The sequence below is a fragment of the Salmo trutta genome, chromosome 13 (assembly GCF_901001165.1).
Source record: "Salmo trutta chromosome 13, fSalTru1.1, whole genome shotgun sequence".
NCBI classification, from domain to species: Eukaryota; Metazoa; Chordata; class Actinopteri; order Salmoniformes; family Salmonidae; genus Salmo; species Salmo trutta.
The window spans coordinates 26,469,090-26,757,447 of NC_042969.1; the positions used below are offsets into that span (position 1 = coordinate 26,469,090).

Here is a 288,358-nt window from a genome sequence, read left to right on the forward strand (position 1 = left end):
TGTGGCACCCCCATAGAGACTGCCAGAGGTCCGGACAACATGCCCTCCGATTTGACACACTGAACTCTATCCGAGAAGTAGTTGGTAAACCAGGTGACCGGGGTAGAGGTAGCCAGGTGGAAAGCATGGCCAGCCGTAGAGAAATGCTTATTGAAATTCTCAATTATAGTGGATTTATCAGAGGTAACAGTGTTTCCTAGCCTCAGAGCAGTGGGCAGCTGGGAGGAGGTGCTCTTATTCTCCATGGACTTTACAGTGTCCCAGAACTTTTTTGAGTTACTACTACAGGATGCACATTTCTGTTTGAAAAAGCTAGCCTTAGCTTTTCTAACTGCCTGTGTATATTTGTTCCTAACTTCCCTGAAAAGTTGCATATCACGGGGGCTATTCGATGCTAATGCAGAACGCCACAGGATGTTTTTGTGCTGGTCAATGGCAGACAGGTCTGGAGTGAACCAAGGACTATATCTATTCCTAGTTCAAAATGTTTTGAGTGGGGCATGCTTATTTAAGATGGTGAGGAAGGCACTTTTAAAGAATAGCCAGGCATCATCTACTGACGGGATAAGGTCAATGTCATTCCAGGATACACCGGCCAGGTCGATTAGAAAGGCCTGTTCGCAGAAGTGTTTTAGGGAGCGTTTGACAGTGATGAGGGGTGGTCGTTTGGTCGCAGACCCATTACGGATGCAGGCAATGAGGCAGTGATCGCTGAGATCTTGATTGAAAACAGCAGAGGTGTATTTGAAGGGTGAGTTAGTTAGGATGACATCTATGAGGGTGCCCGTGTTTACGGATTTGGGGTTGTACCTGGTAGGTTCATTGACAATTTGTGTGAGATTGAGGGCATCAAGCTTAGATTGTAGGATGGCCGGGGTGTTAAGCATGTCCCAGTTTAGGTCACCTAGTAGCACGAGCTCAAAAGATAGATGGGGGGCAATCAATTCACATATGGTATCGAGGGCACAGCTGGGGGCAGAGGGAGGTCTATAGCAAGCGGCAACAGTTAGAAGTAGAAGCTCGAATTGTTTGGGTACAGACTTGGATAGTAATACAGAACTCTGCAAGCCTATCTTTGCAGTAGATTGCAACACCGCCCCCTTTGGCAGTTCTATCTTGGTGGAAAATGTTATAGTTAGCGATGGAGATTTCAGGGTTTTTGGTGGTTTTCGAAGCTAGGATTCAGACACGGCTAAGACATCCGGGTTGGCAGAGTGTGCTAAAGCAGTGAGTAAAGCAAACTTAGGGAGTAGGCTTTTAATGTTAACATGGATGAAACCAAGGCTTTTACGGTTACAGAAGTCAACAAATGAGAGCACCTGGGGAGTGGGAGTGGAGCTAGGCAATGCAGGACCTGGATTATCACCAGAGGAACAGAGGAGAAGTAGGATAAGGGTACGGCTAAAGGCTATACGAACTGGCCGTCTAGCAAGTTCGGAACAGAGAGTAAAAGGAGCAGGTTTCTGGGCATGATAGCATAGATTCAAGGCATAGTGTACAGACAAAGGTAAGGTAGGAGGAGAGTACATTGGAGGTAAACCTAGGCATTGAGTAATGATGAGAGAGATATAGTCTCTAGAGACGTTTAAACCAGGTGATGTCATCACATATGTAGGAGGTGGAACAGCATGGTTGGTTAAGGCATATTGTAGCGGCCGTCTGAAAGAGTAGACCACGTGGTTAGTGCTCATCATTAAATTTATTTGGATGAACACTGAATCAAAAAACCAAAGTGCAACAGCTAAACAGTTCTGTCAGGTAACAAATGACTAAACAGAAAATAACCACCCACAAAACCCAAAGGAAAACAGGCTGCCTAAGTATGGCTCCCAATCAGCAACAACGATATACAGCTGTCCCTGATTGAGAGCCATACCCGGCCGAAACAAAGAAATACCAAACATAGAAAAAAGGACATAGAATGCCCACCCCAACTCACATAAAAGGATCTCTATGGTCAGGGCGTGACACATATTGACCAGGGCTCGAGGCTCTACAGTGAAATAAGACAGTAATCACTAACCAGGACAGTAATGGATGAGGCATATTGATATTAGAGAGAGGCATGCGTAGCCAAGTAAACATATGGGTCCAGTGAGTGGTTGGGCTGACTGGGGACACGGCGATTCAGACAGTTAGCAGACCGATGCTAACAAGCTAACAGTTAGTAGGCTATCTACCCTTTAAACACGTATTCCCTGACTATCTACCCCATAAATACGTATTCTGGGTTTAGATGCATTACTAACTGTTACATATTCGGTTTAAAAAGACAAGGGCAATTTTCTTTCTTCATAGTCCTGGCAACTAAAATATTGCTATTTTAAAACAAAACATATGCGCAATTGGAAACATTACAGTTATAAAATGTATGTTTTATTAAAAAATGGTATTCAACAGTGATCATTGAAATGTGCTGAAATGTCACGACTGGCAGCTCCCTGTCCTGGGGAGCGTCATCACAGGTTGCTTCCATGTCAAAAGGACCAGCTTAGTCTGTGGTTCCCTCTGTTGGATATTATGCATGAGAAACCAAAAGATTCAAAGTAACCTAACATTTAAATAGTCTGGCACTTAGCCATTACCTTTCTGTGTAAGTGTTCTCCCTTGACATTTTGAGGGTCGTGTCTCTTAACAGGTTTCCACCCTGACTTGTGATACCTGATGCCCAGAAGTGCTCTTTAGCACTTGTTGAACTTATGTTTTGGAGTCACCCTAGCCTTTGGAGAGATACTTTTGTTGCCCCAGCAGGTGGTCTGTGGCTCCTTAGTGAAAACACTTAAACCCCTCATCCATCCCACTCGGGGGCTCTCTCTCACTTAATGGATGCTTCCTGACTTTCATCACCTCCTCAGCCACAGCCTCAGAGGCCTCTGCAGGAAGCCCAATCAGGTGTGTGTGTGTGTGTGTGTGTGTGTTTGTGTGTGTGTGTGTGTGTGTGTGTGTGTGTGTGTGTGTGTGTGTGTGTGTGTGTGTGTGTGTGTGTGTGTGTGTGTGTGTGTGTGTGTGTGGACGTGTTAAACAATAAAGAGTAAACAAACAAAAATTGGACATTTTGTTGGTCCCCACAAGGTCAAATACTATTTCTAGGGGGTTTAGGGTTAAGGTTAGAATTAGTGTTAGGGTTAGAATTAAGTTTAGGATTAGGAGCTAGGGTTAGTTTTAGGGTTAGGAGCTAGGGTTAGTTTTAGGGTTAGGAGCTAGGGTTAGGTTTAGGGTTAGGGTAAAGGTTAGGTTTTTGGGTTAAGGTTAGGTTAGGTTAGGGTTAGTGTAATAGTTATGGGTTAGGGTTAGGTTTAGGTTTAGGGTTAGGGGTTAGGGAAAATAGGATTTCGAATGGGATTGAATTGTGTGTCCCAACAAGATTAGCTGTGTGTGTGTGTGTGTGTGTGTGTGTGTGTGTGCGTGTGCGTGTGCGTAAGCGTGCAATGCGTGCGTGTGTGAATGAGTCCACGGAGCAGGTATGGAAGTCAGTGATCTTCGTTGCCTGTCTATCTCTGCAGTCAGTCATTCCAGTCAGACAGCGTGTGCAGGTGTTCCCACCGCTCCTCATCCTCTGTCGCCTGTTTGTCAGCTGGGGATATGGGAGGTGAGTTAGCACCAGCATACCTGCCTGCTGGAAATATAGGTAGCTTTGTTGTCTGCCCCAATTATTAGAGAGCATAATTTCTATCTTTAGAAAGGCTGGCCTGATGAACACAGCAGGGGAAGTGCCAAGAGCTTAACTCACCTACTGTTGTAAAGCCATGGTCACTTCTAAGAAGTGGTGTCTGTCTGTCTGTCTGCTTAAGGATGGTGTCTGACTGTCTCTTTGTGTTGTTGAAATCCTACAACTATTGATTTTAGGCTCTTTGGTGTTTGTTGATTCAATAGTAAATTGCCATGCTCACCAAATTATGAGTTACAATGGTGTGTGCATGGATTAAGTCTGTGTGCATTGTTTAAGTCTGTGTACATGGCAGTCTACCGACATATTAAGACTAGGATAAAAGTATGCTATTATGCACTTGATATTTTTGTTCCTGAATCCCTTAAACTTTTACTGCAGTGGGCTAAATCAGGGTCCCACAGAGTGGTAGTCTTAAACAAATCTACTTTGAAACAAAAGTATCCACCTCACACACATGGTTATGGGCTTAAAAAAAGAAAATACCTGTACCATGTCAGATATAGAGTTGACATATATTACATTTTGAGTTTGCAGCCCAATATTACATTTTATACATTACAGAAGACTGAAATATAACAAACCATTTGATTTTCAGCTGTTTAAAAAAAATAATGTTTATTAATATGAAAAATATGAATAACATTCCACCCATGAAGCCACTAGGTCATTGAACTGCAGGAAATGTCTTCTCTGGCGGAGTTGCCTTGATTGTATCTACAATATAAACCAACACACATCCTGGGGACCAGGAAGAAAATCCCCCAAAATAGCAGAATGAAAGAAAAAGATTTCATCATCTGAAGATGTTAGACTTCTGTGATAACTCATCCAGGAAGATTGGTGTACTAAAGGTTCATCCCACAACATAAGACATCAAGGTATGCAGTACAGAATGACCATGTTGTTATACTTCCTATATTGTAACTCCTTTCAAGTACAATAGTTTTTTTTGTTATGTCATAGCTATCCTTGAGGGTTTTGTGGTCTACTTTCTACAAACTGCAATTAGGCTCTGCATATTTGATTTACTGTCATTTGAGTTCCAGAGATGTCAGCTCCAATGGAAAATATGCTCCTCTGTTTAGATCTCCATGGAAACATAAGGAGAAAAAACAACTTTGCAAAAAACCTCAGAGCACTGCTATTTCCACACCATGCAAATGTTGTCTTTCAGTTTTAACATACAGACCTGAGCAGGGCTTGCAGTTCTAGTCTTCCCAGCAAGTAACTGACACTGTTGTGTCTTAGAGCATTAAAGAAATGATCTGAGACTGGGAGAAGAACTGGGAGGCCCGAGAAGGAAAACTGTGCTGATACAAAAAAACAGACCAAATGTGTCCCAAATGGCACCCTATTCCCTCTATAGTGTCTTACTGTTGCACCCTATTCCCTATATAGTGCCCTACTGTCGCACCCTATTCCCTATAGAGTACCCTACTGTCGCACCCTATTCCCTATATAGTACCCTACTGTTGCACCCTGTTCCTTATATAGTACCCTACTGTCGCACCCTATTCCCATATGGTACCCTACTGTTGCACCCTATTCCCTATATAGTACCCTACTGTTGCACCCTATTCTCTATATAGTACCCTACTGTCGCACCTTATCCCCTATATAGTGCCCTGCTGTTGCACCCTATCCCCTATATAGTGCCCTACTGTTGCACCCTATTCTGCATATAGTGCCCTAATGGTGCACCCTATTCCCTATATGGTGCCCTACTTTTGACCAGGGCCCTCCCTGGTCAAAAGTAGGGTACTATATAGGGAATAGGGTGCTAGGGTACCATTTGGGACGTAACAACAGATTGACACCTGGCATCTGCAGCAGCTGCTTGACTCAGATGATACAGTACACAGTAAAACGTCTAGTCACAATAATACCCCATCACTATAAATCCCAAGGAATGACTGCATACATGTCTGGGATTGTTTTAGCTATATGTTATACAGTATATTCTGTGTTTTAGCTATACGTTATATATGCTGTGTTTTAGCTATATGTTATATAGTATATGCTGTGTTTTAGCTATGCGTTATATATGTTGTTTTTTAGCTCTATGTTATACAGTTTATGCTGTGTTTTAGCTATACGTTATATATTCTGTGTTTTAGCTATATGTTATACAGTATATTCTGTGTTTTAGCTATGCGTTATATATGCTGTGTTTTAGCTATATGTTATATATTCTGTGTTTTAGCTGTATTTTATACAGTATATGCTGTGTTTTAGCTATATGTTATACAGTATATTCTGTGCTTTAGCTATACATTATATATGCTGTGTGTTAGCTATATGTTATACAGTATATTCTGTTTTAGCTACACGTTTTATATGCTGTGTTTTAGCTATACGTTATATATGCTGTGTTTTAGCTGTATGTTATACAGTATATGCTGTGTGTTAGCTATATGTTATACAGTATATTCTGTTTTAGCTATACGTTTTATATGCTGTGTTTTAGCTATATGTTATATATGCTGTGTTTTAGCTGTATGTTATACAGTATATTCTGTGTTTTAGTTTTATGTTATACAGTATATTCTGTGCTTTAGCTATACATTATATATGCTGTGTGTTAGCTATATGTTATGCAGTATTTTCTGTGTTTTAGCTATTCGTTATATATGCTGTGTTTTAGCTGTATGTTATACAGTATATTCTGTGTTTTAGCTATATGTTATACAGTATATTCTGTGCTTTAGCTATACGTTATATATGCTGTGTGTTAGCTATATGTTATACAGTATACTCTGTTTTAGCTATACGTTTTATATGCTGTGTTTTAGCTATGCGTTATATATGCTGTGTTTTAGCTATACCTTATACAGTATATTCTGTGAAATACCTATTTTTTCTTACCCACTCTCAACCCACATCTCTGCTTGTCTGATCCCAGTTGTGATCTACATTTTTTTTTTATCTCGCTGCCCCCCCCCCCCACAACAACCCCCCACAACAAATCCTCCCATCACCAATCCTTCATAGCTTTTCCCCACAGTCAGTCCCTCCACCACAACCCTGCATAGCATTTCCCCACTGTCAGTTTCCCCACCCACCATGACCCTTCATAGCTTTTCCCCACAGTCAGTTTCCCCCCACCACAACCCTTCATAGCCTTTCCCCACAGTCAGTGTCCCCCCACACCAAAACCTTTCATACCCCCCCACCACCATTTCCACCTCACATCTGCTGACCAAACCTGTCTTTATGTCCCATGTGGACACCTCGGCCGCCCCAGTGCCTGGCCCATGTGTCCACATTACAAAGCCACAAATTAGGTCTTGACATTTGGGCGCTATAATTGCCCCCTGAAAAGCATGAGGCATCAATTAGGCTCTCAGCACCATGACAGGTTATCCCTACAGGACATAACCGCCCTACCGGACTCCCAGACTGGAGTACCTTGTCAGGGCAAACACACACACACACACACACTCAGATCACACTATTATGGCTCTCTCATGCCCCAGCGGAAATCATTCACTTAGCTGCAGGGATTTAAATACAGAGACATTACTCCACTCAATAATGAATTGTGGGACATAGCTAGCACCTTTTTACCCCAAAACTAAAATGTAATCTGATTGAATGTGGTAGTCAGTATCAGATAAATATTTGTTCAGTACTGTAGTTGGACTTCCACAATCAGTCTGACACAACCAGTAGTCGATAAGATACATCATCATTATGAAACGATTGATTTGTAATGATAATTTATACATGCGGGTAGAGGAGGGAGTTGGACTGGGGGCTTGGTGGTAGGTCTCTGGGTGCAGTAGTAATAGCTGCATAGATCCCTTCAGGGGTGGACTGGCCATAGGACAATTCTGGCAAATGCCAGATGGGTTGGTTCATCTTTTGCCCAGTGGGCCTGTCTAAATTTGGGGTTATGTGCAAAATTATCATTATTTGTCTAATAATGGGGGCCTCAAGGAAAAAAAAATACCAGTGTGGGAGCCATGAGTGAAAAAGGGGGCAGGGGTGTTAGAAATGCCCGGGCCAATTTTTGGTCCCAATCCATCCCTGGATCCCTTTGATTCTCTGGCTGTGGAGCTGCCTGACAGTTCTCTCTCCCACAGGGATCACAGATTTTAAGGTCACAACAAAGGTCAATTGGTTAATTTCCATAGTTTCCACTTTAAACATTCTTCTGGGTTTTGTAAGTAATTCAATCAGCAGCAACAACACTGGTTAACAGCCCAGCATTACCAACAGTCATTAAGGATGGATGCAGCGCAGCGTACACATCCTGGAGAAGTGGTTTAGGATGCAAAACACTCTGCAGCATGCTGAAATTAGACCCATGTAGTGATAATGTTTTTTCTAATACACATGACTTTGACTTGGGGAGCATGCAGTGTGGATAAAATGTTTCCTCTTAGGGGGGAAATCTGAGTATAGGCTATGCTTATTCTTTCTTTATAAAACAGACACATTACTTCCTGCTTTTCTTTATAAAACAGACACATTACTTCAAGCTTTTCTTTATAAAACAGACACATTACTTCAAGCTTTTCTTTATGAAACTGACACATTGCTTCCTGCTTTTCTTTATAAAACAGACACATTACTTCAAGCTTTTCTTTATAAAACTGACACATTACTTCAAGCTTTTCTTTATGAAACTGACACATTACTTCAAGCTTTTCTTTTTAAAACAGACACATTACTTCCTGCTTTGGATAAGTATGAAAACACACATCATACAGAATGAAAATAAAGTACTTATAAGATCTTTTTGGTATAAGATATCAAAGACTCATTTGCTTCAGGAGTTGATTATGTAATTAAAGAGAGAGAACACATTCTAATGCTTGGAGGAATCTGTTCTACTAAAGCAAATGGCCTCACCTATATCTAAAGTCAAGCTTTCACATAATCACATGTATGTATGTATTGATACATCATATGTATGGGCCCAAAATAAACAGTTTCGTGGCAAAAGCCAATACAAAATATATATATATTTTTTGTCTATTTGTAGAAGGCATGAGATTAGATAGACTGTACTCTACACTCAATACTTGCTGGTGAAAGTGGAAATGTGCTTTGTTGTTCCTAAGTCAGGCGGAAAATTGCTAACCCATTTGTCATTGTGTGCCAAGATGTGGTCAGTCAATGGATTCCTTCATGACAAGCTTACGGAATCGAATGTTTTTCCACGGCCTCACCCCTTCACACCTGCACCTCCAGGTAAAATAACAAAACGAGGGGAAGACAGAGAGAAAAGAGGGCTTAGAGAGAGGGAGAGAATTAAAGACAGAGGAAGGGGAAAACGATAGGCAATAAGAATTTCCTGTGTAATCCTGCATGTTCATACCATGCAAACCAATGAATCAGAAAACCACTGATTAATATAATTGTGCCGATGACCACAAAACATTATTATACAGTAGGATGGAATTGTATGTTGTTTTCTGCGTTAAAACAGGAATTAGTTGATTTGAGAATAAAATAATTAGACGCACAACTTGTAGTTCTTTTCATGTTTACTGTGATGGGATACATTGAGTTTTCAACAAACAACTAGTGATTGACTTGCTAATCCTCTTGGGTGGGTTTCTTACTTCAGGGGGATTCCATGACTTATAAAACACACTGTATTCGACATAAAGGCATGGATTCTGGAGGAACTTTTCTTCTGAATTTGGATGACAACAATGTGCAAGAGTGTGCACAGAACAAACAAACCACAGCACATGCACAGGTAACTGCCAAAATAAAGGAAACACCAACATAAAGTATCTTTATAGGCCGTTGGGCCACCACAGGCCAGAACAGCTTCAATGCACCTTGGCATAGATTCTACAAGTGTCTGGAACTCTATTGGAAGGAAGGCAACACCAGTCTTCGACGAGAAATTCCATAATTTGGTGTTTGTTGATGGTGGTGGAAAACGCTCTCTCTGGCGACACTCCAGAATCTCCCATAAGTGTTCAGTTGGGTTGATATCTGGTGACTGAGACGGCCATAGCAAATGGTTTACATTGTTTTCATGCTCATCAAACAATTCAGTGACCACTCGTGCCCTGTGGATGGGGCATTGTCATCCTATGGGGGCATAACCATGGTAGCCAAAATGATGGCCTGTCCAGCATTTTTATACATGATCCTAAGCATGATAGGATGTTAATTGCTTAATTAACTCAGGAACCACACCTGTGTGGAAGCACCTGCTTTTAATATACTTTGTATGCTTCATTTATTCATGTGTTTCCTTTATTTTGGCAGTTAACTGTAGCTCTCTCTGTAGAGGATCAATGGAAATAAATTAAAAAGACAAATAGTTTTAACTGTTTTTCTACCATTCGTTCTGGCTGCTATTGACCGAATTGGACAGAGAATGAGTAGCTGTCGCTGCTGGGCTCAAACATGGTTAGAGTCATGTACAAGACAAATTGTTTAAATAATCACCCCCTAGCCACAGTATTGATCTTTTGATTAGTAATGATTTCAACACCAGAAGGTAAATCAATCATGCCAAACTTCACAACCACAAGACTCTCTCTGCCTCAAATATCAAAGGGTCATTTTAGGGTCATTCTTAACCTGAGTGGCATTTGGGCATGTTTTTTAAAATGTATTTGGGTACACCTTCCCATTCTAAATCAACTACAAAGGCAGGTTAATGACTTGAGATAATTTTTACCATTATGATAACACTGTTGTGTAACCAAACAAAAACATGTATGATGTGTAAATATTTGTAATATTTAAGTGTTTTTCATGATTGCGAAGGTGAGGGACGCAAATGCCACCGTAATTATTGAAAATTCTAAACAGGATGGTTCGAACCCTGAATGCTGATTGGCTGACAGCCGTAGTATGTGAGACCGTATACCACGGGTATGACAAAACATTTATTTTTATTGCTCTAATTACGTTGCTAAACAGTTTATAATAGCCACAAGGCACAATAAGGTTACCAGTACATAATGTAGTGTGGTTACCAATACCTAATGTATTGGGGTTACCAATACCTAATGTATTGGGGTTACCAGTACCTAATGTAGTGGGGTTACCAATACCTAATGTAGTGGGGTTACCAGTACCTAATGTATTGGGGTTAACAGTACCTAATGTAGTGGGGTTACCAATACCTAATGTATTGGGATTACCAGTACCTAATGTAGTGGGGTTACCAATACCTAATGTAGTGGAGTTGCCACTACCTAATGTATTGGGGTTACCAATACCTAATGTATTGGGGTTACCAGTACCTAATGTAGTGGGGTTACCAATACCTAATGTATTGGGGTTACCAGTACCTAATGTATTGGGGTTACCAATACCTAATGTAGTGGTGTTACCAATATCTAATATAGTGGTGTTACCAATACCTAATGTAGTGGTGTTACCAATATCTAATATAGTGGTGTTACCAATACCTAATGTAGTGGTGTTACCAATATCTAATATAGTGGTGTTACCAATACCTAATGTAGTGGGGTTACCAGTACCTAATGTAGTGGGGTTACCAGTACCTAATGTAGTGGTGTTACCAATATCTAATATAGTGGTGTTACCAATACCTAATGTAGTGGTGTTACCTGTACCTAATGTAGTGGTGTTACCAATATCTAACATAGTGGTGTTACCAATACCTAATGTAGTGGTGTTACCAATATCTAATATAGTGGTGTTACCAATACCTAATGTAGTGGGGTTACCTGTACCTAATGTAGTGGTGTTACCAATACCTAATGTAGTGGTGTTACCAATACCTAATGTAGTGGGGTTACCAGTACCTAATGTAGTGGGGTTACCAGTACCTAATGTAGTGGGGTTACCAGTACCTAATGTAGTGGGGTTACCTGTACCTAATGTAGTGGTGTTACCAATATCTAATATAGTGGTGTTACCAATACCTAATGTAGTGGGGTTACCTGTACCTAATGTAGTGGTGTTACCAATACCTAATGTAGTGGTGTTACCAATACCTAATGTAGTGGGGTTACCAGTACCTAATGTAGTGGGGTTACCAGTACCTAATGTAGTGGGGTTACCAGTACCTAATGTAGTGGGGTTACCTGTACCTAATGTAGTGGTGTTACCAATATCTAATATAGTGGTGTTACCAATATCTAATGTAGTGGTGTTACCAATACCTAATGTAGTGGTGTTACCAATACCTAATATATTGGGGATACCAATACCTTATGTAGTGGTGTTACCAATATCTAATATAGTGGTGTTACCAATACCTAATGTAGTGGTGTTACCAATATCTAATATAGTGGTGTTACCAGTACCTAATGTAGTGGTGTTACCAATACCTAATATGGTGGAGTTGCCACTACCTAATGTCGTGGGGTTACCAGTACATAATGTAGTGGTGTTACCAATACCTAATGTAGTGGGGTTACCAATACCTAATGTTGGGGGGTTACCAGTACCTGATATATTGGGGTTAGCAATATCTAATGTAGTGGGGTTACCAGTACCTAATGTAGTGGGGTTACCAGTACCTGATATATTGGGGTTACCAATACCTAATGTAGTGGAGTTACCTGTACCTGATATATTGGGGTTACCAGTACTTAATGTAGTGGGGTTACCAGTACCTGATATATTGGGGTTAGCAATACTTAATGTAGTGGGGTTACCTGTATCTAATGTAGTGGTGTTACCAATACCTAATGTAGTGGGGTTACCAATACCTAATGTAGTGGGGTTACCAGTACCTGATATATTGGGGTTAGCAATATCTAATGTAGTGGGGTTACCAGTACCTAATGTAGTGGGGTTACCAGTACCTGATATATTGGGGTTACCAATACCTAATGTAGTGGACTTACCTGTATCTAATGTAGTGGGGTTACCTGTACCTGATATATTGGGGTTACCAGTACTTAATGTAGTGGGGTTACCAGTACCTGATATATTGGGGTTAGCAAAACTTAATGTAGTGGGGTTACCTGTATCTAATGTAGTGGTGTTACCAATACTTAATGTAGTGGGGTTACCAGTACCTGATATATTGGGGTTAGCAATACTTAATGTAGTGGGGTTACCTGTATCTAATGTAGTGGGGTTACCAATACTTAATGTAGTGGGGTTACCAGTACCTGATATATTGGGGTTAGCAATACTTAATGTAGTGGGGTTACCTGTATCTAATGTAGTGGGGTTACCAATACTTAATGTAGTGGGGTTACCAGTACCTGATATATTGGGGTTAGCAATACTTAATGTAGTGGGGTTACCCGTACCTGATATATTGGGGTTAGCAATACTTAATGTAGTGGGGTTACCAGTACCTAATATGGTGTGTTTACCAGTACCTAATGTAGTGGGGTTTCCAGTACCTAATGTAGTGTGGTTATCAGTACCTAATGTAGTGGGTTATCACTACCTAATGTATTGGGGTTACCAGTACCTAATGTAGTGGTTTACCAATACCTAATGTTGTGGGGTTACTAGTACCTAATGTAGGTGGATTAATAATACTTCATGTTGTGGTGTTACCAGTAAATAATGTAGTGGGGTTACCAGTACCTAATGTAGGTCGATTAATAATACTTCATGTTGTGGGGTTACCAGTACAACATGTAGTGGGGTTACCAATACCTAATGTAGTGGGATTACCAGTACCTAATATGGTGTGTTTACCAGTACCTAATGTAGTGTGGTTATCAGTACCTAATGTAGTGTGGTTATCAGTACCTAATGTAGTGGGTTATCACTACCTAATGTATTGGGGTTACCAGTACCTAATGTAGTGGTTTCCCAATACCTAATGTAGTGGGGTTACCAATACCTAATGTAGGTGGATTAATAATACTTCATGTTGTGGTGTTACCAGTAGATAATGTAGTGGGGTTACCAGTACCTAATGTAGGTGGATGAATAATACTTCATGTTGTGGGGTTACCTGTGTCTAATGTAGTGGGGTTACCAATACCTAATGTAGTGGGTTATCAGTACCTAATGTAGTGGGGTTACCAATACCTAATGTAGTGTGGTTATCAGTACCTAATGTAGTGTGGTTATCAGTACCTAATGTAGTGGGTTATCACTACCTAATGTATTGGGGTTACCAGTACCTAATGTAGTGGGATTAATAATACTTCATGTTGTGGGGTTACCAGTAGGTAATGTAGTGGGGTTACCAGTACCTAGTGTAGTGGGATTAATAATACTTCATGTTGTGGGGTTACCAGTAGATAATGTAGTGGGGTTACCAGTACCTAGTGTAGTGGGATTAATAATACTTCATGTTGTGGGGTTACCAGTAGATAATGTAGTGGGGTTACCAGTACCTAGTGTAGTGGGATTAATAATACTTCATGTTGTGGGGTTACCAGTAAATAATGTAGTGGGGTTACCAATACATAATGTAGTGGGGTTACCAGTAGATAATGTAGTGGGGTTACCAGTACCTAGTGTAGTGGGATTAATAATACTTCATGTTGTGGGGTTACCAGTAAATAATGTAGTGGGGTTACCAATACCTAATGTAGTGGGATTAATAATACTTCATGTTGTGGGGTTACCAGTAAATAATGTAGTGGGGTTACCAGTACCTAATGTAGGTGGATTATCAATACTTCATGTTGTGGTGTTACCAGTAAATAATGTAGTGGCGTTACCAGTACCTAATGTAGTGGGATTAATAATACTTCATGTTGTGGGGTTACCAGTAGGTAATGTAGTGGGGTTACCAGTACTTAATGTAGGTGGATTAATAATACTTCATGTTGTGGGGTTACCAGTAAATAATGTAGTGGGGTTACCAATACCTAATGTAGTAGGATTAATAATACTTTATGTTGTGGGGTTACCAGTAAATAATGTAGTGGGGTTACCAATACCTAATGTAGGTGGATGAATAATACTTCATGTTGTGGGGTTACCTGTGTCTAATGTAGTGGGGTTACCAATACCTAATGTAGTGGGTTATCAGTACCTAATGTAGTGGGGTTACCAATACCTAATGTAGTGTGGTTATCAGTACCTAATGTAGTGTGGTTATCAGTACCTAATGTAGTGGGTTATCACTACCTAATGTATTGGGGTTACCAGTACCTAATGTAGTGGGATTAATAATACTTCATGTTGTGGGGTTACCAGTAGGTAATGTAGTGGGGTTACCAGTACCTAGTGTAGTGGGATTAATAATACTTCATGTTGTGGGGTTACCAGTAGATAATGTAGTGGGGTTACCAGTACCTAGTGTAGTGGGATTAATAATACTTCATGTTGTGGGGTTACCAGTAGATAATGTAGTGGGGTTACCAGTACCTAGTGTAGTGGGATTAATAATACTTCATGTTGTGGGGTTACCAGTAGATAATGTAGTGGGGTTACCAGTACCTAGTGTAGTGGGATTAATAATACTTCATGTTGTGGGGTTACCAGTAAATAATGTAGTGGGGTTACCAATACATAATGTAGTGGGGTTACCAGTAGATAATGTAGTGGGGTTACCAGTACCTAATGTAGTGTGGTTACCAGTACATAATGTGGTGGTTTAACAGCACAGCTCCAATCGTCCTTCACAGTAATAACATCATGTGTTTCTGGAAGAAGCACATCACTCCAGAGAATGATATATAAATTAACTGGGGCATTCATACAGCCAGTAGTAGACTCCGCTTTTAAATAATAGGCCAAGGGGGAGAGGAACCATTAATTTTAAATGGTCACCAAATCCAAAAGCATATCGGATAACAGAACATCAAAGCGTTTTGGAATACAATGCAAGAGCTATAGGGCGTGTCTCAATCTTCTAGTTTCTAATTAAATATTTTTAAGATATTTGTTTATATAACCTCTGTAGTAATGATCAAGATTGTATAACCTCTGTAGTAATGATCAGGATTATATAACCTCTCTAGTAATGATCAGGATTGTATAACCTCTCTAGTAATGATCAGGATTGTATAACCTCTCTAGTAATGATCAGGATTGTATAACCTCTCTAGTAATGATCAGGATTGTATAACCTCTCTAGTAAGGATCAGGATTGTATAACCTATCTAGTAATGATCAGGATTGTATAGCATCTCTAGTAATGAACATAATGTATAACATCTCTAGTAATGATCAGCATTGTATAACATCTCTAGTAATGATCAGGATTGTATAGCATCTCTAGTAATGATCAGGGTGTATAATCTCTTTAGTAGTGATCAGGATTGGATACCCTCTCTAGTAATGATCATTATGTTTAACTTCTCCAGTAATGATCAGGATGTTTCTCCTCTACGATGCGTCTGGATTTACCTCCCTCCCGTACAACTTCTAGAATGAAAACACATTATCACATTTCTGATTGGTTGGTCCAGAGCCAATCACCTCGACTAACCTGTACCCCCGCACATTGACTTGGTACCGGGGGTCACATTGACTTGGTACCGGTACCCCCTGTATATAGCCTCCACATTGACTTGGTACCCCCTGTATATAGCCTCCACATTGACTTGGTACCCCCTGTATATAGCCTCCACATTGACTTGGTACCCCCTGTATATAGCCTCCACATTGACTTGATACCGGTACCCCCTGTATATAGCCTCCACATTGACTTGATACCGGTACCCCTGTATATAGCCTCCACATTGACTTGGTACCCCCTGTATATAGCCTCCACATTGACTTGGTACCCCCTGTATATAGCCTCCACATTGACTTGGTACCCCCTGTATATAGCCTCCACATTGACTTGGTACCCCCTGTATATAGCCTCCACATTGACTTGGTACCCCCTGTATATAGCCTCCACATTGACTTGGTACCCCCTGTATATAGCCTCCACATTGACTTGATACCGGTACCCCCTGTATGTAGCCTCGTTATTGTTATTTTATTGTTGCTCTTTTATTTTTTACTTTTGTTTATTTAGTAAATATTTTTCTTAACTTTTATTTTTCCTAAAACTGTATTGTTGGTTATGGGCTTGTAAGTAAACATTTTACGGTAATGTCTACACCTGTTGTATTCGGCGCATGTGACAAATACAATTTGATTTGATTTGATTTTAGACTGCATGTAGTGATCAATAGAGCAGAGGAATTCAGGGTGAGTAATAAGGCAACTTTCACACATCATCCTCACAAACCTAAACACACCTCTACAAACTCATTTTATCACCAAATTCATCTCAAACTACAGCAGAGTTTTGACACCCAATTTTCTAATGAATTGATGTGACTTCCCCTCCTACTCCCTTATCCACAGCCTAAGGGAGTATGATTTATTTTGAAGGTTTACTTTGTTGACAAATTAAAATGGCAAGAGATCAAACGGACTAACAACAGCTTATCAATGGAACACTTTTTCCTTGTCACTGTCACTCTGCCAAGTATGACATTTTTGTTAACAGCACAGAAGTGTGTCTGGGTATTTACAGAATGGGAGAACAAGGTTGTTCCATTAGAGCCATTACATTACAGAGGGTTTAGATAAGATGTAACATTGACTAGTGGCCGACGATGGTGAGATCCTGCTACAACTAGACTACTACACTAAATCTGCACTGCACACACTATGAAATGAGACAGGCAGTAGAAAAAAAAGGTCTTCAAAACATAACGATGAAAGATACTGTGAGTTATATTCTAAACTTTATTCAGGAAAAAACAGATATGTAAGTTGCAATAAATCATACCATGTTAGCAACCCAACGGCAGCAACCGACCCTTGTGTGGTTGGATGTTATGAACTCTCTAAGATTTCTGCACCTCATCAAAAGACACTGATACAGAGGTTAATCAGCGGAGCACAAAGTGACCTTTATTTTGCCAAAGCCTCCATGCTCGCAGATATTAAAGGCAACACAAATCACCACAACAAGATGCTGCAGAAAGTGATTAGATTCAGTGCCTTCGGAAAATATTTGCACCCCTTGACTTTTTCCACATTTTGTTACGACAGCCTTATTTTTTTATTTCATCTTTATTTAACCAGGTAGGCCAGTTGAGAACAAGTTCTAAAATGGATTTAAACAAGTTCTAAACAAGTTCTAAAATGGATTTAAACAAGTTCTAAACAAGTTCTAAAATGGATTTAAACAACTTCTGAACAACTTCTAAAATGGATTTAAACAACTTCTGAACAACTTCTAAAATGGATTTAAACAAGTTCTAAACAACTTCTAAAATGGATTTAAACAACTTCTGAACAACTTCTAAAATGGATTTAAACAAACAATTTCTTGATGAGTTTTAATCCTCATCAATCTACACACAACACCCCATAATTACAAAGTGAAAACTGTTTATTTTTAATTTTTGCTAATTATTAATAAAAAGACAAAAAACTGAAATATCACATTTACATAAGTATGCAGACCCTTCACTCAGTACTTTGTTGAAGCACCTTTGGCAGCGATTAGAGCATGAAGTCTTCTTGGGTATGATGCTACAAGCTTGGCACATCTGTACTTGGGGAGTTTCTCCCATTCTTCTCAGCAGATCCTCTCAAGCTTTGTCAGGTTGGATGGGGAACGTCGCTGCACAGCTGTTTTCAGGTCACTCCAGAGATGTTTGATGGGGTTCAAGTCCAAGCTCTGGCTGGGCCACTCAAGGACATTCAGAAATGTGTCATGAAGCCACTGCTGTGTTGTCTTGGCTGTGTGCTTAGGGTTGTTGTCCTGTTGAAAGTCATCCTTCACCCTAGTCTGAGGTTCTGAGCACTCTGGAACAGGTTTTAATCAAGGATCTCTCTATACTTTGCTCTGTTCATCTTTGCCTCGATCCTGACTAGTCTCCCAGTCCCTGCCGCTGAAAAACACCCCCACAGCATGATGCTTCCACCACTAATGCCTCACCGTAGGGATGGTGCCAGGTTTCCTCCAGATGTGATGCTTGGCATTCAGGCTAAGTTGTTCAATCTTGGTTTTATCAAACCAGAGAATCTTGTTTCTCATGGTCCGAGAGTCTTTAGGTGCCTTTTGGCAAACTCCAAGAAGGCTGTCATGTGCCTTTTACTGAGGAGTGGCTTCCATCTGGCCACTCTACCATAAAGGCCTGATTGGTGGAGTGCTGCAGAGAATGGTTGTTGTTCTGAAGGGTTCTCCCATCTCCACAGAGGAACTCTAGAACTCTGTCAGAGTGACTATAGGGTTCTTGGTCACCTCCCTGACCAAGGCCATTCTCCCCCGATTGGTCAGTTTGGGCAGGCGGCCAGCTCTAGGAAGAGTCTTGATGGTTCCAAACTTCTTCTATTTAAGAATGATGGAGGCCACTGTGTTCTTGGGGATCTTCAATGCTGCAGACATTTTTTGGTAACTTTCCCCAGATCTGTGCCTCGACACAATCCTGCTTCGGAGGTCTACGGACAATTCCTTCGACCTCATGGCTTGGTTTTTGCTCTGACATGCACTGTCAACTGTGAGACCTTACATAGACAGGTGTGTGCCTTTCCAAATCATGTCCGATCAATTGCATTTACCATCGGAAGACTCCAATCAAGTTGTAGAAACATCTCAAGGATGTTCCTGAGCTCAATTTCTAGTGTCATAGAATATGGGTCTGAATACTTACGTAAATAAGGTATTTCTGGTTTTTATTTGTAATAAATGTGTAAAAATTCCCCAAAATGTGTTTTTCTTTGTCATTATGGGGTTTTGTGTGTAGACTGCAGAGGATTTTTTTTAAATGTAATCTATTTTAGGATAAGGCTGTAACATAACAAAATGTGGGGTCTGAATACTTTCCGAAGGCACTGAATATGGGTTAAATCCCAAATGGAACTCTGGTCAAAGTCAGTGCAATATACACTGAGTGTACAAAACATTAGGAACACCTTCTTAGTATTGAGTTGCACCCCCCTTAGAACAGCCTCAATTCGTTGGGGCATGGACTCTACAAGGTGTCGAAAGCGTTCCACAGGGATGCTGGCCCATGTTGACTCCAATGCTTCCCACAGTTGTGTCAAGTTGGCTGGATGTCCTTTGGGTGGTGGACCATTCTTGATACACACGGGAAACTGTTGAGCTTGAAAACCCAGCAGTGTTGCAGTTCTTGACACTCAAACCACTGCGCCTGATACCTACTACCATACCCCGTTCATAGGCACTTAAATTGTTTGTTTTGCCCATTCACCCTCTAAATGGCACACATACACATTCCATGTCTCAATTGTCTCAAGGCTTAAAAATGATTCTTCAACCTGTCTCCTTCCCTTCATCTACACTGATTGAAGTGGATTTAACAGGTGACATCAATAAGGGATCATAGCTTTCACCTGGATTCACCTGACCAGTCTATGTCATGGAATGAGTCTATGTCATTTTCCTAATGTTTTGTACGCTCAGTGTATACCGTACACTCTTATAAAAAAAAGGTGCTTTCTAGAACCTAAAAGGGTTCTTAGTCTGAAGAACCATTTTAATTCCAGGTAGAACCCCTTTGAAGAACACTTTTTGGTTCTACCTAGAACCCTTTTGGTTGCAGGTAGAACCTTTTTGGGTTCCATATAGAACCCATTCCACATAGGGCTCTGCATGGAACCAAAAAGGGTTCTATTTGCAACCAAAAGGGTTCTCCTATGGGGACAGCCTTAATAGCTCACAGTTGAAGGAATCTGTAGGGAGGAGAAAGATACTGATTTGGCCTTCGAAGCTGTCTCTGGCTTTAAACTACACTGGACAAGGCAAGAAAGGTCTTAGAAAAGCAGGATTACAGTGTGTGTATTTACTGTATGATACGTACAAACTTTTTCATTTGAGACTATTAGACAACAACAGTAATTGTTGTGAAAATAATGGCAGAAAGGCCGCAGGTACACCAGTGGAGTTATTCTCCTTAGAAAATGTATGGTGCATGTCGGTCAGCACAGCAATGATAGGTGTCCATTATAATGACATCCACTTAATCTGAATAGGGACTGCAAATCAAAGCCCATTCCATTGGTTAAGATACAGTTACCTTTTAATACCCTTCCTTATAGATCCAGTGGCGATAAAGGCTTGAATCCCAAATGACACCCTATTCCCTACATAGTGCACTACTTTTAACCAGATCACTACGGGCTGTGGTCAAAAGTAGTGCAATACATGGGGAATAGGGTGCCATTTGGGACGCAATAAATTGATTGATCGAGGCAATTGATCAAAGCAGACTTGCTGGTATGTAGAAGAATGCTTGTTGCAGTGTTTCCTCCTGATGGAGGGGGTTAATATGATCCTCCTGATGGAGTCTAGCTGGGGGTTTAATATGATCCTCCTGATGGAGTCTAGCTGGGGGGGTTAATATTATCCTCCTGATGGAGTCTAGCTGGGGGTTTAATATGATCTTCCTGATGAAGTCTAGCTGCGGGGTGAAAATGATCCTCCTGATCGAGTCGAGCTTGGGGTTTAATATGATCCTCCTGATGGAGTCTAGCTGGGGCGTTAATATGATCCTCCTGATGGACTCAAGCCGGGGATTTAATGTGATCCTCCTGATGGAATGGAGTCTAGCTGGAAGATTAATATGATCCTCCTGGTGGAGTCGAGCAGGGGGGCTAATATGATCCTCCTGATGGAGACTAGCTGGGGGGTTAATATGATCCTCCTGATTGAGACTAGCTTGGGGTTTCATTTGATTATCCTGATGGACTCTAGCATGGGGTTTAAAATGATCCTCCTGATGGAGTCTAGCTGGGGGGTTAATATGATCCTCCTGATTGAGACTAGCTGGGGGGATAATATGATCCTCCTGATGGAGTCTAGCTGGGGGTTAATATGATCCTCCTTATGGAGTCTCGCTGGGGGGTCAATATGATCCTCCTGATGGTATCTAGCTGGGGGGTTAATATGATCCTCCTGATGGAGTCTAGCTGGGGGGTTAATATCATCCTACTTATGGAGTCTCGCTGGGGGGTTAATATGATCCTCCTGATGGAATCTAGCTGGGAGGTTAATATGATTCTCCCGATTGAGTCTAGCTGGGGGCTAATATGATCCTCCTGATGGTATCTAGCTGGGGGGTTAATATGATCCTCCTGATGGACTCTTGCTGGGGGGATAATATGATCCTCCTGATGGAGTCTCGCTGGGGGTTTAATATGATCCTCCTGATGGATGCTAGCTGGGGGATTAATATGATCCTCCTGATGGAATCTAGCTGGGAGTTTAATATGATCCTCCTGATTGAGACTAGCTGGGGTTTTCATTTAATTATCCATGTTGAGACTAGCTGGGGGGTTAATATGATCCTCCTGATGGAATCTAATTGGGGCGTTAATACGAACCTCCTGATTTAGACTTGCTGGGTTTTAATATGATGCTTCTGGTTGAGTCTATCTGGGGGTTTAATATGATCCTCCTGATGGATTCTAACTTGGAGTTTAATATGATCCTCCTGCTGGAGTCTAGCTGGGAGGTTAATATAATCCTCCTGACGGAGTATGGCCGGGGGGATAATATGATCTACCTGATGGAGTCTAGCTGAGGGGTTTAATATGACCCTCCTGATGGAGTCTGGCTGGGGGGTTAATATTATCCTCCTGATGGAGACTAGCTGGGGGGTTAATATGATCCTCATTATGGAGTCTAGCTGGGGGGTTAATATGATCCTCATTATGGAGTCTAGCTGGGGGGTTAATATGATCCTCCTGATGGAGACTAGCTGGGGGTTTAATATGATCCTCCTGATTTAGTCTAGCTGGGGGTTTAATATGATCCTCCTGATGGAGTCTAGCTGAGGGGTTAATATGATCCTCCTGATGGAGTCTAGCTGAGGGGTTAATATGATCCTCCTGATGGAGTCTAGCTGGGGGGTTAATATGATCCTCCTGATGGAGTCTGGCTGGAAGGTTAATATGATCCTCCTGATGGATTCTATTTGGGGGATAATATGATCCTCCTGATTGTTACCCGCTGGGTGTTAACATGATCCTCCTGGTTGAGTCTAGCTGGGGGTTTAATATGATCCTCCTGATGGAGTCTAGCTGGGAGGTTAATATGATCCTCTTGATGGAGTCTGGCCGGGGGGTTAATATGATCCTCCTGATTGAGTCTTGCTGGGGGGTTAATATGGTCCTCCTGATTAAGTCTATCTAAGTGGTTTAATTTGATCCTCCTGATGGAGTCTAGCTGGGGGTGTAATATGATCCTCCTGATGAAGTCCAGCTGGGGGGTTATTATGATCCTCCTGATGGAGTCTAGCTGGGGATTTAAAATTATCTTCCTCATGGTGTCCAGCTGGGGCGTTAATTTGATTCTCCTGATTCAGTCTGGCTGTGAGGTTAATATGATGCTTCTGATGGAGTCTCGTTGGGGGGTTATTATGATCCTCCTGATGTAGTCTAGCTGGGGGTTAAAATGATCCTCCTGATGAAGTCTATCTGAGGGTTTAATATGATCCTCCTGATGGAGTCTAGCTGAGGGGTTTAATATGACCCTCCTGATGGAGTCTGGCTGGGGGGTTAATATTATCCTCCTGATGGAGTCTAGCTGGGGGGTTAATATGATCCTCATTATGGAGTCTAGCTGGGGGGTTAATATGATCCTCATTATGGAGTCTAGCTGGGGGGTTAATATGATCCTCCTGATGGAGTCTAGCTGGGGGTTTAATATGATCCTCCTGATGGAGTCTAGCTGGGGGGTTAATATGATCCTCATTATGGAGTCTAGCTGGGGGGTTAATATGATCCTCCTGATGGAGTCTAGCTGGGGGTTTAATATGATCCTCCTGATGGAATCTATTTGGGGGATAATATGATCCTCCTGATTGTTACCCGCTGGGAGTTTAATATGATCCTCCTGATGGAGTCTAGCTGAGGGGTTTAATATGACCCTCCTGATGGAGTCTGGCTGGGGGGGTTAATATTATCCTCCTGATGGAGTCTGGCTGGGGGGTTAATATTATCCTCCTGATGGAGTCTGGATGGGGGGTTATTATTATCCTCCTGATGGGGTCTAGCTGGGGGGTTAATATTATCCTCATTATGGAGTCTAGCTGGGTGGTTAATATGATCCTCATTATAGAGTCTAGCTGGGGGGTTAATATGATCCTCCTGATGGAGTCTAGCTGGGGGTTTAATATGATCCTCCTGATGGAGTCTATTTGGGGGATAATATGATCCTCCTGATTGTTACCCACTGGGTGTTAATATGATCCTCCTGGTTGAGTCTAGCTGTAGGTTTAATATCATCCTCCTGATGGAGTCTAGCTGAGGGGTTAATATGATCCTACTGATGGAATCTATTTGGGGGATAATATGATCCTCCTGATTGTTACCCGCTGGGTGTTAATATGATCCTCCTGATTGTTACCCGCTGGGAGTTTAATATGATCCTCCTGGTGGAGTAAGGCTGGGGGTTTAATATGATTCTCCTGATGGAGTCTAGCTGGGTGGTTAGTATGATCCTCCTGATGGAGTCTAGCTGGGGGTTAAATATGATCCTCCTGATGGAGTCTAGCTGGGGGGCTCATTTGATCATCCTGGTGGAGTCTTGCTGGGGGGTTAATATGATCCTCCTTATTGAGACTAGCTGGGGGGTTAATATAATCCTCCTGATGAAGTCTAGCTGGAGGGTTATTATGATCCTCCTGATGGAGACTAGCTGGGGTGTTAATTTGATCCTCCTGATGGAGTCTAGCTGGGGGTTTCATTTGATCATCCTGGTGGAGTCTTGCAGGGGGATTAATATGATCCTCATTATTGAGACTGGCTTGGGATTAATAGGATCCTCCAGATGGAGTCATGCTGGGGGGTTAATATAATCCTCCTGATGAAGTCAAGCTGCGTGGTTATTATGATCCTCCTGATGGAGTCTAGCTGGGGGTTTAATATGATCCTCCTGATTGAGTCTAGCTGGGGGTTTAATATGATCCTCCTGATGGACTCTAGCTGGGAGGTTAATATGATGCTCCTGATGGAGCCTAGCTGGGGGGTTAATGTGATACTCTTGATGGAGTATCGCCTGGGCGTTAATATGATCCTCCTGATGGAGTCTAGCTGGGGGTTTAATATGATTCTCCTTATGGAGTCAAGCTGAGGGGTTAATATCATCCTCCTGATGGAGTCTAGCTGAGGGGTTAATATGATCCCCCTGATGGAGTCAGGCTGGGGGGTTAATATGATCCTCCTGATGGAGTCTGGCTGGGAGGTTAATATGATCCTCCTGATGGAATCTATTTGGGAGATAATATGATCCTCCTGATTGTTACCCGCTGGGTGTTAATATGATCCTCCTGGTTGAGTCTAGCTGGGAGTTTAATATGATCCTCCTGATGGAGTCTAGCTGGGGGTTTAATATTATCCTCCTGATTGAGACTAGCTGGGGTTTTCATTTGATTATCCATGTTGAGACTAGCTGGGGCGACAATATGATCCTCCTGATGGAATCTAGCTGGGGGGTTAATTTGATCCTCCTGATGGAGTCTAGCTTGGGGTTTAATATGATCCTCCTGGTGCAGTATAGCAGGGGGGGGGTTAATATGATCCTCCTGATCGAGTCTAGCTTGTGGGTTAATATGATCCTCCTGATTGAGACTAGCTGGGGTGTTAATTTGATCCTCCTGATGAAGTATATCTGAGGGTTTAATATGACCCTCCTGATGGAGTCTGGCTGGGAGGTTAATATGATCCTCCTGATGGAATCTATTTGGGTGTTAATATGATCCTCCTGATTGTTACCCGCTGGGAGTTTAATATGATCCTCCTGGTGGAGTAAGGCTGGGGGTTTAATATGATCCTCCTGATGGAGACTAGCTAGGGTATAAATTTGATCCTCCTGATGGAGTATAGTTGTGGGTTTGGTATGATCCTCCTGATGGAGACTAGCTGGGGGGTTAATATGATCCTACTGATGGAGACTAGCTGGGGGGTTAATATGATTCTCCTGATGGAGTCTAGCTGGGTGGTTAATATCATCCCTCTGATGGAGTCTAGCTGAGGGGTTAATATGATCCTCCTGATGGAGTCTAGCTGGGGGGCTCATTTGATCATCCTGGTGGAGTCTAGCTGGGGGTTTAATATGATCCTCCTGATGGACTCTAGCTGGGGGGTTAATATGATGCTTCTGATGGAGCCTAGCTGGGGGGTTAATGTGATCCTCCTGATGGAGTATCGCCTGGGCGTTAATATGATCCTCCTGATGCAGTCTGGCTGGGAGGTTAATAGGATCCTTTTGATGGAGTCTAGCTGGGGGTTTAATATGATCCTCCTGATTGAGACTTGCTGGGGTTTTCATTTGATTATCCATGTTGAGACTAGCTGGGGGGTTAATATGATCCTCCTGATGGAATCTATTTTGGGGGATAATATGATTCTCCTGATTGAGACTAGCTGGGTGTTAATATGATCCTCCTGGTTGAGTCTAGCTGGGGGTTTAATATGATACTCCTGATGGAGTCTAGCTGGGGGGTTATTATGATCCTCCTGATTGAGACTAGCTGGGGGTTAAATATGATCCTCCTGATGGAGTCTTGCTGGGGGTTAATATGATCCTCCTGATGGAGTCTAGCTGTGGGTTTAATATGATCCTCCTGATGGAGACTAGATGGGGGGTTAATATGATCCTCCTGATGGAAACTTTCTGGGGGTTTAATGTGATCATCTGGCTCAGGTTTGAACTTCCTCTGTCTGGTTCCAAATGGCGTGCCTACCTCTGGTCAAAAGTAGTGCATTATATAGTGATTGAGATACAAACCTCTGAGTAATGCATGCATGTCTCCATATCCCATTGCCCATGATCTCACAGATCTGAATGGCATTAAGACGCCAGATTAGTTTTTTCAATTGAATTCATGGTAATTATTTGTGTTTTATTAGTGTAGGCCTAATAACAGTTGCGAGACTCCACAAGTATAGCCTACATCAACGCCAGAACCTTGTAAAGCTACAGCATTCAAAAATAGTGCTGGGTTTCAGAGGGCATCCTGGTCAACCATTGTAATGTAAAAGGAGAAGCTCTTTCTTCTCAGGGTTTGTTCTCTCTGCCCACGTCATTCTCTGTATTTGGCTCAGTTATTATACCAACTCCTAGCAGGTGCCTGTTTTATTGCCTACATTCTAATCTGTGAGGGAATCGCAAACGAGTGCCAGCAAGCAAGGTCATCTTCCCACTGTTATGAAATTGGAACCACATTTCTCATAAACTAGATGGACAGAGCAGTGTTCGATTGGGGACAGAAGAAAGAAATGTATTCATATTCTCTAAAATTGGACTCAAAAGTGAGATTAGCATCAAATATCACACCAAAGGCCCCAGGTTTGGCAGACATCACTTGCTTCTTTAGCTAGAGCTTTTTTTCAGTCTTTGTTGCAATTTCAGAGAGACAGAATGTACCTTTCACTGTGTCATTGTCTCATGGATTACACTGACGTGAGTGAAAAATGACAGAATACATTATTATTTCTTTTTTTTGTATTTTAGGGCGAAGGTGGAGTCATGCATCCTCCGAAACATGACCTGCCTGACAACGTTCCTTAACACCCGCCAGCATAACTCAGAAGCCAGCCGCACCAATGTGTTGGAGGAAACACCATTCAACTGGCGACCGGGGTCAGCCTGCAGGCACTCGGCCCGCCACAAGGAGTCGCTAGAGTGCAATGAGCCAAGTAAAGCCCCACCAGTCAAACCCTCCCCTAACCCGGACGACGCTGGGCCAATTGTGCACCATCCTATGGAATGAACCCAGGTCTGTAGTAACACCCCTAGCACTGTGATGCAGTGCCTTAGACCGCTGCGCCACTCGGGAAGCCCCGACAGAATACATTTTCATTAAAGATATACACTGAACAAAAATGCAAACGCAACATGTGTTGGTCCCATATTTCATGACCTGAAATAATAGATCCCAGGAATGTTCCATAAGCACAAAAAGCTTATTTCTCAAAAATGTTGTGCACAAATGTGTTTATATCTCTGTAGTGAGCATTTCTCCTTTGCCAAGATAATCCATCCACCTGACAGGTGTGGCATATCAAGAAGCTGAATAAAAAGCATGATCCTTACACAGGTGCACCTTGTGCTGTGGACAATAAAAGGCCACTTTAAAATGTACAGTTTTGTCACACAACACAATGCCACAGATGTATCAAGTTTTGAGGGAGCATGCAATTGGCATGCTGACAACAATGATGTCCACCAGAGCTGTTGCCAGAGAACCGAATGTTAATTTCTCTACCATAAGCCGCCTCCAACATCGTTTTAGAGAATTTGGCAGTACGTCCAACCGGCCTCACAACCACAGACCACATGTATTGTGTCATGTGGCAAGCGGTTTGCTGATGTCAATGATGTGAACAGAGTGTTACATGATGGCAGTGGGGTTATGGTATTGTCAGGCATAAGCTACGGACAACGAACACAATTGCATTTTATTGATGGCAGTTTGAATGCACAGAGATACCGTGACAAGATCCTGAGGCCCATTGTCGTGTACTTCATCCGCCGCCATCACCTCATGTTTCATCATGATAATACACGGCCCCTTGTCACAAGGATCTGTACACAATTTCTGGAAGCTGAAAATGTCCCAGTTCTTCCATGGCCTGCATAGTCACCAGACATGTCGACATGTACGACGTGTACGACAGCTTGTTTCAGTTCCCGCCAATATCCAGCAACTTCACACAGTCAGTTGCCAGTGGGACAACATTACACTGGCCACAATCAACAGCCTGATCAACTCAATGGGAAAGAGATGTGTTGCACTGCATGAGGCAAATGGTGGTCATGTCCCTACCTTTTTTTGAAGGTATCTGTGACCAACAGATGCATATCTGTATTCCCAGTCATGTGAAATCCATAGATTAGGGCCTAATGAATTTATTTCATTTGGCTGATTTCCTTACAAATGTTGCGTTTATATTTTTGTTCAGTGTAGAATGTTGTGTTGTGTTGCTGTGGAATAACGTCAGACAGAGGGTAATGCAACCTGCAGAAACCATAATACTTGAAGGAGCAATGAACATTTATAAAAGTTTACTTGGAGTCTTCTTGTTCTTATTTGAAAGCACTGTGAGTTACGACTGTTGCTGTGGCTGAGGGATTCACGGACTGAGGTTATCTTTATATTGGTATGCAATGCAGCAGAATGGGTTCAGCCCCCCCACCCTCAGATAGAGATGCTCCTTACCTGCTTGGGCAGATCAAAGTAGATCTCAGTGCACATTAGGAAAATACAGGGACTCATTTTGAGTGCTCAAAGTGCCGCAGAGATGCTTAGCTATGCATTCCCCCTGTCAGAAGCAAACAAAGACATTTCTCGCTGGGAGGAGAGAGGCTTTTCTATAACAGGCCTCACCTGTGGTGACCAATCACAATAGTAGACACAATCCCAAGCCCTGAGGGGGCGAGAGAGAAGGGTTTATGTTGTCACTGCTGGAGGCTTTACAATCTCCTGTTGTACATCTCACAGCTAATGTTTATTTTCACAGGCACCATAACCTCATACCTTTAGGTTGACATATAAAGGTGCTGTGTGGAATCATAACTCACACAAACATACACAGGTGTATGTAATGTATAGTATGGTGGAATGGCAGGCCTTGCTATACATTGTTATTTAGAGGTATCTGTTGTGTCAGTGTGTTTTCATGTTTGTTGTTATCCTATTAACAGGAATGTTCTCTCCTGTCTCTTCATTGACTGACACACACATACCCAAACAATCCCATATACTACTGCACAATGTGATTTTTAATATTTAATAAAGTTATCATATTTAGAGTGAGGGTTCACTCCTACTCACAGCTTAATATGTATATAAAACTGTCAAAGGTTTTCTGGGTAAGAAATAAAACCACATAGAAAATGAAAGCTGTAGAAGTAAAAAACTTCAATAAAAAAAATGGAAGAAGCTCTGTAACAGGAAACGGTTGTGCCTGGCTCATAGGGAAAGGTAGTGGTAGCCGACTAGCCGTGCTAAAAGAGGACATATTGTGTTCCATTATCCGCCATGGTTCGTGCACCTGAGAGCGGAACAATGTCAGACTTATCGGTCCAAACAAAAGATGCCTTCATTGAAGGGCATCTCCGAGGGAGATGACAGCTGCAATACTGGCCTCTATGTATGGGGATAGCTAACATACTAGGTTAGAGGAAATAGCCCTTTCATTCTGACAGTGATGTCCACTGTTATTTTGGACAGATAACGTAAGATTAGCCTACTTTGGAGAAATGTTATAAAGGTTAGAGGGTATTAATACTGGGCTCACCATTGCAGTCTGTATAAGGGATTAATCAAGATAGGTTCCAAGACTTCATATCAAGTGGCACCCTATTCCCTTTATTGTGCACTACTTTTGACCAGGGTCCATCAGCTGGATCAGATTAATGGGAAAACAAATCTACAAATAGCTTGGAGCTCAGATAGATTTTTCTTAAGCAATTGTGTTGTACAAAGTACGCACACCACATACAGTTGTGGGATCTTAATTTGACCAGCTTTGCTGCAGGAGTAAAATAATCTTACAGCAGGGTTAGATTATTTTTTTAAAACAAGTGATCATTTCTAATGGGAAATTCATTTTGATAGGCTATGGTTTAGGTGTAGCCTAAGGCTGCATTCATTCAGCAGGGTCATTCTGCTTTCAACAGCAAGAAAGGAAATGTGTTTCTCTCTTGTCTGAAAAGACAGAAGCATAATGTTTCATGTAGCTTAATGTAGACCTATAGATCTCTGACTAGACATAGAGAGTTGTTGTTGCTACCAACTTTTCAGTCCTGTCAGGCTTTCCCTGCTGTAATATTGTGGTGCAGCAGAGAAGAAGAAGAAGAATAAAAGGGTAAACAATAAAGCACAAAGGTTGATGACAGGACTCTTTCATGTTACTGTTCATGAGACACTATCAACCAGATCTATAGATGGGCCAGACAAGATGCCACCAGGCCCCCTTCCTTACAGCACAGTTTTATCTAGTTCAACCAAATGGCACCCAATTCACTATGGGCCCTGGTCAAATGTAGTGCACTATATAGAGAATAGGGTGCCATTTGGTACGTAACCAGAGAGATGAGCCCACATGGCCAAGGCTTGAATGTTGTGGAGAGATCAGAGCTTGGTAGTCCTTCACTCAGGTCGTCCCCAGAGAGAAAAGGAGAGACTGAATAACACATGATGAGTTTTGCCTTTATTGAGATGTCTTTGTTTGCAGATTGGTTCACAACTATGGAGGGATAAAAGATCAGGGAGAAAGACCCTCATAACCACACACGATGTCTTACGCAATACATCACCTGAGATTGTGTGTGTGTGTTTCCTATGGAAGAAGCAATCTTTGAATGTATTATAGTAATGCAGACTCCATAACCTTCAAAGCCTCCTTCGAGAGAACAAGAGGGAACTAAATAGAGTGACCTGCCAGTCAAAGTACAGACAACCTGATATTGAGGATAAAACTGAGCCACAAAAGTCCTCAAAAAGGACGTGAATGATGCACAGATTATAGAAAACGTCGTAGAGATAATTTGTCGTCCATTGTTGCTGTCACGATATTGGAATTAAAACGTCAAAACAACTTTTAATTAATCTGTTACTCTTAAAAAAGGCTCTTGGAACATACAGTACCAGTCAAAAGTTTGGACACGCCTACTCATTCAAGGGTTTTTCTTTATTTTTAGCTATGTTGTAGAATAATAGTGAAAACATCAAAACTATGAAATATCATATATGGAATCAAGTAGTAACCAAAAAAGTGTTAAACAAATCAAAATATATTTTAGATTTTAGATTCTTCAAAGTAGCCACCCTTTGCCTTGATGACAGCTTTGTACACTCTTGGCATTCTCTCAACCAGCTTCACCTGGAATGCTTTTCCAACAGTCTTGAAGGAGTTCCCACATATGCTGAGCACTTGTTGGCTGCTTTTCCTTCACTCTGCGGTCCAACTCATCCCAAACCATCTCAATTGGGTTGAGGTCGGGTGATTGTGGAGGCCAGGTCATCTGATGCAGCACTCCATCACTCTCCTTCTTGGTCAAATAGCCCTTACACAGCCTGGAGGTGTGTTGGGTTATTGTCCTGTTGAAAAACAAATGATAGTCCCACTAAGCGCAAACCAGATGGGATGGTGTATCCCTGCAGAATGCTGTGGTAGACATGCTGGTTAAGAGTGCCTTGAACTCTAAATAAATCACTGGCAGTGTCACCAGCAAAGCACCCCCACACCATCACACCTCCTCCTCCATGCTTCACGGTGGGAACCACACATGCGGAGATCATCTGTTCGCCTACTCTACGTCTCACTAAGACATGGCGGTTGGAACCAAAAATCTCAAATTTGGACTAATCAGACCAAAGAACAGATTTCCCCTGGTCTAAGGACCATTGCTTGTGTTTCTTTGCCCAAGCAAGTCTCTTTTTCTTATTGGTGTCCTTTAGTAGTGGTTTCTTTGCAGCAATTCGACCATGAAAGCCTGATTCACGCAGTCTCCTCGAAACACTTGATGTTGAGATGTGTCTGTTATTGAACTCTGTGAAGTATTTATTTGGGCTGCAATCTGAGGTGCAGTTAACTCTAATGAACGTATCATCTGCAGCAGAGGTAACTCTGGGGCTTCCTTTCCTCAAGAGAGCCAGTTTCATCAAAGCGCTTGATGTTTTTTGCGACTACACCTGAAGAAACATTCAAAGTTCTTGACATTTTTCGCATTGACTGACCTTCATGTCTTAATGTAATGATGGACTGTCGTTTCTCTTTGCTTATTTGAGCTGTTCTTGCCATAATATGGACTTGGTATTTTACCAAATAGGGCTACATTCTGTATACCACCCAAACCTTGACACAACACAACTGATTGGCTCAAACACATTAAGAAGGAAAGAAATTCCACAAATTAACTTTTAACAAGGGATACCTGTTAATTGAAATACATTCCAGGTGACTACCTCATAAAGCTGGTTGAGAGAATGCCACGAGTGTGCATTGCTGTCATCAAGGCAAAGGGTGATGATATGATATGATTCCATATGTGTTTTTTCATAGTTTTGATGTCTTCACTATTATTCTACAATGGAGAAAATTGTAAAAATAAAGAAAAACCCTGGAATGAGTAGGTGTGTCCAAACTTTTGACTGGTACTGCACGTAGTTTCCATTGCAGCATCAATAAGATGGCTGTATCTCAAAGACAACTCCAGAACCTCCCAAAGCCCCACAGAACCATCCAAAAACCCACAGAACCACATACAACTTCAGAACTGCCCAAAACCCCAACAGAATCACATACAACTCCAGAAACACCCCAAACCCCACTGAACCACCTACAATTCTAGAACCATCCAAAACCCCACAGAACCACCCAAAAAACCCACAGGACCACATACTATGTCTGAGTCCCAAATGTCACCCTATTGCTTCTATAGGGTATCACTTTTGATCAGAGCAAAACATGGGGTACCTATAAGGTGCCATTTGGGACGCAGACGTTTGATGGTGGTGTACTACTGACTAGCCAACCCTTTTTGATAAATCCTCTGTGTCAGTGAGTTTGTAGTTGTGACCAGAGCCCACCCCCAGATGACATGTTGCTGTTCATTTATATAATTCCCTTTCCCACCTAGCCACCCTGTTCTCCACCTCTCCTCAAGGCTTTTTAGAGCAGCGACAATCCTCCAGAATGTGCCATTGATCTTCCCAGACCCTCATGAACAAAGAGGACAAGATGGAGGTGATTGAGGGCAGGGAGGTATGGGTTAGGGAAGTATGGGTTATGGAGGCATAGGTTAGAGTTGGGGAGGTATGGGTTAGGGAGGTATGGGTTAGTGTTAGGGAGGTATGGGTGATTGAGGGCAGGGAGGTATGTCTTAGGGAGGTATGGGTTAGGGAGGTATGGGTTAGGGAGATATGGGTTAGGGAGGAATGGGTTAGGTTTACGGAGGTATGGGTTAGGGTTAGGGAGGTATTGGTTAGGGTTAGGGAGGTATGGGTAAGGGTTGGGGTTAGGGAGGTATGGGTTAGTTGGGTATGGGTTAGGGAGGTATAGGATAGGGAGGTATGGGTTGGGGAGGTATGGGTTAGGGAGGTATATGGGTTAGGGTTAGGAAGGTATGAGTTAGGGAGGTATGGGTAAGGGTTAGGGTTAGGGAGGTATGGGTTAGGGTTAGGGAGGTATGGGTTAGGGAGATATGGGTAAGGGTTAGGGTTAGGGAGGGATGGATGGATGGATGGTTATGGAGGAATGGGTTAGGGAGATATGGTTTAGGGTAAGGGAGGTATGGGTTAGGGAGGTATGGTTAGGGAGGTATTGTTTAGGGTTAGGGAGGTATGGTTAGGGAGGTATGGGTTAGGGGGGTATGAGTTAGGGTTCGAGAGCTAAGGGCTAGGCTTAGGGAGGTATGGCTTAAAGCGGTATGGGTTAGGTTTAGGGAGGTATGGTTAGGGTGGTATGGGTTAGGGAGGTATAGGTTAGGGGTTAGGCAGATATGGGTTAGGCTTAGAGAGGTATGGGTTAGGATTAGGGAGATATGGGTTAGGGAGGTATGGTTTAGGGGTAGGGAGGTATGTGTTAGGGAGGTATGGGTTAGGGGTTAGGCAGATATGGGTTAGGCTTAGAGAGGTATGGGTTAGGATTAGGGAGGTATGGGTTAGGGAGGTATGGGTTAGGGAGGTATGGGTTTGATTTGTATTTATTAAGGAGGTCAGCAACATTAAGGCAGTTATATACAGTTTAAAATATTACATGACATTACATGTCATATCACTTTACCCAATACATTTAATGTGTTCCCTCAGGCCACTACTCCACTATCACATATTCACAATACAGCATCCATGTGTACGTGTGTGTAGAGTGCTTGTCTTGTGTCTGTGCCTGTGTGTGTCTCTTCACAGTCCCCACTGTTCCATAAGTTGTATTTTAATCAATCTGATTCTACTGCTTGCATCAGTTATCTGATGTGGAATAGAGTTCCTTGTAGCCATGGCTCGATGTAGTGCTGTGTGCGTCCCATAGTCTGTTCTTGACTTGGGGATTGTGAAGAGACCTTTGGTGGCATGTCTTGTGGAGTATGCATGGGTGTCCAAGCTTTGTGCTAGTAGTTTAAACAGACATCTCAGTGCATTCAGCACTTCTTATAGAAACAAGTAGTGATTTTTGTATTTTTTTATTTCACCTTTATTTAACCAGGTAGGCCAGTTGAGAACAAGTTCTCATTTACAACTGCGACCTGGCCAAGATAAAGCAAAGCAGTGCGACAAAAACAACAACACAGAGTTACACATGGGATAAACAAATGTACAGTCAATAACACAATATAAAAAATCTGAATACAGTGTGTAAATGAAGTAAGGAGGTAAGGCAATAAATAGGCCGTAGTGGCGAAGTAATTACAATTTAGCAATTTACACTGCAGTGATATATGTGCAGATAAGGATGTGCAAGTAGAAATTCTGGTGTGCAAAAGAGCAGAAAAAAAATATGGGGATGAGGTAGGTAGTTGGTTGGATGGGCTATTTACAGATGGGCTGTGTACAGCTGCAACGATCGGTAAGCTGCTCTGACAGCTGACGCATAAAGTTAGTGAGGGAGATATAAGTCTCCAACTTCAGTGATTTTTGCAATTCGTTCCAGTCATTGGCAGCAGAGAACTGGAAGGAGAGGCGGCCAAAGGAGGTGTTGGCTTTGGGGATGACCAGTGAAATATACCTGCTGGAGCGGGTGCTACGCGTGGGTGCTGTTATGGTGACCAGTGAGCTGAGATAAGGTGGAGCTTTACCTAGTAAAGACTTATAGATGACCTGGAGCCAGTGGGTTTGGTGACGAATATGTAGCGAGGACCAGCCAACGAGAGCATTCAGGTCGCAGTGGTGGGTAGTATATGGGGCTTTGGTGACATAACGGATGGCACTGTGATAGACTGCATCCAATTTGCTGAGTAGAGTGTTGGAGGCTATTTTGTAAATGACATCGCCGAAGTCAAGGATCGGAAGGATAGTTAGTTTTACGAGGGTGTGTTTGGCAGCATGAGTGAAGGAGGCTTTGTTGCAAAATAGGAAATCAATTCTAGATTTAATTTTGGATTGGACATGCTTAATATGAGTCTGGAAGGAGAGTTTACAGTCTAGCTAGACACCTAGGTATTTATAGTTGTCCACATATTCTAAGTCAGAACCGTCCAGAGTAGTGCTGCTAGTCGGGCGGGCGGGTGTGGGCAGCGATCAGTTGAAGAGCATGCATTTCGTTTTTCTAGCATTTAAGAGCAGTTGGAGGCCACGGAAGGAGCGTTGTATGACGTTGAAGCTCGTTTGGAGGTTTGTTAACACAGTGTCCAAAGAAAGGCCAAATGTATACTGAATGGTGTTGTCTGCATAGAAGTGGATCAAACAATCACCCGCAGCAAGAGCGACATCATTGATATATACAGAGAAAAGAGTCGGCCCGAGAATTGAACCCTGTGGCACCCCCATAGAAACTGCCAGATGTCCGGACAACAGGCCCTCTGATTTGACACACTGAACTCTATCTGAGAAGTAGTTAGTGAACCAGGCGAGGCAGTCATTAGAGAAACCAAGGCTGTTGAGTCTGCCGATAAGAATACGGTGATTGACAGAGTCGAAAGCCTTGGCCAGGTTGATGAAGACGGCTGCACAGTACTGTCTTTTATCGATGGCGGTTATGATATTGTTTAGGACTTTGAGCGTGGCTGAGGTGCACCCGTGACCAGCTCGGAAACCGATTGCATAGCAGAGAAGGTACGGTGGGATTTGAAAAGTTCTGTGATCTGTTTGTTTACTTGGCTTTTGAAGACTTTAGAAAGGCAGGTCAGGATGGATATAGGTCTGTAACAGTTTGGTTCTAGAGCTTTTCTCCTTTGAAGAGGGGGATGACGCTGGCCGCTTTCCAATCTTTAGGAATCTCAGACGATACGAAAGAGAAGTAGAACAGACTAGTAATAGGGGTTGCAACAATGCTGGCGGATAATTTTAGGAAAGAGGTTCCAGATTGTCTAGCCCAGCTGATTTGTAGGGATCCAGATTTTGCAGCTCTTTCAGAACATCAGCTGTCTGGATTTGGGTGAACGAGAAGTGGCTTGTGCCAGTTGCTGCGGGGGGTACAGAGCTGTTGGCCGAGGTTGGGGTAGCCAGGTGGAATGCATGGCCAGCCGTAGAGAAATGCTTATTGAAATTCTCGATTATCATGGATTTATCGGTGAACCTTTCCTCCACTTTGAGCCACGAGAGATTTACATGCATATTATTAATGTTAGCTCTCCGTGTACATTTAAGGGCCAGCCGTGCTGCCCTGTTCTGGGCCAATTGTAATTTTCAGAGGCCCCTCTTTGTGCCACCTGACCACACGACTGAACACTAGTCCAGGTGCGACAAAACTAGAGCCTGTAGGACCTGCCTTGTTGATAGTGTTGTTAAAAAGGCAGAGCAGTGCTTTATTATGGACAGACTTCTCCCATCTTAGCTACTGTTCAATCAACATGTTTTGACCATGACAGTTTACAATCCACGGTTACTCCAAGCAGTTTAGTCACTTCAACTTGTTCAATTTCCACATTATTTATTATCCAATTTAGTTGAGGTTTAGGGTTTAGTGAGCGATTTGTTCCAAATACAATGCTTTAGTTTTTCAAATATTTAGGACTAACTTATTTCTTGCCACCCATTCTGAAACTAACTGCAGCTCTTCGTTAAGTGTTGCAGTGATTTCACTTGCTTTAGTAGCTGACGTGTATAGTGTTGAGTGATCCACATACATAAACACACTGGCTTTACTCAAGGCCAGTGGCATGTCATTAGTAAAGATTGAAAAAAGTAAGGGGCCTAGACAGCTGCCCTGGGGAATTCCTGATTCTTCCTGGATTATGTTGGAGAGGCTTCCATTAAAGAACACCCTCTGTGTTCTGTTAGACCGGTAACCTTTTATCCACAATATAGCATGGGGTGTAAAGCTTAAAACATACACTTGTCAAAAGCTGCACTGATGTCCAACAAAACAGCTCCAACAATATTTGTATCATCAATTTCTCTCAGCCAATCATCATCATTGTCAGTGCCGTGCTTGTTGAATGTCCTTCCCTATAAGCGTGCTGAAATTCTGTTGTCAATTTGTTTACAGTAATACAGCATTGTATCTGACACAAAAACTTTTTTCCCCCTAAAGTTTACTAAGGGTTAGTAACAGGCTTATTGGTTAGCTATTTGAGCCAGTAAAGGGGGCTTTACTATTCTTGGGTAGCGGAATTACTTTTGCTTCCCTCCAGGCCTGAGGGCACACTCTTTCAAGTAGGCTTAGATTGAAGATATGGCAAATAGGAGTGGAAAAATCGTCCACTATTATCCTCAGTAATGTTCCATCCAAGTTGTCAGACCCCGGTGACTTGCCATTGTTGAGAGACAACAATAATGTTTTCACTTCTTTCACAGTCACTTTATGAAATTCAAAATGACAATGTTTTTCTTTCATAATTTGATCAGTTATACTTGGATGTGTAGTGTCAGCTTTTGTTGCTGGCATGTCATGTCTATGTTTGCTAATCTTGCCAATGAAAAAACATTAAAGTAAATGGCAATATCAGTGAATTTTGTGATACATGATCTGATTCAATGAATGATGGAGCTGAGTTTGCCTTTTTGCCAAAATATAATTTATAGTGCTCCAAAGCTTTTTACTATCATTCATATTTGTTTCATAGTTGTAACGGCTGTCTAAGGAAGAAGTGGACCAAAATGCGGCGGAATTAGGGTTCGTCATATTTAATTCACGAACACTATGCATTTACAAAAAACAACAAAACTGACAGCCAACACAGTCCTGTCAGGTACAAGCACACTGACATGAACAATTACCCACAACCCCACAAGGCAAAGTAGGCAACTTAAGTGTGACTCCCAATCAACCACAACCCTCTACAGCTGTGCTTGATTGGAAGTCACACGGCCAAAATCAATGAAACAATAAAAAAAACACACTCCCTGCTGCCACGTCCTGACCCAACTACCCCCTCTACTGGTCAGGACGTAACAGTATCCCCCCCTCAAGGTGCAGACACCGGGATGCACCTAAAAAAGGAAAACAAGAAAATCCCCAACAAAATTTAACATCTAAACAATAAGGGAGGGAAGGGAGGGTGGCTGCCGTCACCGACGGCACTGTGCTACACCCTCCCTCCCCAACTCACCTATCCTGGAGGTGGCTCAGGTGCAGGACGTGGACCTCGCTCCACCTTCGGCGTCGCCCACTTTGTTGGCGCCGATAGCTGCGCCGGGCAGACGGGCCACTCGGGCTGACCCTGGCAGACGGACCACTCTGGCTGGGTCGGAAGGCATGCGGGCCACTCGGGCTGGGCCGGAAGGCATGCGGGCCACTCGGGCTGGGCCGGAAGGCATGCGGGCCACTCGGGCTGGGCCGGAAGGCAGGAGGGCCACTCGGGCTGGGCCGGAAGGCAGGAGGGCCACTCGGGCTGGGCCGGAAGGCAGGAGGGCCACTCGGGCTGGGCCGGAAGGCAGGAGGGCCACTCGGGCTGGGCCGGAAGGCAGGAGGGCCACTCGGGCTGGGCCGGAAGGCAGGAGAACCACTCGGGCTGGGCCGGAAGGCAGGAGGGCCACTCGGGCTGGGCCGGAAGGCAGGAGAACCACTCGGGCTGGGCCGGAAGGCAGGAGGGCCACTCGGGCTGGGCCGGAGGGCAGGAGGGCCACTCGGGCTGGACCGGAAGGCAGGAGGACCACTCTGGCAGATCCTGACAGGCCGGGCACCCTGGCAGATCAGGGCAGGCGGGCACCTCTGGCAGAACAGGGCAGTCTGGCCACTCTGGCAGTACAGGGCAGTCTGGCCACTCTGGCAGTACAGGGCAGTCTGGCCACTCTGGCAGTACAGGGCAGTCTGGCCACTCTGGCAGTACAGGGCAGTCTGGCCACTCTGGCAGTACAGGGCAGTCTGGCCACTCTGGCAGTACAGGGCAGTCTGGCCACTCTGGCAGTACAGGGCAGTCTGGCCACTCTGGCAGTACAGGGCAGTCTGGCCACTCTGGCAGAACAGGGCAGTCTGGCCACTCTGGCAGAACAGGGCAGTCTGGCCACTCTGGCAGAACAGGGCAGTCTGGCCACTCTGGCAGAACAGGGCAGTCTGGCCACTCTGGCAGAACAGGGCAGTCTGGCCACTCTGGCAGTACAGGGCAGTCTGGCCACTCTGGCAGTACAGGGCAGTCTGGCCACTCTGGCAGTACAGGGCAGTCTGGCCACTCTGGCAGTACAGGGCAGTCTGGCCACTCTGGCAGTACAGGGCAGTCTGACCACTCTGGCAGTACAGGGCAGTCTGGCCACTCCGGCAGTTCAGGGCAGTCTGGCAGCTCTGGGCAGTCTGGCAGCTCTGGGCAGTCTGGCAGCTCTGGGCAGTCTGGCCGCTCCGGCAGCTCCGGCTCAGGATTCACCAGGCTGGGGAGACATAACGGAGGCCTGGCTCTGGGCGCAGGCCCTGGACTCACCAGTCTGGGAAGATCCCCTGGAGGCCTGGTTTGAGGAGGTGGCACAGGAGAGACCAGAGTGGAGAGACCCACTGGAGGACTGGACCGTGGAGGAGGCACGGGCTTGACCAGGATAGGGAGACCCGCTGGAGTACTGGTCCGTGGAGGAGGCACAGGCTTGACCAGGATAGGAAGACATGCAGGAGGCTTGGTTCTGGGCGTAGGCACAGGACGTGCAGGGCTGGGAAGACATGCAGGAGGCCTGTTTCTGGGCGCAGGCACAGTCTTTACCAGACAACCAGCACGCACCTCAGGACGAGTATGGAGAGCTGCCTCAGGCGACATTATTCCCACGACACGCTCATTAGGGCGAATGCCGTACTTTATGCACCACACTAACAGCTCTCTCATCTCTCTCTCTCCTAATTTCCCCATTAACCCCGTCACAGTCTCTGCCTCATATCCCTCGCTCACCTCCAATGTCATCCCGACTGGCTCTGGTTCCGACCTCAGCTCCACCGACTGTCCCATGTGCCCCCCCCAAAAAAATTATTGGGGCTGCCTCTCGCGCTCGTTGCGCTCTCTCTCCTCGTAATAGCGCCTCTCCGCTCTTGCCGCTTCAATCTCCCACTGCGGGAGGCGATAATCCCCAGCCTGAGTCCATGGTCCCTCTCCGTCCAGGATCTGTTCCCAAGTCCATTGGTCCATCACGCTGTAGTCCTGCTGCTCCTTCCTCTTCCGCCGCTTGGTCCTGGTTTGGTGGGTAATTCTGTAACGGCTGTCTAAGGAAGAAGTGGACCAAAATGCGGCGGAATTAGGGTTCGTCATATTTAATTCACGAACACTATGCATTTACAAAAAACAACAAAACTGACAGCCAACACAGTCCTGTCAGGTACAAGCACACTGACATGAACAATAACCCACAACCCCACAAGGCAAAGTAGGCAACTTAAGTGTGACTCCCAATCAACCACAACCCTCTACAGCTGTGCTTGATTGGAAGTCACACGGCCAAAATCAATGAAACAATAAAAAAAACACACACTCCCTGCTGCCACGTCCTGACCCAACTACCCCCTCTACTGGTCAGGACGTAACAATAGTGTAGTTTCTTGTTTTTATTCAGTTTTGTCACATGATTTCTCAATTTGCAGTATGTTTGCCTATCGGTTATGCAGCCAGACTTATTTGTCATTCCTTTTGCCTCATCCTTTTCAACCATACCATTTTTCAATTCCTCATCAATCCACAGGGATTTAACAGTTTTTACAGTCATTTTCTTAATGGTTGCATGCTTATTAGTAACTGGAATAAGCTACTTCATAAATATGTCAAGTGCAGCATCAGGTTGCTCCTCGTTACACACCACAGACCAACAAATGTTCTTTACATCAACAACATATGAATCACTACAAAACGTATTGTATGACCTCTTATAGGGTATATTAGGCCCAGCCTTTGGAACTTCGGTTTTCCAAGATATGGCTACTATATTGGGATTTGAATACTGCTTTAAAGCAAATTTATGCAGCATTAGTAAAGATGTGATCAATGTTGATGATTCTTGTCACGTGGAGCGGAACAGGTGAACCCAAGAGCAGACGAGGATGAGGAGACTGGAATGAGGAAACCAAGGTATTTATTGAAACATGGGGGGGGAGATTGATTGCAGGCCAGGGGAAGCTTGGACGGTTTGCTGGAAACCAGGTGCGGAGGCTGAGGCTGGAGCGAGAGGTGTGAGGACCGGGTAAGCAGGTCCGGAGAGGAATCTAAGGGAGCATAGAATGGGGAATCCAAGACAGAGTAGCAGGACTGACGAGAAGTCGGACTGGAGACAGGGACCAGAGTCAGAGCGGGCAGAACTGTAGCGTAGAGGAAAACAGCATCAGGCAAGGGAAAACAGGGACAACAGGAACAAACGGCTAGAAACACGGACTGACTGGGCAGAGTTTACGATCTGGCAGTGTGGAAGTGGCAGGACTGAGTATTTGTAGAGTTCTTGATTATGGAACAGGTTGCAGCTTGTGGGGATCTGCTCTGACTCCAGCACACCTGTCTTCGCCCACACAATCACACACACACAGAGAGAGCGAGAGAGAGGGAGAGAGAGAGAGGGAGAGAGCACTGGGGGAGTGGCGGCAGATCAAGGAGACACCAGATGAGCACTAGAGGGCGTGGCAGGAGCAGATGTGACAGATTTCATTCCTGTGAAGGTTTGTAAATTCCCTGGTAGGGTGACTGATAACCTGAATCAGGTTGCAGGTACTGGTTACGTTTGGAAGCATTTTCTTGAGTGGGCAGCTTGATGAAAGCCAGTCAATATTTAAATCACCCAGAAAATATACCTTTCTGTTGATATCACATACACTACCGTTTAATAGTTTGGGGTGACTTAGAAACGTCCTTGTTTTTTAAAGAAAAGCACATTTTTTGTCCATTAAAATAACATCAAATTGATCAGAAATACAGTGTAGACATTGTTAATGTTGACTATGACTATTGTAGCTGGAAACGGCAGATTTTTAATGGAATATCTACATAGGCGTATAGAGGCCCATTATCAGCAGCCATCACTCCTGTGTACCAACGGCACGTTGTGTTTGCTAATCCAAGTTTATCATTTTAAAAGGCTAATTGATCATTAGAAACCCTTTTGCAATTATGTTAGCACAGCTGAAAGCTGTTGTCCTGATTAAAGAAGCAATAAAACTGGCCTTCTTTAGACTAGTTGAGTATCTGGAGCATCAGCATTTGTGGATTCGACAGGCTCAAAATGGCCAGAAACAAAGATCTTTCTTCTGAAACTCATCAGTCTATTCTTGTTCTGAGAAATGAAGGCTATTCCATGCGAGAAATTGTCAAGAAACTAAAGATCTCGTACAACGCTGTGTACTACTCCCTTCACAGAACATGGCAAACTGGCTCTAACCAGAATAGAAAGAGGAGTGGGAGGCCCCGGTGCACAACTGAGCAAGAGAACAAGTACATTAGAGTGTCTAGTTTGAGAAACAGATGCCTCACAAGTCCTCAACTGGCAGCTTCATTTAATAATACCCGCAAAACACCAGTCTCAACGTCAACAGTGAAGAGGCGACTCCGGGATGCTGGGATGCTGTGTTCTTTTGTCCATCTTAATCTTTTCTTTTTATTGGCCAGTCTGAGATATGGCTTTTTCTTCGCAACTCTGCTATTGGAACACAGGAGTGATGGTTGCTGATAATGGGCCACTGTACGACTATGTAGATGTTCCATTTTAAAAAATCTGCAGTTTCCAGCTACAATAGTCATTTACAACATTAACAATGCCTACACTGTATTTCTGATCAAATTTATGTTATTTAATGGATAAAAAAATGTGCTTTTCTTTCAAAAACAAGGACATTTCTAAGTGACCCCAAACTTTTGAACGATAGTGTTCATTATCAAGCATTTCACACATGCTATCCAGATACTGACTGTTAGCACTTGATGGTCTACTGCGGCTTCCCTCCAGAATGGGCTTTAGGTGAGGCAGATGAACCTGTAGCCATACTACTTCAACAGTATTTAACATGAGATCCTCTCTGCTTTACAGCAATGTGGTTATATCATGACACAAGGCAAGACCCAGATGCAGACACAGGAGGCAGATGGTTGGAGTCTTACAATGTTTATTAATCCAAAAGGAGTAGGCAAGAGAATGGTTGTGGACAGGCAAAAGGTCAAAACCAGATCAGAGTCCAGGAGGTACAGAGCGGCAGACAGACTCGTGGTCAAGGCAGGCAGAATGGTCAGGCAGGCGGGTACCGAGTCCAGAAACAGGCAAGGGTCAAAACCGGGAAGACTAGAAAAAGGAGAATAGCAAAAATCAGGAGAACGGGAAAAAACGCTGGTTGACTTGGAACATACAAGACGAACTGGCACAGACAGACAGGAAACACAGGGCTAAAAACACTGGGGAAAACAAGCAACACCTGGAGGGGGTGGAGACAATAACGAGGACAGGGGAAACAGATCAGGGTGTGACAGGTTCTGAATATAAATGGAAACACCTCCACCTTTGGCATTTATGTATTTTCTGTAGATGTTATAACCATTTATTGCTACCTATATATCATCAAAGGTATTATGTAAGTGAGTTTCTGAGATTGTCAGAATATGAATGTAATCTGTTACTAGCAAATTAGGGAGCTATGGGTTAGGGTTAGGGAGATATGGGGTAGGGAGGTGTGGGTTAAGGTTAGGGTTAGGGAGGTATGGGTTAGGGAGGTATGAGTTAGGGTGATGTCCTCTATGACTTTTAGTGCTGCTGAGACCTCTTAGGACTATTCTTTCTATGCTAACAGTCAATGCTTAGTTGACATACAGTGCATTCGGAAAGTACTCAGAAAAACAAAACTAAAATATCACATTTACATAAGTATTCAGACCCTTTATTCAGCACTTTGTTGAAGCACCTTTGGCAGCGATTACAGCCTCGAGGCTTCTTGGGTATGACGCTACAAGCTTGGCACACCTGTATTCGGGGAGTTTCCCCCAATTCATCTCTGCAGATCCTCTCAAGCTCTGCCAGGTTGGATGGAGAGCATCGCTGTACAGCTATTTTCAGGTCTCTCCAGAGATGTTTGATCGGGTTCAAGTCCGGGCTCTGGCTGGGCCACGCAAGGACATTCAGAGACTTATCCCGGAGCTACTCCTGCGTTGTCTTGGCCGTGTGCTTAGGGTTGTTGTCCTGTTGGAAGGTGAACCTTGGCCCCAGTCTGAGGTCCTGAGCGCTATGGAGCAGGTTTTCATCAAGGATCTCCCATTTCCACAGAGGAACTCTGGAGCTCTGTCAGAGTGGCCAATGGGTTCTTGGTCACCTCCCTGACCAAGGCCCTTCTCCCTGATTGCTCAGTTTGGCCAGGCGGCCAGCTCTAGGAAGAGTCTTGGTGGTTCCAAACTTCTCCCATTTAAGAATAATGGAGGCCACTGTGTTCTTGGGGACCTTCAATGCTGCATAAATGTTTTGGTACTCTTCCCCAAATTTGTGCCTCGACAGAATCCTGTCTCAGAGCTCTACGGACAGTTCTTTCAACCTCATGGCTTGGTTTTGGCTCTGACATGCACTGTCAACTGTGGGACCTTATATAGAAAGGTGTGTGCCTTTCCAAATCATGTCCAATCAATTGAATTTTCGACAGGTGGACTCCAACCAAGTTGTAGAACCATCTCAAGGATGATCAATGGAAACAGGATGCACCTGAGCTCAATTTCAAGTCTCATAGCAAAGGGTCTCAATACTTATGTAAATAAGGTATTTCTGTTTTGTTTTTTTTATAAATTAGCAACATTTTCTAAAAACCTGTTTTTGCTTTGTCATTATGGTGTATTGTGTGTAGATTGGTGAGGAAACAAATGTATTTAAACCATTTTAGAATAAGGCTGTAATGTAACAAAATGTAGAAAAAGGGAAGGTCTGAATACTTTCCGAATGCACTGTATAGCAACAGACCATATGCCAATAACATTAAAATTATATTACTATAAGAAGTTCTGTAAATTCTAAGATGATTACCCTTATCTTAAATCAATAAGAATAAATTGAGAAATTACAGTCATTTTGTGTAAGACGCCACGAAATCGGCTGTATAATTGGAGAAAATATGTGAAGTCAGCAAAACTGTCTTTACAAAGCATTTGTGCCAAAATGACTGCTGGCCCTGGATGGCTAGTCATTCACCAACACAGGACCCATAAGCCCCTCATACACAGTACAATACTGCTCCTAATAATCTGTGCTGACTAAAACAACATGATGAAAGAAAGTAAGGTGCAGATATTTGGCCTTGTGCCAGCCTGTAATATCCTCTTGATTCTAGTTCAGTGTCTGTTCCTGTTCCTGCGTGGAGGTGCATGTGCAGCGCTGGGAAACCCCAGATCCCAGCCAGAGACAGACTCACTGCTGCTGTATCAAAGTGTATGGTTGTATCCCAAATGACACCCTATTTCCAATAATAGTAGACTACTTTTGACCAGAGCCCATAGGGTAGTGCACTAGGGTAATAGGTGGCAATTTGGTATGCAGACAAAGTGTATAATACTGCTCAGATCCAAACTTCCCTACCTGCCAGGTGTCAGCTTGTGACTCCACAGTAAAATAATGCATTTTTTCCATGCTGGTAATGGCAATGTCGGTAAGCTCTATAAAAATGTAGCATGAATGAAGGTTTGATTAGGTTTGTCATCTATCTACTCATGGTTCATCTCTGCTATGTATTCCCCACAAGGCGAATTAATCATCATATTGAGTGTAGTGGAAATAAAATCAATACATGATTTAACAATGGTCTCTCTATATTAGAGAAATATGACCAAATGCTTTTATGGCTGCATCATCACAAGCAGCCCAATTCTGATATTTTTTCCACTAATTGGTCTTTTGACCAATCACATCAGATCTTTTCACATCAGATCTATTTCAGGTCTGATTTGATTGGTCAACAGACCAATTAGTGGAAAAAATATCAGAATTGGGCTGCCTGTGTGAAGGCTGCCGATTTGGACCAAAATATGACACAATACCAAAAGGTCTATGCTCTTATTTAAAATCTTGGCTTCAGATGCTGAAGTCCACCGCATTTGTGGAATTATTACTGGAGAGAGCGATAAGGACAAACTATTCTGTTAGTCAGAGCAAGGGGCCCTTTAAGGTCCCATGAATCTGTGTCCACACACACTTACACCCGCACTGGCATTTTCTCAGCAGTATGAGGTTACATACTGAAAAAGAGACTCCTGCATCGCCTAACTGCTTTTTGTTGCTTTGAGGACAAACAAGCGTCTTTACTCTGGTGTCTGGCCCCAATCAGCACTGACGTCAAAAGTCCACCAAAAAGGGCAGCATTCACTGAATTAGAATGGACAACAACCAGTATTTTTAGAAGACCTATGATTCACTCACAATTTTTGTTTATGACCTCTAACCTGCTAAGTTTTCCCAGATTTTTTTAAAAGGAGTACAGAGAGCAGAGTGTGTTAAAGTACATCACCAGGATTACAAGTGTTCAGGAGTAGGAGACGCCACCGACAAGCTAGCCTGGTCCTCCTCAAGCTAGCCTAGTTCTCTTCACATGAGCTCAGCGGTCAGGCAGCTTGGCTCGGGTATAGGGATATTACATAGAACTACAATGATCAACATTCTCTGGATGATGCCTTGGCAACCACAGCACAGTGAGGGCAGGCTGACACATTTCCCTGTTAAACCATTAAGTTCATGAGTACACATTATTTCAATATAGTATAATATCTTACAAGTCCACAGGGAAGTCCGTTTTAGATAGCATCAGCAGAATTTCTAGCTGCAGGATGATCGAGCATACTTAATTTGTACTGACTGATGTTCCCGTGAATGAAGGTTATGGGATCTCTGAAAAGACAGTCATTGTTCATCATCTCCTGGCTGCAAATGACTTTGTACTATCAAGAGGAAGAAAGGCTAAGCACTGGACCCATGTGATAGCAGGGCCCTGAAAGAGGAGACCACTGATGCATGAGTGAAAAGCGCCTTATGTCAAACGTAATTGTCCTGGCCTGAAAAACAAGCCAGCGATGTCTGATTTGATTCCCTCCTGTTTGGCTCAAATTACTTCCTGTCTAGCTTTTGAGATGTTGCCTTGACAATGATCTTCTGGGTAGGTCTTGGGATGCTTTAAAGCCCCCACCCAGTCCACCCAAGACTAGGATTTAATGACCCATCATTTTCCTGTCTTTTGTTTACTCTGCTTCGTTTCATAGGCCACAAACAATGCAAAACAATACTTTACAACAAAATGTTGTAACAAAAAAAAGCATTACAGAAGCAAATGATTCACAACCCACCATAATATGGCACAACCATATCAAACCACTGACATTAGTGACCCATTTGCGATTCAGGATTACAAAGAGGCATGTATGTCACAGTCCAAAGGATGTCTAAAGTGGACACCTGTCACACAGCCCGACCTTGTCTGTGGATGCTTCCCAAATGGCCCAATGGGCCTTGGTCAAAAGTAGAGCACTAGTGTGCCATTTGGGAAGCAATCACAGTTTCTTCTGACTGAGTGTGCTATCTGACCAATCACCTCCAGACATGTTTTTCAGATAGTCAGCCTCGCTGGTCTAGGAAGAAGACATCTCTCTCTCAGAGACAGATAGTCAGCTTCGCTGGTCTGGGAAGAAGACATCTCTCTCAGAGAACAGATAGTCAGCTTCGCTGGTCTGGGAAGAAGACATCTCTCTCAGAGAACAGATAGTCAGCCTCGCTGGTCTGGGAAGAAGACATCTCTCTCAGAGAACAGATAGTCAGCCTCGCTGGTCTGGGAAGAAGACATCTCTCTCAGAGAACAGATAGTCAGCCTCGCTGGTCTGGGAAGAAGACATCTCTCTCAGAGAACATGTCAATCCTCAAGAATGTAGATCTTTCGCTACCCACAACTAAATACCATTTTTCCTCTCTTTCATTTTGCTTTTTTCCTCTCTCTCTCTCTCTCTCCCACTCATCGCAAGGATCTTTGAAGTAAATAGTGAAAGGATCCCGGACTGTAGCAAATTACCTGAGGACTGAAACATTTTTGACATAAGTCCTGAGAGATGGGGCGAGCCACTTTTCCTGGCGGTCCCTTTGGGCGCATTTAATCTGGGGCTGTGGAAGACAGCGGCGCTGACAGAGTGACGGGACAGCTGGACACGCTTCCAGGGCAGCAGTGACGGACACAGTCAGAGACAGGACCAGGGCAACTGCAGACACAGCACAGACAGGAGCAGGGACACACAGCCCAGACAGGAGCAGGGCCACACAGCCCAGACAGGAGCAGGGATACACAGACCAGACAGGAGCAGGGACACACAGCCCAGACAGGAGCAGGGCCACACAGCCCAGACAGGAGCAGGGATACACAGACCAGACAGTAGAAGGGACACACAGCCCAGACAGTAGAAGGGACACACAGCCCAAACAGTAGCAGGGACACACAGCCCAGACAGTAGCAGGGACACAGCCCAGACAGTAGAAGGGACACACAGCCCAGACAGTAGAAGGGACACACAGCCCAGACAGTAGCAGGGACACAGCCCAGACAATAGAAGGGACACACAGCCCAAACAGTAGCAGGGACACACAGCAAAAACAGTAGCAGGGACACAGCCCAGACAATAGAAGGGACACACAGCCCAAACAGTAGCAGGGACACACAGCAAAAACAGTAGCAGGGACACACAGCCCACACAGTAGCAGGGACACACAGCTCAGACACTAGCAGGTACACACAGTCCAGACAGATGCAGGGACACACAGCCCAGACAGTAGTAGGGACACACAGTCCAGACAGATGCAGAGACACACAGCCCAGAAAGTAGTAGGGACACACAGCCCAGACAGTAGCAGGGACACACAGCCCAGACAGGAGCAGGGACACAGCCCAGACAGATGCAGGGACACACAGCCCAGACAGGAGCAGGGACACAGCCCAGACAGTAGCAGGGACACACAGCCCAGACAGGAGCAGGGACACACAGCCCAGTCAGGAGCAGGGACACAGCCCAGACAGGAGCAGGGACACACAGCCCAGACAGGGGCAGGGACACACAGCCCAGACAGAGGCAGGGACACAAAGCCCAGACAGGGGCAAGGACACAGCCCAGTCAGGAGCAGGGACACACAGCCCAGACAGGGGCAGGGACACACAGCCCAGACAGCGGCAGGGACACAGCCCAGTCAGGAGCAGGGACGCAGCCCAGTCAGGTGCAGGGACACAGCCCAGACAGGGGCAGGGACACACAGCCCAGTCAGGAGCAGGGACACACAGCCCAGACAGGGGCAGGGACACACAGCCCAGACAGGGGCAGGGACACACAGTCCAGACAAGGGCAGGGACACACAGCCCAGACAGGGGCAGGGACACACAGCCCAGACTGGGGCAGGGACATACAGCCCAGACAGGGGCAGGGACACAGCCCAGTCAGGAGCAGGGACGCAGCCCAGTCAGGTGCAGGGACACACAGCCCAGTCAGGAGCAGGGACACACAGTCCAGACAGGGGCAGGGACAAAGTCCAGACAGGGACAGGGACACAGTCCAGACAGGGACAGGGACACACAGTACAGACAGGGGCAGGGACACACAGTCCAGACAGGGGCAGGGACACACAGCCCAGACAGGGGCAGGGACACACAGCCCAGACAGGGGCAGGGACACACAGCCCAGACAGGGACAGGGACACAGTCCAGACAGGGACAGGGACACACAGTCCAGACAGGGGCAGGGACACACAGCCAAGACAGGGGCAGGGACACACAGCCCAGACAGGGGCAGGGACACACAGCCCAGACAGGGGCAGGGACACAGTCCAGACAGGGACAGGGACACACAGTCCAGACAGGGGCAGGGACACACAGCCAAGACAGGGGCAGGGACACACAGCCCAGACAAGGGCAGGGACACACAGCCCAGACAGGGGCAGGGACACAGTCCAGACAGGGACAGGGACACACAGTCCAGACAGGGGCAGGGACACACAGTCCAGACAGGGGAAGGGACACACAGCCCAGTCAGGAGCAGGGACACACAGTCCAGACAGGGGCAGGGACACAGTCCAGACAGGGACCGGGACACACAGCCCAGACAGGGGCAAGGACACAGCCCAGTCAGGAGCAGGGACACACAGCCCAGACAGGGGCAGGGACACACAGCCCAGACAGCGGCAGGGACACAGCCCAGTCAGGAGCAGGGACGCAGCCCAGTCAGGTGCAGGGACACAGCCCAGACAGGGGCAGGGACACACAGTCCAGACAGGGGCAGGGACACAGCCCAGTCAGGAGCAGGGACACACAGCCCAGACAGGGACAGGGACACAGCCCAGTCAGGAACAGGGACACAGCCCAGACAGGGGCAGGGACACACATCCCAGACAGGGGCAGGGACACACAGCCCAGACAGGGGCAGGGACACACAGTTCAGACAGGAGCAGGGACACACATCCCAGACAGGGGCAGGGACACAGCCCAGACAGGGACAGGGACACACAGCCCAGACAGGGACAGGGACACAGTCCAGACAGGGACAGGGACACACAGTCCAGACAGGGGCAGGGACACACAGCCAAGACAGGGGCAGGGACACACAGCCCAGACAGGGGCAGGGACACACAGCCCAGACAGGGGCAGGGACACAGTCCAGACAGAGACAGGGACACAGAGTCCAGACAGGGGCAGGGACACACAGCCAAGACAGGGGCAGGGACACACAGCCCAGACAGGGGCAGGGACACACAGTCCAGACAGGGGCAGGGACACAGCTCAGACAGGGGCAGGGACACACAGCCCAGACAGGGACAGGGACACAGCCCAGACAGGAGCAGGGACACACAGTTTAGACAGGAGCACGGACACACATCCCAGACAGGGCAGGGACACAGCCCAGACAGGGACAGGGACACACAGCCCAGACAGGGGCAGGGACACCGCCCAGACAGGAGCAGGGACACAGCCCAGTCAGGGGCAGGGACCCAGTCCAGACAGGGACAGGGACACACAGCCCAGACAGGGGCAGGGAAACACAGCCCAGACAGGGACACACAGCCCAGACAGGGGCAGGGACACACAGCCCAGACAGGGGCAAGGACACACAGCCCAGACAGGGGCAGGGACACACAGCCCAGTCACGAGCTGGCACACATCCCAGACAGGGACACACAGCCCAGACAGTAGTAGGGACACACAGTCCAGACAGGGGCAGGGACACACAGCCCAGACAGGGACAGGGACACAGTCCAGACAGGTACAGGGACACACAGCCCAGACAGGGGCAGGGACACACAGCCCAGACAGGGGCAGGGACACACAGCCCAGACAGGGACAGGGACACAGTCCATACAGGGACAGGGACACACAGCCCAGACAGGGACAGGGACACACAGTCCATACAGGGGCAGGGACACACAGTCCAGACAGGGACAGGGACACAGAGTCCAGACAGGGACAGGGACACACAGTCCAGACAGGGACAGGGACACACAGTCCAGACAGGGACAGGGACACACAGTCCAGACAGGGACAGGGACACACAGCCCAGACAGGGACAGGGACACACAGTCCAGACAGGGGCAGGGACACACAGTCCAGACAGGGGCAGGGACACACAGTCCAGACAGGGGCAGGGACACACAGCCCAGACAGGGACACACAGTCCAGACAGGGGCAGGGACACACAGTCCAGACAGGGACAGGGACACACAGTCCAGACAGGGGCAGGGACACACAGTCCAGACAGGGACAGGGACACACAGTCCAGAGAGGGACAGGGACACACAGTCCAGACAGGGGCAGGGACACACAGCCCAGACAGGGACACACAGTCCAGACAGGGGCAGGGACACACAGTCCAGACAGGGGCAGGGACACACAGTCCAGACAGGGACAGGGACACACAGTCCAGAGAGGGACAGGGACACACAGTCCAGACAGGGGTAGGGACACACAGCCCAGACAGGGACACACAGTCCAGACAGGGGCAGGGACACACAGTCCAGACACGGTCAGGGACACACAGTCCAGACAGGGACAGGGACACACAGTCCAGACAGGGACAGGGACACACAGCAGTGTTTTTTTCCCTTTTTATCTGTAAGAAGAATCTATTATTTTCTTAATTCTAATTTGTTACCGTCACCCTTTATCTGAAGCTAGTTAAACAACGTCTCTCTCTCTCTCTCTCAGCAGGGGATCAAATACTTTTCCCCCCCACTGTGTATATATATATATATATATATATATATATATATATATATATATATTTACATTTACATTTAAGTCATTTACCAGACGCTCTTATCCAGAGCGACTTACAAATTGGTGCATTCACCTTAAGATATCCAGTGGAACAACCACTTTACAATAGTGCATCTAAATATTTTAGGGGGGGGGGGGTTAGAAAGATTACTTTATCCTATCCCAGGTATTCCTTATACTTGTTTCCCTCATTCAAATGCAAATCAATTTATAACATTTTTGACATGCGTTTTTCTGGATTTTTTTGTTGTTATTCTGTCTCTCACTGTTCAAATAAACCTACCATTAAAATTATAGACTGATCATTTCTCTGTAAGTCGGCAAACGTACAAAATCAGCAGGGGATCAAATACTTTTTTCCCCCACTGTATATATATATATATCTTTCTCTCTCTATCCAGTCAGCCCCTTTATTGTAATGCTGGAACAGGATGTTAGTTATTTTATGTCAGGTAGATAATCCACTGGTGTTGCACTTAAACTGATTCGTACCTCTGGAATGAGGAAACGAAAACATAAATGTCAGTTCAATTAATTCCATTCTTGGCAGCCTAATAAGGAACCTTCAATGAGTAATGTAGATCTATAAAGAACTGGCTTGCGTCCCAAATGGCACCCTTTTCCCTGTATAGCCCCATAGGGCTCTGGTTAAACGTAGAGTACTATATAAAGGGAATAGGGAGCCATTTGGGATGCACACCTGGTTTACATCATAAGTTCTATTGAATGTGACTAAACCAGTGGTATTCAGTTACGTGAATCCTCCTGGACATGACGTATATCTCACACCCAGCCCTCAAAACCTTGGCACAATTGGAACACTGTTGCTGGATGACACACCACCTGAAATGGAACACTGTTGCTGGATGACACACCACCTGAAATGGAACACTGTTGCTGGATGACACACCACCTGAAATGGAACACTGTTGCTGGATGACACACCACCTGAAATGGAACACTGTTGCTGGATGACACACCACCTGAAATGGAACACTGTTGCTGGACCACACGCCACCGGAAATGGAACACTGTTGCTGGACCACACACCACCAGAAATGGAACACTGTTGCTGGACGACACGTCACCTGAAAGGGAACGCTGTTGCTGGACGACGCATCACCTGAAATGGAACACTGTTGCTGGACGACGCATCACCTGAAATGGAACACTGTTGCTGGACGACACATCACCTGAAATGGAACATTGCTGCTGGACCACAAACCACCAGAAATGGAACACTGTTGCTGGACCACACACCACCGGAAATTGAAAACTGTTGCTGGACCACACACCACCGGAAATGGAACACTGTTGCTGGACCACACACCACCGGAAATGGAACACTCTTGCTGGACCACACACCACCTGAAAGGCAATAAATTAAATGCATCTATTTTACAATGTGAGACAAATGACCACAGATTTACCACAGAGTTACCACAGATTTACCACAGGGCTTCCACAGAGTTACCACAGATTTACCACAGGGCTTCCACAGAGTTACCACAGACTTACCACAGGGCCTCCACAGAGTTACCACAGGGCTTTTCAGATAAATAAAACCCAGGGGGATGTGTGTGTGTGTGTGTGTGTGTGTGTGTGTGTGTGTGTGTGTGTGTGTGTGTGTGTGTGTGTGTGTGTGTGTGTGTGTGTGTGTGTGTGTGTGTGTGTGTGTGTGTGTGTGTGTGTGTGTGTGTGTGTGTGTGTGTGTGTGTGTGTGTGTGTGTGTGTGTGTGTGTGTGTGTGTGTGTGAATGATGAAAGCCTTTGACACCAAACCTGCTTCCAACATTTTGCTTTAGAAATGTGCCAACACCAATGTATTTACCTATGCACCCAATAAACCATGACCAAACCATGACATCTTCACACACCCTCCTCCTCCTGTGGGTTTCCTATAAGATTCTCCCTCCCTGGCTGTTTGGGACTAATCAGGAATGCATGGGGTGCATTCATGGCTAACAAAACGATGATTACAGAGGGTAACAGGATCAGTACTAATCAGCGTACCCTGAGAAAATGCCAGAGGGATTTCAACCATTGTCAGGTCATCACTTTCCCTTTTAATTATGAGTAATGCAGAGGTAGAATATCCTCTTTAGCTTGGTGGCCGGCACTTTCTACTAACTGTCACATGGTTCTTTGATTCAGGAATGATCAAAACCTGCAGAAAGACAGTGTGGATAATCAACCTGATGTGCCTGTCTGCCTTCTTATATCTCTGACAATGAACAATGGCCACCTCATAACTAATGGCACTGGTACAGAGAAAGCCTCTTCAATGAAGAGAGAGGGAGGGAAGGAGGGACAGAGGGAGGGAGGGAGGGAGGGAGGGAGGGAGGGAGGGAGGGAGGGAGGGAGGGAGGGATAAATAACCATTATCCAAAGACATGTTCTATCATGTCAGAAAGTCTATTTTCTCTAGCCAAATCCCTCAGTACCTTGTACAGAAAATATTCAGGTCTTGTAATAGAGATTAGAACAGCAGATTAGGAGAAGGGTGAGCATTTATCTGAGCCTGGGAGAGACAGAGAGAAAATAATGATGCTTGTATGAAGCATCTTAGGCTTATCACGGGACTGATAAAAGAGCCAGAAACAATGAAGTGCTCTATTGAACTGACAGCGTATCTTATTGCTTTCATTGTGACAGGGTCAAAGAGATGGAGAGACTTCTACCACACTACTCTGGTTCTTTGAGCTGATGGCGCCTTCTGCTGGCAAGGTATTGAATAGACGCTCAAACCACATGGAATGACTGCAGTACCCAATCAAAACGCTAGGTGGGAGTGTGCAACAAGTCACCTCACCTGTGCATACCCAGGCCTACATGGGAATATCAATTTACAGAGCATTCAGGCACAGGCTGAGGATCCTCATAACCATCAGAAAAAGAACGATTGAGTTATGGTTCCATTGTACAGTTCAGTTTATTCTCTAACTATATATATATATGTATTCATTTATACACAGTTTATGCAATTCATATTTACAAGGATTATCTAAAAAATGAAAGAGATAGATTATGAATACTGACATGTTACAATATGGGGAACATTTCAGAAATGATGAGGAAAGTTGATGAAACGAGAAGAGCACCATATTAAATGTCAGCAGCAGCAGCAGGGTCATGTTCAGGTTACCTCCATGACCTCCACCAGGTGGCTCTCTCCTCTTGTCACTTTCTCTAACCTTGGTCCTGTTGAACTGTTTCATAGTCCCTCTGTCTGTTAGAGAACACCTGGCTTTCTACCAGGGTCTCCAGTGTGTGGAGTTAATAAATAATTCTTGCCTTCGTGCAGGCACAGGGGACCACAGAGACGTATGGGAGGGAAAGGGGACGAGAGGGAGGGTGGGAGGACTTGCGAGAGGGAGGGTGGGTGAAAAACCAAGTGGAGGAGAAGGGACGTTATGTAGCGATGGGGATCCGGAGCAGGATGGGGGGTTGGAGGAAATAGGTGACAGGCTGGGAGGGAAACTAAAGTGACAGGGAAACGAGGAGTAGGGAGGAGGGGTGGTGAAAACCGAAGAAGAACAAGAAAGGCAGGGAGACAGAGGTGGGGAGAGGTAGTCAGGTGTCAATGGGTAGGAGTGGCCATTAGGTTGGCAGGAAGAATGGTGGGTGGTCCACAAAGTGGATTTGCGGAGGCAGAGAACAGCCCTCTGTTTAGAGGGACGGCATCCCTCTCTCACAGGCACCATGTCTGCCCAATGAGCCATCTCCTTACCACCCGACCTCAGATGGATGTCTGTTAATGACGAGGAGGATGGGCACTGCAGCTGCCCTGTGCTGGTGTTTGTGGTTGGGTACTGACTGGATGGGTACATGGCTGTACTGGTGTTTGTGGTTGGGTACTGACTAGATGGGTACATGGCTGTACTGGTGTTTGTGGTTGGGTACTGACTAGATGGGTACATGGCTGTACTGGTGTTTGTGGTTGGGTACTGACTGGATGGGTACATGGCTGTACTGGTGTTTGTGGTTGGGTACTGACTGGATGGGTACATGGCTGTACTGGTGTTTGTGGTTGGGTACTGACTGGATGGGTACATGGCTGTACTGGTGTTTGTGGTTGGGTACTGACTGGATGGGTACATGGCTGTACTGGTGTTTGTGGTTGGGCACTGACTGTCTATGTAGCTCTTCAGCCCTTGGAGGAGGATGAAGCCCTCTCTCTCCCAGGGGCTGCTGCTGCTGCCCATGAAGCCAGCCAGGTGAGAGACACACTGCTGGAAGCCTGCGGTGTAGATGGCAGGGAGAGCAGACCTGGAGTATGCTGCTGCTGGGGGACTGGGGACGCCTGCCATTGAGACCTCACTGTGAATAACCCGCTGCACCTCCTTCAGCCCACACACAGCCTGTCTGGAACAATCTAAAAAAACGTTAAAGGGTGGGAAAGGGAAACATTTTGAATCTTTGCAGACAATTTCATGCATTGCAGATGATCATTCGCAAACACACTTGCAGGCCTAGAGCTAATTAGATAGATTTACCATTGCTTATGCTTCGTTTGTCTGTCCTTTTTTGAAGATATTCTACGGCCAGGTCTAGAATCTCTGCTTTCTCCAGTTTGGGGTTCTGTAAACGCTGTGAGTGGTCAAGATGAATAGAGTGAATAGACTAATAAGGAAACAGTTTTTTTTAAAACAGCCACGTAAAAGCCTTTGGATGGCGCTATAGACTCACAGACTACAACAATGAAGGCTAGATCGGATTAGATGGATTGAAAAACTCACCGAATCTAATTTGTAGTTCAGTAACAAAATCCTTAGCTCGCTAAGACTCTGATTTATTCGGTCTCGTCTTTTCTTCTCTATAACTGGCTTTAACATCTGCATCGAGACAAGGGGGGGAGAGAGGTGCCAATTGTAACCAAACTGATTTGTTTTTGTATAGGACTAATTTACCTTCATTTAGGTATAATACCATACTGATGTATACAGTATGTTAGCTACTGTACATGTTAGCGATCACTGCAAAGCATGAGGCTATTATTATTCAATGTTTCCATTCATTTCCCATAGCCTACACATGACACATCTGAAAACATACCGAAATCAGAGTAGAAAAATACAAGTTCCTACTCACCCTTTTCATACTTTTGGTATTATTCTGGTTTGAATTTCCAATTTTCTTCTTCATCATTGTGCCCATTAATTTAGAAGAAATGTCCAGATGAAAAATGGCACAGACTTGTGAGATCCTTGCAGTTCGGGTCACGGTGTTGAATGAATGGGGTGCGCAGTGCTACACCAGTTTATATATCACCAAGGCCACACAGATTGGTGTAGAGGTGACAGTGCGTAACTGAAAACTCTGTAAATTATCTCCTGCAACTTCATTGTAATTGAAATAAAATGAGATAAATTAAGATAGGGTTTATGGGTGGGAAGTTTTAAAGTCATGTAGTATTGTAATAATGTAATGTGATAATGGAGCAATGTACATTTGTATAATGCACAATATTTTGTTTGATGTAATGTGTATCTCTGTCAGTATCCCAGGAAGAGTAGCTGCTGCCTTGGCAACAGATAATGGGGATCCTAGTAAAATAGGAAATTCTAAACTAATGGACAAATCCACTATTTCAAAGCTCTCTTGCTAAAAAAATATATGAGGCCATATTTGTCATTAATTTCCAGTTCAATTTCGATTTTAATTGTGTATTTCTAATTCAAATTCTTCTTAAAAGTAGGCTAATCTGATAAACAACCGTCACCATACTAAATACTTGTCAACAGTAGGATTAGTTTTTAGAGTTAGATTTTATCGAAAGTAACAACAACAACAAAAAATCTAAAATAGTCAGAAATCCGAGAGCGATGGAGACAGCATGGCGACGAGTTGACACCTCTTGGATACATACTGTATGTGCTTCACAATTTGGTGACTCGCGAGGACCATAGCAAATGTTTAACACCTATGAAATCACATTTGGCTCTGTTTTCTACTGATCACGTTGTCGAATAACGAATTATTATTAACCTATAAGCCAGAGGGTTATAATAATGCTAAGCAGCAGATGCAGCAATGAAGAAAATAAAATGCTATTATGTTAAACAACACTAGTCTATTATGGCAACCCAGTTTTTTGTTTAAAGGGTCAAATTGTAAATTGCATTTTCTCCTATCTACAAGTACTATTTCGTTGTGTGTGCATCTGGCACCATGGAAGTGTGCCTATGGGAAAGATCATTTACTAATGGGAACAGTGAAGAAGTGACAAACAGGTGAATAGTTATTTTTTATGATGTGTGATATATCCGCACACTCCGTAAAGTGTGGATATACTTACAGGCCACGTGAGAACAGGACTGTTCCAGGAGAGGGTGGCGAATTCAATACACACCCCAGCATACCCAATTAACCATAGGCCTACTATCACAAAAATATTTATTGAAGTTACTACAATACCCACTGGGCACAAACTGGTTGAATTAACGTTGTTTCCCATGTCATTTAAACAAAAAATGCAATGTTGAATCAACGTGGAAAACTGACAGCAATTTTATTTGCAATTTCGGGAATTCGTTTTTGTCTATTTCCAGCCAACTTTTAACCTATCCAATGACATGTTTCACATTTGTGTTGATTTCTCGTTGAATTCATGTTAGTTTACTAAAATCAAATGTAAATCAAAACTGGACGTTGAACTGACGTCTGAGTCCAGTAGGTAATGTGCTATTTATACTATTTCAAGTGTAGGCTAACAAAATTATTTAAAGTGTAGTTTCAAGGTTAACAAAAGCGAAAGGATGTACGTAAAAAGGTCAAGAATAATGAACTCCCTGATGAATCAGGTGTGATTGTGTGTGTCTGGTAGGGCGGCGGGTCGGGTTTGATTAATAGCTAATGGGGTGTCAAGGTAAGGTTGCACCTAGGTGTTAAGCGTGTATTTGCAGGAGTGTGCGGGTGTGTGAGTGCCATGAGTCATCTTTTGAGCCAAGTGTGCCGCTTTTACGCACAGTCCAAACAATGAGAAGGTCAAATCCAATTGTATTCGTCACATGTGGACTAACAGTGAAACGCTAACTTGGGGCCCTTCCCAACAAGGCAGAGAGAAATAAAATAGAGAAATAATAGAAAAGTCAAACACGTAATAATAAAAGTAATAATAGATACCCAATGAGGAACGATAACTTGGTTATATACACGGAGTACCAGTCCTGAGTCGATGTCCAGCGGTACGAGGTAATTGAGTTATATATGTACACATAGACCTAACTAGAAATAAAGTGGCAGATAGGCTAGTAAACAGTAGCAACAGCGTATGGGATGAGTTAAAAAAAAGTCTGTGCAAAAAGGGTAAATGCAGATAGTCCGGGTAGTTATTTGGTTAACTATTTAACTATTTAGCAGTCTTATGGATTGCGGGTAGAAGCGGTTCAGGGTCCTTTTGGTTTCAGGTGTGCATAGAGGTCGGACTACAATGATGTCGATCAATTGTAAGCTATAAGAAGTTGAATATGTGAGTATGTGAACATTGAAGACCTCGAGAGTCTCCATCTTCCTTAGTTACAAAACACAATCTCACACTCAATTCGTGAAAATATGTACAAAAGGGATTTCAGCAGATTTCGTGCATTTTTGTGTGGCTTAATTCGTGTGAAAATATACAGATTTGTGTGCAATTTAATTCGTAGGAAAATAAGGGGGAAATGGTGTGACTTCATTCCTAGGAAAATACATTTTGGGGGGGGGGGGACTTCTGAACAATCTTTTAAAAGTTATTGGAGCAATGCATTTTGGGCAACAGCGTTTACGCTGCCTTTTTTGTGTCCCACATTTATTTATATAAAAAACAAACGCGTTAACAACCCAATATTGTTAATCAACCAGGTTGTCACCTAAATAATTACTTTATATTAGTAGCCTTACGTTTATTTTTATTTTTTAGTAATGCCAATGCGTTTTTTTATGCTTCATTTCACTTAATACTTTGAGATACTGGTGCTATGTCGGATTTTATGAGGGTTGCCAGATTGGAGTAAAAAGCTTTATTTGTCTTTTTTGTGTGGAATGATGAAGGTTTTCAATTGGGGAATGGAGATACATTTTCATGATGGGAAATTAATTAATCAATAAATGTGGGGGAAACAGAAGACCTGCAAAAAAAATCTGTTTGATTTAAATTCCCCTGGTGCAACTGCATGGTATTTGCAACTATAACGAGTCTGGACTATGATCAATTAGGCCTATCAATGCAGTTAAACAGGTTAATGTAAAATAATGAATTATGTTGGCTTACACTTATGGCACTTCCAAGGCCATTTCATGATGATTATTACGGTCCTGTCAATCATGTTATATACTATTGTAACAAGGCATATTCCAGCATTGTAGGCCTACTGCCTCTGTCCAGAGGCCTACTAGGCTTTCATGACAACAGCTATTAGAGCTTACTTTGCAATGTATGAGCCCTGGTTAGAGTCCCTGTTGTAGCTTTCACTTTATTATGCTACACTGGTGGCAGCGTTGGGATCCTGTCCAGCTCACGCCTAGTTATGTGATCTAGTGGTGGGAACGGTTCTGTTATTCAACATTGTGTTGGGTGTAATTACATGAACATATCTAGTGAACAATGGATAATCAACAATGGGCGTGACGGATAGAAGTAGTCACTACAGGAGTGATCAAGCCTTACATCAAAGTTGCCTGAAGCTCGGTCTAAGGCACTGCATCGCAGTGCTAGAGGCGTCACTACAGATCCAGGTTCGATCCAGGGCTGTGTCGCAGGTGGCCTCGACCGTGAGACCCATGAGGCGGCGCACAATTGGCCCAGCGTCGTCCGGGTTAGGGGAGGGTTTGGCCGGCCGGTATGTAGGTTAGACTTCTGTGGTGGGCCGGGCGCATGCACGCTGACACGGTCGCCAGATGGAGGGTGTTTCCTCCAACACATTTGTGCGGCTGGCTTCCGGGTTAAGTGACAGTGTTTAAGAAGCAGTGCGGCTTGTTTCAGTGGACGCATGGCTCTCGACCTTCGCCTCTCCCGCGTCTGTTCGGGAGTTGCAGCGATGGGACAAGACTGTAACTACCAATTGGATATCACAACATTTCAGGGGAAAGGGGGGGGGAGTACAACAACAAACAAACAAAAAATTGTGCAAAAAGGTTAAATGCAGATATTCTGGGTAGTTATTGGGTTAACTATTTAACTATTTAGCAGTCTTATGGCTTGCGGGTAGAAGCAGTTCAGGGTCCTTTTGGTTTCAGGTGTGCATAGAGGTCGGACTACAATGATGTCGATCAATTGTAAGCTATAAGAAGTTGAAAATGTGAGTATGTGAACATTGAAGACCTCGAGAGTCTCCATCTTCCTTAGTTACAAAACACAATCTCACACTCAATTTGGAAAAATATGTTCTTCAGAACAATCTCAGAACAATCTTTTAAAAGTTATTGGAGCAATGCATTTTGGGCAATGGCGTTAACACTGCCTTTTTTTGTGTCCCACATTTATTTATATAAAAAACAAACGCTTTAAAACCTCTTAAGGATCTGCCCCTTTTTTTCAATTTTGGCCTAAAATGACATACCCAAATCTAACTGCCTGAAGCTCAGGCCCTGAAGCAAGGATATGCATATTCTTTGTACCATTTGAAAGGAAACACTTTGAGGTTTGTGTAAATGTGAAAGGAATGTAGGAGAATATAGCACAATAGATCTTGTAAAAGATAATACAAAGAAAAAAACAACCGTTCGTTTGTATTTTTTTGTACCATCATCTTCGAAATGCAAGAGAAAGGCCATAATGTATTATTCCAGCCCAGGTGCAATTTAGATTGGCCCCTAAATGGCAGCAGTGTATGTACAAAGTTTCAGACTGATCCAATGAACCATTGTATTTCTGTTCAGAATTTTGTATCAAGACTGCCCAAATGTGCCTAATTTGTTTATTAATAAGACTGTAACTACCAATTGGATATCACAAAATTGGGGGGGGGGGGGGGTATAGTACAACAACAACAACAAAAAAGTTGCCTGAAGCTGAGTGGAAAGTGCTATACCCTGACCAGTTATTCAGAAGAAAATCCTCTGTGACTAGACATTTACATAAGTTAACTTACCACTGTGGACCCAAAACAAACACATTCTAAACATATACAAACTACCTGTTCAAAGTGTTATTACAATCATGGTGTTATTTTGTTACTTAAGCTTATATGCCTAATAACCTGACAATGATCCACATCATATGGGTAGACAAATAATATAAGTGTGTTATGCTGCAAAACACAACTGTCCTTTTTTAGGATACAACCCAGTAATATGAACCACTGTTGATCCATCCTGTTCTGATCTAATGAGATGGATGGAGGATTTCCTACAGCCTAGAATTGAGGCCTTTCCCAGTCATGAAGGACAAAGTTAGGCCCATGTTGGTTCTCATTGGAAAAGACTGACTCTCCTACTCCATTTCGCTCAATATGTTATACACCAGAGTTTGTAAATAAACCCTTTTTAAGGTGATATAACTTGCATCATTATGGGCTGTGAAACTCGTAGCCGAATGGCTTCAGACTGAACATTTCTCACTGAAAATTGCTGCTGACATTGAACATAGTTTAGCGTTAGGGTATATTAATTCATTTCAGACTATCCTATGCCACTATTCACATTATCTCATACCCCATAGGTTGTAAATAAACCCTTTTTAAGCTGATATAACTTGTATCAGTATTATAGGGCTGTGAAACCCATAGCCAAATGGCTTCGGACGGACTGAGCAGTTCTCACCATTTATTTACAGAGAGCAATTTCCATTTTATAACAAGTACTGTCCATTTATTTACAGTAGAGTGTTGATTCATTGCTTTCTTCAGTGGAAATACAGAATATGTATAAAAATGCCAAATATACCAAAAGCTAAACCCAGCAGAGATTTACAACTATTTAAACATGTTAATCATTACTGAAACATGCAAACTACTAACATTTAACCAATTAAAGATCATGAATACACGACAAGATGATACAAATATTTCATGAAAAATAATTCATACAAAAGTCAAGAGTTGGCAATAACATGAGTACAAACAAAGGGAGTGTGTGTTTATGTTTGTAAGTGTGTGTGTGTGTGTGTGTGTGTGTGTGTGTGTGTGTGTGTGTGTGTGTGTGTGTGTGTGTGTGTGTGTACCTTCATCGATACCACAAAAAACAAAACAGAAAAATCTGTATTTTTTTCTCCAGTCTGGCAACCCTCATAAAATTAGTCTTGTATAAAATGCATTATGAAGAAAATTGGGTAATGTAGGCTCCATGAAATATGAAATGCATTATGAAGAAAGTCGTGTAGGCCTATAGTTGCTTACAGGGGGAAAAAGTGTGTTTCTGATTACAAGTGCATGAGTATCCCAAAGTATTAAGCAAAAACAAGCATAGAAAACAGTATTGACATTAATAAATAAAAACAATATACTAATTATTTCGGTGAAAATACACGTTTGTATTTTTATATAAATAAATGTGGGACACAAAAAAAAGCAGTGTAGAACATCATCACGCATTGCTCTAATAAGATTGTTCCAAAGTTTGCCCCCCAAAATGTATTTTCCCATAAATTAAGTCGCACAAAAATGTGTGTCTTGTGCTGCACAAAAACGCACGAAATCTGCTGAAATTCTTTTTGTACATATTTGCACGAATGTAGTGTGAACTTGTGTTGTTATTTTAGCTCTATCTTTGAGTCCGAGCCATTTTGACCCCTTTTGTCTGCAGAGCTGACGCGCATGACGAGTTTCTATGTTGGTTAGGACTTTCTCAAAGCGGCCAGGGGTCTCGAGACCTTATTAATAAAGGCCAGATGTCGCTAATTGCATTCCTTCAGTGGGGCAAGCAAGCGCGCTGTGTCCATCACTCCGGTTCATTTATGGGGCGGGTCCACGTGCCTTGAAATTATTGATACCACTTTTGTTTTCTTGTCCTTTGTAGTGCAGGTGCACACTGAGCAGAAATATGCTCTTTTAACCGATTATAAGAAAAGGATTAACTCAAGGACATGTTGGCAGACTATTAGCCAAACAAGCTGATGGTGTTTGATAATGACAAACGCATTTGTTCAAATCATCAGCCATTTTAAATTAATTTATATTTCATAGATTGTCTATATTGTTGACATTTTGGAAGAGATTTTATTGCACACAATTCCTTTCTAAACGCGTAGCTACTGGCTAGACCTATCTCGCGCACGCGCGCTCGCACACACAGGATTAAACAGAAGTCATGATTCTTCAGAGCACTCACCAGTGACTAAACCGTAAGAAAGAAGCTCTCTCTTTTTGTTAAACGGAACTATCAGTGCCTCTTTAAATCCAGTTAATCTCTACGGGATGTCCCTGATCCGATCATTCCGTTGTTATCTCCACATATCCCCATTATAATGGTGGGATCACGGCCAGGGCCACAAATGTTTAGGGAACTCTCTATGAAACACGGTTTAACTTAGCACTACTATTTTTCATTCTTGTCTGTAGGACAAATACTAACGGCCTAGACCTTATATGATCAATTTAATTGGGTTTAACAGAATCAACGTTCCTCTGGGGATTCACCTCAACGCCAGATATCGTTTAATGTAGGTGTCCTCCCATAAAGGCTCAAGGCGGCCAGGTGCCGTGCGCAACGGCTGACTTGTGTAGAGGTTGAGATTTGTTGTGCTACCAGGGTTTTGCAGAGTTTATATCACCACGGGTTAATGCCGTGGCCAGGGTTTCAATGATAGCTTTAAATGTCAATATAAAACATCAATAAGTAGGCCTAGCCTAGACCTTGATAGGCAGTTAGGCTAGTGGTCTCCAAGGTGAGCCGCCGGCAATGTTTCTAATTTTCCCATACTGTCAATGTGTTTATTAAGTAAAATGTCTGACTAAACATGGGTCCAAATGAGGAGTTAGATGTGTGTATTGCGGAGTGGCTGCGGCGCCGAAATCCGAAGCGTGTGTCCATGTGCGGAGTATTCTCTGCTCTACTCATTCGGCTGACCAGAGAACAGTCTACTCTGGAAAATGTCACTGATGAATGGAGAATGGTGCTCATTTAATAAAGTTAGATCAAAGCTGAATTAATTTCTGCAAGAACACATAAGCTAATGATAGTATTATACATGACAGAACCGAATATAATAGCACAGTAGTTTATAAAGTTACTGTAAATCAAAATATTTAAACTATTAAAATTAGAAGATTTTGAATGGTCCAATACGTGTAATCCAGTCGTGTCTTGAATTGAGATAGGTGAACACATCTTTGTTGTTAATTTCGTCCATCACCTTCTAATGGTCCTTATCCGACTATCAATGTATTCATGTTTATAAATTGAACATGTCCTTAAACTGAATTGTCAACCCTATTGTTGTAAGACGACGTTTTAGCCTCTGTGGGACACCTGAATGGGACATTTTGAGTCCCATCCAAATGCAAATCTAAGAAGTGGCCTATCACCATCCCAGACTCCAGACCATCACACCAACATCAGCATGGATGTTGCTAGAATGTGGGGGATGAAGCCATTTAAAACACATCAGACATTTTAAGACAACCAGTGGTTATAATGTTGTGAGATGGCTGTGTATGATGGCATGTGGGTGTTTAAGGCCAGCAACAGGCATACATTACAAATGGAACATTAGAATAAACATAACTCTTGTTTTTATATGAATTATAGCCTATGCTATATGTTCCAATGCCACATCCCCCTAACAATGTTTAACTGTCATCTTTGCTGATATAAACATGTTTTTAAAACAAAGGCCATATATTATGGATTCAGACATTCACTTTGGTCGGAATGTAATGTTTTATGAAAACGTTGAACCTCATGGACTTGCAGTTTCCACCTTTCCACCTGTTAGCCCACTCTGACGATAAAGATATCATGAGGAAGTATTCATTTCTCGAATGACATGATAAACCTTCCCACTGGGCACACACTGTTTGAATCAACGTTGTTTCCACGTCATTTAAACGAAATTACGTTGAACCAACGTGGAATAGCCTAGACGTTGAATTGACTTCTGTCCCCAGTGGGACATTTCTCAAACGAAATTAGGTTACAGGATTAGGCCTAGGGCTACTTTCTCAATAGTGTTACTCGATGCCAAGGGCGTGCGCATCTGGGATCAGGGGTGGTGCCCTTTCTTGAATAAGCCAATAGCTATGCCTGGATGTATTGACTGTATATGTCATGGTGGGCGATACCTGTAATCCAAATAAAGTAGAACCGAGGGCGCGAATGTGCGTGGTTATATTCTACGGCTTTTATAGATGTGAAGCGCCATTTACTTCTCTGATTTTAGACAACATCTCGACATTATTTCGCCAGGAAAACAATGGAGACTGTGCTCCCAGATCAAAAGGACGTAAGAAGGGTAAGTAAAGCTTTTTCATTTTCATTAGAGTTCATTATTTGTTGCATTTCTGTTTCGTACAAATTAGGTGCATGGATGAAAGGCTGTTTATTGCCACAAAACTCCGTCTGATTTTCATCAAGCCTAAACGTGTTGTTGTAATTTTAAAGTAAAGCTTAGTGATTTTACTTATTATTTTAGCTGCTTGGGTTGGGAAATTATGATATAATTGAATCTGATGGTCTTAGGCTACTTTATGCTGGTCTTTTTCTTTTCACTTCACGCACATAATCTCAGGGGATATCCTGTTTTTGTCATTCAATTTTATACGTCAGTAAACGAATAGGCCTAACTCAGGGATTTATACGTTCAGGTCCCCAAACCCCTCATGGAGAAACGGAGGAGAGATCGTATCAACCACAGTCTGGAAACCTTACGACTTCTGTTGTTGGAGAACACAAGTAATGAGGTGAGTTACATAAAGATGGTCTATTTTCCCTAATATAGATTATTAATTTACTCTTAACCGTGAATATGTTGTCTGTGGTCATAAGTGATTGAGATTTCACATTTTATGTCACATCTGTGTCTTTTTTCTGAGTATTTTCAGATGTATTTATTTTGTACTTGTTTATTTAGAAACTGAAGAATCCCAAGGTGGAAAAGGCAGAGATTTTGGAGAGTGTGGTCAACTTCCTGAGGACAGAGCAGGAAGGAGAACAACAGCATCAGCAAATGAAAAGAGGCCACTCCAAAGAGGGTGGGGAAGAGCAGAGGTCCCCCTGCAAGAGGCAGCAGCATAACTACCGTGAGGGCATGAGGTCATGCCTACTAAGAGTCAGCCACTTTATAGCAACCAAGAGCCAGGAGTTGGATGAGCCCAGCCACGATGCTGATGCCCTACCTCAGAGGTCCCCCATGGGGCTCACCCATCCTCCATCATCTGCCCAGCTCCATGGTACATCACCTTCCACCCCCGACCAAACTCCCCTGGCTAGACTGCAACTGCCACAGCCTCACCCAGTCCCAGGTCTGAGAACTGGCCTCGGTAACATAGAGAGTCTTTCCCCCTCCAAGCCGTACATGGAGCACAGTGACTCTGTGTGGAGGCCATGGCCACAGCAGTGATAGACAACCTCCAATGGTTTGCTCTGTTGGGGTCCCAGTTCGGCGCCAGAAATATGGTTGTAGAACTTCTAACAGCTGCCCGCTCATCAACTGCCCAGCAGGGATGGGATGGAGAAGGTTGATTGGCAATAGGTAGTGATTGGGAGTAGAGTGGGCGGTGATTGGAAGTGGAGTGGACAGTTCAAGGTGAAAACGGTGGGGGCTGACTGGGTTAGCTGTGTGACTCTCAGTAGACTGACTGTCATTTGTTTGAATGTACATCTTGTATATATGGATGACTTTATTTGTTCACGATATGAACAGATACTGTCGTGGAAATGCCAATATATGTCAATTGTTTCCATATGTCTACTATATATCTACAAGGGAAATATGGCAAATTGAATTTATGTTGAAACATTTTTTTGTGTGTATTTAAAAATACAAAAAGGAATCAGATAACCAGTCATGTAACCCACTGTGTCATTTTTTTTTGCTTCTTTGGGGTTCGGGTTCTGCCTTTTTCTCAGGCATGTCTGCTGATTACATTTGTAATTTTTTAACCACAACTTTAGAATGTTGATTAAAAAAAAATTCAAGGCTCAAAAAGTCTTTCTATTCTTTGGAGACACTGAAGGTAAACAAGGTGTTTGACTCTCAATAGTATATTTTTTCAATATAAACCTTACCTCTGTGGCCTTGCTATGGCACGAGACTTTGTGTGGTGATATATTATTAGACAATATAGTCTCATTAGCCTTGATTAAAATACATGTTTTCTTATTGTTTTAAGGGCATATAAGATAACAAACTGCATTCAACTACATTTTTTGATGCGTGGTTTCACTTTTTTTAAACCAGGCAAGTCAGTAAAGAACAAATTCTTATTTACAATGACGGCCTAGGAACAGTGGGTTAACTGCTTTGTTCAGGGGCAGAACGACAGATTTTTACCTTGTCAGCTTGAGGATTCGATCTAGCAACCTTTCAGTTACTGGCCCAATGCTCTAACCACTAGGCTACCTACCGCCCCATTGTGCTAGTCTTGCTGGTTTAACATTGTGCTAGTCTTGCTGGTTTAACATTGTGCTAGTCTTGCTGGTTTAACATTGTGCTAGTCTTGCTGGTTAACATTGTGCTAGTCTTGCTGGTTTAACATTGTGCTAGTCTTGCTGGTTTAACATTGTGCTAGTCTTGCTGGTTTAACATTGTGCTAGTCTTGCTGGTTTAACATTGTGCTAGTCTTGCTGGTTAACATTGTGCTAGTCTTGCTGGTTTAACATTGTGCTAGTCTTGCTGGTTAACATTGTGCTAGTCTTGCTAAAAAAGTGTTTTGTCCAAGTGAGAAACACTGACATCCTGTTTATGTTAAACATGGCAAAACAATGTTGTCCTATATTTTTTTTATATTAAAATTGAATGAACGTGGACTCTGGTATAAAACTTTGTTGGCTGCTACGTCTGTTTGCTCTAAATGTTCTACTTCCTGAGCCATCAGACAACATTGTCCCACATTGTTAGTGTGAACAGCCCTGACATTTGCACATTTTTTAGGTGACAAGACCATATATGTCAATGGACAAGACCAACTGTATCACCATTAAAACAAACGGTGCACTTTACACTGGCATGGGCAACCATCAGCAGACATTGAGATGCAGAGAGTTGAGCATCGTAATACAGTCTGGAGCATCCAACCGGCTCTGATCTCAAGTCTCAGGCGTGGATAGGTAGATCAGGGGTCATTCGCAGCTTGACCATATTCATTGAATAGGAAATATTCAAGGGCTAGTAGGCCCGACTCGAATGCAGGAATTTACATTTTAGTCATTTAGCAGACACTTATCCAGAGCAACTTACAGTGAGTTGTGGTCCCGTGTGGGAATCAAACCCAGAACCCTGGTGTTGCAAGCACCATATGAGCCACACAGTCCAATAATTGAAAAATCTATCATTAAGATCTATTTATTTAGACAAGTTGGTCCTATAGAGGTTCGAAGGCTTCTTCACCAGGAGATACCTTGTGAGCATGTCTGCCATACAATATAGAGCACTATGTACCATGAAGTTATGTTAGACCTCATGTTAGTTTATCTCTCCAGTCAAATCACATATTATTCGCGTCATATTTTTGTGTAGAAACTGATGAAGATTGACTTAACAACTTAATTTAAAATACAGTGAGGTCCAAAGGTATTTTCACAGACAGTGAAACTTGTTATGTTCTGGCTCTGTACTGCATCACTTTGAAATGATACAATCACTATGAGGTTCAAGAGTGGACTGTCAGCTTTCATTTGAGGGTATTTTAATACATATTGAGTATACCGTTTAGAATTACAGCACTTTTTGTACATAGTCCTCCCATTTTAGGGAACCCAAAGTATTTGGACAAATTCACTTACACGTGTATTAAAGTAGTTAAAAGTGAAGTGTTTGGTCCCATATTCCTAGCACGCTATGACTACATTTGCTGTTTGTTTTGGTTGTTTCATATTATTTTGTGCCCAATAGAAATGAATGTTAAAATAATGTACTGTGTCACTTTTATTGTAAATAAGAATAGAATATGTTTCGGACCACTTTTACATTAATATGGATGTTACCATGATTACGGATCAGGTCCTCATTGCAAATGAGAATTTGTTCTTAATTGACTCACCCTGATAAATAAAGGTTAAAGAAAATAAAACATCCTAACCTCACACCATTACCAATAACGGGGTGGGGGGGTACACTACATGGCCAAAAGTATGTGGACACCTGCTCATCCAACATCTCATTCCAAAATCATGGTCATTAATATGGAGTTGGTCCCCCTTTGCCGCTATAACAGCCTCCACTCTTCTGGGAAGGCTTTCCACTAGATGTTGGAACATTGCAGTGGGGACTTGCTTCCCTTCAGCCACAAGAGCGTTAGTGAGGTCCGGCACTGATATTGGGCGATTAGGCCTGGCTCGCAGTCGGCGGTCCAATTCATTCCAAATGAGTTCGATGGGGTTGATGTCAGGGCTCTGTGCAGGCCAGTAAGTTCTTCCACACCGATGTCGACAAACCATTTCTGCATGGACCTCACTTTGAGCACGGGGGCATTGTCATGCTGAAACAGGGCCTTTCCCCAACTGTTGCCACAACCTTGGAAGCATAGAATTGTCAAGAATGTCATTGTATGCTGTAGCGTTAAGATTTCCCTTCACTGGAACAAAGGGGTCTGGCCCGAACCATGAAAAACAGCCCCAGACAATTATTCCTTCTCCACCAAACTTTACAGTTGGCACTATGCATTGGGGCTGTCCAATTGCAGGAAGCGTTACACCACTCCATCCGACGCTTGGCATTGGTAATCTTAGGTTTATGTGCGGCTGCTTTTAATGAAGCTCCCAACGAACAGTTCTTATGCTGATGTTGCTTCCAGTCAGTTTGGAACTCAGTAGTGAGTGTTGCAACCGAGGACAGATGATTTCGGCTCCCGAGTGGCGCAGCGGACTAAGGCACTGCATCTCAGTGCTAGAGCTGTCACTACAGACCCTGGTTTGATTCCAGGCTGTATCACAACCGGCTGTGATTGGGAGTCCCATAGGGCGGTGCACAATTGGCCCAGCGTTGTCCGGGTTTGGCCGGTGTAGGCCGTCATTGTAATTAAGAATTTGTTCTTAACTGACTTGTCTAGTTACATAAAGGTTAAATAATTAAAAAAAGGCTCTACGCACTTCAGCACTCGGTGGTCTTGTTCTGTGAGCTTGTGTGAACTACCACTTCTCGAGTGAGTCTTTCTTGCTCCTAGACATTTCCACTTCACAATAACAGCACTTACAGTTGACCGTGGCAGCTCAAGCAGGGCAGAAATTGACAAACTGACTTGTTGGAAAGGTGGCTTCCTATGACGGTGACATGTTAAAAGTCACTGTGCTCTTCAGTAAGGCCATTCTACTGCCAGTGTTTGTCTATGGAGATTGCATGGCTGTGTGCTCGATTTTATACACGGGTGTGGCTGAAGTAGCCGAATCCACTAATTTGACTTGGTGTCCACATACTTTTGTATATATAGTGTATTTATGCCTCTGTAACTTTCTCACTCATCATTATTCATGATTCATTAATGATTATCCGTAATCATTGTAGCATCAACATTAATGTATAAGTGTTTAGAAACATATTATATTCTTATTTACAATAAAAGTGACTCCAAAATGACACAATATATTATTTTAAATTCATTTCTATTTGGCACAAAATCATTTTAAACACAACCAAAACAAACTGCAAATGCGTCCAACAAGTTTGTAGGCTCACGAACTTGATGTAGTCATTGCGTTATAGGAATATGGGACCAAATATTAAACTTGTGACTATATAATACACATATAATGGAATTTGTCCAAATACATTTGGTTCCCTAAAATTTACAAAAAGTGCTGTAATTTCTAAACGGTTCCAAATATGGATGAAAATACCCTCAAATTAAAGCTGATGGTCTGCACTTTAACCATTGAATCACTTCAAATCCAAAGTGCTAGAGTTAAGAGTCAAAACAACCGCAAATGTGTCACTGTCCAATTACTTTTGGACCTCACTGTATGTAGAATTATTTATTAGTCTCCAATTTGATTTGAAGGAGCTTTGCGCGTAAAAGCACAAAGGCCTACTAGAATGTTGTCATCAGTGAATATGTGTTTGCATATGTCAAATCCAACACCAGCTATATTAATGTTCAATAAAGTACAATATTAAAATATTGTCATAGCTAAACATAAGCTTGCTATTTGTAACGTTCAAAAATTTCGCCTCATTGGATTATTAGTGTGTCCACAATTGCATATTACAACTCCTACATTCTCCAAGGCCTCACTTGTGCCTATAGTAACACCTTATATCAAAGGAAGAGTTAGTCCCGCTAGGTCGCGCCTTGAACAGGACGCTATTGAACGGAGCTTTGGACTGCTTTAACACCCCTGGATAAGCCCATAAATAAACGGGTTAAAAGCGAAAATCTGATTAAGGATTCATTTGAAGGGACTCTTTCTCCAAGCTGACTAGAATACCGTGTTAAATTGTTATTATTGTCGGAATCCATCACTAAAACGCATTTACCAGCTCTGTGGTAAATGGATTAAATGAGGCAGAGGACTTATTTTCTAGCCTAGAACTGCCCACTGAGGATGTGTTGGTCAAAGCGCACTAAAGAACAAGAGACCGATAAATAACAGAGAGCTTTTAGTCTATCCACACAAAAATAAAAAACGAAACATTTTGTTTATATAGTAGTTTGATTTTATAGCTTCACGTTACATTTACATGGTTATATTTGTAGGCTAAGTATGATTTGAATACGAGTCAGTAAATTAGTGTTTAGAGACCGATACTTTTTGCCAGATTGTCAAATCAAAGCCAATCGTTGTATAATGTTTATTTTCTGCCACAGAAATGAGTAGATTGTCATCTGTTCAGCGCCCATGTTCACGTCTGGTGTTGGCACGAGAGCCACGCGTTCAGCAGCCTACCTAAGATGTTTCACACCGTCCAGCCGTCAAATTGAGTTCATCTTTACCTCAAGCTACACAGATGGTGTAGGAAATAGTTGCGTTTCAACGAAGGTCAAAATTATGGAAAGTATTTTTTAAATTAGCAACAACTCCAGCTTCATAAAGACAATTATTAATTTCACGCGTGGGTAGGCTACATATGGAGGACAGTTCTTAATAGGATTTTAGTAAGATTTGTTATTGAATATGCCAGTGTATCAAATGAATTGCCATATGAGAACCAGCGTTCACACTTCATAATTTGCTGACCCATTCACCTCGTAGAATTTATAAAAGATACATGATGTGAGCGAAGTTTACAGGCCATTCTCACGGCCACAGGCATGCACGTGTGAAGTATACAAGGAGAGAAAATAGCGAAGTAAATGCCACCTTTTTGTTTTTGCCAACGGGAGTAAATGTAATCAGGTAACAAACCATTTGGCTGTTGTCTCGTGCAATGCATGAACCGAATCCCACACCCAAACAACGCAAAGGAGAGTAATCTGGTCCATTTTAGGCCTACCTCTAATTCAAATCTGTTTTATCAAACGAATGCACAGTTGTCGATTAATTCATCCCAAATATGTCCCTTTGTCCAAATTGTTGACTGAAAATAGAGATCCTTCTTTTTAGCATTCTTGACATTTTCATACAGTAGCCTATTTAATTACCAAAGTGTAGTGTGTTGCACGAGGGCTGAAAAAACCTTGAGTTGGCTAATTCGAAATTACTGTAAATTCTACAATTGGAGATTTGTGCTTCATTCATTTCGAATTACGCACGGTCCACAATCAATGCAAGATAAATGATGATCCATTGACTGATTGCTGATTTAGTTATCATGATAATTGATCACAATCATAATGAAGAAGAGAACGTTGATATGAGCTGCCAAGGTAGACGAATAGAGAATTCCAGTAGACATATATTTTAATTGACTAAGCTAAATTCCTGAGAAAATAGTAGCACTTCGACAAAACAGAAAGGAAAAGTTAGCTTTTAACACCTTGGCACAAAGGATTTGCCACCATCATTTCTGCCACGTGTTGTAGCACCTGGGGCGTTAAAACGTTTGCATGCACCCACGAGCCAAAAAAGTGCTCTTGGAATAGCCTACATAAAAAGTAGGAACATGGAACATGAATAATAAATCGCAAACTCGCCCCTGTCGGCTACTTTCACTGGTAAAACATTGAATATGGTAATATTTCGCATTGTTTGTTAGACATAGGCTATTTAAGGTTATTCAATAGGCTTATATAAAATGTAGCAGGGCAAATTGAGAAATTGATTCAGGCCATATCTGCTCTGATTTATTTTAAACAAAACAAATGAAAAAGTGTGTTTTTATATGTAAATATGTTGTAGCCTTATCTTTCAACATTGTGCACAGACAGTTCTTAACTACCAGACTTTATCAAACCATTTGGAATAGGTTAGAATGTTGCCCAAATGTAATGAGTTTTAATCAAAGTCTTTATAGAGGGGCAATCTGCAAGGCGCTACATCCATTTATTTTACTTGATTCTTGAAGAATATAACTTATAAATGCCTCGTGAGCTTAGTTCAACCGTCGAAACCAAAATGTAAGCTTGTTTGACTCCAATGTTTGTAAACAAAGTACATTTAAACAAACACTGTATAGCCTCAAAACATGGTTCAAACTATCATTTTGAAATGTCTATGAATTTGAGAGGTTACATTTCTCCACACCCATCCCTAAGTCTTTTAATAAATATTGTGGATTTTTTTTTTCTTCGATCAAGCGACAAATTAGCCTTCAGAGAAGAGGTCATGGTGTGAGCAAGTCTACTGCCCTGACGAACCCAGCTAACACTTTTGATTCGTAGTCTGGAAGAGACTAGAGAGGACAGCGTCAGACACAGAATATTGTAAATCTTAGACAAAACGAGTGAATTTGCAAGATGAAACCTTCATCAGTAACTCAATCTGACGCCACAATTTCTCCTAGAAAGGTACATTTCCCCCATATTTCATTCTATATCTTAAATGTGTCTTTGATATTGTTGTTGAACCGACCCTCTCTCGCATTAGTCATATTCTATTATTCTTGACAGCTTCTCAAGCCATAAGTGGAGAAGCATTGCAGAGAGAGAATGATCAGAAGCTTGGAGTCCTTGCGAAGCCTTCAGGATCAGGTATGGACAGCATCTCCCTTTCTTTACAGTGTATCTCCTTATCCTCTCCACCAGCTGTTAAGTTTTTAGTCTTAGCAATGCTGATAAAACATTGTTTTTTCTGATCTCCAGAGTTTGGCCAGCTGTCGCATGGAGAAGTCAGGCAGAGATACTGGAACACAGTCCTTTTCCTGAAGAGCAGAGATACTGGAACACAGTCCTTTTCCTGAAGAGCAGAGATACTGGAACACAGTCCTTTTCCTGAAGAGCAGAGATACTGGAACACAGTCCTTTTCCTGAAGAGCAGAGATACTGGAACACAGTCCTTTTCCTGAAGAGCAGAGATACTGGAGCACAGTCCTTTTCCTGAAGAGCAGAGATACTGGAACACAGTCCTTTTCCTGAAGAGCAGAGATACTGGAACACAGTCCTTTTCCTGAAGAGCAGAGATACTGGAACACAGTCCTTTTCCTGAAGAGCAGAGATACTGGAGCACAGTCCTTTTCCTGAAGAGCAGAGATAATGGAACACAGTCCTTTTCCTGAAGAGCAGAGATACTGTGTGCAGAGGCCTAGTCAGTTCCAGGAGGGCTTCTCAGCCTGCATGCAGAGGGATAGTCAGTTCCAGGAGGGCTTCTCAGCCTGCATGCAGAGGGATAGTCAGTTCCAGGAGGGCTTCTCAGCCTGCATGCAGAGGGATAGTCAGTTCCAGGAGGGCTTCTCAGCCTGCATGCAGAGGGATAGTCAGTTCCTAAAGATTAATGGGGTGGACAGGGATTTAGCTACAGTGCCACAGAGCATAAACCAAGACATGAGGTCGAAGGAATTGTCCGTAGAGGTCCGAGAGAGGATTGTGTCAAGGCACAGATCTGGAGAAGGGTACCAAAACATTTCAGCAGCATCAAAGGTCCCCAAGAACACAGCGGCCTCCACCATACTTAAATGGAAGAAGTTTAGAACCACCAAGATTCTTCCTAGAGCTGGCCACCCGGCCAAACTGAGCAATCAGGGGAGAAGGGCCTTGGTCAGGGAGGTGACCAAGAACTCAATGGTCACTCTGACAGAGCTTTTGAGTTCCTCTGTGAAGATGTTAAACCTTCATGAAGCACAACTATTTCTGCAGCACTCCACCAATTAGGCCTTTATCGTAGAGTGGCAAGACGGTAAAAGGCACATGACAGCCAACTTCGAGTTTTCCAAAAGGCATCTAAAGACTGTCACACCACGAGAAACAAGATTCTCTGGTCTGATGAAACCAAGATTGAACTCTTTGGCCTGAATGCCAAGCGTCACATCTGGAGGAAACCTGGCACCATCCCTATGGTGTAGCGTGGTGGTGGCAGCATCATGCTGTGGGGATGTTTTTCAGTGGCAGGGACTGGGAGATTAGTCAGGATTGAGGAAAAGATGATCGGAGCACAGTACAGAGAGGTAAAGGTTCACTTTCCAACAGGACAACGACCCTAAAGCACATAGCCAAGACAACGCAGGAGTGGCTTCGGTAAAAGTCTCTGAATGTCCTTGAATGGCCCAGCCAGAGCTTGGACTTGAACCCGATCGAACATCTCTGGAGACATCTGAAAATAGCTGTGCAGTGACACTCCCATTCCAACCTGACAGAGCTTGAGAGGATCTGCAAAGAAGAATGGGAGAAATTCCCCAAATACAGGTGTGCCAAGCTTGTAGAGTCATATCCAAGAATTCTCGATTCTGTAATCACTGCCAAAGCTGCTTCAAGAAAGTACTGAGTAAAGGGTCTGAATACTTATGTAAATGTAATATTTTATATTATTTTATAAATGAGCAAAAATGTCTAAAAACCTGTTTTTGCTTTGTCATTATGGGGTATTGTGTGTAGACTGACGAGGGAAAAAACAATTTAATCAATTTTAGAATAAGACTAACAACAAAATGTGGGAAAAGTCAAGAGGTCTGAATGCTTTCTTGAAGGCACTGTATATATACAGTAGCAGTCAAAAGTTTGGACACACCTCCTCATTCAATAGTTTTTCTTTATTTTTACTATTTTCTACATTAATAGTGAAGACATCAAAACTATGAAATAACACATATGGAATCATGTAGTAACCAAAATTGATTGTGTATGTGTACCATTCAGAGGGTGAATGAGCCACAAAAAAATATTTAAGAAACTTTGAACGGGGTATGGTAGTAGGCACCAGTCGCACTGGTTTGTGTCACAAACTGCAATGCTGCTGGGTTTTTCACGTTCAACAGTTTCCTGTGTGTATCAAAAAGGGTCCAGCACCCAAAGGACATCCAGCCAACTCACACAACTGTTGGAAGCATTGGAGTCAACATGGGCCAGCATCCCTGTGGAACGCTTGTAGAGTTCATGCCCCAACAAATTTAGGCTTTTCAAATCAAAATCACATTTTATTGGTCACATACACATATTTAGCAGATGTTATGACTGAAAGATAACATATATTCAGATGAATGAAAGATAACATATATTCAGATGAATGAAAGATAACATATATTCAGATGACTGAAAGATAACATATATTCAGATAAATGAAATATAAAATATATTCAGATGACTGAAAGATAACATATTTTCAGATGACTGAAAGATAACATATATTCAGATAAATTAAATATAAAATATATTCAGATGACTGAAAGATAACATATTTTCAGATAAATGAAAGATAACATATATACAGATGAATGAAAGATAACATATTTTCAGATAAATGAAAGATAACATATTTTCAGATAAATGAAAGATAACATATTTTCAGATGACTGAAAGATAAAATATTTTCAGATAAATGAAAGATAACATATTTTCAGCTAAATGAAAGATAACATATATACAGATGAATGAAAGATAACATATTTTCAGATAAATGAAAGATAACATATTTTCAGATAAATGAAAGATAACATATTTTCAGATAAATGAAAGATAACATATTTTCAGATAAATGAAAGATAACATATATATTTAAATGACTGTCAAGACAACTTGTTTTGTTGATTAAATTGTTGAAATTACTCACACAATGCAAGAGCCCTTGTCAGTATCCACACAATTTAAGAGCCATCATCAGTATCCACGAAAATGATAAGAATCATGGATATCCTGGAGTGAAATGTTTAGGCCTAATTTATTTAGAAAATATGTATCTTTTTGACAACTTTAGATCCAATGTATTTTAATATTCTTACAAATAAAATACAAATGTAAAATCATCTCAGTCTTGTTTATTTGCATCTGTGTTTTGATTCATAATTTGTTTTACTTTCCTGATTTGAAAACATGATTTAACTGCAAAAAAGGACGGTAGCACACAGAAACGTTTTTAACCTGCATAATAAAGTTAAGCAATATGTGTCTTGCTGGAGAAGTGGAAGTGTTCATAAACATTAACTGGACTAAGATTGAGAACTTTGATTCACCATGGAGTCACTTCCCACCGGGTAAACACTGGTTGAATCAACGTCGCTCCCACGTCATTTCAAGCAAAAAGAAATATAAATGTGCTGACGTTGAAACAACGTGGAAAACTGATTGGATTTGAAAAAGGAAATCAATGTAAGGGAATTTAGTATTTTTTTCACCCATCTTTCTTCCTAAATCCAATGACAAACGAGACGTTGAACTGACATTTTTGCCCAGTGGGTTCATTCACATTTGAACCTCTTGAAATGAGTAGCCTAAACTATGTGTAATTCGATGCTTGGTGTGGTATAGTTTCACCTTTATTTTCCTTTCCCATGGGAATCTCTAAAGAGGGAGTTACATTTGCACTTGTAAAAGGGACATCGTTCTTATTTTCTCGACTGGCAGTTTGACAGTCTCTTTGCTGCAAGTAAGTGCGAATGTTAACCAAGGCGCGTATGGTGCAGGTTTGCCAGATTTACCGCCATGGGAAAATAAGGACCACAATGGAAATAAGCCGTTAAACTTTATTGTGTTATAGTTGATGATTTTCTTAAATTGTATGTGGAGGTGTCACCAGCTGGAGCGCCTTTATCTATGGATTTTACAAATTGTCAAATAAATTCAATCAATTCAATCAATCAAAGTGAACCAAACCGAGGGATCTTGCACGATAATGATTTTCACCTGTTATTACTAGGCCTACTTGTGGCCATTCTATGCTGCTGCGGTGCCACCAATGCAGAGATATGATTAGTCAGTGAGGATTGGTAGACCTATAGGTTTACCTCTTCCGCAGGCTGGATTGAGAGAAAGTGTCTGGTGAACGAGACAGGGGCGGAATCCCGGGGGGGACACGACCCCCCCATCCTGGGAAAAATATGATTTGTCCCCCCCAATATATCACTGAAACATAACTATGTAATTTAAATAATATTAATAATACGCAATGAAAGCAATTGTGCTGATTATAGACACTTAATAGCGCATTTTTAAGTTTCAAAAGATTGCGACCCCCCCACCCTTTGCCTCACAATGGTTTGATCCACTGCCAGTTCCTTAGTTGGCAAGGTAACAGAGGGGTCGTGTCTACTGTCTGAAAGGCACTCAATGAACATAACTGACGTAAGGTTAATCCAGTCAATCGCGCACGCACACTAGCTGAATATGCAGAGCTAGCGCGCAAATATTAACTATTAAGCTAGTGTAACAGTGTAGGTTCCGTCCCTCTCTTCGCCCCAACCTGGGCTCGAACCAGGGACCCTTGCACACATCAACAACTGACACCCCGCGAAGCATCGTTACCCATCGCGCCACAAAAGCCGCGGCCCTTGCAACGCAAGGGGAAACCCTACTTCAGGTCTCAGAGCAAGTGACGTCACTGATTGAAACGCTATTAGCGCGCACCACCGCTAACTAACTAGCCATTTCACATCGGTTACACTAGCTAGTACCTATTCCATTTATGTGGCGTCGTCAAAGATGGAATCTTTGCTATCGTCAATTTATTCCAAGATCAGCATGCAGATGATGTAAGTTAGTGCTTCAAAGTCCCTGTGATAAGGTTAGCGATAAACTGAAGTCCAAACTGAACAGAACTACACTCTCTTCTACCATTGTCTTAAATATATTTAATGGTCTCGTTGCAAAAGCTAAATTGTCGCAAGGGAACTTTTATTTATTTATTTAATTTCACCTTTATTTAACCCGGGTAGCAAAGATTATAGCAAACACCACTGAAACTGAATTGGTGCTCGCTAGCTTTGCAAATTCAGCTATTGTTGGAAGCCAGCCAATATGAAGCAAACTATTAAAATTACAAAAGGTTGCAGCATATGTTGTGTAAATGGTGAACTCATACAGCTGTCAACTCTTGTCATTTTAATCCGTTTCACATTTGCTAGCTACCTTTTAGATCGAAGCCCAAATAGAATGATAGAAGATGATAGAAGCCCATCTCCTACTGTAAATAACCTACACACTGTGTGTGTGTGTGTAGCCAGCCAGCCAGCCAGGTAGAAAAATGGCAGAAAAATAAAAGACGGACATCAGAGTATTTTTCAATACACCAAAACGCATAGTAAGAACCCTAGTAGCCTAATATCTCAAAGACTAGTTGATAAAATGTTCATAAGAAAGAAATGAAATTCTAATGGAAATGTTTCACAATGACGTCATTAGGCAGAGCAGGCAACAGATGGCACACAGACAGCAGAGTTGGGGACAGATATGCAGGGACAGACTGGCAGAGACAGGGAGTCTCAGGTAAGTTTGTTGAGTCTTTGTTTGGCAACATTATGAAAGGTTCTCAATTTTTTTGACTTGTAAAATAGGAACATAATTGGAAAATGCCATGGATACCCCCACTCTCAACTTAAACTGGTGACTGAACTAAGATTTGTTAAAGGCAATGGTATTGCTGTTGTGATTAGTTGTGTAGTTTTGGGTACCGGTAGTTAGGAGTACGGCAAACACCTTATTTCTTTGGTTCCTCAATATACATTTACCATATTACAATGTAGGCTATGTGTTACAGCACTACTTTTGGTGTCCCCCTCAGGAATTGCTCTTGAGAAAATTTCATGTAAATGTCCCCTCCAAAGTTGATATCAGATTTTCGCCCCTGGAACGAGATCCTTATAGGCTGTCATGTGGGCTATCATATAATAATGATTCACCATTTTCTACAATAATGACTTAAACTGGTGCGTAAAGTGTACATTAATTGAAATGATTTACATTCATGTTTTAGCCTAACGTTTAATGTAGCGTACGCCTTCACTTTATTCCATGCTATGAATAACTACTTTATTCATTTACTGTGCCAGTCTTAAATTGAGGCATTTCAGAGGGTGAGGTTTGGTGGAGGAATATTGGTTTGGAGACCAACGCGCCGTTTTCAGGCCCATTATTCATGCTGGTTAAATCCTCTTCAGGAGGGCAATGAAGGGGGAATGGTCTTTCTCCGCTGGATATTAATTGCTGGGGACGGTGCACAATGCGGTCTCCGCTGTGCTCTATCCACTTTTCATTGAAATAGAAATGGAGACCGGAGCTGCGGGGGTGCACGCTTTATGTGGGCGGGGACACACCCCTTTGCTCAAGCGCAATGCTACCAGTGCGGTTTGAATGAGATTCTTCCGGTTAACATCTGGTCGCATGGTCCGCTTGCCTGCCTCTGTAATTAGAGCAAATGTCTCGCTCCAGCAAACGACTCCCCACCCTGTTAATTCAAGTCGTGGCAAGAGCACCACGGGGTTCCTAAACACCTTTAAACGAGAGCAAGGCTGCATGTGTATCTTTAAACCAATGTGGGGTAAAAACTTGGAAAAGTATGTTATGGGAGAAATGACTTCAAAAATGATGTTGGGATGATATTATCAGAATGTAACTTGCCTAGCCCGGAATCCTCGGAAAGTAAACTGGCGTGTGTTGTGCATAGCCCATATTTGAATGACGCGTTACCTGGCTTAAAATTCATATATAATTTACTTTATGATCTGATTAAATAACATTTACGTATAATTTGCAACACAAACAACTGTCAGGGACCTGGAGAGTCCAGCAGCATAATGATAATTTTAGCTACCATGGCAGTCAGTACATGTACAACAGTACAGTCTAACTTTTGAAATTGGCCGAAATCTGTAGCCTTTTGTAAAAAAGTGTGTGCTCAATAGCTGTTAAGCCAACATTGGGTTTATCATTGTAGCAACTTTGAAGCTGAGGATGTTAGCGAGTCAATGGGATCAGTAGCGCTACCGTGTGGTACAAAGTAGTGGTGTAGAACGCTAAAAAAGACAGACTTCCATTACATGGGCCTACATTATTTAGTGCCTCAACAGGCTGAGAAAACAATCTGTAAATATATGTTGTATAAGACGTATTCAGTGAATTTGCATCATTCACCATTAGTTTGACTTCTTTAGTCCCGAACTTCTAGACTAGCCATATTAAATAATTCATGGAATTTTAATAAGAGTTGCTGTGGCCTGTGGTAAGATTTTAGCCTGGTTGACACCAGACCACGTGGCAGAACTCGAGTTGTGTAATCACTATTGTCTGGAATCATCCAGTCTGTCACTTTAGCCAGGAAAGTAACATTCTAGGTTTATGAATAAAATTCAACAAAAATATAACACATCCCCCATGGCCCTGATAGCAATACATATTTCACTCACTCATCCCAGTCACACTGGCTGGCTCATGTGGTACCAACAAAGTCATCACTTCTGTCGGTCTGTGGCCATCATATATGTTTCAAATATTGTCTAGAACATGCACTGTATTTCACTAGTGACCAGGAAAAAGATGGACAACAAAGCATTTAATCACAAAAAGAAAAACTATGTATTTATTATAATAACAGCTACAGAAGTCACACTAACAAGCAGCTGCATACAATAAGTACAAAGGACAATAAGTCATTGGATTTATGGCGTCATTGTTGGGTGAGTAGCAAAGCTCTGCGGCTGGATTCAGTGCTTTTCTTTCTCCCTGTGTGTGTGTGCGTGTGCGTCCATGCCATCTGCTGGTCAGACCTTGCCCACAGCCAGGCCCTGAGACCTCTGGTACTCTTGCTGCAGACTAGACAGGACCTCACGGTGCTGATCAGACTTCTTCTCCATGTCCTTTAGTAGAGTCTCGTATCTTTGACTACAGCCCAAAACAGACAGAAAAATGAGTTACGCTTCTGGATGAAATACATTATACTTTAGGCAATAAGCGGTTGTTATTTCAGACACCTTGTGTAGTTATTAAAATGAATAAACATCTTTCAGGCTCACATCTCCCCATTTATGTATTCTAGCCTCTTTGCCACTGTGGCTTTGGCTTCCTCCAAGTCTTGCTTCACCAGAACTGGACCTATAAGCTTGTAAACTGTGTTCTGGGTGTCCAACAAGTCCAACTCCTGAAAGACGGAAAGGAAGTGTATTAGCAGCGAAATATATACTGGGATTCATTCATACTTACTGAACATCCATTGTGAAATCTCAACGCCACTGTAGAAGGATAGAGACGTGTACTTACCTCTTTGACTATATTATTCTCTGTCACCTGAGCCTCCAGTTTCTGCCTGGCTGACATGCTCTTACTAACATCTAAAGGGAATAAAAGCAACGTTAGCAAATCAGTGTGGGTCTTGACATGTAAACAATGACAACTTTGGGTACACGAGGACCAGTGATACTGAGTGATGTAAATGGAACATAGCTAATATCCATGTCTATGGTCATGTCTAAGGTAATATTATGCAATATAGGGTGTAGCCAACTGTACAAACTATTGATCTTACGACGACCTATTATTGGGATGGAAGATCAGAGGGGTATACTACATAGCAGGTTCAAGGTGTTAACCAGCTAACTTGCCTGAATATTCTGAAGCAACTTTTTTTTTGTATAAAGATACGCTTTAAATGGGTATGGAAGATCAGGTAGCAAAGGGCAGTTGTCTAACGTTAGATTTCAAGAATAATGCACATTTTCTAAGTTACTTGTTACTTGACCTAATAGCTAGCTGTTACAGTATAACCAGACAGATGTCAATTTCTAGCTAGCTGCTGAGGTAACAATAAATGACCATGCCAGCAGAGATGTACCATGCATGTAACATTAAAGCTATAGCTAACATTAGCTAGTTAGCGAGCTAACGTTAGCTACATACCTTTTTGCATCTGCTGGTATTTTTCTAGCTCCGATTGTAATTTCTTCTGAATCGCCTCTGCCATATCTACGGTGTTTCTTATCAAGCCTTTGTTTATTATAAACTGAAACGAAATCAGTTCCTATACCTAGCAGCAACAGAATATCGTGCGTGGCTAGCTCGGGAACAACCCTTCTTCTTCGATGAGATTTAGCGGCGATTGGCATCCAATAAATGTTGTATTACCGCCACCTACTAGACAGGAGTATAACTGCTTTATACTTGCTTGAAAATAAAAATAAATAAAGAAATACCTTACCATCTAACAGTACACTCACTAAAAACTCACCACCCTACTCCACTATTTACATCTATCTAGTCCTGCCTCAGGCCAACAGCCGGAAAGGACGGGACACCACCACTCTTCTGAAGTCAAGTCTCATACACCCAAATACCTCTCTGCAGCTGCCACCACAACCTCAATTTTCTACGACTTATGTACCATCCCCGCAGTACAGTAACCATTGCTATAAATGCTAAAAATCCAATATTTCTGAAGCACATATCACTATCCTTCTGTACTGGTACAGGTCTACTACTCACACCAGTCCTCTCCGGATCCCTCCCCTTGACCCATCTTCCTCTACTTTCTTCACTGCCTCAGCATAAGACAACTTCTGCACTACTCTAACCCTGGAAACCTCAACCTGCCGCTCTCACAGGTTGATCCCCAGCCCCATGGGCACCCCACCCCTACAACTAACATATACCACTACTTTCCCCATGCTACACATTCCTTTGTCTTCTGCACACTTCTCACACCTAGGAACCTCCCTCCTACACACTGCTGCCACATGCACATATGCTTGACACCTGTAACAATGTAATGTATTCGGCAAAAAAGCTTGTACAGGATAATTTATATATCCATCCTAACATCACTTTTTGGGCAAGCATCCCTTCTTCTTCTTCTTCTTCTTCTTTGTGATTGGGTTAGCGGTGGAACAACCCATTTTGGGAGAATTAAAGATTAAAGTAACTACTTCCATGTAAAAATGCTTAAAGAAACTTTAGAATAAAAGTCCTTGTTTGAAAACTGTAAAGGAAGCAAAGCTGATATGAAGTGAGGGTAGCATAATTCGATCCTAAATCAAACTTATATTCAATGTGTGCTCTGTAATGGACTAAAAAGGCTTTTAGTTTCATAATCCATGAGATCAGAGAGGAAGAGGCGAAGCATAAAGGTTTTACTCCGCCCAAAATCTTTCCACAAAAATAAACCCACGAAGTGAAGGATTTTTGAATCGAGGTCAATGAGAAAGTTTCGAATTTGGTCAACAAAAAACGGAATTGCTTATTTTCTATGTTGTTACGAATGCACTGATATAAGTAAATGCACGTGGCATTTCGGGTAAATAAAAAAACCGACTTTATATTTGAGTTGAGCCTGTTGTTAGAGAAAGATAGAGGACTCATTTTAGCATGGACATTGCCATTGAAGGCTTCCACCATTTTAAAGTAGTCAACTGGGTGGGGATTCCTATGAGTTGGGAGAAATCAGCCAATGAAGAAGAAGGCATTTGACTACTTTGGGGAAATTATCAGGGGATGTAGTATTTAATTATGGATTTAATTTCCTTAGTGAGATTAGAATATTGAGAACATTGGGTAGGTTTAGACCTTCCGTCTCTGTTCTACACTCCAGTCCAGTTGGTTGCGGTAAAGCACCTTAAAGTTGGTTGCCATCCGACATAAAAGAAAATCCCCAGAAGAAAAAGAAGAGATCAATATCCCACTTCCGGGTTCATCTTCATCGCTTACGACATTTTGTAGCGACACTGTTCATTTCCTTTCTTCCCTCATGAAGATGGCTTCGTCTTTTTGGAAAGGTGTTGTATGTGTTGGTCTATTTGCCTTGGCGCATGCAGCTTTCTCAGCGGCGCAACGTAAGTGCGATATCAAAAAAGAAGATAAACAAAGCTGGGTTTTTATTTTGCTGTTTAGATCAAAATCCATATAGATATCAGCCATGCAGTGAACTGCGGCCTGTCAACTAGCGCGAGCTAGCTAGCTAATTTCCATTCCACATCAGCCAAAACAGTTTAGCAAGCAATGAAAATTAGTTAATAGGCCAGACATGTCTAACTACTAGCTAGCTATTTAGTTAGCTAGCTACTTAGCATATCATATTATTGTCACTGCAAGCAGCTACAGTAGCTAACAATGGGCTTTTTCGACATTGCAGCCGACAGTGCAGGCGACTGCTGACTGATCTACAAATCACCTTGTATCATAAATAAATAGTCATTGTTTATAGATCAGTCAATATCTGCTTGCCAACGCGATATGTTAGTACAATGTTAGCATAAAATGTATATATATTTTTATTTACTAACTAAGCCTTCGTTAAAATGAAAACAAGGAAGCTATGCTCCCAAAGCCCAAGTACTAACAGTTATGCAAATTAGATTGCAACATCTGGGGTGTAATCATTAGTCCAAACAGTTCCGTTTTGCAAATAAAACTATTTGACAAATTCAGATAGGGGTCTCCCCGTTTCGTTTGCATCCGTTTAAGAAACGTTTAGCCACACGGCGGAGTGAATATACCCCTGTTATGGATGGAACTAGGCTACCAACTTGTTTTGGTCTCAACTGTAGCCACATTGCTTCCAGTGTGATAAATGTTATTCTCTTCTACCACCAGATCGATCCTACATGCGTCTGACAGAAAAAGAAAATGAAACCCTACCAGTAGATGTAAGTTATTTAATACTGTTGTAGCTAGTTACATTCTATTCTTTGATGTTTATCTATTGTATTCATTGTTCCGTTTGCTATATTGTTTTCATTTTGTTTTGCAGATTGTCTTACAGACTTTGTTAGCGTTTGTTCTGACCATTTATGGTATAGTCCACATCGCGGGAGAGTTCAAAGAAATGGATGCCTCATCAGAGCTGAAAAACAAGTAAGCCACCATTTCATATTAGTCATGGACTTCCTATATGGATAGCCCTATGTTGTTATTGACCCATCTCACTGAAAACATAATGAGTATAGTTTAAACTTGACTCAATGACCTCTTCCTGTTTTTCAGGACATTTGACACGTTGAGGAACCACCCATCTTTCTACATGTTCAATCATCGGGGTAGGGTGCTCTTCCGCTCCCCTGACCAAGAGGCTTCCGCTGTCCCGAACCCACAGGCCCTGCCCAACCCCCTGCGGCTTCGCAAGCTGGAGCATTTGCACTGAGACTGGCCTTCTCTGCCCACATGTCTTTATTTCTGTGCAGATGAGCTTATTGGTTAGATGGAGGGAAAAGTAATTTCTCCCACTTTTAATTTGTCTTTGTACATATATTAATATGCTGTACAAATTTGCATCTTTCCATAAATGTGGTTACCATATTTAACTCCTGACTGTGCCAACCAACCCCTCAGTTTTTCAGGCATATTTGTTTGTATATAATTGTTATTGCTTAGGAGTTGTAAGGATTTGACACCTCATCCCCTACCCCTTCCTAACAGCATGGGGGAAATGTTCCCCTTTGTTGGACAAGGGGCATAATGGAATGTTTCGTTTGCCACACATATGTCTATCATGAGCAGCTGTCTGGAACTATTTATTTCATATTTTATCTGCAGATATGAGATTTGTGTTATGGAGTAAAAAGCCTTCACTTCAGTTAAAGAATTCATGACCATTCATTAGGCCGATCTGTTGCAAAACGTTTCTTAAATGGAAGCAAATGAAGCGAGGAGGGACTAATCTGAATTTGTCCAATTGAAACACTCTTGTTTAAATGATTACACCCCTGATCTCCTGGAGTTTGAAATTAGGCTTTTGAGCTTATTCTGTATGCAATAAAGAGTTATTACAGTGGGAGTCACAAACGTCAAGCCTGAAGGGTGCAGCATGGAAAGCAGAGTAAGGCAGTGTTCCAGAAATGCTAATGATACTATGAACACTAAGTAGAGTTTTCATCATTTTACATTTTGGTTAAAATTAACTCCCTGTTTTTAACTTAATAAAATCATACTGAGATTTTATCAATGTCAGGTTGCATGTTCTTTTGATGCATTTTATTTCTGCATTTATTGGTCAAAGGTAACTAAATGTATGTAATGTCTTGCACATACACTACAGTTTATATATACAAAGTATGTGGACACCCCTTCAAATCAGTGGATTTGGCTATTTCAGTCTCACCCATTGCATAAAATCGAGCACACAGCCATACAATCCCCATAGACAAACATTGGCAGAACGGCCTTCCTGAAGAGCTCAGTGACTTTCAATGTGACACCTTCATAGGATGCCACCTTTCCAACAAGTCAGTTTGTCATATTTCTGCCCTGGTAGAGCTTCTCTGCTCAACCAAATTTTATTTGTCATATGTGCCAAATACAACAAGTGTATTTTACATTTAACTAGGCAAGTCAGTTTAGAACATATTCTTATTTACAATGACGGCCTACCGAGGAACAGTGGGTTAACTGCCTTGTTCAGGGGCACAACAACAGATTATTTACCTTATCAGCTCAGGGATTCGATCCAGCAACCTTCCTGTTACTGGTCCAATGCTGTAACCACTAGGATACCTGCTGTCCGACCATACAGTGAAATGCTTACTTTACAAGCCCTTCCCCAACAATGCAGTTTTAATAAAAAATAATTAAAGAGCAGAAGTAAATAACACTAGCGGGGCTATATACAGGTGGTACTGGTACAGAGTCAATGTGCGGTGGCACCGGTGTCGAGGTAATTGAGGTAATATGTACATGTAGGTAGAGTTATTAAAGTGACTATGCATAGATAATAACAGAGAGTAGCCGCAGCGGGTGGAGCCGGTGTAGTACGGTTCGATCTTAGTCCTGTATTGACGCTTTGCCTGTTTTATGGTTCGTCGGAGGGCATAGCGGGATTTCTTATAAGCTTCCTGGTTAGAGTCCCACTCCTTAAAAGTGGCAGCTCTACGCTTTGTGAAGTGGAAATGTCTAGGAGCAACAACGGCTCAGCCACAAAGTGGTAGGCCACACGAGCTGACAGAACGGGACCGTCGAACAGGACCGCATGTAGCGCGTCAAAATCTTCTGTTGCGCTACCAAGTTCCAAACTGCCTCTGGAAGCAGCATCAGCACAATAACTGTTTATTGGGAGCTTCACAAAATCGGATTACATGGCTGAGCAGCCGCACACAAGCCTAAGCCATGCTCAAAGCCAAGCGTCGGCTGGAGCTGTGTAAAGCTCACTGCCATTGGACTCTGGAGCAGTGGAAGCACGATAACTGGAGTGTTGAATCACACTTCACCATCTGGAAGTCCAACGGACAAATCTAGGTTTGGCGGATGCTAGAAGAACGCTACCTGACCAAATGCATAGTGCCAACCAACTGTAAAGCTTGGTGGAGGAGGAATAATGGTCTGGGGCTGTTTTTCATGGTTCGGGCTAGGCCCCTTAGTTACAGTGAAGATAAATCTTAACGCTACAGCATACAATGACACTCTAGACGATTCTGTGCTTCCAACTTTGTGGCAACAGTTTGGGGAAGGCCCTTTCCTGTTTCAGCATGACAATGCCACCGTGCACAAAGCGAGGTCCATACAGAAATGGTTTGTCGAGATCGGTGTGTGGAAGAACTTGACTGGCCTGCACAGTGCCCTAACCTCAACTCCACCGAACACTTTTGGGATGAATTGGAACGCCGACAGCGAGCCAGGCTTAATCGGCCAACATCAGTGCCTGACCTCACTAATGCTCTTGTGGCTGAATGGGAGCAAGTTCCCACAGTAATGTTCCAACATCTAGTGGAAAACCTTCCCAGAACAATGGAGGCTGTTCTAGCAGGAAAGGGGGACAAACTCCATATGATTATGGAATGAGATGTTTGACGAGCAGGTGTCCACATACATTTGGTCATGTAGTGTATATCTGTGGGTCAGGATGCAGTAGTTAGGTTACAGATTGATACTTCAGGGCTCTCAGTCAAGGCTGTAATACAGTGGGGGAAATAAGTATTTGATCCCCTGCTGATTTTGTACGTTTGCCCACTGATAAAGAAAGGATCAGTCTATAATTTTAATGGTAGGTTTATTTCAACAGTGAGAGACAGAAAAACCAAAAAAATATCCAGAAAAACGCATTTCAAAAATGTTATAAATTGATTTGCATTCTAATGAGGAAAATAAGTATTTGACCCCCTCTCAATCAGAAGGATTTCTGGCTCCCAGGTGTCTTTTATACAGGTAACGAGCTGAGGTTAGGAGCACACTCTTAAAGGGAGTGCTCCTAATCTCAGCTTGTTACCTGTATAAAAGACACCTGTCCACAGAAGCAATCAATCAATCAGATTCCAAACTGTCCACCATGGCCAAGACCAAAGAGCTCTCCAAGGATGTCAGGGACAAGATTGTAGACCTACACAAGGCTGGAATGGGCTACAAGACCATCGCCAAGCAGCTTGGTGAGAAGGTGACAACATTTGGTGTGATTATTCGCAAATGGAAGAAACACAAAAGAACTGTCAATGTCCCTCGGCCTGGGGCTCCATACAAGATCTCACCTCATGGGGTTACAATGATCATGAGAACGGTGAGGAATCAGCCCAGAACTACACGGGAGGATCTTGTCAATGATCTCAAGGCAGCAGGGACCATAGTTACCAAGAAAACAATTGGTAACACACTACGCCGTGAAGGACTGAAATCCTGCAGCGCCCGCAAGGTCCCCTTGCTCAAGAATACATATACATGCCCGTCTGAAGTTTGCCAATGAACATCTGAATGATTCAGAGGACAACTGGTGAAAGTGTTGTGGTCAGATGAGACCAAAATGGAGCTCTTTGGCATCAACTCAACTCGCCGTGTTTGGAGGAGGAGGAATGCTGCCTATGACCCCAAGAACACCATCTCCACCGTCAAACATGGAGGTGGAAACATTATGCTTTGGGGGTGTTTTTCTGCTAAGGGGACAGGACAACTTCACCGCATCAAAGGGATGATGGACGGGGCCATGTACCATCAAATCTTGGGTGAGAACATCCTTCCCTCAGCCAGGGCATTGAAAATGGGTCGTGGATGGGTATTCCAGCATGACAATGACCCAAAACACACGGCCAAGGCAACAAAGGAGTGGCTCAAGAAGAAGCACATTAAGGTCCTGGAGTGGCCTAGCCAGTCTCCAGACCTTAATCCCATAGAAAATCTGTATAGGGAGTTGAAGGTTCGAGTTGCCAAACGTCAGCCTCGAAACCTTAATGACTTGGAGAAGATCTGCAAAGAGGAGTGGGACAAAATCCCTCCTGAGATGTGTGCAAACCTGGTGGCCAACTACAAGAAAAGTCTGACATCTGTGATTGCCAACAAGGGTTTTGCCACCAAGTACTAAGTCATGTTTTGCAGAGGGGTCAAATACTTATTTCCCTCATTAAAATGCAAATCATTTTATAACATTTTTGACATGCGTTTTTCTGGATTTTTTTGTTGTTATTCTGTCTCTCACTGTTCAAATAAGCCTACCATTAAAATTATAGACTGATCATTTCTTTGTAAGTGGGCAAACATACAAAATCAGCAGGGGATCAAATACTTTTTTCCCCCACTGTACATGTACGTCCCAAATGGCACCATTTTCCCTATATAGTGCAATACTTTAGACCAGAGCCGTATGGTCCCTTGACAAAAAGGGTGCCATTTTGGACGTAGACATGATTAGATGTATACGTTTAAAATCCGAAACTTTCCCGACTGAAAGCTCAACGATAACCCAGATGACCAAGCTTGTATATACTTCTAGTATATTCCACTAAAAGCTAAAAGTGGGCTACAGTTAAGACCGTTATCTCATTTTACATTTTCAACAAGCAATTGGACATGACACAATTCCACTTACTAAGTGCACAACATATTTAATAATACACTTCATAGTACATTTGTAATTTGTTTCTTTTATTTTTTGTTTATTTAAAAAATAATTGTACATTTTCAATTTTATATATAACAGTTAACAAAATGGCCTTTATACAACTTTTACTCTCAAAATATTCTCTTTTTTTATGTTCTGGTATGAACACCATCCAAAAATAGTTTAGATTTATGAACAATAAAATACAATCTTTCATTTTAAAAAGAAACTTTGGGGGGGAAGACAAAAGAGAAATGGGTAGCTTGTGTTAGTTCTCTGAAATACAGGTTGGTTGTTCCCCAGCTGTGCTAGTCCAGAAAAAGGTGACCGGCGAACGGGGAGCAGAGATTTTGGTTGACCACACAGTTCTTCCAGGGGAGAATCAATGGGGAGACTGTGACACTCGGTGCACTTCCAAAATGGCACCATATTCCGTATATAGTGCACTAGAGTGCCGAGGAGAAGGCAGGGAGAGAGAGAGCGGAGACAGCAGGCCAGGCTCCAGTCCAGACCCTCAAGATGGACCCCAACAGCTGGCGTCCTCTCAGTGACTGCACCAATGTTTTACTGAACCAAGTCCACACGTTACTGAACATAACCTACATGAAGTGTGCTATTGCTTTGAGGACAGCTCCCATGCTGGGACAGTTGATCCATGGAGGGCATCTTAGGTCAGTATGTGATTTGACATGGTATTATTGTCCTGCAGGCCCATGCAACACAAAATACCCACAGCACTCCAACACCTAGAAGACTTGAGGTAGATCAGATTTCTCATGTGAGCCACAACGCCTATGTAGTCAGTACACAGTGTGTTTCTTACATCAAATGTATATTTTTAGGCCAAACATAAATAGGCTAATGTTTAACCTTCTGATCAGTTGGCAGATATTCTTATTGCTCTAAACTGTAATGTGAGCACAGTTGTCCTACAGCTGTATTGTCAATAGTCATTACCAGTATTACTAGTAATTACACTACATGTAAAATTGCTGTAATAAGAGTTCCATTATTACATGCCTCACATGAAAAATCCTTCCTGTCTTATAATGACTAATCAGAACTGCACTACAGTGTGTGCAAGACCTGATTCAAAAGGTGTGTGTGTGTGTGTGTGTGTCATAGAGATAGATAGAGAACTAGTTCCCAAAAGCCAGTTTGAGCATGGGCAGCGCCATTAAGGACTTTCACCATTTTGAAGTAGTCAACTGGGTGGGACTTCCTATGGGTTAAGGAAGGATCACCTGAAGGGACAAGCCAAATAATTACACTTGTGAGCAAAACCTTGGCTTTATACCTGTTCAAACAACACACTCTACAGGACAGTATGCGCCCTTTCAGTTTGTTTACCAACTCATAGAAGTAGTAGAATAACAAAATGGGCTACTTCAAAATGGAGATGGCCTCAATGGCACTGCCCATGCTCTCACAGACGGCATAAAGAGACAGATACAATGATGCGATGTCTATCTAAGTCTATGGTGTGTGTGTGAATGAATCAATGTCTGTGGAGAAACTGAACTAGCCATATGGTCAGCAATGGCATCAGTCACTAATGGAGTGGATTACATCCAGAGTCTCTTAACTTATCCCCACATTGGTCTGGCTCTGGCCCTACCCTCCTCCTCCCTCCTGAATTATAACCCCTGACCCTTCCATCTCCATGTGTGAGTGCTGTTGAGGCACAATGTCACAACACATAGATAGGGAGGGACCTCAGCCCTCTGTCGTCTCCTCTATTGCCTCCTTCTTTCTCTCCATTCAACACCCAACTTTACATCCTATGGGGTGTTGTTGGACCATGTGTAAGTCATGTCTTGTGAAGGAGAGTACCCTGTTCCTGTACATATCTTTGTGTTTCTGAGCAGGGACCCCTGCAGGCCACTTCTTCACTATCTACCATGGTCGTTGTTGAGGCGGACAGCAGGGAGCTGCAGCTCCTTCTCCTCAATCAACTCCAGAGCTGTCTCCAGCTGCTGGATCAGCACCCGCTTCTTAAACCTGGGAGGAGAGGAAAGAGAGAGAGAGAAAGAGATGGGGGGGAAAAGGGATGGAAAGAAATAAGAACAGAGGAAAAATGGAAGGAAACAGAGGCCATGAGGTTTGCAACTGCATTGCAGTGGAGGTGTTATACGGCCGGATGCAACGACTGCTTTGAGGAAGCAGAATAATGACTGCAATGTACTTATGGCCCACAATTTATGTCTGCAGTGTGCAGTGTACTGACAGCACTAAACCTGGGGAGGAATCACAGTTAGAGCTCTAAATGGGTAACAGCAGTGAAGTAAGTAGGTTACTATGCTTTCAAATAATTTTGAGCATACTTTCAAATTAAAAATTACTATGCTTTAAATTTAAGCATTACTATATTGTAAATTAAGAATTACTATGCTTTTAAATGAAGAATTACTAGGCTTTCAAATTAAGAATTACTATGCTTTTAAATTAAGAACAGTCCTTATCTTAAGTTGGACACTAGCATTTTTTATTTCCAAATGTCACACAGACCGATGTGTCAGTCTGTACTGTGGGTAGTCTGGTGTAGACAGACAGACGGAGTGTCAGTCTGTACTGTGGGTAGTCTGGTGTAGACAGACAGACGGAGTGTCAGTCTGTACTGTGGGTAGTCTGGTGTAGACAGACAGACGGTGTGTCAGTCTGTACTGTGGGTAGTCTGGTGTAGACAGACAGACGGTGTGTCAGTCTGTACTGTGGGTAGTCTGGTGTAGACAGACAGACGGTGTGCCAGTCTGTACTGTGGGTAGTCTGCTGTAGACAGACAGACGGTGGGTCAGTCTGTACTGTGGGTAGTCTGGTGTAGACAGACAGACGGTGGGTCAGTCTGTACTGTGGGTAGTCTGGTGTAGACAGACAGACGGTGTGTCAGTCTGTACTGTGGGTAGTCTGGTGTAGACAGACAGACGGTGTGTCAGTCTGTACTGTGGGTAGTCTGGTGTAGACAGACAGACGGTGGGTCAGTCTGTACTGTGGGTAGTCTGGTGTAGACAGACAGACGGTGTGTCAGTCTGTACTGTGGGTAGTCTGGTAAAGACAGACAGACGATGGGTCAGTCTGTACTGTGGGTAGTCTGGTGTAGACAGACAGACGGTGTGTCAGTCTGTACTGTGGGTAGTCTGCTGTAGACAGACAGACGGTGGGTCAGTCTGTACTGTGGGTAGTCTGGTGTAGACAGACAGACGGTGTGTCAGTCTGTACTGTGGGTAGTCTGATGTAGACAGACAGACGGTGGGTCAGTCTGTACTGTGGGTAGTCTGGTGTAGACAGACAGACGGTGGGTCAGTCTGTACTGTGGGTAGTCTGGTGTAGACAGACAGACGGTGTGTCAGTCTGTACTGTGGGTAGTCTGCTGTAGACAGACAGACGGTGGGTCAGTCTGTACTGTGGGTAGTCTGCTGTAGACAGACAGACGGTGGGTCAGTCTGTACTGTGGGTAGTCTGGTGTAGACAGACAGACGGTGGGTCAGTCTGTACTGTGGGTAGTCTGGTGTAGACAGACAGACGGTGTGTCAGTCTGTACTGTGGGTAGTCTGTTGTAGACAGACAGACGGTGTGTCAGTCTGTACTGTGGGTAGTCTGCTGTAGACAGACAGACGGTGTGTCAGTCTGTACTGTGGGTAGTCTGGTGTAGACAGACAGACGGTGGGTCAGTCTGTACTGTGGGTAGTCTGGTGTAGACAGACAGACGGTGTGTCAGTCTGTACTGTGGGTAGTCTGTTGTAGACAGACAGACGGTGTGTCAGTCTGTACTGTGGGTAGTCTGGTGTAGACAGACAGACGGTGTGTCAGTCTGTACTGTGGGTAGTCTGGTGTAGACAGACAGACGGTGTGTCAGTCTGTTCTGTGGGTAGTCTGGTGTAGACAGACAGACGGTGGGTCAGTCTGTACTGTGGGTAGTCTGGTGTAGACAGACAGACGGTGTGTCAGTCTGTACTGTGGGTAGTCTGGTGTAGACAGACAGACGGTGGGTCAGTCTGTACTGTGGGTAGTCTAGTGTAGACAGACAGACGGTGTGTCAGTCTGTACTGTGGGTAGTCTGGTGTAGACAGACAGACGGTGGGTCAGTCTGTACTGTGGGTAGTCTGGTGTAGACAGACAGACGGTGTGTCAGTCTGTACTGTGGGTAGTCTGGTGTAGACAGACAGACAGACAGACAGACAGTGGGTCTCACCTGGCAGCCTCCTTGATAGCGTGATGGATGAAGTACCTCTGGACCGTCACAGACCCCTTCACCTCCTCCAGCAGCCTGAATATGGTGTCATAGTCTGGGAACAAGGACAGGCGCAGTCAGGGGTCAGTGGAGGTGGTCCAGCAGATGGAAGATAAGGGACTTCTCTAGTTTTGTCCAGAGCCCTACACTATAAAGGGAATAGGGTGCCGTTTGGGACACGGCTCAGCACTCTTCTAAGTAGTATGTGTATCACTACTCAGTACTCTTCTAAGTAGTATGTGTATCACGACTCAGTACTCTTCTAAGTAGTATGTGTATCACTACTCAGTACTCTTCTAAGTAGTATGTGTATCACTACTCAGTACTCTTCTAAGTAGTATGTGTATCACGACTCAGTACTCTTCTAAGTAGTATGTGTATCACTACTCAGTACTCTTCTAAGTAGTATGTGTATCACGACTCAGTACTCTTCTAAGTAGTATGTGTATCACTACTCAGTACTCTTCTAAGTAGTATGTGTTTCACTACTCAGTACTCTTCTAAGTAGTATGTGTATCACGACTCAGTACTCTTCTAAGTAGTATGTGTATCACTACTCAGTACTCTTCTAAGTAGTATGTGTATCACGACTCAGTACTCTTCTAAGTAGTATGTGTATCACGACTCAGTACTCTTCTAAGTAGTATGTGTATCACTACTCAGTACTCTTCTAAGTAGTATGTGTATCACGACTCAGTACTCTTCTAAGTAGTATGTGTATCACTACTCAGTACTCTTCTAAGTAGTATGTGTTTCACTACTCAGTACTCTTCTAAGTAGTATGTGTATCACTACTCAGTACTCTTCTAAGTGTGATCTGGACAGAAATGCACTGCACACGACAGCGTTGGGACAGTAGTATGTGTATCACTACTCACTGCGGCCAGGTTTGCGGACCTCCTTGATGACCCGTGTGCGCAGCTCAGCATTGCTGCCATCTAGTGGGGCTATGGTGACCGCCTCAGGCTCAGCTTGGTCTGCTCCATTTTCATCTCCCTCCAGCTCTCCCTCCTGGTCTCCCTCACAGCTTTGCTGCTGTCTCTCTGAGGGGGGCCGCTCATCCAGGCCACCCTCCCCTAACCTGTCATCCTCCACGCCACAGTCCTCCCCACTGTCCCCCGCACACATCCCAGGCCTCTCACTCTCTCTCTCCTCCAGGATGAGTGCATTTGTGCCCCCTCCCACACCGTCCACCACCACTCCAGGCCAGCCGTCCCCTGATTCAGGCCCCACACCCCCCTCCCCGTTACTCTCTGTGCCCAGCACGCTGTTCCCCTCTGCTCCTGTGGGGGGCAGAAGAGCACATTTCATGACATTATCAAGATGATGATGTTGTTTTAAATGAAGATCCATTTAATATTGAGGCTAAAGTTTGATGTCTGCATGTCATTTTCTGACCACTAACTAACACTTTCAGTAGACTGAGATCTGCCATTTCCATACTGTATGTCCAGTTCTATTACACTCATATAGCAATCAATACAAACTGAAATCCATGAGCATACAACATATCATTAAAAACATTATTTAGACAAAAACAAATGTTTAAGTGTCAGTCAGGATGGAAGGGAATTTCTCTGGGAGTTGACGCAGTTCAGATGGTATCGAGAGAAGAGGAAGTGTTGATGGTCTCGGAGGGATCCAGTCAGTCGGCGTCAGAGAGACGGTCAGGTCCGAAGCCTCTGCAACTCACCCCTACCTTTGTGCAGTGGGATGGGCTTGATGATGCCAGGCTGGCCCTGGGCCCCGTTCCCATTGGATCCCTTCCCCACTACATGGTTGGTGATGATTGGTGGAGTCTGGGGCCGACGCAATAAAGGGGACATACTCCGCCTTCTCTTCAGAGCAGCCCCCGAGTTGGGGTCCCCCGTAACACCTCTCTTCTTGCTTTGGGGACCCGTTACAAACTCATCTGCCTCATCAATCATCATCCCCTGGGATCAAGAATAAAAAAACCAAGAGGTTGTAGCTAAAAGACTTGCAAACAATAATGATGATGCCATACTATTATCACTGTTGTTTTTGCTGATCTCTGCCGTGTGTGTGGGTATGTTTGTACCTTCTTGTCCTGTTTGAATGGGTTGCCGAAGGTGTGCAGGCGTTTGGGTTGGTCAGGGTCGATCTCTCTCAGAGGAGACGGCATCATCTTTAGATACTCCTGATAGTTGCCCATCTGAACCATGGGTATACTGTGAAGGTAGTCTAACAACCAGCACATAGTCAATGTCAAAACAAATTCATTTCATTTCAATCAGCATAAAAGCCCACTGTTGTATTCATTCATTTACCATATACATTTACTCATTCATTTACCAAATACATTCTTAGGATGGCTAGTACCAACAGTTCACGTGACATTTTTCCACTTCTTACATAATCTTTTCATACTGTAGTCAATAGACTGACAAGAATAATCTAACTGATGATTCATTCTTTAGATTGTAAGCTGTTGGGGGAGGGGGCACTAAGCTGACATATGGAATTTTACTATGGATCATTTAGCTGTTTGATTTTGAATTTTAGGACCTCTTTAGATATAAATAATAATATAAAACAAAGTTTTGATAAAATATAGATGTTGGCCTTTACTACTATAGCCCATAGAAACACATTGAATAACACATTCATTCATTTCAAAAAGACAGTCACAAAATAAATCATAAGAAACAAGGTTTTGAAGTGTCTGTCCTAAATCTAGGAGATATATATTTTTTATCAGGAGATATATATATATATTTTTACACATATTTAACCCCTATTTTTGGGTAGGAACAAAACTACCTTCATACTTCCATTTCTTTTTTTTAAACGGTACCGGTAAAATTCAGACAAGTCCCATGAAACTTGTGGGGGTCGTAGAGCAAAAACGAAGAACACCATCATGTTCATGAGAATCTCCCCTTTCCACAATGGGGTTTGTAGCCCAAATGATTCGGACGCTACAAAACAGAAGGTGGCACATCGTCGGTACTGACAAGTCTCCTGACACTTGGTGGGGGCCGTAGAGTAAAAGTTTGTAGGTCAAACCATTCGGACGCTACAAACGTTTACATGAGAAGACTGATTTTCGGGATGTCTCATGGTCTGACAAACACTGCTCTAGCTCTTCCACCTTTCACCGCAGATGCAGAAGTGCGACACTGGCGGGCAGATGCGGTGGATTGAGAAGCATCCAATGCAAAAAAACGGATATCTCTAGCTTAAACTGACGGATTTTGATGGGGATTATTTTTTTGTTATGTAACTTAGATTGACGCACCAGTGCATCAACCGACTCTAGGGGGTTAAGCAGCTTTCAAACCTGCCTACCTTCATCTTGTCCTCTGATAAGTTTCTGAGTAGTCCTCAGAAGGTTGGAGCGCATCCGTGTCAGCTGATCCAGAAGGTTCCGCCTTGGGATGTCATAGGCGTTCCGATACGCCTGAGGCTTTAGATCCTGAGGAGATCGGAAGTAATGAGATACAGAAATCCTGTCTGCCACTTCAATCTAGGAACATCGTCTGCGTCCCAAATGGAACCCTATTCACTGGGCTCTGGTCAAAAGTTGTGCACTATATATGGCATAGGGTGCCATTTGGGATACAGATATCCTCTCAGGCATCTCAGAGTTTCACCCTGCCGGTTCTGTACCTTGTTGAGAAGTGCAATCTGAAAGCCGGCAAACTCCTTGAAGTTGATGTCTGCAAGGCGGAGGGACATCTCTCCGGTGATACCCTGCAGCAGCTGCTTGAAGTCTTTGCGGTGGGCTAGGGACAGGGTGTTGGAGTGGTTCTTCACCTTTATCCCAGTCTCTTGGGGAGCCTTCTTCCCTACAGACACGATCAGGCGATCCGACTCCATCTTTGCCTGCAGACAGAGAAAGAGACAAAGACAGGTTCTTTATCCACTAATTCACACCAGCTGGGTGTACTCCTAAAGTGTATTCAGACCTACATAAGTGACCCTTGTAAGTTAAACACGTATCACGTTTTACAAACTTTGAAAGCTATAGATATATACTAAGTCTAGGTGTGCGTCCCAAATAGCACCCTATTCCCTATATAGTGTACTACTTTGGGCCCTGGTCAAAGTAGTGCACTACATAGAGAATAGGGTGCCATTTGGGATGCTGCCCAGGTGAAGAGAAGCCCCACCTGCTGGCTAAGCTTCTTTAGGTAGGAGATGACACTGTAGCTGAGGCCACAGTCCATGTTGTCGGAGATGAGGTTGGGCGCTCCCATCATTCTCAGTGCCTTCTTCAATGGCTGTATGGAAACACAGAGAGAGCCCATCACCATCAAACAAACATGAAATACATATAGCACATATGGATACAAATATATATTTACATATATGACATTGACCAAGAACAGTACATTACCAAGAGAAAGTAAGGAGGCATGGTCTTCAGGTAGATCTCAAAGGCCTGCCGCCACTTCAGGTTTGGCTTCAGTTTGTGCACTTTAAACAGGTCATCTGTGAAGACAGCAGGGTTGGGGGTTGGGAAGAGGAAAAAGACCTGAGACAAGCATAATCATCCAAGAACACCCAGAGATGGGCAATCAGAAAGTATCTTGTTACAAAATACCCTAAAAACCAATGTATCAAAAATAATCTACACAAAACTCGATATTTTTAATTTATTTAATTGAAATACATACATTTGCACATATCAGCCTTAAATAAGTCATAAAACAACCTGTGACCTTCGGCTTACACGCTATGAACAATACCAATAGCCCAGTTCATATATTGTTAGTCTTCAGAGCTTTGTGGCCCCTATTACTCAACATACACTGCATTGGTGTCAGAAATTAGATTCCATGCCTTACCATGAGTATCACGTAATCAGAGGTGCAGATGGAGGCATAAAGGGGTTTGACATAAAGTTGAGGTACAGGACTCACTTCCCAAATGACAGATAGTATGGCAATAAGAAAAAACAAGAGTTCACTTCCACCTTTGGGACCATACTCACGGCATTATCCTCACTCCTCCACCAACACCTCTCAGGGCAACACGATGGTGACCTAACATTTCTTAAACCAATGCAGCAAATTTGGGGTGATATGGGGCATCAAAATTCTGAAGCATTATAATATATTTTGAAAATACAAAATACCATTCTCCGAAGTATGTTCTTACAAATACATTGTGATTTTGGTCAGGTACTCAGGCCTTCCAAATACATGGTGATTTTGGTCAGGTACTCAGGTCTTCCAAATACATGGTGATTTTGGTCAGGTACTCAGGCCTTCCAAATACATGGGGATTTTAGTCAGGTTCTCAGGCCTTCCAAATACATGGTGATTTTGGTCAGGTACTCAGGCCTTCCAAATACATGGGGATTTTAGTCAGGTTCTCAGGCCTTCCAAATACATGATGATTTTAGTCAGGTACTCAGACCTTCCAAATACATGGGGATTTTATTTAGGTACTCAGGCCTTCCAAATCATGGGGATTTTAGTCAGGTACTCAGGCCTTCTAAATACATAGTGATTTTAGTCAGGTACTCAGGCCTTCCAAATACATGGGGATTTTATTTAGGTACTCAGGCCTTCCAAATCATGGGGATTTTAGTCAGGTACTCAGGCCTTCTAAATACATAGTGATTTTAGTCAGGTACTCAGGCCTTCCAAATACATGGGGATTGTATTTAGGTACTGAGGCCTTCCAAATACATGGGGATTTTAGCCAGGTTCTCAGGCCTTCCAAATACATGGGGATTTTAGTCAGGTACTCAGGCCTTCCAAATACATGGGGATTTTAGCCAGGTTCTCAGGCCTTCCAAATACATGGGGATTTTAGTCAGGTACTCAGGCCTTCCAAATACATGGTGATTTTAGTCAGGTACTCAGGCCTTCCAAATACATGGGGATTTTAGTCAGGTACTCAGGCCTTCCAAACACAAATGACAAAATACTCAAAAGTAATTTAAATACCTATTTCAAATACATGTAACAGAAACACCCCACAAATGTCACTAATGTATGGCTGTATACTGTTAAAGCTTCAGCATAGACAACATCCACAATCTCACTTACCAAGGAGTGGCAAAACAACTGGGTAGTTGTAAGGCATGACGAAGAGGTTGACACAGGAGAGAGTGGTGCTGGCCTTCAGGTAGCCAAAGGGCTGGGCTAGGTCACTGTGCTTTCCACTACTGTTCACAAAGACCTGCAGGGAAAGAGACAGAGAGCGAGAGAATGGGGGGGAGACAACAAGAGAGTGAGAGACAGACAGAGAGAGAGACAGAGAGAGAGACAGAGAGAGAGGGGTGGGAGACAGTGAGAGGGGAGAAACAGAGGAAGAAAGAGAGAGTGAGAGACAGAAAGAGAGAGGGGGACAGTGAGGAGGGTAGAGAAAGAGAGAAAGACAGAGAGAGAGAGACAGAGAGAGAGAGGGGAGCGAGAGACAGAGAGAAACAGAGAGAGACAGAGGGAGAAAAAGAGAGCATGAGAGAGGGGGGAGCGAGAGACAGAGAGAAACAGAGGGACAGAGAGAGAAAGAGAGCGTGAGAGAGAGAGAGAGAGAGAGAGAGAGAGAGAAAGGGGGAGCGAGAGACAGAGAGAAACAGAGAAAGAAAGAGAGAGGCAGAGAGAGAGAAAGCGAGAGAGAGAAAGAGAGGGAGGGCTCAGCAGAAACAACATCCCACAGCATAACTAGAAATACAAACACCATAACTCCTTGAGGTTGTGTGTGGGAGCATTTCTCCTACCTGCCAGCACATGTGTGGAGACTTCCTCTCCAGGATGTACTGGGTAAGTGGCGAGGGCTCCAGTTCGTACTTGTCAAAGGGCAGCTTGTCAATCACCATGGGCTCACAGTCCACACAGGTGAAACGCACCATGGGGTGGGCAGAGCGAGGAGGCTAGTGGTGGGCAAAGGGAGAGAATGACAGAGAACATTTAGAGCATTTCATACAATGTTGTCCTTGTTGAGGAGAAATAAACATCCTGAAACTATACCAATGCCATGCCAACACCACAGGAACTACTGTGTGTGTATGTGTGGGGGTGAAAAAGAGAGTAGAGACAGAACATTAAACAGTAGGATGGAGCTGGCAGACTCTAGTCAGTCACCATCCACCCTGACCCTCTGTCCTTGGCACTGCCCCAGTAACACTACAGATAGTCAATATACAGAGAGAAAGAAAAACAGAGAGAGAGTCCTAAGCAAACTTCACCCCCAGTTCTTGGCAATAAAGACACAGTGAGGAGCAATCAGTCACAGGATGGGTCAGGACAACTACAGGTCTCAGAGGCCAGGACTACAGATCTCAAAGGCCAGGACTACAGGTCCCAGAGGGCCATGACTACAGGTCCCAGAGGGCCAGGACAACTACAGGTCCCAGAGGGACAGGACAACTATAGGTCCCAGAGGGCCAGGACAACTATAGGTCCCAGAGGGCCAGGACAACTACAGGTCCCAGAGGGACAGGACAACTACAGGTCCCAGAGGGACAGGACAACTACAGGTCCCAGAGGGCCAGGACAACTACAGGTCCCAGAGGGACAGGACAACTATAGGTCCCAGAGGGCCAGGACAACTACAGGTCCCAGAGGGCCAGGACAACTATAGGTCCCAGAGGGCCAGGACAACTACAGGTCCCAGAGGGCCAGGACAACTATAGGTCCCAGAGGGCCAGGACAACTATAGGTCCCAGAGGGCCAGGACAACTATAGGTCCCAGAGGGCCAGGACAACTACAGGTCCCAGAGGGCCAGGACAACTACAGGTCCCAGAGGGCCAGGACAACTATAGGTCCCAGAGGGCCAGGACAACTACAGGTTCCAGAGGGACAGGACAGCTATAGGTCCCAGAGGCCAGGACAACTACAGGTCCCAGAGGGCCAGGACAACTATAGGTCCCAGAGGGCCAGGACAACTATAGGTCCCAGAGGGCCAGGACAACTACAGGTCCCAGAGGGCCAGGACAACTACAGGTCCCAGAGGGCCAGGACAACTACAGGTCCCAGAGGGCCAGGACAACTAAGGTCCCAGAGGGCCAGGACAACTATAAGTCCGAGAGGGCCAGGACAACTATAGGTCCCAGAGGGACAGGACTACTACAGGTTCCAGAGGGACAGGACAGCTATAGGTCCCAGAGGCCAGGACAACTACAGGTCCCAGGGGGCAACAATGTGCAGAGCCACATTTAACACCAAGTACTGGATTTAAGAGGAGCATAATGCTTAACTCTCATCCTCTTTCACTTGACCCATTAACTGACTGCTTAATAATCACACAAACAATATCTTAGTATTTCAAAATGGAGGGACTAATGAGCTTGCGTTAGTGTTACTGCATCAGTAACTGTGGGGTTAATGGCATCCTCTCACCAGAGCGGGGGAGTTCTGGTCCGGCCAGAAGGACTCGGGGATAGGCCAGTGGCCTACAGGCACCCCTGTCTTGGGGTTGGGTCGCACGTAGATGAGCTTGTGGCAGCTGTGCCAGGGCTGTGGGCTGAAGGACAACACGGGCCGGCTCGGGTCAACCATACCATCTGTAGAACCAAACAACAACAACATGAGGTGTCCATTTCTCAACCGAACACAAACAGAAGAACAGCCACAGGTTCGAAGCAGCTGTTCGGAACACATCAGTCAAGCGCTGTCAGAGAGAGTCACCTTGAGACCATCAGAGGACACTTCATCAGTGACACGCATAGTCATACACAAGAAGTTAGAGCGCATTCCTGTTAGGACATACCTTCGCCTACCAGAGGCGGATCTGGCCCTGTCTTTTCAAAGTTAATGACGACACCACTTAGAACCTTCTGGACCAGAGAGTCCAGACACTGGTTCAGCATCCTCTGAGTCCGTACACAGTATGACCGTCCTGGAGGAAGAAGGAGTGGGAGGGATGAAGAAGACCTTTTATTAAGGGATATAATGATACCAGTATTGCAATATCTTTTCCATGACAAAAATTAAAACAAGAAGCAGTTATTTTGTCCTTTAAAAACCAGAGGTATGTAAATTATTGTGTGACTCTAGATGACAACATAATGATGTTTGTTTCCAACATTAGGGCTGTTTTCCTAAAGAAGTTAAATCCGCTTTGTGTATTGTTTCCTTGCTATGATACTAAGGAGTATGGTGATACTGGTATCGTCCCGGCATTAGTGTTATTCTGCATGTACACTCTCAGTCAAAAGTTTGGACACCTAGTCATTCAAGGGAGTTTCTTTATTTTTACTATTTTCTACATTGTAGAATAATAATGAAGACATCAAAACTATGAAATAACACATACGGAATCACGTAGTAACCAAAAAAGTGCTTAACAAATCAAAGTATATTTTAGATTCTTCAAAGTAGACACCCTTTGCCTTGATGACAGCTTTGCACAGTCTTGGCATTCTCTCAACCAGCTTCACCTGGAATACTTTTCCAACAGTCTTGAAGGAGTTCCCATATATGCTGAGCACTTATTGGCTGCTTTTCCTTCACTCCGCGGTCCAACTCATCCCAAACCATCTCAATTGGGTTGAGGTCGGGTGATTGTGGAGGCCAGGTCATCTGATGCAGCACTCCATCACTCTCCTTCTTGGTCAAATAGCCCTTACATAGCCTGGAGGTGTGTTGGGTCATTGTCCTGTTGAAAAACAAATGATAGTCCCACTAAGCCCAAACCAGCTGGGATGGTGTATCGCTGCAGAATGCTGTGGTAGCCATGCTGGTTAAGTGTGCCTTGAATTCTAAATAAATCACAGACAGTGTTATCAGCAAAGCACCCCCACGCCATCACACCACCTCCATGCTTCACGGTGGGAACCACACATGCAGAGATCATCCGTTCACCGACTCTTGAGTCTCACAAAGACATGGCGGTCGGAACCAAAAATCTCAAATTTGGACGCATCAGACCAAATGACAGATTTCCACCGGTCTAATGTCCATTGCTCGTGTTTCTTGGCCCAAGAAAATCTCTTCTTATTATTGGTGTCCTTTAGTAGTGGTGTCTTGCAGCAATTTGACTATGAAGACCTGATTCACGCAGTCTCCTCTGAATAGTTGATGTTGAGATGTGTCTCTTACTTGAACTCTGTGAAGCATTTATTTGGGCTGTAATTTCTGAGGCTGGCAACTCTAATGAACTTATCCTCTGCAGCAGAGGTAACTCTGGGTCTTTCTTTCCTCTGGCGGTCCTCATGAGAGCCAGTTTCATCATAGTGCTTGATGGTTTTTGCGACTGCACTTGAAGAAACTTTCAAAGTTCTTTACATTTTCCAGATTGACTAACCTTCATGTCTTAAAGTAATGATGGGCTGTTGTTTCTCTTTGCTTATTTGAGCTGTTCTTGCCATAATATGGACATGGTCTTTTACATGGTCTTTTATTCTGTATACCAACCCTACCTTGTCACAACACAACTGATTGGTTCAAACACATTAAGAATGAAAGAAATTCCACAAATTAACTTTTAACAAGGCACACCTGTTAATTGAAATACATTCCAGGTGACTACCTCATGAAGCTGGTTGAGAGAATGCCAAGGGTGTGCAAAGCTATCATCAAAGCAAAGGGTGGCTACTTTGAAGAATCTCAAATATAAAATATATTTTGATTTGTTTAACACTTTTTGGTTACTACATGATTCCATATGTGTTATTTAATAGTTTTGATGTCTTCACTATTATTCTACAATGTAGAAAATAGTAAAAATAAAGAAAAACCCTGAAATGAGTAGGTGTGTCCAAACTGTTGACTGGTACTCTATATCTTCCAGAAAGTATTGACAATACATAGATAGTTACAGATTTAAATGATACATAGCCTGGACCCTGAAGAAGGTACTGTGTGCCCAAATGTTGGTTGACCCATTAAATTGTTGAGAGCATATATAGACTGTGACCTTGTGTCTGTGTTTTTATACATTCTACATTTTGACATCACAACAGACATCACCCCAGAGCCAGTTAGAATGAGTAGAAAGGGCGTCTCCATTGAAGTCAATGATGCCATAATGGGTGAACTGGCAGACATTTCTAGGTGTACCCATAGGACTAGGGCAGGAAGTAAAAGCAGGACGTTAACTATTTCTATGGGGGGCATCCTACCTCCAGTGACCTCACACATCTGGGTGATGGCAGACTCGTCATTGGGGACGCTGCCCAGCTGCTCGCTGTCGGGCGTGGCTGCCCCAGGGAGACGCAGCACCAGGGCAAAGAGACGCTGGTCCCACCGGAATGGCTCCTTGGTCAGCTCACTGCCTGGCAGTGGAGAGGTCAGGGGCAGGTGGAGCTGGAGACAGGGAGAGAGGGGCACAAAGGAGGGAGAGGGGTGTGGTAGAGGTGGCAGCAATTAGCCTAGCAGTTATGAGCATTGGGCCAGTAACAGTAACAGAAAGGACTACAGTAGGCAACAACAAAAAATCTGACAATGTGCCCTTGAGCAAGGCACTTAACCCTAATTGCTCCTGTAAGTCGCTCTGGATAAGAGCGTCTGCTAAATTACTAAAATGTAAAATGTAGAGGTGGGGAAGATGTGAAAATTGGATTAGCATTTAATTTGTCTTGTTACTGGACTCTGGCTGGACATCTTAATTGGGCCCAGGTGAGATGTATTCTTCTTATATAGTGTAATAACGATTTAGACAATGTGAGTCATCTGAATAACATGCAGCTCATGAAGAATCATATGTCCTGGTATTCTCTGCCTGCTTCAAATGTGGGCTCTCTTTAACAGCCTCACTTACTAGCCAGGACCATAGTAGAACTCTACTGGCTGGAGAGTGAAACTGTTCCTTCTTCATTAGACCTAGCCAGGACCATAGTAGAACTCTACTGGCTGGAGAGTGAAACTGTTCCTTCTTCATTAGACCTAGCCAGGACCATAGTAGAACTCTACTGGCTGGAGAGTGAAACTGTTCCTTCTTCATTAGACCTAGCCAGGACCATAGTAGAACTCTACTGGCTGGAGAGTGAAACTGTTCCTCCTTCATTAGACCTAGCCAGGACCATAGTAGAACTCTACTGGCTGGAGAGTGAAACTGTTCCTTCTTCATTAGACCTAGCCAGGACCATAGTAGAACTCTACTGGCTGGAGAGTGAAACTGTTCCTTCTTCATTAGACCTAGCCAGGACCATAGTAGAACTCTACTGGCTGGAGAGTGAAACTGTTGCTTCTTCATTAGACCTAGCCAGGACCAATGTCCACTGCTTTTAAACCTGGGGCCATATGTATCAAGCTTCTCAGAGTAGAAGTGCTAACTTGGGATCAGTTTTTCCCTTAATAAGATTACATGGACAGGGGGACCTGATCCTAGATCGCTATGAACACGGCCTCTGACTTCTAGTTAACCAGTCAGAGGAACGGCCAGTGTCCTCGCTCACCTCATCCGGCACCCCAGAGGTGTGAGTCAGCTTGTTCCCATCCGTGATGGTGATGATCACCGACGGCTCCAGAAAGAACGGGTTACGGCCCTGAGGGTAGACAGGGAAGTTCATGGGTTAGAAACTGTTTGCTGTTGGTCAGGCTGAGAGATGATTGTCGTTGTGGTACTCTGTGAGGACAGAGGCTCCTTCCCTGGACTATATACAACAGTGGAGGCTGCTGAGGGGAGGACAGCTCATACTAATGGCTGGAATGGAGCCAATGGAATGGCATCAAACACATGAAAACTATGCATTTGATGTATTTGATACCATTCCATGAATTCCGCTCTAGCCATTACCACAAACCCGTCCTCCCCAATTAAGGTGCCATCAACCTCCTGTGATATACAATACAACTTTATTGACCAGATGTTCCAGAGAACCACTAAATATTGTCTTGTGTTGTGTTCTCAGCCACCCACCATCAGACACCAAACAGACAGTTGAGACGAGTACAGGGTTGTTAAGGGCCTTGCTCAAAGGCCCAACAGTAGGGGAATGTCTTGAGGGTGTGAACCCAGAGTAGCTCTCAAGTTCCCAGATTAATTCCGTCTCTCAAGTTCCCAGATTAATTCCGTCCGTTTTCTAGCGCTCGGCCCGGGAATCGAACCGGACACCTTTCGGCAACAGGTCCAACTCCTTAGCTGCTGGGCTTCCTACCGCCAGCGTTCTCTTATTTACACACAAACACACACACTAACGGAGATTTTTAAAATATTTTTTTAGTTATTTTTTATATATATTATTTTTTTAATTTAACCTTTATTTAACTAGACAAGTCAGTTAAGAACAAATTCTTATTTACAATGACGGCCTACCGGGGAACAGTAGGTTAACTGCCTTGTTCAGGGGCAGAATGATAGATTTTTACCTTGTCAGCTCAGGGATTCGATCCAGAAAACGTTCGGTTACTGGCCCAACACTCTAACCACTATGCTACCTGCCGAGAAAGACTAAGAAGATTTACATACTCCCGATGTTCACCGCTAGCCTAGCCTAGCCTAGCCTAGCCTAGCCTAGCCTAGCCCTAATGGTCTAATGCTGCTCATATTGGCTGATATACACAAATACATACACAAACTGAATATTCCTGAAATCTATATGCACTGTATTGCATGCTATTGTACAAAATGCTTGTGCATAATAATACGTTTAAAAAAGTTAACTATTGCCTGATATTCCATAGGATTTTTTGGGGGCAAAACATGCTATTTCTATGACCTGGGTGACGTACTTTATACTAAAGTATGTTATATTTAAAGGTGTAGAGGGGTGAGTGTCAGGAATACCTGTCCATAGTTGTCGATGCCAGAGACAAGGCGGTTTAGGTTGAGTAGGTCAAAGGCCGCGCGGAGAGCGTGACCCAGAGTGGTCAATCCAGACGCCTGCAGGTTCTTCAGTTCACTCATAAACGTGGCATGGTTCTCCTTCCAGCCCGCCTGAAATACACACAGGGATAGTGTGTCACACACACACCACATGAAGGGAATGCAATACATTGCATACTCAGGCAGATAGAGGGAGTCTTGCGTCATCACAATACACTGCATGATCAACCCACATAAACACCAGTCATGAAAGTGGACACAACACACACACGCTCACTCTTACTCACACATACACAGACAGTATTACATTACATTGACCCCAGAGCACAGAGGCATGTTTGCACGCACAAACAAACACACTGACTCATATTAAACATATTACTGCTGGGTTAAAGACAACCACACACTGACTCATATTAAACATATTACTGCTGGGTTAAAGACAACCACACACTGACTCATATTAAACATATTACTGCTGGGTTAAAGACAACCACACACTGACTCATACTAAACATATTACTGCTGGGTTAAAGACAACCACACACTGACTCATATTAAACATATTACTGCTGGGTTAAAGACAACCACACACTGACTCATATTAAACATATTACTGCTGGGTTAAAGACAACCACACACTGACTCATATTAAACATATTACTGCTGGTTAAAGACAACCACACACTGACTCATATTAAACATATTACTGCTGGGTTAAAGACAACCACACACTGACTCATATTAAACATATTACTGCTGGGTTAAAGACAACTACACACTGACTCATATTAAACATATTACTGCTGGGTTAAAGACAACCACACACTGACTCATATTAAACATATTACTGCTGGGTTAAAGACAACCACACACTGACTCATATTAAACATATTACTGCTGGGTTAAAGACAACCACACACTGACTCATATTAAACATATTACTGCTGTGTAAAGACAACCACACACTGACTCATATTAAACATATTACTGCTGGGTTAAAGACAACCACACACTGACTCATATTAAACATATTACTGCTGGGTTAAAGACAACCACACACTGACTCATATTAAACATATTACTGCTGGGTTAAAGACAACCACACACTGACTCATATTAAACATATTACTGCTGGGTTAAAGACAACCACACACTGACTCATATTAAACATATTACTGCTGGGTTAAAGACAACCACACACTGACTCATATTAAACATATTACTGCTGGGTTAAAGACAACCACACACTGACTCATATTAAACATATTACTGCTGGGTTAAAGACAACCACACACTGACTCATATTAAACATATTACTGCTGGGTTAAAGACAACCACACACTGACTCATATTAAACATATTACTGCTGGGTTAAAGACAACCACACACTGACTCATATTAAACATATTACTGCTGGGTTAAAGACAACCACACACTGACTCATATTAAACATATTACTGCTGGGTTAAAGACAACCACACACTGACTCATATTAAACATATTACTGCTGGGTTAAAGACAACCACACACTGACTCATATTAAACATATTACTGCTGGGTTAAAGACAACCACACACTGACTCATATTAAACATATTACTGCTGGGTTAAAGACAACCACACACTGACTCATATTAAACATATTACTGCTGGGTTAAAGACAACCACACACTGACTCATATTAAACATATTTACTGCTGGGTTAAAGACAACCACACACTGACTCATATTAAACATATTACTGCTGGGTTAAAGACAACACACACTGACTCATATTAAACATATTACTGCTGGGTTAAAGACAACCACACACTGACTCATATTAAACATATTACTGCTGGGTTAAAGACAACCACACACTGACTCATATTAAACATATACTGCTGGGTTAAAGACAACCACACACTGACTCATATTAAACATATTACTGCTGGTTAAGACAACCACACACTTGACTCCTACTTAAACATATTACTGCTGGGTTAAAGACAACCACACACTGACTCATATTAAACATTTACTGCTGGGTAAAGACAACCACACACGACTCATATTAAACATATTACTGCCTGGGTTAAAGACAACCACACACTGACTGTCATATTAACACATATTACTGCTGGGTTAATAGACAACACCCGACACTGACTCATATAAACATATTACTGCTGGGTTAAAGACAAACCACACACTGACTCATATTAAACATATTACTGCTGGGTTAAAGACCAACCACACACTGACTCATATTAAACATATTACTGCTGGGTAAAGACACCACACACTGACCTCATATTAAACATATTACTGCTGGGTTAAGAACTAAAGACAACCACCACTGACTCATATTAAGACACATATTACTGCTGGGTTAAAGACAACTACACACTGACTCATATTAAACATATTACTGCTGGGTTAAAGACAACCACACACTGACTCATATTAAACATATTACTGCTGGGTTAAAGACAACCACACACTACTCATTTAAACATATTACTGCTGGTTTAAAGACACCACACCTGACTCATATTAACATATTAGTGCTGGGTTTAAAGACAACCACAACACTGACTCATATTAAACATATTACTGCTGGGTTAAAGACAACCACACACTGACTCATATTAAACATATTACTGCTGGAGGGTTAAAGACAACCACACACTGACTCATATTAAACATATTACTGCTGGGTTAAAGACAACCACAAACTGAGCTCAATATTAAACATATTACTGCTGGGTTAAAGACACCACACACTGACTCATAGTAACATAGTACTGCTGGGTTAAAGACAACCGACACACTGACTCATATTAACTTAAACATATTACTGCTGGGTTAAAGACAACCACACACTGACTCATATTAAACATATTACTGCTGGGTTAAAGACAACCACACACTGGCTCATATTAAACATATTACTGCTGGGTTAAAGACAACCACACACTGACTCATATTAAACATATTACTGCTGGGTTAAAGACAACCACAAACTGACTCATATTAAACATATTACTGCTGGGTTAAAGACAACCACACACTAACTCATATTAAACATATTACTGCTGGGTTAAAGACAACCACACACTGACTCATATTAAACATATTACTGCTGGGTTAAAGACAACCACACACTGGCTCATATTAAACATATTACTGCTGGGTTAAAGACAACCACACACTGACTCATATTAAACATATTACTGCTGGGTTAAAGACAACCACACACTGACTCATATTAACATATTACTGCTGGGTTAAAGACAACCACACACTGACTCATATTAAACATATTACTGCTGGGTTAAAGACAACCACACACTGACTCATATTAAACATATTACTGCTGGTTAAGACAACCACACACTGACTCATATTAAACATATTACTGCTGGGTTAAAGACAACACACACTGACTCATATTAAACATATTACTGCTGGGTTAAAGACAACACACACTGACTCATATTAAACATATTACTGCTGGGTTAAAGACAACCACACACTGACTCATATTAAACATATTACTGCTGGGTTAAAGACAACCACACACTGACTCATATTAAACATATTACTGCTGGGTTAAAGACAACCACACACTGACTCATATTAAACATATTACTGCTGGGTAAAGACAACCACACACTGACTCATATAAACCTATTACTGCTGGGTTAAAGACAACCACACACTGACTCATATTAAACATATTACTGCTGGGTTAAAGACAACCACACACTGACTCATATTAAACATATTACTGCTGGGTTAAAGACAACCACACACTGACTCATATTAAACATATTACTGCTGGGTTAAAGACAACCACACACTGACTCATATTAAACATATTACTGCTGGGTTAAAGACAACCACACACTGACTCATATTAAACATATTACTGCTTACGGGTTAAAGACAACTACACACTGACTCATATTAAACATATTACTGCTGGGTTAAAGACAACCACACACTGACTCATATTAAACATATTACTGCTGGGTTAAAGACAACCACACACTGACTCATATTAAACATATTACTGCTGGGTTAAAGACAACCACACACTGACTCATATTAAACATATTACTGCTGGGTTAAAGACAACCACACACTGACTCATATTAAACATATTACTGCTGGGTTAAAGACAACTACACACTGACTCATATTAAACATATTACTGCTGGGTTAAAGACAACCACACACTGACTCATATTAAACATATTACTGCTGGTTAAAGACAACCACACACTGCTCATATTAAACATATTACTGCTGGGTTAAAGACAACCACACACTGACTCATATTAAACATATTACTGCTGGGTTAAAGACAACCACAAACTGACTCATATTAAACATATTACTGCTGGGTTAAAGACAACCACACACTAACTCATATTAAACATATTACTGCTGGGTTAAAGACAACCACACACTGACTCATATTAAACATATTACTGCTGGGTTAAAGACAACCACACACTGGCTCATATTAAACATATTACTGCTGGGTTAAAGACAACCACACACTGACTCATATTAAACATATTACTGCTGGGTTAAAGACAACCACACACTGACTCATATTAAACATATTACTGCTGGGTTAAAGACAACCACACACTGACTCATATTAAACATATTACTGCTGGGTTAAAGACAACCACACACTGACTCATATTAAACATATTACTGCTGGGTTAAAGACAACCACACACTGACTCATATTAAACATATTACTGCTGGGTTAAAGACAACCACACACTGACTCATATTAAACATATTACTGCTGGGTTAAAGACAACCACACACTGACTCATATTAAACATATTACTGCTGGGTTAAAGACAACCACACACTGACTCATATTAAACATATTACTGCTGGGTTAAAGACAACCACACACTGACTCATATTAAACATATTACTGCTGGGTTAAAGACAACCACACACTGACTCATATTAAACATATTACTGCTGGGTTAAAGACAACCACACACTGACTCATATTAAACATATTACTGCTGGGTTAAAGACAACCACACACTGACTCATATTAAACATATTACTGCTGGGTTAAAGACAACCACACACTGACTCATATTAAACATATTAGTGCTGGGTTAAAGACAACTACACACTGACTCATATTAAACATATTACTGCTGGGTTAAAGACAACCACACACTGACTCATATTAAACATATTACTGCTGGGTTAAAGACAACCACACACTGACTCATATTAAACATATTACTGCTGGGTTAAAGACAACCACACACTGACTCATATTAAACATATTACTGCTGGGTTAAAGACAACCACACACTGACTCATATTAAACATATTACTGCTGGGTTAAAGACAACTACACACTGACTCATATTAAACATATTAGTGCTGGGTTAAAGACAACCACACACTGACTCATATTAAACATATTACTGCTGGGTTAAAGACAACCACACACTGGCTCATATTAAACATATTACTGCTGGGTTAAAGACAACCACACACTGACTCATATTAAACATATTACTGCTGGGTTAAAGACAACCACAAACTGACTCATATTAAACATATTACTGCTGGGTTAAAGACAACCACACACTAACTCATATTAAACATATTACTGCTGGGTTAAAGACAACCACACACTGACTCATATTAAACATATTACTGCTGGGTTAAAGACAACCACACACTGGCTCATATTAAACATATTACTGCTGGGTTAAAGACAACCACACACTGACTCATATTAAACATATTACTGCTGGGTTAAAGACAACCACACACTGACTCATATTAAACATATTACTGCTGGGTTAAAGACAACCACACACTGACTCATATTAAACATATTACTGCTGGGTTAAAGACAACCACACACTGACTCATATTAAACATATTACTGCTGGGTTAAAGACAACCACACACTGACTCATATTAAACATATTACTGCTGGGTTAAAGACAACCACACACTGACTCATATTAAACATATTACTGGGCCAATTGCATTTCACTGTAGAAGAAATGCAATTGGCCCAGCATCCTCCAGGTTTGGCCGCTGTAGGCCGTCATTGTAAATAAGAATTTGTTCTTAACAGACTTGCCTAGTTAAATAAAGGTTAAACAAAAATAAATAACTAAAGAAGGGTGTAGAAGTTAAGACAAAATCATACTGGCAGGCTGTAGAACTGAAGTCAAAGCCCTACTGGCAGGCTGTAGAACTGAAGTCAAAGCCCTACTGGCAGGCTGTAGAACTGAAGACAAAGCCCTACTGGCAGGCTGTAGAACTGAAGTCAAAGCCCTACTGACAGGCTGTAGAACTGAAGACAAAGCCCTACTGACAGGCTGTAGAACTGAAGAAAAAAAAACTACTGGCAGGCTGTAGAACTGAAGACAAAGCCCTACTGGCAGGCTGTAGAACTGAAGACAAAGCCCTACTGACAGGCTGTAGAACTGAAGTCAAAGCCCTACTGGCAGGCTGTAGAACTGAAGACAAAGCCCTACTGACAGGCTGTAGAACTGAAGTCAAAGCCCTACTGGCAGGCTGTAGAACTGAAGACAAAGCCCTACTGGCAGGCTGTAGAACTGAAGTCAAAGCCCTACTGGCAGGCTGTAGAACTGAAGTCAAAGCCCTACTGGCAGGCTGTAGAACTGAAGTCAAAGCCCTACTGACAGGCTGTAGAACTGAAGACAAAGCCCTACTGACAGGCTGTAGAACTGAAGAAAAAAAAACTACTGGCAGGCTGTAGAACTGAAGACAAAGCCCTACTGACAGGCTGTAGAACTGAAGACAAAGCCCTACTGGCAGGCTGTAGAACTGAAGACAAAGCCCTACTGGCAGGCTGTAGAACTGAAGACAAAGCCCTACTGGCAGGCTGTAGAACTGAAGACAAAGCCCTACTGGCAGGCTGTAGAACTGAACTCAAAGCCCTACTGGCAGGCTGTAGAACTGAAGTCAAAGCCCTACTGGCCGGCTGTAGAACTGAAGACAAAGCCCTACTGGCAGGCTGTAGAACTGAAGTCAAAGCCCTACTGGCAGGCTGTAGAACTGAAGTCAAAGCCCTACTGGCAGGCTGTAGAACTGAAGACAAAGCCCTACTGGCAGGCTGTAGAACTGAAGTCAAAGCCCTACTGGCAGGCTGTAGAACTGAAGTCAAAGCCCTACTGGCAGGCTGTAGAACTGAAGTCAAAGCCCTACTGGCAGGCTGTAGAACTGAAGTCAAAGCCCTACTGGCAGGCTGTAGAACTGAAGTCAAAGCCCTACTGGCAGGCTGTAGAACTGAAGTCAAAGCCCTACTGACAGGCTGTAGAACTGAAGTCAAAGCCCTACTGGCAGGCTGTAGACTGAAGACAAAGCCCTACTGGCAGGCTGTAGAACTGAAGACAAAGCCCTACTGGCAGGCTGTAGAACTGAAGTCAAAGCCCTACTGGCAGGCTGTAGAACTGAAGTCAAAGCCCTACTGGCAGGCTGTAGAACTGAAGTCAAAGCCCTACTGACAGGCTGTAGAACTGAAGACAAAGCCCTACTGACAGGCTGTAGAACTGAAGAAAAAAGAAAAAAAAACTACTGGCAGGCTGTAGAACTGAAGACAAAGCCCTACTGGCAGGCTGTAGAACTGAAGACAAAGCCCTACTGACAGGCTGTAGAACTGAAGTCAAAGCCCTACTGGCAGGCTGTAGAACTGAAGTCAAAGCCCTACTGGCAGGCTGTAGAACTGAAGTCAAAGCCCTACTGGCAGGCTGTAGAACTCTTAACTCACACTCAATAATTCAAACGAAAGAGTAATTCAATTTTACCCGCCCAACCTTCTTTTCCTCCCTCCAAATCAACAATTAATTATAGGCTGTATAAGTGTGCAACCAGAGTCCCTTGTTTTACCACAACCTTGTCTGGTGGGTGGGGTGTGAAAGGGAGAGAAAACAGGTGGAGGGAGACATGAAAAAGAGTGAAAGAGGGTCAAGGATGTATGCATTAGAAAACAATGTGCTCCACGTCTGCTGATGTTGTGACATTTGGGGAAGGGTTAGGATATTGAGACTGGATTGTCAACATTATATTGTGGTAGGCTATTTATTTGTGGGCTGTGCTTCATGCCATGTGGTGAAACAGGAATACAACATGACACAAGCCATAGAGCTAGCCTACATCCTGAATGTAGCACTGACATCATCGTCTTCAAATGCCTCTCGGCAACCCAGACACCGAGTTAGAGTGCCAAGAAAAAGACAACATCAAATTCACAATGAAAAAAGTGATTACGTCATCATGAATGATTTATTATCAAAAAATGTTGTATGTACTTGTGTCTGTATATAGCTAAGCCCCCCCACACCCAATTTAACAGTGTCAGTCTATGAGCCAGGGTATAACAGCTGAATATAGCTAGGTCCCCCCACCCCCGATAGAACAGTGGCAGTCTATGAGCCAGGGTATAGCAGCTGAATATAGCTAGGTCCCCCCACCCCCGATAGAACAGTGTCAGTCTATGAGCCAGGGTATAGCAGCTGAATATAGCTAGGTCCCCCTACCCCCAATAGAACAGTGGCAGTCTATGAGCCAGGGTATAGCAGCTGAATATAGCTAGGTCCCCCCCACCCCCGATAGAACAGTGGCAGTCTATGAGCCAGGGTATAGCAGCTGAATATAGCTAGGTCCCCCCACCCCCGATAGAACAGTGGCAGTCTATGAGCCAGGGTATAGCAGCTGAATATAGCTAGGTCCCCCCACCCCCGATAGAACAGTGGCAGTCTATGAGCCAGGGTATAGCAGCTGAATATAGCTAGGTCCCCCCACCCCCGATAGAACAGCGGCAGTCTATGAGCCAGGGTATAGCAGCTGAATATAGCTAGGTCCCCCCACCCCCGATAGAACAGTGGCAGTCTATGAGCCAGGGTATAGCAGCTGGGGTCTAGGCTAAGTCATGCTGGGTTCCTGCACACACTGGCTGCAGGACAGGAGACTGCTTTCCATAAACAGACAGATAACAACTTGATCCACACAAAAGCCTCAGTTATGAGAAAGCAGACTCCTATAAATAAAAAACATTAAGTTCCCATGATCCTTTAGTTAAGGAGCAGAACCAAAATGTGCCAGGTTGAAGGCACGTGATGAGGTCTTGGCTCATGGAACTTGAGCAGACAAGACAGCACCACCAGAAAGCACCAACACCCATTCAGTAGAATGGAAAAAGAAAGCATCATGTCATTGTGCATTTCTGACTCAGAAGGGTGGTGATGAACTAACTGGTCATGAGACCAGGAGATGAGAGCAGCGTGAGCATGGTAGAAATCAGAGCTATCACTGCAGTGAAAGCTAGGCTGCTTAACAAGCCCAAAGAGCTGTGATCATATGGAAGGCAAAGGGAAGGGGTCACAGACTCACAGCCAGTGAAGCGGAGTAGGTTTCAGACACGAGTACAGACCCCGCTACAGACCTCGCTACAGACCCCGCTACAGGCCCCGCTACAGACCCCGCTACAGGCCCCGCTACAGACCCCGCTACAGGCCCCGCTACAGGCCCCGCTACAGACCCCGCTACAGGCCCCGCTACAGACCCCGCTACAGACCTCGCTACAGGCCCCGCTACAGGCCCCGCTACAGGCCCCGCTACAGACCTCGCTACAGGCCCCGCTACAGGCCCCGCTACAGACCTCGCTACAGGCCCCGCTACAGGCCCCGCTACAGAACCCGCTACAGGCCCAGCTACAGGCCCCGCTACAGGCCCCGCTACAGACCCCGCTACAGGCCCCGCTACAGACCTCGCTACAGGCCCCGCTACAGACCCCGCTACAGGCCCCGCTACAGGCCCCGCTACAGACCCCGCTACAGGCCCCGCTACAGACCCCGCTACAGGCCCCGCTACAGAACCCGCTACAGAACCCGCTACAGGCCTCGCTACAGAACCCGCTACAGAACCAGCTACAGAACCCGCTACAGGCCCAGCTACAGAACCCGCTACAGGCCCAGCTACAGTCCCAGCTACAGGCCCCGCTAAAGGCCCCGCTACAGACCTCGCTACAGACCCGCTACAGAACCCGCTACAGGCCCCGCTACAGACCTCGCTACAGACCCACTACAGACCCCAGTGGGAGTCAAGTCCTTAGTAGACAGGGTCAAGGAATGACTATTAGGATGTGTGGCCCTAAACCAGAATCCCATAAGAAGAGGGCAGAAGTCTTCCTTACATGCACATTGCATACATTGTATTACTGAATGACAGCCCTGGATGTACTGGTCAGGCATGTGAATGACAGCCCTGGATGTACTGGTCAGGCATGTGAATGACAGCCATGGATGTACTGGTCAGGCATGTGAATGACAGCCCTGGATGTACTGGTCAGGCATGTGAATGACAGCCATGGATGTACTGGTCAGGCATGTGAATGACAGCCATGGATGTACTGGTCAGGCATGTGAATGACAGCCATGGATGTACTGGTCAGGCATGTGAATGACAGCCCTGGATGTACCGGTCAGACATGTGTAAACACAAGCCTGAATGATTATAACACAATGTTAAACATTTGGAGTCATTCCACGAAAAGACTGCCTTTTGCATCCCTTTTTTATTTTAAGTAGAAATTGTGCAACAATATTTAATTTTAAAAGCCTGTTATATTAAATGAAGTGCCCTGTAATATAGACCACATGGATAATTCAATTAATCAGATTTTTTTATATGAATAACGACTTGCTAAAATGCCAAAATTCAGCATATTGACATGTCCCCCCATGCACCATCTGTGACTTCCAGGAAAATTGTAACCCACTTAACCCCAACATTTCCAAAAGTTTTCACTATCATTATAAAGCCCTAGTTATCTCGTTGCTTTGACAAAGTCTTTCCTGAACATTATTATCTATTTCATGTGATTAGTGATTCATTTGCGTCTGTCCTATTACATGAAGTGAACTCTCGTTTTAATGTGGTAAAATGATTCCTTTTACAAAATGTATTTTCAAAAGAAACATTGAACATCTAATAGTCAAATCATAGTGTAAAAGCAGGTACTCTTTTTGGCCATTTTGTGATGGAAAACTGAATGAGTTGAGCATAACACGTCAACCCTGTTACCCATAGATAGACAGGCTAGAAATGTTTTAACAATGCACTCAATTGCCACTCCTTGCTGAACACAACAAGACTCCATTCTTCCTGTAACAAGGAGATTTATAGCTGATTAAAGATGAAATTGTCAACCCTGTCACGTTTTTTTATGAAGTTGAACATGTGCTCTTTATGACAGAACGTGGATGAACCGCTTCAGCAAACATAGCGCACACACAGTACACATCTTCGGCCTAATAACATGTCATGCTAGAGAGGAAAGGAGTGTGAAAGAGAAAAACAAAATCCAAGTGAGAAAAAAAGGGAAGAGAAGAACGACGTTCCTCTCGACGGTCCAGGAACGGGACAACAAGTGAACTCAGAGTGAGGAGGAAAAGACAGCATTGTCTTTATCCAGCAGCGTCTCCATGGAACTCCTCTCTTATTGGCGGCTGAATAGCTTATGAATAATGAAACAGGGCTAAAAAGCCACACTGCTCAGTAGAGGTGCAGAAGTTCAGTAGTCAGATTCCATCTCTCACCAGGCAAGGTAGGCAAGACATTACAGGCTGGGTTATTGTTGGGCAAACTCTGCTCGTCTGGTTGTCAAAACCTAACACAGGGAGGAGCTTTCTCTCCAAAGTGCCTAGAACAAACAAGGGACATTTCAGTAGCCATGCAGTTAGCTAGTTATTTCCCAGAACGCTTAACACTTCTGCTTTTGAATAGTTTCATCAAAAGTCCCTTGATAATAATCCATTAATATGCAACAAATCAGGAAAAATGCCCTCAAGGAAAATTCTGAAGACAAGAAAGCTTTATAGGCCTATCTGGTAATTTAATACAGAAACAGAAACTGAACAAACTCTGACACCAAGAATATAAAATGAAATAGCTAATGAACCACCACCTATCCTTGGATGGAGAGGAATAAGACCTGGAGAAGGAGGAGGGGATATGTGTATGCATTGGAGGGAGGGGGGTGTAGAAAAGCCCTGGGAGGATGTCTGGCCACCTGCCAGAGAGACAAAGCTAATGAAGTGCCCGGGAATAAGCCACTCTACAGTACTGTCACTGTCAAACCACACAACTACAGCAGCATACACTGATGCAGGCACACCTTCCGCACCTCGGCAACGTTGCACATGAAAGAAGCAACAATGCAGTTTCATACACTTGGCCTTTACACATTCATTATAACATAGGCTACATGCAATGCACTTCAGCACTACTCATTTGACTATTATACAAAATATGTGCCCATCCCCAACAAGAGTGCATGAATAGACATGTGACAGGGAATTCATACAGGATTAATACATGGTTATCTTAAGATGAATGCACTAACTGTAAGTCACTCTGGATAAGAGCATCTGCTAAAAGACTAAAATGTAAAAATGCTGTCAGATACTTGACAGCAAGTTAGCCCCAGCTGCTTATTCATGTTCCTAAGTCTGGTGTAATGTTACACTGACATCCCAGTGATAAAGCTAGCTGCTGCAGTGACTGCAGGATTCATATGGGTTCATTCCAACAGTCACATCTAATTGTTTTGTAAACTGAGATAACTTGTCATTGAAATATTATTTCCATGTTTGAGAGCTTTGGTGTTAGCTGCCTCTCACATACTCTAAAATGGAGAACATATTTCACTCCATCTTTTCCTGCTTTGGGGCAGAGTTGAACGGGATATCAAAACAAATCAAATTGTATTTGTCACATGCCTTATAAATAACATGTGTAAACTAACAGTGAAATGCTAATTTACGGGCCCTTCCCAAATTGCAGAGAGAAAAAAATGGAGAAATAATAGAAAAAGTAAAACATGTAATAACAAAAGTAACAATAAATACACAATGAGTAACGATAACGGTTATATACACGGGGTACCAGCGCCAAGACGATGTGCAGGGGTACGAGGTAATTGAGGTAGATATGTACATATAGGTAGGGATAAAGTAACTAGGCAACAAAATAGATAACAAACAGTAGTAACAGTAGCATATGTGATGAGTCAAAAAGAGTTAGTGCAAAAAGGGTCAATGCAGATAGTCCGGGTAGCTATTTGTCAACTATTTTTACTAACTATTTAGCACTCTTATGGGGGTAGAAGCTGTTCAGGGTCCTTTTGGTTCCAGACTTGGTGCACCGGTACTGCTTGCACGGTGGTGGCAGAAAGAACAGTCTATAACTACCCATAAGGCGTCTTATGTGCTTATGTGCCTATGCCACATTATTACATGAAATTTGATTTGATAAAATTCGATTTGATTATGTAAACATTACATCCTGCTGCCTCTGCTTGTTGCTTAATTATTGGCATGGGTTAGGATGTTTTATTCCATTTGAGAAGGCCCTGTTTATAGTACGAAAAGGGACCCTGTTTATACTACGAGTGCAAGGCTGAGGGTGGGGGCATTGGGAAATGGTCATCTCTATCCTGATCCTTGAGACCTCCCTATCCTAACCTTTAACCTTTACATTAACCATTTTAATGATGATGGTGTGTATACAGACTGGGGGAGGTTATGATGTTGACACTTTATAAGGGCATTTGATCATTATGAAGTTATGATAGTGTAAACTACAGAATGGGCACCTTACGGTGTAAACTCGGATTTAGATGAAAATATTGAGTGTCGTGTGAACATTATCATGTTCTATGATAAAGGGGGTTTTATCAAATCAAATAAGTTTGAGTCGCCCAGTCCACATTGGCCAATGCGAGTGCATAGAGTTCAGCCACAGAACGAATGCAACAGGAGGACTCGTGAAGAGGTGCAGGCCAGTTGACCAATCCAGGATGAGTTAGCCCACAGAAATAGAGACGTCACGATAGATAATATATCTCTCCGCCTCCATCTCAGCGCCCGAGAGCTCTCCCAACACAAAAGCAAAATGTCCGCCATGTTCAGAGGCAGCGCTGCACCGGTCTGCGGGTATTTTTTACAAAAATGTGCCGTTTTCGCCACCGGGAGGCCGCCCAACCCGCAGCTACAAACCAGAGGGACAGTAAAGTCTCACTGTCAGCAAAATATCCGCGCCTTAATCACATATAAAACAATTTAACAGTATTTATTTACCTTAACTCCGTATGGTGGATCATCGAATGTAACTAGCATGTACCTGTCGCCTCTACTAGCCGGGTCTCGGGCACGCAGCTGTTAAAGAAAACGAAACAATACATGTTAATTTCGACTGAATATGTCAAAGGGACCCTCAACACTATCAAGGCAAATAGTAAGCTGAAAAAAATTGGGGTAAAATTATTCTTTACCTTCATAAAGATCTCAACCGCGCCTTTAGCAATGTCCAGATACGTCGTACCCAAATAAGTGCGCTGATTCATAGAAGCGGACGTGTCTATCAGGAAAAGTAAAATAGGCATCTTAAATGTATAGATATATAGCTATATGCTTTCTAAAATACCTATTATCGTCATATGACCTATCTTGCGGCCGGGGCATGCATATATGTGTGTATATTTTTTTGTAATAATCAGACCCCCCCCAAAAGAGGGTCGTACAGCCACCCCTTGCCGCTGCCTGACTCTATCTGTCTTTCCTAAGCACTGCTGGGTTAGCGCTGTTAGAGAAGTTATCTTCCGAACAGAGTGAAACGCCTTCCCTTCACTGCTGCGATCGTATTGGTTGAGCCTGCCCACAGTGGCCACTCCCTGCCGTGCATAAATATGTAATAATGAGGTCGAGATGATTTCTCGCTTCTGTTCTGCTAAACAGAGGATCATTCAGAGAGGGGATCCATGTACTGTTGCAAGAAGATACATGAATACAAATATTGATGATATGGCCATTCTATTCTGCATAGTATAACGTTGTAATGACTTCACATACATACAACATATACTCAAAAAGCAATATGACCTCATAATTTGCGAGTATGAATTAGTGGTATGGGATAGTTGAACATAAAGGACGACGACCTCCCATCCTTCGTTCCCGTTTTGCTGTCTTGGTGGGGGAGGGTGCGAGAGAGTCGCATCACCGTACGATTTTGAAGATAATCGTGCCTTCCCTCACCTTCCCCTCCATGTTAATCTCCTCTGTGCAAGCAGCACCTCGAAGCGCCATATTGCAAAATGCAAAAGCTCCAGTGCGAATGCGTGCTTGCACGAAGGTGAATGTTCTGCTGCTGCCTCATCATGGCTCCTCATCTTATGTTTCTGCTACTTTGGAATCGTTGTGTACTTTCTGGAGAACACGTTTTAAAGACAGTAGCAGCACACTGTTTACCAAAACCTTTTAGTTTTTTTGGTCAGGGACATATGCTGCGACCGCCCCTCTGCCTGTTTGGGGTCGTCACTAGTTAACACAGCCACAAAGTCGTAATTATGGCTAAACCCCGCCCATTTCTACCATTTATCTTCTTACAATTCGATTTACCTAACCTCACCACACTGCTAATAAGCTTATTTTGCCGTTGCCAATTTTGACTTTGTGGCTGTCTTAACTAGAGACTAGCGTACTTGGCTGAATATGACGGAGAGGGAGGGTTGTCGACTTGCTGTCCTTAACCTAAACGTAGCAGGCGGTACAAGAAACTGCTGTGATAGCTGCCAGTACATTTACATGCAGATTTACGGTAGATCCTTTTATCGGTTACAGGAAGTGAGCAATCTTGCATAATAATCACTGATGACACGACACACAAACATAGCTTTATGGGCTACAGAGTTTATGAACAGTTTATGCATTATGCAAGCCTGACGTTTCAATAAGTCTCAATTAATAAAAATTTTGACCTTTGTTGACTCTATATTGTTGAACACAAATGTTGAATGTTTTCAACCCTAGCCTATAAAACGTGTATAATACAGTAGAGCAGAACATGTTAAAGGTGGTATTACCAGGCTACCACTAGCCTACTATTTATTATTTTACCTAACTATTATTTTTTCAACATTTACATATCAATGCAGGCACATTGACAGGTGCATGGATCTGTCAAGTGTTCAGAATCATTTGTGCAATGCACAAGTGTTCTAGAGTGTAATAACCAATATATATATATATATATATAAAGGTTGTTATTAAAGCAAATAATATGTGACTTTAAGATACCATTATTAGTAGTATTAGTATTATAATTGCACCAGTACTGAGTAAGCTTTCAGACTTTGTCAAGAGTTAACTGAATATAGGCCTGCTCTGAGGCTCTTTGTGGACACATGACAGCATGAAACAAAATAATGCAATGAACTAACTCAATCAAGAAAAATAGTGCTTGACAAGGAATCAAGTCTTGCCCAGTTGACACATTTTATTTAAAGTGGCTTTAACGGCAGGTAAGTACAGTGTGTCCATACTCCATATTATAATGTCATGGTAGGAACACTGATGACGTAATTAATCTACTCTGGCGGAATTCCTTCTCCCTCCGATATCCCAGAATTCACAGCGTGACCTGCAGTATTGACAAAGAAAAGAACGACAGTAAACAGGGTGGGCTCTGCAAAACAATACCCCCACAAATTGACGACAATAAGGTAAAACACTTCTATTTGCAACATTTTCTATGAATTATTCAGATACAGATGCCATTTTTGGAATGACATTGCTTGTGTCAGCTAGCCTGTCACCAAAATAGCTACGGTTGCCAGTGAGGTTCGCTTGCTAGCTAACGTTAATGCGTCTTTGTTTTGATGGCTAACGACGTTATTTGGCAGATCATGGTGTACGTAACGTTAGCTATATAAACATCTGGTTTACAGTCAAGTTGGAAAGCGTTCATCCCCCAATCACTCAGCTAGCTACCTAACTACTTTGTTATGTTGATAGCTAACTAGCTTGTTATTGTTATGAAATCTGTGTAGCTAGTTAGCAAGCCAAACATAATTTGGCATTAATCAGCAACACGTCACTAGCATGGATTGACTGGAGTGCAATATATTTAGTCTCAGCTATTTAGCTAGATCGTATTATGTCGTATGTAACGTTACCTTTGGATTTGTAAAGTAACTAGTGAACTAGCAAAGATTACTGTTTAAAATGTTGCTATTCAGCTAACATATTTTGGAACAAAAAGTGCCTAGCTACAGTAAAGTTTTCAGTGTTAATAATTTAATTAATCACTTAGTCGATATTTTGTCCTCTGGTGCGTTATTCAATGTTCACAAAACTATTGCGAAACAATTTCACACAGGGCTGGGTTTCGTCCTGTTCTGAAATTCTCCAAGTAAACAAAACATGTTCACGTGATTAGCCATGTTAAGGCAGAATTTAACTAGCTATGTTATTGAAAGAGAATCCATATGGGCCTACTGCAGATTTTAAGCTACTGTATCACCCCCAACAATAGGCTATTATTAAGATACTATTTACATACAGCCTGACTAATATTTACAGATTCTTGCCATTTCAAATCAAATGAAAATACGTTTGTGACCACACCACAAATGCTTTAATCTTGATGTTTGCCCGTTGTATTGTACACAGGTCCTGGCATTGGTACAATGGAATAACCTCCAACTCTAAATTAATACAGTCTCCCTTATCATATTACATGAAAAGTTCATGAAGGGATGAAATATGGATTATAAATATTTACCATCATCATATACAGTACCAGTCAAAAGTTTGCACACACCTACTTATTCCAGGGTTTTTCTTTATTTTTACTATTTTCTAAATTGTTGAATAATAGTGAAGACATCAAAACTATGAAATAACACATGTGGAATCAAGTCGTAACCAAAAAAATGTTAAACAAATCAAAATATATTTTATATTTGAGATTTTTCAAAGTAGCCACCCTTTGCCTTGATGACAGCTTTGCACACCCTTGGTATTCCTTCAACCAGCTTCATGAGATAGTCACCAATGCATGCATTTCAATTAACAGGTGTGACTTGTTAAAAGTTCATTTGTGGAATTTCTTACCTTCTTAATACATTTGAGCCAATCAGTTGTGTTGTGATAAGGGTATTTTTGTATTTAAAAAAAATGTATTTCACCTTTATTTAACCAAGTAGGCCAGTTGAGAACAAGTTCTCATTTACAACTGCGACCTGGCCAAGATAAAGCAAAGCAGTGTGACACAAACAACAACACAGAGTTACACATAGGATAAACAAACGTGCAGTCAATAACACAATAGAAATGTCTATATACAGTGTGTGCAAATGTAGTAAGATTAGGGAGGTAAGGCAATAAATAGGCCATAGTGGCGAAATAATAGGGGTGGTATACAGAAGATAGCGCTATTTGGTAAAAGACCAAGTCCATATTATGGCAAGAACATCTCAAATAAGCAAAGAGAAACCACAGTCCACCATTACTTTAAGACATGAAGGTCAGTCAATGTGGAACATTTCAAGAACTTTGAAAGTTTCAAGTGCAGCCTCAAAAACCATGAAGCTCTATGATGAAACTGGCTCTTATGAGGTCCGCCACAGGAAAGAAAGACCCAGAGTTACCTCTGCTGCAGATGATAAGTTCATTAGAGTTAACTGCACCTCAGATTGCAGCCCAAATAAATACTTCACAGAGTTCAAGTAACAGACACATTTCAACATCAACTGTTCAGAGGAGACTGTGAATCAGGCCTTTATGGTCGAATTGCTGCAAAGAAACCACTACTAAAGGACACCAATAAGAAGAGGAGACTTGCTTGGGCCAAGAAACACGAGCAATGGACATTACACCGGTGAAAATCTGTCCTTTGCTGGTGACACTGTCTGTGATTTATTTAGAATTCAAGGCACACTTACTACCACAGCATTCTGCAGCTATATGCCATCCCATCTGGTTTGCGCTTAGTGGAACTATCATTTTGTTTTTCAACAGGACAATGACCCAACACACCTCCAGGCTGTGTAAGGGCTATTTGACCAAGGAGAGTGATGGAGTGGTGCATCAGATGACCTGGCCTCCACAATCACCCGACCTCAACCGAGTTGAGATGGTTTGAGATGACTTGGACCGCAGAGTGAAGGAAAAGCAGCCAACAATTGCTCAGTATATGTGGGAACTCCTTCAAGACTGTTGGAAAAGCATTCCACGTGAAGCTGGTTGATAGAATGCCAAGAGTGTGCAAAGCTGTCATCAAGGCAAAGGGTGTCTACTTTGAAGAGTCTCAAATATAAAATATATTTAGATTCTTTTTTTTTGGTTACTACATGATTCCATATGTGTTATTTCATAGTTTTGATGTCTTCACTATTCTACAATGTAGAAAATAGTAAAAATAAAGAAAAACCCTAGAATGAGTAGGTGTGTCCAAACTTTTGACTGCTACTTTATAACTGTATACACAATTAGTCATTAATCTGTGGTGTACTTGATTGGAATGAAGTCTCACCACTGAGACTGTTGTTGTTTACCAGGGTGCAGCACTACGTTATGCTGCTAAGGAGCTGAGGGTGAGTGGGAAGGGCCATCTGCACGTGAGGGGAGGTTACAAACCTGCAGAGCTTCCAGAGAGAGGGCCCTGCCAGACACATCTTCAGAGCTTCCAGAGAGAGGGCCCTGCCAGACACATCTTCAGAGCTTCCAGAGAGAGGGCCCTGCCAGACACATCTTCAGAGCTTCCAGAGAGAGGGCCCTGCCAGACACATCTTCAGAGCTTCCAGAGAGAGGGCCCTGCCAGACACATCTTCAGAGCTTCCAGAGATAGGGCCCTGCCAGACACATCTGCAGAGCTTCCAGAGAGAGGGCCCTGCCAGACACATCTTCAGAGCTTCCAGGGAGAGGGCCCTGCCAGACACATAGGACGAGAGAAAGGGACTGGGGAGTGAGCTCAGCTGGAGCCAATGCAGCAGCAGAGTGGACAGCCTGAGCTAGTGGAAGGAAGCCTTCCCGTGTTCGTGTTCCCCACAGAGCTTGTCTTCTACGCGGACGAGCAGACCTCCCACAAGCAGGTTCTCACCCTCTACAACCCCTATGAGTTCGCCCTCAAGTTCAAAGGTAAATAAAACATTGGGTTTCAAGATAACAAGGTATTGATATAAGAACCATTTTAGGCATCAATTAAGAATTCAAGAGAACCACATTGATACTATAGAGTATACACTACTCATTCACGGTTTATTTTCTCGGTCAGTGCTATGCACAGCGCCCAACAAGTATACCGTGGTGGATGCCACCGGAGCTGTCAAACCACAGTGCTGTGTTGACATGTGAGTAATAAGCTTACTATTACATGTCATAACTAGGACCATCAGTTACCCTCCTTTAAGGCATATTAATGAAGGACATGCAAGCCTGAGTGCAACTTATGAAATAGCAAGCAATGGTAGGGAATTATTTAATTGGAAGCAAGCTTCTGCTTAGGAAATGCAGTCATTCCAGTCAAATATTCTTATCGTTCCCTTGTATTTTCCTCTGTGTGTCTGTCTGTGTTCTCAGAGTGATTCGACACAAAGATGTGCGGGCCTGTCACTATGGGGTGTCTGATAAGTTCCGGCTGCAGGTGTCTGAGCAGAGCCAGAGGAAGGCCCTGGGCCGGAAGGAAGTGACGGCCACTCTGAGGCCCTCGGCTGCCCAGGAGCCCCCCAGCCCCCGGCCCCAGGAGGAGGAGCGACAGATGAGGGAACAGCTAGCAGACAGCGTCTTCTTTGAGCAGACCACCTTCCAGACAGGTAGGAGTATGATTCGCCGCTGAAAAGGGATATCTCACCCAAACTTAGCTATCAATACCTATTAAGTGTGTTATGTACCCTGAGACCAAAAATATATCAGTCAACATTATGCAGGCTACATTTGTTGTTTAGGTGAACTAACTGAAATGGAGGCACTGCATGTCATTATATTCTCCTGACACTAGGTGGTGCCAGACACCAATAAAAGACAGGAGTGATCAAGTGAGAGCAGTGGATTGTTATGGTGTGTGGGTGTGTGTGTTGTACAGAGAGCCGCTCTCAGTCTGGGGGCCCAAGCCTGCTGACGGTGCTGTTGGGGTTGGTGTGTATGGCTGCCCTCATGCTGCCCACCCTTGGGGAGCAAGAATCCACCGTGCCTGTCTACCTCCACTTAAGTGTTACCAAGAAACTTGTAGCTGCTTACGTTCTAGGTGAGCCAGGGGGAGAGAGCAAACCCTTGATGAACAATTGCATGCTCGCTATGTTTCATTCTATCACCAATTTCAATGGATATGAGTTGATAATACTTCATGGGAGTCACTCAGCCCACACACGTTGTAATCAGCGTCCCAAATGGCACCCTATTGCTTATATAGTGCACTACTTTTGCCGGAGGCCGATAAGCCATGGTCAAAAGCAGTACACTAAACTAGACTATGGGGTTTGCTTTGATTACTCTTGTTCTATCCATTCTGTGTGTGCGATACTGCTGGAGCCTAATCCTGCTGAGAATTGATTGTTTATCTATGTTACAGGTCTTCTTACAATGGTTATCCTGCGTACATGAAGTGCTATGGGGGCTGGAAAGAGAGAACAAGGAGAAGAGGATTCAAAAGAGAAGAGAACATTCACTCACCCAAGGCAACTACATGCTTGAAAGGGTAGTGTTGAGGGGGAGGGTGTATCCAGTCAATTCCCCATTCCTCTGTCCCAAAAACATACATTTAATTGTTTTGAAATAAAAACATAATACTGACTGATACAAAGCAAGAGACCTCTGATGCAGCGGGCACAGAAATAACCTCTGGAAGGAGGGCATTGTGTGGGTCTGTGGCCGTGGGAGGAAGGGTTTGTATAAAAACATGGGGGTCATTAAATTGTGTTTGACTTCATATCCTGTGTCTGTGTGGAGTTCCATGGCCATTAAGTATCAGACAAAAGTTAAGTTGGCGATTTTGAAGTTGTGATTTCATGTACATAAAGGTGCAATATGTAGAAATTGCTCTGCCATTTCCTGGTTGCTGAAATTCAAATAGTCTGCCTAATTTGTTTGTGACAAAACAAGCCATGTTTAGTGTAGAGAATCATTGTTCCATCGAAACAGCTGTGATATATATTTTCAGTAACCCAAAATATTGTTTCAGCTGTTTGAAGCTGGTGTACAAAACCTAAATTAAGACAAACTTACCGGGAAGCATAGAAATAGTGCACATAGAACAGATATACCGCTTCAGACTTTTTCAGTGAGTGAAAGCTATAACTCACATTTCAATGTGAATTTGGTCAGGTCACCTAAAAAGTTATATATTGCAGCTTTGTCATTAAAAAGCTTTTATGGTCTTCACCTGTAACCACATCTTAATATTATTGTCTGCTTAGAATAAAACAATGTACTCTTTTGTAGCTAGTATTGACTGAATCTGACTAAATGCAGTTACATGCACGTGTGGATACTTTTCTGAATGGAAGTGTTACTTTTCCAGACGCAATATACAAAACAAAAAGGTTTCAAATGTGACCAAAGGAAATGTCCTCTTCCTATGAAAGACATCCGTTTACTTGCTGTACAATGTCAATGTTGTTCCATCAAATGCCTAATAAAAAGTCTTGAATCAGCACAAGGCGATCTCTTTATACTAGTCTGATCAGTTCAGCACTTGTGAGCCAGTGATGAGGGATCCACAAGTGACTGGAAGCTTGGGACATGGCTACAAGGCCAAACACATTATGAAGAAATGGGCAGCAATAACTCCCTCCTGCATAGACTTCCACCGTACCTTACTTCATTGTTAACTTGCAGATACGTTTTTTTTTGCACCTTACTCTGAAATTTGATGAGTCAGTGCCTCTAGGGCAGGGAGCATCAACTTGATTCAGCCACGGGACGATTTTTTTCTTGAGCAGATGGCCGGAACATATATTGCAGATTGACCGCAAGAAGCCCAAACAGATGTTTGACTTAAACAATTTCAAACCTTGCTTACATTTGTATAAGATCACATTTATCAGATTTTCTTTTTGCTCAACTTAGACCAAATAAAGCCTTTTTACTGAATGTTTTTCTATGATTGCGTTGCTTTGTGTACACAGGGCTCATCTGCAAAAGAGACTTGTCTCAGCAGGACTCCAGTAAAAAAGGTTCAATTGAAAAAAAAATGTGTCAATTCAAAGCATTATGAAGAGGCCAAAAGGAAATGAGCAAGACATTTAAATATTGCCGACAACCAAAAGTCATTGAATGGAAATATAATTTATTTACACTCGGACAAATTAAAAGGCGCAGGGGGGGAAAACCTTTGGCAAGCAGTCTAACAAGTCTACCACCCGCCCATATACACTTAATTTATGATCTTATGCCCTAGACATTCAGACTAATTGAAAAATGAATAGGATATAATCAAAAATGTAAAAAAATCACACCAATTACATTGACAGCAGTGCACGCACACCTGATCAACCAGCTTGCAGTTTCTTAAAGACATTCAGTATTCATAACGCTGTTTTATTTACATATGCCAATGAAGATTTATAATCACTCTTGTACATGAAGTCTCCCACTCCCTTCGTCAAGACACCATACCCTGAACGAGGGGAAAATATCAAATTTGAGAGTTGAACTGATATTACTTAACCCAAACGTTTTACAGCGGCCTTAAAATGAATTTGTGAATCACTGTAGTTTGCCTTCACAGTTCCCCTGATAACTCTTTGGTATTGCTTATGAATGTTCATTGCAAATGTTATTCATAACCAACCAATCAATCCAGTGACACATCCTACACTAAAAGCTTTTAGGACAAATGTTGACCACAGTAGACCGACATAAGCCCACTCACTGAATCCCTTTTGAAACGGCACCATGTTCTGTCCTCTACCTCACTGTGCTCATCCTAAACCAATCTATTGTTTTAATTTCAGAGTATTGAGAATAGGGCGAGCTATTCTGTTCAATATAAAAACGCAACAATGTAGCCAAAAAAAGAAAAGTCAGTTACATTTACAAAGTGGCTTCAAACAAGAACACAAATTATTTTCCTAAAAGCGTCAGAAGTAAAAAGTAAATTTAGTTGCACATCCTGCAGGTCTCCAGATACATCCAGGCAGTAGGATTCAGAGACCCCAGTCTGTAGTGTTCAAATCAAGACTGAACCCCCCCGCTAAAATTAACCAGAATGATACCCCACATCTTGGTGACTACTGAGGATATAAACTGAAAACTGTTCTTTCAGTATAACAACAAGTAGTAACAACATTTCCAATCCCCTCGAGAGAATTGTCAGTTCACTGTTGAAGCCCTGTGCCCGCATTCATCACTCAGCCAATCAAACATAAAATGAATGACACATTGACATGAAAAATTATATACAGACTTACAAACAAGAACAACAATAAGTTATATCCTTTCATTCATACAAGCCCTGCGGACAGTTTTGTGCACACCAAAAACACCTGGAGAATTAGTTTTCTATAGAGAAAACAGGAAAACTGACTTAGTGAGCGACTTTCTCCATCCAGTGCTTAGTCCCGCCAGTGTGAAGCTGGAAAAACAAGTAGGGGATAGGGCTGGAAGCTGACAGTGAATGTGATGCAGGGTAGACAACTTGGCTGTTCTGGTCACTGTGGGGCTAAGCAGCACCATGTAAAGGATCCATATCTAGCTACTGTTCTCATAGCGTCGCACTAGTCTACTACAGCATGGTGTGTCCACAGCTCGCATCCAGGGCTTTGGTTTCCTTTCAATGCAAACACACCAAGACTCTCCTCCCCTAGCAAACAGCATGGGAAGGGATTCCCACATTAGCTAAAGCAAAGTGATTGGGGAGGTGTCGTACAGTTGAGGTGGCTTTCGTGCCTTCACTCTTGTTTAGAGTCTCATGTTCCCTTGTTCATTTTGGGGAGTGGTCCTGGAGGGGGTTGAAGGGAGAGTTACTGGAGGAAGGAGACTCAGAGATGCCCTCCATCTTAGATGGCGAGCCAGTGGAAGAACCCACACTGCTGAGGCTGCCGTCCAGCACGTCTGGCAGAGAGAGACTGGTGAGAGGAAAATACCAATTTCAGCAAGCAAACTGTTAGATATTCAATGACAATGTGATAACATTGTGATAATGTTCATCATATGGAGGAGCAAAGTTTAACATAATGGCAGAGAGGGAACTGAAACTGTTCAACTTGTGAAACAAATAGTCTTGTCACGAGACCATTGGCAGCCAATGCTAAACAGTTGTAAAATGTGTTTGCAGGGGTAGCTTTGATCAAATCTGAGGAACACTCACCAGGAGGTGAATTCTGGCAGTTGGACTTGGGGCGCGAGTACATCAGAGGACAGAATTGTGGTCGTCCCCTGGAAGAGCCTCTTTGGCTGGCTCTCAGTTTCCATCATCTCCCCTACAGAAGACAAAGACAGGTCATCAATAGAGAACCAACATCCATAGGACATTACACCAACTCACAAAATGCCCTCTCACCCTAAGCTCCAAACTTCCAACAGTTAAAGGGGCTGATGTATGTACAGTGCATTCGAAAAAGTATTCAGACCTTGACTTTTTCCACATTTTGTTAAGTTCCAGCCTTATTCTACAATTGGGGCGGGACATTTTAATCAATCTACATACAATACCCCATAATGACAAAGCAAAAACAGGTTTCAGAAATGTGATCACATTCACATAAGTATTGAGACTCTTTACTCAGTACTTTGTTGAAGCGCCTTTGGCAGCAATTACAGCCTCATCTTTTTCGATGTGACGCTTCAAGCTTGGCACACCTGTATTTTTGGACTTTCTCCCATTTGTCTCTGCAGATCCTCTCAAGCTCGGTCAGGCTGGATGGGGAGCGTCGCTGCACAGCTATTTTCAGGTCTCTCCAGAGATGTTCGAACGGGTTCAAGCCCGGGCTCTGGCTGGACCACTCAAGGACATTCAGAGACCAGTCCCAAAGCCACTCCCGCGTTGTCTTGGCTGTGTGCTTAGTATCGTTGTCATGTTGGAAGATGAACCGTTGCCCAAGTCTTAGGTCCTGAGCATGTTTTCGTCAAGGATCTCTGTACTTTGCACCATTCATCTTCCCTCGATCCTGACGAGTCTCCCAGTTCCTGCTGCTGAAAAACATCCACAGCATGATGCTGCTACCGCCATAGGGATGGCGCCAGGTTTCCTCCAGACTTGACACTTGGCATTCAGGCCAAAGAGTTCAATCTTTGTTTCGATCAGACCAGAGAACCTTGTTTGGGAGGTTCTCAGCTCTAGGTAGAATCTCGGTGGTTCCAAACTTCTTCCATTTAAGAATGATGGAGGCCATTGTGCTCGTCGGGAACTTCAACGCTACAGAATTGTTTTGGTACCCTTCCCCAGATCTGTGCCTCGACACAATCCTGTCTCAGAGCAATATGGACAATTCCTTCAACCTCATGGCTTGGTTTTTGCATTGACATGCACCATCAACTGTGGGACCTTATACAGACAGGTGTGTGCCTTTCCAAATCATGTCCAATCAATAGAATTTACCACAGGTGGACTCCAATCAAGTTGTAGAAACATCTCAAGGATGATCAATGGAAACAGGATGCAGCTGAGATCAATTTTGAGTCTCATAGCAAAGGGTCTGAATATTATATATTTTTAATACATTTCCAAAAAAGTTCTAAACTTGTTTTCAGTTTGTCATTATGGGGTATTGTGCGTAGATTGAAGAAAAAATATTTTAATAAATTTTAGAAGGCAGTAACATCACAATAGGTGGAAAAAGGGAATATTCTCTGAATGCACAGTATGCCTGCATGAGACATACCAAGTATACAAAACCTACCTAATACTGAGTTGGGTGCAATTCCATTGATCGAAGCCACAATATTAAAGCTAGAAAAGGAGCAGGTGTTCTTAATGTTTTTGTACACCCCATGTGGCATTAACAATGTCTTTTGACCTGTGAAAGAATACAGAAGGGTCGGCCCACCTTTACGTTTGATGGGCCCCAGGATGCTGGGCCTGATGCAGTGAATGGGGCTTTGGCTCCGCCGGCTAGAGACAAGAGAAGACCGCCAACGAGGCAACATTTATAGCAGTGACTCACTAATCAAACTGATGAATAGTGTAATGACAATGTGGTGTATGACTATGAATGGCAGTTGTCAGTGATAAGAGCTAGCCCTAGTCAGAGCACTCACCTGAAGCGTCGCGTTGGGCTAGGTATAGGGCTGGGGGATAGACCGTGGCTGCTCACCAGGATTTGCAATGAAGGGGAGAAGCACTGCTGCTCATTGGAGAGGAAAATATTATGATTAGCCAGGACTCTGCCAGAGATACCTTTCTGGTTCCATCTGCCAGGCATCAATACTAGAGTTGCAGTGGATGCACACACCTTTTTCCCTATCCCTCTAGTAGGGGATGGGGCAGGGGACACGGGCATAAAGTCAATCCGCTTTGGAGACGACGATGCAGATTTCTCAAAGTCATTGTCGCTCTGTGGGGGGGTTGCACAAGGAAGATTGAATTGTTACATTTATGCAGATTACATTCTACTATACAGTGGTTGGAGGAGTATTATACTCCCAACTGATTCTGTTCTTCAGAGAACATTGGCTGTAGCATGTTATTGGTCACACTCCCTACAAGGAGAGGAGCTCTCACTGGCCCAGGGCAACAATGGGGAGGTAGCCCATCAAACCAAATGCACAAACTGAAAGTCAGCGTCACAAACAGTACCATTTTTAATTTAGTGCACTACTTTAGTTGACCAAGGCCCAAAGGGTTCTGGTCAAAAGTAGTTAACTATGTAGGGAATAGGATGCCATTTGGGATGAAGCCCAATTTATCTTACATGCTAGTGCTCTGCCTAAATACATGAATGCTGAAGTGGTGAGAGCCTCAAATGGTGGAGTGCATATGCCTACTGTTTATGGAAGAGGAAATCTCCTTGTTACCATGGGAGCGTTATCATTTCTCACCAGGCTCAGACTCTCCTCCCAGGACTGGCTCATCTGCATGGCTGCTTGAACCTCCCTATGGTAGACACAAAATGCATCTAAACAAACCACAACCTTTTTTCCTTAAAGGGTTAAAGGGTTGAGCCAATGACAATCAACCACAGTTATTGACAAAGTACACAATATCATATGACAGAGTGGTACATAAATAGCTTACTGTCTTGAAGGCCAATAAACTGAATTCCATCACCAACTGGCTATCCTCAATGCATGAGTCTTACCGTTCATGGGCAGTCTCTCTGTTCATCAAATCTACACCTTCCTCCTGTAAGAAGCATAGACAGAAGGTTGGTGAGTGACATTATGGTGTCTTACCTACGGCTCAAACAGGCTGACAGAAGTCCAGTCAACAGTTGTTGGAGAATATTACAAAATCAGACTGCTCTGAGACCATGAGTTCTGAAATAGTGCACTATGAAGGGAATAGTGTGCCATTTAGACATTGAAATGACAAACCAAATCTAAACTATAGAGATGTATTTATAGTCTCTTCACTCTGTACAGCTTGCTAACAGTCATTAAAAGCATCAAATTCCAAAAACAATGGATAGAACTTTTTTGCACATTTTGACAGCAAGGAAATAACACATTTTAAGTGCAGTCCTTGGCTGCATGTTTTGCAGTCACAGACACTACCTATGGATAAGGGGCTGACATGCAAAGCAGCTAAAATAATAGCTTGGGCTAATGAGCGTGAAATGCAGTCGTACTTACCTGTTTGAGCTGATGAAGCCTAGTGCTGGGGACGCGAATGGGCGATGAAGGGACCTGCGAGATGGACTTCAATGAATCACCCAGTCTATAAGATATTACTTAGTAAGAGTACAAGCATATTATTTTGATTATACTCTTCATTTCCATACTATATTAGGGCGGTTGACAACAGTGGTGCTGTTTCTCCTGCTGCATAGAATCTCACTCTGGAACACCTGGGAATGTTCACTAGAAAAGGACAGACACATTAACACCACCACGTTGGTGTCCTAAATGGCACCCTATATAGTGCACTACTTTTGACCAAAGTAGTGCAATGTAAGGAATAGGGTGCCATAGGGCTCTGGTCAAAAGTTGAGCACTATATAGGAAATAGGATGCCATTTGGGACATATACATTGACTACAATGCGCCAAGTGTCAGAGTATTATACTACCAACTCAGCCTGATCTCGAGAGACTGGTGGCCTTGTTAACTCTGCTGGTTTTCTGTTGCATGACTGAATTGTCCACATGCTTCACAGCAGAGAAGGTAGTTGAATGATGACTAGATCGCAAGTCTGAAGGTATGTGAAGTGCAGAGTGATACAAGTGAGAAGACATTTTCTAAAAACCTTAGGCCATTTATCATTGGGGCACTGTTGGAACGTCTCAGTTGTCCATCACTCTGAACTAGTGAAGATGGGATTTCGAGGTCCAATTCCATCTTCTCTTGATTACTCATCCTGGTGTCCTCTTTTAGCTGATTCAAGATGTCTTCAGAAACGCCTGCGACGTTCCAGGCCACCCATGCGAAGCTACATGGTGATGCAAAGCAACGTTCTATGTAGGCAACTACACCAATGTTGATTGATGGATCTGAAAAACACCGACATGAATTGAGCAAACATAGCCCACCTGTGGAGTTAACCAGCAACAAGTTTTATGTTTGTTCAGGCTCGTGCAATTTTCTATTGGTTTAAGTTCCAGCAAGTGACACCCGTGAATATTCTTCCGGTTATCTTTAGCTAAGGAAACTTCAAGTATTTGTTGCTGCTAGCTAGCAAGCGAATCAGAGCTCACACAGAACCCTGGCCTGTGCTAGTTAGCCTAGCTATCTACAGACAATGCCAAGTTGCTTGCTAGCTCTGGTACTTGATAATTAAACTAGCTAGTGAGTTAACGTTAGCTAGGGCAGGGTTTCCCAAACATGGTTTCCCCCCGACAGAGTTTGGGAAACCCTCTTCACCGCACTTCGATGCAAAGTGATTTTCGTAGCAGGTTAGGAGAGCATTTTCGCTAGATAACCCTTTTCCTAGTCGTAATCTCAGTCTCATAACCTGTTAGGGTAGGGGGGGGAACTATTTCGATATCAAAGTGCGTGAAAATAGGGGTTCCCAGTTAACGTTAGCTAGTCTCGAGGAGCAAGCAAATGATATGTAGCCAACTGTTTAGAAAGACAGGTTAACGTTAACCAAATGAATCCATGTCGATAATTGAAACGATACAAACTACATAGTTCTTTTGGATTGTATAACGACGTCTCGTTATCAGCTTGTATATAGAACGGCAAAAGCTATTTAACGTGAGTTAGCTCGAAGATAATGGGATATCAAAGCACCTGGCTAACTTTAGTTAACGGTAACGTCGTTAGCTAAATCAAATGGTGATGTGATGATGAAGCTATGCTAATTTGAAAGTTACATTACCATGTTCAGAGGTTCATCAACCTACATAACTTGTATAGTTCTCCCTCAGCCATATATCGTGCATTTCCCTTCACAATACTCTGAAAAAGTGTCGCTAGCTGCTATAATCGATGACCAATGTTGTTAATCAATCTGCTACTGGAACAGCCGAAAACGCTCCACCAGTACCAAATTTCCCGCCCCTTTTGGTGCTTTCAGGCTGACCGACAGCAGAAGGATCCAATAAAAAGTATTTAATGTGCCCGTTTGAAAGGCAGACAATTGACCAATGGCTGCAGCGACTGTGAGTTATTTCCTGGAGACGTCATACATCCCAATTTTCTACTTATCTGAATTTACGGTGTTGATCAATTGTTATGACGGGCCACTCCTCCAGACACTTGATCCATGTAATGTGTGCAACATGTCAACTTCAAACGTTTGTTACATATTGTTGACGATAGAAGGGCAGCCATGGCCTTACTGCATAGTCTTCTGGAAAAGAAGGCTTGGGCCTATGTAATAAATATACAGTGGATAAAATTGTATGTAAATGTTCATCAATCAATTACATTCTAGAATTATGTAATAACTACTAATTGTGAAATGGAAAATCATTCTGACAATCTTTATGGAACATAATGCACCCCCCAAATCCTATTCTGTGAAATCATTTTTAAAATGCTGGGAAATAAAATAAACTCTAATACACTCTTGTGGTGTGTCAATGTGTGTCTCTAGTAGTCTGTAACATCCTTCTGAACACTTCCCTCTGCAACTGGATCCTGGACTTCCTGATGGGCCACCCCCAGGTGGTAAAGTAGGCAACAATGTAGCCACAACAATGACCCTCAAAATGGGGACCCCTCAGGGGTGAGTGATTAGACCCCTCGGGTACTCCCTGTTTCACCCATGACTGCGTGGCCACGCACGACTACAACAGCATAATTAAGTTTGCCGACGACACAGCGGTGGAAGGCCTGATCACCAACGACAATGAGACAGCCTGGTCTCCATGTGTTTAATACCATTCCATATAGTCCGTTCCAGACATTACTATGAGCCCGTCCTCCCCAATTAAGGTGCCACCAGCCGCCTGTGAGCTGCACCATCGAGAGCATCCTGGCTGGTTGCATCACCGCTTGGTATGGCCATTGCTCGGCATCCGACCGCAAGGGGCTACAGAAGGTAGTGCGTACAGCCCAGAACATCACTGGGGCCGAGCTCCCTGCCATCCAGGACATCTATACCAGGCAGTGTCAGAGGAAGGCCCTCATTCTTTCTCCAAAAACTCCAGCCACCCAAGTCTTTGCTACAGCACGGCAAGCTGTACCGGGACCAAAAGGCTCCTGTTGAGGCCAGGGGGCAGGATCTTATCCCGGTATTGGGATTCATTGTCATGTGACCATGGCGGGGAATTCAAAACTGCAAGAGTAATCATTTCAAATAATCAAATAATCAACTATTTTCCTCCATTTGAAAGATATATCTCCTAAATCTAACCACGCTGTCCGATTTTCAGAGGCTTTACAGAGAATGCATAAAGTTAGGTTATGTGAGGAGAGTACATTGACAATAGCTGCGTGTAATGTTTAGCCAATTCAAAGAAGGGCATCAACAGACAGAAAACTAGCTAGAATTATGCACTTACCTTTGACAATCTGCATCAGATGACACTCATAGGACATTATGTTAGACAATACATGCATTTTTAGTTCCATCAAGTTCATATTTATATCCAAAAACAGCATTTACAGTCGCGGTGAAAGTCAGAATTTTTTTCGGCTCGAATGCTCCCAGTGAATCCAGCATTACAAATCACGGAATTACTATTCGAAAACATTGGTAAATTATAATATTGTCATTCAAAGAATAATATATTATCATCTCGTAATTGCTACCGAATGGCCAGATCTCAAAATAACTTTACTGGGAAATCACATTTTGCTATAAACTGGGTACTATGCTAACAACATAAGCTAAGCTATAAGCTAAGCTAAGCTATACCATTAGCATTAGCATCATCTAATATCGATAATAACATTCTAAATATCCCCTTACCTTTGATTATCTCCATCAGAAGGCGCTGCCAGCGATCCCAGGTCCAGAACAAATGTGGTTTCTTTTGATAAAGTTCATAATTTATGTCCAAATAGTTAGCGTTCAGTAGGCTCCCACAAAATGAGGTGGGCAGTGTAAAGTCACGCCGAAAAGCTAAAAAAAACCTAGTAAATAATCTATTTATGTTTGTTCAAACATGTCAAACGTTGTTTAGCATTAATCTTTTGGTCCATTTTTAACGTGAAACATCAGTAAACATCAGTAATATTTTCACACAACCTATCAAGTGTCTAGAATAAACGATTATGACAAAGACACTCTTCTCAGATTCATGCGCAGGCGCAAAAAATGAAGTGATGACGTGTCAACTTGTAAGCTTTCTAATTCGGTCTGTATTCATGACAGATGCTTCCAACAACTTTCTAAAGATCGTTGACATCTAGTGGAAGCAGTAGGAGTTGCGAACTGAATCCTTTCTCACTGTGGTATCTTTAAAACAATGACACTAAATAGTACAGTCACAAAATTCTCATTTTTTTTAATCTATTTTTCACAGGTTTTTGCCTGCAATATGAGTTTTGTTATACTTACAGACACCATTCAAACTGTTTTAGAAAATTCAGAGTGTTTTCTATCCGAATGTGTTAATAATATGCATATCCTAGCTTCTGAGTTGGTGTAGGAGGCAGTTAAAAATGGGCACATATTTTTTTCAAAATTCTCAATACTGCCCCCGTGGCCCGTAGAGGTTATTAACCAGCTTCCACCCCCACCCAGACTATTTGCATTGACCCCCTTATTTTAATCTTATTTATTATTATTTTTTGCACTGACTCTCTTGCAAAGGCTCGATGTACACACACTGGACTCTAACCACACAATCACACATGCTATACTGACACTGTAACACACACACGTACACACACACACACATGCATGCATATTGACGGCACACACACACACACATTCACATTCCTTCACCCTCTTCCCATACGCTGCTGCTACTCTTTGTTTATTATCTATGCATGGTCACTTTACACCTACCTACATGAACATATTACCTAAATTACCTTGACTACTGTGTACCCCTGCACATTGACTCGGTACCTGTATACAGCCTTGTTATTGTTATGTTAATTGTGTTACTATTTTTCCTTTAGTTTATTTAGCACATTTGTCTCACTTACTTTCTAAAAACTCTGCAAGGTCAACACCTGTTGTATTCGGCACATATGACAAAAACAATTTGATTTGATTCTGAATAGGCGCTGCTCTCAACCATCCATGACCCCTTTACCAAACCTCATAGCTTCACATAGTTGCAGCTCTCTCTACCGAGACCAGACCATGTTACGTCCCAAATGGCACCAATTCCATATGTAGTGCACTACCCATGGGGCTCTGATCAAAACTAGTGCACTATAGCATATATGGTTAGGGTACTATTTGGGACACACTTAGCCCAGGAATATGCTTCCGCAGGGTCACATGTTCACTACAGCTCTTTCTTGGCTCTCTGTCTTGCAGTGAAATCAAATCGTATTTGTCACATGCGCCGAATACAACAGGTGTAGACCTTACAGTGAAATGATTACTTACAAGCCCTTAACCAACAATGTAGTTTTAAGAAAAATACCCCCCAAAAAGTAAGAAATAAAAGTAACAAATAATTAAAGAACAGCAGTAAAATAACAATAGCGGGGCTATATACAGTGGGTTCTGGTACAGAGTCAATGTGCGGGGGCACCGGTTAGTCGAGGTAATATGTACATGTACAGTTTAAGTCGGAAGTTTACATACACTTAGATTGAAGTCATTAAAACACATTTTTCAACCACTCCACAAATTTCTTGTTAACAAACTATAGTTTTGGCAAGTCAGTTAGGACATTTACTTTGTGCATGACAAGTTATTTTTCCAACAATTGTTTACAGACAGATTATATCACTTATAAATGACTGAATCACAATTCCAGTGGGTCAGAAGTTTACATACACTAAGTTGACTGTGCATTTAAACAGCTTGGAAACTTGCAGAAAATGATGACATGGATTTGAAGCTTCTGATAGGCTAATTGACATAATTTGAGTCAATTGGAGGTGTACCTGTGGATGTATTTCAAAGCTTACCTTTCGAACTCAGTGCCTCTTTGCTTGACATCATGGGAAAATCAAAAGAAATCAGCCAAGACCTCAGAAAAAAATGATAGACCTCCGCAAGTCTGGTTCATCCTTGGGAGCAATTTCCAAATGCCTGAAGGTACCACGTTCATCTGTACAAGCAATAATACGCAAGAATAAACACCATGGGACCACTCAGCCGTCATACCGCTCAGAAAGGAAACGCGTTCTGTCTCCTAGAGATTAACGTACTTTGAACGCAAATCAATCCCAGAAAAACAGCAAAGGACCTTGTGAAGATGCTGGAGGAAACAGGTACAAAAGTATCTATATCCACAGTAAAACAAGTCCTATATCGACATAACCTGAAAGGCCGCTCAGCAAAGAAGAAGCCACTGCTCCAAAATCGCCATAAAAAAGCCAGACTACGGTTTGCAACTGCACATGGGGACAAAGATCATACTTTTTGGAGAAATATCCTCTGGTCTGATGAAACAAAAATAGAACTATTTAGCCATAATGACCATCGTTATGTTTGGAGGAAAAAGGGGGAGGCTTGCAAGCCGAAGAACACCTTCCCAACCGTGAAGGACGGGGGTGGCAGCATCATGTTGTGGGGGTGCTTTGCTGCAGGAAGGACTGGTGCACTTCACAAAATAGATGGCATCACGAGGAAGGAAAATGATATGGATATATTGAAGCAACATCTCAAGACATCAGTCAGGAAGTTAAAGCTTGGTCGCAACTGGGTCTTCCAAATGGAAAATGACCCCAAGCATACTTCCAAAGTTGTGGCAAAATGGCTTAAGGACAACAAAGTCAAGGTATTGGATTGGCCATCACAAAGCCCTGACCTCAATCCTATAGAAAATTTGTGGCCAGAACTGAAAAAGTGTGTGCGAGCATGGAGGCCTACAAACCTGACTCAGTTACATCTGCTCTGTCATGAGGAATGGGCCAACCTTTAACCAACTTATTGTGGGAAGCTTGTGGAAGGCTACCCAAAACGTTTGACCCAAGTTAAACAATTTAAAGGCAATGCTACCAAATACTAATTGAGTGTATGCAAACTTCTGACCCACTGGGAATGTGATGAAAGAAATAAAAGCTGAAATAAATCATTCTCTCTACTATTATTCTGACATTTCACATTCGTAAAATAAAGTGGTGATCCTAACTGATCTAAGACAGGGAATTGTTACTAGGATTAAATGTCAGGAATTGTGAAAAACTGAGTTTAAATGTATTTGGCTAAGGTGTATGCAAACTTCCAACTTCAAATGTAGGTAGAGTTATTAAAGTGACTATGCATAGATAATAACAGAGAGTAGCAGCAGCATAAAAGAGGGGGGAAAATGCAAATAGTCTGGGTAGCCATTTGATTAGCTCTTCAGAAGTCTTATGGCTTGGGGTTAGAAGCTGTATAGAAACCTCTTGGACCTAGACTTGGCACTCCGGTACCGCTTGCCGTGCGGGAGCAGAGAGAACAGTCTATGACTAGGGTGGCTGGAGTCTTTGAAAATTTCTAGGGCCTTCCTCTGACACCGCCTTGTATAGAGGTCCTGGATGGCAGGAAGCTTGGCCCCGTTGATGTACTGGGCCATACGCACTACCCTCTGTAGTGCCTTGCGGTCAGAGGCCGAGCAGTTGCCATACCAGGCAGTGATGCAACTAGTCAGGATGCTCTCGATGGTGCAGCTGTAGAACCTTTTGAGGATCTGAGGACCCATGCCAAATCTTTTCAGTTTCCTGAGGGGGAATAGGTTTTGTCGTGCCCTCCTCACGACTGTCTTGGTGTGCTTGGACCATATTAGTTTGTTGATGATGTGGACGCCAAGGAACTTGAAGTTCTTAACCTGCTCCAATACAGCCCTGTCTTCTTAATAACAGACACAAGCTGTTGGGCCAAGAGACTAGGAGGTCATTAGCTGTTAGGCCAGGAGACAAGAAGGCCATTACTAGGGTCAGGTGATACCAACAAAAAAAAGTGCTAAAATCTGAGGGAGTCTGAGTAGGCTAGACATGGGTAGTCCTTTACAAATATTTTTCATGGTTCAAAATATAATTCCATGAATTGGAAAAACCTCTGCTTTGTGTTTTGTACTTGAATATCCACATACTCCATATAATTTATTTTTTTTATACCACAGATAAATCAAATCAAACCTTTTGTCACTTGTGCCTTATCGTGAAATGCTTACTTAAAGCCCTTAACCAACAATGCAGTTCAAGAAAGAGTCATGAAAATATTTACCAAATAAACTAAAGTAAAAAATAATAAAAAGTAACATAATAAAATAACAATAAAGAGAGGGGGTCAATGGTGCGGTAGGTAGCCTAGCGGTTAGAGCGTTAGACTTGTAACCGGAAGGTTGCAAGATCAATCCCTGAGCTGACAAGGTGAAAATTGATCGTTCTGCCCCTGAACAAGGCACTGTTCAGGTTGCCATTGAAAATAAGAATTTGTTCTTAACTGACTTGCCTAATGAAATTTTAAAAATAAAATTGACAATTTCTTGATGAAAGCAAACACATATTTAGTATGAGAATGAAAGTGGTGTTTTGTTGATCCACTAATTCTAATGTTTGAAAACTAGGCCTACATAAGGCTGGTGGTAGGGGGAGTAAATCGTTTCTGTAGGTAGGTGTGGCTCTATATTTGTCTGTACTTCATTCATTCAGAAAGAAATAATAGCTTTTTATTTCAGGGAATAAATATAGCGTTCCATGACTCTTATACATTTTTCCTGCAAAGTAAAATTATTTGATATCATGAACATTATTCTTGAACATTATTCTTCGTAAAAAAAGAGTGCCACGACAGACTGAAATGCTCTCCTCCCCCGACTACGCCATGGGGGATGATGTAGCCGTCACTGCAGCCTTGCTGGAGAGCATACAATGAAATGTAGGACTTTTTTTCACGTTTCGGCGCCATTTTCGATTGTGTTGGAGGTAAGTTTGGATATTTTGGGGGATTATTTTTCGTGTATTTTTCTCATATTCACATCTGTTCAACCCATTCAGTAATTTAGTAAATTCGGAGGTTTAATTACTATAAACTTAATTTATTAAAATATACTTTTCGAGTTTGTAATATACGACTTTCACCATTTTGCGCAATGTCTTATTATTGCCGCTGACTTTATAATAAGGTAGAGTTTTTTGCTGAATATGCGTTATTTCACACATGACATAAGTCAGTGGCTCTGCATCGATTGGTTTATGATGAACACGGCATTGTTTAATTACACGTAGCGCGCAAAAGGTTAGGCTACTTTGTTGCGAATAACAAACTTTAGCTGAAAATATACAATTGGCTACATCGATGCATGTAAAGTGAGCATGCTATTCATGCAACAACATTATGAATATAACTGCATTTCAAAATGTGTTCGTTTTTTTTTCAAAAGATGGGGAAACATTCTCTGAATAGGCTGATAGACTATTAGTACAACACATATATTAGCCTACATAACATTATAAATATTAGCCTACCATAACAATAATAGCATTTTGTTGAAATGATGGGCCTTTTTAAGGATAGGCTATTTTGTACACATGTTGAACTGCTTTAAACCATAAAAATGTAGTCTAGTAAGCAGAACCACATTGAGTAAAAAAGCTATATTATTATTATTACCATTTTATGTGATGATCAATCAGTATTAGTACAAGTGGATGACTGTGACACGGGCCACTGCTTTTGACAGGAAAGGGTGATAAGAATGGACATGTTGCAAAGGGTGTGCTTAGTCATGTTCTAGGCTGCTGCCGTGCGTCATCAATTGTTGCTCATGCTAAATTCACTATTCATTCAAATTTGAAAAAGCTACTATTTTCAGATTATACACATTTTATAAACAATTATTTAAAAGTTTGACACAATATTGGCCTGCATTTTAACATCGTCATATATGGGTAGCCTAACTGTTCTTTTTTTATAAGGCAGGAATTGTCACTAACCCAACCTAATCTATTCAAAGAGTCCTGTATGTGCCCTGGAGGTTTAGAGTTTAGGAAACGTAAGCAACAGGCATATACAGGCTTTTACTGGAGGCAAGGAGCCCTTGACAAATGGACTTCAAATAATTATTTAATAATGTATACTTGCCTTCCTTACTTTCTCAAAATGGCCACATTATTAGATCAATCGATGAAAACTTTGTATTTTTTTAACCATACCTTATGGAGGCAGAAGGAAAGGGGGCTGGGCCTCTGTTGTTGCTCTAATTTGTTACCCAATGTTTTTACCGTCATTAATTTATATCAGGAAATGTACTGTTCTTACCAGAGATGTATACATTTATTTTGTTTGAAAAATATCTAGTCTTACAGGCTTTTCAAAACATACTACTAAATATTATTTTGCTTCTTTGAGTACTCTTGGCCTAGTAGGGCCTACGTTAAGTCATCCCATGTGAAATAGCTGGCTGGAGATCACATTAATCTCTTTCCATATCTTTTGCATAACAGTTGATCCTCAATGGTATCCCAACCAAATTCCTATTTAATGCAACACATTTTACTATGTACACTTAATCTTTTTAAAGTTACCTTTGAACCAGTGAGCACGTATTTCAGGCAGCTGTCGTAGCAGCACGTCATGGTTTGTAGTGATAGTAAAGATGCAGACCATGAAGAGCTGCTGCTACAGCACTGTGACACTGTCCATCCTCTCGTCTCACAATGAAGTCAGTGGTTCAGTGGCCCTCAGTCAGGGTTGGCTCATATTTGATTCCCGCAGCTGCTACCCATACAAAAATACATGCACGCTCTACTGTAAGTCGCTTTGGATAAAAACATCAGTTAAGTGGCATTAATTACATTAAGGGTCTGAATAATTAATTATCTTGAGTGTATTGGAGCATAGTGTCTTGGCTGAGTTGTTTGAACTACAGTACAGAGCACACTGTTGAGGATTGAAGACTTGATCCAACACCTCCCCAATGCAGTAAAGGACTGGACTGCTGGCTGGGCTGTAGCAGCACGTAAATACTGGAGTTGGCCTTATTCCGGTATCCAGTGTTACTGTTCTGCTGTAGTCAGGCCTGCCTACTACAACAGCCTGCTTTGTGTTTCACACTATAATGAACAACTGCTTTATTCAATACTGTATCAACATTTTAACTAACTCATGATTAGTTACCCATTTTAACTAACCCATGATACTTATTACACATTACATGTTTTCTTAAAATTCAACTGTGGAACTGTCTGTATTTATAAGAAGATTTTCATTGCCAGTGTGAAAGCATGTTTAGATGACATTCAGTGGTATAAAGTACTTAAGTAAAAAACTATTTAAAGTACTACTTATGTCGTTTCTTTGGGTATCTGTACTTAACTATTTATATTTTTGACAACTTTTACTTCACTACATTCCTTAAGAAAATAATGTACATTTTAATTCATACATTTTCTCTGACACCCAAAAGTACGCATTACATTTTGAATGCTTAGCAGGACAGAAAATATTCCAATTCACACACTTATCAAGAGAACATCCCTGGTCATCTGTACTGCCTGATCCGGCGGACTCACCAAACACAAATGCTTTGTTTGTAAGTGAGTATGCCCCTGGCTGTCCGTAAATTAAAAAAACAAGAAAATTGTTCTCTGGTTTGCTTAATATAAGAAATTTAAAATGTTTCATACTTTTACTTTTGATACTTAAGTATATTTAAAACCAAATACTTTGACTTTTACTCAAGTAGTATTTTACTGGGTAACTTTCAAATTTCTATGAAGGCATCTTGACTCCCGTATGACAGTTGGGGACTTTTTCCACCACTGCACATATTGCTCTTGTAGGTTTAGATTTTGCTGACAACTCCACAGAAAACAGTTGATTTCCAGTGTCAACGTTGGGGAGAACGCCTCTGACAGCGGTGACGGCAGTATCACAACCGGCTGTGATTGGGAGTCCTATAGGGCGGCGCACAATTAGCCCAGTGTCGTCCGGGTTTGGCCAGTGTAGTAGGTCATTGTAAATAAGAATTTGTTCTTAACTGACTTGCCTAGTTAAATATAAATTATACCACTTTTTATTTTATTGAACTATTATTTGGTACCACAAGTAAACCTTTTGCGGGGAAATCAGGAGTCATCTGAGGGGAAGGAGCAGAGTTTAATGGTTGGGAGGGTAAAGAGAAAAACATTGTGATTGCATGAATCATTGTCATACAGTAAATGGAAGCTTAAAATACATATTTATAAAAGCAGATATGCATAAATTATCATAATATTGAACCACATTCAATACTCAGTTTATATTACAGTACTGTACTAATGATGGAACACTTTCATTTTGGGGGGAAAACTATGCAAACATGTTTTAAAAAAAATAATATGTAATGTATTAGGATATCTGCTCCTTCCTTTGTACATACCACTGAAACTTATGTATAAGTAAAGGAATTTGGTCTTCAAGTGACAAACTTTCAAATCAATGTCAAGCTAAAATCAAGCTTTGTGAACTGGAAAATAATTTAAATCTTAAGTAATTTTGACAATATGATGACTAAAATGTTTGTTCTACTTCCTGCTACCGTAGCAGAATTTTTCTCAATAAATTACTAATCTACAACAACAAAAAAACTCTGGGTATTGATCATTATAACAGGACAAGCAAATGTTCTATTTATTGAAAGCGATGACAGCATGCACATGAACTCACACATACCAATATGTCCAAGGCAATGTCACGCCTCAGAAATGTTCAATCTTGACATTTTAAAGTGTGTGTGTTGTTTCTAGAGTGCAGCACAGCATGTTGAGGTTGCGAGAGGGGCTTTGCAAATCTGAGGGGCAATGTCAGTATGTGTATACACCTCCTCAGGGACCCTGAGCAGAACATGTACGTGTGTGTGTGTGTGTGTGAGCAAGAGTTAAGTGAGCTGCACCCTTGATTTGATTTTCCTGACCAAAAATATATATAAATCAGATATATAAAATGAAAGCAACATAAAAAAGAATGATAGACAACTAGAGGAAGGGCTGTCTGTCCTCTTCAGGCCTTGTATTTCTCCTTCCCCGTTTCACTAATGACACAGATGTGCTGGAAAACAAACAGAAAGGAACCAATGAGACCGTTTTACTCAACATCGTTTATCTAGCTGAGAAAATCTGTTCAAAAAGTACTTACATTTAAATCTCTGAAGTACTCGTTGTAGTCTAGCGCATATCCCACCACAAATTTGTCTGGAACCTCAAATCCTATGACTGAAAAATACACAAATTAAGTAAGTGTGACAGGGTGGAACCATAGTTTTCGGTCCATGTTTCTCAGGGGACCCTAATTGGTGTTGAACATGTGAAAGGTATAAAAAGCACCCTGTTGTAGTCTTTTTCAGTAAAGAGCATAGAGTTGTATAGTAATCGCAATGTTGTTTCTGTCCCATTATGGTGTCTGAGTGCACAGGCTTCCAAGTAGTTCTACTTCTCTGAGTTGGTAAACAAACTGAAAGGGTGCATTCTGCCACCTGGAGTATGTCGTTTGACCTTAAACATTTTTTACATTTTAGTCATTTAACTTGGCTTGTTGTTGTTTTTTTTTTTTACATATGTCTCGGACTATTTCCCTTAAATGGGCCTAGAACCTCTATTTAAATATCAGATGGCTAGATACAGTGCATTCGGAAAGTATTCAAACTCCTTGACTTTTTCTACATTTTATGTTACAGACTTATTCTAAAATTGATTAAATTGTTTTTACCCTCAAATCTACACACAATACCATAATGACAAAGCAAAAACAGGTTTTTAGTAATTTTATTTTAAAAAATAAACAGAAATATCACATTTACTTAGTACTTTGTTGAAGCACCTTTGGCAGTGATTACAGCCTCGAGACTTGGGTATGACGCTACAAGCTTGGCACACCTGTATTTGGGGAGTTTCTCCCATTCTTCTCTGCAGATCCTCTCAAGCTCTGTCAGGTTGGATCGGGAGCGTCGCACAGCTACTTTCAGGTCACTCCAGAGATGTTCGATCGGGTTCAAGTCCGGGCTCTGGCTGGCCACTCAAGGACTTGTCCTTAAGCCACTCCTGCGTTGTATTGGCTGTGTGCTTAGGCTCGTTGTCCTGTTGGAAGGTAAATCTTCGGCCCCAGTCTGAGGTCCTGGGCAGGTTTTCATCAAGGATCTCGCTGTACTTTGCTCTGTTCATATTTCCCTCGATCCTAACTAGTCTCCCATTCCCTGCCACTGAAAAACATCCCCACAGCATGATGCTGCCACCACTAATGCTCCACCGTAGGGATGGTGCCAGGTTTCCTCCAGATGTGACGTTTGGCAATCAGGCCAAATAGTTCAATCTTGGTTTCATCAGACCAGAGAATTTTGTTTCTCATAGTCTGAGAGTCCTTTAGGTGCCTTTTGGCAAACTCCTTTGGCTGGCCCCTCTACCAAGAAGGCCTGATTGGTGAAGTGCTGCAGAGATGGTTGTCCTTCTGGAAGGTTCTCTGATGTCCACAGAGGAACTCTGGAGCTCTGTCAGAGTGACCATCGGGCTCTTGGTCACCTCCCTGACCAAGGTGCTTCTCCCCCGATTGTTCAGTTTGGCCGGGCGACCAGCTCTAGGAAGAGTCTTGGTGGTTCCAAACTTCTTCCATTTAAGAATGATGGAGGCCACTGTGTTCTTGGGGACCTTCAATGCAGCAGAAATGTTGGTACCCTTCCTCAGATCTGTGCCCCGACACAATCCTGTCTCAGAGCTCTTCAGCCAATTCCTTCGACCTCATGGCTTGGTTTTTCTGACATCCACTGTCAACTGTGGGACCTTAGACAGCTGTGTACCTTTCCAAATCATGTCCAATCAATTGAATTTACCACAGGTGGACTCCAATCAAGTAGTAGAAACATCTCAAGGATGATCAATGGAAACAGGATGCACCTGAGCTCAATTTCTAGTCTCATAGGAAAGGGTCATTTCTAAAAACCTGTTTTCACTTTGTCATTAAGGGGTATTGTGTGTAGATTGAGGAATTTGTTTTATTTAATCATTTTTAACACAAGGCTGTAAAGTAACAAAATGTGAAAAAAGGGGTCTGAATACTTTCTGGATGCCCTGTATCGGTCTTCATTATAGTTAATGTATGTGTGACAGCACAATGCCTCAGGCTATTGATTAAGATGATTCACTGAAAGCCATTTAGCAGTGTTGAAGTGAACTCACAGTCTGGTGTGTAGCCAACACTCCTTGGTGTCCTCTTCACCAACAAACTGAAAGCACAAACCAGGAAGTTGGTCATGTGACTGATGGTGTTAGAGAATTAAAATCCAAAGGAAAACATGACAGTTGGAGGTTTCCATATAACTTCTCTGTAAGCAGAAGTAAGTTGCACTGTACGGTGCCTTTGCTTGATTCTACATTTACATCAAAGATGTATGGACAAATATTAAACTTTTTATAACACTGGAATGTAAGATAGAGACTTGGGGATTACTTTACCTTGCAACTTTTACCATTTTTGGGTTGTACTGTTTGAGAAGTTGCAGCAAGGTCTTCATGGTCTTTCCTGTGTCAATAATGTCCTAAAAATAGGACAAAACCGTGAGTGTCGCTGCCAAATGTCTATAATGCTGACATAGCAAAAGGTTTAACTTAACAATGAGGAAGAAGTAGTCATAACATACCTCCACAATCAGGACATTCTGTGTAAAAACACAACATTTAAAAATAAGAGGCAGAGATGACAGAGTGTAACTGTTAGCCTATATCAAATATAAAAGTTACTCCAGAACCCATTTAGAAATGTGACCTTGGATGTATCCTGATGAACCCTGCAGACATTATAGTTATGACCTCTTGTACTTTAGACTGCATGAGAACCCCTTCAAAACTTATGTCAAAGTACATGGCCTTATTTTTTACTTTCTATTCTTATAGTTGATCCTCCAAAGTTTGTATTTTTGTTTCGTTAAAGAGAAAATTGGCAAACTCATTTTGCTGAGTCATGGGATTCTGATGTAATATGAGTTGTTTTGGAGCATTTCTGACATGCTTTAGACCCATTTTCATAATGCATTGTAGTCAATGGCAAATAATGAAACCCCCCCCCCAAAAAAAAACTGTTTGGGGGAGCGACTACAAGCACAGTAAGAGTGAAAATAAGGCCACATGTAAAAGTGGGTGAACTTTCCCTTTAAGAAGATTACACATTTGTCTGACTGCAAACAGTAGAGGAATGACCCAATGTTTGACAGACATATCTATAGAAAAGGTCAGTTGAAAAGATTTCTTTACCTTCCCTGTCAGTGTAGACAGGTCATCCCCTCCAATGACTTTGATTTCACCTGTAGATTGGTCATTCTGTGTAGACATGTAATAAACAGGTGAAGAGGGATAGGGGACTTTGTCTGGACAGGGCTGCTGTTATTGACATCTCTAGTATCTAGCAGTAAGAATCCATAAACAAAGAGCTGCTTCTTAATGTATTATATCAAGCAGCTGAGTGTGTGTGATGGGGGGGGGGTACAAATACAGATGGAAATAATGGAAATGTAGTACTAATAGCAGCCAGTCTTAGTATTTACCAAGTTAGCAATTATTGTGGATACAAGCCTAGGCGATTGTCAGTCAAAACAAGTTAAGGTAGTGCATGTTGACATTTGGCTCAAAGGTCAAATGAAAGCTTAGGTGCAACTGTGAAACCAATGGACTGAATAAAATATTATATTCTTTCCATTATCACGTTTTTGGCGGTGCCTGTAATAAATAAATAAAATAACAATGACAAACACTAAATACTTCTAACATCTATAATAAAAATAGTAATAACTCCAAATGGCTCCTATTCCCTTTATTGTGCACTACTTGTGACTACTTTTGACCAGGGCCCCTGCAGGGCGTGCACTTAAAAGGGAATATGGTGTCATTTGGGACACAAATTTGAAGAACAGAGCGAAGAGTGAGCCTTACGCAGTAGCTCTTGAGGCGGATGAAGTCCACTGTCATAGGAATGGAGCGGTCGCTGTTACGGTTTAGGGCCTTGATGTAGTCCAACAGGTCTGCAAAGAACTTGTAACCCCCCTTGAGCACGCAGAGAGCCACGATATGGTGCCCCCCCATGTCCTTCATAATCTCCCTGGCTAGCCTCTCTGTCCTGTAGACAGGGAGAGAGGGTGGTCAGTCAGCACTGGTTACTGTTTCCTATGTCTGTTTGAATAAGGGGCTACACTCTTAGAAAAAAGGTGCTATCTAGAACCTATAAGGGTTCTTCGACTGTCTCAATGGAAGAACCCTTTTAGGTTCCAGGTAGAACCCTTTTGAGTTCTAGGTAGAACCCTTTACACAGAGGGTTCTACATGAAACCTAGAAGAGTTCTGCCTGGAACCAAAAAGAGTTATCCTATGAGGACAGCCGAAGAACCCTTTCACAACTAAACTGAACTGCCAGCCTCACGTGGATGTGATCAGTTAATTGATTTGATTATAAAAGAGTTTGTGGCTATCCAGTGACAAGTTCAGTAAAGGAAGAGAACATGCTCAATTCTAAATCCTTATGTAAACAAGTAACATGGGCTGAATGAGTAAAATAACTAACATAGTAGTAAAATAACTAACATAGGCAAAAATAATAAATAAAGGGCCAGCTTGAATATGTATTGCAATTGAAGCTTAGTTGACATGTTCTTTCATAGCAACATCTATGGATTGGCCCCTTTTTTTTCAATTTTCGACTAAAATGTCATACCCAAATCTAATGGCCTGTAGCTCAGGATCTGAAGCAATGATATGCATTTTCTTGATACCATTTCAAAAGAAACACTTTGAAGTTTGTAATGTAGGAGAATATAACACATTTGATCTGGTATAAGATAATACAAAGAAAAAAACATGCGTGTTTTTGTATTTTTTTTGTACCATGTTGGAATCGGCTAAACTTTGATCATTGAGATAGTAAATGAATGATAGGAAATGAAAGAGACTGGGTTTTATGTCTCTGAGGAAAGACAGATGCACATCTGTGTATTAGATGAGAGGGGTTGAGGTCAGGACAGATTCTCTTAAGAGAGTAATAAATGTTAGGAATCCTGTTACCCTCTTTATTAGCTTCCTGTAGAGCCATAACATGTAAGGATTGGAGAGAAAGGGGAGTGTCTTAAGTGGGATGTATATAACTGTGATGTGAGAAATGTTTTGTGGTCTGATTACAGCTGTACAGAACCTTTTAGGCTAGAATTAAACTTGGTTAAAGCTTCTCTAGTGTCCGTGGGTTATTTACTGTGAAAGATAAGAACCTAACAGATGGCGCTGCGAGCAGGGTTCACCACGATTTGTAGTCAAATCAAAGAGTCCAGATCAGTGGAACAGGAGCCGGCACAACAAACAAAGGTAGGCTAGTTCCTATATCTGTTTCCACTCATTTTGATATCTTGGAGATGAGAATCGTTGGCCGAACTAATTATGGGATACGGACCTGGAGAGCCTGAGTTTAATTATATAAGACCATTGTGTAATGACCTAGCTTTATAGTAAATGGTAAGGCCTGGAAGGTAAACTCATACAGGCTGGTACCTGTAGGGTAAGTCCTAGGGGGTAACTCCCTAGTTGGTTGGTTCCTGCTAGTACTATAAAGTCAATAGTAAATCCCAGTGGATTAATACCTGTGATTACTATTAATATAGGGTGAGTCCTGGAAGGTAAACCCGCGCAGGCTGGAACCTGTAAAGGGTGAGTGCTAGGGGGTAAATACCAGCGGGGTTGGTTCCCTGCATAGCTATAACGGGGTGAGAGCCTAGTTGTATTGGCCATAAAAGTGTGAATGGAAGGTTGTGTGCCCTGTTGGGGTGGGGAACCATGGCAGATTATGTGGAAATAGGAAGACAAGTGTGAATAATTTTGGTGTGGGTTATCAATAATAGTGATATTTGAGGAAGTACTGGAATAGGACATAAGGTCCTGTCCGTATTCTCTAGTAATAAATTCAAAGACGCTATGGTATTGGTACCAATAGAAGGTATTAGGTGCCGTGACAATTAATTATTATTCAGGGAAGGGTGTAGTAATATATTAGAAAATAGTTAATAGAAGGTGTGTATTATAGACGGGATTGAAGAAATCTAAAATACCGTGAACACCGACGGGAGTGTTTAGGAATAATAACTAATGATAGGGCGACAAACGGACCCGTTTCTCCCTGTAATATAGAGATAGTGGAATTTAACCTCTCTAGGGTAGGTGGGACGAAATCGTCCCAACTACGTAACAGCCAGTGGAATCCTGTGGCGCGTTATTCAAATACCTTAGAAATGCTATTACTTCAATTTCTCAAACATATGACTATTTTACACCATTTTAAAGACAAGACTCTCGTTAATCTAACCACACTGTCCGATTTCAAAAAGGCTTTACAACGAAAGCAAAACATTAGATTATGTCAGCAGAGTACACAGCCAGAAATAATCAGACACCCATTTTTCAAGCTAGCATATAATGTCACATAAATCCAAACCACAGCTAAATGCAGCACTAACCTTTGATGATCTTCATCAGATGACACCCCTAGGACATTATGTTATACAATACATGCATGTTTTGTTCAATCAAGTTCATATTTATATCAAAAACCAGCTTTTTACATTAGCATGTGACGTTCAGAACTAGCATACCCCCCGCAAACTTCCGGTGAATTTACTAAATTACTCACGATAAATGTTCACAAAAAGCATAACAATTATTTTAAGAATTGTAGATACAGAACTCCTCTATGCACTCGCCATATCCGATTTTAAAATAGCTTTTCGGTGAAAGCACATTTTGCAATATTCTAAGTAGATAGCCGGCATCACAGGGCTAGCTATTTAGACACCCAGCAAGTTTAGCCTTCACCAAAGTCAGATTTACTATAAGAAAAATGTTATTACCTTTGCTGTTCTTCGTCAGAATGCACTCCCAGGACTTCTACTTCAATAACAAATGTTGGTTTGGTCCCAAATAATCCATAGTTATGTTCAAATATCCTCTGTTTTGTTTGTGCGTTCAAGACACTATCCGAAGTGTAAAGAAGGGTGACGCGCACGACGTATTTCGTGACAAAAACTTTCTAAATATTCCATTACCGTACTTCGAAGCATGTCAACCGCTATTTAAAATCAATTTTTATGCCATTTTTCTCGTAAAAAAGCGATAATATTCCGACCGGGAAAGCGTGTTTATGTTCAAAGAGAGAGAAAGTAAAAGCATGGGATCCCCTCGTGCACGAGCCTCAGTCTGATGGCCCTCTGATCGACCACCATCCAAATGTGCTAAAGTTTTTCAGCCAGCGGCTGGAATTACATCATTCAGCTTTTTCCCGGGTTCTGAGAGCCTATGGGAGCCGTAGGAAGTGTCACGTTACAGCAAAGATCCTAAATGTTCAATAAACAGAGCCAAGAAGCCCAAGGAATGGTCAGAGAGGGTACTTCCTGTTTGGAATCTTCTCAGGTTGCTGCCTGCCATATGAGTTCTGTTATACTCACAGACACCATTCAAACAGTTTTAGAAACTTTAGGGTGTTTTCTATCCAAAGCTAATAATTATATGCTAATAATTATCTGGGCAGGAGTAGTAACCAGATTAAATCGGGTACGTTTTTTATCCAGCCGTGCAAATACGGCCCCCTATCCCCAACAGGTTAACCTCTACGGGCTAGGGGGCAGTATTGAGAATTTTGGAAAAAATATGTGCCCATTTTTAACTGCCTCCTACACCAACTCCGAAGCTAGAATATGCATATTATTGTTCAGGTTTGGATAGAAAACACCCTAAAGTTTCTAAAACTGTTTGAATGGCGTCTGTGAGTATAACAGAACTCCTATGGCAGGCAAAAACCTGAGAAGGTTTCATGCAGGAAGTACCCTGTCTGACAAGGTGTTGTTGTTCTTGCTTCTGTTTATTGAAGAGTCAGGATCTTAGCTGTAACGTGACAATTCCTAGGGCTCCAATAGGCTCTCAGAACCCGGGAAAATCCTGAACGATGACGAGGCAGCCTCAGGCTGAAACACAGAATCCCCTTTTCCAAGTGGCCCATCAGAGGACAATAGAATTAGGCGCGTGCCCGATTCGACCCCGTGCAGTAATTTCCTTCGGCTGTTTAGCTAATTGCAGATTCCCGGTCGGAATATTATCGCTTTTCTACGAGATAAATTGCATAAAAATTGATTTTAAACAGCGGTTGACATGCTTCGAAGTACGGTAATGGAATATTTAGAATTTTTTTGTCACATTCTGCGCCATGCGCACGACCGTGATTTACCATTCTGATAGTGTCTAGAACGCACGAACAAAACGCCGCTGTTTGGATATAACGATGGATTATTTGGGACCAAACCTACATTTGTTATTGAAGTAGAAGTCCTGGGAGTGCATTCTGACGAAGAACAGGAAAGGTAAGACCATTTTTCTTATATGAAATGTGATTTTGGTGAAGGCTAAATTGGGTGGGTGTCTAAATAGCTAGCCCGTGATGGCTGGGCTATGTACTTAGAATATTGCAAAATGTGCTTCATCCGAAAAGCTATTTTAAAATCGGACATATCGAGTGCATAGAGGAGTAATGTATCTATAATTCTTAAATAATTGTTATGCTTTTTGTGAACGTTTATCGTGAGTAATTTAGTAAATTGTTAGTAAATTCCCCGGAAGTTTGCGGGGGGTATGCTTTTTCTGAACGTCACATGCTAATGTAAAAAGCTGGTTTTTGATATAAATATGAACTTGATTGAACAGACATGCATGTATTGTATAACATAATGTCCTAGGTGTGTCATCTGATGAAGATCATAAAAGGTTAGTGCTGCATTTAGCTGTGGTTTGGGTTTTTGTGACATTATATGCTAGCTTGAAAAATGGGTGTCTGATTATTTCTGGCTGGGTACTCTGCTGACATAATCTAATGTTTTGCTTTCGTTGTAAAGCCTTTTTGAAATCGGACAGTGTGGTTAGATTAACGAGAGTCTTGTCTTTAAATAGCTGTAAAATAGTCATATGTTTGAGAAATTGAAGTAATAGCATTTCAAACGTTTTAAAAATCGCGCCACAGGATTCAACTGGCTGTTACGTAGGTGGGACGAATTCGTCCCGCCGGTCCCATAGAGGTTAATAAAGCCATGGAGGGGCTAAAAGAAGCACACAACCATTCTACCAATTCGGCTGGAATATGGAAAAAATATAGCAAATTTGAAAAAATTGGAGAATTCAAACGGAGAATTCAAATCAAATAAAGAATTCAGGGAGGCAATTATGAATTGGAACAAGGACACGAAACCAGAATCAAAAGCTCATACCAGCGTTTTGATGTCAGCATTCTATCAATAGAAAATGCATAATGATAAACCCAGAAAGTGTAACACCATTACTTTACTACAGAAGGCCTGGGAACGGGAGTGTATTGATCAAATTTGCGCTTCTGCTTTGATGACGGGGTTGAACCCTGTGATCAAAACGGTAATTGCGGGGGTAGTAGATTTAATTCAAGACGATGTTTTGAGAGTGGAATATGACTCCGCTCACCTCGCAGACGTGCGAGGGGTTAATATGGCCATAGAGAAAATCACTAACTATGGTTTCAATGACCAGGATAAAACTAAGAACCGTAGCGAAAACACATCAAAGCGTAAGGAGATAGTCCCACATCTAAAACAGGGAGCAATCGGGCATTGGAAGAATAAGTGTAAGGTGAGACTGGAACATAGTGCATTAGTAGGAAATGCAGCTATACAAGAGTTTGCATCTTTTTCAAAAGAGCAACAACTACTCGTTTTGAGATTAGCAAGAATGGAACTTTCACCTAGCGGTGTATAGTCTCTGTTCGATCAATAAGAGGTTCATAGAGATTACAGTTTCTATGTGATGGAAGACGTCTTAGATCACGTTTTACCTAACTTTAAGTAGAGTACCGATGGGATTTACAAAATAGTCCCACTTGGTATCATTTTACATTGAAACAATCGTTAAAAGGGTGTCAATTATAAGTTCTGTGTTGGTACAATACGTGGAGGATTTGTTATTAGCGTCAAAAGGCGAAGAAACTCATATGCGAAACCGCACCACATTGGTTGACAATTTAGTGGAACAAGGTCATAAAGCATGTATGACAAAGCACAACAGGTTACTAGTGCAAGATGAACAAGATGGGAGTTCACGTTAAATGGGGAAAATCGACAATTACATAAGATTGGTGCTTTGAATCCTGCGTTGTTAATGCCGTTGCATGGGGAGGGTGAATCGCATACATGTGACCCAGATCAGATTACTCCAAAACTTAGGCCTGATTTGCAAGAGACAGCATTGGAATCAGGAAAAGTATAGTATACAGATGGCTCTAGTTACATGAACACAGAAGGGAATAGAGTAAAGGAGTGCGCTGTGTGTGGTAAGCATTTGGAGTAATTCATGATTTCTGGTACATTGTGGTCACCACAGGGTATGTTAGCAGCGACAGGAACACCAATAAATATGGTCTGGAGGTAGATGTATTATTAGAATAATGTCAGTTAACTAGTAAATTAGCAGTGGTGAAATGTGAAGCTCATACTCACCAAGATGGCGTAGCAGTCAGACATCTTTGTCCTGTCGTGTCCCTTGTATATATATATATATCTTTTTAAAATAATTTACTAAACCTCAACTTCTAAATACTCTCCTGCAACCCGCCTCACCCAATGTGGCGTGGATCTGTTTATTTTTTTTCTTCTAAAGTATTTCTATTTACTTCGGATCTGGAATCCCTCAACTGAAGCTAGCCAGCTAACTATCTACCAGCTCAGTCAGCAAACCATTACTAGCGGTCATCAGCTAACCTTTAGCTCGGAAAGCTCTCGCCAGTTCGAACAACGTCACTCAAACCAGAGCATAACAGAGCTATTATTATTTTATATTCCCCCCCCCCCCCCCCATATCCCCGGATTCAATTTCATCTGGATCTTCGCAACTAGCTAACCGCAATCCCAGGTGACTACTCCTGGCTAGCGTTTCTATCCCGGAGCAAGCACCAATTAGCCTGAAGCTAGCTCGGCCAGGGCTCCTGTGTTACCACCGAAGCCCACTCCTGGGCTACAATATCCGGACCCCTTCTACTGCCGGTACGGGGCACGGAACCCCGACGATCCTCTACGACTGGAATACCGACATAATCTGCCCGAGGATTCCAACAGGCCCCTCAGGCCTGCTAGCTACCTAGAGCTACTTGAACCCTACTAATTCCACGACTGGTTTATCGACGTCACCACACGAAGAGGCAAAAACAGACTTACCTCCATCGCGACTTCACCCAAAGGCTAACTTGCTAGCCCCGGTCTGCTAACTGCTAGCTTGCCTGCCCCGGTCTGCTAATTGCTAGCTTGTTTAGCCCCGGTCTGCTAATTGCTAGCTTGTTTAGCCCCGGCCTACTAACTGTCTGAATCGCCATGTCCCCAGTCAGCCCAACCAATCACTGGACCCATATGTTCACCTGGCTACGCATGCCTCTCTCTAATATCAATATGCCTCGTCCATTACTGTCCTGGTTAGTGATTACTGTCTTATTTCACTGTAGAGCCTCTAGCCCTGCTCAATATGCCTTAACCAACCATGTTGTTCCACCTACATATGCGATGACATCACCTGGTTTAAACGTCTCTAGAGACTATATCTCTCTCATCATTACTCAATGCCTAGGTTTACCTCAAATGTACTCACATCCTACCTTACCTTTGTCTGTACACTATGCATTGAATCTATGCTATCATGCCCAGAAACCTGCTCCTTTTACTCTCTGTTCCAAACGTGCTAGACGGCCAGTTCGTATAGCCGTTAGCCGTACCCTTATCCTACTTCTCCCCTGTTCCTCTGGTGATGTGGAGGTTAATCCAGATCCTGCAGTGCCTAGCTCCACTCCCACTCCCCAGGTGCTCTCATTTGTTGACTTCTGTAACCGTAAAAGCCTTGGTTTCATGCATGTTAACTAGAGGTCGACCGATTAATCGGAATGGCCGATTAATTAGGGCCGATTTCAAGTTTTCATAACAATCGGAAATCGGTACTTTTGGATGCCTTTTTGGCCGTTTTTAAATGTATTTATTAATTCATTTTTAGACCTTTTATTTAACTAGGCAAGTCAGTTAAGAACACATTCTTAGTTTCAATGACGGCCTAAGAATGGTGGGTTAACTGCCTTGTTCAGGGGCAGAACGACAGATTTTTGCCTTGTCAGCTTGGGGATTCAATCTTGCAACCTTACGGTTAACTAGTGCAACGCTCTAACCACCTGCTTTACATTGCACTCCACGAGGAGCCTGCCTGTTACGCGAATGCAGTAAGAAGCCAAGGTAAGTTGCTAGCTAGCATTAAACTTATCTTATAAAAAACAATCAATCATAATCACTAGTTATCTACACATGGATGATGATATTACTAGTTTATCTAGCCTGTCCTGCGTTGCATATAATCGCTTAGGTACACGTTGCTCCAACCATAAACATCAATGCCTTTCTTAAAATCAATACACATTTTACATTTACATTTTAGTCATTTAGCAGACACCCTTATCCAGAGGAACTTACAGTAGAGTGCATACATTTAAATACAAGTGTATATATTTTTAAACCTGCATATTTAGTTAATATTGCCTGCTAACATGAATTTCTTTTAACTAGGGAAAATGTGTCACTTCTCTTGCAAACAGAGTCTGGGTATATGCAGCAGTTTGGGCCGCCTGGCTCGTTGCGAACTGTGAAGACTATTTCTTCCTAACAAAGACAGCCGACTTCGCCAAACAGGGGATGATTTAACAAAAGCGCATTTGCGAAAAAAGCACAATCGTTGCACGACTGTACCTAACCATAAACATCAATGCCTTTCTTAAAATCAATACACAGAAGTATATATTTTTAAACCTGCATATTTAGCTAAAAGAAATCCAAGTTAGCAGGCAATATTAGCCAGGTGAAATTGTGTCATTTTGCGTTCATTGCACGGTCAGGGTATATGCAACAGTTTGGGCCGCCTGGCTCGTTGCGAACTAATTTGCCAGAATTTTACGTAATTATGACATAACATTGAAGGTGGTGTAATGTAACAGGAATAACGTTTTGTTTTCGAGATGATAGTTTCCGGATTCGACCATATTAATGACCTACGGTTTGTATTTCTGTGTGTTATTATGTTATAATTAAGTCTATGATTTGATAGAGCAGTCTGACTGAGCGATAGAGCAGTCTGACTGAGCGGTGGTAGGCACCAGTAGGCTCATAAGCATTCATTCATACAGCACTTTCGTTCGTTTGCGCCGTTTATGGCTTCAAGCCTGTCAACTCCCAAGATTAGGCTGGTGTAACCGATGTGAAATGGCTAGTTAGTTAGCCGGGTGCACGCTAATAGCGTTTCAAACGTCACTCGCTCTGAGACTTGGAGTAGTTGTTTCCCTTGCTCTGCATGGGTAACGCTGCTTCGAGGGTGGCTGTTGTCGATGTGTTCCTGGTTCGAGCCCAGGTAGGAGCGAGGAGAGGGACGGAAGCTATACTGTTACACTAGCAATACTAAAGTGCAAATCAGAACATCCAATAGTCAAAAGGTATATGAAATACAAATCGTACAGAGAAATAGTCCTATAATTCCTATAACTACAACCTAAAACTTCTTACCTGGGAATATTGAAGACTCATGTTAAAAGGAACCACCAGCTTTCATATGTTCTCATGTTCTGAGCAAGGAACTTAAACGTTAGCTTTTTTACATGGCACATATTGCACTTTTACTTTCTTCTCCAACACTTTGTTTTTGCATTATTTAAACCAAATTGAACATGTTTCATTATTTATTTGAGGCTAAATTGATTTTATTGATGTATTACATTAAGTTAAAATAAGTGTTGTAATTGTCATTATTACAAATAAATAAAAATATTTATTTTAAAAAAGAACCTGCTGATTAATCGGTATCGGATTATTTTTGGGTCCTCCAATAATCGGTATCGGCGTTGAAAAATCATAAATCGGTCGACCTCTAATGTTAACATTTGAAGCCTACTCCCTAAGTTTGTTTTACTCACTGCTTTAGCACACTCTGCCAACCCGGATGTCTTAGCCGTGTCTGAATCCTGGCTTAGGAAACCACCAAAAACCCTGAAATCTCCATTGCTAACTATAACATTTTCCGCCAAGATAGAACTGCCAAAGGGGGCGGTGTTGCAATCTACTGCAAAGATAGCCTGCAGAGTTCTGTATTACTATCCAAGTCTGCACCCAAACAATTCGAGCTTCTACTTCTGGCCCTCTGCCCCCAGCTGTGCCCTCGATACCATATGTGAATTGATTGCCCCCCCCCATCTATCTTCTGAGCTCGTGCTACTAGGTGACCTAAACTGGGACATGCTTAACACCCCGGCCATCCTACAATCTAAGCTTGATGCCCTCAATCTCACACAAATGATCAATGAACCTACCAGATACAACCCCAAATCCGTAAACACGGGCACCCTCAGATGTCATCCTAACTAACTCACTCTATTTCTAAAATTATCTGCCGAAATTGTTGCAACCCCTATTACTAGCCTGTTCAACCTCTCTTTCGTATCGTCTGAGATTCCCAAAGATTGGAAAGCTGCCGCGGTCATCCCCCTCTTCAAAGGGGGTGACACTCTAGACCCAAACTGCTACAGACCTATATATATATCCTACCCTGTCTTTCTAAGGTCTTCGAAAGCCAAGTTAACAAACAGATTACCGACCATTTCGAATTCCACCGTACCTTCTCCGCTATGCAATCTGGTTTTAGAGCTGGTCATGGGTGCACCTCAGCCACGCTCAAGGTCCTAAACGACATCATAACCGCCATCGATAAGAGACATTACTGTGCAGCCGTCTTCATCGACCTGGCCAAGGCTTTCGACTATGTCAATCACCACATTCTTATCGGCAGACTCGACAGCCTTGGTTTCTCAAATGATTGCCTCGCCTGGTTTACCAACTAGTTCTCTGATATAGTTCAGGGTGTCAAATCGGAGGGCTTGTTGTCTAGACCTCTGGCAGTCTCTATGGGGGTGCCACAGGGTTCAATTCTCGGGCCGACTCTCTTCTCTGTATATATATCAATGATGTTGCTCTTGCGGCTGGTGATTCTCTGATCCACCTCTACGCAGATGACAACATTCTGTATACTTCTGGCCCCTCTTTGGACACTGTTAACTAACCTCCAGACGAGCTTCAACGCCATACAACTCTCCTTCCGTGGCCTCCAACTGCTCTTAAACACAGGTAAAACTAAATGCATGCTATTCAATCGATCACTGCCCGCACCTGCTCGCCCGTCCAGCATCACTACTCTGGACGGCTCCGACTTAGAATACGTGGACAATTACAAATACCTGGGTGTCTGGTTAGACTGTAAACTCTCCTTCCAGGCTCACATTAAGCATCTCCAATCCAAAATGAAATCTAGAATCGGCTTCCTATATCGCAACAAAGCATCATTCACTCATGCTGCCAAACATACCCTCGTAAAACTGACCATCCTACCGATCCTCGACTTCGGTGATGTCATCTATAAAATAGCCTCCAACACTCTACTCAACAAACTGGATGCAGTCTATCACAGTGCCATCCGTTTTGTCACCAAAGCCTCATACACTACCCACCATTGCGACCTGTACACTCTCGTTGGTTGGCCCTCGCTTCATATTCGTCGCCAAACCCACTGGCTACAGGTTATCTACAAGTCTCTGCTAGGTAAAGCCCCGCCTTAGCTCACTGGTCACCATAGCAGCACCCACCCGTAGCACACGCTCCTGCAGGTATATCTCACTGGTCACCCTCAAAGCAAATTCCTCCTTTGGTCGTCTTTTCTTCCAGTACTCTGCTGCCAATGACTGGAACGAACTGCAAAAATCTCTGAAGCTGGAGACTCATATCTCCCTCACTAGCTTTAAGCACCAGCTGTCAGAGCAGCTCACATATCACTGCACCTGTACATAGCCAATCTGTAAACAGCCCATCTATCTACCTACCTCATCCCCATACTGTATTTATTTATTTATCTTGCTCCTTTGTAGCTCAGTTGGTAGAGCATGGTGTTTGCAACACATGGTGTTTGCAATGCCAGGGTTGTGGGTTCGATTCCCACGGGGGGCCAGTACGGGGGGGAATAAAAATGTATGAAATGAAAATGAAATGTATGCATTCACTACTGTAAGTCGCTCTGGATAAGAGCGTCTGCTAAATGACTAAAATGTAAAATGTACTTGCACATTCATCTTCTGCACATCTACCATTCCAGTGTTTAATTGCTAAATTGTAATTACTTCGCCACCATGGCCTATTTATTGTCTTAACTTACCTCATTTGCACTCACTGTATATAGACTTTTTGTTTTCTTTTGTTCTACTGTATTATTGACTGTATGTTTTGTTTATTCCATGTGTAACTGTGTTGTTGTACGTGTCGAATTGCTACGCTTTATCTTGGCCAGGTCGCAGTTGCAAATGAGAACTTGTTCTCAATTAGCCTACCTGGTTAAATAAAGGTGAAATAAAAAAAGTACATGTCGTACAGATAAAATCGCCATAGGTAATCGTAAAGCAGCCGAAATGGCTAAGGCGGCTGCCTTGGTGAGAGAAAGTGTTAAGGAACCACATATATATAGCGGATTCCTTACGATGAGACATTGGCTAAATTTGCTACAGGAAAACGAATTTTGGGTTGAAGATTCTAGGCGAAATGCCAAGGGAATGGATTCTAAAGGGAACACATTTAAATTATATGACCGAACACTGATTGCAAATGCAGAAGGCCTTAGGATTTGTCTAAATCATTAGACATTTTATGTGGTTTTATTTTGTTCCCGTGTTGTGGGATTTATTGGAAGGAGTCTTTTCAATTCAGTCAAAATGAGTATGCAGGAGGATGAAATGTTTGGAAGAGGTATTTAAATAGTTTCCGAAGGACAGGGAAAGAAAGGGAGAGGAAACATTTTAATGGTGACGAAAGCCCTGAATATTAAAAATTCTCAATGAAGAATGATCAACTTCATTAGGAATTAAATAGACGGGGGGGGTTTATTATAAAATTCATGAGAAACACCATTCTCTATCCAAATTGTACCATTACTTTAGGAGATTATTATTTCTGTAGGGAGTTATAATTCTAAATGGTTTATTTTTGATTTAACATGTATTTTTTAATCACGTGTTTGAAAGGGATAAATGACCAGTTCCCTGGGGTCCTGGTCTTTGGGGTACTTATACAGTGGTACTGTGTTCAGGCTGCATATAGAAAGGAAAATATATGTTAATAAGGGATGACAGTAACTTCAAATGGACTGTGATATGTATTGCTATCTTCATGATCTGGTAACTCTTCCTAGAGGTCACCAGTAGAATAAGGGAGTATGGACTAATTTCAAAAATGATTTTTTTTTCAGCAGTAACATTATGTTATGCTTTTTGACATTTGTTGTAGAGATGTTATTAAGAAAAGGTTAATGTCATAATTTGTCAGAGAGTCAATGTTCGTCTAGTTTCCTGAAACACAAATGTAATGAACTTAACTGTTGTTATGATCTGTGTTTTTTTGAGTTTATTATGGAAGGTGACGTCAGATCGTGTTTCAATGCATGGTAGAAATAATTGGACCATAGACTGTGTGTGTGAACCTCAAAACCCTCCCTAACCGGCTGAAAAAAGAGTGACGAAGGCGTGCGATGAGAGACAGTGACTTTTACCACTCCTAGCTGAGTCCAAGCCATAAACCAGGGCTGGGGTGCTAAGAGCGAGTGTGAAGTGAGCGTGGCGAGAGAGAACAAGCTCAGGTGGGAGAAACGGAAGTATCTACTGGGATATTACAATCGGGACATTATCAAGGGCCATGAAATGTGACAGGCAAAAGTTACATGTGCCGTTGGGAAAATGAACTGTAAGAAAACACGCTAGAATGACAAGTGCCGGGTGGGGTGGGGGGGTGTACACCCTGCTAACTATTTCAACTGAAAATGCATTGAGATACTGATCTTTCTTTACCAGGCCACTCATGACAGGAAAACAGAAACGGGGGGCTGTAATGAGAAGAGTCATGACCGGCAATAAAAGGTTGTTTAGAAATGTGTGTTTAAACAGGGATGATCTGTGCTAAGTTGGCAAACAGGAATTTGAGCCCTAGACTCAAAGTAAGAACTGAGGTCAGTCATTCTAAATTCGGTTTGGATCATTTATAAAATGTTTTTCGTTGTCATTGGGATACTGCGAGAGAGAATTGCTAAAGCACGATGAGGGGTGGATGCTGCTAACATTTATGTGGCCAAGAGAGTCTCCAGAAACGTATCTCTAAGTGTCATCCTGAGGGGAGGCGGTTTGTTTGGGAGACTCACTGGATGACAGCTTGGGACGAACATGAAGGTTTTTTTTGGTTTTACCCTGTATTAAGAGTTTATGTTACAGTGCATCAATGAGTGGTGCAACGTTGTTAAACATGTACTTGGTTTCTCTTTTCTTTTCAAGTCAATATGTTTTTAGGTTTCGTGGAACATGAGGCTGTTCATTGTTCCAGAGGAGGGAATGATGTGTATTGACTAACTGACTTGAATGTGTTAGTATGTTTGTAAATGTAGAAAATGCATTAGGAATATAGTGTGTTATGGGTTAGATGTAATGATAGAGTATAGTGTGTTATGGGTTAGATGTAATGATAGAGTATAGTGTGTTATGGGTTAGATGTAATGATAGAGTATAGTGTGTTATGGGTTAGATGTAATGATAGTGTGTTATGGGTTAGATGTAATGATAGAATATAGTGTGTTATGGGTTAGATGTAATGATAGAGTATAGTGTGTTATGGGTTAGATGTAATGATAGAGTGTTATGGGTTAGATGTAATGATAGTGTGTTATGGGTTAGATGTAATGATAGTGTGTTATGGGTTAGATGTAATGATAGAGTATAGTGTGTTATGGGTTAGATGTAATGATAGAGTATAGTGTGTTATGGGTTAGATGTAATGATAGAGTATAGTGTGTTATGGGTTAGATGTAATGATAGAGTATAGTGTGTTATGGGTTAGATGTAATGATAGAGTATAGTGTGTTATGGGTTAGATGTAATGATAGTGTGTTATGGGTTAGATGTAATGATAGAGTATAGTGTGTTATGGGTTAGATGTAATGATAGTGTGTTATGGGTTAGATGTAATGATAGAGTATAGTGTGTTATGGGTTAGATGTAATGATAGAGTATAGTGTGTTATGGGTTAGATGTAATGATAGTGTGTTATGGGTTAGATGTAATGATAGTGTGTTATGGGTTAGATGTAATGATAGAGTATAGTGTGTTATGGGTTAGATGTAATGATAGTGTGTTATGGGTTAGATGTAATGATAGAGTATAGTGTGTTATGGGTTAGATGTAATGATAGTGTGTTATGGGTTAGATGTAATGATAGAGTATAGTGTGTTATGGGTTAGATGTAATGATAGTGTGTTATGGGTTAGATGTAATGATAGTGTGTTATGGGTTAGATGTAATGATAGAATATAGTGTGTTATGGGTTAGATGTAATGATAGTGTGTTATGGGTTAGATGTAATGATAGAGTATAGTGTGTTATGGGTTAGATGTAATGATAGTGTGTTATGGGTTAGATGTAATGATAGTGTGTTATGGGTTAGATGTAATGATAGAGTATAGTGTGTTATGGGTTAGATGTAATGATAGAGTATAGTGTGTTATGGGTTAGATGTAATGATAGTGTGTTATGGGTTAGATGTAATGATAGTGTGTTATGGGTTAGATGTAATGATAGAGTATAGTGTGTTATGGGTTAGATGTAATGATAGTGTGTTATGGGTTAGATGTAATGATAGTGTGTTATGGGTTAGATGTAATGATAGAGTATAGTGTGTTATGGGTTAGATGTAATGATAGTGTCTTTATGGGTTAGATGTAATGATAGAGTATAGTGTGTTATGGGTTAGATGTAATGATAGAGTATAGTGTGTTATGGGTTAGATGTAATGATAGTGTGTTATGGGTTAGATGTAATGATAGAGTATAGTGTGTTATGGGTTAGATGTAATGATAATGTGTTATGGGTTAGATGTAATGATAGTGTGTTATGGGTTAGATGTAATGATAGAGTATAGTGTGTTATGGGTTAGATGTAATGATAGAGTATAGTGTGTTATGGGTTAGATGTAATGATAGTGTGTTATGGGTTAGATGTAATGATAGAGTATAGTGTGTTATGGGTTAGATGTAATGATAGAGTATAGTGTGTTATGGGTTAGATGTAATGATAGTGTGTTATGGGTTAGATGTAATGATAGAGTATAGTGTGTTATGGGTTAGATGTAATGATAGTGTGTTATGGGTTACATGTAATGATAGAAGAGTATCATTCCCAGAGTGTATATTGTTACAGGAGATAGCTCATAGAAGGAGAGCAGCTAACTGTACACAATATGGGGATTTAATTGAACATACCCAGATAATGGTGAAAGTAGCAGAGATAGTGTTGTCATTTCAGACACTATTGTCAACTTTCAGTAATGAGTTTGTGACAGAAGGCATAACACTTGAAAGAATAGCAACTGATCCCTGTATACAGGAGGCCACATCGCCAGAAGGGAAGTTTGCTGTGATAATAGCATCACATCGCCTGCAGAGTGTGATTAAGAGACATGTGACTCAGAGTTTTTGTACGGTTAGATACTCTTCCAACGCCACTAATCTCTCCCCCATTTCTGACAGCTAGTAAACACTTGACATACCTCCCAGTAGATTGGGACCAAACCACGGTAAATGGAAAGTGTCAGAAGGTGGCTGCTTATCAACCGTTGGGGCCCAAAGTCTACACGGTAACAAAGCTGTTTACAAACGTGTGGGGGGTAGATCGGCCTTGGGATGAGGGATGTGTACCTAACTTGAGCACAGGGATGTATTGTCCGCAGGTACCAACTGTAGCAGAATACAGGAGGTCAGTGGAGATGTTGGTGGCTAGAGACCAAGGGATAAACTGGGAAACAGGTAGGGGGTATCTGAAAGGTTCAGTCCTAGACTTCTCAGTAAAACACGAAGACAATAGGAGAGCAGGAGATAAATTCCGATCAATAGCTATTCTCACAGCAGTCCCTGTAGGGACAGTAACAGAAGGTGCAGTACTAGTAGCGTAGAATGCTATATTAATAGCATGAAAATGGACTACTGCGCAAATGAGGGGTATTGTGAGACTATAGTCATGGGCCATGTAGGAAGTAGCAATGGTTACTTTTGTAGCATTGTTGGGATATCAGTTTGACGATGACTCATGTCACATGGATTGGTTACTGGTAACTGATGGGAGGACAGGGGATGCGGTTATTCAAATATCACAAAGTATGTTGTCAGGAAATGACGCATGTTTTGCAGTGTGTATATCCTCAGGTGGAAGCAGAGATATAACCAAGGGCCCGGGCTGAATTCTGGACATTGAGAGTACATCAAGAGACACTAGCCGGGGTGTTGGAACAGCACTGCTCTGTACAGAACCTGCAGTGGTTAAGATCGTCATGTCTCTTCGTGTGGGGTGCATAGTTCTCACGTGAAGTGAGGTCCAACTGCATACTGGGTGAGTGAACACACCATGACAGAGGAAGCGGAGCGAGAGACTAGAGTCCACTGTAAGACATACAGATGGTTGGGTCTGGGAACTACTATAAACATCATAGTTGGTTTGGGGTTTAGCTGCTTTATGGGTTAATGCATCATATGATAGAGGATAGAGGGGTAATTGTACTGTGAACAAAATGTTAAAGCAGATACAGTGCTGAGTTACCTCAAGAGGATGGAACGTGGATTAGGGATACACACTTGCATATCAGGTGTTCGTGCCTATCAGGTGAAATGGAAAAGATGGGGAACAAAGTGAAAATGACATTACTTGGGAACACCTCTGGGAACCTGGGGCCTAAAGAGGAAGACTGGGTGAAAGCATGAGGAAGATTTATAGAGCTTTCATTTCTGTGGAACCCAGCAGGAAACTATCCTGGAGGCATAGAGTCAGGGGAAGAGAGAGTGGGAATTGTCAGGGTCTCAGACTTTGGTTTTCATGCATAGCTTATCACATTGTTAATACTGTTATGTTTTATATTTTTTTGTTGCTTTCCAAGTCTTGTGCTATTACTCTCTTAGGAACAGAAGGGGGAAGTGGAGAGACTAAAAGCTGCTCCATCTGCCATTGAAGGAGACAGCAGATTCAGCTGGAACTGCATTTTGTTGTGTGATCATAGTTCGGAGGCCATAAGTCTCTGAATTTGTACACCTTGCGGTGATTGTTTGTTCATTTGTTTGTTTGTTTGTTTAATTCATGTTTTATAATCATTTGTTAGTTTTTTCTATTCATGTTTTATTATTGTTTATCCATTTAAGTAATTTCCAAGTGAACATTAGGATGCTATTGTTCAAGAGAAAGGACTGTTGGAATCGGCTAAACTTTGATCATTGAGATAGTAAATGAATGATAGGAAATGAAAGAGACTGGGTTTTATGTCTCTGAGGAAAGACAGATGCACATCTGTGTATTAGATGAGAGGGGTTGAGGTCAGGACAGATTCTCTTAAGAGAGTAATAAATGTTAGGAATCCTGTTACCCTCTTTATTAGCTTCCTGTAGAGCCATAACATGTAAGGATTGGAGAGAAAGGGGAGTGTCTTAAGTGGGATGTATATAACTGTGATGTGAGAAATGTTTTGTGGTCTGATTACAGCTGTACAGAACCTTTGGGATAGAATTAAACTTAGTTAAAGCTTCTCTAGTGTCCGTGGGTTATTTACTCTGAAAAATAAGAACCTAACAACCATCATCTTTGAAATGCAAGATTAAGGCCATAATGTATTATTCCAGCCCAGGCGCAATTTTGATTTTGGCCACTAGATGGCAGCAGTGTATGTGCAAAGGTTTAGACTGATCCAATGAACCATTGTATTTGCTCAAAATTTTGTATCAAGACTGCCCAAATGTGCCTAATTGGTTTATTAATATATTTTCAAGTTTATAACTGTGCACTCTCCTCAAACAATAGCATGGCATTCTTTCAATGTAATAGCTACTGTAAATTGGACAATGCAGTTAGATTAACAAGAATGTAAGCTTTCTGCCAATATCAGATATGTCAATGTCAATGTCCTGGGAAATGTTCTTGTAACTTACAACCTCATGCTAATCACATTAGCCTATGTTAGCTCAACCGTCCCGCAGGGGGGACACCGATCCTGTAGAGGATTTATTAAGACCACACTGCCAGTAACAACTGACCTGTCAAGGATGAGTCCATGTGGGATGTAGACCCGGTCCAGGTCATCAGCGTAGTGCTTTGGGATGCAGAAGAGGTCCAGGTCATATCCCTGCTCATCATCGCTGATCTGGAACACAGATCACATGCTGACAATCTACCGGATCAATGCCGTGCCTGTGATGTGGAACTGCTATGACGCAGCAGGGAAAGGGTTAAAGAAATCGCAGGGGCATTATCTAAACGGGAGGCAGAGGGAATAGAGGTGAAGACACTCAAGGTTGTTCACTTTACAACTATCACAACGCACCCTCCCCTCTGGCTGGTATCACTGGTGCAACTGACTTCTGGCAGAGCAAATCACACCCACACTCGCTGCCGCAGCTGCAGACTCCACTCTCCACTCAATACTGACCGAGGCAGGTGAGAACAAAACGCACATTGCCAGCCCCAATTCTAGGAAAGAGGAATCAGTCCACTCATGCAGTCATCTAACGCACCCCTCCAGCTTCTATTAAAGACTCCACTGTTCGTCCCTGGCATCGACTTTGAACTAATACAAGATTACTCTGCGAAGAAGTCTCTCAATTTATATAAACACTGCCTCTTTTCAGAGATGCCATACTAATTATGGAAGCGATATACCCCATATGTTTTCAAATCTAATTTCCTACTGAGGGGTCAACAGCCCTGCACTTGAATCCAGAGAGCGGGAGGTGTGTCCCAAATGGCACCCTATTCCCTATATAGTGCACTACTTTTATATGGAATAGGGTGCCATTTGGGATGCATTGAGAGCTTCATCGGAGTCATGTGACAGCAGAGTGGCCACCAGACCAGGCCCAGAGGTGCACAGGGATTGGGGTGTGATCACGGGTCTCACGCCTGCCCTGGCCCCTGGCTGACATTTACACACTGTAAGACCACATAAAAGGGTTACTAATTATAACAATGTAGTTACATGTAGGTCTAAACTACATGCACTGTGGATAATCCTATGAGACACGTCCTCACATTTTCTGACCTGGGACAACTGTGTGTTCTCCTTCCCATGCCAGTCCAACTGAAATATATTCCTATGTACTCATGTGATTTGGCTCAGAACAGATAAAGTTCACGTGCAGAGAAATAAGGACTGATTGTGAGCCATGCAGGTACTAGGCAGTTGTCTGGGGACTACAGATCCCACAGCAGTCTTCCTCCCACCTGCTGTGTACTACAGGTGCTGCTGTACTGAGCTCAGCTGGTGGGAGAACGGGAACAGTTCCCTCAAACTATCTTATAGCTCCACCAACAGCACGTCACATCAGGTCTTACTATGTAGCACTACAGTCACAAATGTGCAATCGAGTTATTACTTAACCAAAAAGAGCCCTCCAAAGGACGACAGAACAACCAAGCTATGAATCATAAATTGACCTGAATGTAAGCTTGTACTAGTGTAGAGAAATGTACTACCGTTGTGAAAGCAATGTGTTGTTATGATACAATAATTCCTATCTAAAGATGGAGTGAGGCATTCCTTCCCGCAGTGGCCCTCTCTTAACCATCTCTTTTAAACAAGGGTCCACTTATCAGCAGTAGGGGTGAATGTAACACTGTAGTTTCTCCAGTCCCTACAGACTGACTGACTCTCCAAGCCATGTCAGCAAAATCTGCTGCATTCAGCATGTTGTCTGTGTCATCAACGATAAGAAACTGCCAGCATGTGACTGCCAGACTACAGACAGGGCAAGTTTAATAGCAAAAATAAATGCTACATAGGCAATGTGTTATTCTGTTGGAAATGGCTACAAAAGCTAAATGTGTTCTTCTGCAGTTTACATCTTCTTGTACTTCTGTAAATAGATGGTGAAATGTATGGAGAAATATAATGGTAAAATGCATACCAGTGAAATGAGGACATCATGCTGGTTGCAGTACAGCAGTAATCCCCAAAAATAAACTACTCTGGGTGACAGGACTGAACCAAAAAAATGGATTGGTTAAGAACAAGCAATAACCCGCCCCATATGGCATGCATATATATTAATTTCGAAGTTGGATGATATAACTTGCATTTTGTTCGTATTTTAGAGAAAACTACTCTAGCGCTATTATTGGTCAATTGAATATGTATCCGTATATTAGTCCTACTGTATGAATCAAGATTAGTGGTATGGTAAGTATAACATGTGCCATGCGTGTTAGCACGCGTGCGATGCCCCAGGCCGCGCTTAGTTATGTAGCTAGACAGCTATTTCTGTTGTCGAGGTCAACATGAGTGGTTTTTAAGGCGAGTGTGCGATGACAAGTTTGAAGCATTACAAAGGAACACATAAAAAGACATCGTAATAATTCGGAAAATGTACATTTACAGGGGCGAATGGCGCGTATTTCCGTAAAAGAAAACTAGTTACGACCCATTCCTCTTTGACTCGAAATAGCAGTCATGCCGAGTTCGCACTATGAACCCCCGTTTGAATCAGCATTGCAGGACTTACCACAACACAGGGGCTGCTTGACGCCATGTCCGTATCGTCGTTTAGATCACGACCCGCTTTTTCTCCGACAAAATTGTTGTGTTTGCTAGTCTCTGTCACCTAAAATGAGTTTCACCTCTTTAACAGCAGACCACCTAGCAACCTACGTACAGTAGATGTTCCGCAAAACCTCTGCAGGACGTGCGGAGCTGGTAGGGCTGAATAACGAATCAAATGAGGGGAAATCCTGATGTACCGCCCCTTTCGGGTAGAATCTGTCATCGCAGTAAAATCATGTGGTCTAAACGCAACGTAAAATCATGTGGTCTAAACGCAACGTAAAAACATGTGGTCTAAACGCAACGTAAAATTCTGTGGACTAAACGCAACGTAAAATCATATGGTCTAAACGCAACGTAAAAACATGTGGTCTAAACGCAACGTAAAAACATGTGGTCTAAACGCAACGTAAAATCATGTGGTCTAAACGCAACGTAAAATCATGTGGTCTAAACGCAACGTAAAATCATGTGGTCTAAACGCAACGTAAAATCATGTGGTCTAAACGCAACGTAAAATCATGTGGTCTAAACGCAACGTAAAATCATGTGGTCTAAACGCAACGTAAAATCATGTGGTCTAAACGCAACGTAAAATCATGTGGTCTAAACGCAACGTAAAATCATGTGGTCTAAACGCAACGTAAAATCATGTGGTCTAAACGCAACGTAAAATCATGTGGACTAAACGCAACGTAAAATCATGTGGTCTAAACGCAACGTAAAATCATGTGGTCTAAACGCAACGTAAAATCATGTGGACTAAACGCAACGTAAAATCTTGTGGTCTAAACGCAACGTAAAATCATGTGGTCTAAACGCAACGTAAAATCATGTGGTCTAAACGCAACGTAAAATTATGTGGTCTAAACGCAACGTAAAATTATGTGGTCTAAACGCAACGTAAAATCATGTGGACTAAACGCAACGTAAAATCCTGTGGTCTAAACGCAACGTAAAATCATGTGGTCTAAACGCAACGTAAAATCATGTGGACTAAACGCAACGTAAAATCATGTGGTCTAAACGCAACGTAAAATCATGTGGTCTAAACGCAACGTAAAATCATGTGGTCTAAACGCAACGTAAAATCATGTGGTCTAAACGCAACGTAAAAACATGTGGTCTAAACGCAACGTAAAATCATGTGGACTAAACGCAATGCGGGGCCCTGCATGATATTCCCACCAATATGAACATGGAAAACGGCAACGTCAATTACCAAGCAGTTTCTTGGAACCATGCACCTGTAATGTAGCATTCTAGCTACCCAATTGATCAACACGCCCATTCTAAATCAACAGTACCGTTTTAAATTGAAATGCTCCAAAACAATGATACATGTTAAACCTGTTTTCTGTGCAGCGGACTGTATTCCGTTTTTATTGCCAACAATAAACTTTCTTCAAACGATATATAGCCTGGATAGGGATCAAGGTTTAACTAAACACAGACTACCATTTAGACAACTAGCCGGTTGAACCCAGAAGACGTTGTTGTTGACTGGGGTACTGCTGAAGGGCCTTCTTGCTCTGGTCAACATCCAGGTTTCTGTGACATTCCTCACCCTACTATCTGACCATAACAAAACTCCTCCAATCCCAAAGCGTCCATCAACAACCACTATTTGTGAGGCATCTTATATTGATCTGGCAGTTTAAAAGTAAAAATGAAAAAAAAAAATCATATTTGGAAGCTTTCGAAATAACATGCCTGGTACAATATTCAAATCATAAAAGGAAAAAGAAATACTGCCACCTGCTGGACAACATCAAAATGTTTTTTTTCTTGGTTTCTTATGTTGGACAAAAACATTTTAGCAGTATAATAAGTGTAATACAAAATGTATATTGTAGCCTGTAATTGTAACCCTTCACGAATACGATTGTGGATGCTGAGAAAATGAGAATAGCACAAAAACTTAAGTCAATATTTTTTCCTTATAAAGAAGTCTGCATGGGCATGTTGGAGCAATACAGAACATGAATAAACAATCTAAAGTGCTGCATGCTAGCAGATTAACTTTAATCCTGACTGACTATAAAGAAAGCCACAAATATTCAATAGTATTTATGATTATGATATAGTTGTCAAACAATACACTTTTTTTTTTAGAGAAGTAAAAAAGGAATTTCTTGCGAGAGATTACAGCTACAACAAAGTAAATCAAATTCCATAATTAGGAAGAGACTGGGAAAAAAACTACAATATTACAAGGCAGCCTCCTTGAAGAAGAGCTAGAGGAAGAATAATATTGTTTGTATAGGACTAGAATGCTGTGGAGCACATGGGAAGCAAGATACAATGAATGTCGATAACTTTGTTGAGTCATGTCTTCTTTAAGAGCAATACAACATGTATTACAGGGAGACCACAACTCTCATGCTTCGTCTTTTACCCAGCAGCAGTGTTTTGCTCCTAGTACTCCAGTCCGGCCGTGCCATTTCTCATCCATGAAACTTAACGATACAAAAGAGGTTTGTGAAGAAGCCAGGGGCTGACATGTTCACATCTGGCAGGGGTGTGTGTGTCTGATGTTTGAAGAAACTGAAATGGTGAATGAGGGGGCTGGCAGTGGCCCCCTACTTCAGGAGAAGAACGCAATAGAAAAATATCTTTGCTCCATCTTGGATATCCCCTCTTCTTATTCTGCAATCCTTAACCATCACCTGTGAAGGGAGTACATTGACATCAGCCGTATACCAGATACTTGATAGCTGCTGGCCTATTGGTACTTATTCATCACCATTTGATCCAGGCAGGTGTGACAGTGCCATACCTAGTTGCCATTGATTTGTGGCGGAGGCAGCGTTCCCCCGTGATCAATTGCCGCCCTCTCTCTGTTGCGACTCTCCCTCTCCTCATCCTCCTCATCCCGCTCCTCATTCCCACTGTGATTCTTACAGTACAGCCTGGAGAAGAGACAATAGGGTAATGTCAACTTAGATTTTTACGACGGTTACATATCATTACAGACAGGAATATTAACTTGAGGATTATAATTGAGGTCTGTCAGGAGCAAATAAATTATCTAAGTAGTTGCAATGTAATTAATCACCAACAGCAAACTAAGTGTTTATTTTATGAACCAGAAGAAAACTATCCATAGGTGAGGACTTGACACCTGAAAATGAGAAAGCAGAGGGGTCTCACTTGTAGATGCCACGAGCCATGTTCTCTATGTACTTGGCCTTGTCCTGCAGGCCGCAGTGATAATGATAGGTCTTCACACAGGCTTTGATCTCACAGCCAATAGTGGCTCCCAACTGGGTACACAGGGTACATTTCTGGAAGAGACCATCAATACACATTTACATTTTTGTAATTTAGCAGACGCTCTTATCTAGAGCAACTTAGTCAGTGCATTCAACTAAGGACGGTACATCCATAGAACTATAATACTAATTTAATAGGATCTCTATGGGTACATCAATCTGATTGGTAATACAACAGCAGGTCTCTGATATAGCATTGGCGACTTTCAAGGATCTTCCCCCATATTCAGTAGAAATGCATTAAAATTCTCTGCAAATAAAATGTTATTAGTTGCTAGTGCTAGTAAGCTACTTGTCCCACTGAGCAACCTTTGCATCTTCACATTACCATACTACAGTGCTACCTGCAAGGTTCTCACCATTCTCTTCCCCCTCTTGATTTCCTGGATGACCGTTTTGATGTCAAAGTTCCCAAATTCAGCCCGTGAGGAGGTAGTGAGTTGGACGGTTCCCGATGAGAACAGCTGCCAGGTAGGAGTGACAGACAGGGCAAATCAGAGTATAGCAGCAAATGGATTGTGGATTTTCCAATCCATACATCTTCCCGAAAGTAATGCTTGGACAAGCAATAGTATATAGACCATCTTCAGCAGAACATTTTTTTTTATTCTGTTGAACAATGATTGTTACAACTTAGTACAGACTGACAAGTGATGAGATAATTCTTACCATGCACTTGTAATGTGCAGCAACCTTTTTTGCGTTATCTGCATGGAGCACGCCCCGCATCTCGTTCTCCTCCTCTCCGGAGTGGCAGAAGCCACAGCGCTGGCCACCGTCCCCAGAGCCCCTCAGAGGGGACCTGTCCCTCTGAAAGACAGACACACACCTCAGGATACATGTTCAGGACAAATGTTTTGTATGTGGGTGTGTGTGGTCTTACATGCGAGGAGCTCTCATCATCTACACCTTGAGAGGAGGTCGAGCGTGTGTCCTCTGATTGGCCACGGGATCCAACTTTGATTCGCTCTTTCTCTAATCTCCCACGCCCCCTACTCCGTGGAGGGGAGGAGTCTGAGTCATTGGCAACACCTCCTTGTTCCTGTTCATCTGAAAAATATAAAATTGGATACATCAATACAGCGGCAATTCACCCTCAACAACAGTATAGAGAGTTATCCCCGTGTTCTACTTTAAAAGTGTCAAAAGAAAAGCCATCCCTTGTGTGCTGAGCATCATATAGAAGAGAAGTTAGATACCTTCACTGGCATCCTGGGAGGCATCCCGGTGTTTGCGACAATACACACTACATCCAAAGACAGAAATATTATTATATTTTTTAACAGAAATGTCAAGCTAAATGTTTTAATAAGGTTATGTACACAGGGCACTTACAGGTAGCTCCCTTGTGAGGGATTCTCTTTGACCTGGGCTTTGTCCCATACTGCGCAGTAGTAGTGATACGTCCGCCGGCATGTCTTCACATCACAGCCAACAGTGGCACCAGGCCGATGGCAGGACCAACACATCTGAAGGGGAGGAGAAGAACCAGACCTCCCATCTCACTAGCTGAACCTGGCAACTCACCGTGGTATGAGTCCTAAAAGGCACACCATTCCCTATATCGTGCACTAGTTGACCAGACTTGCCGTAGTGCACTAATAGGGATTAGGGTGCCATCTAGAACACATTCCAAATGTGAGGACATGTGGGAATATCTTGCCATGGAGACTCACAAGTTTATTCCCTCTCTTGATCTCCTTTCTCACGTCCTGGACAGAAAACCCCCCGATGTTCTCGTTGCAGTCTGAGTGAGATGTAACCAGGGCGGAGGAGAAAAGCTGCACAGGGCAATGACAAAATCATTCAACAGAATACATGGACAACACAAGCAATAACTATGTTCTACTTCTCAGAGAGCAGAACTAGGGCTGGCACTACTACCATGTAACTGACAGTTATACATGAAGACTTTAGAAAATAAAATAAGTCAGAACCATTTTTAAATAGTTTTGTAACAGCTGACTGAAGACGGGATGGTTGGGCATTCATGCAGTCGAGTCCGTTTCAGTGGTGACATGGACTCTTAATGTGATGAAACTTTTTTGCTCCTTGCTGAAACAAGCAAGTTGTAGTTGAAAATGAGTCTTCGGTTGCCTAGGCAACACCACCCTCCCTGCAGCAGCAGCACACATAGAAATATCATTAATAGAACAGGCTTGGAACCTCTAACCCTGGCAATTTGACTGGTAAACTCATGGGTACACTCGCAAAGGCTGCCTGGTATTTATATATAAATTCCTTGGTAATGTAATATGTTCATTCAAATTATGTTAGCAGACGGATTTTTTATTTTATATGCCAGTTTTGTAATCACAGCACTTACTGATTGGTACTTCCTGTTTTGCTCCTCGCAATAACCACCAGTCCACCCATTATGCCATCATTGACTTGAATGGGGATGCCTGTTCTATTCATTCTATTTCTATGGCAGCACATGCAGTCAGGAGTGGTGAGGAGAACATGTGAGTCTTTTTTTTTTGGGGGGGGGGGTATTATGGTGGCCGCAGACTGGCCAATTACCATCAACCAAAATTCCATGACCGTCAAAGCCCTAAGAAGAATAAGGTTTCACAACTGAGACACAATGCTAATCGGAATAATATGCTACAATATAGAAACATATGATTGTAGGGCCGGGATGATACCAGTATTGCAATAACTATTCCATGGCAAAAATTAAAACACAAATCAGACCATACTCTTTTGTCCTGATAAAAACCTGCTGTATGCAAAATAGTGTGTGCTGTAGCTTGGAAAATAAATACATGTAACTCTAGATGACAACAATGTTTGTTTCCAACATTAGGGTGGTTTTCCTAAAGAAGTTCAATCCGCTTCAAGTTTAGTTTCCTTGGCACGATAATAATGAGTATCGTGATACTGGTATCGTCCCGGCCCTATATGATTGCTTTTGTAACAGTGTTGCTTACATCCCTCTCCTTGCCCCATCCTGGGCTCAAACCAGGGACCCTCTGAACACAATGACAACTGACACCCACGAAGCATCGTAACCAGTCACTCCACAAAAGCTGGGTCCCTTGCAGAGCAAGGGAAACAACTACATAAAGGTCTCAGAGCGAGTGACGTCACTGATAACAAGCAAGCCATTTCACATCGGCTACACCTACAGTGTCTCAAAACTCAGTGGTTCACAATGATCTGTTTTAACCTGTAACATGGATATCAATACTGTCATATTGTGGAGTGACACTTAAATATGGTTTTATATGATAGTTAAATTGGTTGGCATTGAGAAACCCTTATGGATGGCCAATACATACAGTAGTCAGTGCTATACCACCGACTGGGGGTTCTTCTCACCATGCACTTATGGTGGGCTGCCACCTTCTGGTTGTCCGACACTAGCAGCTGTCCACACTCCTTGTCCCGGTTCGTCCTGCAGAAGGCACATTTTCGCAGCTTTGCTGCCGCTCCCTTCCTCTGTGCCGACATGGTCGGTCTCTCTCACAAACTCTCTAGTCGTCTCCTGTATCGTCTCTGTGACAGTCAGTGAGCTCTTCTGTTCGTAAGAGGGACAGAAAGAACAAGAGGTAATGACTTGATAGCAGCATCAAGTTGACCTTGTTAGTAAACCCCAATAGATACTATAGATTACACTAGACAGGGAAGGTACAGGTTTATTGCTGTCAGTGATTTTTTTTATTTTTACATTTTATTAAAATGTAACCTTTATTTTACTAGGCAAGACAGTTAAGAACACATTTTTATTTACAATGATGGCCTACTGGGGAACAGTGGGTTAACTGCCTTGTTCATGGGCAGAACAACCTTGTCAGCTCGGAGATTCAATCCAGCAACCTTTCGGTTACTGGCCCACTGCTCTAAGCACTAGGCTACCTGCCAGATAATGATATCTGAAGGTATTATTAAAGAAAACTGTTAAGGCCCTCCAAGTTCCTAAAATCTAGGCCTACATGTGAAACCATACTGTTGTTGGTTGCTGGAGGTGGCGTACTGTGTTTCATGGATACATTTCTAACATGTTGTGTAATCATCAGTGAAACAAAAGGTGAATTTGGAGACTTGGATACTAATAAAGTAGGGGTGGGCCTGTGGAACATTTCTCCTGTTTTTTGGATGATAAGACCCTTGGCTACTGCCAATTCCATTGTTGGTGTAGGTGTGGTGTATCTGTGTGTACATGCATGTGTTGGAAGAAAAGAAAAGCAGAAAAAAAGTCAAGTAAATTGTTGAAAGACTGTAGAATACATTTTATGATCTAGAAGTGTAGAGGGCAAAATCTGCAATTTACCCCAGGAACAGCTATATTGTCATAAATCAACAATAATCTATTAAAAAATAAATTACAATAACTCGTAGAATTCATTAGGTTAAGATATAATATTTTAATAGGAAATGGAGACATTACATACAAACACTGAAAAGTGAGGTCCTGATCACAAAAATCTGAAATACACCAGAAAAATTAAAGGTAAAAGTTGTATTTCCCAGTAACATTCAATCTCTATAACCTCATGTTCTCCTAATAACGAAACTGGGTGTTTTTAATCACAATGGCATGCACCGCAACGCCTTGGTTTTAAACACAGCTGCCATGATAGCTCAGGAAGAGGCTCTCACAGCGACGGGCGGCAACAACGCAGCACAACGTGCATGCTCACCAGCCAAGTAAACAACGAAGGATATATAGCTACTAAACTATCAATGAAATCTTCAAGAATTACATACGAAACACAGTGACAGATAGTGCTGCGAACAGTTTAGATTAATGATCGGGTTGGTCTGTGTTTTTTGGTGGGGAACATCGCGTACACAATCTTGTCAAAATACTATTTATTTCAGTGTAAGTTTTGAAATAAGAAAGGGGTGTGTGTGCCTCTTCCGAACTGTATAAGAACACTACTATTTACTGCCCATCGAAAGACGGACACTGTAGGCCCTCGTCGTAGGACAGAAAGGCCCGAATCAGTAAAACAAAGATAGTCCTTTCATTTGTGATCAAAACTAACCTTTTAAACATACTTTATTCTAGTATATTTCTGTTCAGAGTGAAGAGGCGCGGGTAGGTTTTGAGTGCTTTCTACGCAGAGCGCCATACGTGATGTATTCACATTCAGCAGTGAACACGGAGGGACTTCAGCGAGCTTGTCCGTTGGCAATTCCCATCGACCTAAAACCTAACAATAGTTACCTGATAAAAAAAATACCGATCATTCCTTTAGTGCAGTGCCGAAAGATATTTAGATCTTACCAGTCTCTGTGGGATTTTGTCACGTTGCTGTGCTGGATAGAAGGGGTGAAAGTGTGTTCAAGAGTGTGTGTGTAGTTTCCCCCTTTTTTTAATCAGTGATCGCTTGTGTTCGGTTTCAGCACTGCGTAGCATTCGAGTGACGTTGCGCACTGCAACAAAAAAAACTTAAACACGCCCCCACGCAATGCACGCACATTTTCCCCCTGACAATTATGTACCAAGCGCTGATGCCATTGAACAAATAAGGGAGTGGTCGAAATTTACACCATTGTTACACGGAGGAAAATGGAGGAGGGTCATGCTTTTTCAATTTCAGTCAGGGGGAACATCGTATACAGGGGGAGGGTTTAGTATTTTTTTATTTAGTCCAGGGGAGGCTCATGTAATTTGCAATTGATTAACAAACCTGGTTTGTGGTAATCTAAGCGCTGGCCATACCATTGTAGGTTTAGTGGTGTCCGAAATATTTTTGCTATTTCCACAATTCAAAATTATTTGCACAGGGCTGGCGGTGGCACGAAAGGGCTGGGTTTTGATGAATAAACCAGTTGTGGGTGTGTAGAGGCTTGGCCCCTCACTGGTTAATCAGAACGTGCTCCATGACTATAAATGTTGTTCCTTCAAGTCTGGATTCTCCAACATTTGGCCCCCCAAGGTCTCTTGGCTATTTTTTTTTATAATTGTATTTTTTATTGGACATAATAGACTAAAAACACCAGGAAATCAGCTCCAAGTGATTTTAATTTGAGAAATCTGTTCCCAAGTATTCCCACGCATAATAGAGAGAAATGTGATCGTAATTATGTTCCAGCCCCCCGACCATCCACACAAGAAAAAAATCATCCCACAGCTGAATCTAGTTGACAATCCCTGCTTCAAGTTGTGTATTTATGGAATTGTATGTATTGCTTTGGAATCAACTCCAATTACAATGTTGGTCCGTTATAGTTTGTTAAAGAAACGAATAACAAAATGAAGACCCATCCCATCTTTGCTAAATACAGTACCAGGCAAAAGTTTGGACACACCCACTCATTCAAGGTTCCTTCTTTATTTTTTACTATTTTATACATTGTAGAATAATCGTGAAGACATCAAAACTATGAAATAACACATATGGAATAAAGTAGTAACCCAAAAAGTGTTGAAAAAAAATCTAAACATATTTTATATTTGAGATTCTTCAAAGTAGCCACCATTTCTCTTGATAACAGCTTTGCACACTCTTGGCATTCTCTCAACCAGCTTCACATGTAGTGCTTTTCCAACAGTCTTGAAGGAGTTCCCACATATGCTGAGCACTTGTTGGCTACATTTCATTCACTCTGCAGTCCAACTCATCCCAAACCATCTCAATTGGGTTGAAGTCGGGTGATTGTGGAGGCCAGGTCATCTGATGCAGCACTCCATCACTCTCCTTCTTGGTCATATAGCCCTTACACAGCCTGGAGTTTTTGGATCATTGTCCTGTTGAAAAACAAATGACAGTCCCACTAAGCCCAAACCAGATGGGATGGCGTATCGCTGCAGAATGCTGTGGTAGCCATGCTGGTTGAGTGTAACTTGAATTCTAAACAAATCACAGACGGTGTCACCAGCAAAGCACCCCCACACCTTCACATCTCCTCCTCCATGCTTCAAGGTGGGAACCACACATTCGGAGATCATCTGTTCACCTACTTTGCGTCTCACAAAGACACGGCTGTTGGACCATTTCCACTGGTCTAAGATCCATTGCTCATGTTTCTTGGCCCAAGCAAGTCTCCTCTTCTTATTGATGTCCTTTAGTAGTGGTTTCTTTGCAGCAATTTGACCATGAAGGCCTGATTCACACAGTCTCCTCTGAACAGTTGATGTTAAGATGTGTCTGTTACTTGAACTCTGTGAAGCATTTATTTGGGCTGCAATTTCTAAGGCTGGTAACTCTAATGAACTTATCCTCTGCAGCAGAGGTAACTCTGGGTCTTCTTTTCCTGTGGCGGTCCTCATGAGAGCCAGTTTCATCATAGCACTTGATGGTTTTTGCGACTGCACTTGAAGAAACTTTCAAAGTTCTTTAAATTTTCCACATTGACCTTCATGTCTTAAAAGTTAATTTGTGGAATTTCTTTCCTTCTTAATGCGTTTGAGCCAATCAATTGTGTTGTGACAAGGTAGGAGTGGTATACAGAAGATAGCCCTATTTGGTAAAAGACCAAGTCCATATTATGGCAAGAACAGCTCAAATAAGCAAAGAGAAACTACAGTCCATCATTAATTTAATATAGGATCGGTGTGTCCCCCGCGGGACGGTTGAGCTTACGTAGGCTAATGTGATTAGCATGAGGTTGTAAGTAACATGAACATTTCCCAGGACATAGACATATCTGATATGGGCAGAAAGCTTAAATTCTTGTTGATCTAACTGCACTGTCCAATTTACAGTAGCTATTACAGTGAAAGAATACCATGCTATTGTTTGAGGAGAGTGCACAGTTATGAACTTGAAAATATATTAATAAACCAATTAGGCACATTTGGGCAGTCTTGATACAACATTTTGAACAGAAATGCAATGGTTCATTGAATCAGTCTAAAACGTTGCACATACACTGCTGCCATCCAGTGGCCAAAATCTAAATTGCACCTGGGCTGGAATAATACATTATGGCCTTTCTCTTGCATTTCAAAGGTGATGAAAAAAACAAAAAAAGCGCATGTTTTTTTATTTGTATTATCTTTAATCAGATCTAATGTGCTATATTATCCTACATTAATTTTACATTTCCACAAACTTCAACGTTTTTCCTTTCAAATGGTATCAAGAATATGCATATCCTTGCTTCAGATCCAGAGCTACAGGCCGTTAGATTTGGGTAGATTTGGGTCATTTTAGGTGAAAGTTGAAAAAAAGTGTCCGATCCTTATTAAGAAGGCACACCTATTAATTTTAATGCATTCCAGGTGACTACCTCATGAAGCTGGTTGAGAGAATGCCAAGAGTGTGCAAAGCCATCATCAAGGCAAAGGGTGGCTACTTTGAAGAATCAAATTCATCAATCAAATGTATTTATAAAGCCCTTTTTACATCAGCTGATGTCACAAAGTGTTATACAGAAACCCAGCCTAAAACCCCAAACAGCAAGCAATGCAGATGTAGAAGCACTGTGGCTAGGAAAAACTCCCTAGAAAGGCAGAAACCTAGGAAGAAACCTAGAGAGGAACCAGGTTCTGAGGGGTGGCCAGTCCTCTTCTGGCTGTGCCGGGTTGAGATTATAACAGTACATGGCCAAGATGTTCAAGCGTTCATAGATGACCAGCAGGGTCAATTAATAATAATAATCACAGTGGTTGTAGAGGGTGCAACAGGTCAGCAACTCAGGAGTAAATGTCATTTGGCTTTTCATAGCCAAGCATTCAGAGTTAGAGACAGCAGGTGCGGTATCGAGAGAGAGAGTCGAAAACAGCAGGTCTGGGACAAGGTAGCACGCCTGGTGAACAGGTCAGGGTTCCATAGCCGCAGGCAGAACAGTTGAAACTCGAGCAGCAGCACAACCAGGTGGACTGGTGACAGCAAGGAGTCATCAGGCCAGGTAGTCCTGAGGCATGGTCCCAGGGCTCAGGTCCTCCGGGAGGAGAGGGAGAGATAGAGAATTAGAGGGAGCATACTTAAATTTACACAGGACACCGGATAAGACAGGAGAAATACTCCAGACATAACAGACTGACCCTAGCCCCCAACACACATAAACTATTGCATCATAAATACTGGAGGCTGAGACAGGAGGGGTCGGAAGACACTGTGGCCCCAACAATACCCCCGGACAGGGCCAACCAGGCAGGATATAACCCCACCCACTTTGCCAACCCACCCACTTTTACCCCCCTTTGAAATGTAGAATTATGTTTATTGTGCTAGTGTTTTGAGAAGTGCAGCCAAAACCTTGTAAATGACGATTACGAATACATAATGAGAAGCTTCTTGTTGAGAGTCCCTCTTGCAAGCAACACATAGGCTACTGGCACTGTTACATAAATCATTGTCGTTACTATAGGCTATATTATACTTAACAAAAATATAAACGCAACATGTAAAGTGTTAGTCCAATGTTTCATGAGCTGAAATGAAAGATCCCAGAAATGTTCCACATGCACAAAAAGCTTATTTCTCTCAAATTTTGTGCACACATTTGTTTACATCCCTGTTAGTGAGTATTTCTCATTTGCCAAGATAATCCATCCACCTAACAGGTGTGGCATATCAAGAAGCTGATTAAACAGCATGATCATCACACAGGTGCACCTTGTGCTGGGCATTTAAAAGGCCACTCTAAAATGTGTAGTTTTGTCACACAACACAATGCCACAACACTGCAGGAACATCCAGAAGAGCTGTTGCCAGAGAATTGAATGCTCATTTCTCTACCATAAGCAGTACGTCCAACCGGCCTCACAACCGCAGGCCACGTGTAATCACGCCAGTCCAGGACCTCCACATCCATCTTCTTCACCTGCAGGATTGTCTGAGACTAGCCATCTGGACAGCTGATGAAACTGAGGAGTATTTTTGTCTGTAATAAAGGCCTTTTGTGGGGAAAAACTAATTCTGATTGGCTGGGCCTGGTTCCCCAGTGGGTGAGCCTATGCCCTCCCAAGCTCACCCATGACAGCACCCCTGCCCAATCATGTGAAATCCGTAGATTAGGGCCTAATTCATTTATTTCAATTGATTAATTTCCTTATATGAACTGTAACTCAGTCAAATCGTTAAAATTGTTGCATACTGCGTTTATATTTTTGTTCAGTATATTTCCAACCTTCCTCTTCCTATATGGCCGCAAGCGAGCTGAGACAGGTAAATTGCCCATCCTTGCACAACAGTTTGAAAATAGCAGAGCACTGACTTTACAGGTTGAAATTGCAAACAAACTGGCGTTTGACACTAGTGCAACCTTAACGCCACCTGAAAATAGAGCCCTGAATGTCATATTGCTCAGTGTTTGAGAATTAGTTACTTATTAAATCTCGATGTGTGCCCAATGCTGCCCCTCATCCATGATTCTCTGCTGGGCATGCAATATCAAGTAAGCCTAGTGTGGTCTCAATCAAATGATCCATAGCCTATACTATAGGCTATAGGTCTAGGCAATACCAAGAGCATGCTCAGAAAAGCACAGAGCAAAGTTATATTTTTAAGAAAATGTACTTCCTTCCCTGAAATTTTGCGCTGCTGAGATGGTGTATATAAAACAAAGCTACGCTGCATTACACACTGCAGTGGATAGGCTATCAGAAATCATGAGCCCTGGCCAAAAAAGGCAATATCTGTGTGTGAGGACTATGCCTACCTGTTCAGTTTGAGAGGGAGAGCACGAAGATGAGAAGGAGGACCTGAAGTAAGCTTGCTACTGCTATAATTGATTTGAATAAAAACAATATGTTTCATTGCCCATAATGAAGCTATTTATATGACTCACAATGATCCATATTCAAGTAATTTGTGGCGATTTTTAGCATGTAAATCTTGCTGGGGCAAAAAAAAATAAAAAAATAATGCATGCCAGCAAAGCCACTACACAACACAACACTAAACAAAACATTAATTGCACTATAACGGTGACAATCGGTGCCCACAAACTGTTAGGGCCTACATAAAGCTGTCCCAACAGCAGAGTCCCAACAACAGTCCCAACACTTTACCACTGCTATACCTGGCTATCAGCGGAGCCTTGTCTGTCAAAAAAACAGTTAATTCAGCCTCATTTGCTGCCTTTTTAAAAAACATCTGATATGGCTGACTTGTTTAAACAAATATGGTTTCTACTGACAATTGAGATGTACAAATTATGGCATGAGGGAACGACGAGGGGGTAAGAGGCAATCCGTAATTTCAATTAAGACATTAATGAGTAGCTAAGACGGACGTTGTCAATATAACTATTTGTTCAGCACTTTTGAAATGTACAGCGACAGAATTCAGAACATGGGCCGTTCTGACAGTATTCTCCCTGTACACTAAGTCAGAACCATAGGATAAATAACGGGGCCATATAAGCCATATAAGCATTCGCGGACCAACTGGCAAGTGTCTTCACTGACATTTTAAACCTATTCCTGACAGAGTCTGTAATACCGGCATGTTTCAAGCAGACCACCATAGTCCCTGTGCCCAAGGTTACCTGCCTAAATGATTACCGCCCGTGGCACTCACGTCGGTAGCCATGAAGTGCTTTGAAAGGCTGGTCATGGCTCACATCAACAGCATCCTCTCGGATACCCTAGACCAACTTCCAATTCACATACCACTCCAACAGATCCACAGATGACGCAATCTCAATCACACTCCACACTGCCATTTCCCACCTGGACAAAAGGAACACCTATGTGAGAATGCTGTTAATTGACTACAGCTCAGCGTTCAACACCATAGGGCCCACGAAGCTCATCACTAAGCTAAGGACCCTGGGACTAAACACCTCCCTCTCCAACTGGATCCTGAACTTCCTGACGGGCCGCCCCCAGGTGGTAAGGGTAGGCAACAACACGTCCTCCACACTGATCCTCAACACTGGGGCCCCTCAGGGGTGTGTACTTAGCCCCCTACTGTACTCCCTGTTCACCTACGACTGCGTGGCCAAACACAACTCCAACACCATCATTAAGTTTGCTGATGACACAACAGTGGTAGGCCTGATCACCGACAACAATGAGAGAACATATAGGAAGGAGGTCACAGACCTGGCAGTGTGGTGCCAGGACAACAACCTCTCCCTCAATGTGAGCAAGACAAAGGAGCTGATTGTGGACTACAGGAAAAGGCGGGCCGAACAGGCCCCCATTAACATCGATGGGGCTGTAGTGGAGCGAGTCGAGAGTTTCAAGTTCCTTCGTGTCCACACCAATGAACTACCATGGTCCAAACACACCAAGACAGTCGTGAACAGGGCACGACAACACCTTTCCCCCCCAGGAGACTGAAACATTTGGCATGGGTCCCCAGATCCTCAAAATGTTCTACTGCTGCAGCATCGAGAGCATCATAACCGGTTGCATCACCGCTTGGTATCGCAACTGCTCGGCATCTGACCGTAAGGCGCTACAGAGGGTAGTGCGTATGGCCCAGTACATCACTGGGGCCAAGCTTCCTGCCATCCAGGACCTATATAATAGGCGTGTCAGAGGAAAGCCCAAACAATTGTTAGAGACTCCAGTCACCCAAGTCATAGACTGTTTTCTCTGCTACCGCACGGCAAGTGGTACCGGAGTGCCAAGTCTAGGACCAAAAGGCTCCTTAACAGCTTCTAGCCTCCAAGTCATAAGACTGCTGAACAATTAATCAAATGGCCACCAGACTATTTACATTGACACCCCCCCTTTTGTTTTGTACACTGCTGCTACTCGCTGTTTATTATCTATGCATAGTCACTTCACCCCTACCTACATGTACCTCGACTAAACTGTACACCCGCACATTGACTCGGTACCGGTACCACTTGTATATAGCCTCGTTATTGTTATTTTATTGTGTTACTTTATAATCTTTTTTACTTTCATTTATTTGTTAAATATTTTCTTAACTCTTCTTGAACTGAGCTTGTAAGTAAGCATTTCACGGTAAGGTCTACACTTGTTGTATTCGGGCGCATGTGACAAATAAAGTTTGATTTAATTTGAAAGCTCTTACAATATTCGATGATTACATTTCTCTAAAACAGGCTATATGCGTGCGTGCACCACCAAGTCAGAACAGTAGGTGAAAGAGGGGAAAAGGGACAAAATTATTAGCGTGAGGCACATGGGCTACTAACTTCTTACTACACAACATACACTTAGAGTTGAAGTCAGATGTTTACATACACTTAGGTTGGAGTCATTAAAATTTGTTTTTCAACCACTCCACAAATTTCTTGTTAACAAACTATAATTTTGGCAAGTCGTTTAGGACATCTACTTTGTGCATGACACAAGTAATTTTTTCAACAATTGTTTACAGACAGATTATTTCACTTATAATTCACTGTATTACAATTCCAGTGGGTCATACTGGTTTACATACACTAAGTTGAAAGTGCCTTTAAACAGCTTGGAAAATTCCATACAATTATGACATGGCTTTAGAAGGTTCTGATAGGCTAATTGATATAATTTGAGTCAATTTGAGGTGTACCTGTGGATGTATTTCATGGCCTACCTTCAAACTCAGTGCCTCTTTGCTTGACATCATAGGAAAATCAAAAGAAATCAGCCAAGAACTCAGAAAAAAATTGTAGACCTCCACAAGTCTGGTTCATCCTTAGGAGCAATTTCTAAATGCCTGAAGGTACCACATTCATCTGTACAAACAATAGTACGCAAGTATAAACACCATGGGACCACTCAGCCGGCATACCGCTCAGGAAGGAAACGCGTTCTGTCTCCTAGAGATGAACGTACGTTGCTGTGAAAAGTGCAAATCAGTTCCAGAACAACAGCAAAGGACCTTGTGAGGATGCTGGAGGAAACAGGTACAAAAGTATCTATATCCACAGTAAAACGAGTCCTATATCGACATAACCTGAAAGGCCGCTCAGCAAGGAAGAAGCCACTGCTCCAAAACCGCCATAAAAAAAGTGCACATGGGGACAAAGATCGTACTTTTTGGAGAAATGTCCTCTGGTCTAATGAAACAAAAATAGAACTGTTTGACCATAATGACCATTGTTATGTTTGTAGGAAAAAGGGGGAGGCTTGCAAGCCGAAGAACACCATCTCAACCGTGAAGCACGGGGGTGGCAGCATCATGTTGTGGAGGTGCTTTGCTGCAGGAGGGACTGGTGCACTTCATAAAATAGATGGCATCATGAGGGAGGAAAATCAAGTGCATATATTGAAGCAATATCTTAAAACCTCTCTGGGGTATGTGGGACGATTTCGTCCCACCTACGTAACAGCTACTGAAATTCCAGTGGCGCGATTTTTGAATCGTTAGAAATACTATTACTTCAATTTCTCAAACATATGACTATTTTACAGCTATTTAAAGACAAGAATCTCGTTAATCTAACCCCACTGTCCGATTTCAAAAAGGCTTTACAACGAAAGCAAAACATTAGATTATGTCAGCAGAGTGCCCAGCCAGAAAAAAATCAGACAGCCATTTTTCAAGCTAGCATATCATGTCACATAAACCCAAACCACAGCTAAATGCAGCACTAACCTTTGATGATCTTCATCAGATGACACACCTAGGACATTGTGTTATACAATACATGCATGTCTGTTCAATCAAGTTCATATTTATATCAAAAAACAGCTTTTTGCATTAGCATGTGACGTTCAGAAAAAGCATAACCCCCGCAAACTTCCGGGGAATTTACAAACAGTTTGCTAAATTACTCACGATAAACGTTCACAAAAAGCATAACAATTATTTTAAGAATTATAGATACATTACTCCTCTATGCACTCGATATGTCCGATTTTAAAATAGCTTTTCGGATGAAGCACATTTTGCAATAATCTAAGTACATAGCCCGGCATTACAGGGCTAGCTATTTAGATACCCACCCAGGTCAGCCTCCACCAAAATCACATTTCCTATAAGAAAAATGTTCTTACCTTGCTTGTTCTTCATCAGAATACACTGCCAGGACTTCTACTTCAATAACAAATGTTGGTTTGGTCCCAAATAATCCATCGTTATATCCAAACAGCGACGTTTTGTTCGTGAGTTCTAGACACTATCAGAATGCTTCTTCACGGTCCCGCGCATGGCGCATTGGCGTGTCAAAAATGTCTAAATATTCCATTACCGTACTTCGAAGCATGTCAACCGCTGTTTAAAACCAATTTTTATGCCATTTAACTCGTAGATTAGTGATAATATTCCGACCGGGAGTATGCATTGAGCCTAAACAGCCGAATAAAATTTCTCCTCAGGAGCGACTCATGCACGCGCCTCATTCAAAGGTCCTCGGAGCAGCCACTTACAAAAGGTGATAATGTGTTTCAGCCTGAGGCTCCCTCGTAAACCTTCAGTTATTTCCCGGGCTCTGAGAGCCTATCGGAGCCCTGGGAATTGTCACGTTACAGCTAAGATCCTTACTTTTCAATAAAAAGATGCAAGACGCACGACTCCTTGTCAGACAGGGTACTTCCTGCTTGAAACCTTGTCAGGTTTTTGCCTGCCATAGGAGTTCTGTTATACTCACAGACACCATTCAAACAGTTTTAGAAAATTCAGAGTGTTTTCTATCCAAACCTGAACAATAATATGCATATTCTAGCTTCTGAGTTGGTGTAGGAGGCAGTTAAAAATGGGAACATATTTTTTCCAAAATTCTCAATACTGCCCCCTAGCCCAGACAGGTTTTAAGACATCAGTCAGGAAGTTAAAGCTTGGTCGCAAACTGGTCTTCCAAATGGAAAATGACCCCAAGCATACTTCCAAAGTTGTGGCAAAATGGCTTAAGGACAACAAAGTCAAGGTATTGGAGTGGCCATCACAAAGCCCTGACCTCAATCCTATAGAGAATTTGTGGGCAGAACTGAAAAAGCGTGTGCGAGCAAGGAGGCCTACAAACCTGACTCAGTTACACCAGCTCGGTCAGGAGGAATGGGCCAAAATTCACCGAACTTATTGTGGGAATCTTGTGGAAGACTACCTGAAACGTTTGACCCAAGTTAAAGAATTTAAAGGCAATGCTACCAAATACTAATTGAGTGTATGTAAGCTTCTGACCCACTGGGAATGTGATGAAAGAAATAAAAGCTGAAATAAATCATTCTCTCTACTATTATTCTGACATTTCACATTCTTAAAATAAAGTGGTGATCCTAACTGACTTAAGGCAGGGAATTTTTACTAGGATTAAATGTCAGGAATTGTGAAAAACTGAGTTTAAATATATTTAGCAAAGATGTATGTCAACTTCCGACTTCAACTGTAGTGTTACTTTCTTAGCTACAGTATACACATCTCCCTGGCATATTACGTCATTTTTGCAGCAGCATACAATACATTTTTGGACTCACCTTGTGCTCACTTCCTTCCAAACCACTCATTGTTGAATTTGCGATTTCCAACTTGTTGTGTAATGTTTATGTCCAATGGCCGATGAGCACCGATACGTTTTTATTTATAATTTCTAATCATTATTTATCTTCATATGACAAGGATTGAAAAGGATTTTGCTAGTAGATTGTCGACTTGATTCATGATGATAATTGCTAGCTAAGATTTTGAAAGTATGATGTTGACATGATCAGTCCAATCAAAGCTACTGTACATATAATGTGATTTGACATAATTTTACCTGTGGCCAATGACATTGAGACTTCTTGGATGGGCACTTCTAATGTATCTCTGTGTCAATACCCAAAGGGCTCGAATTCTCAAGGGCTCCCCTTAGACTTCTCAAAACAGGTGGGGCCACTGCTTTGTTACTTTGAAGCAGCAGATGCGGAGATGGTTACTAACTACAAGAGGGCTTTGTGTTGGAGCCTATTTCTTCCTATTCAAGAAATAAGAGGTAGGCCTACCTGTTTGACAGACTAAATTATAGTTTAACATCCATAGATTTTGTCAGCAAATTTCTTCAGTCACCATGAACTCCTTAAATATCTCAGTGTCAGTGAGTGAGGGGCTTGCTTGGTGTGTTAAGTTAAAACTTCTTATGGATGGGTGGCAGTATTGAGTAGCTTGGATGAAGAAGGTGCCCAGAGTAAACTGCCTGCTTCTCAGGCCCAGAAGCTAAGATATGCATATTATTAGTAGATTTGGATAGAAAACACTCTGAAGTTTCTAAAACTGTTTGAATGATGTCTGTGAGTATAACAGAATTCACATGGCAGGCAAAAACCTGAGAAAAATCCAACCAGGAAGTGTGGAAATCTGAGGCTTGTAGTTTTCAAGTGATTGCCTATCCAGTATACAGTGTCTGTGGGGTCATTTTGCACTTCCTAAGGCTTCCACTAGATGTCAACGGTCTTTAGAACGTTGTTTCATGCTTCTACTGTGAATGGGGAGAGAATAAGAGCCATTGGAATCAGATGACTGAGAAAATGACATGAGCGCAATCGCGCGCACTCCTGTGAGAGTTAGGCGTGTTCCTTTTCATTTCTGAAGACAAAGGAATTGTCCGGTTGGAATATTTGGACATAAAGGATGGACTTTATCGAACAAAACAAACATTTTTGTGGAACTGGGAATCCTGGGAGTGCATTCTGATGAAGATCATCAAGGTAAGTGAATATTTAGAATGGTATTTTTGACTTCTGTTGACTCCAAAATGGCGGGTATCTGTATGGATTGTTTTGATGTCTGAGTACCTGTACTCAGATTATTCCAAAGTTTGCTTTCGCCGTAAAGCTTTTTTGAAATCTGACACAGCGGTTGCATTAAGGAGAAGTGTATTTTTCATTCTGTGCATAACACTTGTATATTGTTTATGATAAACATTTATGATAAACATTTCTGTAAATTGATGTGGCTCTCTGCAAAGTCACCGGAGGTTTTGGAGGCAAAACATTACTGAACTTAACGCGCCAATGTAAACTGAGATTTTTTTTATATAAATATGAACTTTATCGAACAAAACATACATGTATTGTGTAACATGAAGTCCTATGAGTGCCATCTGATGAAGATCATCAAAGGTTAGTGATTAATTTTATCTCTATTTCTGCTTTTTATGACTCCTCTTTGGCTGGAAAATGGCTGTATGTTTTTTTGTGACTAGGTGCTGACCTAACATAATTGTTTGGTGTGCTTTCGCTGTAAAGCCTTTTTGAAATCGGACACTGTGGTTGGATTAATGAGAATCTTATCTTTAAAATGGTGTATAATACTTGTGTGTTTGAGGAATTTTAATTATGAGATTTTTGCTGTTTTGAATTTGGCGCTCTGCACTTTTACTGGCTGTTGTCATATCGATCCCGTTAACGGGATTTCAGCCGTAAGAACAGGGCTCGAATTGAGGGGGTGTGTGACAGTATTGTGGCTTTTGTAAAAGAAAATGGCTAAAAGCATAGGCTTACCCCTTGTTGGCTTCAGATTTAGAAAAAATGTAATGGAGCTGATTATATAGAGATTTACAATGACACTTTAGTCCGCAATGCATTATGCTAGAAGAAACATGCTGTAAAATGCCGGGGAAAGACGTAAGCAACATACTAATAAAAATGTGAATCACATTTAAAAAATAAAACATTTTATTTATTTTTTCTTCACATTTTCAAACAGTCCATTTATATTTTCCAACAGGGCTATTGTCACGCCCTGACCTGAGAGAGCCTTTTTTATGTCTCTAATTAGATTTGGTCAGGGTGTGATTTGGGTGGGCATTCTATGTCCTTTTTTCTATGCTTTGTATTTCTTTGTTTTGGCCTGGTGTGACTCTCAATCAGGGACAGCTGTACATCGTTGTCGCTGATTGGGAGTCATACTTAGGCAGCCTGTTTTCCTTTGGGGTTTGTGGGTAGTTAATTTCTGTTTAGTGTGTTAGGATACATGACAGGACTGTTTGGCTGTCGTTTGTTTTTCTTTGAAGTGCCTTTTTCATCCAAAATAAAAGATGAACAAATTCCACGCTGCACCTTGGTCCTCTTCTTCCAAAGACAGCCGTTACAGCTATACATTTGGGTGAGGTTTTTTCTCGCCTGAGTAGCCTCGTTTCACTGCCAAAAATAAAATTAAACCATCTAGTGTTCAGCAAAATAACAATGTCAAATACAGGTAGCCTAGTCTAATAATTAACATCCAATCACATTATCCGTTACTCTCTCGCGGGAATTCCACTAATGGTCCATATGTAGCCAAACGTAGCTGCTGCTCGTGTTGGTATCTGTACTGATGGAGCAAAAGCCATGACAGGGAGACATAGTGGAGTGGTAACGCACGTGCAAGCAGTTTCTCCCGATGCCACTTGGGTAGACTGCAGCATCCACTGAGAGGTTCTTGCTGCCAAGGGAATGCCTGACAGCTTGAAAGACATTTTGCACACTACAGTGAAAATGGTTAACTTTGTTAAAGCAAGGCCCCTGAACTCTCGTATTTTCTGCACTAGGCAATGACATGGGCAGTGACCATGTAACGCTTTTACAACATACAGAAGTGCGCTGGTTATCAAGGGGGAAAGTATTGAGACGTTATTTTTTTAAATTGAGAGACGAGCTTAAAGTTTTCTTTACTGACCATAATTTTCACTTGTCTGACCGCTTGCATGATGAGTTTCTCACACGACTGGCCTATCTGGATAATGTTTTCTCTTGCCTGAATGATCTGAATCTATGATTTAAAGGCACTCTCCACAACTATATTCAATGTGCGAGACAGAATTGAGCCTATGATTAAGAAGTTGGAGCTCTTCTCTGTCTGCATTAACAAGGACAACACACAGGTCTTTCCACCATTGTATGATTTTTTGTGTGCAAATTAACTCAAGCTTACAGACAATGTCAAATGTGATATAGCGAAGCACCTAAGTGAGTTGGGTGCGCAATTACGCAGGTACTTTCCCAAAATGGATGACACAAACAACTGGATTCGTTATCCCTTTCATGCTCTGCCTCCAGTCCACTTACAGATATCTGAACAAGAGAGCCTCATCGAAATTACAACAAGCGGTTCTGTGAAAATTGAATTTAATCGGAAGCCACTGCCAGATTTCTGGATTGGGCTGCGCTCAGAGTATCCTGGCTTGGCAAATCGCGCTGTTAAGACACTGATGCCCTTTGCAACCACGTACCTATGTGAGAGTGGATTCTCGGCCCTCACTAGCATGAAAATGAAATACAGGCACAGACTGTGTGTGGAAAATGATTTAAGACTGAGACTCTCTCCAATACAACACAACATTGCAGAGTTACACCTGCATTGCTTCTACACCTGCATTGCTTGCTGTTTGGGGTTTTAGGCTGGGTTTCTGTACAGCACTTTGAGATATCAGCTGATGTAAGAAGGGCTATATAAATACATTTGATTTGTGCATCCTTTCAAGCACACCCTTCTCATTAACCTGTTGTGAGTTATTCACAATTTCCGATGAACCAATAAGGTTTTATATGAAAGATGGTTAAATATTGATTATTATTATTTGGGCCCTGGTCCTATAAGAGCTCTTTGTCACTTCGCACAAGCCGGGTTGTGACAAAAACTCACACTCATTCTTATGTTTAATAAATGTATCGTATAGTGTGTGTGTGGCAGGCTTACAATGATGGCAAAACACAACATTTGAGAGTGCGCTGACCCTGGCACTAGAGGGGGTATGCAGCTGGAGGTTGAATGTTTGAAGGGGTACGGGACTATGAAAAGTTTGTGAACCACAGATTTAGGCAATATATTGTTATTTTTTCAAGGCTATAGCCTGCCATTATCAGGTATCAAGGTAAGACCCAGATGCTGACCGTGTCAAAGTAACAATGTTCATTACAGCACAGGGGCAAAGGTACAGGACGGCAGGCAGGCAGGCAGGCTCAGGGGTAGGCAGAGTGGTCAGGCGGATGGGTACAGGGTCAGGACGGGATGAGACGAGGAAAGAGAGACTGGGGAAAACCAGGGGCTGACAAAAACGCTGGTTGGCTTGACAAACAAGACGAACTGGCAACAGACAAACAGAGAACACAGGTATAAGTACACAGGGGAAGATGGGCGACACCTAGAGGGGGATGGAGACAATCACAAAGACAGGTGAAACAGATCAGGGTGTGACAACCATTTAAAGTCAGTGGTATCAAGTACTAAAGACCTATTCACACCTGAAAATAAAGTGTCTTTCCAGCTATTATAGGCCTACATAATGACAAAACATTATTGGCAAAACATATCCATCTATCTAAGGGTACTGACATTTTCTAATATGCAGAAACCAGGTTGTCCAGTTGTACATGTATGCTGTTTAAATAACTCATATTCTTACAAATACTTATTGGGGGCAAAAGTAGTGCACTGGTCATTTAATAGTGCTGTATTAGCGGACCGATATAGCACCCTAGTGAGGGCAAAAATATATATTTTTCAACACCCTAGACTGTAAGTTATTTGACCTCTCTGAAATGAAAATGGATGGCCCTCCATTCAGTAAAATATATTTTTACCCTACCCTCCATGAATGCTTGAAGAAAAAAACAAGTGACCCTTCCATATACCCAAATTAATAATTAAAACATAAAGTGGATAGCAGAGAACATGCCTACACTTTACCCTAACTCCTAGGACCAACCAGAGCCTTTAGATATGCAGTTTTAGAAAATGTTCCTCGTTTTGTAAGCATTACATGGCAAGTAGCCATACGATTGTGGATTCACATTCCACTGCAGACAAGGGTAGGGGTGAAAAGATCTCCATTATAATAAAATCACTGTATGAATCCATCATCTTACTTGTGACCCCCCCCCCCCCCCAAAAAAAAGCATTTTATGAACGCATTTCATGCAATTCTACATAATTCTACATCACTGGAGACAAGTAAAATATTTTAATACCACAAAAGAGCATGCATGACAACAAATGAGCGCATGCTGCAGAACCAGAGAGGTTGTGATTTCTTTACAGGCAATTGTTAAAAAAGAGGATAGTCTATCAACTGTAAAAATGGAGCGCAACAGAACCAGTTACAATTGAAGTATCTGATCATCAATGAATTGGAAAAAGTCATTCATATTTTAACACAGCAGTCGCATACCATCGGGTAGGCCTATATGCACATGTAACTTTTTTTCATTTGGGAAACAACCATTTTGTAATTGATACTATTTTATTCCATGATATTGTTGTTACAAAATAGATTTATGTTGACTGATTAGTGCATGGGGATATAAGAGCATCTGCTCGGCTAAATGAACAAACTAGGCATGCATATCTCACTGCATGATCCTCAAACCAAACACTGGCCAAACTCACGTCTCTAAAATTGAATTCAAAGGTGTAGCCTAAAAATACATTTTTCATTTAGTTATTTAATTCGAAGTAATTATTTTTTTAAATGTCATTTTATACATCCTAAATTAAAAATGTATAGGCATGTTGTTCAAGTAATGTTGGTGATGTGCGTTGAAATGCTGAGCGCTCCTGCAAGCCTGTAGCGTGTCACAAATGCTTCACAATTTATTTCTTAAGCTTTTCAAATAAGGTTCCAAGTGTATTGCAACTGGTACATAAATGCTTGCTATGGCTGGTTATGTCTAGTCTATGACACCGGGCTATGCTATAATGTATCCTCAAATAAATACATTTGTTACTGTAATTGGAAAAAATTATACTTTTTGATACGTTTAACCATCTCAATGCAACTTTGTTGCATTTTTTGGGGGTTCGGGGGATTGGGGGCGTGTCGTTCCATCGTTTCGGTTTGATTGGTTTAAATATCGTGTCATAACATACCCGCCCCTCTTCCCTAGATCTAGGCGATAGGGGAAGTTGTCTGACAATAATTATCCAGCAGAAATACTTATGAAATAGATATGAAGTTCTTAAATAGGTGTGGTGTATAGGTTTAGTATAAGTTACCTTTAAATATCCTACACTTCCTACAGGATATTAAAAAAAGTCGCCTTCTAAGCTTGGTGAGTGTCAAAAAAATCTAGCGTGCTAACGTTAGCTTGTTTGTTAAACTCGCTAGGTAGCGTTCCAGCTGCGAGTTTAATTGCTCGTTCCTTTAATTTGTGCATTAATCTATATTACACTGACCGCTAGCTGCCTAACGTTAGCTATCCTGACTGTTAGCTTGCAAGAAAGTTGCTAGTTGTTAGCTAGTTGTCTGACAATTGCATTTGACTAATGTGTTATCGTGGTTATATCAATTTGATTCAGATTAATGTACCTAGCCGAATTAGCTAACTAGCCTAGATGAGAATCTGCCATGTTAACCTTAACCAGCTAGCTGTCAGTGTCGTATAGGGTAAGGCACAATGTCAGCAAACTAAGCTATCCAGCCAAAAGAAGACTAGCTAGCTATCCAACATCAGCACAAACGAATCCTCAACAAACCCATTGCCACGTTCTATTGAGTGACACACCGGATATTACTTTGGAAAAGCATTTATGACCCATATAATAGTTTACCTTTGGCTATGGGTGGGAACTAGCCCAGTATCGTTTCAGATAGACACCTGCATTCTAACTCAATACCTACCTGCATTCGATTTGACCCAGTTGAATGCTAGGATCTGATCATTCTGTTTTCTATTATCTAACCACGAGTTATGTAACTGACAATATGGCCTACAGGGATGCATAGTGTCATTGTCAGGATAGGAATTGATCTTTTAGTTACCATGGAGTGCTGTTAAGTGTAACAACATCACTTAAAATGTGAATCTTTCAGTGAAGGAAAAGGCCAAGATGCTGAGCTGTTGCTGTGATGATGATCTGTCAGACCTGTAGTTTCAAAATATGAAAGCAGTGTATTGATGTAATAGCTCATCATTTGTCTGTTATCAATTTTATCCAAAGGGAAACTGGTGCCTTCTACTCTACAACCAGACTCATCTCCTTGTCACCATGCCGTTCCCCTTCGGGAAGTCTCAGAAGAACCCTGCGGAGATTGTGAAGAGTCTGAAGGAGAACGTAGCTTACTTGGAAAAGCTGGATGTGGCAGAAAGCAAAAAATGTGAAAAGGTCAGGTGATACTTGTGGACTGCTGTTTTGAGAGCACAGTAGAAATTGTCTGTGGTCATTTGTTGGTTAAAGTTGGTCTTTCACATATGAGCATCCAGACTGCAACGTCATATAGCAATGTTGTGAGTCATTGGATGTGTCCAAAAAGGCACCCTAATCCCTGCATAATGTGCTACTTTTGACCGAAGACTTATATGGGTTCTGGTTAAAAGTAATTCACTATATTATAGGGCATAGGGTGCCCTTTCAGGCTTTATTAACTAAGTGTTGTTCCCTCATATTTTTTTGTCTCCAGGTTGCAGAAGACGTGTCTAAGAACCTATCATCTCTGAAAGAGGTGCTGTGTGGTTCAGGGGACAAGGAGCCCCAAACGGAGGCAGTGGCCCAACTGGCCCAGGAGCTGTACAACACCAACCTCCTCATTGCTCTCATCGCAAACCTGCAGAGGATTGATTTTGAGGTGGGGAAATGTTCTAGCCATTAGTTTTATATTGGGGGTGAAATTGATTCTTCATGCTAGAGTAGGGGATAGTTCAAATCAATACAGAAGAGGGAGGAGCATAAAGACAATGTGATCACCCATCACACACACCACTGTTTGATTGTGGTGTTTGAGAGGTCCACTCACAGAATATTTCTGCTCCACAGTGCTTTAGTCCTACACCCAAATTCAGAGGGACTTGGGGAGCCACAGTATTCTGTGTGTGGGCCTCTTATACCTTTATCAGCTTTTTGGGGGGGGATGTGCATATCACCCTCCTTCATTGATTGTAATGTTTCTCATGTAATGTTTCCCATTGTTGTACTCCAGGGAAAGAAGGATGTGGTGCATCTGTTCAGCAACATTGTGCGGCGCCAGATTGGCACCCGTACGCCCACGGTTGAGTATATCTCCTCGCACCCACAGATCCTCTTCATGCTGCTGAAAGGGTGAGTCTCAAAGCTGCCCATCTGCCATCTGTTAGATCAGCTAGATAAGCAAGAAGCATGGATTTATATATTTTTTTGTTAGGTATGTACCCATTAAGTGTGATTGTAGGCTCTTAACTCGCTTGTTTGTTCGTTTACAGACCCCCATGCATACAGCCTCAACATATACTATATGAATCATTCTTAATGAATCATTCTTAATCAAAACACACCCACATAGTAGTGTTGAGTTGTAGTGGCATGAATCCCAACTTTGCAGGTACGAGAGTGCGGAGGTGGCTCTGAACTGTGGGGTGATGTTACGGGAGATCCTGCGTCATGAGCCCCTGGCCCGCACAATTCTCTTCTCGGAGGACTTCTACTGCTTCTTCCGCTATGTAGAGTTCTCCACCTTCGACATCGCCTCAGACGCTTTCGCTTCATTCAAGGTAAATGGCTGCTGTTCTCATGGCTGTATGTCCTGTGTGTTTAGCGCTTACTATAAAGTAAGCCTTGTCTGAGCCAGAATGGCCCATAGGGCAGGAGTGTATCTCCTGTTTCTGTAGTGTGAGGCAGCTTGATGTACTGTGTACATCTCCTGTGCTTAGCATGTTATGTAATATCCTGTTCTTTTCTCTCAAATATGTTGCTAGGATCTTCTCACGAGACACAAGATTATGTGTGCAGATTTTCTGGAGACCAACTATGACCGGGTGTTTACAGAATATGAGAAGCTACTGCATTCCGAGAATTATGTCACCAAACGGCAGTCCCTAAAGGTACTTTCTGTTATCACTGTCACCAAACCCATCATTTGAAGTTAGTTTTGACCTCTCACGGGATTCATTGATACATTTCTTCTGTAACAGAAATACAGTGCATTTGGAAAGTATTCAGACCTCTTCACTTTTTTCACATTTTGTTACAGCCTTATTCTAAAATGGATTAAATCGTTTTTTCCCCCTCAATCTACCGTAATTTCCGGACTATAAGCCGCAACTTTTTTCCCACGCTTTGAAACTCGCGGCTTAAACAATGACGCGGCTAATGTATGGATTTTTCCTGCTTTCAATATTTTTTTCTAAAAAAAAAAAACACATTCTGTGACGTGCTCAGTTTTTTGGCGGCATGAAGCTTTCATTAGATCAATGAAATTGCCGAACGGGTTAAGGTCAAACAACTTTTTTGTTTACTGTTTAGATTAAATCGAGCACTCTCAAACTTCCCATCATTCTGATTACGGTAGTCATTTTGTCACCCTCATCATGGCAAAGACACGGAGAAATGCATATGATGCAGCTTTCAAGTTGAAGGCGATTGATCTGGCTGTTGGAAAAGGAAATAGAGCTGCTGCACAGGAGCTTGGTCTTAATGAGTCGATGATAAGACGTTGGAAACAGCAGCGTGAGGAATTGACTCAGTGCAAAAAGACAACTAAAGCTTACTGCTAATTTTTTTATTTTTTGTTACAAGCCGTGTTTCGTTAAAGCCTGTGTAAAGTTCATTTGTTTCAATGTACCGGTAGGCACCTGCGGCTTATAGACATGTGCGGCTTATTTATGTTCAAAATATTTTTTTTTTCATTTAGTGGGTGCGGCTTATATTCAGGTGCGCTCAATAGTCCGGAAATTACGGTACACACAATACACCATAAAGACAAAAAAAGTTATGTTTGCAAATGAAAAAATAAATAAAAATGGCAATATTACATTTACGTAAGTATTCAGACCCTTTACTCAGTACTTTGTTGAAGCACCATTGGCAGCGATTACATAGTCGATTCTTACGTATTTACATTTACGTCATTTAGCAGACGCTCTTATCCAGAGCGACTTACACGCTACAAGCTTGGCACACCTGTATTTGGGGAGTTTCTCCCATTCTTCTATGCATATCCTCTCAAGCTCTGTTATATTGGATGGCGAGCGTCGCTGCACAGCTATTTTCAGGTCTCTCCAGAGATGTTCGATCGGGTTTAAGTCCGGGCTCTGGCAGGGCCACTCAAGGACATTTAGAGACTTTTCCCGATGCCACTCCTGCGTTGTGTTGGCTGTGTGCTTAGGGTTGTTGTCCTGTTAGAAGGTGAACCTTCGCCCCAGTCTGAGGTCCTGAGCACTCTGGAATAAGTTTTCATCAAGGATCTCCCTGTACTTTGCTCCGTTCAACTTTCCCTCGATCCTGTTTAGTCTCCCAGTCCTTGCTGCTGAAAAAAACCTCCACAGCATGATGCTGCCACCACCATGCTTCACCGTAGCGATGGTGCCAGGTTTCGTCCAGATGTGACACTTGGCAGTCAGGCCATAGAGTTCAATCTTGGCTTCATCAAACCAGAGAATTTAGTTTTTCATGATGTGAGAGTCCTTTAGATGCCTTTTGGCAAACTCCAAGCAGGCTGACATGTGCATTTACTGAGGAGTGGCTTCCATCTGCCCCCTCTACCATAAAGGCATGATTGGTAGAGTGCTGCAGAGATGGTTGTCCTTCTGGAAGGTTCTCCCATCTCCACAGAGGAACTCTGGAGCTCTAGCAGATGTTCAATCAGGTTATTGGTCACCTCACTGACCAAGTCCCTTCTCCCCCGATTGCTCAGTTTGCCAGGCGGCCAGCTCTAGGAAGAGTCTTGGTGGTTCCAAACTTCTTCCATTTAAGAATGATGGAGGGCGCTATGTTCTTGGGGACCTTCAATGCTGCAGAAATGTTTTGTTACCCTTCCCCACACCTGTGCCTCGACACAATCCTATCTCTCAGCTCTACGGACAATTCCTTCAACCTCATGGCTTGGTTTTTGCTCTGACATGCACTGTCAACTGTGGGACTTTATATAGACCGGTGTGTGCCTTTCCAAGTCATGTCCAATCAAGTTTAGAAACATCTCAAGGATGATCAATGGAAACAGGATGCACCTGAGATAAATTTCGAGTCTCATTGCAAAGGGTCTGAATAATAAGTTTTATTTTTTATTTTTAATACATTTGCAGAAATTCTAAAAACCTGTTCACTTTGTCGTTATGGGGTATTGTGTATAGATTGGATAATTTTTTTTTTTAAATCAATCTTAGAATAAGGCTGTAACAAAATGTGGAAAAAGTGAAGGTTCTGAATATTTTCCGAATGCACTGTATCTTCCGAACTTATCCTAAAAACAATGATGACCCTTTTTCTATTACTAAACAAAGTGTTTTGCAGCTCCTGGGAGAGCTCCTTCTGGACAGGCACAACTTCACTGTGATGACCAAGTACATCAGCCGGGCTGAGAACTTGAAGCTGATGATGAACATGCTGAGAGACAACAGCCGCAACATCCAGTTTGAGGCCTTCCACGTCTTCAAGGTGTGTTGACATGTTTGAGGCCTTCCACGTCTTCAAGGTGTGTTGACGTGTTTGAGGCCTTCCACGTCTTCAAGGTGTGTTGACGTGTTTGAGGCCTTCCACGTCTTCAAGGTGTGTTGACGTGTTTGAGGCCTTCCACGTCTTCAAGGTGTGTTGACGTGTTTGAGGCCTTCCACGTCTTCAAGGTGTGTTGACGTGTTTGAGGCCTTCCACGTCTTCAAGGTGTGTAGACGTGTTTGAGGCCTTCCACGTCTTCAAGGTGTGTAGACATGTTTGAGGCCTTCCACGTCTTCAAGGTGTGTAGACATGTTTGAGGCCTTCCACGTCTTCAAGGTGTGTTGACGTGTTTTTTGGCCTTCCACGTCTTCAATGTGTGTTGACGTGTTTTTTGGCCTTCCATGTCTTCAAGGTGTGTAGACGTGTTGTGTTCTTGGAGGGTGCAGGCTGAGGGTGCAGATTCTGGCCTCATTCTCTGCCTGTCCTATTTTCCACCGTTTTGGGTTACTTCATCTAAAATGCATGTTATTAACATTTACATCCCCTAATCTACAATTCTGTCTTCATAGAGGATGCAGAAATATTCATGCCTTTAAAACTTAGTTATAACTTAATACAGTTGTAGTATTGTATTTTTTAAGAAATTAACCAATTAGCATATACGGAGTGTACAAAACATTAACAACACCTTCCTTGAGTTGCACCCCACATTTGCCCTCAGAACAGCCTCAATTCTTCAGGGCATGGACTCTACAAGGTGTTGAAACCGTTCCACAGGGATGCTGGACCATGTTGACTCCAATGCTTCCCACAGTTGTCAAGTTGGCTGGATGTCATTTGGGTGCTGGACCATTCTTGATACACACAGGAAACTGTTGAGCGTAGAAAAACCCAGCAGTGTTTCAGTTCTTGACACAAACCAGTGCGCCTGGCACCTACTACCATACCCTGTTCAAAGGCACTTAAATCTTTTGTCTTGCCCATTCACCCTCTGAACGGCACACATACACAATCCATGTCTTAATTGTCTAAAAATCCTTCTTTAACCAGCCTCCTCCACTTCATCTACACTGATTTGGTGTGGATTTATGAAGTGACATCAGTAAGGGATCATAGCTTTCACCTTGTCAGTCCATGTTATGGAAAGAGCATGTGTTCCTAATGTTTTGTACACTCAGTGTATACTAAGGTACATTAACCAGGTAGTGTATACTAAGGTACATTAACCAGGTGACCAACTACAATAGATTATCATGCTGTAGCGCTATTCAATTCAATAGATCTTTATTGTCCCGGAAGGGCAATTCTTGTGCAGCATAAAAATCATTATAGGTACCCCACTAACCGTGTTCTGTCTGGTCTTAGGTGTTTGTGGCCAACCCCAACAAGACCCAGCCGGTGCTGGACATCCTGCTGAAGAATCAGGCCAAGCTGGTGGACTTCCTGAGCCGCTTCCAGAGAGACCGCTCCGAGGACGAGCAGTTCTGCGACGAGAAGATTTACCTGATCAAGCAGATCCGCGACCTGAAGAGGCCCACAGCACCAGAGGAGGCATGAGGGAGACAGGCAGGGGGACAGCACCAGAGGGGACAGGCAGGGGACAGCATCAGAGGAGGAATGAGGGGACAGCACCAGAGGAGGCATGAGGGAGACAGGCAGGGGACAGCGACAAAGCACAGGTAGTGGTGATGCTCGTGATTTTGGTTGGGGCCTTGGAGTATTCAGAGAGAGAATGATAGTGAGAGAAGCATACTTTACTAGATTCCAGTACTCTGCCCTTCTCTTAACTTCAAACATAGGAACAATATACTGTACCCCCTCCATTCTTTTACGTTTTCTAATGCTCATGTGGGAATGGAGGTGATTTTGAGGCACACGCAACAAGAGTGACCCGAGAACTGTTAGTTTAACCATAGATCTATTTCAGCCAGTGGGTATGAAATCAATGCACTTTATCAGATAGTATATTGAACCTTAAACACACCATTAGCCTCTTTAATGAGAACAGTAGCACACCTGAGCCATTTCCTGGGAAATCAGGATAAGTGGTCCACAAAACAGAATACACTCTCCCTGACACAGACTCCCCAAACCTTACAGGAACTTTGAAATGGATTTGTAAGTTTTTAAAGACAGATGTCCTATATGATATTTTAGGAATTAGAATATAAAAATAAAGATTATTTTGCTGGGGTTATTCAGTTAACATTTATTTTGTAGTGGTCTTGTTTCTGACACCATACTTAACTAATTCCATAATATGTTGGTTTATTGCTTAGCTTTGGATAGACTCTTGGGTCAGAGTAGGCCATTGTAATCTTTAGTTGATAACACGGTAATTATCTTCAGTCCATCTCCTAATGACAAACCGTGACAATGGAAGGCTCAAAGACGCGAGTCCGCAGCAACTGTTGTCCTAATAGGAGCCATCCATCAGATGACAGTAAAAAAAACACTATGAAAACATGAATCAATGATATGATAGTAGGGCCCAGGCTAGTGGACTATAATGGACCTACAGATGGTTTTAGTAGGGCCCAGGCTAGTGGACTATAATGGACCTACAGATGGTTTTAGTAGGGCCCAGGCTAGTGGACTATAATGGACCTACAGATGGTTTTAGTAGGGCCCAGGCTAGTGGACTATAATGGACCTACAGATGGTTTTAGTAGGGCCCAGGCTAGTGGACTATAATGGACCTACAGATGGTTTTAGTAGGGCCCAGGCTAGTGGACTATAATGGACCTACAGATGGTTTTAGTAGGGGCCAGGCTAGTGGACTATAATGGGCCTACATATGGTTTTAGTAGGGCCCAGGCTAGTGGACTATAATGGGCCTACATATGGTTTTAGTAGGGCCCAGGCTAGTGGACTATAATGGACCTACAGATGGTTTTAGTAGGGCCCAGGCTAGTGGACTATAATGGACCTACAGATGGTTTTAGTAGGGCCCAGGCTAGTGGACTATAATAGAACCTAAAGATGGTTTTAGTAGGGGCCAGGCTAGTGGACTATAATAGAACCTAAAGATGGTTTTAGTAGGGCCCAGGCTAGTGGAGTATAATAGAACCTAAAGATGGTTTTAGTAGGGCCCAGGCTAGTGGACTATAATGGGCCTACATATGGTTTTAGTAGGGCCCAGGCTAGTGGACTATAATGGGCCTACATATGGTTTTAGTAGGGCCCAGGCTAGTGGACTATAATGGACCTACAGATGGTTTTAGTAGGGCACAGGCTAGTGGACTATAATGGGCCTACATATGGTTTTAGTAGGGCCCAGGCTAGTGGACTATAATAGAACCTAAAGATGGTTTTAGTAGGGCCCAGGCTAGTGGACTATAATAGAACCTAAAGATGGTTTTAGTAGGGCCCAGGCTAGTGGACTATAATAGAACCTAAAGATGGTTTTAGTAGGGCCCAGGCTAGTGGACTATAATAGAACCTAAAGATGGTTTTAGTAGGGCCCAGGCTAGTGGACTATAATAGAACCTAAAGATGGTTTTAGTAGGGGCCAGGCTAGTGGACTATAATAGAACCTAAAGATGGTTTTAGTAGGTGCCAGGCTAGTGGACTATAATATAACCTAAAGATGGTTTTAGTAGGGCCCAGGCTAGTGGACTATAATAGAACCTAAAGATGGTTTTAGTAGGGCCCAGGCTAGTGGACTATAATAGAACCTAAAGATGGTTTTAGTAGGGGCCAGGCTAGTGGACTATAATAGAACCTAAAGATGGTTTTAGTAGGTGCCAGGCTAGTGGACTATAATATAACCTAAAGATGGTTTTAGTAGGGCCCAGGCTAGTGGACTATAATGGACCTACAGATGGTTTTAGTAGGGCCCAGGCTAGTGGACTATAATAGAACCTAAAGATGGTTTTAGTAGGGCCCAGGCTAGTGGACTATAATAGAACCTAAAGATGGTTTTAGTAGGGGCCAGGCTAGTGGACTATAATAGAACCTAAAGATGGTTTTAGTAGGGCCCAGGCTAGTGGACTATAATAGAACCTAAAGATGGTTTTAGTAGGGCCCAGGCTAGTGGACTATAATAGAACCTAAAGATGGTTTTAGTAGGGCCCAGGCTAGTGGACTATAATAGAACCTAAAGATGGTTTTAGTAGGGCCCAGGCTAGTGGACTATAATAGAACCTAAAGATGGTTTTAGTAGGGCTCAGGCTAGTGGACTATAATAGAACCTAAAGATGGTTTTAGTAGGGCCCAGGCTAGGCTGCAGGGTGATCTTAGGCAGCCATCCATTCTTTAGTCTGATTGATCCCAATAATGGCACTTTTTTTTTTTTTTTTTTTTTCTCTCTCCTGGCACGGACGCTTGCTAGTTTTCATGTGCAGTTAGGAACTGGTGTAAGTTAGGAAGGTGTTTTTTCTTTTAGAAATGATCACTAAATAATATTAAGATGAGATGTACCCTCCAACAATATTACTAACACATAGTATCTATGGGATGAGTAATACAATACGAAAGTAACACTGTACTGATTAAGAGGTGCCTAATCCGCCCAGTCCTGATACTTTAGTAAACATGGGCTTTACTGTGAGCTGCATGCTGCTTCTCAGGGCTTCTCTCAGGCAGCCAGACGCACTGGTCAAGAATCCACAGAATGCACATAATGATCGGCACTGTCAAACTTAAATGTAGCTCAGTTGGTAGAGCATGGTGTTTGCAACACACGGTGTTTGCAACGCCAGGGTTGTGGGTTCAATTCCCACGGGGGGCCAGCACAGAAAAAAATGTATGGTATGAAATGTATGTATTCACTACTGTAAGTCGCTCTGGATAAGAGCGTCTGCTAAATGACTAAAATGTAAAGTATGTTGTATCAATTGCACCTAATTGGCCACTCCTCAATTCTCTACTCAAGCTTAGGACCTATCAATACCTCAATCAATAATTACATTGTATGTTGTCCAGATGAACTACAAAATGGGATTTTCATGAAATGACAGCATTTTGCCTTACCTAGTGTCACTTAAATTGCATAATAACAGATTACAAAAAAATATGGTGTCTGTCTGCACAATTTTCTCGTATATACCTCATGGGGTTTTGAGTTCATAAGGGCTGTTTTCTCTACTTTCCTTGGCAATATATTTTGGACAAAGAGCAGTGGTTTGTATTATACATGCTAAATATGTCAATGGTTTTGTATTAACTTCAACAGGGAGTGGGACCTGGTTTTCTTTAAGGAGAAAAACAGAATCTTCAACTAAATGTATGTTGGGTGCCTCAAATTTCAATTCATATTGAATAAGAGGACACACAAGTATGAATGTTGCCTTACTTTCAGAATTGCAATTTGATTGGGAAGACCATGTATGTGGAGGTATAGACCTCTCCAATCTTCTTAATCAAAGGTAGTATAAGGGGCAGTGCTTGACTTGACTGAGATGGGTGCCAGGACTCATTTTGGGTGCTGGTTCAGTTTACATGTAGATCGTAGCTCCTCAATACTTTTGAGCTAATATTCTGTAAGAGGAACAGGAGCTCCAGCAGTAGAAAACTTGAGGTGCTGTTACTCGGCTCCGGTTAGCTCCTGCCCAAGTCTTAATCCTGTTCATTGTAATCAGCCCACAGTCTGTCATTTATAGGAATTCCATAGCACCTGTTTTGTGGTAGACCAAGCATTAATCAATGTTTGATCAAAACTTTAAACTGAATAATTTCTTGGAGGAAATCAAATATAAAGCAAAACATTTCTGATAATTTTCAGACTTGTGGTTATTTGGCTACTATAATAACTCAATGACAACATACAAAAATTATCAAGTTTTGTCAAGGCTAAATTATTTTTGGGTGATTCAGAATTTGAACTGTAAAATGTATGTTGTGTCTTACCTTTTTCACGAAGCCTCATGTTTCTGATTATTTTATTTACTGTGGGAGAGGATTAAATGTGTACATAGCTTTATTTTAAAAGGTTAAAGTGTGGAAGCATAAATAAAATGAAGACATCTTTGTTTGTGTTTTATTACAGTAAGGACAGTCCAGCATACAGTATTTCCACCAATATGTAATTGAGAGGCTAGTTTGGACTGAAGGCCTGCCTTACAAACAGCATTTCTGCAGTATGTTTTTGTGAGTTTGTTAAAAACGGGACAAAAAAAGTGTGCATTCTTGTCTGTCAGTGTATGTGTTGTGCCCTCTGATGGGTTATTGAAGTGCCTGCGCAGGAATCCCAAGGCAGCATAGCTACGTGTATGGCTCTCCTTCTTCAGCTGAGTCTTGGTTTCCTCTGTAGAGCTAGCTCATGCGCCAACCGAGAGATGACCTCCTGCCTCTGTACCTCAATTGTCGGGTGCTTTCAATATCCAACGCCAAGGTCTCATTCTCCCTCCTGACTTCCTGCACTTCTTTCTACACTTTTTTCAGGTTCTCACGAAGCCTCGTCTTCTCCTCCATGATGTCTTTGGCCTGGGTTGCTTGTGCCTGAAGCTGGACAGTAAACTCTGCCTGCAGTGCGTCCATATGTAGGGTCCTCTGTGCAGCCTCCTGCCTGGCCAGGCTCAGCTGCTCCTCCCGCTCCTCCAGCAGGCCCTGCAGACACTTCCTCTCCTTCCCCTGCCTCTGGGCCTTTGCCACTGCTTCACTTAGCTTAGCCCTCAGCCTGCATCTGTCCTCCTCCACCTCACGGATAGCCCTCTGCAGGACCCCAATGTCCTGGATGTTCCAGATACACCTACTCTTCACCTCTCCTTCCCAGCCTGGGTCCTCCCCTGGATCCTTTGGCCGCCTCTCCTTCCAGTTCTCTGCTGCCAATGACTGGAACGAACTGCAAAAATCACTAAAGCTGGAGACTTTTACCTCCCTCACTAGCTTTAAGCACCAGCTGTCAGAGCAGCTCACAGATCACTGCACCTGTACATAGCTGTAAATAGCCCATCCAATCTACCTCATCCCCATACTGTATTTATTTATCTTGCTCCTTTGCACCCCAGTATCTCTACTTGCACATTCATCTTCTGCACGTTCTACCATTCCAGTGTTTAATTGCTATATTGTAATTACTTCACCACCATGGCCTATTTATTGCCTTACCTCTCTTATCCTACCTCATTTGCACATGCTGTATATTACATTTACGTCATTTAGCAGACGCTCTTATCCAGAGCGACTTACAAATTGGTGCATTCACCTTATGATATCCAGTGGAACAACCACTTTACAATAGTACATCTATATATTTTTGGGGGGGAGGGTAGGGTTAGAAGGATTACTTAATCCTATCCCAGGTATTCCTTAAAGAGGTGGGGTTTCATTTGTCTCCGGAAGGTGGTGATTGACTCCGCTGTCCTGGCGTCGTGAGGGAGCTTGTTCCACCATTGGGGTGCCAGAGCAGCGAACAGTTTTGACTGGGCTGAGCGGGAACTGTGCTTCCGCAGAGGTAGGGAGGCGAGCAGGCCAGAGGTGGATGAACGCAGTGCCCTTCTTTTGGTGTAGGAACTGATCAGAGCCTGAAGGTACGGAGGTGCCGTTCCCCTCACAGCTCCGTAGGCAAGCACCATGGTCTTGTAGCAGATGCAAGCTTCAACTGGAAGCCAGTGGAGTGTGCGGAGGAGCGGGGTGACGTGAGAGAACTTGGGAAGGTTGAACACCACACGGGCTGCGGCGTTCTGGATGAGTTGTAGGGGTTTAATGGCACAGGCAGGGAGCCCCGCCAACAGCGAGTTGCAGTAATCCAGACGGGAGATGACAAGTGCCTGGATTAGGACCTGCGCCGCTTCCTGTGTGAGGCAGGGTCGTACTCTGCGAATGTTGTAGAGCATGAACCTACAGGATCGGGTCACCGCCTTGATGTTAGCGGAGAACGACAGGGTGTTGTCCAGGGTCACGCCAAGGCTCTTAGCACTCTGGGAGGAGGACACAATGGAGTTGTCAACCGTGATGGCGAGATCATGGAACGGGCAGTCCTTCCCTGGGAGGAAGAGCAGCTCCGTCTTGCCGAGGTTCAGCTTGAGGTGGTGATCCGTCATCCACACTGATATGTCTGCCAGACATGCAGAGATGCGATTTGCCACCTGGTTATCAGAAGGGGGAAAGGAGAAGATTAATTGCGTGTCGTCTGCGTAGCAATGATAGGAGAGACCATGTGAGGATATGACAGAGCCAAGTGACTTGGTGTATAGCGAGAATAGGAGAGGGCCTAGAACTGAGCCCTGGGGGACACCAGTGGTGAGAGCACGTGGTGCGGAGACGGATTCTCGCCATGCCACCTGGTAGGAGCGACCTGTCAGGTAGGACGCAATCCAAGAGTGAGCCGCGCCGGAGATGCCCAACTCGGAGAGGGTGGAGAGGAGGATCTAATGGTTCACAGTATCAAAGGCAGCAGGTACGTCTAGAAGAATGAGAGCAGAGGAGAGAGAGTTAGCTTTAGCAGTGCGGAGAGCCTCCGTGACACAGAGAAGAGCAGTCTCAGTTGAATGACCAGTCTTGAAACCTGACTGATTTGGATCAAGAAGGTAATTCTGAGAGAGATAGCAAGAGAGCTGGCCAAGGACGGCACGCTTAAGGGTTTTGGAGAGGAAAGAAAGAAGGGATACTGGTCTGTAGTTGTTGACATCGGCGGGATCGAGTGTAGGTTTTTTGAGAAGGGGTGCAACTCTCGCTCTCTTGAAGACGGAAGGGACGTAGCCAGCGGTCAAGGACGAGTTGATGAGCGAGGTGAGGTAAGGGAGAAGGTCTCCGGAAATGGTCTGGAGAAGAGAGGAGGGGATAGGGTCAAGCGGGCAGGTTGTTTGGCGGCCGGCCGTCACAAGTCGCAAGATTTCATCTGGAGAGAGAGGGGAGAAAGAGGTCAAAGCATAGGGTAGGGAAATGTGAGCAGGACCAACGGTGTCGTTTGACTTAACAAACTAGGATCGGATGTCGTCAACCTTCTTTTCAAAATGGTTGACAAAGTCGTCCGCAGAGGGGGGGGGGGGGGATTCAGGAGGGAGGAGAAGGTGGCAAAGAGCTTCCTAGGGTTAGAGGCAGATGCTTGGAATTTAGAGTGGTAGAAAGTGGCTTTCGCAGCAGAAACAGAGGAAGAAAATGTGGAGAGGTGAAAAGATGCCAGGTCCGCAGGGAGGCTAGTTTTCCTCCATTTCCGCTCGGCTGCCCGGAGCCCTGTTCTGTGAGCTCGCAATGAGTCGTCAAGCCACGGAGCCACGAAGCAGGAGGGGAGGACCGAGCCGGCCGGGAGGACCGAGCCGGCCGGGAGGATTGGGGACATAATAGAGTCAAAGGATGCAGAAAAAGAGGAGAGGAGGGTTGAGGAGGCAGAATCAGGAGATTGGTTGGAGAAGAATTGAGCAGAGGGAAGAGATGATAGGATGGAAGAGGAGAGAGTAGCAGGAGAGAGAGAGCGAAGGTTGCGACGGCGCAGTACCATCTGAGTAGGGGCAGAGTGAGTAGTGTTGGAGGAGAGCGAGAGGGAAAAGGATACAAGGTAGTGGTCGGAGACTTGGAGGGGAGTTGCAGCGAGATTGGTAGAAGAACAGCATCTAGTAAAGATAAGGTCAAGCGTATTGCCTGCCTTGTGAGTAGGGGGGGACGGTGAGAGGGTGAGGCCAAAAGAGGAGAGGAGTGGAAAGAAGGAGGCAGAGAGAAATGAGTCAAAGGTAGACGTAGGGAGGTTAAAGTCACCTAGAATTGTGAGGGGTGAGCCATCCTCAGGAAAGGAACTTGTCAAGCTCATTGATGAACTCTCCAAGGGAACCTGGAGGGCGATAAATGATAAGGATGTTAAGCTTGAATGGGCTGGTAACTGTGACAGCATGGAATTCAAAGGAGGCGATAGACAGATGGGTCAGGGGAGAAAGAGAGAATGTCCACGTGGGAGAGATGAGGATTCCAGTCCCGCCACCCCGCTGACCAGATGCTCTCGGGGTATGCGAGAACACGTGGTCAGACGCGGAGAGCGCAGTAGGAGTAGCAGTGTTTTCTGTATATAGATTTTTCTACTGTATTATTGATTGTATTGTAACGACCCGGTATTGTGTTCTGTGTTCGTGGGTGTGTTATGGTTCTCATGGCTACTAGCAGGGGTTGAATGTGTCAGGACAGAGGGAAAGGGTGGGGGGTATGATGGGTAATCCCGCGGGATTACCCATCATACCCCCCACCCTTTCCCTCTGTCCTGACACATTCAACCCCTGCTAGTAGCCATGAGAACCATAACACACCCACGAACACAGAACACAATACCGGGTCGTTACAGTATGTTTGTTTATTCCATGTGTAACTCTGTGTTGTATGTGTCGAACTGCTTTGCTTTATCTTGGACAGGTCACAGTTGCAAATGAGAACTTTTTCTCAACTAGCCTACCTGGTTAAATAAAGGTGAAATAAACATTATTGTGGCCCTCATAATCAGATGGCTCTGTTACCTTGACTGCTCCAGCCTTCCTGGACCCACAGATATTGTTCTCCCCCACCAGAGTCAACAGGGAGAAGTGAAGAGGAAACAGTGTCTCCACCCACTGACGGTCCACTGATTCACAATCAAGTTTCTGACTTGTCTCCCCTCTCTTTCTCAACCATGGTCTCTAATAAGGGTTGAAAGATAAAATGTTATTATCATTGGTTAACTTTATATAACTTTTCCTCTTGGGGACATTAAAGTTCATCCTATTATAAATGCTTTAAATGATTACAATCGTTTTAAATCCTTATAAATGTGTGATACTTAAAATGTTTATAAATGATTTAAGTAGATTTGAAATAGGCCACCTACTATAACAATAGGCTGTGTAGACAACATCGTTTACAAATCGTTTATTCATGCTTATTTATTCATGAAAAATGTAACATTGTTAATCGCACGTTTAATAGTGACATTATGGTTGTATATCTTCTTTCTTCTTGGATGAAATAGGAATAGCCTATTGGGTACATTTAAAACCGCTGGCATTTTCTACACGGTTGGCTAAAAAGCCTACATGTTCATCTAAATTGACAAAGAACTAACTTGGCATACTTAGTTTTCATTGAAACGATTAAAAGCGCTAGTACCTCATGTATTGAAAGCTAGATGATTGCGTTAGTTTATTGCTTCACTAGTGTTGTGGCTGTAGATAGCTACTAGGCAACTTCCTTGACTACATTGTAACCAAAGGATCATGTTTCAGGAAGTAAAGCTGAGGGCGGGAGTTTTCGAACTGAAGCCAGAAATCCTGTATATAATGACGAGATGGTCTGGTCCCCGCCCTGACAATGGGAGTCGTCCCAAAGGCGGGAAGGCAGGCGATTTTCTTATCGGTCTGCTTATTGCTATGTTCAGATTTATGACAGGACTGGACCCTTTCGCTTCGCCTCTTCTCTGCTGAAGTTTCGCAGAGATCGCACCACCCACCACCGGTTTGATCAAAACGGGCGAAAAAAAAAAATTCTCTAGAGAAGAAACTAATAATATTAATCATATTTAACCTATAGCCCATTTTAAGTTTCCTTTCATTTAATTGAATATCTAAAGGAAACGTATTTATGCTATTTCCTCTTTGTTTTAACCGGTCTAGTGAGTTTATTTGATAATTCATGTTACATTCTTTCGAAAAAATAACTCGGTCTACTGATCTCAGTATCTTTTGATAATAAAGAATAGAAGTAATTTAGCTTTATATGTTGGATTGGACTTTAATAGCCTACCTGGGTTACATTAACAACAAAAAAACAACATTTTAATGGCATTTCTATCTACTCAAGGTGCTGAATGAGAATAGAAGCACACATCCAGGGAGCTGTTCAACTTCCTTTGACACTGGTGAATGTGTGGTATTGACTAGGGCCATACAATAGACAAGGTATGCCATGCTCCTCCATCAGACGACACGTTTCAATCGTGCTTGCTTGAACCATGGACATGCTATATATAGTGCATCAGGAAGAGCTGATTCCAAAGATTTAATGATGTGCAGGCTGTAAGTCTCCACTGAATGATTTAGTTGTGAAAGCTTTTGCAAAATTTCACAATTTCCGCATCTTCGAAATATTTCAGTGCTTGTATTTTTCATTATTGGAGTAAAGGTAGCTTCAATGTGAATTCTTTTGTACACACCTTTGTTGTTATGTTTACATATTTTACCTACTGTTTTGCTGAACTAACCCAAACGTTTAGAGAGACTTTTTAAATCCCAATCCACTGATTATAATACCCTATGTATATATACACACTGTCCATAATTCAAAATCAAACAAATCAAATCTTAATCTTACTTAGTAATAAGAACTAAACTGTAGTCTAATAACAGCGCAAACTACTAATTTATTGGAAAGAAACAATAGGAACCAATATGCAGAAACGTGCCAAAGTGATAAACTATTTCGCTAAAGGTATGTCTTGTGGCTTCATTCATTTAACTCGAATATGGATATGTGATCAACAACTTATAATTTAAACATTCAAAGGACCAATAGGGGAATAAAAGCGACAGATAGACCTACAACCCTATAGAGAGCAAACAACTTACTGAGAAAAAAACATACTTGACAAATTCGTTTTGAATGACACAACCGTTTATGTATATTGTGATATAACATTCTTAAATGTTTTTGTTAAGTTAAATGCATTTATATTAGCCAATCTACTACATATATATTAACATGATCAAGCTACATTTTAAAAGTGTTTCTCCTCAAACAGCATAAGCCTCTACTTAATTAATACGAATGTGTTGAGTCTGGCTGGCTAGTCTTGCAAGTGGGTTAAAGTTCAATTGGACAGTACCGTCACAAATTAAATAAAACATTCGAGATGTTGGTCAATCAGTGAAACATTATCTTGAAGCGTTTCCCGACAGATTTAAGAGATAATAGGCCAATAACCTGTAAGAAAAATGTAGCACTTTAAACAATTAGCCCCTAACTCAAAGATTACATACAATAACACGCGGGAATGTTGAGCGGAGCATGTTCTTTGAGGCCGCTAATAATTGCGCTACTTTAGAGGGGTTTGGTGTGGAGTCATGTGGGGGTAGGGTTTACAGGTCACACTCTTTGACCATAGGATTTAATGGAGGGCAGAGCGAGATGGACAATGAAACAAGTTTATTTAAAATGTGAGGTAAACATTTGATTTTCATTGTTTGTGTTTGAAAAGTTTCAAAAAGTCTGCAAAATGTCTGTGTATATTTAGGACATATAGGCCTACACAAGATAATGCATAGTCTGAACTCATTTCCCCATCCCCAGGCGGGGGACAAAATAGATGCTCATACAATTTCATGCATGGCAAACCTTTTTGTTGTCAGCCAGAATGGCTGAAGTTGAAAATACAACATCTGCGTGGCAAGGTATACTATACTAATAAGAACACTCGCTTATGTTGAGAATAGTTGTTGCTTCTGTTTTCAAATGCGCCACCACAAATCACAGGTTGACAAATTAGGCGTGCGTCTTATCTTCCCTTATTTACTTGGTAAGTATACATTAAAGGACACATCTATATGAAAATGCATAGAAATAGTGTTTTAACCACATGTTTTATCATGTAAGTTATTAGTGTAATATTTGGCTTATTCCTTATGGTGTCTATAGATATTTCATTGTCTATTTAGAAGTTTAATATTTTTTTGTCTATTTTTTTTCGTTTATAAATATTTTAGAAGGCTATTTCATGCTAGTCTAAAGCTTTTTCTTCAAAATATATACAATAACTTAAATTAAAGTAATTAATCAAGATTAACACATTCAATCTATTACAACATATTTTTTTAAACATTAAGTTATTTGTAAACACAGATCACTGCGCGCAACTTTGCTTTTGGAAAGAAAACCAAAAAGGTTGTTTTGGGATCAAATTGTAGGCTACTGTTATTTAAACCACAATTAAGGCTTGAGTTAATTATGCAATTGTGACTAATAGCGGATGTGGTTCCCATGCTGGAAGGGGTTTGTTGGGGAGTGGGGACTCGAGAAATGCACATCACATCACATGACGATACGTTCGCGCCTCTTTCGTACAACTCTCCGACCAGTAAAGATTCAAATCAACTTAAAGGTAATACGAACAATCAAGATGTTTTGTTTATGAACTAATTTAACAAATCAAAATGGCCGTTAGGCAATGTAGGGATAGTTTTATTCAATCTGTTGAATAAAAGTTTCAAACCTTTTTGCGCACGATGGTCATGCTTTTTGTGCTGGCAGACTAGTTTAGCTAACCACAAGTAGAGATTGTTCTATGTTCTACATGGTATATATGAGTCATTTAAAAGCTTTTTTTTTAAATCGTAGAATATAAAAAAGTATAAAGCTGGTCAGTCAAACAAACACCCAATACAGTGCGCAATAACTCGCAAGTAGCCAAAACTGTAGCGGATAAAAGGTTAGCCACAGGTTGCTATGGCTAATTCGATAGTATGAGCATTTATGGCCACATTCCTGCACTAACAGATTAAATTATTTAACAAGCCACCTGTTGTATCATTCATTAATTTAAAGTAGAAACTAGCACATTGGTATTTCTATTTAGATTCCAAGTCACCGTTTGGAAAGGTTGTAGGCTAATGAAGCCCCTTACACAAGCAAAATGTTATGGCACCTTTAGGCTATATGGATATAACGTTACTGCTCTATACTTGGGTTAGGTAAAGGTACTAAGGAAATCAGTGAGTAAGGTAAAGGCAGGTAACGGGTATGTATCGAATTGATCATGCATTTCCCTCTATCGCATAAATGAGTAGGCTAGCCCAGAGTGCATTACAACCAAACCCCCAAAATCCCCGTTTGAATTTATCATGGCGCCTGCCCTCGCCTCTCTCCATGCGTTATCCTGATTGTAAAGAGCAAATCAGTTTTAGCTTTCTTTTGCCAAATCTTGTATTTGATTTAAATAGACGTGTTATTAAGTTCATAATAGCCTAACTAAATAACACATGTGTATTTGAAGAAATACATTTTTACTATTTTGTTGCATCTTTCACACTGTTTATGCTACAATTCTGTAAGAACACTTCAATTGTATTATGTTAAGTGGCTTTGCAATAGCCACACTTTTTGGTGATTTGTTAGATTTTTCTATTGAGACTTTTGTTCAGAAGTGGTTAATCTTTTACGTTGCTGCTACTCTGTTTATTAGATATGCATAGTCACTTTAACTATACATTCATGTACATACCATCCCAATTAGCCCGACTAACGGTGCCTGTATATAGCCTCGCTACTGTTATTTTTCACTGTCTTTTTGCTGTTGTTTTTATTTCTTTACTTATCTATTGTTCACCTAATATCTATTGTTCACCTAATACCTATTTTTTACTTAAAAAATCGCACTGTTGGTTAGGGCCAGTAAGTAAGCATTTCACTGTAAGGTCTACTACACCTGTTTTATTCGGTGCATGTGACAAATAAACCGTGATGGTTCTTAAAAAATGTGTTATTCTGCTTCTCTTTATAGGTGACCTTCAAATACAATGCTTCTAAAATGGAAGGTCAACTCAGAATTACGCCATCCAATCCTCATCGAAAAAAGATGGACTGTTTTCCCAACACTAATTATTCTGGTTCTGTACAGTATACATCTGTAATCCAGATGTTGTGAGCAGCAGTAGTGTGCCGTTTATCCACTAATTATTCTGGTTCTGTACAGTATACATCTGTAATCCAGATGTTGTGAGCAGCAGTAGTGTGCCGTTTATCCACTAATTATTCTGGTTCTGTACAGTATACATCTGTAATCCGCCAGATGTTGTGAGCAGCAGTAGTGTGCCGTTTATCCACTAATTATTCTGGTTCTGTACAGTATACATCTGTAATCCAGATGTTGTGAGCAGCAGTAGTGTGCCGTTTATCCACTAATTATTCTGGTTCTGTACAGTATATATCTGTAATCCGCCACATGTTGTGAGCAGCAGTAGTGTGCCGTTTATCCACTAATTATTCTGGTTCTGTACAGTATACATCTGTAATCCGCCAGATGTTGTGAGCAGCAGTAGTGTGCCGTTTATCCACTAATTATTCTGGTTCTGTACAGTATACATCTGTAATCCAGATGTTGTGAGCAGCAGTAGTGTGCCGTTTATCCACTAATTATTCTGGTTCTGTACAGTATACATCTGTAATCCGCCACATGTTGTGAGCAGCAGTAGTGTGCCGTTTATCCACTAATTATTCTGGTTCTGTACAGTATACATCTGTAATCCGCCAGATGTTGTGAGCAGCAGTAGTGTGCCGTTTATCCACTAATTATTCTGGTTCTGTACAGTATACATCTGTAATCCGCCAGATGTTGTGAGCAGCAGTAGTGTGCCGTTTATCCACTAATTATTTGGGTTCTCCAGCTAAGGTGCATCTAGTGTAGTTAGTGAAATAGTCTAGTATCTACTGCCCTAGTTGCTCCTTCTGGCTGGAGCACTTGTATCCCAACTCTGGACATTTGGTGACAGCAGTTTCATCTGTTTTCTGTCACTGTTCATTTCTGACCTGTGAGCTAGCATATGTCACAATTTGGAATTAAGTGTTATATTTTGAAAACGTTTTAGTATAAAAAGTAAATACCACTACCACACTGCATGTTCTTTCATATTTCTGGTATTACGTATTAGTCATAAGTTATCAGCCTTTTTTTTGTAGTTCGTGTCAAGATTTGTTGGGGTATTCCAAGTTCTAGAATATTCTATGTTGTATTGTCCTGGCAGTTCCAAAGTGCTCACAGTGCAGGTAGTTTAAATGAACCTACTGCAGTGTGTGCACTTCAAGTATTGCCGGTCACCCTCCCTTTGAAGCTCACTACTGAGACCACCTTGAAGAGATCCATCCATGGCACATCATGGGTTTACTGTGAGTTTTGCAGGGTTGCTTTCAGCTTCTGAAAATTTCCGCTGTGCAAATCCATGCAAAACTCTCTGTACCTGAGAGACTCAACAAACAGAGAAACCTGTGAAGAGCTTCTGTTCCCCTGGGTCCCTTTGTATTGTTTTATATTGTTCAGAAAACTGCAATATCCTCATGTTCAAGTTTAACAGTTTTGCTTTGGTTAAGTATGCAGCAGACAATCTGTCAACGCAGCTGTTATCGCGGGCTTGGTCTCGGGGATGGCAAGCATGGGGATGTGTTATGTCTGTGTGGGTTGGAAGAATGGATTTGCTTGGCAAGCAGTTTTTAGCTTGTTGTTTGTCTTGCTGTTTTTGGGTGGAAGACTTCGCAATGTTAATGATGGCCAAAATCGACCAAATTATGCACAGTATACATCTGTAATCCGCCAGATGTGAGCAGCAGCAGTGTGCCATTTATCCACTTTGTTCCTTCTCTAAATTGAAAACAATCAACACAACTGTTGAAATAAAAGAACGTTGAAGGGTTTTTTCTGTCATTGCTTTTCCTTTACAAATGCAACATCTGTAGAAGTTTGTATCCTTCATAGGACCAGGCTGTGGAAGCTGTGGCTATAGCCAGTACCCCACTAGATGGCAGTAGGTGCATATGGGGTGCTGTTGTACACTTGAACAAGAGAAAAGCAGAAAGCAAACTACAGTAGCACTCGGGATTTGACAGAATATTACCATGGTACCTTAACATAATTACAGTGTAGGTACACATTGTTACATAGTACTTGTACATGTTTGTGGTATGTGTAATTACACTTTGGAAGGCCTATTGTTATATGCATAAGATTTATAAAGAAAGAAATGTGTTATGGCTAAAAGCTCATATCACCCTGAAATGATTGTTTTCAGAGTTAATTTAAAATGATGCATGCCACACATGGTTGCCAATAAAACTACCATGTCAATGGGTATTGGGGACACTGAAAAGACTCACTATAGAGTGTAATTATTCCAGCTGTTAATTAAGCTAAATCCATGTGCTGTAATCCTGCTGTCTTCAAGCCTTATAGACAATTTAGGACTGTTTTCCTGAACACAGATTAAGCCGTAATGTTTGGAAATATGTAAATGTATGCTTGAATGATTGTCATTGTTTAACGGATACAATGCATCTGGAAATTGTAATAGAACAACATGGCACTTATTCCATTTTACTATTAGTATTTTTTCAGCATGTATAAACACTGGCACACAATTCAGTCAAATTGTAAAATAATTATTATGCAGTGCAGTCTTGCATGGAGCACCATTTCTGCTTTAACCTTATTTTATAAGCCAATAAACAGTTGAGATCCTCAGATGCTCATCTCAGATAGGCTAAATTGTTTTACGATTATCAATTGAATATACAGTATGTGCTATGTGAGAATTCATAGGATAAAGCGAACGGTGCCGGTTTGTGGCGCGCGCTCCTAATTAAGAGCGATAACGCGTAGTCTTGATTCAGTGCTCATCCACCCTGGCGGAGCAAGTTGAGCGCAAGCAGTAAGGGGGATTTACAACTTTATCAACACCAATGTCCCGCTTTACCCGAACATTCTAAATAACAACAGCAGATATACCTACGAGTTTCTGGTAGAACTTGAATGAGACTGGAACTCTGAGGAGAACACCTTACATCAGCACCCCAGAAGGACATGCAGTTTCGCAGGGTCGGTGATCTTTTGATTGGAAGAGCGGAAGGATGCTTATCAAATAGGGGTCAGGAGCTGCGCTGCTACCTATCCAACGCAACATTAGAGTGCGCTGTTCAGTTAGTCAGTGGTCGTTAATCTTGCTGTGGGTTAAGTACTGACTTGGCGCTCGACATTTTATGCAAGGAACTGCAGTGACGGACTAAGTTTACAAATCGGCTACATTTTGTGCGGGTGAGCCATGGACGGGTTTCCGCTGTCTGGCGTGCTCTTTCTGTGCGCCCTGTGCCTGCCGTCCACCCTACCGGGCGGACAGGTACCAGTGCCTCCCAGCTGCCACGAGGTGCGCGCGTCATTTCAGTCTCTGCACCCCGGGTCGAAATGGGCAATGGAGACCCCAGTTTCAGGTAACTATAGCAAACCTCTTTTTGGTACCCGGCTCATTACATTATGTTTTACGTATGATTAGATTGCGTTTGATTAGATTATGTGAAACAGTTTAATGCCTCAGTAGGCATATCTGAAGGTGCTAGATTTGAAATGAATTCTATCTGTTTTAGTTTGCAATTTCATGTTAGCAAATTCCATTGTGAACTCTTAACTACAGGTGTACTATGCCTCTTGGGGAGGACCGGACTATAGCTATTGTTTATGTGTGTATTCCACACTATGTAGAAACGGAGTATAATACTTGTATGGATGTCAACCCCAATACAGGTTCATGTCATCATCAACAATAAACTGCATTACAGTTCAAAACGACCACCGATTTCTCAATGCTAGCTATGCTTCCCCCTTATACGAACGGGAGTTAGCATTTAGCAGTCACTTCTAAGCCTGAAAAGGGACTACTTCTAAATGTTATACAGCGAAAACGGTCAAATATATTCAAATCGGACTTTAGTAGCCACACAGTGGGCCCTTTTACAATGCATAAATCCTGATTGATTTTACGAATATTCACTTTGTTTGATCAGATTTGTTGAATGTGCACCAGTCTATCCCACGGTCTGCGTTCCATTAACCTCTACCTATTAACCTATTAATTCGCCACCCAGAGGGGTTATGTCATAAACCCTCAAAGTTCCAGAATGGGGTGAAAAAAGCAGTCATATTGGTCAGGGAGAAATACAAACCAGTCTAATTGGAATGAATGGCAGTAGAGGCATAATCCTGATTTTACTCATGCAGGAAAATAAAAGTAAAGCATGTGATATATCAGAAATTGTGTAATATATATATTTCAAGTTGAACCTTTATTTAACATGGCAAGTCAGTTAAGAACAAATTATTATTTACATATACGGCCTACCGGTGAACAGTAGGTTAACTGTTCAGGGGTAGAACGACAGATTTTTACCTTGTCAGCTCAGGGATTTGAGCCAGCAACCTTTCGGGTAGTAGCCTAACGCTCTAACCACTATGCTACCTGCCGCTACCTACTCCCTGACTAGGCTACCTACTCTCGGACAATATAATTATTGTCAACATAAAATATTGTCATATCATTATAAATACAGTTTATACTGGATTTATACACATTTTCTATATAAATAGACTCTAAAAAATATGTAAACAGATCATAAATGTCTCCATTTTTGTTTTCTTGTAAAGCTGTGAGTGCTATTATTTGATACAATATCAGTACTTGTTGCATTTACAACTTGTCTAAGTCATATCATCAACTGATTTCAGTCAGAGCATGGCTGTGGATTGACTGCATTGTTTGAATGGAATGTTGGCATATTGGTAGTCTGAGTACCAGTCTCTTTAGCTAACGTTCCACTCCTTGCCACTCCTTGTCATTGCCAAAGGCTCTTTGGCACATAACATGTAGTAGATTAGCTAAAGAGACTGGTACCCAGGCTAGCATATTGGCAGTTCATTTGAAAAGTTTATGGAATCATTCCTCTTAAACTTTCTGGCTAACAAACATACAGTGCAGATAAATTATACAAATTCCTTATTTTACACAATATCTTATCACAGCACTGGCAAACCATGGTTGACCAACTCCCTGACCAAGATGGCTGACCTTTATCATATCATAAGAAGATTAATTTCCATAGGTTCTCCCTATGAATCTTTAAATTTAAATGTGGGCTGTAACTCAGGCTCCTCAACAGAAACTCAGATAATGCTGTTCATTCAACACAGAAACAAAGCAATGGTAAAACAGGGCAGTACTGCTCTGTTGAAGGATGACTGATCTAACATGAATCACCTGTAGGGCTTGCATATCCATCACACCTAGTTTGAGCACACCACGTCCCCCTGCTGAGAAAGAAGAGGAGGGGAGCTGATTGACAGAACTGACAGAGGAGAGGAGAGCATCTCCTTTGGCTATATAGAGCGCTACTCCTCAGTGTTACAGGGGATTGCATAAATATGAACCAGACTGTCATGGCCCTCAGAACATAACATCTCCTGAAAAGCTGCCTAATGATGCCAAAAGAGGACTCTATAGGGCTCTGGTCAAAAGTAGTGTGCCATTTAGGATGGAGTCTTCACTCTCCTTTCTCCCCATTACAAGCCATTTTCAACAATACAAAATCACATAGAGTTGACTCTTACAGCTACAGTATCACATGCATCAGCCCACACACTTTTTTACTTCAGCCCTCTGGCTCACATTCTCCAACTTTCTCAGCATCCCTCAACCATGTTTTAACCATTTATTTGTGCCAGTGTAGGGCTTGGGTGGAAACATAGGAGCTTTATCTGTTGCCTCTAACTAACCATCTATCTGTTGCTTCTAACTAACCATCCAATTAAAATAATATAGTCAGACAGTGCCTTGAGCAGCAATCTAATCCAACCTTTGTTATAGCCACTAAGACCTTGAACATGTATCTTGAATTAGAAAACCTTTTCCATGGTTACACAGGTTTTGAGCTGTTACGCGCTCAAAGCATGTATGGATTAGACAACCCAAATAGAACCGTATTCTTTATAGTGCACCTATTATAGTGCATTAGCTTTAACCAGAGCCTTATGGTCTATGTGTAAGTATTGCACTATGTGGAATAGGGTGCCCCACATTAGAGGTCGACCGATTAATCGGAATGGCCGATTAATTAGGGCCGATTTCAAGTTTTCATAACAATTGGAAATCGGTATTTTTGGACGCCGTTTTTTTTTTTAACCTTTATTTAACTAGGCAAGTGTCACGGTTGTCGTAGGGTAGAGACCAAGACGCAGCGGGAAAATATATACTCATCTTCTTTTTATTTGGTGAGAAGGAAAACACAATAAACGTATACAAAACACAAACGAACTGGACAGTCTTGTCAGGCACACAGCTAAACAAGCACAATCTCCCACAAAACCCCATGAAAAACAAACTCCTAATTATAGGACCCTCAATCAGAGGCAACAATAACCAGCTGCCTCCAATTGAAGGTCCAACCCCAATTAACTAAACATAGAAATACAATAGACTAGATAGAACATAGAAAAATACTAACATAGAACATAGACTAACAAACCCCGAACCACATAAACCAAACACCCCTCTACCTAAATACATAGCCCAAACCACATGAAACAAACACCCCCTGCCACGTACTGACCAAACTATAATAACAAATAACCCCTAATCTGGTCAGGACGTGACAGCAAATCAGTTAAGAACACATTCTCATTTTCAATGACGGCCTAGGAACGGTGGGTTAACTGCCTTGTTCAGGGGCAGAAAGACAGATTTTTACCTTGTCAGCTCAGGGATTCAATCTTGCAACCTTATGGTTAACTAGTCCAACGCTCTAACCACCTGCTTTACATTGCACTCCACGAGGTTACTCGAATGCAGTAAGAAGCTAAGGTAAGTTGCTAGCTAGCATTAAACTTATCTTATAAAAAACAATCAATCAATCAATCATAATCACTAGTTAACCTACACATGGTTGATGATATTACTAGTTTATCTAGCCTGTCCTGCGTTGCATATAATAGCTTAGGTACACGTTGTTCCAACCATAAACATCAATGCCTTTCTTAAAATCAATACACAAGTATATATTTTTAAACTTGTACATTTAGTTAATATTGCCTGCTAACATGAATTTCTTTTAACTAGGGAAAATGTGTCACTTCTCTTGCAAACAGTCAGGGTATATGCAGCAGTTTGGGCCGCCTGGCTCGTTGCAAACTGTGTGAATACTATTTCTTCCTAACAAAGACAGCCAACTTCGCCAAACGGGGATGATTTAACAAAAGCGCATTTGCGAAAAAAGCACAATCGTTGCACGACTGTACCTAACCATAAACATCAATGCCTTTCTTAAAATCAATACACAGAAGTATATATTTTTAAACCTGCATATTTAGCTAAATGAAATCCAGGTTAGCAGGCAATATTAACCAGGTGAAATTGTGTCATTTTGCGTTCATTGCACGCAGAGTCAGGGTATATGCAACACTTTGGGTAATTTGTCAGAATTTTACGTAATTATGACATAACACTGAAGGTTGTGCAATCTAACAGGAATAACGTTTTGTTTTCGAGATGATAGTTTCCGGATTCGACCATATTAATGACCTAAGGCTCGTGTTTCTGTGTGTTCTTATGTTATAATTAAGTCTATGATTTGATAGAGCAGTCTGACTGAGCGATGGTAGGCAGCAGCACGCTCGTAAGCATTCATTCAAAATAGCACTTTTGTGCGTTTTGCCAGCAGCCCTTCGCAATGCATTGCGCTGTTTATGACTTCAAGCCTATCAACTCCCAAGATTAGGCTGGTGTAACCCATGTGAAATGGCTAGCTAGTTAGCCAGGTGCGCGCTAATAGCGTTTCAAACGTCACTCGCTCTGAGACTTGGAGTAGTTGTTCCCCTTGCTCTACATGGGTAACGCTGCTTCGAGGGTGGCTGTTGTCGATGTGTTCCGGTTACCCCAGTGGCTCAGTTGATAGAGCATGGTGTTTGCAATGGTGTTTGCAACACCAGGGTTGTGGGTTTGATTCCCACGGGGGGTCAGTAAGGAAATAAAAAAATGTATGAAATGAATTGAAATGTATGTATTCACTACTGTAAGTCGCTCTGGATAAGAGCGTCTGCTAAATGACTAAAATGTAAAATGTTTTAAAAATGGTTCGAGCCCAGGTAGGAGCGAGGGGAGGGACGGAAGCTATACTGTTACACTGGCAATACTAAAGTGCCTATAAGAACATCCAATAGTCAAAGGTATATGAAATACAAATCGTATTGAGAGAAATAGTCCTATAATTCCTATAATAACTACAACCTAAAACATCTTACCTGGGAATATTGAAGACTCATGTTAAAAGGAACCACCAGCTTTCATATGTTCTCATGTTCTGAGCAAGGAACTTAAACGTTAGCTTTTTTACATGGCACATATTGCACTTTTACTTTCTTCTCCAACGCTTTGTTTTTGCATTATTTAAATCAAATTGAACATGTTTCATTATTTATTTGAGGCTAAATTGATTTTATTGATGTATTACATTAAGTTAAAATAAGTGTTCATTCAGTATTGTTGTAATTGTCATTATTACAAATAAATAAATAAAGAAATCGTCCAATTAATCGGCATCGGCCCTTTTTGGTCCTCCAATAATCGGTATCGGGATCGGCGCTGAAAAATCATAATCGGTCGACCTCTACCCCACATAGGTCCACATGGGAAAGTTACGTTTTCAACGAAAATCCTGGAAAGCGGGGTACAGAAGCAATCAACCCATCAAAAGCAGTTCAGCCAAGCCTGAATTCAAGCAATAACGACACACATCATTTTTCTTCTATTATAACTGGATTATAGCTCCTGTCCAAATGTTGTAAATGATATTCACTATATTCATGTCATAGTCGCTAGTCAACTGCATTACACTCCAAAGTTACTTCAACTTCAACCAGTGAATGCTTGTGATTGCTAGCTATATGATCTATTCTACCAGACTGTCTTAATAAGTGTTAGCATGCTAATAGCACATCCAGTACATGAAAATGTATATTTCTAAGGCGTATGCAGTAGGTTGATAATGATTTCACCAAAGTATATTGTGTCGGACATTTCAAACAACATTGCCAGCTAATGAGTAAACAGTCATGGTATTTAATTTAAGAAAAGGAACAAGATTTAACAACGCAACCTTGGGGCTAATTTGAATGGGCACTAATGGCATATTTTGAGGGAATTTTTACCTCCGTGCCCAAGTATGACCCACGTGACTGCAGGGAAAGTCACTCTGTGATAAAGTTATGGCACCATATACATTAGAGGAGGGCATTATAGACTTTAATCTTTGTCTTTTTCCTCAGATGGAATGTTTAACCATGGTCAGTGAGTGAAATGGTCCCAATCTTTCTCACTTCAAGGAAATAAATGCTAAGACAAAATTGTCTAACATCAAATTCTTTAGTATCAAGTAGTACCAGCAGATATTAAGGTACCATATGCTGTTATAGGGGGAAGAAGGATATCTTTTTTTTTACTGATTTACAGTGATAAGAGTGTAACTAAAGTGATACAAGCCTGAGGCAGGACAGAATCCCCCATGGTCCTCTAGCTGCAGTAGAATGGATTGTGACTGTGTGTTGGACTGTATAGCTGATTGGTGCATGGTCACACTGCACTGACGGAGTCTGTTGCTCCCTGGCATTCCAAATGATTCAGTATGTAAATTGATGCCTCTCTCGTGTCTGAATCTCAACCACAATGTTTTAGTGTCATGTCAGAGTGGCGAAGTGCTCTTCGGGTTAATTGTTTTCACTCCTAGTCAGAGAATCACATTCCCACCGGAATTAGAGCAGTGTAGCAGCAAACAAAACATGCACTGTGAAGGTGTAAAGAGGGCATAACAAATCGGCTTGCTCTCCTGAATGCATTCTCCTTGCTATTAGTAACAATGTCTTGGGAGACAAATTAGATGAGATAGAAGGGTTTGTAAGGTTCAAGGACAATCTCTTAGCAACTTCTAAAACAACTTGAGGCATTTAATTGGAGAGTGTCGGCCACTTTGCCCCCGCTGTGTCTCTGCTTACTTGGCCCCTGGAGATGTACAGTAAATTAATGTGGACAGGCTTAATGTCAATTGGAAATGTGAAGGGTTGGACAGGCTTAATATCAATTATTGGGAACAGGAAGGGTTGGTTGTGGGTCTGGATTGCAGGTATCACCCATTTGGTCCTGATTGTGCTGTATAAAGTGCAGTACCTTGGACCAGAGCTCTGTGTTTACTATGTAGGGAATAGCATACGGTTGCCATTTAGGTAGCAGAGTACTCCATGGGGGACATTTGATTTACACAGCTTTTTATTTTCTGGTTATTTACTGCACAGCGTTTTGATCTATTATTTATATTTCATTATCCTCCGTCTTGGTATTCACCATACACCAGACCATGAACCAGGGGTTAAATACATGACACCAGACCATGAACCAGGGGTTAAATACATGACACTGATGCTCGTCGGATGTGGCAGGGCTTGCAAACCATTATAAAAGGAAGCACAGCTGCCGAATGACACAAGCCTACCAGAAGAGCTAAACTACTTCTATTCTCACTTCGAGGCAAATAACACTGAAACATGCATGAGAGCACCAGCTGTTCCGGAAGACTGTGTGATCACGCTCTCCGCAGCCGATGTGAGTAAGACCTTTAAACAGGTCAACATTCACAAGGCCGTAGGGCCAGATGGATTACCAGGACATGTACTGCGAGCATGTGCTGACCAACTGGCAAGTGTCTTCACTGACATTTTCAACCTCTCCTTGTCCGAGTCTGTAATACCAACATGTTTTAAGCAGACCACCATAGTGCTTGTGCCCAAGAACACTGGTAACCTGCCTAAATGACTACCGACCCATAGCACTCATGTCTGGGGCCATGAAGTGCTTTGAAAGGCTGGTCATGGCTCACATCAACAACATTATCCCAGAAACCCTAGACCCACTCCAATTTGCATACTACCCCAACAGATCCACAGATGATGCAATCTCTATTGCACTCCACACTGCCCTTTCCCACCTGGACAAAAGGAACACCTATGTGAGAATGCTATTCATTGACTACAGCTCGGTGTTCAACACCATAGTGCCCTCAAAGCTCATCAATAAGCTCATGACCCTGGGACTAAACACCTCCCTCCGCAACTGGATCCTGAACTTCCTGATGGGCTGCCCCCAGGTGGTAAGGGTAGGTAACAACACATCTGCCATGCTGATCCTCAACACAGGGGCCCCTCAGGGGTGCGTGCTCAGTCCCCTCCTGTACCCCCTGTTCACTCATGACTGCACGGCCAGGCACGACTCCAACACCATCATTAAGTTTGCATATGTCATTAAGTTTGCAGATGACACAACAGACACAACAGCCTGATCACGGACAACAACGAGACAGCCTATAGAGAGGAGGTCAGAGACCTGGCCGTGTGGTGCCAGGACAACAATCTCTCCCTTAACGTGATCAAGACAAAGGAGAAGATTGTGGACTACAGGAAAAAGAGGACCGAGCATTCCCCCATTCACATCGATGGGGCTGCAGTGGAGCAGGTTGAGAGCTTCAAGTTCCTTGGTGTCCACATCACCAACAAACTAACATGGTCCAAGCACACCAAGACAGTGGTGAAGAGGGCACGACAAAACCTATTCCCCCTCAGGAGACTAAAAATATTTTGCATGGGTCATCAGATCCTCAAAAGGTTCTACAGCTGCACCATCGAGAGCATCCATACTGGTTGCATCACTGCCTGGTATGGCAACTGCTCGGCCTCCAACCGCAAGGCACTACAGAGGGTAGTGCGAACGGCCCAGTACATCACTGGGGCTAAGCTGCCTACCATCCAGGACCTCTACACCAGGTGGTGTCAGAGGAAGGCCCTAAAAATTGTCAAAGACTCCAGCCACCCTAGTCATAGACTATTCTCTGCTACCGCACGGCAAGCAGTACCGGAGCGCCAAGTCTAGGTTCAAGAGGCTTCTAAACCGCTTCTACCCCCAAGCCATAAGACTCCTTAACATCTAATCAAATGGCTACCAAGACTATTTGCATTAAGCCAGTAAGCCTGCTCCAGCTAAGAGGTCATGTATTATATGAAGAGCACTGGAGGATGGCTTTATTGATACATTTGATGGAGGACCTGAGTGCTGAGGATGGGAAGTGGTAATCTAATTTGGGGCTGAGGGTGTGTGTGGGCAAGGGAGGGGAGGGATGGGCCTCAGAAGTATGTCTGGGGCTGCATTACAAATCGCACCCTATTCCCTATATAGTGCACTACTTTTGACCAGAGCCCTGTGGGCCAGAGCCTAGATGGGCCCTGGTCAAAAGTAGTGTACTATATAGGGTGCCATTTGGGACGCAGCATGGAGGTGTATCTGGAGGAGGAGGTGGCTGATGCAGAAATGTCCGTCCGCCCGCAGCGGGAAGAGGGAGCTGAATTCTAATACTGCTGCATGTGGTGCCAGGGGACCTAAGAACAAAAAGAGAGCAATTTTTTCCCCACACACATTTATTTAAAATCACGGCAGATACCCAACAGAACTGAACAGAAGCAGAAAAAGTACAGAGCTCTCCTCTCCTTGAAAGCCTGGTTGGGGGGGGGGGGGGGGGGGGGGTTGAGTCAGAAAGCCTAAATGAAGGCTGGTTGTGAATTGCTTAATACTAACATGTTACGAAGGGCACCTCTGTATAATTAACCCCACCTCTGCCTTTATTACTTTATTTAGTTTGTGGTTCTGTGTACAATTACACGTATCATCAAGCATACAAAGACAAGACTAATACAGACAATAAATACTATAAGAATGGATGCAAATGTATATTATATACATTACAGACTGTTCTGTCAAAGCTGGCTGGAGTGTTGACGGACATATTCAATCTCTCCCTATCCCAGTCTGTTGTCCCCACTTGCTTCAAGATGTCCACCATTATTCCTGTACCCAAAAAAGCAAAGGTAACTGAACTAAATGACTATCGGCCCGTAGCACTCACTTCATGAAGTGCTTTGAGAGGCTAGTTAAGGATCATATCACCTCCACTTTACCCGACACCCTAGACCCACTACAATCTGCATACCGCTCCAACGGATCCATGGATGACGCAATCGACATCACACTGCACACTGCCCTTTCCCATTCTCCCAAGAAGAATACATACAGTGCCTACAGAAAGTATTCACACCGCTAGACTTTTTCCACACTTTGTTGTTACACCCAGAATTAAAAATGTATTAAATTGAGATTGTGTGCCACTGCCCTACCCGCAATACCCCATAATGTTGAAGTAGAATTATGTTTTTTGAAACTTTTACAAATTATTTAAAAATGGAAAAGCTGAAATGTCTTGAGTCAATAAGTATTCAACCACTTTGTTATGACAAGCCTAAATCAATTCAGGATTTACACAATAAGTTGCATAGGCTCACTCTCTGTGGAATAATAGTGCTTATCATGATTTTTGAATGACTACCTCATCTCTGTATCCCACCCATACAATTATCTGTAAGGTCCCCCAGTCGAGCAGTGAATTTCAAACACAGATTATACCACAAAGACCAGGGAGGTTTTCCAATGCCTCGCAAAGAAGGGCACCTATTGGTGGATGGGTAAAAAAGAAAAAAGCAGACAGTGAATATCCCTTTGAGCATGGTGAAGTTATTAATTACACTTTGGATGGTGTATCAATACACCCAGTCACTACAAAGGGACAGGTATCCTTCTGAACTCAGTTGCCGGAGAGGAAAGAAATTGCTCAGGTATTTCACCATTAGGCCAATAGAGACTTTAAAACAGTTACAGAGTTTAATGGCTGATCTAGGAGAAAACTGAGGATGGATCAACAACATTATAGTTACTCCACAATACTAACCTAAATGATAGAGTGAAAAGAAAGCATGCATCCTGTTTGCAATATGCCACAAAATAAAATGCAAAAAATGTGGCAAAGAAATTAACTTCTGGTCCTGAATACAAAGCATTATGTTTGGGGAAAATCCAACACGTCACCGAGTACCACCTTCCATATTTTCAAGCATAGTGGTGGCTACATCATGTTATGGGTATACTTGTCATCGGCAAGGACTAGGGAGTTTTTTCTAGTATAAAAAGAAACAGAATAGAGCTAAGCAAAGGCAAAATCCTAGAGGAAAACCTGATTCAGTCTGCTTTTCAACACTGGGAGACCAATTCATCTTTCAGCAGGACAATAACCTAAAACACAACACTGGAGTTTCTTACCAAGACAACATTGAATGTTCCTGAGTGGAATAGTTACAGTTTTGACTTAAATTGTCTTGAAAAATCTATGACAAGACTTGAAAATGGCTATCTAACAATGATCAACAACCAACTTGACACAGAGCTTTAAGAATTTTTAAAGAATGATGTGCAAATATTGTACAATCCAGGTGTGGAAAGCTTTTAGAGACGTACCCAGAAAGACTCACAGCTGTAATCACTGCCAAAGGTGCTTCTACAATGTATTGACTCAGGGGTGTGAATACGTTTGCAAGGTAGATATTTCTGTATTAAATTTTCAATACATTTGCAAAAAAATCTAAAAATATGTTTTCGCTTTGTCATTCTGGGGTATTGTGTGTAGATGGGTGGGAAAAAATCTATTTAATACATTTTGAATTCAAGCTGTAACAACAAAATGTGGAATAAGTCAAGAGGTATGAATACATTCCAAATGCACTGTATGTAAGAATGCTGTTCATGGGCTACAGCTCAGCCTTCAACACCATAGCGCTTTCTAAGCCCATCACTAAGCTCAGGGCCCTGGGCCTGAACCGCGCCATGTGCAACTGGGTCCTGGACTTCCTGACGGGCCGACCCCAGGTGGTGAAGGTAGGCAACAACAGCTCTGCTACGCTGATCCTCAACACAGAGGCTCCACAAGGGTACATGCTCAGCCCCCTCCTGTACTCCCTGTTCACCCATGACTGTGTGGCCACGCACGTCTCCACCTCAACGTCAACAAAACGAAGGAGCTGATTGTGAACTTCAGGAGACATCAGAGGGAGCATGCCTCCTGGTACGGCAACTGCACCGTCCGCAACCGCAGGATTCTCCAGAGGGTGGTGGAATCAGCCCAAAGCATCACCAGAGGCACACTGCCTGCCCTCCAGGACATCTACAGCACCCGGTGTCACAGGAAGACCAAGATCATCAAAGCACTCAGCCACCCTAGCCACGGCCTGTTTACTCCGGTACCATCTACAAGGCGGAGTCAGTACAGGTGCATCAAAGCTGGGGCTGAGAGACTGAAAAACAGCTTCTATCTCCAGGCTATCAGACTGTTAAATACTCATCACTAGTCAGACTGTTAAATAGTCATCACTAGTCGGCCTCTGCCCTTTACCCTGCCCTGACATTGCCCTGCCCTGAACTTTAGTCATTGTTACTAGCCGGCTACCACCCGGTACTCTACCCTAGAAGGCCAGCATCACAGAGTCACCTCTGCACTGTTGATGTTGAGACAGGTGTTTTGCGGGTACTATTTCATGACGATGCCGGTTGAGGACTTGTGAGGCGTTTGTTTCTCAAAATAGACACTAATGTACTTGTCCTCTTGCTCAGTTATGCACCAGGGCCTCCCACTCCTCTTTCTATTCTGGTTAGAGCCAGTTTGCTCTGTTCTGTGAAGGGAGTAGTACACAGCGTTGTACGAGTTCTTCAGTTTTTTGGCAATTTCTCGCATGGAATAGCTTTCATTTCTCAGAACAAGAATAGACTGATGAGTTTCAGAAGAAAGTTCTTTATTTCTGTCTATTTTGAGCCTGTAATCGAACCCACAAATGCTGATGCTCCAGATACCCAACTAGTCTAAAGAAGGCCAGTTTTATTGCTTCTTTAATCAGAACAACAGTTTTCAGCTGTGCTAACATAATTGCAAAAGGGTTTTCTAATGATCAATTAGCCTTTTAAAATGATAAACTTGGATTAGCTAACACAACGTGCCATTGGAACACAGGAGTGATGGTTGCTGATAATGGGCCTCTGTACGCCTATATAGATATTTAAAAACAAGGACATTTCTAAGTGACTCCAAACTTTTGAATGGTAGTGTAAATATTTATGTTCTGGACATTATTCGTTGTAATATTTCTATATTTCTTATATTTCTTTGATTTGTGTGTATTGTTATGTATTGTCAGGTTTTACTGCACTGTTGAAGCTAGGAACAAAAGCATTTCGCTGCACCTGCAATAACATTGCTGTACCAACTAATGATTGTCATTCAAGTCTTATTTCAGCTAGGATAAAGGATTGCTTGGCTCAATCCCTTTTATGCCTCGGTGCCTAGTAACGTCGCCCCAAAGGGAGTAGCTCAAACTCCTTGTATAGAGGATGTCTAGGGTCCAGTACCTTGTGGGCTTTAGTGTCAGCTTGACCCCTAACTCCTTGCTTGCTGCTAACAATTTTTCTTACCATGCCTCGCTGAGAGACACTGCCATTTGCCTACCATCAGATTATACAGACTGTTGAAACGTTTTCAATGAATGACTTGTCAAACAATTTGAGTAAAACACTATCAAAATGAAAAGAGCCTAGTTTTCTTAAAGAGCAGCTGAACCCCCAAAAAAGTTTTCTGGTTGAAAACTACCTATTTGGCATTGGTAGTAGTCATAAACATAAATTCTAGTCCCGAAATATAGTAAAAAATGTAAGTAGGATAACTTTAGTCATGAAGACAGTATTTTACAAAATGAGAATGTCGTAGATTTAAGGCATCCATGATGTCGTAGATGTTATGTTGAAGAACGAGACCTGTTCTTAATAAACCACTTAAGTCTTTTCCAACTCAAACATCCTCACATTAGTGAGCTAACTTTAGCAATACACAACTGTCATTCCCTTAGCCAGTCATAGACAATACTGTACGGTGGCTGTGAGGAATAACTCGGTATTCATGGCTTCAGTGGCATTTCTTAATGAGGAGTAGTTCAGCCCCCCCTTAAAAAGTAGAGCCTCTGCTGGCCTTTCTTATACAGTTTAAGTCGGAAATTTACATACACCTTTGCCAAATACATTTAAACAGTTTTTCACAATTCCTGACATTTAATCCTAGTAAAAATGTCGTGTCTTAGGTCAGTTAGGATCACCACTTAATTTTAAGAATGTGAAATGTCAGAATAATAGCAGAGAGAATGATTTATTTAAGCTTTTATTTCTTTCATCACATTCCCAGTGGGCCAGAAGTTTACTTAGACTCAATTAGTACTTGGCAGCATTGCCTTTAAATTGTTAAACTTGGGTCAAACGTTTCGGGTAGCCTTCCACAAGCTTCCCACAATAAGTTGGGTGAATTTTGGCCCATTCCTCCTGACAGAGCTGGTGTAACTGAGTCAGGTTCGTAGGCCTCCTTGCTCGCACACGCTTTTTCAGTTCTGCCCACAAATTCTCTATAGGATTGAGGTCAGGGCTTTGTGATGGCCACTCCAATACCTTGACTTTGTTGTCCTTAAGCCATTTTGCCACAACTTTGGAAGTATGCTTGGGGTCATTTTCCATTTGGAAGACCCATTTGTGACCAAGCTTTAACTTCCTGACTGATGTCTTGAGATGTTGCTTCAATATATCCACATAATTTTCCTGCCTCACGATGCCATCTATTTTGTGAAGTGCACCAGTCCCTCCTGCAGCAAAGCACCCCCACAACATGATGCTGCCACCACCGTGCTTCACAGTTGGGATGGTATTCTTCGGCTTGCAAGCCTCCCCCTTTTTCCTCCAAACATAACGATGGTCATTGTGGCCAAACAGTTCTATTTTTGTTTCATCAGACCAGAGGATATTTCTCCAAAAAGTACGATCTTTGTCCCCATGTGCAGTTGCAAACCGTAGTCTGGCTTTTTTATGGCGGTTTTGGAGCAGTGGCTTCTTCCTTCATTTTCGGGAATTTTCCAAGCTGTTTAAAGGCACAGTCAACTTAGTGTATGTAAACTTCTGACCCACTGGAATTGTGATACAGTGAATTATAAGTGAAATAATCTGTCTGTAAACAATTGTTGGAAAAATGACTTGTGTAGATGTCCTAACCGACTTGCCAAAACTGTAGTTTGTTAACAATACATTTGTGGAGTGGTTGAAAAACGAGTTTTAATGACTCCAACCTGAGTGTATGTAAACTTCCGACTTCAACTGTAGATCTGATTTCTGCATTTTCCCCACCATAGATTCTCTGAGGAGGGCCGAGCACGCCCCCATCCAAATTCACAGGGCTGTATTGGAGCGGGTTGAGTGCTTCAAGTTCCTCTGTGTCCACATCACTAATGAATTAACGTGGTCCACACACACTAACAGTCGTGAAGAAGGCACGACAACACCTCTTCCCCCTCAGGAGGATGAAAAGATTTGGCATGGGCCCTCAGATCCTCAAAATGTTATAAAACTGCACCATTGTATGGCAACTGCTTGGCAAGGCAAGGCGATACAGAGGGTAGTGCTTAGGGCCCAGTACATCACCAGGCGTTGTTAAAAAAAAGTCATAGACCTGCCACATCTCAATTGTCTGGACTTTGACTAGGCAGTTACAGAACTTAAAATGTGTTGCTTTTTAGCTATTTTCATGTAGACTTAATTGTGTGTTTTGGATCATTGTCTTGCTGCATGACTCAGCTGCACTTCAGCTTCAGCTCACAGATGGATGGCCTGACATTCTCCTGTAGAATTCTCTGATACAGAGGCGAATTCATGATTTCCAGGTCCTGAGGCAGCAAAGCATCCCCAAACCGTCACAGGTTCTTACTGTGGTCACAGGTTCTTACACAGGTTCTTACATAGGTCCCATTATGCCAGGCATAATGGGACCTATGTCATCCAAAAAGTTGACTCAAGTTTGCCGAAAAGCTCCTGGAAGCACCTGAATGTTTTTTGGACAGATGATTCAAAAGTATAACTGTTTTACTGATATGTGGTTGTCCCACCTAGATATCTTAAGATCATTGCGCTAACTGTAAGTCGCTCTGGATAAGAGCGTCTGCTAAATTACTAAAATGTAAATGTAAATTCCTTGGTTTGGGTTGCAAATTGTCTTCGTTTTATTTTATTTATGCATAATGTTCATGCCTAGTGTTAGTGGCTGGTTGTGCCCTGGAGACAGCTGATGGGATTCCCACAGCTTCCTCTCAGTCTCAACACGAGTAGTTGATATACACTGAACAAAAATATAAACACAACATGTAAAGTGATGGTCCCATGTTTCATGAGTTGAAATGAAAGATCCCAGAAATGTTCCATATGTACAAAAAGCATATTTCTGTTTACATCGCTGTCAGTGAGCATTTCTCCTTTGCCAAGATTATCCATCCACCTGACAGGTGTGACATATCAAGAAGATGATTGAACAGCATTATCATTACACAGGTGCACCTTGTGCTGGGCACAATAAAAGGCCACTCTAAAATGTGCAGTTTTGTCACACAACACAATGCCACAGATGTCTGCGGGGGCGTGCAATTGGCATGCTGACTGCAGGAATATCCACCAGAGCTGTTGCCAGATAATTGTAATTTCTCTACCATAAGCCGCCTCCAACATCATTCTATAGAATTTGGCAGTATGTCCAACCGGCCTCACAAACCCAGACCATGTGTAATCACGTCAGCCCTTGACCTCCCGAGTGGTGCAGCGGTCTAAGGCACTGCATCGCAGTGCTTGAGGCGTCACTACAGACCCGGGCGCATGCACACTGACACGGTCGCCAGTTGTACGGTGTTTCCTCCGACACGTTGGTGCTGCTGGCTTCCGGGTTAAGCAAGCAGTGTGTCAAGAAGCAGTGTGGCTTGGCAGGATCGTGTTTTGGAGGACTCGTGTCTCTCGACTTTCGCCTCTCCCGAGTTCGTACCGGAGTTGCAGTGATGGGACAAGACTGTAACTACCAATTGAATATCATGAAATTGGGGAGAAAAAAAGGCTTAAAAAAAGAACATAGAAATAAATAAAAAAACATGCCAGCCCAGGACCTCCACATCCGGCTTCTTCACCTGCAGGATCGTCTGAGACCAGCCACCCAGACAGCTGATAAAACTGTGGATTTGCACAACCGAAAAATTTCTGCACAAACTGTCCAAAAGTGCCTCAGGGAAACTCATTTGCATGCTCGTTGTCCTCACCAGGGCCTTGACCTGACTGCAGTTCGACGTCGTAACCGACTTCAGTGGGTAAATACTCACCTTTGATGGCCACTGGCATGCTGGGGAAGTGTGCTCTTCACGGATGAATCCCGGTTTCAACTGTACCGGGCAGATGGCGCTGTGTGGGCAATGTCAACATTGTGAACAGAGTGACCCATTTTTTTTACATTTAACTTTTGTTTAACTAGGCCACTTTATTTAACCGCCCATGGTGATGGTGGGGTTATGGTGTGAGCAGTCATAAGCTACAAACAATGAACACAACTGCATTTTATTGATGGCAATTTGAATGCACAGAGATACCACAATGAGATCCTGAGGCACATTGTCGTGCCATTCATCCTCCGCCATCACCTCATGTTTCAGCTTGATAATGCACGGCCCCATGTCGCAAGGATCTGTACACAATTCCTGGAAGCTGTTAATTTCCCAGTTCTTCCATGGATTGACATGTATGACAGCGTGTTCCAGTTCCCGCCAATATCCAGCAACTTCGCATAGCCATTGAAGGGGTGTGGGACAACATTCTACAGGCCACAATCAGCAGCCTGATCAACTCTATGCGAAGTAGATGTGTTGCGTTGCATGAGGCAAATGGTGGTCACACCAGATACTGACTGGTTTTGTAATCCATGTCCTTAACTTTTTTTAAAAGGTATCTGTGACCAACAGATGCATATCTGTATTCCCAGTCATGTGAAATCCATAGATTAGGGCCTAATTCATTTATTTCAATTGACTGATTTCCTTATATGAACAGCAACTCAGTAAAATCTTTGAAATTGTTGCATGTTGCATTTATATTTTGAACATATTCTATATCTTAACAACACAGGCCTGTCTATCTCTCTCTCTCTCTCTCTCTCGCTTTCTCTGTCTCACTTTCTCTGTCTTTCTCTGTCTCGCTTTCTCTGTCTCTCGCTCTCGCTTTCTCTCTCTCTCTCTCGCTTTCTCTCTCTGTCTCTCTTTCTCTGTCTCTCTTTCTCTATCTCTCTTTCCCTCCCCCCTCCTCTCCCCCTTGGTCTCCATTAAACTTGCATACTGATAGCTTTCTAATTGGCGAAGCAGCAGAGAAACAGAGGAACATGGTGGCTGTGTTCTGCATGGTCCCAGTCCCCTGGCCTGTATGAAGCCTGGCTCTGGGAGCTTGTTAAAGATGAAGTGTGGGACTGTGCTGTGTACACAGCCGTCACTGTGGCCCTACAGGAGCTGTCTTGTTCAGCTTCACTCTCAGCCTCAGACACACAGGGGACCTGCAGGGAGGAGACAATGGGACGGGAGGATAGTCACAGGCCAGGGGACCTGCAGGGAAAAGACAATGGGACGGGAGGACAGTCAGAGGCCAGGAGACCTGCAGGGAGAAGTCAATGGGACGGGAGGAGACAATGGCACTGGAGGAAAATGGGACGGGAGGGGAATCACTGAATTAAAGCTGTATGCATTGTGGAAACACATTGAGGAACTAGAACAGATGAAATAATGTTGTTAATTTGTAGAATATTTGAACTACAACAGAATATTGATTGAGAGGAGTAATTTGATGAGGGTGTCATTTTGCATTTAACTGGAAGTTGGAGGGCATTATCATGTGAAATGTCATATATTACATATTTTCCTTAAAACCTGTTGGGGCTAGGGGGCAGTATTTGCATGGCCGGATAAAAAACGTACCCGATTTAAACTGGTTACTACTCTTGCCAAGAAACGAGAATATGCATATAATTAGTAGATTTGGATAGAAAACACTCTAAAGTTTCTAAAACAGTTTGAATGGTGTCTGTGAATATAACAGAACTCATATGGCAGGCCAAAACCTGAGAAGATTCCATACAGGAAGTGCCCTGTCTGACAATTTGTTATCCTTCTGTTGCATCTCTATCGAAAATACAGAATCTTTGCTGTAATGTGACATTTTCTAAGGCTTCCATTGGCTCTCAGAAGGCGCCAGAAAGTGGAATGACGTGTCTCCTGTCTCTGGGCGAAGAACAGCAGGAGATTTTGTGAGTGGTCAGGCTGTGAACAGTGACACATGAGAATTCTCCATTTCTTTCTTTCAGCCTTTGAATGAATACAACGTCGCCCGGTTGGAATATTATCGCTATTTTACGAGAAAAATAGCATAAAAATTGATTTTAAACAGCGTTTGACATGCTTCGAAGTACGGTAATGGAATATTTTGAATTTTTTTGTCACGAAATGCACTCGCGCGTCACCCTTCGGATAGTGACTTGAACGCACAAACAAAACGGAGCTATTTGGATATAACTATGGATTATTTGGAATCAAAACAACATTTGTTGTTGAAGTAGAAGTCCTGGGAGTGCATTCTGACGAAGAACAGCAAAGGTAATCCAATTTTTCTTATAGTAAATCTGAGTTTGGTGAGGGCCAAACTTGGTGGGTGTCAAATTAGCTATGTACTCAGAATATTGCAAAATGTGCTTTCGCCGAAAAGCTATTTTAAAATCTGACACCGCGATTGCATAAAGGAGTTCTGTATCTATAATTCTTAAAATAATTATAATTAATAATAATTATTTTGTGAACGTTAACCATGAGTAATTTAGTAAATTCACTGGAAGTTTGCGGTGGGTATGCTAGTTCTGAACATCACATGCTAATGTAAAAAGCTGTTTTTTGATATAAATATGAACTTGATTGAACAAAACATGCATGTATTGTATAACATAATGTCCTAGGAGTGTCATCTGATGAAGATCATCAAAGGTTAGTGCTGCATTTAGCTGTGGTTTTGGTTTTTGTGACATATATGCTTGCTTTGAAAATGGCTGTGTGATTATTTTTGGCAGGGTACTCTCCTGACATAATCTAATGTTTTGCTTTCGCTGTAAAGCCTTTTTGAAATCGGACAATGTGGTTAGATTAACGAGAGTATTGTCTTTAAAATTGTGTAAAATAGTAATATGTTTGAGAAATTTAAGTTATAGCATTTTTGAGGTATTTGTATTTCGCACCACGCGATTCCACTGGCTGTTGACTAGGTGGGACTCAAGCGTCCCACCTAGCCCAGGGAAGTTAATGAAGTGACTATACACAAAGCAAAACATAATAATAGGACGGCTTTCTGCTTGCCTGAAAACAGTCTGTCTGTATGGCCTGAAAACAGTCTGTCTGTATGGCCTGAAAACAGTCTGTCTGAATGGCCGGAAAACAGTCTGTCTATATGGCCTGAAAACGGTCTGTCTGTTTGACCTGAAAACGGTCTGTCTGTTTGACCTGAAAACGGTCTGTCTGTGTGGCCTGAAAACAGTCTGTCTGTATGGCCTGGAAAGACGTGGAGCTTTTGGCAGAAGTGTAAAAGATCGAGCGAAACACGCTCAGAGCAGAACAGTGTGTGATGACGAGGAGGAGGAGAACCAGAGGAAGAGAACCAGAGGAGGAGACCCAGAGGAGGAGGACTATAGTAAAGGAGAAGATGTGGATGTTGGTCCCAAGCGGTCTGTCTTGTCAGAAAGGCTTTATTTAGAATGTGTCATTTTTAGGTTTTAATTATCCCTGCAGACTACCTTGACTTATTCCCCACTGCTCTCAACTTCTGTAATGAAATACATTTATCATCTGCAAAATGGCAGATGAAACTGTCTGTTTTGCTGAAGATAATTGCTAAATCCTCTAGTCTCTCTTCCCCCTCCACACGCGCTTACCTCTCCCAGGGTGGTATTGACAGTTTAATCATTTTGTCCCTGCAGTCTGAAATTAACTTGATTTTATCTGTCAGGACTCCTTTGAAGCTATTGATTTAAGATATTAGGCCAGTCAGTGTGCATACTGAAGGTGCTTGTTGACCGATATATGGGAGGAGAGTCATTATATCTTTCAGTCTGATGTGGCCCTGGACCCACCTGTGAGTTAGCTAGCTACAGTATGTATGTTTGCAATAAAGATTATTGGTGTCTTTTTTTCAGTAAAATGATTTATTATAAAGTGCCTGTCTCCTCTGCTTTACTGGCCATTCTAGCTCTTTTCCATGTTACCTTAATGTGTTTTGTCTTTTCATTACTGCCTGGGCTCCATCCAATATCGATTTGAGCTCTGAAGATCTATTGTTGAAACAGATCGAGGAGAAAAAAGCATTTCTGTTATACCGTGCAACAATTACCTTTTCCTATGGATTGTGGTATCAACCCCTTTACCTTACATCATGTTCTGCATTGATTTTGTGTCATTTCTCAGAGTAAAAAACCTGTCTGCTAGTACGCCCTGCCTCAACCACAGTTCTACCAACCCTGCCTCAACTACAGTTTTACCAACCCTGTCTCAACCACAGTTCTACCAACCCTGCCTCAACCACAGTTCTACCAACCCTGCCTCAACCACAGTTTTACCAACCCTGTCTCAACTACAGTTTTACCAACCCTGTCTCAACCACAGTTTTACCAACCCTGTCTCAACCACAGTTTTACCAACCCTGTCTCAACCACAGTTTTACCAACCCTGTCTCAACTACAGTTTTACCAACCCTGTCTCAACCACAGTTCTACCAACCCTGTCTCAACCACAGTTCTACCAACCCTGTCTCAACCACAGTTTTACCAACACTGCCTCAACCACAGTTTTAACAACCCTGTCTCAACTACAGTTTTACCAACCCTGTCTCAACTACAGTTTTACCAACCCTGTCTCAACCACAGTTCTACCAACCCTGTCTCAACCACAGTTTTACCAACACTGCCTCAACTACAGTTTTACCAACCCTGTCTCAACCACAGTTTTACCAACCCTGTCTCAACCACAGTTCTACCAACCCTGTCTCAACTACAGTTTTACCAACCCTGTCTCAACCACAGTTCTACCAACCATGTCTCAACCACAGTTTTACCAACCCTGTCTCAACCACAGTTCTACCAACCCTGTCTCAACTACAGTTTTACCAACCCTGTCTCAACCACAGTTTTACCAACCCTGTCTCAACCACAGTTCTACCAACCCTGTCTCAACTACAGTTTTACCAACCCTGTCTCAACCACAGTTCTACCAACCCTGTCTCAACCACAGTTTTACTAACCCTGTCTCAACTACAGTTTTACCAACCCTGTCTCAACTACAGTTTTACCAACCCTGTCTCAACCACAGTTTTACCAACCCTGCCTCAACCACAGTTCTACCAACCCTGTCTCAACCACAGTTTTACCAACCCTGTCTCAACCACAGTTCTACCAACCCTGTCTCAACTACAGTTTTACCAACCCTGTCTCAACCACAGTTCTACCAACCCTGTCTGAACCACAGTTCTACCAACCCTGTCTCAACTACAGTTTTACCAACCCTGTCTGAACCACAGTTCTACCAACCCTGTCTCAACCACAGTTTTACCAACCCTGTCTCAACCACAGTTCTACCAACCCTGTCTCAACTACAGTTTTACCAACCCTGTCTCAACCACAGTTCTACCAACGCTGTCTCAACTACAGTTTTACCAACCCTGCCTCAACTACAGTTTTACCAACCCTGTCTCAACCACAGTTCTACCAACCCTGTCTCAACCACAGTTCTACCAACCCTGTCTCAACTACAGTTTTACCAACCCTGTCTCAACTACAGTTCTACCAACCCTGTCTCAACTACAGTTTTACCAACCCTGTCTCAACCACAGTTCTACCAACCCTGTCTCAACCACAGTTCTACCAACGCTGTCTCAACTACAGTTTTACCAACCCTGCCTCAACTACAGTTTTACCAACCCTGTCTCAACCACAGTTCTACCAACCCTGTCTCAACCACAGTTCTACCAACCCTGTCTCAACTACAGTTTTACCAACCCTGTCTCAACCACAGTTTTACCAACCCTGTCTCAACTACATTTTTACCAACCCTGTCTCAACCACAGTTCTACCAACCCTGTCTCAACTACAGTTTTACCAACCCTGTCTCAACCACAGTTCTACCAACCCTGTCTCAACCACAGTTCTACCAACCCTGTCTCAACCACAGTTCTACCAACCCTGTCTCAACCACAGTTTTACCAACACTGCCTCAACCACAGTTTTAACAACCCTGTCTCAACCACAGTTCTACCAACCCTGTCTCAACCACAGTTCTACCAACCCTGTCTCAACCACAGTTCTACCAACCCTGTCTCAACCACAGTTTTACCAACCCTGCCTCAACCACAGTTTTACCAACCCTGTCTCAACCACAGTTCTACCAACCATGTCTCAACTACAGTTCTACCAACCCTGTCTCAACCACAGTTTTACCAACCATGCCTCAACTACAGTTTTACCAACCCTGTCTCAACCACAGTTCTACCAACCCTGTCTCAACCACAGTTTTACCAACCCTGTCTCAACCACAGTTCTACCAACCCTGTCTCAACTACAGTTTTACCAACCCTGTCTCAACCACAGTTTTACCAACCCTGTCTCAACCACAGTTCTACCAACCCTGTCTCAACCACAGTTCTACCAACCCTGTCTCAACCACAGTTTTACCAACCCTGCCTCAACCACAGTTTTACCAACCCTGTCTCAACCACAGTTCTACCAACCATGTCTCAACTACAGTTTTACCAACCCTGTCTCAACCACAGTTCTACCAACCCTGTCTCAACCACAGTTCTACCAACCCTGTCTCAACCACAGTTTTACCAACCCTGCCTCAACCACAGTTTTACCAACCCTGTCTCAACTACAGTTTTACCAACCCTGTCTCAACTACAGTTTTACCAACCCTGTCTCAACCACAGTTTTACCAACCCTGCCTCAACTACAGTTTTACCAACCCTGTCTCAACCACAGTTCTACCAACACTGTCTCAACTACAGTTTTACCAACCCTGTCTCAACTACAGTTTTACCAACCCTGTCTCAACTACAGTTTTACCAACCCTGTCTCAACCACAGTTTTACCAACCCTGCCTCAACTACAGTTTTACCAACCCTGTCTCAACCACAGTTCTACCAACCCTGTCTCAACTACAGTTTTACCAACCCTGTCTCAACCACAGTTCTACCAACCCTGTCTCAACCACAGTTCTACCAACCCTGTCTCAACCACAGTTTTACCAACCCTGTCTCAACCACAGTTCTACCAACCCTGTCTCAACTACAGTTTTACCAACCCTGTCTCAACCACAGTTTTACCAACCCTGTCTCAACCACAGTTCTACCAACCCTGTCTCAACCACAGTTTTACCAACCCTGTCTCAACTACAGTTTTACCAACCCTGTCTCAACTACAGTTTTACCAACCCTGTCTCAACCACAGTTCTACCAACCCTGTCTCAACCACAGTTTTACCAACCCTGTCTCAACTACAGTTTTACCAACCCTGTCTCAACCACAGTTCTACCAACCCTGTCTCAACCACAGTTCTACCAACCCTGTCTCAACCACAGTTTTACCAACCCTGTCTCAACCACAGTTCTACCAACCCTGTCTCAACTACAGTTTTACCAACCCTGTCTCAACCACAGTTTTACCAACCCTGCCTCAACTACAGTTCTACCAACACTGTCTCAACCACAGTTCTACCAACCCTGTCTCAACTACAGTTTTACCAACCCTGTCTCAACTACAGTTTTACCAACCCTGTCTCAACTACAGTTTTACCAACCCTGTCTCAACCACAGTTTTACCAACCCTGTCTCAACCACAGTTCTACCAACCCTGTCTCAACCACAGTTTTACCAACCCTGTCTCAACCACAGTTTTACCAACCCTGTCTGAACCACAGTTCTACCAACCCTGTCTCAACCACAGTTCTACCAACCCTGTCTCAACCACAGTTCTACCAACCCTGTCTCAACTACAGTTTTACCAACCCTGTCTCAACCACAGTTTTACCAACCCTGTCTCAACCACAGTTCTACCAACCCTGTCTCAACCACAGTTTTACCAACCCTGTCTCAACCACAGTTTTACCAACCCTGTCTCAACCACAGTTTTACCAACCCTGTCTCAACTACAGTTTTACCAACCCTGTCTCAACTACAGTTTTACCAACCCTGTCTCAACCACAGTTCTACCAACCCTGTCTCAACTACAGTTTTACCAACCCTGTCTCAACCACAGTTCTACCAACCCTGTCTCAACTACAGTTTTACCAACCCTGTCTGAACCACAGTTCTACCAACCCTGTCTCAACTACAGTTTTACCAACCCTGCCTCAACTACAGTTCTACCAACCCTGTCTCAACCACAGTTCTACCAACCCTGTCTCAACCACAGTTCTACCAACCCTGTCTCAACCACAGTTCTACCAACCCTGTCTCAACCACAGTTTTACCAACCCTGTCTCAACCACAGTTCTACCAACCCTGTCTCAACTACAGTTCTACCAACCCTGTCTCAACCACAGTTCTACCAACCCTGTCTCAACCACAGTTCTACCAACCCTGTCTCAACCACAGTTTTACCAACCCTGTCTCAACCACAGTTCCTGATGTTTGTTTATTGTGCTATCAATCAGCCAGTGTTGGGTTGTTCTCTTAGTAGTCCTCTGCAGATTACTATTCTGTTTTTCATGGAAGTGAGAGAGGTGTGGTTGTGAATGTGGTTGTGATTGTGAATGTGATTCCGAATGTAAATATGATTGTGAATGATTGTGAATGTGATTGTGAATGTGATTCTGAATGTAAATATGATTGTGAATGTGATTGTGAATGTGATTCTGAATGTGATTGTGATTGTGATACTGATTGTGATTATGAATGTGAATGTGCGTCATGCCTACTTATTCGTCAGGTCTGCACATTTCTGCTCCACATTACTATACTCTACCTGTAGTGCATTACAATGTGGCAGAGGCTGCGCGACCGAAGGTAACCAGCTCGTTTTATTTTTGGACAGAGTGGGCTCTCTACTACTTCTGAAGATTAATATAATATTAACATTTAAATGTTATTCACATTTTAGTACATACAGAATATCTGTAACGGTCGTCGATAGGACTGGACCAAAATGCAGAGGGTATATTGATCATCTTCTTATTTATTGAAGGAAAAAACACTTAAACAAAACAAACAACGAAAACAGTCCCGTAAGGTGCACAGACTATACAGGAAACAACCACCCACAAAACACAAGAGAAAACTAACCCAACTAAATATGGCCTCCAATTAGAGGCAACGACAACCAGCTGCCTCTAATTGGAGGTCCTACCAAAACCCCAACATAGAAATAGAAAAACTAGATAAACACATAGAAATAGAAAATGTAGAACATAAACCAAAAAACCCGAACCACACAAAACAAACACCCCCTGCCACGCCCTGACCAAACTACAATGACAATTAACCCCTTTTACTGGTCAGGACGTGACAGTATCCCCCCAAAGGTGCAGACCCCAAATGCACCTCAAACACAAAAACCCCACAAAAAAAACCCCCAAACTTAAAGGGAGGGTGGCCACCATCAACGACGGCTCCCGTGCTACTCCCCTCCCCAATCCTCCAACTACGGAGGTGGCTCTGGCTCCGGCCTTAGTCCCCATTCTAACCTGCCCACCCCCGCTGAAGGCTCAGGGCTGTAGACCACTGCTGAAGGCTCTGGGCTGAGGTGCGTCGCTGGAGACCCCGGGCTGAGGTGTGTCACTGGAGACCTCAGGCTGAGGTGCGTCGCTGGAGACCTCGGGCTGAGGAGCGTCGCTGGAGACTCAGGGCTGAGGAGCATCGCTGGAGGCTCAGGGCTGAGGAGCGTCGCTGCAGGCTCCGGACCGTGGGCCGTCTCTGCAGGCTCCGGACCGTGGGCCGTCTCTGCAGGCTCCGGACCGTGGGCCATCTCTGCAGGCTCCGGACTGTGGGCCGTCTCTGCAGGCTCTGGACTGTGTCGGTTCCGGACTGTGGGTCGTCTATGTCGGTTCCGGACTGAAGGACATTGTCGGAAGCACTGGATGGGGAACTGTCGCCGGAAGCTCTGGACGGGGAACTGTCGCCAGAAGCTCTGGACGGGGACTTGTCGCCGGAAGCTCTGGACGGGGACTGCGCACTGAAGGCCTGATGCGTGGGGCTGGCTTAGGAGGCACCAGACTATTGACACGCACCTTAGGGCTAGTGCGAGGAGCAGGAACAGGACGTACTGGACTGGGCAGGCGCACTAAAGGCCCGATGTGTGGGGCTGGCTCTGGAGGCACCAGACTATTGACACGTACCTCAGGGCTAGTGCGAGGAGCAGGAACAGGACATACTGGACTGGGCAGGTGCACTAAAGGCCTGATGCGTGGGGCTGGCTTTGGAGGCGCCAGACTATTGACATGCACCTCAGGGCTAGTGCGAGGAGCAGGAACAGGACGTACTGGACTGGGCAGGTGCACTATAGGCCTGATGCTTGGGGCTGGTTTTGGAGGCGCCAGCCTAGTAACACACACCTCAGGGCTAGTGCGAGGAGCAGGAACAGGACGTACTGGACTGGGCAGGCGCACTAGAGGAAGAGTACGAGGATCAGGAACAGGATACACTGGGCCATGAACCCTCACCGGCGGTCTGATGCTTGCAACTTGCATCACCGGTCCTGGCTCGATGCTGGCTCTAGCATGACACCTGTGAGGAGCTTTCACCAAGCGCACCGGGCTGTAGCTGCGCACTGGCGATACCGTGCGTATCTCCGCATAACATGGTGCTTGCTTGATCCGTCGCTCCCCATAATAAGCACAGGTGCTCCTTCGTGCCCTTTCCGCCAGTACCTCTGTTCGGAATCTCGCGTCAAGCTCCTCGCTTGATTCCTTGACTGGCTCCTTTATGCTCCACGGCTCTCTCCTGTACGCCCGGGAAGTTAGGTCAGGGCTCCCCCATTTTTTGGGGCTGCCTCCTCACCTCCTGAAATGAAGGATATAGTGCCTCATACCTCCGTCGTTCCCTCTTGGCTTCCTCCAGCTCCTCCTTCGGTCGCAGTACTCCCCAGCCTGCCTCCAGGGTCCCTTTCCATCTAATATTTCCTCCCATGTCCATGACTCCAAGTAGCTCTCCTGCTGCTCCTTCCTCCGCTGCTTGGTCCTTCTTTGGTGGGTGGTTCTGTAACGGTCGTCGTAAGGAGTGGACCAAAATGCAGCGGGTATATTGATCATCTTATTTATTGAAGGAAAAAACACTTTACAAAACAAACGACGAAAACAGTCCCGTAAGGTGCACAGACTATACAGGAAACAACCACCCACAAAACACAAGAGAAAACTAACCCAACTAAATATGGCCTCCAATTAGAGGCAACGACAACCAGCTGCCTCTAATTGGAGTTCCTACCAAAACCCCAATATAGAAATAGAAAAACCAGATAAACACATAGAAATAGAAAATGTAGAACATAAACCAAAAAACCCGAACCACACAAAACAAACACCCCCTGCCACACCCTGACCAAACTACAATGACAATTAACCCATTTTACTGGTCAGGACGTGACAATATCAGCCAAACTATGACCCCAAATTGTATTTAAGAGCATACCGTGTCTCAGCCGATGGAGGCACAACACTAACACCCCAGGTGATGTAACAGAGTGTAAACAACAACATATGTGAAAATGATAAGACATTCTAAAACAGTTTGACAACCCTGTTTGTATGCTTTCAAATGATATCAAACTCAACTGTGTATTTTTCCAGTGATGAATGCATGGTTTTTCATGGCAGGGTGGGGTATGCAAAATGAGTCAACTTTGAGCACCTCTATCTCCTGAATGTTTCGGTGTTCAGGTCCAAAAAGCAAATTTCTAACGCTCTACCATGGCCAAACATGTATGGAAGGTTTTGTTCATATCATCCAGTTTTTGACCAGTGGGAGGTGAGTTCTTGATTCAGTGTTTATCAGAGCACCCCACACATATTTGTGTTTAATATTTCTTTGTAACTTTGATATAGTTGAAGGTAAACTATTCAGCAAGGTCAACGGTTGTGTTTGAGGGAAGCCTTGATACAAGTCAGACCATAATCTTTATTTACCTTTTCACATTAAAATAATTTCTTTGGGGCAATTCTTCTTTGATCCGGGCATACGTGTACAGTGTCCGACGAAAACATCCTTGTCACTTCAATTTCTCTTTCAATGACTTACATGTTCACTTTTCAAAAGAACCCTGCAAATCCAATTATGACTTCTATTTCTAAACAACCTTCAGAAGCAGTGGTCATGATGAAAGCTGTTAGCGTATCAACCTACCATTTGTCATGTCTTTGAGTATTTCACACAGGCAGGATGTTCCTGTGAAAGTGATTTGTCTGACCCTCCTCTTTCACCACTCAGCTTTAGAAGTTTCAAAAGGAAAACAAAAGCTCACAGTCTTTCCACACATTCTCATGTTTGTCAGATGACTTATTACATGCAAGTCGAGAGATAGGATGGGTTTCATTCCATCTCATAGTTCGTGAAATCTTCACATTCTTTACTCACTGTGAACAGGAACTACAGCCCTGGTGCAATTATTTGCAAAGAGCAGGGAAATGGAATTAAATTAATTGTAATTAAAGGGTTCATTTGAATTGAACTTTTAAGTTTCAATGTAAAGTTTCAGGTGCGCTAAAACACATAGTAGTCCTCAGAGGAGGCTGGACTCCAGTTGGAAATGCAAGCTGTTTGCTGCCCTGCTCACATGGTAGCTCGACTCAATTCGCAAATGTGATCTCTTGTAAACAAACTGCAGCTTTGGGTAGACCTTGCCCATACTGTAGGTACAGCTCTAGGATCAGCTTACCCTCACCGAATCGGAACTTTCACTAGTAGTGGGAAAACACTCAACTGACCTTAGATCAGCGTGTTTGGGCAAATTCATCCATGGTTGCGTCCCAAATGCCACCCTATTCTCTTAATAGTGTGCAACCTTTGACCAGGGCCCATAGTGCACTGTAAATATAATAGGGTGCCATTTGGAACGCACTATATGCCTCTCCTGCCCCCTCTTGTCCAGGTGCAGACCTGCAGGTGTGCCAGCCCAAGGGCCTGACTTGCTGTTCCAGGAGGATGGAGGAACGTTACCAGATGACTGCCAGGCAGAATATGGAGTCAGGCCTGCAGACAGTCAGCGCACCGCTCAAACTCCTCATCATCCAGAACGCAGCTGTCTTCCAAGGTGAGAATGTTTCTAATGTGTGTCTTGACTGTTGTCCATCATACACACTTATCCAGAGCCATTTACAGGAGCAATTAGGATTAAGTGCCTTGCTCAAGAGCACATAAAGAAAATGCACCTAGTCAGCCCAGAGATTCAAACCAGCAACCTTTCAGTTACTGGCCCAACACTCTTAACCGCTATGCTACCTGCCGCCCCAACATCTCATTTGAACTTGGGTGGAGTCATGACGACAATTCAAGGAGGATCAGAACAGTAGTTTCCTGTCTCAACTAGCCTATCACCATCTTGTTTGCCCTTCTTCAAAATGGTTGCTGCTGCTTAATGAAAATGTATTGCATTTACAGTACATGTTTAGCTTTTTAAGATAGATTTTTCAGTTACTGAGAGATACTGTTACTTCTCAGCATGCAGTCTGTTCTGTATGACAAATGTTTAGTGCCAGAGTTTTGACATACAAGAGAACGTGGACCCACAGGACTATACTTTCCAATGGGTACACTCTTGTAGCGACTAGCATGACACGCCATCATCTTGATATGCCAATTAAAAATTGATGTTTAATGTGGAGCAAAGGGCTTGGCTGACTTGGTTGTAAGCTACATGCTAACAATGTTAGAGACGGCCACTGTGGTTGACTCCAGTTCCCTAGAAGAAACTCGATGCTAATTGGTTTAGGATAGGACTTGAAAGAACTCCCTAAACAACCCACCGAGTGGAATCAATACTAGAACATGCTGGTCTTGTCCTGTTTTGTTTGATCTCTTTGTCTCTCCCCTCTCTGTCTCTCTTTCTCTCTCCCCTCTCTGTCTCTCTTTCTCTCTCCCCTCCTCTCTGTCTCTCTTTCTTTCTCCTGTCCTCTCTGTCTTTCTTTCTCTCTCCCCTCTCTGTCTCTCTTTCTCTCTCCCCTCCTCTGTCTCTCTTTCTCTCCCCTCCTCTCTGTCTCTCGTTCTCTCTCCCCTCTCTGTCACTCTTTCTCTCCCCTCCTCTCTCGTTCTCTCTCCCCTCTCTGTCTCTCTTTCTCTCTCCTGTCCTCTCTCGCTTTCTCTCTCCCCTCTGTCTCTCTTTCTCTCTCCTGTCCTCTCTGTCTCTCTGTCTCTCTCCCCTCTCTCTCTCTTTCTCTCTCCCCTCCTCTCTGTCTCTCTTTCTCTCTCCTGTCCTCTCTGTCTCTCTTTCTCTCTCCTATCCTCTCTGTCTCTCTTTCTGTCTCCTATCCTCTCTGTCTCTCTTTCTCTCTCCCCTCTCTGTCTCTTTCTCTCTCCCCTCCTCTCTGTCTCTCTTTCTCTCTCCCCTCTATGTCTCTCTTTCTCTCTCCTGTCCTCTCTGTCTCTCTTTCTCTCCCCCTCCTCTGTCTCTCTTTCTCTCTCCCTCTCCTCCCCTCCTCTCTCTCTTTCTCTCCTCTCTCTCTTTCTCTCTCCCTCTCCTCTCTCTCTTTCTATCTCCCCTCCTTTCTTTCTTTCCCCTCCTCTCTCTCGTTCTCTCTCCCTTCTCTGTCTCTCTTTCTCTCGCCTGTCCTCTCTGTCTCTCTCCCCTCTCTCTCTCTCTTTCTCTCTCCTGTCCTCTCTGTCTCTCTTTCTCTCTCCTATCCTCTCTGTCTCTCTTTCTCTCTCCTATCCTCTTTGTCTCTCTTTCTCTCTCCCCTCCTCTCTGTCTCTCTTTCCCTCTCCCCTCACTGTCTCTCTCTCTCCTGTCCTCTCTGTCTCTCTTTCTCTTCCCCTCCTCTGTCTCTCTTTCTCTCTCCCTCTCCTCTCTCTCTTTCTATCTCCCCTCCTCCCTTTCTTTCTTTATTTCTTTCTTTCTTTCCCTCCCTCTCTCTTTACAACTCTCTGTCTCTTTTCTATTGGGAATTGAGTACATGCCTTCTTTGCAATCTTCTGTGCTCCTCCGTCTCTTTTGTTCTTTTGTGCACTCAGATCAAAGGCCTTCCCCCTCTCCATCTCCCATCTTGGAGTAGTATTCTCTCTCGCTTTCCCCCTCTCCTCCCCCTCCTCATCCCCCCATCACCTGCCTCTCTCTTAACTCAGACTGCATCAGAGGTTTGCCTTTTTGAAGTCAACTTTGCCGAACAATGGTGAAAGTAATGACTCTGTCACAGGTTTTTCGGGGGCTGTTCAAATGACAAGCTCCTTCTGCATCGGGAGTAGCAAGGAATAGATCTTCTATTCCCTCATACCTGTTGATTAGAAACAGGTATCATCAGAAATCTCCATATAGAGAGTTATTTGTTTAGTCTGTTTCCCTCTGTAAACTGTGTTCTGTGATAAGTATGACCTCTCAAAAACAGTTTGACATTCCATAAGTTTGAGGTCACTTCAAATCAAATAACATTTTATTTGTCACATGCTTCATAAACAACAGGTGTAGACTAACAGTGAAATGCTTGGTAAACAACAGGTGTAGACTAACAGTGAAATGCTTGGTAAACAAAAGGTGTAGACTAACAGTGAAATGCTTGGTAAACAACAGGTGTAGACTAACAGTGAAATGCATACTTTCCAACATGTAGAGTTAAAGATAATAAAAAAATTTTTTTTAAATAGTGACACAAGGAATAAATACACATTGAATAACAAATACCAATAATAAGTAAAAAATAACATGGCTATATACAAGGAGTACCAGGACAGAGTTGATGTGCAGGGGTACGAGGTAATAACATGGCTATATACAAGGAGACCAGGACCGAGTTGATGTGCAGGGTACGAGGTAATAACATGGCTATATACAAGGAGACCAGGACCGAGTTGATGTGCAGGGGTACGAGGTAATAACATGGCTATATACAAGGAGTACCAGGACAGAGTTGATGTGCAGGGGTACGAGGTAATAACATGGCTATATACAAGGAGTACCAGGACAGAGTTGATGTGCAGGGGTACGAGGTAATAACATGGCTATATACAAGGAGTACCAGGACAGAGTTGATGTGCAGGGGTACGAGGTAATAACATGGCTATATACAAGGAGTACCAGGACAGAGTTGATGTGCAGGGGTACGAGCTAATAGCATGGCTATATACAAGGAGTACCAGGACAGAGTTGATGTGCAGGGGTACGAGGTAATAACATGGCTATATACAAGGAGTACCAGGACAGAGTTGATGTGCAGGGGTACGAGGTAATTGAGTTAGCTATGTACATACTGTATAGGTAGGTGTAAAGTGACTAAGCAACAGATGGATAATAAACAGTAGCAGCAGTGTATGTGGTGAATATGAAAGTATGTGTGTGTGTGTGTTGTCACTACGTGTGTGTGCTCATGTTATGTGTGTGTGTGTGGGCATGTGTAGTGCGTGTGTGTATGTGTGTGTTGGGGTGTCAGTGTAAGTATGTGTGAGTGTGGGTAGGATCCAGTGTATGTGCATAGAGTCAGTGCAAGAGAGTTAGTGTAAAAAAGGGTCAATGCAGGTAGTCCAGAGTGGCCATTTGATTAGCTATTTAGGAGTCTTATGGCTTGGAGTTAGAAGCTGGTCAGGGTCCTGTTGGTTCCAGGCTTGGTACATCGGTACCGCTTGCCATGCGGTAGCAGAGAGAACAGTCTATGGCTTGTGTGGCTGGAGTCTTGGACAATTTTTTGGGTCTTCCTCTGACACCGTCTGGTATAGAGGTGCTGGATGGCAGGGAGCTTGGCCTTCATCCTCCTGAGGGGGAAGAGGCGCTGTCCTGTCCTCTTCACAACTGTGTGGGTGTGTGTGGAACATGTTTAATTCCTTAGTGATGTGGACACCGAGGAACTTGAAGCTCTCAACCCACTCGCCCCTCTGTTTCCTGTAGTCCACGATCAGCTCCTTTGTCTTGCTGACGTTGTGGGAGAGGTTATTGTCTTGGCCAGGTCTCTGACCTCCTCCCTGTAGGCTGCATCATCGTCATCGATGATCAGTCTTACAACTGTTGTTTTGTCAGCTAACTTGATGATGGTGTTGGAGTCGTGCATGGCCACGCAGTCATGGGTGAACAGGGAGTACAAGAGGGGACTAAGCATACACCCTTGAGGGGCCCCCATGTTCGATGGTCAGTGTGGCGGATGTGTTGTTGCCTACCCTCACCGCCTTGGGGCAGCCCTTCAGGAAGTCCAGGATCGAGTTGCAGATGGATGTGTTCAGTCCCAGGGTCCTGAGCTTGGTGATGAGCTTAGAGGGGACTATGCTGATCTGATCTGTAGTCAATGAACAGCATTTCTTAAATAGGTATTCCTTTTGTCCAGGTGGGTGATGGCTTGTAGAGTGCAATAGAGATTGCATCATCTGTGGATCTGTTGGGTGGATCTGTGGATCTGAAGTGGGTCCGTCCAGGATGTCTGGGATGATGATGTTGATGTCAGCCATGACCAGCCTTTCAAAGAATTTCATGGCTATAGATGTGAGTGCTACTGGGCGATAGTCATTTAGGCAGGTTACCTTCACATTTTTGGGCACAAGGACTATGGTGGTCTGCTTGAAACATGTTGGTATAACAGGGATAGGTTGAAAATGTCAGTGAAGACACTTTCCAGCGCATGCTTTGAGTATGCGTCCTGGTATTCCGTCTGGCCCTACAGCTATGGAGAGCAAGATCACCTAGTCGTCCGGGAACAGCTGGTGCTCTCAAGTATGGTTCAGTGTTGCTTTCGCACCATTCCTTTGTTTTTGGAGAGCAGAATTCCTTCCTCCTTTTTTTGTTGTTGGATTTATCCAGACAATACAGACCAAGATGGAAGTCTGTATTGGAAGTAGGGCAGGAGGAGAGATAGCTAACTGGAAAGGCGGTCTGGGGTATCGAACTCACAACCTTCAGGGCTCTGTGCTTGGAGTTACCACTCAACTACACAACTAAACAACTTTTACCTATTGGCTGTCTGTTAACAGTGCAGGTGTTCCAACGAATGTAGACCATCCTCGGGTACACCTTGGTGTGTTGGCAATGTTCACAACTTTCTTATGAGATCTCTTTGTGACATCATGCTATGGGGGTCTGATAGCTATTACTTTGAATGAGCAGTGGTATCCCCATTTTCTGGTTCAGAGCCAAAACCTGTGCTGTTATATGATGCTCTGCTGGGCTACAAGTTTGAGGATGAAGTTTGATTTTGTGGAATGATATCAGCAAAATATTTGCATAATGATAAAGTATGATAGTCAAATGGCAGCATGTACTTTGACTTGATGGACCAGCCAAATTCATATTGATTCATCATTACCTCCATCCTCTCACTGAAAGGCCTGCTGTTGTCCAAGTTGTTTAAAATGGACAATCCTTCAACCTCAGTAGGACAGCGGATGCTAATCTTGAACTCTAATCTTTTGAAAATGAAAAGCTGATGCAGGCATGCTGAGAATTTAATTTCCTCAATTATGAAATATGATATTTCTGATGAACTTGTTATTATCATCAGCTGATGCAAGCCTTTGCCGAGCCTGAAGTTGATTATATATTTTCGTTTTTTTTTTTATACCGGTGAAGTGTCTTTGGTGATTATTATTATAGTAGCCTACCTTATGGAATGAAAAGTGCCTCAGAGAGAAGGAGAGTTGTCAACTCGGTCAGCCGCACTAAAAAGCTAATCAGTGGAGGAGTTTGGTTTTGCCATGTCCTTCAAAGTGACTGACATCTCCAGTTACTGCAGTAATGTGTGCTTCAGAGCAGTTCCAGTGATGGGTAAAGGTCGGATGAGGCGGAGGCGCAATAGCCTCACTTTGAACCAACCATTAGGGAGGGAATGTTGGGGGACACAATTTGTCTTCAAAAAGAGACGAGAGAGCAGAACAAATGCCTTTGTTTAAAGTCTGTTCAATTAAATGTGGTGTGACTGATGCATTTTAAATGAGTCATTTTACCCTACTGTAGGTACAGTATTTGTGTGAAGAAGCTACACAGTATCCGAATGGAGATGTGACAGACGGGACTTGGGCCTAGATTCAGTCAGTTCAGTCTTAACCCGCAATAATCGACAACTGCATATCGTACCGACGGCATTGCGTAAATGCCGTCGGGGTTAGGGTTAGGGTGATTCACATTTTTGTAAAAAAAAAAATCTTCACATTTTCAAACAGTCCATTTATATTTTCTAACGGGGCTATACATTTGGGTGAGGTTTTTTTCTCGCCCGAGTAGCCTCGTTTCACTGCCAAAAATAACATTAAACCATCTAGTGTTCAGAGAAATAACAACACACTGTCAAATACAGGTAGCCTAGGGAAATGATTAACATCCAATCACATTAACCGTTACTCTCTCACAGGAATTCCACTAACGGTCTGTATGTAGCTGCTGCTCATTCTGTTTGCTCAAAAATTGATAAATGGTTAACAAAAAGTAAGGCCTGCGTCCATAGAGACACATACCAGCTCTACTGGTAGTACTGTTACTACCAGCAGTACTACACCTGCACCTGTCGATGACACAAGTTGTTCTGCTTCCATGAGCACATCCAATGCTAGCATTAGTAATTCTACTGTTGTTAGCCCAGCTAACATGGACACTGACAGTTGTGAATCTGATGCAGCCGAAGAGCTACTGCCCCCTTACCCGGGAAAACACCGAACAACAGACAAGGACGTTGGACCATCGAAGACATGCAAATATGATGATAATTACATTGATTTGGTGTTTACTTATATTGGGAGTAGTGCCTTTCCTCAGCCACAGTGTGTTTTATGTGCAAAAGTACTATCTCACAACTTGATGAAACCTTCACAATTGCGCAGACATTTAGAAACAAAACATGACAATTTAAAAAATAACCCAGAGGAGTTTTTTGAGCGAGAATTAAGATGACTTTCGAGTAGTAAGACATGTATAAAAGCAACAGATACCATTAATAAGAACGGGCCAGAAGCGTCTTATATGGCGATGTCATGACGTTGCCTTGTTGGTGAGGTTTATGACCCCCATGAATACCTTTCCCCCTTTTCTCTCTCTACTCTAAGATTTGACTCTTGGAAAGCCCTTTGTTAACATAGAGTCTGGTAACATCAAAAGGTTAGGAACGGAACCATATTTCGGTAATCCAACCAGTTGGATTGGTACTTAAAGAATATTATGTCAGATCAGTTGACGTCTGAGACATTATTACTGACTATAGGACGACATAAACTGTATCTTGGAAAGTCTACACATTCTAGTTGGAAAGTCTACACATTCTATCAGATTCACATGGAATTGTTGTGCAATTTAAATGTTTAAATATGAAACTATTTGTGAAAAGATGAAATGTAATTTTAGCTTCTAAATGAGAGAATTGTTTTCATAAGTGAACTATGCTCACTCAGTGGCCCCGCCCAAGTGAACAGGCATTGGTTGTGAACTATGAAACACGCCCTTCTCTCCACCACTACAAATGCCCATTGACGAAAGTCAACATTGTGTTCCCGATAATGTGAGGACTGCTGTCCATACGTTTAAAAGGGCTAATGTCAACTACAGAACTAAGCCAACCTCAGCGTGAGCTCTCGTTGTGAATGGTTGAAAGACTACAATCTAATGAAATTAACATGGTGTTTCCGATGACGTGAGGACTGCTGTCCATACGTTTAAAGGGCGAATTTCAACGTGGAGGTGACGATCACCACGCTGGAAGGATGAATGTGACTATACCAGCCGGAATATAGCCTGAGCTTATATTATGGCAACTTGGTATGAACTTTGAACTCTTCACTAAAGAAGTGATACCTCTTAGACGTCGAGTTAGCAGCAGCAGCAGCTGTAAACGTGAGCTAGGAAAGGACGGACAATCTCTTCAGAAAGACAGGGTACTACAATGTATCCGTTCTACCACACGACGACGATACTACAGTGTAGCCGTTCTACCACAAGACATATTCTTCAAAGGACAAGGGAGATCTCTGCTGGGCAACCCAGCCTTCCATCTACAACCAATCTATTGAAGCGTAGCTCAGAGTAAATATTTATTGCATTTTCCTTTTCCAAATGGCCGGTTATTTAGAATGCATAAGATTCTGTATTTACGATAGCATAGGTTCATGAGGTCCGATAGAGATCCAATCCTTTTGTTCCTCAGTTTTCCCGCGCTTTCATTCAAAACCAACCACCTTTCTTTGTGTAACCAGCCATCATATCGGTTCCGTCCACTAGGGACATTTTCTTGTATGACATAATTAGTAATCAATGTATGATCCATCTTGTGTATATGTAATTCTGTGTGATTATTTAGGTATTTAGTAAATAAATAATTAAACCAAATTTTGTACTGCTGATTCAACTTGTTAGCCAGAATTTTACGACGTTCAGATGAGACTGAATAAGGTGACGATTAATAATTGACTGATATTGATATAAAAGATTACCAGGTCTTTAAGAGTTTATTCGGAAGACAACAGCTCTATTAACATTCTTCCGTGGTGCCCCGACTTCCTAGTTAATTACATTTACATTATTAATTTAATCAGGTAGTATTAATTACATAGAAATTATTTTATAAAATAGCATGTCATATCACTTAATCCGGCATAGCAAAGACACAACAGTGAGCTACCGAGTGGCTAGGACAGGTAAGCTGCATACTATTGTGGAGGACTTAATTCTTCCTGCTGCCGCGGATATGGCTGGGACAACGCTGGGGGAAAAGGGCAACAAAACTATACAGACAATGCCTTCATCAAACAACACATCAGTGATATGGCAGGAGATGTTTTGAATTTTTTATTTAACTAGGCAAGTTAGTTAAGAACAAATTCTTATTTACAATGACGGCCTAGGAGCAGTGAGTTAACTGCCTCGCCCAGGGGCAGAACAACAGATTTTTACCTTGTCAGCTCGGGGATTCGATCTAGCAACCTTTCGGTTACTAGTCCAACGCACTAACCACTAGGCTGCCTGCCGCCCCAATTACTGCTTCGCATACAAGCCAGTGAGTTCTATGCGTTACAGCTGGATGAGTCAACAGACGTGGCGGGCCTGGCACAGCTCCTGGTATATGTCCGTTTCATTTATGGGTGGTCAATTAAGGAAGACATCCTCTTCTGCAAAACACTGGAAGCCAGGACAACAGGAGAGGATATTTTTCAAGTACTAGACAGCTTTGTGACATCAAATGGACTTTGGTGGTCAAGATGTGTGGGTATCTGTACTGATGGTGCAAAAGCCATGACAGGGAGGCATAGTGGAGTGGTGACGCACGTGCAAGCAGATGCTCCCGTCGGCACTTGGGTACACTGCAGCATCCACTGAGAGGCTCTTGCTGCCAAGGGAATGCTTGACAGCTTGAAAGATGTTTTGGACACTACAGTGAAAATGGTTAACTTTGTTAAAGCAAGGCCCCTGAACACTCGTGAATTTTCTGTACTATCCAATGATATGGGCAGCGACCATGTAACGCTTTAACAACATACAGAAGTGCGCTGGTTATCAAGGGGCAAAGTATTGACACGTTTTTTTTTAATTGAGAGACGAGCTTAAAGTTTTCTTTACTGACCATAATTTCCACTTGTCTGACCGCTTGCATGATGACGAGATTCTCACATTACTTTTTCTCGCTTGAATGATCTGAATCTATGATTAAAGGCACTCTCCGCAACTATATTCCACGTGCGGGACAAAATTGAGGCTATGATTAAGAAGTTGGAGCTCTTCTCTGTCTGCATTAACAAGGACAACACACAGGTCTTTCCATCATTGTATGATGTTTTGTGTGCAAATGAACGCAAGCTTACAGACAATGTCAAATGTGATATAGCGAAGCACCTGAGTGAGTTGGGTGCGCAATTACGCAGGTACTTTCCCGAAACGGAGGACATAAACAACTGGATTTGTTATCCCTTTCATGCCCTGCCTCCAGTCGACTTACCGATATCTGAACAAGAGAGCCTCATCGAAATTGCAACAAGCGGTTCTGTGAAAATAGAATTTAATCGGAAGCCACTTTGCCAGATTTTTGGATTGGGCGGCGCTCAGAGTATCCTGCCTTGGTAAATCCCGCTGTTAAGACACTGATACCCTTTGCAACCACGTACCTATGTGAGAGTGGATTCTCGGCCCTCACTAGCATGAAAACGAAATACAGGCACAGACTGTGTGTGGAAAATGATTTAAGACTGAGACTCTCTCCAATACAACCCAAACATGCAATGGTTATGTGCATCCTTTCAAGCACACCCTTCTCATTAACCTGTGGTGAGTTATTCACAATTTCCAATGAACAAATAAGGTTTTATATGAAAGATGGTTAAATATTGATTATTATTATATTATTATTTGTGCCCTGGTCCTATAAGAGCTCTTTGTCACTTCGCACGAGCCGGGTTGTGACAAAAACTCACACTCATTCTTATGTTTAATAAATGTATCGTATAGTGTGTGTGTGGCAGGCTTACAATGATGGCAAAACACAACATTTGAGAGTGCGCTGACCCTGGCACTAGAGGGGGTATGCAGCTGGAGGTTGAATGTTTGAAGGGGTACGAGACTATAAAAAGTTTGGGAACCACTGACCTAGAGGACATTGCCATTGGATGCACCAAGTCGCATTAGTAGAAATCCCATAGAGCTCTCGGCTGGCTCCACTACACAGACCCTGGAGGGCAGGGATCACAAACCACATTACTGTCTCTACAGTTTCATCACACACCATTACTCCACTGCACTCCAGTGAGAAACTGGCACCCTGAAGGAGCCAGAGGAACCATCAGGGTTCACCAGGGGGAGTCACTTAGAAGTCCAAATAGAACCTCCAGTTAATAAACATGAGAGAATTGGAGAGCAGTCTTGGTTAGTGGGTACATGAACAAGGGTTGAGGAGGCTTGATTGCTCAGACTCCCAGAGACTTGGGTGAAATAGGTGGATAGCAGTATCTGGCTACATGCAGAATAAACATGTGGACAAGGAGGGAGGGAGAGAAAGTCTGTGATGTCAATTTCTTTGCCTGTAAGGAAAGTGGGACAGCCAGCACCCCTGGAACGACTGGCTGGGTCCAGGGAAAGGTACAAAAACTGCTCTGACTGTGGTTGCCTCCCAAATGAGAGCAGAGCCCTATGGGTCCTGGGCACAAGTAGTGCACTATAGGAGATAGTGTGCCATTTGGGAAGCAGACTCACAGGAAGCATGAGGCAGTGTGAGCTGGGCTATCCGTACGTGGTACTGCGAAGTAGCGAAGCTATATGCTCCTCTCTGAAAACCTCTCTCTGAAAACCTCTCTCTGAAAATCTCTCCCTGAAAATCTCTATTTGAAAACAACTCACAGGGGGAAAAGGAGCACTAGAAATGATAGGGAGTTGGGAGCTAGCTTGAATGGACACTCAAACATCAACACATCAGACAACCTGGGGTGTTCAGCTTCACTGCTACACCACAGAATATGTCTGACGAGGCCCTTATTGCAACTGTCACAATGAAGAGAGCTAGGAGACCCAATGAAGAGAGCTAGGAGACCCAATGAAGAGAGCTAGGAGACCCAATGAAGAGAGCTAGGAGACCCAATGAAGAGAGCTAGGAGACCCAATGAAGAGAGCTAGGAGACCCAATGAAGAGAGCTAGGAGACCCAATGACGAGAGCTAGGAGACACAATGACGAGAGCTAGGAGACACAATGATGAGAGCTAGGAGACACAATGATGAGAGCTAGGAGACACAATGAAGAGAGCTAGGAGACCCAATGAAGAGAGCTAGGAGACCCAATGAAGAGAGCTAGGAGACCCAATGAAGAGAGCTAGGAGACCCAATGAAGAGAGCTAGGAGACCCAATGAAGAGAGCTAGGAGACCCAATGAAGAGAGCTAGGAGACACAATGAAGAGAGCTAGGAGACCCAATGAAGAGAGCTAGGAGACCCAATGAAGAGAGCTAGGAGACCCAATGAAGAGAGCTAGGAGACCCAATGAAGAGAGCTAGGAGACCCAATGAAGAGAGCTAGGAGACACAATGAAGAGAGCTAGGAGACCCAATGACGAGAGCTAGGAGACACAATGACGAGAGCTAGGAGACACAATGATGAGAGCTAGGAGACACAATGATGAGAGCTAGGAGACACTATGATGAGAGCTAGGAGACCCAATGAAGAGAGCTAGGAGACCCAATGAAGAGAGCTAGGAGACCCAATGAAGAGAGCTAGGAGACCCAATGAAGAGAGCTAGGAGACACAATGAAGAGAGCTAGGAGACACAATGAAGAGAGCTAGGAGACCCAATGAAGAGAGCTAGGAGACACAATGATGAGAGCTAGGAGACCCAATGAAGAGAGCTAGGAGACCCAATGAAGAGAGCTAGGAGACCCAATGAAGAGAGCTAGGAGACACAATGACGAGAGCTAGGAGACCCAATGAAGGGAGCTAGGAGACACAACCGAATGCATAAAACATGTGAACAGCAGAAGAAAACCTGGAATAAATCTCGTTCCTGTCCTTGAGTTTTCCCGTACCTCATTGCTCCTAGCGGGGCCAGCAAATTAGCATCTCATTAGCACCTGAAAAAAGTTGTATCGACTTTCCCCCCTCTCTTGGAGATGGGTTTTAATTACTCTTAAGTGTATTAGGAATTAGATTGCGGACACCCGTGGCCACTGGCAGAGGTGGGGGTTGACCTTGGGAACAAGCGCTGCCCTCATTTGTCTCCGATAGTGCTGAATGGACTGGAGGAGGCTGGAGGATCCCGGGTCTCTCAGGGCAGAGCTGCCTCTCCCTCCAACAGAAGAGCTGCCTCTCCCTCCAACAGAAGAGCTGCCTCTCCCTCCAACAGAAGTGCTCTCTCCCTCCAACAGAAGAGCTGCCTCTCCTCCAACAGAAGAGCTGCCTCTCCCTCCAACAGAAGAGCTGTCTCTCCCTCCAACAGAAGAGCTGTCTCTCCCTCCAACAGAAGAGCTCTCTCCCTCCAACAGAAGAGCTGCCTCTCCCTCCAACAGAAGAGCTGTCTCTCCCTCCAACAGAAGAGCTGCCTCTCCCTCCAACAGAAGAGCTGTCTCCCTCAAACAGCCAATAATCAAAGTCACAGATTCCTCTTTTCCTCCACGTCCAATCCTTGTCTCCGGCTCGTTAGTGATTCGCCCGATCTTAAGTGCTTCTGGCGTCTGGTTTGAACAGGCCACTCTTTCTCCCTACCTCTCTCTCTCTCTCTCTCTCTCTCTCTCTCTCTCTTTCCCTCTCTCCCCAGCCATCCACTCTCCTTTAATAATCCCCTGCCTCGTTTTCTCAGCGGAGTAATTTTATTTTCTGTCGAAGTTCTCCCATCTGCAACCCAATAACGGTGAAGACTATTGGAGTGAGTGAGTTCCTGCTGCTTCGAGCTTGAGGCGTCTCCAGTTGTTTACTCGCCACCCCAAGGCAGATGTAATAAGTTAATGACGGGTAGTGCCATCTCCATCTCCAACAGGCCCCTTCATGCGTCGTTTACTTGACAAGTTGCAATCTACTGCCCATTACCACGTATTTCTCTATCAAATTGTAATTTGTTTCTAACTTAATAGCCAGTGTTTTATTATTATGCCTCACGTATTTGCTCAGTTGTAATGAGATTTCCAGATCCTCTCCAAGTCCATACCGGCAGAGCTCCGCTGGGTCTATGCAAACTGTGGGGGGAAATAGATACTTATTAGAGCGGTGTAATCCTAGAACTGCTCTGTCTTTCTCTGGGAGGTTCTGTGGTATCGGGGGATTCAGGGAGGTGAGCCTCAGAGGTCTAGTGAATTAGGAAGGGCTTAGCGAGGCATTAGAGTAGCTACGTGTCTGTAAGCCTCTGTGTACATCAGTGTGTGCCGTGAGGGGATCAAATAATCTCAAACTGCAGGGCCATGGTGATGAGAGTCCTGAGAGGCCAAGGATCAGACTGCTTCTATTGGTCTCCTGGTTTAGTGACAGCAAGCCAGTGTCAAGATCACACCAGGCAGCCAGAGGATTGCTTACTACTGGGTAATAATTCTGCATCCCATCTGGCACCCTATTCCCCATATAGTGCACTAGTTTTGACTACTGTTTCTCCCGGACCAGGCCCAAATTCCCGTCATTCACATGAATAAAAGACAGAGATACAGGGGGTGCATATCCGGGTGGTTTGTGAGTATTTGTCGGCAAGTGGGTAACCCACCTCTACCATCCGTTCTATTGACCAACGTGCAATTACTGGAGAATAAACTGGATGAGCTCCGTTTGAGACTTTCCTACCAACGGGACCCTAAAAACCTGAATATCTTATGTTTCACTGAGTTGTGGCTGAACGACGACACGGATAATATACAGTTGGCTGGGTTTTCTGTGCATCGGCAGGACAGAACAGCTACGTCCGGTAAGACGAGGGGTGGTGGTGTGTATCTATTTGTCAATAACAGCTGTTGCACAATGTCTAATATTAAGGAAGTCTCGAGGTATTGCTCACCTGAGGTAGAGTAGCACATGATAAGCTGTTGACCACACTATCTACCAAGAGAGTTTTCATCTATATTTTTTGTAGGTGTCTATTTACAACCACAAACCGACGCTGGCACTAAGACCACACTCAACGAACTGTTTAAGGCCATTAGCAAACAAGAAAATGCTCATCCAGAAGCGATGCTCCTAGTGGCCGGAGACTTTAATGCAGGCAAACTTAAATCCATTTTACCTAATTTCTACCAGCATGCAACCATAGGGAAAAAAATTCTAGACCACCTTTACTCCACACACAGAGACACATACAAAGCTCTCCCTTGCCCTCCATTTGGCAAATCTTTTTTATTTATTATGATTTTTTTTTACCCCTTTGTCTCCCCAATTTCATGGTAACCAAATTGCTAGTTACTGTCTTGTCTCATTGCTGCAACTCCCATATGGACTCGGGAGAGTCGAATGTCGAGAGCCGTGCGTTCTCCGAAACACAACCCAACCAAGCTGCACTGCTTCTTGACACAATGCCCACTTAACCTGGAAGCCAGCCATACCGATATGTCACTGTACACCTGGCGACCGTGTCAGCATGCACTGCGCCCGGCCTGCCACAGGAGTCGAGAAGGGCAATGGGACAAGGACTTCTCTGCCGGCCAAACCCTGTCCTAACCCGGACGACGCTGGGCCAATTGTGTGCCACCCCATGGGTCTCCCGGTTGCGGACGGCTGCGACAGAGCCTGGACTCGACTCCAGAATCTCTAGTGGCACAGCTAGCACTGCGATGCAGTGCCTTAGACCACTACGCCACTCGGGAGGCCCCCCATTTGGCAAATCTGACCCTAATTCTATCCTCCTGATTCCTGCTTACAAGCAAAAACTAAAGCAGGAAGTACCAGTGACTCGCTCAATACCGAAGTGGTCAGGTGACGCGGATGCTACGCTACAGGACTGTTTTGCTAGTACAGACTGAAATATGTTCCGGGATTCATCCAATGGTATTGAGGTGTATGTCACCGGCTTCATCAATAAGTGCATTGACGACATCGTCCCCACAGTGTCCGTACCTACATATCCCAACCAGAAGCGATGGATTACAGGCAACATGGGCACCAAGCTAAAAGCTAGAGCTGACGCTTTCAAGGAGTGGGACACTAATCCGGGCGCTTATAATAAAACACCGCTATGCCCTCAGACGAACCATCAAACCGGTCAAAGAGTCATTACAGGACTAAGTTTGAATCCTACGTGCTTCTACACCTGCATTGCTTGCTGTTTGGGGTTTTAGGCTGGGTTTCTGTACAGCACTTTGAGATATCAGCTGATGTAAGAAGGGCTATATAAATACATTTGATTTGATTTGATTTTGATTTAAATTTCATTTACTACACCGGCTCTGACGCTCGTCGGATGTGGCAGGGCTTGCAAACTATTACGGACTACAAAGGGAAACCCAGCCGTGAGCTGCCCAGTGACGCGAGCCTACCAGACGGGCTAAATGCCTTTTATGCTCGCTTCGAGGCAAGCAACACTGAAGCATGCATGAGAGCACCAGATGTTCCGGAAGACTGTGTGATCAATCTCTCCATAGCCGATGTGAGCTAAGACCTTTAAACAGGTCAACATTCATAAGGCCGTGGGGCCATACAGATTACCAGGATGTGTACTCAGAGCATGCACAGACCAACTGGCAAGTGTCTTTATTGACATTTTCACACCTCTCCCTGACCGAGTCTGTAATACCTACATGTTTCAAGCAGACCACCATAATCTCCGTGCCCAAGAAAGCGAAGGTAACCTGCCTAAATGACTACCGCCCCGTAGCACTCACTTCGGTAGCCATGAAGCGCGAAAGGCTGGTCATGGCTCACATCAACACCATCATCCCGGAAACCCTAGACCGACTTCAATTCGCATACTGCAACAACAGATCCATAAATTACGCAATCTCAATCGCACTCCACACTGGCCTTTCCCACCTGGACAAATGGAACACCTATGTGAGAATGATGTTCATTGACTACAGCTCAGCATTCAACACCATAGTGCCCACAAAGCTCATCACTAAGCTAAGGACCCTGGGACTAAACACCTCCCTCTGCACATGGATCCTGGAGTTTCTGACGGGCCGCCCAAAGGTGGCAACAACACATCTACCATGCTGATCCTCAACACGGGGGCCCCTCAGGGATGTGTGCTTAGTGCTCTCTTGTACTCCCTGTTCACCAATGACTGCGTGGCCAAGCATGACTCCAAAACCATCATTAAGTTTTCTGACGACACAACAGTGGTAGGCCTGATCAACGACAACTATGAGACAGCCTGTAGGGAGGAGGTCAGAGACCTGGCAGTGTGGTGCCCTGGCAGTGTGGTGCCAGGACAACAACCTCTCCCTCAACGTGAGCAAGACAAAGGAGCTGATCGTGGACTACAGGAAAAGAAGGGCCGAACACGCCCCCATTCACAACGACAGGGCTGTATTGGAGTTGGTCGAGAGTTTCAAGTTCCTTGGTGTCCACATCACCAACAAACTAACATGGTCCAAACACACCAAGACAGTTGTGAAGAGGGCACGACAGGAGACTGAAAATATTTGGCATGGGTCCCCAGATCCTCAAAAAGTTCTACAGCTGCACCATCGAGAGCATCCTGACCAGTTGCATCACTGCCTGATATGGCAGCTGCTCGGCATCCGGCCTTAAGGCTTTACAGAGGGTAGTGCGTACGGCCCAGTACATCACTGAGGCCAAGCTTCCTGTCATCCAGGGCCAATATACTAGGTGGTGTCAGATGAAGGCCCCAAAAATTGTCAAAGACTCCAGTCACCCAAGTCATAGACTGTTTTCTCTGCTACCGCACAGCAAGCGGTACCGGAGTCTAGGTCCAACAGGCTGCTTAACTGCTTCTATCCCCAAGCCATAAGACTGCTGAACAATTCATCAAATGGCCACCAGACTATTTGCATTGACCCCCCCCTTGTTTGTACACTGCTGCTACTTGCTGTTGATTATCTATGCATAGTCACTTTACCCCTACCTACATGTACAAATTACCTCGACTAACCTGTACCCCTGCACATTGACTCGGTACCGGTACCCCCCTCTATGTAGTCCCGTTATTGTTATTTTATTGTGTAACTTTTTATTATTTTTTACTTTAGTTTAGTTAGTAAATATTTTCTTAACTCTATTTTCTTCAAACTGCATTGTTGGTCAAGGGCTTGTAAGTAAGCATTTCATAGTTTAAATGTTTTTTATTCATTTCAGTGGTGGGTAGTATGGTAGGTAGTATATGGGGCTTTGGTGACAAACGGATGGCTCCAATTTGCTGAGTAGAGTGTTGGAGGCTATTTTGTAAATGACATCGCCGAAGTCAAGGATTGGTAGGATTGTCAGTTTTACAAGGGTGTGTTTGGCAGCATGAGTGAAGGATGCTTTGTTGCGAAATAGGAAGCCGATTCTAGATTTAGTTTTGGATTGGAGATGCTTAATATGAGTCTGGAAGGAGAGTTTACAGTCTAAACAGGCACCTAGGTATTTACAGTTGTCCACATATTCTAAGTCAGAACCATCCAGAGTAGTGATGCTAGTCGGGCGGGCGGGTGCAGGCAGCGATCAGTTGAAGAGCATGCTTTTCGTTTTACTAGCATTTAAGAGCAGTTGGAGGCCATGGAAGGAGTGTTGTATGGCATTGAAGCTCGTTTGGAGGTTTGTTAACACAGTGTCCAAAGAAGGGTCAGATGTGTACAGAATGGTGTCGTCTGCGTAGAGGTGGATCAAAGAATCACCCGCAGCAAGAGCGACATCATTGATATATACAGAGAAAAGAGTCGGCCCGAGAATTGAACCCTGTGGCACCCACACAATGACTGCCAGAGGTCCGGACAACAGGCCCTCCGATTTGACACACTGAACTCTATCTGAGAAGTAGTTAGTGAATCAGGCGAGGCAGTCATTAGAGAAACCAAGGCTGTTGAGTCTGCCGACAAGAATACAGTGATTGATATCGTTTAGGACCTTGAGCGTGGCTGAGGTGCACCCGTGGCCAGCTCGGAAACCGGATTGCATAGCGGAGAAGGTGCGGTGGGATTCGAAATAGTCGGTGATCTGTTTGTTCACTTGGCTTTCGAAGACTTTAGAAAGGCAGGGCAGGATGGATATAGGTCTGTAACAGTTTGGGTCTACAGTGTCTCCCCCTTTGATGACCGCAGCTGCTTTCCAATCTTTAGGAATCTCAGATGATACGAAAGAGAGGTTGAAATATGAAAGAGAGGTTGAACAGACTAGTAATAGGGGTTGCAACAATGGTGGCGGATAATTTCGGAAAGAGGGTCCAGATTGTCCAGCCCAGCTGAGTTGTAGGGATCCAGAATTTGCAGCTCTTTCAGAACATCAGCTTTCTGGATTTGGGTGACGGGGGGGCGATGCTTGGGCTAGTTGCTGCGGGGGGTGCAGAGCTGTTGGCCGGGGTTGGGATAGCCAGGTGGAGAGTATGGCCATCCGTAGAGAGATGCTTATTGAAATTCTCGATTAACGTGGATTTATCGGTGGTGACAGTGTTTCCTAGCCTCAGTACAGTGGGCAGCTGGGAGGAGGTGCTCTTATTCTGCATGGACTTTACAGTGTCCCAAAACTTTTTGGAATTAGTGCTACAGGAAGCACATTTCTGTTTGAAAAAGCAAGCCTTTGCTTTCCTTCCTGACTGTGTATTTTGGTTCCTGACTTCCTTGAAAGGTTTCATATCGCGGGGACTATTTGATGCTAGTGCAGTACGCCACAGGATGTTTTTGTGCTGGTCAAGGGCAGTCAGGTCTGGAGTGAACCAATGCCTATATCTGTTCTTAGTTCTACATTTTTTGAAAGGGGCGTGCTTATTTAAGATGGTGAGGAAAGCACTTTTAAAGAATAACCAGGCATCCTCTACTGACGGGTCTACACATGTTTTATTCTGCGCATGTGACAAATACAATTTGATTTGATAATTGAGGCTCTTGGTACCGTTAAGGACAAAACCCACCATAAGGAACGTGGACCGTGTGCAGTAGTTCACCTGCTGGTTGTCGACAGGGGTTATTAAACATGTACAATTGAAGGAAAATAAAATGATTGCATAATTTCTGTGGTCAGAGAAGATAGAACCACCACCCGCTGACGGTTCGTCAGTTAGCATGGCCTGTTATGTCTTTTAGGCCACTGAAGTGAAGATACCACAACATCCCATTTGATATACCACTATAGCAAACCTGATCGTTTTTCAGTTCACCAAAACCATCTTATTTCAGGTTATTATCCTGAATAACTAGTTATATTTAGGTTGTCACGCGGATACTCCGTGGGAGGCTAATTCCCAACAGAGTTGAGAGTCCTTTTAATTTGCTCCTGTTGTCTTGTGTTTCTTAGTGCATGTTTTTAATCCTTCCCTCGTTTTATTTGACCACCCTGGCACCCGAATGCAGCGGCTGCTTTTCTGCTGATAGTGCGTCAGCCAGTCGGCGCCACATGGGGTACAGATATTAGCATATTATTTCAACTGTGGCTCTGAAAATCTTCAATAGCTGAATGATTCCCCCAGAAAGAAACAGAGCCCAACTCTCAGACCTTCATTTGCAGTTTGTTGTTGTTATTTCAGAATAAGGCTGATTCCTCCATTAAGATAAAGTGTTGCTTTCTCTCTGTCACATTCAGTATGGACGGACCTGGGGAGGAGTTAGCAAAGTACTTCCTAAACTTGTGGTTGGAGAGAATGAAGGGGAAAAAAATGAAAGGCAAAATGACTTATGAACATGTTTCTTTTGTCTGTAATTTGTTCTATTTTTTCTTTCTCTCTCTTTCTCTCTCTTTCTCTCTCTCTCGCTCTCTCTCTCTTTTTGTCTCTCTTTTTCTCTCTCGTTCGCTCTCTCTCTCTCTCTCTCTCTCTTTTTCTCTCTCTCTCTCTATCTTTCTCTCTCTCTCTCTCTCTCTTTTTTCAATTCAATTCAATTTGCTTTATTGGCATGACGTAACAATGTACATTTTGCCAAAGCTTACTTTGGATATTTACAATATTAAGATAATAAGAATCAAAATTGTCAATGGGACAACAGTAACAACAATAACCAAGGGTCAAAATAACCATACATTGAACAAAAACAATAAGCATACAATAGAGGACATGTGCAGGTTGATTGGTCTGTCAGACACTGTCACTCATCTTATGGCAGGCAGCATTGTAGTGCGCTGCCAACCCACAGCTCTCTGCGTCCTCCCTCAACAGGACGGGTAGCCTATTTTCATCAGAGAGATCTTTGAAACCTTGAATAAGGGTTTCAAATTTGGGGAAATGACACTCTCTAATTGTTTTATATTTTTTACATTTTGTCAGGAAATGCAGCTCTGTCTCAGGTTCTGCTGTGGTGCAGTGGTTGCACAGCCTTTCCTCTACGGGGAGCCAGGTTTTCCTGTGTCTACCCTTCTCAATGGCAAGGCTGTGCTCACTGAGCCTGTACTTTGTCAAGGTTTTTCTAAGGTTTTGATCAGTAACCATGGTCAAATAGTTAGCCACGGTATACTGTCGATTTAGGGCCAGATAGCACTGCATTTTGCTTTGTGCTTGTGTTTGTGTTTCCCAATAAGCAATGTAGTTTTGTTTTGATTGTGTTGTAATTTATTTTATTCTGATTGATTGGATGTTCTGGTCATGAGGCTTCAGTGTTTTAGTAGAACAGGTTTGTGAAAGGCCCAGGACCAGCTGAATGAGGGGACTTTTTTCTTTGCTTAGCTCTTGGCATTGCAGGGCTTGGTAATGATATGAGAGGGGGTCACTGTATTTTAGATGTTTCCAAAACTTAATTGATATTTTTTTAGTTTTTATAATTAGTGGATATTGGCCTAATTCTGCCCTGCATGCATTGTTTGTAGTTTTCCTCTAGACATGTAGGATAATCTTACAGAACTCTGCATGCAGGGTTTTAATGGGGTGTTTGTCCCATTTGGTGAAATCTTGTTTTGCAAGTGGACCCCACACCTCACTGGCATAAAGTGCAATTGGTTCAATTTCAATTCTTCTCTCTCTATCTCTCTCATTTTCTCTCTCTCTTTCTCTCTTTCTCTCTTTTTCTCTCTCTCTTTCTCTCTCTCGTTCTCTCTTTTTCTCTCTCTCTTTTCTCTTTCTCTCTTTCTCTCTCTCTCTCTTTGTCTCTCTCTCTCTTTGTCTCTCTCTCTCTTTTTCTCTTTATCTCTCACACACACACACACACACACACACACACACTGTCACGTCCTGACCAGTATAGGGGTTATTTGTATTTGTAGGTTGGTCAGGACGTGGCAGAGGGTATTTGTTTTATGTGGTTCGGGGGTTATGAGTATTGTAGAGGGGTGTTTTTTTTATGTATTACGGGGTTTTGGTGTATGTTCTGGGTTTCATATTCTAGGTTGGTTTTCTAGTTTGTTTATTTCTGTGTGGTCTGTGTGGCTCCCGATCAGGAACAGCTGTACGTCGTTGTTCCTGATTGGGAGTCATATATTAGTTGCGTGTTTTCACCTGGGGATTTGTGGGTAGTGTATTTCGCACTGCTGTGAGTATTAGCCTGTGAAACTATCGGTCTGTCGTTCTTTGTTTTTTTGTTTTTCTCTGTTCACATTTAGTTAATAAAATATAATGATGAACATGCAACCCGCTGTGCCTTGGTCCTCTCTACCCAACGACAGCCATTACACACACACATATAAATATATACAGTTGAAGTCGGAAGTTCACATACACTTAGGTTGGAGTCATTAAAAGTTGTTTTTCAACCACTCCACAAATTTCTTGTTAACTCACTATAGTTTTGGCAAGTCGGTTAGGACATCTACTTTGTGCATGACAATTCATTTTTCCAACAATTGTTTACAGACAGGTTATTTCACTTAGAATTCACTGTTTCACAATTCCAGTGCGTCAGAAGTTTACATAAACTAAGTTTACTAGGCCTTTAAACAGCTTGGAAAATTCCCGAAAATGATGTCATGGCTTTAGAAGCTTCTGATAGGCTAATTGACATCATTTGAGTCAATTGGAGGTGTACCTGTGGATGTATTTCAAAGCCTACCTTCAAACTCAGTGCCTCTTTGATGGACATCATGGGAAAATCAAAAGAAATCAGCCAAGACCTCAGAAAAATAATTGTAGACCTCCACAAGTCTGGTTCATCCTTGGGAGCAATTTCCAAATGCCTGAAGGTACAAACAATAGTCTGCAAGTATAAACACCATGGGACCACGCAGCCGTCATACCGCTCAGGAAGGAGACGCGTTCTGTCTCCTAGAGATGAACGTACTTTGGTGTGAAAAGTTCAAATAAATCCCAGAACAACAGTAAAGGACTTTGTGAAGATGCTGGAGGAAACAGATACAAAAGTATCTATATCCACAGTAAAACGAGTCCTATATCGACATAACCTGAAAGGCCGCTCAGCAAGGAAGAAGCCACTGCTCCAAAACCGCCATAAAAAAGCCAGACAACGGTTTGCAACTGCACATGGGGACAAAGATCGTACTTTTTGGAGAAATGTCCTCTGGTCTGATGAAACAACAATAGAACTGTTTGGCCATAAAGACCATTGTTATGTTTGGAGGAAAAAGAGGGAGGCTTGCAAGCCAAGTAACACCATCCCAACCGTGAAGTTCGGGGTGGCAGCATCATGTTGTGGAGGTGCTTTGCTGCAGGAGGGACTGGTGCACTTAACAAAATAGATGGCATCATGAGGAAGAAAAATTATGTGGATATATTGAAGCAACATCTCAAGACATCAGTCAGGAAGTTAAAGCTTGGTCACAAATGGGTCTTCCAAATGGACAATGACCCCAAGCATACTTCCAAAGTTGTGGCAAAATGGCTTAAGGACAACAAAGTCAAGGTATTGGAGTGGCCATCACAAAGCCCTGACCTCAATCCTATAGAGAATTTGTGGGCAGAACTGAAAAAGCGTGTGCGAGCAAGGAGGCCTACAAACCTGACTCAGTTACACCAACTCTGTCAGGAGGAATGGGCCAAAATTTACCCAAATTGTTGTGGGAAGCTTGTGGAAGGCTACCCGAAACGTTTGATCCAAGTTAAACCATTTAAAATCCATGCTACCAAATACTAATTGAGTGTATGTAAACTTCTGACCCACTGGAAATGTGATGAAAGAAACAAAATCTGAAATAAATCATTCTCTCTACTATTATTCTGACATTTCACATTCTTAAAATAAAGTGGTGATCCTAACTAACCTAAGGCAGGGAATTTTTACTAGGATTAAATGTCAAGGAATTGTGAAAAACTGAGTTTAAATGTATTTGACTGAGGTGTATGTAAACGTCCGACTTCAACTGTATATAGCTGTCAGGCCAGGTAGTGGGGGGCTGGTAAGGTGAGAAGTACTGTAGTTCCCTCTGTTCTCCCCCAGGCAGGCAGCCTGATAATTCAGTGAAACACGAGTGAGTTCCATCCTGTCAGGCAGACTCTCTCTCTTTCTGCCCCAGTCTGTGTCCCAAATGGCACCCTATTCCCTTTATAGTGCACTACACCCAACTCAGCCACAAGTAGATGAGAATGGGCACTGGTCAACAACGGAATAGGATGCCATTTGGGATGCAGTGCCAGTCTCCTGAGTGGGCTGCTCCGGGCAGCATATAGGAATCCATCTTGTAACTTCTGTTCTGGCTGAGTTATCATCTACTTGTGGCTGAGTTTGGTGTTTGAAGTTTTGACAGGAGTTCTGGATGGTCGGATTCATCTCTTTTTCAGCCCAGTCTCTGTAGACTCAACGTGGACTCATGGATAAACGTAACATAGTAAACGTAAATTATATGTTATGTTTCCTATGGTGTGTATGGCTACCATTTGCTAGGTGGCTAGCGCTAACGTTAGCTAGGTGGCTAACATTAGCTAGACTAGTGGTTAGAGTTAGGGGTTAAGGTTAGGAGTTAGGTTAAAGGGTTAAGGTTAGGGGAAGGGTTAGCTAACATGCTAAGTAGTTAAAAAGTACATTTTGTGTTATACACCCACTCGGGCTCCCGAGTGGCGCAGTGGTCTAGGCACTGCATCTCAGTGCAAGAGGCGACACTACAGTCCCTAGTTTGAATCCATGCTGAATCACATCCGGCCGTGATTGGGAGTCCCATAGGGCGGCTCACAATTGGCCCAGCGTTGTCCGGGTTTGGACGGGGTAGGCCGTCATTGTAAATAAGAATTTGTTCTTAACTGACTTGCCTGGTTAGATAAAAAATGTAATAAAATCCACCCCGACCAACCATCCTGCTTCTATCTTTACCATACCAAACGTAACATATCATACTCATTTCAGGTCCTGAATTTACATTTACTATGTTGCACCTAGTCTATGAGACCAGGCTGGTAGACAGCACTCTTACTGGTCCCTGGTGATGTATGCTTGGAACAGGTCAGACACAGACAGACACTGGATGAGTGCATGACTTAAATACTGGATGAGTGCATGATGCATGGCTCTTTATCTGCATCCCAAATGGCACCCTATTCCCTATATAGTGCCCTACTTTTGACCAGATGGCCCTGGTCAAAAGTAGTGAATAGGGTGCCATTTGGGACATACTCCTGCTGGATCACTTGTCTTGTCATGGTTCTTTGAACCCCTGTGACTGTGACAACATTATTGGTTTGAGGACCAGTGTGACGACCTCTTCCTCCCCTGTGACTGTGACAACATTATTGGTTTGAGGACCAGTGTGACGACCTCTTCCTCCCCTGTGACTGTTACAACATTATTGGTTTGAGGACCAGTGTGACGACCCCTTCCTCCCCTGTGACTGTGACAACATTATTGGTTTGAGGACCAGTGTGACGACCCCTTCCTCCCCTGTGACTGTGACAACATTATTGGTTTGAGGACCAGTGTGACGACCCCTTCCTCCCCTGTGACTGTGACAACATTATTGGTTTGAGGACCAGTGTGACGACTCCTTCCTCCCCTGTGACTGTGACAACATTATTGGTTTGAGGACCAGTGTGACGACCTCTTCCTCCCCTGTGACTGTGACAACATTATTGGTTTGAGGACCAGTGTGACGACCCCTTCCTCCCCTGTGACAACATTATTGGTTTGAGGACCAGTGTGACGACCCCTTCCTCCCCTGTGACTGTGACAACATTATTGGTTTGAGGACCAGTGTGACGACCTCTTCCTCCCCTGTGACTGTGACAACATTATTGGTTTGAGGACCAGTGTGACGACCTCTTCCTCCCCTGTGACTGTGACAACATTATTGGTTTGAGGACCAGTGTGACCGCCCCTTCCTCCCCTGTGACTGTGACAACATTATTGGTTTGAGGACCAGTGTGACGACCTCTTCCTCCCCTGTGACTGTTACAACATTATTGGTTTGAGGACCAGTGTGACGGCCCCTTCCTCCCCTGTGACTGTGACAACATTATTTGTTTTAGGACCAGTGTGACGGCCCCTTCCTCCCCTGTGACTGTGACAACATTATTGGTTTGAGGACCAGTGTGACGACCTCTTCCTCCCCTGTGACTGTTACAACATTATTGGTTTGAGGACCAGTGTGACGGCCACTTCCTCCCCTGTGACTGTGACAACATTATTGGTTTGAAGACCAGTGTGACGGCCCCTTCCTCCCCTGTGACTGTTACAACATTATTGGTTTGAGGACCAGTGTGACGGTCCCTTCCTCCCCTGTGACTGTGACAACATTATTGGTTTGAGGACCAGTGTGACGACCTCTTCCTCCCCTGTGACTGTGACAACATTATTGGTTTGAGGACCAGTGTGACGACCCCTTCCTCCCCTGTGACAACATTATTGGTTTGAGGACCAGTGTGACGACCCCTTCCTCCCCTGTGACTGTGACAACATTATTGGTTTGAGGACCAGTGTGACGACCTCTTCCTCCCCTGTGACTGTGACAACATTATTGGTTTGAGGACCAGTGTGACGACCCCTTCCTCCCCTGTGACTGTGACAACATTATTGGTTTGAGAACCAGTGTGATGACCTCTTCCTCCCCTGTGACTGTGACAACATTATTGGTTTGAGGACCAGTGTGACGACCCCTTCCTCCCCTGTGACTGTGACAACATTATTGGTTTGAGGACCAGTGTGACGACCCCTTCCTCCCCTGTGACAACATTATTGGTTTGAGGACCAGTGTGACGACCCCTTCCTCCCCTGTGACTTATGACAACATTATTGGTTTGAGGACCAGTGTGACGACCTCTTCCTCCCCTGTGACTGTGACAACATTATTGGTTTTAGGACCAGTGTGACGACCCCTTCCTCCCCTGTGACAACATTATTGGTTTGAGGACCAGTGTGACGACCCCTTCCTCCCCTGTGACTGTGACAAAATTATTGGTTTGAGGACCAGTGTGACGACCTCTTCCTCCCCTGTGACTGTGACAACATTATTGGTTTGAGGACCAGTGTGACGACCTCTTCCTCCCCTGTGACTGTGACAACATTATTTGTTTGAGGACCAGTGTGACCGCCCCTTCCTCCCCTGTGACTGTGACAACATTATTGGTTTGAGGACCAGTGTGACGACCTCTTCCTCCCCTGTGACTGTTACAACATTATTGGTTTGAGGACCAGTGTGACGGCCCCTTCCTCCCCTGTGACTGTGACAACATTATTGGTTTGAGGACCAGTGTGACGGCCCCTTCCTCCCCTGTGACTGTTACAACATTATTGGTTTGAGGACCAGTGTGACGGCCCCTTCCTCCCCTGTGACTGTTACAACATTATTGGTTTGAGGACAAGTGTGACGACCTCTTCCTCCCCTGTGACTGTGACAACATTATTGGTTTGAGGACCAGTGTGACGACCTCTTCCTCCCCTGTGACTGTGACAACATTATTGGTTTGAGGATCAGTGTGACGACCCCTTCCTCCCCTGTGACAACATTATTGGTTTGAGGACCAGTGTGACGACCCCTTCCTCCCCTGTGACTGTGACAACATTATTGGTTTGAGGACCAGTGTGACGACCTCTTCCTCCCCTGTTACTGTGACAACATTATTGGTTTGAGGACCAGTGTGACGACCTCTTCCTCCCCTGTGACTGTGACAACATTATTGGTTTGAGGACCAGTGTGACGACCCCTTCCTCCCCTGTGACTGTGACAACATTATTGGTTTGAGGACCAGTGTGACGGCCCCTTCCTCCCCTGTGACTGTTACAACATTATTGATTTGAGGACCAGTGTGACGACCTCTTCCTCCCCTGTGACTGTGACAACATTATTGGTTTGAGGACCAGTGTGACGACCCCTTCCTCCCCTGTGACTGTGACAACATTATTGGTTTGAGGACCAGTGTGACGACCTCTTCCTCCCCTGTGACTGTGACAACATTATTGGTTTGAGGACCAGTGTGACGACCTCTTCCTCCCCTGTGACTGTGACAACATTATTGGTTTGAGGACCAGTGTGACTACCCCTTCCTCCCCTGTGACTGTGACAACATTATTGGTTTGAGGACCAGTGTGACGACCCCTTCCTCCCCTGTGACAACATTATTGGTTTGAGGACCAGTGTGACGACCCCTTCCTCCCCTGTGACTGTGACAACATTATTGGTTTGAGGACCAGTGTGACGACCTCTTCCTCCCCTGTGACTGTGACAACATTATTGGTTTGAGGACCAGTGTGACGACCTCTTCCTCCCCTGTGACTGTGACAACATTATTGGTTTGAGGACCAGTGTGACGACCCCTTCCTCCCCTGTGACTGTGACAACATTATTGGTTTGAGGACCAGTGTGACGACCCCTTCCTCCCCTGTGACAACATTATTGGTTTGAGGACCAGTGTGACGACCCCTTCCTCCCCTGTGACTGTGACAACATTATTGGTTTGAGGACCAGTGTGACGGCCCCTTCCTCCCCTGTGACTGTTACAACATTATTGGTTTGAGGACCAGTGTGACGGCCCCTTCCTCCCCTGTGACTGTTACAACATTATTGGTTTGAGGACAAGTGTGACGACCTCTTCCTCCCCTGTGACTGTGACAACATTATTGGTTTGAGGACCAGTGTGACGACCTCTTCCTCCCCTGTGACTGTGACAACATTATTGGTTTGAGGATCAGTGTGACGACCCCTTCCTCCCCTGTGACAACATTATTGGTTTGAGGACCAGTGTGACGACCCCTTCCTCCCCTGTGACTGTGACAACATTATTGGTTTGAGGACCAGTGTGACGACCTCTTCCTCCCCTGTTACTGTGACAACATTATTGGTTTGAGGACCAGTGTGACGACCTCTTCCTCCCCTGTGACTGTGACAACATTATTGGTTTGAGGACCAGTGTGACGACCCCTTCCTCCCCTGTGACTGTGACAACATTATTGGTTTGAGGACCAGTGTGACGGCCCCTTCCTCCCCTGTGACTGTTACAACATTATTGATTTGAGGACCAGTGTGACGACCTCTTCCTCCCCTGTGACTGTGACAACATTATTGGTTTGAGGACCAGTGTGACGACCCCTTCCTCCCCTGTGACTGTGACAACATTATTGGTTTGAGGACCAGTGTGATGACCCCTTCCTCCCCTGTGACAACATTATTGGTTTGAGGACCAGTGTGACGACCTCTTCCTCCCCTGTGACTGTGACAACATTATTGGTTTGAGGACCAGTGTGACGACCCCTTCCTCCCCTGTGACTGTGACAACATTATTGGTTTGAGGACCAGTGTGACGACCTCTTCCTCCCCTGTGACTGTGACAACATTATTGGTTTGAGGACCAGTGTGACGACCTCTTCCTCCCCTGTGACTGTGACAACATTATTGGTTTGAGGACCAGTGTGACTACCCCTTCCTCCCCTGTGACTGTGACAACATTATTGGTTTGAGGACCAGTGTGACGACCCCTTCCTCCCCTGTGACAACATTATTGGTTTGAGGACCAGTGTGACGACCCCTTCCTCCCCTGTGACTGTGACAACATTATTGGTTTGAGGACCAGTGTGACGACCCCTTCCTCCCCTGTGACTGTGACAACATTATTGGTTTGAGGACCAGTGTGACGACCTCTTCCTCCCCTGTGACTGTGACAACATTATTGGTTTGAGGACCAGTGTGACGACCTCTTCCTCCCCTGTGACTGTGACAACATTATTGGTTTGAGGACCAGTGTGACGACCCCTTCCTCCCCTGTGACTGTGACAACATTATTGGTTTGAGGACCAGTGTGACGACCCCTTCCTCCCCTGTGACAACATTATTGGTTTGAGGACCAGTGTGACGACCCCTTCCTCCCCTGTGACTGTGACAACATTATTGGTTTGAGGACCAGTGTGACGACCTCTTCCTCCCCTGTGACTGTGACAACATTATTGGTTTGAGGACCAGTGTGACGACCCCTTCCTCCCCTGTGACTGTTACAACATTATTGGTTTGAGGACCAGTGTGATGACCCCTTCCTCCCCTGTGACAACATTATTGGTTTGAGGACCAGTGTGACGACCCCTTCCTCCCCTGTGACTGTGACAACATTATTGGTTTGAGGACCAGTGTGACGACCTCTTCCTCCCCTGTGACAACATTATTGGTTTGAGGACCAGTGTGACGACCTCTTCCTCCCCTGTGACTGTGACAACATTATTGGTTTGAGGACCAGTGTGACGACCCCTTCCTCCCCTGTGACTGTGACAACATTATTGGTTTGAGGACCAGTGTGACGACCTCTTCCTCCTCTTTGACTGTGACAACATTATTGGTTTGAGGACCAGTGTGACGACCTCTTCCTCCCCTGTGTCTGTGACAACATTATTGGTTTGAGGACCAGTGTGACGGCCCCTTCCTCCGCTGTGACTGTGACAACATTATTGGTTTGAGGACCAGTGTGACGACCTCTTCCTCCCCTGTGTCTGTGACAACATTATTGGTTTGAGGACCAGTGTGACGGCCTCTTCCTCCGCTGTGACTGTGACAACATTATTGGTTTGAGGACCAGTGTGACGGCCCCTTCCTCCCCTGTGACTGTTACAACATTATTGGTTTGAGGACCAGTGTGACGGCCCCTTCCTCTTTGAGTCCCATTTAATGATTGCAGCTCTGCACTCTTACATGTCTCCATGGCTGACGGTAACCAAACAGCGCAGAACAGAGAGAGCCTGGATCAAAGGGTCACATAAACAGAGCTGGGGCTGCTGACAGCTCTTCCCAACTCTAGCTGAGGGGAAGAAGAAGCTTGGTTTCTTACTGTCTGATCAATGGTGCCTCAGTGGGGACTGAGTCAAGTGGAGGAGAGGAGTGGAGAGG

General features: G+C 42.9%; 10 protein-coding genes, 2 long non-coding RNA genes and 1 other non-coding gene across 18 annotated transcripts; 7 read left to right on the forward strand and 6 right to left on the reverse strand.

Annotated features, from left to right (window-relative positions):
* Positions 1–60,107: 60,107 nt before the first annotated feature.
* Positions 60,108–68,241, forward strand: her5 (hairy-related 5). Of its 2 annotated transcripts, none has more exons than XM_029771646.1 (4): positions 60,108–60,232; positions 67,058–67,129; positions 67,482–67,577; positions 67,748–68,241. In XM_029771646.1, exons 2-4 carry the CDS (start codon positions 67,091–67,093, stop codon positions 68,234–68,236), a joined length of 624 nt encoding a protein of 207 aa, XP_029627506.1. In that variant the 5' UTR covers positions 60,108–60,232; positions 67,058–67,090; the 3' UTR covers positions 68,237–68,241. The 2 variants fall into 2 exon arrangements, with proteins under 2 accessions (XP_029627506.1, XP_029627507.1); XM_029771647.1 differs by lacking the exon at positions 60,108–60,232 and adding an exon at positions 64,999–65,020 and having other exon boundaries at positions 67,084–67,129.
* A 15,374-nt stretch (positions 68,242–83,615) lies between these two features.
* Positions 83,616–85,166, reverse strand: pfdn6 (prefoldin subunit 6). The gene is made up of 4 exons (XM_029771657.1): positions 84,957–85,166; positions 84,321–84,391; positions 84,077–84,201; positions 83,616–83,945 (listed from the first exon to the last, which is right to left on the reverse strand). Exons 1-4 carry the CDS (start codon positions 85,018–85,020, stop codon positions 83,825–83,827), a joined length of 381 nt encoding a protein of 126 aa, XP_029627517.1. The 5' UTR covers positions 85,021–85,166; the 3' UTR covers positions 83,616–83,824.
* Positions 85,167–86,739: 1,573 nt separating this feature from the next.
* mmgt1 (membrane magnesium transporter 1) lies at positions 86,740–88,989 on the forward strand. Its single transcript, XM_029771656.1, has 4 exons — positions 86,740–86,881; positions 87,642–87,694; positions 87,799–87,902; positions 88,032–88,989. Exons 1-4 carry the CDS (start codon positions 86,797–86,799, stop codon positions 88,186–88,188), a joined length of 399 nt encoding a protein of 132 aa, XP_029627516.1. The 5' UTR covers positions 86,740–86,796; the 3' UTR covers positions 88,189–88,989.
* A 3,874-nt stretch (positions 88,990–92,863) lies between these two features.
* Positions 92,864–126,305, reverse strand: ints6l (integrator complex subunit 6 like). Of its 2 annotated transcripts, none has more exons than XM_029771648.1 (18): positions 125,115–126,305; positions 124,921–124,998; positions 110,715–110,864; positions 109,384–109,473; positions 108,109–108,292; positions 105,756–105,884; positions 105,386–105,549; positions 103,764–103,916; positions 103,090–103,222; positions 101,427–101,521; positions 101,200–101,310; positions 100,697–100,912; positions 100,376–100,502; positions 99,126–99,268; positions 98,760–99,000; positions 97,945–98,349; positions 97,028–97,121; positions 92,864–94,839 (listed from the first exon to the last, which is right to left on the reverse strand). In XM_029771648.1, exons 1-18 carry the CDS (start codon positions 125,223–125,225, stop codon positions 94,731–94,733), a joined length of 2,733 nt encoding a protein of 910 aa, XP_029627508.1. In that variant the 5' UTR covers positions 125,226–126,305; the 3' UTR covers positions 92,864–94,730. The 2 variants fall into 2 exon arrangements, with proteins under 2 accessions (XP_029627508.1, XP_029627509.1); XM_029771649.1 differs by having other exon boundaries at positions 98,766–99,000; positions 125,115–125,225.
* Positions 126,306–127,234: 929 nt separating this feature from the next.
* mospd1 (motile sperm domain containing 1) lies at positions 127,235–133,276 on the forward strand. 3 transcript variants are annotated; one of them, XM_029771653.1, is made up of 6 exons: positions 127,235–127,343; positions 130,182–130,761; positions 130,898–130,973; positions 131,203–131,435; positions 131,705–131,866; positions 132,191–133,276. In XM_029771653.1, exons 2-6 carry the CDS (start codon positions 130,608–130,610, stop codon positions 132,220–132,222), a joined length of 657 nt encoding a protein of 218 aa, XP_029627513.1. In that variant the 5' UTR covers positions 127,235–127,343; positions 130,182–130,607; the 3' UTR covers positions 132,223–133,276. The 3 variants fall into 3 exon arrangements, with proteins under 3 accessions (XP_029627513.1, XP_029627514.1, XP_029627515.1); XM_029771654.1 differs by lacking the exon at positions 127,235–127,343 and adding an exon at positions 129,867–129,912; XM_029771655.1 differs by lacking the exon at positions 127,235–127,343 and adding an exon at positions 130,047–130,068.
* A 610-nt stretch (positions 133,277–133,886) lies between these two features.
* pabir2 (PABIR family member 2) lies at positions 133,887–141,304 on the reverse strand. Of its 2 annotated transcripts, XM_029771650.1 has the most exons (11): positions 141,038–141,299; positions 139,964–140,207; positions 139,500–139,578; positions 139,351–139,404; positions 138,858–138,901; positions 138,598–138,652; positions 138,012–138,113; positions 137,818–137,903; positions 137,607–137,671; positions 135,929–136,040; positions 133,887–135,686 (listed from the first exon to the last, which is right to left on the reverse strand). In XM_029771650.1, the coding sequence occupies exons 2-11, from the start codon at positions 140,071–140,073 to the stop codon at positions 135,542–135,544; spliced, it is 852 nt and encodes a 283-aa protein (XP_029627510.1). In that variant the 5' UTR covers positions 140,074–140,207; positions 141,038–141,299; the 3' UTR covers positions 133,887–135,541. The 2 variants fall into 2 exon arrangements, with proteins under 2 accessions (XP_029627510.1, XP_029627511.1); XM_029771651.1 differs by having other exon boundaries at positions 139,964–141,304.
* LOC115206908 (small nucleolar RNA U109) lies at positions 139,765–139,868 on the reverse strand. The gene has a single exon (XR_003880887.1). It is a non-coding gene; the product is annotated as a small nucleolar RNA U109 (small nucleolar RNA).
* Positions 141,305–151,308: 10,004 nt separating the features above from the next.
* On the reverse strand, positions 151,309–178,109 carry hprt1 (hypoxanthine phosphoribosyltransferase 1). The gene is made up of 9 exons (XM_029771658.1): positions 177,891–178,109; positions 175,431–175,537; positions 156,121–156,304; positions 155,446–155,511; positions 154,836–154,853; positions 154,651–154,733; positions 154,375–154,421; positions 152,345–152,421; positions 151,309–152,257 (listed from the first exon to the last, which is right to left on the reverse strand). Exons 1-9 carry the CDS (start codon positions 177,915–177,917, stop codon positions 152,210–152,212), a joined length of 657 nt encoding a protein of 218 aa, XP_029627518.1. The 5' UTR covers positions 177,918–178,109; the 3' UTR covers positions 151,309–152,209.
* LOC115205548 (uncharacterized) lies at positions 172,438–174,926 on the forward strand. Its single transcript, XR_003880633.1, has 2 exons — positions 172,438–173,745; positions 174,309–174,926. It is a non-coding gene; the product is annotated as an uncharacterized LOC115205548 (long non-coding RNA).
* A 1,172-nt stretch (positions 178,110–179,281) lies between the features above and the next one.
* On the reverse strand, positions 179,282–186,587 carry phf6 (PHD finger protein 6). The gene is made up of 11 exons (XM_029771659.1): positions 186,440–186,587; positions 184,528–184,726; positions 182,880–182,984; positions 182,539–182,672; positions 182,403–182,449; positions 182,087–182,253; positions 181,873–182,013; positions 181,563–181,667; positions 181,082–181,215; positions 180,708–180,840; positions 179,282–180,597 (listed from the first exon to the last, which is right to left on the reverse strand). The coding sequence occupies exons 2-10, from the start codon at positions 184,657–184,659 to the stop codon at positions 180,708–180,710; spliced, it is 1,098 nt and encodes a 365-aa protein (XP_029627519.1). The 5' UTR covers positions 184,660–184,726; positions 186,440–186,587; the 3' UTR covers positions 179,282–180,597.
* Positions 186,588–203,760: 17,173 nt separating this feature from the next.
* cab39l1 (calcium binding protein 39, like 1) lies at positions 203,761–215,222 on the forward strand. Its single transcript, XM_029771661.1, has 9 exons — positions 203,761–203,962; positions 204,852–205,016; positions 205,312–205,476; positions 205,828–205,946; positions 206,206–206,374; positions 206,579–206,704; positions 209,112–209,255; positions 210,618–210,845; positions 210,908–215,222. The coding sequence occupies exons 2-8, from the start codon at positions 204,900–204,902 to the stop codon at positions 210,807–210,809; spliced, it is 1,032 nt and encodes a 343-aa protein (XP_029627521.1). The 5' UTR covers positions 203,761–203,962; positions 204,852–204,899; the 3' UTR covers positions 210,810–210,845; positions 210,908–215,222.
* Positions 215,223–223,152: 7,930 nt separating this feature from the next.
* On the forward strand, positions 223,153–226,695 carry LOC115205551 (uncharacterized). Its single transcript, XR_003880634.1, has 2 exons — positions 223,153–223,239; positions 224,638–226,695. It is a non-coding gene; the product is annotated as an uncharacterized LOC115205551 (long non-coding RNA).
* A 778-nt stretch (positions 226,696–227,473) lies between these two features.
* Positions 227,474–259,775, forward strand: gpc3 (glypican 3). The gene is made up of 3 exons (XM_029770601.1): positions 227,474–228,107; positions 257,660–257,821; positions 259,735–259,775. Exons 1-3 carry the CDS (start codon positions 227,942–227,944, stop codon positions 259,773–259,775), a joined length of 369 nt encoding a protein of 122 aa, XP_029626461.1. The 5' UTR covers positions 227,474–227,941.
* Positions 259,776–288,358: the final 28,583 nt, after the last annotated feature.

What these genes read in the sequence shown, in the direction of transcription:
- mmgt1 (XM_029771656.1), top strand. Translation starts at nt 86,797, where the DNA reads ATGAAGATGGCTTCGTCTTTTTGGAAAGGTGTTGTATGTGTTGGTCTA. An exon ending in AGCTTTCTCAGCGGCGCAAC is followed by an intron (nt 86,882 to 87,641) that starts GTAAGTGCGATA and finishes TTCTACCACCAG; the next exon opens with ATCGATCCTACATGCGTCTG. An exon ending in ATGAAACCCTACCAGTAGAT is followed by an intron (nt 87,695 to 87,798) that starts GTAAGTTATTTA and finishes TTTGTTTTGCAG; the next exon opens with ATTGTCTTACAGACTTTGTT.
- phf6 (XM_029771659.1), bottom strand. Translation starts at nt 184,659, where the DNA reads ATGTCGGCACAGAGGAAGGGAGCGGCAGCAAAGCTGCGAAAATGTGCC. An exon ending in CTCCCAGGATGCCAGTGAAG is followed by an intron (nt 182,254 to 182,402) that starts GTATCTAACTTC and finishes TATATTTTTCAG; the next exon opens with ATGAACAGGAACAAGGAGGT. An exon ending in ATGATGAGAGCTCCTCGCAT is followed by an intron (nt 182,014 to 182,086) that starts GTAAGACCACAC and finishes TCTGTCTTTCAG; the next exon opens with AGGGACAGGTCCCCTCTGAG.
- ints6l (XM_029771648.1), bottom strand. Translation starts at nt 125,225, where the DNA reads ATGCCTATTTTACTTTTCCTGATAGACACGTCCGCTTCTATGAATCAG. An exon ending in GCATCGACAACTATGGACAG is followed by an intron (nt 109,474 to 110,714) that starts GTATTCCTGACA and finishes GTCTACCCTCAG; the next exon opens with GGCCGTAACCCGTTCTTTCT. An exon ending in CCCACTGCACAAAGGTAGGG is followed by an intron (nt 98,350 to 98,759) that starts GTGAGTTGCAGA and finishes TGCCCCCCACAG; the next exon opens with GAGCAGAGGGGAACAGCGTG.
- gpc3 (XM_029770601.1), top strand. Translation starts at nt 227,942, where the DNA reads ATGGACGGGTTTCCGCTGTCTGGCGTGCTCTTTCTGTGCGCCCTGTGC. An exon ending in AATGGAGACCCCAGTTTCAG is followed by an intron (nt 228,108 to 257,659) that starts GTAACTATAGCA and finishes CCTCTTGTCCAG; the next exon opens with GTGCAGACCTGCAGGTGTGC. An exon ending in GAACGCAGCTGTCTTCCAAG is followed by an intron (nt 257,822 to 259,734) that starts GTGAGAATGTTT and finishes TTGTGCACTCAG; the next exon opens with ATCAAAGGCCTTCCCCCTCT.
- cab39l1 (XM_029771661.1), top strand. Translation starts at nt 204,900, where the DNA reads ATGCCGTTCCCCTTCGGGAAGTCTCAGAAGAACCCTGCGGAGATTGTG. An exon ending in CCAAACGGCAGTCCCTAAAG is followed by an intron (nt 206,705 to 209,111) that starts GTACTTTCTGTT and finishes AGTGTTTTGCAG; the next exon opens with CTCCTGGGAGAGCTCCTTCT. An exon ending in AGGCCTTCCACGTCTTCAAG is followed by an intron (nt 209,256 to 210,617) that starts GTGTGTTGACAT and finishes GTCTGGTCTTAG; the next exon opens with GTGTTTGTGGCCAACCCCAA.
- pabir2 (XM_029771651.1), bottom strand. Translation starts at nt 140,073, where the DNA reads ATGAGTAATCAAGAGAAGATGGAATTGGACCTCGAAATCCCATCTTCA. An exon ending in CTAGAGGGATAGGGAAAAAG is followed by an intron (nt 137,904 to 138,011) that starts GTGTGTGCATCC and finishes TCCAATGAGCAG; the next exon opens with CAGTGCTTCTCCCCTTCATT. An exon ending in AGCCCAACGCGACGCTTCAG is followed by an intron (nt 137,672 to 137,817) that starts GTGAGTGCTCTG and finishes TCTTGTCTCTAG; the next exon opens with CCGGCGGAGCCAAAGCCCCA.
- pfdn6 (XM_029771657.1), bottom strand. Translation starts at nt 85,020, where the DNA reads ATGGCAGAGGCGATTCAGAAGAAATTACAATCGGAGCTAGAAAAATAC. An exon ending in ATACCAGCAGATGCAAAAAG is followed by an intron (nt 84,392 to 84,956) that starts GTATGTAGCTAA and finishes TATTCCCTTTAG; the next exon opens with ATGTTAGTAAGAGCATGTCA. An exon ending in GAATACATAAATGGGGAGAT is followed by an intron (nt 83,946 to 84,076) that starts GTGAGCCTGAAA and finishes TTTGGGCTGTAG; the next exon opens with TCAAAGATACGAGACTCTAC.
- hprt1 (XM_029771658.1), bottom strand. Translation starts at nt 177,917, where the DNA reads ATGGCGTCAAGCAGCCCCTGTGTTGTG. An exon ending in CATGGACTCATCCTTGACAG is followed by an intron (nt 156,305 to 175,430) that starts GTCAGTTGTTAC and finishes CCCTGTCTACAG; the next exon opens with GACAGAGAGGCTAGCCAGGG. An exon ending in AGTACTTCAGAGATTTAAAT is followed by an intron (nt 152,258 to 152,344) that starts GTAAGTACTTTT and finishes TTTGTTTTCCAG; the next exon opens with CACATCTGTGTCATTAGTGA.
- mospd1 (XM_029771653.1), top strand. Translation starts at nt 130,608, where the DNA reads ATGCAGCAGCAGAGTGGACAGCCTGAGCTAGTGGAAGGAAGCCTTCCC. An exon ending in GTTCGCCCTCAAGTTCAAAG is followed by an intron (nt 130,762 to 130,897) that starts GTAAATAAAACA and finishes TTTCTCGGTCAG; the next exon opens with TGCTATGCACAGCGCCCAAC. An exon ending in TGTAGCTGCTTACGTTCTAG is followed by an intron (nt 131,867 to 132,190) that starts GTGAGCCAGGGG and finishes TCTATGTTACAG; the next exon opens with GTCTTCTTACAATGGTTATC.
- her5 (XM_029771646.1), top strand. Translation starts at nt 67,091, where the DNA reads ATGGAGACTGTGCTCCCAGATCAAAAGGACGTAAGAAGG. An exon ending in ATCAAAAGGACGTAAGAAGG is followed by an intron (nt 67,130 to 67,481) that starts GTAAGTAAAGCT and finishes TTATACGTTCAG; the next exon opens with GTCCCCAAACCCCTCATGGA. An exon ending in TGGAGAACACAAGTAATGAG is followed by an intron (nt 67,578 to 67,747) that starts GTGAGTTACATA and finishes TTGTTTATTTAG; the next exon opens with AAACTGAAGAATCCCAAGGT.